A 288,358-nucleotide genomic window follows, 5' to 3' on the forward strand; every position below is an offset into this window, starting at 1 on the left:
CCTTTTCCATTGCTTTTTTATACATATATATATATATATATATATATATATATTTTTTTTTTTTTTTTTTTTTAATAGATTGTATTATTATTTATTTATTGTTTTAATATTTTCTACCTCTCTGTACTATTGGGGCATATTTTCGTTGTTTGTACGCTGCATTATCAAACGATGTCGCCAGAGGGCGCGCAAAGACAAAAAATATTTACTGAGCATTTTATTCTTCCATTCGCACGAGTGCGAACATGAACATCTTATAACTCTATATCAGCTTTTATAAGTTAAGAATGAAACATTCCGAATTCATCACACATTGACCAGAATTACAACTACCAGACACAAAGTCCACTACTTTACAGATCTTACCAAACCACTAATTTAAACAGAAAAGCACAAAATTGTGTTTCTAACTTTTTTATATTTCTTTTTCGTCTTTTAAGTCATAACACACAATCTTCTTTTTGCGCGACTTGATCACGGTGCGGCGCGCTGCCGTGTCTCGTCCTCAGTGGCTCGCAGCGCGACGCGCGCCCCCCGCCCCCCCAAACCGAATACGAGAGTGCGCGCGAGAAATGCAGCGCGAGACACACACCGAACAGCCCCGATAAACCCCGCCGAATCCACGCGCACGGGAAAAAAGACACTGGGAGGAAAAAAAACAGCAGACGCCTGAGAAAGGAGTGACAGGAAAGTCCACCGCCGACGGTAAGAGTCCTTCACTCTATTTTAGTAGATTAAATAAACACTGCCTCACTTAAGAAAAGAATTTGTCTAGTTGGAGCGCCTCTGAGAAATAAGGAGAGCTCCCATTTGGAGAGACGGAGCGCACGGTTGTGAACCGGGGAATGTCGAAATCAAGTGCACTTTCAGTCATTCAGCGAGTGAATAGAGTGATAATGTATCTAAGCTTATTAGATTTCTGAGATGCACATAAAGATTTCAATAAATCAGCTATGGAATTCCCGCGGATGAACTGAGTGGAGAGAGAGGGGCGTGTTCTCAACAGACAAGAGCTGTCTCTGCGCGTTCATGCCGTCGCTTTCGGGTGTTTATTATTATTTTTATTCATAAATCGAATGGAAATTGCTCATAAGATGAACTGAGGAGCATTTAATGGATAAAGGGTGTTTTCTCAGCCGCAAATGTCTATGTTAATCATGTCTACTTTCAGAGAAATCGTATGTAATAGTAATGGTTTTCAAAGTAAATGCTGATTTTTACTGTTTACACAGACAGGGATTTATATCCACCGTCCTCTTTTGTCAGAGCTGGCACACATTTTGCAGCGCTGTCTAACTGGTGCACACGCGTGCGCGCACACGCACCCACCCACACACGCACGCACACATACACAGATATTACGGAGCCGAAGCTTATAAATAATACACACACGATAAATCCTTATAATTAATTAATAGTGTTTGTACACATTTTATAATGTCACACAATTGCTATACAAAGAGACAGTTTCTTAACTCTGTCACTCACTAATGTAGCGTTAACGGGGTTCCGCATTTTTTTCTCTCTCTCTATATGCTATCAACGCGCCTTTTATGATAGCATTTTGCTGTTTTGTAGTTTATTTATTATTTCAAGCTACAACCGTAATTGCCCGATCCTTTGTCTCTGCAGAGCACATGCGCATTGCGCGTAGGGTGTGGATGGACAACTGATGCTTTTACCTTATATATCTCTCACAATGCCTGCTAATGTACTGTTTTTAATGCGAAGATGTATTTGTGATTGAAATATACATTTTCCGCAGCTGTGTTTATCAATATTCAGTTTGTGGAGGAATCTATTTTGCGTTCCACGTCGATGCCGCAGACAATGAGGTGAAAAAAAAAAAAAAATAGCGCACATTGAAATCGCACCGTGCAAAACGTCTCCGCCCAATGTCGTCTTTATTTATTTATTTATTTATTTATTTATTTTTACCCTGGATATAAGCCGATGTTATGCGACTAAGGTGAGTTTGAGAAAAGTGGCAGGCGGTGTGATGAGTGCGAGGCTTCATAATCCTCTCGTTCACAATGACCAATAAACCGCTGTTTGAATGAGTCACCAAACTGACAACTGAGCGCTGATTTTGCCTGAAAATGGAGGTATCGTTTTGCTAAATTGTCAGAACACCACCGAAAGAAATAGGTGTTACCACAGTGTAAAACAAATTGGCTAAAACATAATGGTTTCTACACTGGAAATAGCATCTCTCCATCTTTGTGTGCAAGCTGGAGAGAGAGTGATAGAGATAAATGAATATGAACATCAAGTCTTGTTTATTTGTCCAGTGCGTTTGTATAATGCAGAAGAGCCTAAAGGCAACTCATGCAGGAGCCACTCACCCACCAAAAACATTATTAGCCCTGCATGAGTGAGTGGCAGCGTTTGTGGATCTGCACCTTTGGTTGCTTCTGAGCGCTTGTGAGTTGAATTAGCAACTTGATTAAATATGTGTTTTAGATATGTTGTGAGATTCTCTGTACTGGGTCAGACACAGAAACAAAAAGAGCAGTCAGGTGATTCATGTCGGTGCGAGACGCCCAGTTTCAAACCCAGCTGGAGTTTTGTGTTGCAGTGGCAGAGGAGAGAGCAGGACGCAGGAGGAAGCAGTGAGAGTGAGAAAGACCTGTATTGTCTGTTGGGTAGTTCGTGATTGCAGATGCGTGTAAGAAGAATTTTTAAAATCTGAATCAGTGCATATCAGTCTAGTTTCAGTCAAAGAGCTGAGAAACAATGAATGTCTCTTTTTATTTTTTATTTTTTGCATTTATTTACAGGGCAGTAAGAGGAAGCAGGCATATGATCAGCTAAAGAAAAATAAGGAAAACCATTTTTTGCTGATTCAATATTATAATAATAATGCATTATTATGTGCTATTGTTATAAAATAATTGTATTTTATTATTTTATAAAAATTAAATAAGGAAATAGTACTATTAAGAATACTACAACAATACTTTGTAAAACAAAACTAATAATATTAAAAAATTAATAATGTAAAAAGTATTATTATTAGTAGTGGTTGTAGTATTGATAATAATATTAATGTCAATAACAATAATGTATTGTTGTGTTATTATAATTAATAAATACAAGAATTTTAATTGATAAAAAATAAACCAATAAAGAAGTACTACTATTAAGAATAATACAATAATTGTACTGTAAAATAAAAAAAATAATAATATTAAAATAATAATTTTAAAAGCATTTATTAGTAGTAGTAGTAGTGGTGGTATTGATAATATTAATAATAATAATAACAATAACAATAATGTATTATTATGTGTTATTGTTATTGATAAATACAATAATTGTATTTTATTATTTTATAAAAAAATATATTAGGAATAATACAATAATACTTTGTACTGTAAAATAAAAATATTTTAAAAATAATTTTTAAAAATATTAAAAATAATAATTTTAAAGTATTTATTATTAGTATTATTGATAATAATAATATTAATAACAACAATAACAATAATGTATTACTGTTATTATCATAAATACAATAATTTTATTTTATTATTTTGCAAAAATTAAATCAATAAATAAATACTACTATTAAGAATAATACAGTAATACTTTGGAAAATTAAAAATAAAAATATTAACGATTTTAAAAGTATTTATTATTATTATTAGTAGTAGTAGTAGTATTGATAATAATAATAATAATAGTAACAATAATGTATTATGTGGTATTGTCATTAATAAATACAACAATTTTATTTTATTTCATAAAAATTAAATAAATAAAGACATATTACTATTAATAATAATACAATACTTTATAATGTAAAATATAAAATAATAATATTGAAATGATAATTATTGTAAAAGTATTCATTAGTAGTATTATTGATAATAATAATAAAAACAATAACATTAATGTATTATTATGTGTTGTCATTAATAAATATAACCATTTTATTATTTTATAAAAATTAAATCAATAAAGAAATACTACTAATACTAGAAATAAGAATAATATAGTAATGCTTCATACTGTAAAATAAAAAATAATAATTAAAAAAGTATTTATTATTATCCACTTATGAACCTGGATCCCTATGCGCCAACACATCAGACAAAACTCTCTAGCAACACCCTGGCAACCAAATATAAATGTACGGATCAAGTGCTCTACCAAAATCAACAAAGGCTGTGAAAAACCTTTTTCTTCTTGCTCTAAAATCTAATACTGAATTTGATGGACCAGGTGCTTTCATCTGAATATTTAGATAATTGCGATCACAGTTTTCAGTGTTTGTCTGAAGAAGAGCGGGACAGACATGAAAGCAAGAGAGAGACAGGAAGGAGGCAGTGAGACAGGATGGCACTGACAGAGACAGGCAGCTCAGCCAAGCGGAGCTTTGAGTGTGTGTGTGTGTTTGTTTGAGGAAGATCATTGAAGGGGACAGATAACTCAAGAACATCTGAGACAGTCCCAAATTAGAGATGCATTCAAAATCACTGTTATTTTTGGACTTGTCACTTAACTTAAAAAAAATAAAAAGAATTTCAAAGTCTACGTACCCATTCTGTCACACCGTTGTTAACTACTTCAGATTAGTGGAGCATTCTTTTATTATTTGATGTTTTCCTCGGGCAGCCTTAGTTGTGCTGGCAGAACTTGATAAGTTTTAATGTCAGTCACTAGTCAGGTTTTGTCCCATCATGCTTTGCGGTCTGTGTGCACTGTGTGGAAAGTGATTGGTGGCTTTATGTGGAGCAATGAAACTGAACTACTAAGCCTAGGATTGTTTCACTTTTACATTTTTACAAAGCACATTTTAAGTTTCTGAATAATTATTATGCTTTTAAAATTATTTATGGCCACGTACACACTACTTCAGTCCAGTAATTTGACAGAGTAACAGACAACTGCATTCTACAACCAAATTGACTCAGCCCGTTTCTGCATTACAGAAATTTACGATAGTATTGGTATCAGTGATACTCGCCATCAGTCAAAAAAAAAAAGCCATCAAACAAATAAATATATTACATTAAATTATAAATATACTGTCTTTATGATGTTTCTACATTAATTAATTGCAAATTATAAAGTCAGAAGATTATATATATATATTTATATATATATATATATATAAGATATAAACTCGCAATTCTGTGAACATATCAGTCTTTTTTCCCCCCTCAGAACTGGACTTTATAACTTTTTTTTATAATTGCAAGTTTGTATCTCATAATTCTGAGAAAAAAAGTCAGAGTTGCGAGATGCAAACTTGCAATTGCGAGAAAAAAAGTTAATAAAAACTCGCAATTCTAACTTTATTCCTCACAATTGTGAGTTTATATCCCACAAATCTGACTTTATAACTCGCAATTGTGTGTTTATACTTGAAATTGCGAGGAAAAAAGTCAGAATTGTGAGATAAAAAGTCGCAATTACCTTTTTTATTTTTTATTCAGTGGCGGAAACAGGCTTCCATAGTTTTTTCTGTATGTGCAGTGCCAAAAAAAAAAATAGGGTTTTCAAATGTTTTGACTCATTAGTGTTGCCAGATCTTCACAGAAAAACAACAACAAATTAGAACAAGCCCAAACTCAAATCTAAATGTGTTATCTTGGAAATAAGCCACATACCAAAATATTGTGACTATAGTAAACTGTGTTGCTTTATGGGTAAAGCCCAAACAACAAGGCCAAAGATGCTTAATATTTTTTGTAGACATGGCAACCCTTCAAGAGCAGGCTTCCAGACTCTGTTGACTATGTTAGTTAAAATTAAATTTTGTTGGAGTTGCAGTGCTTTTGCAGGTTGTTTGCTGCTTTTTCAAGTGTTTTTTTTTTTTTTTTTTTTTTTTTTACAGACAGGGCTTAGACTAAGACATGATTAGGCCATAGTTTAACTAGGACAAGTAATTTTTATAAACATGCTTAGAAAAAAACATGACTGGTGTGCATCTTGAGACAAAACAAAGGCACTGATATATTTTATAAGATCAGTCAGTGCAAGTTTCTTTCAGTTGAAACAGCCCAGACTTACATTTTAGTTTAGGACTAGGCTTAAGCCTTGTCTGTGAAACCAGGAGCTTGAGAATTAAAGGGATAGCTCACCCAAAAATGAAAATTCTGTGTAAGATTTTGCAAAATGTCTGTTTATTTATTTATTTTTTTGTAATATTAAGATTTTTGAAGAATATTTTTATTCATGCAGTGAATAAAGTGTTGTTTTGGACCCCAATGACTGTCATTGTATGTGAAAAAGTAGTTCTTAAAAATAACTTAATATCAACCTACAAGATGCAGGGTAACTTTACGTGTTCATTTATTTCTATGTTTATGTGTTAATTATCATCTGTTACCAGTGGGTAAGCAGCAGCTCAGAATCCTCAATTCTGATATTGAGTGTGTCATCATGGAATCTCTCTCTGGGTTGCCATGACGATGACCTGAAGGAAGTGTAAGAATGAGCCAGAATGGCAGCTCTCCTATGGTTCCTACGGCAACAGCCAATCAAAGGCCAGACCCCCACTGACCCCACCTGTCTGTTACAGTCCCTTGGAGAGAGATACACAGAAAACACAGCATTAGTGCTGGATGAGAGCGCTGAAAAGGATAAATCTGATAATGACCACAAGATACATAAACACATAAATGTAGAAATGACATCAAATAATAAACTGTCAGCTGTCACATTTTTACAAACATCACAGAGAGTGATAAATGTAGTCTGGTATCATTATATATTTACAAATTAGAACCATGTGAAAGTACAGACAGGAGTGAAGGCGTATTTAAAAAAACACTGTGGTGTGTTCAGGACATCGACTATATAATCAAGGCCTGTTGAACAATGCAGTCGCCTCTTGTTTGGACAGCAAGTTTCCCACAAGAATGAAAACATTAAACACTGTGGATTTGTATGTGTCCATTTTTTCCTGGTGATAATGTGGATTATGTTTAGACTAAGCCTAAATCTCAGATAAATGACAATATCATACTCCTTTTTTAACTTTAAAGATTCATATATGAAATCTTAGGTTAATATGTTTAAAAAAACACCAGATATATGTGCAATGAAAATGTCTAGTAAAAATATGTGGGATTTTCTTCAACTAAGAGCATAAATTGTCCCAAAGGCTAATTTTTTTTTATTAAAGATTTCTTCTTTTTCTTATAGAAAATTGTAAGAAATACGGTATATTACCATAATATATTTATTTTTGGCTATTTTTTTCAATCATAAAATATTATTAAATTTTCTAAAACTATGACAATCTAAATAAAGCCTGAAATTTATTGTGTAGAAATTATTTTGACTAGCCCTCATTTGGCAACTAACAATTTTGTCACTAATAGAATTAGCAGAGTTTTTAAAAGTTAGCATACTTGTTTTATTAAGATATTAAAATTATTATTTTTATTATTATGTTATTACGATATTAAAAATTAAGATATTTGAAGAAAGATCAACTAATATCAATTATTAACAGAGCATTTCTAAAATCAGAGAATTTCTAAAATTACAAAAAAGTATAAAAATATTATACTATTATATAACATTATATATATAACAGAATTTGATATGCAATGAAAATGACATTTGTTGGTTAAGAAAAAGAACAGAATTCTGAGATTGTTAGTTGACAAATTAAAAGTGGCAATAGTTCTAGAAACACCCATAAGTGTGCTGTGTGTGTTGAAGTGTGGAAGTTCACATCTCATTTTATCAAGCATCTGTCGGTTACACGATTTATGGATGTTTGTACACGAAGGACGTGACACGATTAAATCTACCACTATCCTGAAACACACATAGACACAAGGCTGCAACTCAGGGTGAGGCTCAGGGATTGTGTGTGTGTGTGTGTGTGTGTTACTATCTCAGACTGGCTCCAGTGAGGGTGTTTTTAGGAGGCATGACAGTCTTAAATAAACATGCACGCACACACACGCACACACACACAAAACTCAAAGTCAAAGTGCATTTTACCATCAGTCAGCCGCTAAACAGTCATCAGAATAATGTGGAGTCTGTACACTACTGAAGAAAGAATCTCAAGGTCTTCGTGTGTGCGAGCCTGTTTTTGTCTGCCAGTGGTGTTTATGTTCCCTTGCCGTTGTTTTCATTAGAGCAATTTCCATCCTGAGAGATGGCTGTGTGTGTGTAGGATGATGGATTTTACCAGGTCAAAGTTTTCACAGTTCTCAAGACACTGTCCAAATGAGTTAGTAAACCACCTCAGCGCTTTCAAATACTCTTGTAGAAACACACTTAGGGTCAACCAATGTCTTCTCTGCTCTCCTTCTCTCTCTCTCTGCCTGTCCATTTTAAGTCTATTTATATTAGTGCAGGTTGTGTTTTATTGCGTTCGTGTTCATTTAAAAATCTTCCCTCGCTCTACTGTTTATGTTCCTGAAGTAGATGTTTCTCAAAGTTAAACGGACGGATACACACACATGCACACACACACTCAAGGACCTGATACTTTCTTAACATTAACAAAATAACACTAAAATAGTGACCTTGTAAAAACAATACAATATGAATAGTCAAGGCACATTCTTCTCATACTAGGTTTATCTTATATTGTAGACTCAATAAACTGAAGCACGTTTGTTTTTACAGTTACTGGGGGTTTGAACAGATGTTTGTCTGTTGTTGCTTGTAAAGCACTTTGAGCTCAGTAAAAGTGCTATATAAATTAAAATAAAGCTGGTATCTTATAGGACTTTTAAATGGCAGCACATTTAGTCAAGATACACATTTTTTAGTTCATTAACTGTCTATCTAGATGGTGTTGGTAAGATTTTAAGGTCAGTTTGTCTCTTATGCTCTCATGCACATTTATTTGATAAATAATATAGTAAAGAACAAACAATATTGAGAAAATGTATTATGATTAATAATAACATTTAATATATTTAAAAATATATAATTATTAATGTAAATTATTCCTTATGGCAAAGATGAATTTTAAGTATTCATCATCACGTTACTTCAGAAGTCAATTATAATACAGTATTTGCAGCTTAAGAAACATTACTTATTATTATCAGTGTTGAAAACAGTTGTGCTGCTTGATAGTTTTGTGGAACCCATGAGATTCTTTGGAAATTAGGGCTGTCACTAACGCATATTTTGGTAATTGAGTAATCTGTCAATTTTAATCCGTCTGACAAATTTACATAATGTATTATAAAAAATAGAGCTAAGGTACATTACACATTATAATAAATGCCTGCTGAGGGCACCAATGGCCTGACGATTGTTTTTACACTTCTCTGCGCAATTGAATCCTTGTTTAATATTGAATAAACAACATTTAATTCAAATGTCCACTTAATCTTTAACATTTGGCCATTTCTTTATGACAGAAATGCTACAGCCACTGTAATTTCTTGAATATGTGGACATCAAAACGTAAACTGAGGGTTTGAGATTTTATTTTGAAATCACGATGAACAGTTAGCATGTTTAGAAAGATACTGATGTATTCTCCTGTGTTTGCGTATGTTTATAAATGATTTACCTTACATATCTAATGAAATTGTGCACGTTGTGTTCCCAGATGAATGTTATAAAAAACCCAAACTCACAGCAATATGCAAAGATGGAGTTTGAGATGCTCAACACATGTAAATGTTAACAGTTTGTGTGGAGCAGCATTTACTGTGAACAGTGATGCTTTGAAATGCACGTAATTGTATTTGAAGGCACAATACGTACGATTTTTTGATTAAAATATCCAAAAACCACCAGAACAGTGTTATATATTTTGCAGAGTTGTGTACTTAAATTATCCCAAATGTTTTGAAGAATGTTTAAGTCCAGAGAAATAAGCAATTTTAACTAGTCTTACGGGATGCAGCCTTGGAAAATGGTCTAATAATGCGTTTTATGGTTTCTCGTTGGTGGAATACGGTACCATTTACGATATTTTTACAGTATTTTACAACACAGGCAAAATGCAGTTGCAGATTGTTTTTGAAGTGATTACTCGAATTAATTTGAGAAATTGTGACAGCCCTATTTTTAACTATGTAAAAGCCTTCATTTCCACTTTTGTTCAATATCATGTGTCCTTGCGGAATAAACGTATTAATTTATTTTAATAAAATTGACCATAAACTTTTTGGCACTTTGGGTAGTACTAGTAGAATAAGCAAATCACCTTTTTTTAAAGATCTTTACAGGGCAGTTTATTCACAGAACTCAGTGTTATTTGCCTGTCACAATTAGCGTCACTATTAAAGGTAACTTTTATAGGTAGTTTCTGTGTATATTTTCTACTGATAATAGCAGCAATTAACCAAATAACAGAGATGAGTGCTTTAACAAGGCACCCAGATGGCGTTGTGGTCAAACACATTTTAAAAGTGTCAAATAAAGTATTTGCATGAAGCATGGCAGATTGTAGTAGTCTGCCTGATCCTCAAAACCTAGCATTTAGAAAAGCCCTGTAAAATGGGGATTCACAGCCTGCAAAGAGAGTTCATCATCACCAACTTTGCGGCCTCATTCATACTGGTTTCTAATTTGCACAATTCTTTTAGTGAATTGTGCTCGCAAGAATGCAAATAAACTTCTTTTAGCATTCTTATTCTGATTTTAGTTCCTCAGTGTGCAGTTAATGGTTCTCTGTTAGTTAATAAGAGTCTAAACCACGCTCACTGATCAGGAAGAATCAGGAAGGAAGTACTGCTCACTGGACACACACAGTTTTGACCTAAACTGTTTGTGTGTGTGTATGTGTGTAGGAAGGTTAGAAGTTAAACAAAACAATAATTACCGTACATGAAATATATCTCTCTTTCTGTCAACAGTCACATTGTCTGTCATCCTGAAAGCACATCCACCATTTGGCTCTTAACTCATGATCTGTGTTAACAAGAATAATCAATAAAACAAACACAATCACAATAATCATAGTATGACTCATCGCCACATATTGACTCTTCAAATCATCTCGGCCCATCAAAAGAAAAACAGGAGCTTCTGGTTTCTCTGTCTGCTCAGTGTTCTGGAGTTATTCATTAGCCTGAGCTGCTGTTTACGTAGAGGCCCGAGCCTCGGCCAACAATGTGCTAGTGTGAGTGTTTTGTTTGAGTACATCTCTAGGGTTATGAGCTTGTGTGTATGTATGTGTGTATTTGAGCTTGGATGACAGATCTGAAGTTATGAGTGTGTGTGTGCATGTATGTGTGTGTTATAAACTTTGACTTGTCACATTCTCCTCTCCCTTCCTCTCCTTGTCTAGTCCTCACTAAAACATCTCAAGAGTTGTGGCTCCACACTGCCTCCTGTTGACCTGGAGGTAAAACAACAGTGTCTGTGTTTCACATTCAAGCACATACGAGTGTGCTTGTGAGAGACAGAAGAATATGTATTATGGGATATGTATTATTAACTTTTCTTTCACTCATTCATGTTTATTTTATCCTATGTTCACATATATTTAGCAAGTGTGTTGCTTACAAACAGGTGTTCTGCCAGTACATTACACAAGCCAATAAAATAATTCAAATACTGACTGAGAGGCATATAATACAAATATAGTGGAAAAAAATGTAATATGTAAGTGAATACGTAATATCTTAATAAGGTACTATACATGTTTTTGTCCATCTAATGTACTTTATTGTATGTGAATATGAAATGCTATGAATGTGTGTTTGCTCCCAGAATGCATTGCTGCGGTTACAGCACAGTGATTGGGTCAGATTTTCTGCTCCAGTTCTCAACCCCCCTCCTTTGCCTCGAGCCCAGTGTGTCTATGTGTGTGTTGGAGTTTTAGAGTTACATAAGCAATTTGGGATTCAAAGCTACACACATATATGGCAATACAGCCATAACTATATATATATAGGGCTGTCAGATTAATGCATCAACTTAATTAATTAGTTATGAAAAATAACACAATTAAAATATTTTAGCACAGTTAACATGCTGGCACCGCCCCCAGACCTGTATATCATCTTATATTTCATATAGTTGACTGCTGACAAATATGATGCAGGGCAACAACTCCACAAATGCAGTTATGCCCCAAAATTGGTGCAAAAAATGCTCCTGTATGTGTTTTGTCTCATATATTTAGAAATATTACATTTCACATCAAGAGCAATATTACAGGAGTGCTGATTTTGTCCCGATCATGAGCTCAAATGTGATTTTACACAACAGTTCTGTAAATAAAAAGTTGATATTGTGTTATATTTTTAGCACAGTATGTGTTTTTGCTCAATTTTGCAGAGAACATATTACATTTGAAGCCATAGCGGAATTGTTGCGTGTCTCCGAGCAACACACCGGTGTTTAGTTTCTGAATGAATCCATAATTTGAACGAATCATATGAACCAATGATTCAAAGGTCTATTCATAAAGATAGTCATTTACTTCATTCCTGAATGAATCAGTTGTTTGAACGAATTGAATGAATGAATGAATGACTCATAAAGACATTTAATGCCACCTGCTGACAGATTTAGTTCCTTATTTAGTATCATTTCATTAAAATTTTAATTCTGTCCTCATTTACTCACCCTCATGTCATTTCAAACCTTTCTTTTGTGGAATATGAAAGGTATTTTGAAGACTGTTGGTAACAAAGCTGTTTTGGTGACTTCATTGTATGAACAAAAAATACTGAGATGTTTCTCAAATTATCTTCTTTTATGTTGCAGCCTAAATGTTAATGTGTAATAAATTTTATGTTGAATCAAAAAAAATATTTATTTCTAAAGCTACAATTTGTAATGCCTACTTGATACTTTCTCAGTTAACACAAATAAATAAATTTATAAAATAAATAATCTTTTGTAGGTATTTTTACAGTCACATTAATTTTGCAATTAATTAGATTAATTGAAACATCATGTAATTAATTAGATAAAAAAATGTTAATAGACTGACAGCCCTAATATATATATTATATATATATGCACATATAAGTGCACATTTAAACAATACAATATAATATGCAATAAAACAAACCAAAGAGTTTCTGAAAAAAGCATCAGAGCATTTTAAATTACTGTAGTATAAGTACTGAAATAAAAACCTAAAAACATCATGTTACTGAGAAGTCACTGTCCTTATCTATTATCTATTAAAAAAATAAAGTAATCGCACATTTTTCTGAAATTAATCGCAATGAATCGCACTTAACATTAAAGTATGCAAATATTCTTTATATTGCAATAATTTCACATTCAATCTTTAAATTAATGTACAAACAACATAAAGACGGTATATTTTTTAATATTTGTTAAATATTTCTTGTGACTGAAGGTGAGTATCACTGACACCAATACTACTAATGTCTCTAGGAAATTGTTCATTTTTTTACTAATATTTAACCTTTGACTATTACCTTTATTTATTAGACTTAAAAAAATAACTAATTTAAGTAAACTTGAAACAATGTTCACATAAACACATTATTTACCTGTGCCCTTACAAAAATTGAATAAAGTTATCAAACACTAAATACTAAATTAAATATAGATGAATCCTTAAAGCTTATAAGGTTATTGATTTCCTCTTTTTCTTTTGTTCTTTGATTAACAGACATCACAGCAGCTGGGTTATTAGGTTATTTGGCTGCTATTACTTTAAGAGCTGCCGCTGCTGAACATGACGTGCATCTGACACGCATGCTTGTAGTTTCATTTGCGCTTTAATATGAAATTATACAGGCTACAGAATGTGCCACTGTATTTGTGTATGCAAGTGAAGCACAAGTGCTACAAGCACAGTATAACGGCTGACACATCAGGTAAATTCGTTTTTACTGACATATGGCCTGACAACACCTCATCTAACTGCAGTTCAACTGAAGCTCCCTTATCATCTGTACCTTTCCCGTGCTCGTTTGACTAGCGCCTGGGGCTGAAAAGGCTCCCATCTGATGTGGTCGTGAAGACGTTCTGCGACTAAATAAACACACTTCTTGTCAAGAAAAAAAAGAGACAGAAGCAGCAGTTGTGAGTGGGGTGTCCAACTGTAGTTCCTGCCGTTAAACTGGAAAAATTAATCACCTGTGTTACACTCTCATTTTGACAGCACTAAAAAATATATTTTGATTTCAATAAAGAAATGTGTTTTATCAACTGGATGTTGCAGCCCTAGTGAACAGTAAACACTCTTGTGCAGTTCTGCCCTGGGCCCTAGCCTCTATGATGGAGCTCTGTCGTGGGGCCTAGTCTCCATGGTAGAGCTCTGTCGTAGAGCCTAACCAATACAGCGTCAACTGAAGGTTGATGCTTTAAGTATCAATGCTCATTCTTCCACTCAGATGAACTCTTTTTGCATTGCTGTGTTCTGGAGCAGAAGCCAAGAGTGCAGTTCATCCTTTATATTTCAATTTGCCAATGGGGCTTTTGAATACTACTTGTACACACTGCATAGACAGTTTACAAGCCACACCGGGATCGAATTTACTACCAATCAGCAGGTTTCACACAGTCAGTGAATTTCTAGCCTCCTGTGCAGATGAGACAGCTCACAGACACGCACACACTGCAGCGTATTGTTTAACGCTGAAACAGCGTGCTGCTGTCTGCTTGACTCAGTGGAGACGGGACAGATAGTGTCTATTGTTCTCTTCCACATTGCAAGGAAAGACTTTCCATGTTTCCATTGTCATATGTGTCACATGTTGGCTTCACATGATTACTGCTCTCCTTCTGTCTGGAGAGTAACTGTATGTGTGTGTGCAAGTGTGTCATTACACAGATGGTTGTTGAGCTCAGGAACGCTAAAGCAGCCAACAGGGAGATTGGAGTGAGAGAGAGAGAGCGAGAATGTGTTTCGCACGACTCCTTATTCGGAATGGGTCACGTGAGCACCCGGTTGCCTTGGTAACTGCGGTTCTGAATTGCAGGTAGTAAGGCTCAGAGATGCTGTCCTCTAAAACCCCCCTCCATCCATCTAGATAACTATCTGCGCTAGAGTCTGATTACTGATTAATGATCTAGTTTTGATGCATGATATGATAGAACCTTGACAGACTCTCAGAGATTTGAGTTTAGCCTGCTGAGCTTTTATTAGCTCTCTGTTTCAGAACTGAAGCGCATATACTAAAATAAACTCAGAGCAGAACATATGAAGTATATTCATCCTATTTTTTTCACTTCCTCTCATGATGACACCTTGCACAGACCTATTTGCTGACAGGGTTTTTTTTAGCACCTGTTAAAAGCATGAATTACATTTTTCTTCCCAGTATGTCGTTCTGATTATGCAAGACATGTAGCGTTTGACATGCTACACTTGAATTTCCACAAATAATCCCAGAGGAAAATGTTATTGCTCAGTGGTTGCTCTTTGCTCACGGCTCAGGAAGCAATAGAGGAACCTTTTTTAAATCTTTGTCTTTGATGTTTCTCCTAAAATCCCTGTGGAATTAAAACAGAAACAAATTAGATAGATGCTGACTGAAGATGCTGAGTGAAAAATATTGATTTCTTGTTTTTAATCAATTCTCATTTTTACGAAACGATATTGATTCTTAAATCCCAAGAATCGTTTAGTCTAGCCTGTTTTCAGGTAATGAATGGAATATTTTAGCGCTCTTCCCATCCACTAAATCGCAATAAGCTTTGTGCTTTGTTACTTTTAATATAAAACAAAGTCTCAGATTCCAAATTATGTCCATTTTATTACAATATTCAAACAATAAATGCTGTTTTGGCACTTTTTAATGTGGTTCAAGACAAGCGGCACACTCCTCCACTTTATCCAATTTCAGCATGAAATAAACATGAATAAACATCTGAAGGTATTTTAAAAGAAAGAGTACAACTTACTGAAATTCATATCTTGTCTCATGTAATCGCTTAATCAGTGTTTAAAACACTGAAAGACGTCAAAAATAACAGCTTGTAAACAATGTCACGTAATGTCACATTTATCTCAGAAAAAAAAACATGTTTGCTGACAATACACTCGTTAGTCAGCTAGAAAAAATGAGAAAAAAAAGTCTAGAGAGGAGCATTTTGCTTAATATATGCACCATATAACACATATATTATAATTTTTACTGTTCTTCAAGGTTTAATTTATGTTTGAATAAATAAGTCAAGGTTTTGTGACAGTCACCATTTAAATCTTTATATTTCAAAAAACTAATTGGAGTAGAAATATAATTATGTAACTGTGACTTTATTATTATAAAAACTTTACAGAGTGTAATTTAAGTGTTTTTATACAAATCAGTTCTGCTGATTTGTTTTAACCTTCAATATTATAGTAGTGTAATACCAACTGACGCTCATGTATATTTTACAGCATTAGTTGAAAGATTTTTTACCTTGAGACAATTTGGCATGTACCTGATATATATCCAAAATAATCTTTATCAAATCAAGAAATCGAACTGAACTGAATCACAAGGTTGTGAATCAGAATTGGATCAAATCATGATATCTGTGTGAAAACCCAGCCCTATATTATAGCATAGAATAGTGTAACACACCACAGCATAGAATAGTATATTACAGTGTTTTATATAGTATAGTATGGTATAGTGTAGAATAGTATAGTCCAGGGGTTTTTAAACTGTACCCTTACGTAGTTCAATCAATCAATCAATCAATCAAAAAACAACATTGTAATAGAATCTTTTCCAAATAACATTTTGGCCATATTTATTATGTTAATTTTTCATATTATAAACTGGGTCTTTATACAAGAAACTATATAGATGCCTTTTAAATTTTAAGGATGGGTGTCCTTAAACTGATCATATTTGGGGGTCTGTGGCATCCAAAGGACTGAAAACCTTTGGTATTACATCATATAGTAGTTTAGTCTTAAATATTTGATGATAAAATGGAAAAAATTGGATGAAAAAAGTTCTTATTACAGTCTCATCTTGCACACCGGTACGTGTATATTGTCAAATCTGAATGCAGTCTGAGACATTGCCGAGATCTGAAACTCTAGAGGAGATGAGTTTTCTAGGGTCCATTTTATAAAAACATTTAGTCATACTGCTGTTTGAGAAACAACAGAGCTAGCCGAAAGATTGCATTTATGATTTTAGGGTTAAAATGAAAGATGAAATGGACCCTTCAGGAACTCATTCTGAGTCATTGCACCCAGTGTTGATTGTCCTGTTTTTTTCTTTCACAGGCCAGAGGTAAAATGGGAGGGAAGCTGAGCAAAAAGAAGAAGGGATACAATGTGAACGACGAGAAGGCGAAAGAGAAGGACGCAAAGACGGAGGGAGCGTCGGCGGAGGAGGGCGAAGCTCCTAAGGAGAACAAGGAGGATGCTCCTGCCGGCACTGAGACAAATGACACGGCGGCAGCCGCCAAAGAAGCCACGCCCACCGCCGAAAGCAATTCCACCGCACCCAAGGAGGAGGAGAAAAGCACCGCCCCTGCAAAGAAGGAGGAGCCTGCAGCGAACGCTAACGCTCCTAAAGCTTCTGACGCCAAGAGCAGCGAGGCTGCCAAAGCAGAACCCGCCAAGAGTCCAGATGCCCCTCCTGCCAAGGCGGAAGAAAAATCCGCCTCCGCTGCAGCTCCGGCCAATGAGAAAGAGGCTGCGAAAGAGCCCGCTAAAGATCCCGCCCCTCCTGTAGCCACAGCGACTGAGAGCAAGCCCGACGCTGAGTCTAAAAAGACTGAGGCTCCGCCCGCAAAAGAATCCGCCCCCGCAGAGCCAATCACCACGGAGAGCAGCCCCGCCCCCAACAAGGAGCAAGCAGTCGCTGTGCAGGATTAACAGAAGGAACAGTAAACGACAAGATGATAAATGAGATCAAATCTAAATAATAAAACTAGCCCGCCCATTTTAAATTATATCAGTAATTATAATATGAATAATGATAATAGTAACAATAACAATATTGATTTTAACAGGCTGGACTTTGATCATTGTGTTGGTGATGGACATGATCATGGTGAATAAGACTGGCAGTTATGACGATATTATCTTTAATATCCAATTGAACTTTGATACAAACCACCAGCCCCCAACTCTCTCTCTCTCTCTCTCTCTCTTTATCTCCTCTCTACTCTTTCTTTCTACCTCCATTCAATGAGGGGTGGAATCAAAACATGGAATCTATTCATTGCCACCCTCCGAATCTCACTTCCCTCCATTTGAGTGTGATGGCAGTGGGTGGGGTTAATATATATGTGTGTGTGTGTATGTGTGTGTGTATGCGTGAGTGACGGTAGTAGTAAAAGTAGTAATCCAGCCTCCCTGATACATATTTCATATTTCCTGTTTGCTGCTTTCTAGTTAGTGATTGGCATTGTGTCTTTGCTTATCCCCTGACTTTCCTACTTTCTTTGTTTCTCTCTCTCTCTCTTTTTCTCACATATCAGTGGAAACTAAATCAGTGTGTTGCACAATGCATCAAACACACACATACACACACACACACGAACAGTATTGAATGTTAACAGTATTAGCGTTTTTAAAGGAACAGTTCGCCCAAAAATGATCTAAACCTGTATGACTTTTTGTCTTCCGCAGAATGCAAAAAGAAAGAAAATTTTGCTAAACGAGCTTGTTCCTGTGCATGAAAGTGAATGGCGACTATATCTGTCAAGCAAGATTTTGACTTGGAATTTAGTGCACAAGCCGTATGGACTATTTTTGTGAAGCTTTTATGGTGCTATTTTGTCCTGGACAGCCTTTGGTCCCCATCCACTTTCACTGTATAGGAAAGAGCAGCGTGAACATTCTTCAAAACATTTCCTTTTGTGTTACACGTAAGAAGTGAGTCATACAGGTTTGACATGAAGATGAGTAAATGATCACAGAGTTTTAATTTTAACGTGAACTGTCCCTTTAATTGGATGTTTCAATTAAAGTGTGTACATGTGTGGAGGGAATCAGGAGTATGAAATGAGTGTGTGTATGGAGTTACACATGAGCATGCATTTTCTGCATGTGTGTGTGTGCGTGTGTGTGTGTGTGTGTGTGTTAATGGAGTTCTGGTCTTTCTGTACTTTGAAAGCAGCAGATGTCATGATGTTAGAGAGACAGAGAGAGAGAGCCCAGACCTCCAAACTCACCAAACAGGACACACTTCACACACACCGATCTCTCAATATGCTGACAGAACAATGTGAGCGTTGTGTGTATCTGTATGTGTGAGGCTGTGTGTGTGTTTTTGCATGTCAGTGGTTGGCCCTATTGTTGTGTATTTTCGGTTGCTGTGGAGATAATGTTGCTACAGGTGATTTTTCATTTGAATTAACACACACGCTCTCTCTCTCTTTCTCTCTGTTTCTTTCTCTATCATTCCTTTTCTTTCCAAAATTCCCTGGTAAAAAAAAAAATAAAATAAAAATAAAATGGAAGAACTGAGATATATGTACTTGTATACATGGAGCAACATTAATAAAATGAAAGAAACAGATTGAAAATCAGCTCACACGTCTTGATTTTTTTCTTCCCAACACATCTGAATATAAATGTTTAATGCTCATGACAGTTCAAAAAATCAAAAATTCAAAGCACATATCTTGACAAATAAAAAGACTGGTCTAATTTTACCTGCAACAAATCCGAACTGTTATGTAAGCTGTCTTCACGCTGCAAAAGAGCCACAGAAGACGCATCTGAAGTAGGATTTAAACCAAAAGCGGTGCATTTACACACTTTTTAACATGGCAAAGGGGAAGAAGAAATATATTTGCACAGGAATCACAATTGTGGAAAAAAAATACTGATTTGAAAAAGAAATGCTAATATTCTTATACAGCTAATCACTAAATCTGACACTGTACAAGCTACTAATAATTCAACTATGATCAAGCTACCCTATTTGCAAACTATTGGGAAGGACTGGATTCTAATATTCTATACAGAATATAAATATATATCATATGTATTGATCATTTCATACTTTAAACATTAATTTAAAGTCCCCATGAAATCAAAATGGACTATTTTGACAAACTTTTTAAGGTTATCTATAAGCTAGTGTGCTCCAAAACAATGACAAAATTTGCATTTACAAGATATAAGCATTAAACTTACAGTCTCTAACTTCCACCAATAAGAATCAACGATTTTGATGACATCACCCTGCACTTCAGCTTCTTATCAAACTTTCTGTCCAATCAAATGCTCTCTAGAATCCGAAGCATCCCGCCCCCTATACTATGGACACTGAAGCTGTGGCTGAAATTGGTCACTTGTTCACAGAGTTAGTATTTTCTTTACACTGAATGACACATAGTGTATATATACATACATATGCTTTTTGTTGAGGTGAATGACGTCTAGTTTTGCACTGTGTCACGCAAACCGCCGCAGTGTGCGCACAGCCTGCTCCGGTCCAGAGACTTGACAGCATGGAGCAGATCATATGCGCAAGTTGGTGCAGACCATAAAACGTATCAGACTCATTTGAATTCTAAATAGAATGCTATATTTTAGAGTGATATGGATGAGATTGTGGCTATCATACACTGTCAAATATGGCTTTACCAAGCTCATTGGCTCATGATATAAACAAAACGCCACCAAAAGGGGTCGGGACTGCTTAATGTGTCCTGCCTTGTCTTACTGTTTCAGTTGAATTTACATCAACACATACACTGTGTGCAGAATTATTAGGCATGTTGATATTCTGGTCATATTTTTTTTCCAAACACATTTTACCAATTCCAAACCACATCAGTCTTAGTAACTACTGTTAATTTTGTATTTAATCATTTATATGTGATGTATAATTGTCCGTGAAGGCTGGAAGTGAAAAACTCCTTATATTCAAGTGTGCATAATTATTAGGCATGCTTTCTTTTACAGATAAAATGAGCCAAAAAAGATATTTAACCCAGACTGAAAAGTCCAAATTATTAAATGCCCATGAGAAGAATGCAATACTAATGCATTACAAGAATTTGCAAAGTTAAGGCTTGACCATTGGACAGTGAAATGCTTGTTGAGTCTGCATGGTCAGAAAAAACAGGTGGAGAAGAAAAGATGCATGTTAACTGCAAAAGAATTAGGAATTAAGGTGAAGAATTAGGTGTGACACCATCAGGAACCGTTTAGTCTCCAGCGCCACCATTTTCCAGAACTGCAACCTACCTGGAGTCTTCAGAAGTGCAATGTGTCAGGTTCTCAGAGACTTTGCTTGGTAAAAAATCCTAAAAAATGCCCCTTACTTAATAAGAATAACAAGCTGACGTGTTGTGAAATACATGAAGACAGTTTTTTTATATGCTTTAGAGACAGATAAGTTGAGAGTGACTCTTAAAGGACAAGCATCACATCCTCTTGTACCTCTGATTCAAGAATTTATCTTCTAAAATCTGGCAGTAAGTTTTGGGAGTTCATTTTAGTCCATCTCTGCAAGTCAGACTTTTCAGGATAAGAGACTAAACATGAACTCCCAAAACTTACTGCCAGATTTTGGAAGATAAATTCTTGAATCAGAGGCACAAGAGGATGTGATGCTTGTCCTTCAAGAGTCACTCTCAACTTATCTGTCTCTAAAGCATATAAAAAAACTGTCTTCATGTATTTCACAACACGTCAGCTTGTTATTCTTATTAAGTAAGGGGCATTTTTTAGGATTTTTTACCAAGCAAAGTCTCTGAGAACCTGACACATTGCACTTCTGAAGACTCCAGGTAGGTTGCAGTTCTGGAAAATGGTGGCGCTGGAGACTAAACGGTTCCTGATGGTGTCACACCTAATTCTTCACCTTAATTCCTAATTCTTTTGCAGTTAACATGCATCTTTTCTTCTCCACCTGTTTTTTCTGACCATGCAGACTCAACAAGCATTTCACTGTCCAATGGTCAAGCCTTAACTTTGCAAATTCTTGTAATGCATTAGTATTGCATTCTTCTCATGGGCATTTAATAATTTGGACTTTTCAGTCTGGGTTAAATCTCTTTTTTGGCTCATTTTAGCTGTAAACGAAAACATGCCTAATAATTCTGCACACCTGAATATAAGGAGTTTTTCACTTCCAGCCTTCACGGACAATTATATATCACATATAAATGATTAAACACAAAATTAACAGTAGTTATTAAGACTGATGTGGTTTGGAATTGGTAAAATGTGTTTGGAAAAAAAATATGACCAGAATATCAACATGCCTAATAATTCTGCACACAGTGTAGAGTAACGTTTCGTGTTCCAGAGCACTTCAGTGGACCTTTAAAATTAAATGCAATATCTGCAGCATTAAACAATAAGCATAAATACACCAGTTTTTGGTGGGCCGTTTAAACGATACCGTTTTCATCTAAAAATGGAACTTTTGAAAATGAGTTTCAAAGTTGAAGTTTTTGAAAAAAAAATATATATATATTGCTGTCTATGTGTAAACTATATAAACAAGAATTTATTAAAACGGGGATGTCATGTGTATTACATGTTCAGTCAATATGTATGTGTGCACACAAAAAAAGGCATGTGTGCAGGCATGTAGTTTCTTTAGTGTTCCTAGTGGCATCACCAACTACTGGCCTGGCGTGCATAATACAGCATTTTTAGTTATTTTCGCGGATCCATGTAATTGCATCGAAATTTGCATCAAACTTATTTACTTGCACATCCGAAATATATGCCTATAAAATTAAATGGTATGTTTTTTTAAAGGGATAGTTCACCCCAAAAAATAAAATCCTGTCATTAATTACCCTCATGTCGTTCCTAACACGTAAGACATTCATCTTCCTAACACAAATTAAGATATTTTTGATGAAATCCGAGAGCTTTCTGACCCTGCATAGACAGCAATGCAACTGGTAGTAAAAAGTATGCAAAAGAAAGGTAGTGAGGACATCGATAAAATAGTCCATGTGACATCAGTGGTTCAAACATAATTTTATGAAGCTTGAGACACTATGACGAGCTATGAGACACTTAATTTTGCAGGCTGATGTTATTTTTCGCACTTGTAGAATCAAAAATATTTTTCTTCATAAAATGTTGAGGTGATATTTGTGTTTCATTACAGTTTAAAAATAATGATTTCCCCTGATGGACACTCACGGCCTATGTTATTAGTTTATACATACATTATTAGTTTGCTACATTATTAGTTTATCCATAGCTGTCGTGGATGGTTTTGATTTAAAAAAATAAACTGACAGTTTTTAGCCACATTTTTAGGGGATTTTATAATGCTGAACCTCATATATTACAGGTCTTCTTTTATCTCCCTTTCTCTCCCTCTTTCTCCTCTCTCTCTCTGTGTCTCTTGTCTCTGGGTTGACTGGGTTCATGTATGACTGCCTTTGGGCCTTAGTAACGGTCGCCAAGCCTCTGATCCCATAGCAACCGGTCACTTGGTTTTGTAAGGCAGAAGGAGAGGACACACACACTTAACACACATATCAAACCAAATGTAACACTCCTACAGCTCTGACGGATGCACTGACTATGGCCTACACAGTTCTCTATCTGTTCCCTACAGTTTAAAGAATAATGAGTTCTGCAAATTCAAACCTAAATCTAAACCACAGCTCTGTTTCTAAAACCAGATTTAAGTTCCAGTGGCCATCTATCAGAGTAAATATAGACCAGAACCCAGGGGCGATTGCTGTGAAAGGAAGCTTATATTTTCATCACTTCCACACATAACACACACACATACACATACATGAATGAAACGGGCGCCAACATCAACATTAACACCTGATTGGATATGGAGGTAACCATGGATACCGGTCTTGCCTAGCAACAAGCTCGAATGCATACGTTGTAAACCCCGCCTACCTAAAGAAAGCCGCAAGAACGCACATACCTGCACAGGCGCACACACATACCTGCACATGCTCACACACAGTCTCTCATTTGTCACTATCCACCCACCTCTTGTTTTTTCTTCCTGTTTACGCCCCCATGCTCCCCCCAGCCCGAATCAGCAGGGTCCCTGGAGGGAAAATTGCTGCCTGTCATTGGCTGACTGCGTCTCCATGGTGACGCAGCTGCAGCTGTGCTCGTGCAAGCGACAGAGAAACACGGTGTGTGTAAATCACGTTCCAGCCTATAATGGTGTCAGATAAATTGAGATGAGAGTTCACGCCAGTCACCTGTGCAGGTGTGTTTAGTTATGTTAAAAATAGACCGCAGCATATATTATGCCAACTCTACAAGCATGTCAGCACTATTTTATATTCAGGCTCAAACTAAAAGCTTCTGAGGGCTGCATCCTATAGAAAATATGTTTCAGTTTGTTCAGAGGTTTCATAGCTCAGGACACTTAAAGAGTTAAAAATTACATTTAATCCCTTGTGGTGATTTGTGATTAAATATTTCTTTAAAAAAAAAATCTGTGTTACAGTGAAGGACAATAAATGAAAATAGGGCCAATCTGCATCAAAATACGTAAACGTGTGTTAACCCCCTGGTGCTGCTCGTGTGCTGGTCAAAAATTATTATTTTTACTAAAATAAATTTTTGTATGTTTTATCATTTTTATATGTTTTTAGTTTATTTTATTATTATTACTTATTATTATTATTTTTACTTTTTTTCTTTGTAACTTTAGGGGATTTTATGGCATTAAATGACATTTATATTATAGTTATGATCCATTTATTCACTTTTTTTGAAGTATAGACCTGAAAATGAAATTTCCAACTTAAACTGTCATAAATCTTGAATGCTTTGGAGCACAGACTTAAGGTTTTTTCCTCTCTTTTTAAGACACCAAAAAAAGAGAAAATCTGAAAATAGAAAAAAAAAACAAAAAAAACAAAACAAAGAAATACTACAGTAGTGTATTACGGTACAAAACACTATTTTATAAAATATATGTTCTTGCATGTTTTACTCTAAAACTGCATCAAAATCAAAGCAGTAAATCTGAAGTTGTGTTCCAAATTTGAGGTTGATATCTCAAAAATGTTTCCAGATGAAATTTCTTTTCCAGTGTGGTCATTTTGATCATAAACAGAAGAAGTGTGACTATTTTTTCAGGACCATTAAGCCTTTTTAAATCATGACTATGATGTTTTTTCACATAGTGAGTGCCAAACCAAGTTTTATCCACCTTATTTTTCAATGCGGAAGTAAGCTGTTTTCTGGTAATGTGTTAGACGTCCGGTTCATAATCCACCAGAGGGGAAAAAACGAGAAGAATATCGAAGTGCAGTAACCGGTTTGCACTACAAACCAGTGTGTTCATAATTAAGACAATACATTAAAATAATATAGTAAGACACACCAGTTTGCAATATCAAGCAGCAAAACAAGCTTTTTGTGCAGCTAAAAATAGCTGGAAGTGGATGAGACCGGAAGCCAGACACAAAAAATGTACAAATGGCTGCATCCACTCTTATAGGAAAAATAAGGTGGATACCATTCAAGTCAAGAATTCTAAAAAATAAATAACTAAATAAATAAAAAATCTAAACGAATCGCTTGCCAAATCAAAAAAAAAAAAAGCTTGCCAAATTTTATGAACTAAGCTGTCTTGACCATAAACCCTAAAAGAAAAAAATATATATTTTTTTACATCTTAACATCTCAAATAATATACAAATGACAAAAGTTTTTTTTTTTTTTAGTAGTTTTTTTATAATTAACATTATACTACAAATGCTGTTGATTGAGCTTAATGGGATAGTTCAGGCAAAAATTTAAATTCTGTCATAATTTACTAATCCTCATGTCGTTCCAAGCCTGTACGACTTCATTTCTTCAAAGAAACAAAATAAGATAATCTAAAGAATGCCAGTTTAGAAAAAGTTTGTTTCACTACAAGACCCTTCTTCCCTGGCTGGAAGCTGCATTGAAACGAGTTCAAACTCGTGGGCACCATAGAAGTCCACTATATGTAGACAATTCCTGAAATGTTTTCCTCAAAAAAATTATTTCTTTACAACTGAAGAAGGAAAGATATGAACATCTTGGATGATAACGGGGTGAGTACATTATCTGTAAATTTTTGTTCTGGAACTGAACTAATCCTTTAATAATATCTCACATTAAAGAATTTGTGATTGATTGACAGCTGAGAGACTCCAATTGTCCAAAACTGTTCTGCTTTTCTTAAAGCTGGATGGCAGTTAAATTTAATGTCATTTCATAAAGGTTTAGCCCAAAATAAACAAATGAAAGATGACAGTTTGACACATCAGTGCCTGGAGTGACGAACACCACTAGAGACTGGCCTGATGTATAACTAATATAGGAAGATGATGGAAGTTGTCTTGTGTGTTCAAATGAAGCAGGTCAAGTTCACACATTTATAAGTTGCTATGGCCAGGGGTGTAGAAATGATTTCTAAAAACGTCTGGAACACATTTAACCAAGGATCTTTGGGCACAAAATCCTGTCTTGCTTTTTAAAAAGCACCAAAGAAGACAAAAAATCACCACAAAAGCACAGAAAATAGTAAAAATACATATTGTGCATTATATTGTAAATAATCAGAAGCAATACATTATAGCATTAATATTGTTAAATGGATTTGGAATCTCTCCTTAATTATTTTTTATATTTATTATTAACATGATTTTATTTTATCATAATTTTTTTATTATTTTAATTAATATTATGTACCTATATTTTTTTTTTTAAATATCTGTTGATTTTCCTATAAATAGATCCAAAAAATTAGCAAATCTGTCTCATAGCTCTAAAATATAAAATATCATTAAGCTTTCACATATTCAAACTTCAAACCTTTTGTGTTACCTTTATAGTGTTGTCTTAAATCTACAAAATTTCCAATCAAATTTCACCTTTTGTATAAAAATAACATTGTAGAATTTTGGAACGCCATGATGTTTAGTAGATGATGACAGAATTTTATTTTTTACTATTGCATTATTACTATTTGACTTATTTACTATTAAAACAGGAAGTTTAAGCAGGAGTTTGTCGTTTTTTTAAAGTTGCGAATATAATACCACAGTCACAAACCATAATCTGCTACTTGCTTGCAGGTGACCTTAAAATAAAATGATCATCTCCTGCAAAACCAGCAGGACAGTTATGATGAACACCTCACCTCCATTAAACATATCCTGTCTTCAGCCCATTCTAACAGCATTTAAATATTCATAAGGTTTCATGAATGATGCAGTACCTGAGTGGTGATCCAAGCTGCTGAGAGGCTGATGGGACCTCAGCTCCTCCCTCCTCCTATCACAGGAGACATGATAACTGATTCTGAATCTGTGATTAAGAATGCCAGAAAGAATGATCAATATGGACTGCCATCTGCTGGAATACACACACATCCACAACAGCTGCACACTGATGGGGGAGGGGCTCTCTCAGTTGTTGCCAAGCAACAGCAGAAACACCGTTCTCAGGATTGTGACTGTATGGGAGCAATGAGAAAGAGTTAAAAATAAATCGGATATTTCTGTGTAAAACTGCCTTAAAGATTGTTTTATATAAGCTTTCCACCTTCTTCTTCCTGTAAGAGTGGACGCATTTGTAAATCTAATGTGCGAGGCTTCCGGTCTCGTCTGCTTCCAGCAATTTTTAGCTGTACAAAACGCTCGTTTTGATGCTTGATATTGCAAACTGGTGTGTCTTACCATATTACTTTAATATATTAGCTTAATTATGAATACAGCTTGTAGTGCAAACAGTTGTATCGTTTACTGTACTTTGTTATTCTCGCTATTTCCCTTCAGCAGCTAATGAACCGGAAGCCTCGCACATTCACAGAAAACGGCTTACTTCCACGCTGAAAAATAAGGTGGATAGTTGTCAGGTAAACAAGTGAATGGTCAAATGTGAATAAATCTTTATTTTAACCAAAAATAAAATATTCACTGAATGAATAATACCAACGTGACAGCTAGCCTCAGTCACTCCCCTTATACATTGTAAGTACTGATGCTGATAAAATAAAAATAAAAATCTTGACGGACACGTCGTGTCAACTAACCGTGCGTGAGCATCCAATGCTGAGGAAAAATCTGCAAACTGTTCACAGATGGCTTGTCAAGTAACAAACACATCATCATTCCACACACACACACCCTACAGTGTCACAGCTGAGGTCGTATTTGTGCCAGTTTTCAGGCGTTTTAACTCTTTGATCTTTGAACGATAATTTCATCCTCTCTTCTATCCATCTCTCTATTTCCCCATTCTCACATACATACTTTGTCACTCTCCACATTAAAGCTTGTTCACCATGGCAACTGCCTCCTCTCAATTGTATTCTTCAGTTAAATAAAACAGCGCTGAGAATCACTACATCCCTGATTGGCTGTCAAGAGTGTGACAGGAGTGATGTGATTATTTGCCCCGCCCACCCGTCAAAAATACAGTCGGAAGAAGCATGTCCGACTGACAAGATGAGGAGATCTGTTTCCATGGAGACAACACCTACGTAAGAAGAGTGGGAAGAAGAAAAACGAAGGGGGGGGGGGGGTGCACTTGAAACACTGCATCAATAATTAAAACAGTAAATAATACATTCTAATTCACTGTTTAATTAAAATGTTTTAATTTACTATTAAGAGAGAAATTCTACTACACACATGCACACTAATTCACTTACTGTATTTCTGCAGTCATTTGATCGGTAGCGCAGGCACAACTAATATTGAGTCAACATCGCCCTCTACCGGAAAGACCTGCACTGCTACCTTTATGTGTGTGTGTGTGCGTATAAAATAGAAATGTTTTACATATATATATATATATATATAATTTACAAACTACGTTAAAAAATTTTTTTTTATTAATCTAAGGCTATGTTCTGGGCCAGGAGCCCAACGTCATTTAAAGAAGCAGTCAAAAAATCCGCCAGCTTTTATAAACACTTCACATACCTTCCTTCATTGGAAAATTCTTGACAGTCTTCGTCGTTCTTGATTGTTCGTATATTCTCTCGTGCAACTTTTCTTTATCTGTATCTGTAATAAGGTATATAATCCATCTTGTTTTCGTGTATCTAAACATATGGAGCCAAACAAAAGGCAAAACATTTGTACTGAGAAAGGAGTTTTGTATAACATACCTTAACTCGGCATCAGCTGCTTCACGCAAAATTGCAACTTTCCTAATATAGTCAAAACAGTATGTAAAACACTGGAATATTTTTATGAAGTGTTCACATTATGTCCGGGTTTACTCGACTGGAAAACTTTGACTTGACCGTTATGTCAAAAAAATATCCAAAATGTCAGCAGCCTTAAACACTTAAAGTCCGTTTAAAGCAATATTAAATGTGTTCTGAATAAGTCACACCACATAAAAATGTGTTATCAAGCATCTAGCCAAATTTGAATGACAAAAAACCGCCAACGCTGGGGGCGTGTCCGCTGTCCGAAACCACGCCCACTCGCGGGAAAGCTACCGCCTCTCTCAACTGTCAAATACAAATAAATTTAAATAAGAAGACCAAGCTGTTTTATAAACTATCGCCACCAGGTAACATGCATTTACGAGATGAAGGCATAGCTAGCTAACAAACTGTAGGCTGTAGTAACTAACATAATGACTGTTAATAAGAGGGCGAACCACAGTAGAGTGTTTTCACAAGGAGTCATCAGTCGGCCATATTGGCGGCACTTAATGTAAACAATGCCACTGAACCGAAAAAAACTCACATATTTTGCTGATTGTTGCTGCTGAAAATGATTAATTATTATCATATTTTTGAAACAAAAGGCGTTTGTCGTTGGCCAGACTGAACCATGATTTCCAAGGCAAGAACCTTGACAACATTCGTGTTTGTTCTTATCATTTCTGGTCAGGTAGGCGAAATATTAGGCTAATATCTTAATTAATACTGCTTGTATGTGTCTTTACCACCTGTTAACTTTACTCTGTCAAAATATTGCGCCCCTTCCTGCTTACTAAGTCCATCTCTATATGATTTAGCAGCTTTCACACGTTTTTCCATGGTTTAGACAGCATAAATTAGCAGAACAATGTATTCAGTCATACAGTAACTGTGCAATCCATGCTATTGTTTACATACGAGTATTGCCAATATGGCCGCATATTCGGGTAACTGACCAAATTGTGACATAAGTGCAAACCCTCTGTACACTGTAGTTATAGTGTTAGAGGAGGGGCCATACTTCATTTCGTCATGGAGGCATAATTTCAAGCTCACCCAGAATATCCTGAACACAAATTGGTGAAAAACTGTTTAACGGTCAAACTCCATGTTTCAGTACTACATAGTTCACAGTCTTTGTAATGTGTTTTCATCAATACATTTCTAACATTTATAATGTATTTAGAAACAATTCTCTGAATTGCCTTTACACAGACTTTAAAGTTACTTAGATGCCTTTATAATTACTTTGTTTGATAAGGCCTAGCAACCAGTTAGAATATATCTGAATGTCTTGGCCTAATGTTCTTTCTTCTCTTCTGAAATATAGAAGTAAATGTATAAACAATGTATATGATTAAATATTTTACTGTCAACAACAAAAAAGCTGCAAATGGGACCACTTTGGTTGTAAGTGTTAAATAAAATCCAGGACTATCCACCTTTTTTCCCGTAAGAATGGAAGCAGCCATTTGTAAATTTTATGGGTCTGGCTTCCGGTTTCATTTGCGTCCAGCTATTTTTAGCTGGACAAAACAGCTCATTTTTGCTGCGTGATATTGCAAAATGGTGTCTTACCATGTTATTTTAATGTATTATCTTAATTATGAACACACTGGTTTGTAGTGCAAACAGTTTTACCGTTTACCGTTGTTATTCTTCTCGTTATCAAGTAAGTCTCACGTATAGACTTACTTCCGCATTTAAGAAAAAGGTGGATAGGAACGTTAATAATTCTGAGTAGAACCTCAGAGTTACAATTCCGACATAACGTGAAGACGTCATCATGAATGTGAACGATCAAACATACTGACCTTTATTTAAAAGAAGCCCATACCTTTATAAAAAAATTAAACCCCTTTATTGTTTCTCAAATACAAAAGAAATACAAAAAGAAACACAGACAGCAAGAGACACCCAGTCAGCGGGAGCAGTCTGAAGTACAGCTCAGTCTTTTGGTTAAGTACGCAGTTCGTTTTCCCCATCCTCTAGGCCAGCTCGCTCTTGTCCGTGACCTCGGCGTGGCTCGTGTCCGAGCCGCCCGGCGCCAGCAGAGTTCTGCGGTTGTAGTGGCCCTTCATGATGCCTGAGTTGTTGTTTTCATTGAGGATTTGTTTCTGTTTCTGGCGATTGAGAGACTGGACCAGGCCGAGCACCACGGCGGCGAGCGAGTACTGGCCCGTGAGCTTCCTCGGCTGCAGGATGAGCGGGTTGGGCTGCACGCGGCCCAGCAGGAAGTGCGTGCGGATCTTGCCTTCCTGTTCACTGATGCCCTTCACGTAAATCTCGCCTCTGTACTCGAAGGCGAAGCCACGCTCGTTAAGGATGGCGTAGGTCTCCTCCGGGAGCTGGATCTTCCCGCTGACACCTGTGCTGTCCATCCGACTTGCCAGATTGACAGTCTTCCCCCAAATATCATACTGCGGCTTTTTAGCGCCGATCACTCCAGCCACCACAGAGCCATGAGCCATACCTGAGGAGAGAGGAGAGCACAGGGTCGGCATCAGCACATCTCAATGTTAAAAAGACTAAATGATCCAGCTGCATTTCAGCCTTTTAATATAGGGCTATTAAGAAAGTAAAAAGTAAAAAATCCTATTCATTTTCATCAGAAAAACACTGATGTTTGGTGATAATAAATCTTTCAAGACAGATCTGAGGTTGTCAAGTAATAGTGTGGGGCTTCTTTTTTAATCAATTAATTTATTTATTAGACTACTTTATGCCACAACAATCTATTCATAGTAAGAACAAAGTAAATCAGCTAAAAAATAGGTACATACATTATTAAATACATTTAGAAGGTGATAAGGGCTAGATAAAGGTTGCCGTTCAAAAGTTTGGGATCAGTAAGATTTTTAGTCTCTTATGTATCTTATGCTCATCAAAGTTCCATTTATTTGATCAAAAATTCAGAAAAAAAGTATTATTATGAAATATTATTGCAATTTAAAATAATAGTTTTTTATTTGAATATACTTTAAAATATAATTTATTTCTATGATGCAAAGCGGAATTTTCATCAGCCATTACTCCAGTCTTCAGTGTCACTTGATCCTTCAGAAATTATTCTAATATGCTAATTTATGATCAGTGATGTTGGAAACAGTTGCTGCTTAATTTCATTTTCTTTTTTTTTTTTAGAACCTGTGATCATTTTTTTCAGGATTCTTTGATGAATAACAAGTTAATAAGAACAGCATTTCACGTTTTATTAAATTAACATCCTTGCTGAATAAAAGTATTAATTTATTTCAAAGAAAGAAAAAAATTACTGACCCCAAACTTTGAACGGTAGTGTATATTATTACAATAAATAAATAGATAATAAATCAGCATATTAGATGATTATTAGAATATGAAGGATCATGTGACACTGAAGACCGGAGTAATGTGCTGAAATTTCAGCTTTGCATCACAGAAATAAATTCTATTTTAAAGAATATTAAAATGGAAAACCACTATTTTAAATTGCAATAATATTTCACAACATTACCATTTTGTCTATTTTTAATCTTTTTTTTTTTTTTTTTTTTTGTTATGGCAAAACTTCTTCAGTATCTTCAGCGTCACATGATCCTTCCAAAATCATTCTAATATGCTTATTTGGTGCTAAGCAAACATTATTATATATATACATACATATATTATCTTATCATTATTAGCTGACAAAGGTTGTGCTGCCTATTATTTTTAAGACAGAAACTGTAATACATTTTTTCAGGATTCTGTGATGAACAGAGTTAAAAAAAACATTTACTTGAAATGGAAATCTTTTGTAACATTATAAAAGTTTTACTGTCAATTTAACCAATTTAATGCATAATAAAGGTATTAATTGCTGCATAAGAGTTTTAATTTCTTAAAAATAAAATCTTACTGACCTCATACTTTTAAATGGTAGTGTAAAAAAAGATAAAATTTAGAATTTACATTTGAGATAAATAACACTAATAATAATAAAGTTTTCAGCATGATTTTAAAATAAAGCACATGGCAAGGAATTTCATTACCCATGATCCTGAAAGGACACTGACCAGTCAAAGAAGTAACCATGGAAACAGGAAAAGTGACTGCCCACTCCCACAAACCATTGCAAATTACATAATTGAATCTCCTTACAACCTCAAATATCTTTTGCAATAATATTTTGCAATACAAATTCCATCAAAAATAAATCTCTTCTAATTTGTTTTGCTTTAAACGATTAGTTCACTTCCAGAATAAAAATGATAATTTACTAACCCCCATGTCAAGATGTTCTTGTCTGTCTTTATTCATTCGAAAAGAAATTAAGGTTTTTGAGAAAAACTTTCCAGGATTTTCTCCATATAGTGGACTTCATTGGGGATCAGTAGAATGAAGGTCCAAATAGCAGTTTTAACCCAGCTTCAAAGGGCTCTACATGATCCCAGCAGAGGAATAAGGGTCAGTCATTTTCCAACAAAAAATACACATTTATTAACCTTTTTACCACAAATGCTCATCTTGAAAAAGTCACACAGTTAGTTCTTTATCTGTGTACTTTTTAAGGTAAGGTAGGGTGAAAAACTCCATCTTAACTCACCTCCAACTTGTCCAACATCTTTGTTTTATCTTTTTTTGACTTTCTTTGCACATTTGCTTTGTAAACACTAGCTTGAAACTTCTGCCTACATCACACGTACGTCATTACGTAATATGTGAGGTCAAGTTTTTGCAAGACAAGCAGTTGTGGTTAAAAAGGATATAAATTTTAAATTTTTTAAGAAAATTACAGATCATTTCGCTAGACAAGACCCTTATTCCTCGGCTGGGATCGTTTAGTGCCTTTTGAGCTGCATTGCAACTGCAATTTGGACCTTCAACCCATTGGACACTATTGAAATCCACTATATGGAGAAAAATCCTGGAATGTTTTCCTCAAAAACCTTAATTTCTTTTTGACTGAAGAAAGAAAGACACAAAAGTCTTGGATGACATGGGGGTGAGTAAATTCTCAAGAATTTTTTATTCTGTAAGGAAACTAATCCTTTAAATCAAATTTTGTAATGTTATGAAGTATCTCAGAGCTGGTTTTAATTTATGGCTTTGAATCCTTATCAAAAAATGCCTATAGAGAAAACGAACTGGAAAAATCCTGGGTGATTAAAGTCACTGTCATGCTACATTCTCACTTTCAAAGGTGGTACTACATTATTTGTGTTTACATCATTCAACTCTTACCGATTCTGAGCTGGAAGTTGTTAAACGAATGTTTGTTGATCTCCTGAATGCTTTCATTCAGTGCAATGGCGAAATCGGCCAGCGCGCACAGATGCCCCCATTTATCCTCGCATTGCTATGGTAACGCACACACATATAGAAAGATTAGTGCACAAACTACATCCTTTTATAGATTTCAAACTACAGACACTGCAGGCTTAAAAGAAGACTTCAGATAATATCTGTTTCAGGTTTCTGTAGGTGTGTGCAAATGTTTTCATACTTGTTTCTCAGGAGACAGTCCTGACACTGCCATGTATGTGCTGCCGATGGTTTTTATCTTCTCGATGTCCTGAAATCGCTCCTCCCCCAGCAGCTGCAGAGAGACAATCTTTCAGATATGACAGCCTACATATGTAGCATTAAACATTCATCAGCAGCTTCTGTGCAGGTGTGATGGATCTGAGTGTTTTAGAGAGAATCATTAATATTAAAGGGATAGTTCAGCCTAAAATGACAATTCTGCCATTATTTACTTACCCTCTTTTCATAACAAACCTGTATGTTGTCATTTTTGTCTGTTATTGAATGAATTTGGATCAACATGGGGGGGTGAGTAAATATTGACAGAATTGTCATTTATTGCTGAACTGTGCCTTTAAATATGTGTATGTTTGTGCTGGTAGAATTCTGACCTCATCAAAATCAGCGATGATCTCGTTGAGCAGCCGCAAACACTCCACGCCCTGATTATTCATCTCAGTCTGCGAGTAAAAATCAGCAAAGCCCGGAATGGAGGCGAACATCACTCCCACCGCGTCATATGACTGCGAGTAGAGTTCCTATGGACAGAGATCACACGTTAGAAACCTCCTTCCTGGAATAAGGTCAACTTTTGACACAAATGAGCTTTAAAACAACACATGTGAATACATATATGGGTCCAATGAGCTTCAGAACAATAACAGAATGCATGTAGTATATGCAGCATGGGTTGACATTTTAAAACGGTCCACTAGAGGGCAGTGTTGCTTTATAACGAACACAGTTGATTGACTCATAAGAACAGAAGGCAGAACAGATGCAGCTGGTAAGGCTGATATTTGATATGTAATGCCAAAAGAAGACATAGACCATACAAAAACATAGTTTACATATATTTTGTTGTTAATTAAGTGTGCAATATATATATATTTCTATATTTTTATATATAATATTTATAACATATTATTTTTTAATATAATTACTCATCTTAAAAACAAACAAGTGTTGCAATGGCTACCTGCAGGTAAATAAAAATAAATACATACATACATACATAAATTCAAATTATTTCTATCAAATGTTACCAAGGCAACATTTCTCATTTTCATTTAGTGTAACTTAACAATATAAAATTGTAATAAATAAAATTAATAAAAACTATACATACATATTCACAAAAAAACAATAAAAATTGCAAAAACACACAACCAAATTACTAAAAATGTAACTAAAATTAAAATCAAAATGAAAAATATAAACAATTAATTTAAAATATTAAAAACTAATATTTTTTAGTGATACTGAAATAACACTGCTGACAAAGTTGATATTTGATATATAATGTCAGATAATATAAAAAAGGTTTTAAAAAGTTAAGATAAAAAAAAAGCATGGTTCACTTCACATATATTATAAAATGTTATTAATTTTATTGCAATATATTATTAATTATATATTAATATATTATTATTAATACAGTATGGGTAATAAATTATTATACATTAACCTTATATTTTATGAATGCTATTCTGACATATATATATATATATATATATATAATGATTTTTATATACAATTAACGCATTAAAAAGTGTTGCACGAGCAAAAAATGATTCAAACAAACTAAAATTAAAATGAATACAAATACAAAAAACATGATTAACATACATCATAAAAAGTTATTAATGCTATTGCAATATATTAGTCATATATTATCAATATAGTATTAATGTAATATATGTTAAGAAATTATTATACATTAACCCTATTTTATTAATGCTATTCTAACTAATATATATATATAATATAATATAATAATGTAATGCTTTTTATGTAGAATTAATAAGAAATAATAAATTCCTGAATGGGTATACCAGTCAAAAGGCAGAACACAATAACAGCCCTAAAAAAAAATAAAAAATGACAAATATTTAATAGACACTTCCCATATACACATGGTTATGCACAGATCTCACAGGTGCTACCTAACATACCACAACATACACATCTACCACACCTTTCTAATTAAGTATGCAATTCAGATGAAGTGTGTGACTAATTACTCAATACATTTGAGGTGTAATGAGTGCAAACCACTAGGCCACTGCTCTAACTACTATGTTGTTTAAAGAGGGAACTGTGGTTAATAGTTTGATCAATATTAGAGGAGGCTAAACTCTCTCAATACACCCCAAACATTCAGCACTGCACTGCTACGCCCCACTGACGCATGATGTCATCACTGCATACCAGTACTGCTGAGCGACTGTACATACAAAAAGTCAGTGACTGCTGAAGACAAGTGTAGAAAACAGGTAATAATACACTTAATAAGTGTTAGTCACTGAACTAAATTACTGCAGTGCCCTTTAAGAGTGGCAGGTTTTGCGAGCAAGACAGGGTATGTGTGCATGTGTGAGGGAGAGGGATCATTTTCTCATCTTAATAATAGCGGAGAGTGACGTAAATTATAGTTCACACACTCAAGCGCAGACACACACACACATTTAGCGTCAGCAGTTAAATCATGCCTCAATACTCCACCTGATTATAAATGAATGGGATAATTAATGCAACTCAATACACACACACTCTCTCTCTCACACACACAAGCCTAATGGATGCATTTTTTATCTGTGAGTTATACAGCTCCATTATTTAGCCTCCCTATTGTCTGATTGACTGACAGCGGAACATTCCAGAAATAAACAGCAGTCACGTCAGGACAAGAGAGAACATCAACACACAGGATGCTTTTACAAAATGAAAAGAAAGAAGGACAGAACAAAGACAGACAGAAAGAAAACAAGAAAGAAAGAAAGAAGGAAAAAAGAATGAAAGGAAGCAAATAAGGAAGGAAGGAAAGAAAGAAAGAAGGAAAAAAGAAAGGAAGTAAATAAGGAAGGAAGGAAAGAAAGAAAGAAAGAACGAAAGGAAGTAAATAAGGAAGGAAAGAAAGAGAAAGAAAGAAAGAGGAAAAGAAAGAAAACAAGAAAGAAAGAATGAAAGGAAGTAAATAAGGAAGGAAAGAAAGAAAGAAATAAGGAAAAAGGAATGAAAGGAAGTAAATAAGGAAGGAAGGAAGGAAAGAAAGAAAGAAAGAAAGAAAGAAAGAAAGAAAGAAAGAAAGAAAGAAAGAAAGAAAGAAAAAAGAAAGAAATAAGGAAAAAAGAATGAAAGGAAGTAAATAAAGGAAAGAAAGAAAGAAAGAAAGAAAGAAAGAAAGGAATTAAATAAGGAAGGAAGGAAAAAAGAGAAAGAACGAAAGGAAGTAAATAAGGAAGGAAAGAAATAAAGAAAGAAAGAGGAAAAGAAAGAAAGAAGGAAGAAAAGAAAGAAAACAAGAAAGAAAGAATGAAAGGAAGTAAATAAGGAAGGAAAGAAAGAAAGAAAGAAGGAAAAAAGAATGAAAGGAAGTAAATAAGGAAGGAAGGAAAGAAAGAAAGAAAAAGAAAGAAGGAAAGAAAGAAAAAGTAAATAAGAAAGGAAGAAAAAAGGAAGAACAAAAGGAAGTAAATAAGGAAGGAAGGAAAGAAAGAAAGAGGAAAAGAAAGAAAGAAGGAAGAAAAGAAAGAAAACAAGAAAGAAAGAACGAAAGGAAGGAAGGAAGGAAGAAAGAAAGAAAGAAAGAAAGAAAGAAAGGAAAGAAGGAAGGAAGAGAGAATGAAAGGAAGTAAATAAGGAAGAAAAGAAAGAAAGAATAAAAGATAAAAAGAACAAAAGGAAGGAATGAAAGAAAGAAAGAAAGAAAAGGAAGGAAGAACAAAAGGAAGAAAGAAAGAAAGAAAGAAAGAAAGAATAGGAAAAGAAGGTAAAGAAGGAAAGGAAGAAAGAAAGAACAAAAGGAAGGAAGGAAGGAAGGAAGAACAAAAGGAAGAAAGAAAGAAGTAAGGAAAGAAGAAACAACAAAAGGAAGGAAGGAATTAAGGAAGAAAAAAGAACTAACAAAATGAAGGAAGAAAAAGAAGAAATAACAGAAGGAAAGAAAGAAAGACAGGAAGAAAGTAGGCAGGAAAGTAGGCAGATCACCAAATTTTGGAACAGAGTTCTTGTTTTATCACATATCTCAATTATTGATTTGTATAACTTTCTTAACTAGCTTTAACTTCCGCAGTTTCAACTGCTTACAAAAAGTCATGCCAATAAAGAACAAAGAACAGAGCGAGTGAAAGTGGCAGTGATTCATCCACTCCTCACATGTTCCTGCTGTCTAAGTGCTGCCATGCTTTTCCTGTCAGACTAAAGGAGTGAGACACCCAGATCCATTCTGTCTCTCTACCTCATTGTCTCTGTCTTTCTCCAGGAAGTGGCGTGCGACATGGCTGGGGAGAATGTTCCGGAGCATGTTCTCATTGTGTTCACGCAGCTCTCGCATCTCATTTATCTCTTCCTTCGCCTGTACACGCCATAGGAAGTCCAGACGAGCGGTATACTCCAGCTGAGAGACAGAGAGAAGAAACCTAGTCAGAACTAAAAAGCATCACGAGATACATTAAATCAACATAAACAAGCAAAAACACAGGGCAGACAATCAGTGTTGTAGCCCTATATTGTACAAAGCATTCATCAGGCTCACATACTCCTTCGCAGATAAGATCGCCATATTCTATGACTGTACAGATCAGAGAGAAGCCCAGATAGACTCATATCATCTGATCACATTTTAAGACTGAATGTTTGTCTGCACAAATGCAAAGAATATTATATTATATTATATTATATTATATTATATTATATTATATTATATTATATTATATTATATTATATTATATTATATTATTTGACAGACAGTGATGGACAAAATACATTAATAACAAAATTAAATATACAGAGGAAGAAGTCTCTTATGCTCACCAAGGCTGCAGTAAAAAATAAAATACAGTAAAAACAGAAATACTCTGAAATAACTGTTTTCTATTTTAATATATTTCAAAATGTAATTTATTTTATTATTATTATTTATGTCATTACTTTAGTCTTAATAATGCTTTAGAAATAATTTTAATATGCTGATTTGGTTCTTAAGAAACTTCTTAAACCTTGCCTAAAATATTTATTTGCAATTTGCAAATTCAAAAACTAAAGAAAAGAAAAAAAGGCTTTAAGTTTCGAAGAAGAGAGAGACAAAAAAAGGTATATCTAATAACTGTTAGCAATACTAAGCAGATAAATTGCCAATACACACTCAGCAAACACGATCCAGTCACTGGAAAAAAAAAAAAAAAAAAAAAAAACGCACACAAAAATCCTAGCAACCAGAGGAGGAAACCATCTGTAGATACTCAACGATAGGAAAGATGCAGAGATGTGCACTTTCTTCTTAAATGTGGAAAATATCTCATAATCAGGAACAAAAATGTACAAATGCTTTATAACACTGATGTCCTTACATAGGTTAATTTTTAAAAATAATCTCAATTTAATATAAGTCGTGAAAACACTATCGTGTAGTTTTTCTTTTGCTATTTGAGCAAATGGGAATGCAAAAAATATATTTGTGGTACTCTCCCATTCACTGCTATCGGATTTTACTCAACTATGACGACTTCCGCTATGAGAAACCATTGTGAGAAAGGTCCATTGTGATACCACTATATTGATAATACCGTTTACATCCCTATTAAAAGTGCTTTCACTCATTTTTGTATTCGCGATTTTGGCTCATTGCTCCATGCAGATTTGCTCCAGTTTCTTGAGGTTAATCAGATTTGTGCACCATCATTTTTAAAACCATGCCATATTCTCAGTTGAATTATACTAGTCTTTAACTAGGCTACTGTAGGTTATTCACATTTTTGTTTCTGAGCCCCTCTAGGACCTTAATTAAAAAGTTAATTTGGCATTGGGATCATTGTTCTGCTAAAAGCATCAGGTTTTTGGCAGACCTCTCATCAGTTCCTCCCACTGTTTTAAGCTGATTCCAAGCCCCAGAGTAAGATGCCACAACCTCACCACCAAACTACACTGTTTTACATTTGGACAGCACATATATTGAATTTTGTCTGGTTAAGCTGGCTCTATCTACACTTGTATCAAGATCCATCTTGGGTGATCTGATCACAGGTACATCAGCTGATGCATTTTGCTTCTTGCTGTATCTGGACAAGCATCTCTGATGTGTTTCCTGTGACCACTAGTGTTCAGTTTCAAAAGGAGAGTCTCTTATTTCATGAACACACACATCACTCACAATGTTTGTGTTATTGCATGTTGACAAAGTGCAAAAAGCGCTGTCTATGAGGCATCAGGACAGATTTGTGTTTACACTACAAATCACATGCACTATTGACCACTCTGTACATTGCAGTGACTGGATCACAAGACGTCAAAATCATCTGAGCTGAATCTTAATTGCAGGAGTGTGTTTTCTCACTTGCTGCTTTTTAAAGTAATGGCATATGACTTCTTTAGAGCCTTGAAAGTCTCTATATTGTATCATGCACAGTAATATGTGGGACAGTCTGCATCTGGGTCATTTCTACTTCCTGATAACTAAACCATTTGAGCCTTGTGCCCTCTGCCCAATTTATGCATTTGCGCTACTCCATTTAACTTTCTTTGGAACACTTAGTCTACAGTCACAGCTGTCCTTCAGCTTCACTAGATGAATCATGATCCCTCATCTGGGACTATCAGAGCAATATAAAATGTCACATTAAAATAATTAAACTTCAGTGCTTCGAAATGTCACAGACAGATTAATGACTTACTCCTCCAACCTGAACTCGAACTTTACTCTCTCAAAAGGACAAAGTATGCTACCATTTCAAAGTTTGAGGTCAATAGATTTTTAAATGCTTGTGAAGGAAGTCTCTTATGTCGATGACTGGATTTATTTGATTAAGTCTAAATAATATTTTTATTTTTATATTTTTAACACTTTAAAACTAATTAAAATAAATTTAAAATACAGTTGAGGTCAAAAGTTTACACCCCCCTTTCAGAATCTGCTAAATATTAATTATTTTACCAAAATAAGAGGGATCATACAAAATGCATGTTATTGTTTATTTAGTACTGACCTGAATAAGATGTTTCACATAAAAGATGTTTACATCTAGTCCTATAATAATAGTTAAATTTATAAAAATGACACCGTTCAAAAGTTTACATACACTTGATGATGCATTAAGAGCTGGGGGGTGAAAACTTTTGAACAGATTGGAGAAACGTACATTTTTCTTATTATGCCTAAACATCACATTTTTTAATTTTAGTACTCAGAGGCTACAGAAAATAGTCTTTGCCAGAAGACAAAATTGATCTTTAAATGCAAAAAGTTTTCACCTCTCAGTCTTTTTTTGAAAGGGTTCAAATACACAAAAATGCTGAAAAACCCAAGATTTTGTGGGACCTGAAGGATTTTTCTGAAGAACGGCAGGCAGTTTAACTGTTTAGGATAAACAAGGGACTCATGAAAAACCTTAATGAAACAAAACAAAATAATTAATATTGTGCAGATTATGAAAGGGGGATGTAAACTTTTGACCTCAACTGTATTTGGAATTTAATTTATTTTAATTAATTTGAAAGTGTATCCAAAATAATCTATACTGAATTAAATCACAATGGGAATTTTGAAAGCTGAATAAATAGGCTTTCCACTGATGTATGGTTTGTTAGAATAGGACAATATTTGCTGAGATTAAAAGAATCTGGAATGTGAAGGTGAAAAAATAAAAAAAATATTCCTTTAAACTTGTCCAAATGACGTTCTTAGCAATGCATATCCTAATGATTTGTGGCATAAAAGAAAAATCAATACTTTTGACCCATACAATGTATTTTTGGCTATTCCTACAAATATTACCTCTGCTACTTATGACTGGTTTTGTGGTCCAGGGTCACATTTGTGTCAAAACCCAGCCCTGCTTTAGATTCATTTTAATGTGTCCATCCCAAATAAAAGTATTCATTTCTTTTAAAAAAAAAAGACATTTTTACAGCTTGTCAACTACAGATATTCTGAAAGCTAAAAATCTCCTTTAGTCCTCAAGCAACATGAGTATGACATCACTGTTTTATTCCTTTCATACACTGCACTCAGTAAGTACTCTTAAATGCTTTGCCATTGTCGTGACCCTTTGTGGTACTCCTCGACTCTAACAGGAAGCGAGCCTTGCCACGTTTCTGATATCTCTGTTCAGCCTGGCTTCCATCAGCTCTTTTCCAAACGAAGAGCTCCAACAAGGTCCCCTCTAATTAAGCAGTAACACACGCTCATCTGCATACATTAATATCCAGCTTTAATTGAAACTGTTTCACAAAGGCGTCCAGATTGAAAAATTAATTTACTAACAGTCAGGGTGTGATGTAAGTGTTTATGCATGTGTATGAGTGTAAAATGCATGTGTGCGTGCATTTATTTGCGTATGCTCTCAGACTGAGCATGGAGCGAAAGATGATTTTATGAGCAGTAATTATGCAAGTGGGGCAGACAGGGGTGTACGACTGTCCGACTGATTATTGAAAACACATCAACAAGACTAACCTCCATTAACCTCTAAAACATGCAGACACACATAGAGACGGACGCACACACTCAGACAGTAGACAATTAAAGCAGTGCATATCAACCAAATTACTTTTGACAAAAGCAAACTGTATGAAAAGAGTTTAACACAAATGAGTTTTAAAAGTTTTAGGTGTCCTGGGAGGCCTGGTTTTGAATCTCGCCACTGTCTGATTCGGGACTTCATCGCTATTAGAAGTTAAAGTCTGGCTGGTGGAAGAGCAGCTGTTACAATAGTGGCTAAAATGAATGCATTGTTTTATCCATGATAAAATGATGTGCTAAGCTCTTTGATGGTGACATACTGGCTCTCAAGGCTCTCACTCAGCAGATAATACAAAAGTTATATCCCCTTACGCCGTATTCCCTTGAGCAAGGCATGTACCTGCATTCACAGTTTAATCAAGGGGAACATGTGCTGAATTTACGCCATTTTATTGCCTTTCAGAGCTCAGTAGATGCATTGGAGTTCTCCATTTATAGAAACCATTTACTTTGTCCTAGATTTTTCTTCAAAAACTCCTTAGAAAGACTAAACAGACACACTAAAGCAAAATACTTAAGCCAAAATTGGCTCTCTTTTTAATCTCAGTTCTGTCTACACTGCAAAACAACGTTTTTGTATGCTTTTAATTATTCAGTTTCTCCAAAATATCTTAAAATCCTTAAAACAAGACACTTTTTTGAGAAGCCAGAATACATAATATATAAAGACTTGTTTTCAGAGAATGTATCTTTAAATTTTTTTTTTTATCTTACTTCACTGAGTGTTTTGTTTTTAAGAAGCACTTAAGGAGACAAAAATATGAAATGGGAGGAAAATTATATTTCATTGCTTTTGCGTTGGCTCACAAAACATTTGAATTCTCTTGCAAAAGTATTGCGTTCCCTCAAGAAACTAAAGTATTAAAACTGTTTTTTCTCATATTATTTTCATCCCAAAAGTTTTGTGAGCGTTACAAAACCACTGAAAAATAATTGTCCTACCATCTTAATGTTTTTCCCCAATTACAACAGGCTCCATATTTTATTTTTGTTTTTTTTTAACTTGATTTACTGAAGCAATTTACTGAAGCAAAGATTACTAAAGCAAGACAAAATACACTTAAATTCATGATAAAATACTTTATGACAAGCATTGTCTTACACAGTTGCATCAAGTTTTGTTTTATACGTTTTGAGAAATTTAAACTAGAAAGCAAGATAAAAACAATAATAATGTTTTCACTCTTAGTTAATTGTGTTTTCTTATGAATGTTTTTGCAGTCTAGAAGCAATTAAACAATTACATTGTTTTAAATAACTGTGAATATACGCTACGAGTCAAAAGTTTATGAACAGTAAGATTTTTAATGTTTTTTTTTTTTTTTTTTTTTTTATTTGACCCAAAATACAGCGAAAGCAGTAATATTGTGAAATATTTTTACTATTTAAAATAACTGCTTTCTATTTTAATATATTTTAAAAAGTAATTTATTCCTGTGATCAAAGCTAAATTTTCTGCATCATTACTCCAGTCTTCAGTGTCACATGATCCTTCAGAAATCATTCTAATATGCTGATTTGCTGTTTAAGAAACATTTATTATTATTATAAATATTTGAAACAGCTGAGTACATTTTTTCAGGATTCTTTGATGAATAGAAAGGTCCAAAGATCAGCATTTATCTGAAAATGTAAATGCTTTAATTGTAACATTATACACTATACTATTCAAAACTTTTAAGTCAGTATTTTTTTATTTTTGGTATTCATTATAGAAATGAAAACTTTTATTTAGCAAGGGTGCTTTAAATTGGTCAAAAGTGATGATAAAGACATTTATAATGTTACAAAAGATTTCTACTTCATATAAATGCTGTTCTTCTGAACTTTCTATTTATCAAAGAAACCTAAAAACATTCTACTCAGCTGTTTTCAAAATAACAATAATAATAATAAATGTTTTTTGAGCAGCAAATAAGAAAATTAGAATGATTTCTGAAGAATCATGTGACTGGAGTAATGATGCTAAAAATCAGCTTTGAAATCACAGGAATAAATTACATTTGAAAATATATTAAAATAGAAAACCGTTATTTTAAATAGCAAAAATATTTCACAATTTTACTGTTTTTGCTGTGTTTTGGATCAAATAAATGCAGGCTTGGTGAGCAGAAGAGTGTTCTTTAAAAACATTAAAAATCTTACTGTTCAAATACTTTTGACTCGTATTCGTATATACAGTAGAGAGCACTACTAACACTTTGGATTAAAAAATAAATAAAACAGAACATCTTCAGAACAACTTTTTTAAAAACTCATTTTACAAAACATTTCTTTGTCTTATTTGTTTTTCAAAATCCTAAATCTTTTTAAATTAAATTTTTATTCAGATTTTCAGTGTTCTTTGCACCCCACTGTATATATGCAAATAAATGTCTCACAAAAACAATAGCATATGAAAAATAAACCTTCACAGACACTGACCTGCAGTGACAGAGTGCTTGTTCATTCATCCAAAACACACACACACACACACACACACACACACTAAGATAAGCATAAATAAGAAATGATCAAATCACTGTCCAAGAAACACATGCCAAGTCCCAATCCATAGGCCAAGCAGTGCCACTGGCACCACCTGCCTAAATGACACGCTGTTGCCATAGATACGAGGGGAGGAGGGCTAAATACGGGCAGGCAGTTTATAGCCGGACACAACACATGGCACAAGCACAAAGCATTTCGGTCATATGTGAGACTCCATGCGCCTTAATCAGAGCGGCGCCGACACCACACACACACACCTACACAAACCCAGCGCTCATTTCTCTGTCTCTCTCGCTCATCACCGCTCAGATGGGCTCTTTCCCCTGATCTACGGCATCAAAGACAACAATCAGTAGAGTGAACTTAAAAAGCTTGGCACACACGGTGCGTCAGAGAGAGAGAAGGGCTTTTATATATTGACTGTGAGACCTTATGAAGCAGCCAATAACTTGCAGCCGTTTCTTAGAAACGTGACATTATAAAATAGGCACTGAATGGCCCCGATCCGCTGTCAGGTTAGCGTTTGTGTGCATGTCTGTTACCTGTTGACCGTGGTAGAACACAGCTAAAAGGAACATCGCCATGAGAAGCAGAGACGTTTCCTTGGTTCCCAGGAAGCTTTTGCTGTAACCAGGGAAACGGGAAAGAAAGTCTCATGAGCTCGGCAGCACGTTTATAAAGACCAGAGTGCAGTTAGTTAACACAAACATCTGTCAGAAATGTCATAAAGAGCCTTGATGATATAATCACAGTGTACACTGTTTGTTAAACACTTATGTTATCTGATATGAAAAAAAAACCTGTCTGATTTGTTTATTTTTATGAAAGTGTAATATAAAGTCAGAATTTGGTTCTGCTTTAGAGGCTTGTTTCTTGTCTAGAAGTTGAATTTGGTAGACAGTTTTATCCATAGTAATTTACAGTCTTTTTATTAAAAGAGTAAATGCGGTGCACGATGATGATTGCTAAGGAGGAGTACTTGCAACTAATTTGTTTTCTGATGGTAAAACCATGGTATTTCTCACAGTGTTTTTGAAATATCATGCAAAAATGGTGGACATCCATTAAGAACTTAATGCACAGTAGCTTTTTTCTGTAGGGCCGTTCAAAAGTTTGGGATCAGTACAATTTTTAATGTTTTTAAGAAGTCTAAAGTTAAAAGTATTATTGCAATTTAAAATAACAGTTTTCAATATACTTTAAAATATAATTTATTTCTGTGATGCAAAGCTGAATTTTTATCAGCCTGGAGTACAGTCTTCAGTGTCACACGATCCTTCAGTAATAATTCTAATATACTAATTTATTATAAATGTTGGAAACAGCATATTTTTTTGGAACCTATGATTATTTTTTCATGATTCATTGATCAATAAAACGTTAAAGAACAGCATTTATTCAAAATACAAAGTCTTTACTATTGCTTTTTATCAATTTAACACATCCTTGCTGAATAAAAATATTCATTTTTGTCAAAGAAAGAAAGAAAACATTTACTGTGCCCAAATTTTGAACAATAGTGTATATTATTACAAAAGATTTCTATTTTAAATAAATGCTTTATTAATCAAAGAATCCTGAAAAATGTATCACAGGTTAAAAAAAATAATAAGCAACTGTTTCCAACATTGATAATAAATCAGAATCATTAGAATGATTTCTGAAGGATCATGTGACAATAAAGACCGGAGTAATGATGCTGAAAATTCAGCTTTGCATCACCGGAATAAATTCAGTTTTAAAGTATATATTAAAATAGAAAACCACTCTTTTAAATTGCAATAATATTTCACAATATTACAGTTTTTTTCTGTATTTTTAATCAAATAAATGCAGCCTTGATGAGCAGAGTCTTCTTTAAAAACATTAAAAATCATACTGGTCCCAAACTTTTGAATGGCAATGTAAAAAATATTGTTACAATTTAAAATAACTGCTTTCTATTTGAACATTTATTTCTGTGATGGCAAAGCCAGATTTTCAGCATCATTACTGCAGTCTTCAGCGTCACATGATCCTTCAGAAATTATTCTAATACCAGTTTGGCGCTCAAGAAACATTTCTAATTTTACAAATACAAATATTTTGTAACACTGTAAATGTCTTCATTTTGCTATCTAATGCAGCCTTGCTGAATTAAAAAATAAAACAAAATAAAAAATGTAATTAACTTTTGGAAGTGTATGCTGGCAAAACTGCAACCCTTTCATGGTTCAAACCTATAAACGTAGAGCTGCCAACCTAAATTTTTGACCACCACACCACATTTGAACTGTCCTTCTCATTAAGTGTTTGACAGAAGACAGAAATTTATGACTGGGTGACGTCAATCATAAAACTTGCAGAAATCTATTAAAAAAACCGCAGACGGCTACTTTAAAAACAGGATGACATTTATTGGTCTTATAATTGGTCCACGTCATCTTTCTAACTTGCTTTAGTCATTACAATTACGTCCATACTGTTAAAATGTGATTTATGATTTCGCTCTTTATAACAGCTCCTTAATGTCACAACGTGTGAGTTTGCGTACGTACCTCTGATTGAGTGTAAGTGTGTCATAGCGGATGAAGAGTGGTGTGTAGAAGGCCTCGGTCAGCACTGCGTAGATAGCGATCATAATCAGCAGGATGGCCAGCTTCAGAACCGAGTTCAGTCTGAGGAACACTGCACACGTCACCATCGCCAACACTCCAGTAAACACGAAATACTGTCAATAAACAGATAGACAACCTCACTATTAACACCCTATCGCTCGAAGTACAGTGAGTGAATTGATTTTAAATGGTTTAGACATTTGCTAGAATTCTGTCAATCCTTTTAACAGACTGAAACTGGCAAGAAGCTGTGGGTCTGATTGTGTGGGAAGTTGTGGATGAAAAGACCTCTGGGTAGAAGCAGATATCGGGGATTGAGGCAGATGCATTAAATGTCTGGTTCCTAAATGAGCCGGATTTATCGAAATCACACCAAAGCTACAATGAAAGAGAAACAGAGTGCAAATGTTAGAGAATCGATTGCATTTGACAATTCATCTGTATTAGGAACAATATAATTACATTTTCAAGAACTTTCCGCCACACTTTATTTTAAGGTCCAGTTCTCACTATTAACTAACTATTAAGTACAAATTTTGCTTCAGTAAACTCCCAGTTACTGCTTATTAATAGATTGTTGTTAAGTTTCGGTACTGGGTAGGATTAAAGATGTAGAATATGGTCATACAGATTGTGATTTATAAGTACTAATAAACAGCCAATATGCTAGTAATATGCATGCTAATAAGCAACTAGTTAATAGTGAGAACTGGTCTGTATACTAAAGTGTTACCGAACTATAGGTATAATAATATTCTTCTAAAAGCCATAACTGATAAAATTATATTAGAAACAAAATATAAAAAACTAAGATAAATTGTAATACTGATACGAGTCAAAATCTGCTAAGGGGTAATAATGGAACAACAGTTTTAAGTGATTTTACACTATTATTTACAACAGTATCTGCATTTTCATGGGTTTAAATAAATGTGTTTTTTGATAAGACACAATAAAAATAATTTTGTGCATCAAAACCACTTCTGTCCTGGTTTAAAAAAAAAAATTTGCAAAAGCTAAATTTAACATTTCTCAAAAGGTCAGTAACTGATAATATTCTATAAAAAATTAAGATCAAATGTTTTAAATATAATTTAGGCATCACAACATTATAATATACAGTATGAAAAACTTTATTTTGAAATTTGCCAAAGATGAATTTAACTGACAAAACAACTTCTACTGTATATGTACAAATTAGGTAAGTTATCAAATAAAAAAACTTAGTTGATAACCAATATGATATTGATATAAATAAAAAAGGGGTAATAACGGAACATCAGTTTTAAGTAATTTTACACTATTATGTAAATAATTGATTTTTGTGATAAAAGACAATAAAAACAACTGTGCATCAAAACCACTCCTGTCCTGGTTAAAAAAAAAAAAAAAAAAGATTTTTAAAGTTACAGAAGTTGTGACAGCTAAATGTAACATTTTTGACAATCCAAAAATGTCAGTAAATGAAAATATTCCATTAAATATTCCAAATGTTTTAGATATAATTTAGGCATCACAACATTATACAGTATGAAAAACTGATTTTTATTTTGAAACTGCAAAAGTTGAATTTAACTGAAATTAAGTTATTATTATTTTTTTAGTATTTTTAGAGACTTTGATGATGGAAAAAATATTCTATATGTAAAAATTTGGGAAGTTATTAAATGTACAAAAAAAAAAAAAAAGTAAATATTGACTAATGTAATACATTAATGGAACAACATTTTTAAGTGATTTTACACTATTATTTATAACAGAATCTGCATTTTTATGGGTTTAAACATATTGTTTTTGTTACAAGAGACAATAAAAATTATTTTGTGCATCAAAATCACTTATGTCCTGGTTAAAAAAAAAAAAAGAAGGGGAACTTGAGTTTCAAAGTTGCTGAATTTGCGACAAACCAAAAATTGTCAGTCTCTGAGTAATGTAATTTATTTTGGCCAATAAATAAAATTTTTATGTAAAATAACTATGCAAAAACATTTTGAATGTTTTACAATACCCAGTAAAGATTTGTTACATTTAATTTAAATTAATTTAATTTGCTTTCGAACAAAACACAGTGCAAAGTCTGCTCTTTTGAGGGTAGTAAATGATATTTTTTTATTTGCAGACTCTGGTAACTGTACTATTCTTCTTTTATTGGATCTGAGCACTGTTTTCCATACAGTAGACCACTGCGTCTTGTTGAAAAGATTGGTAAATTTTCATCAAGTTCAGTTCCCATCACTTGTGGGGTACCACTGGGTCCAATTTTATTCTCCCTGTATTTGCTCCCTCTTCGTTTTATATTTGAGTCTCCACAGTTATGCAGCTGATACTCAGCTTTATTTCCCTCTAAAATCAGGTTCTGATTCAGTGTACTCTTTGCTGGCTTGTTTAGAGGACATCACAAATTGGATGGAAAATAATTTCTATCAGTTAAATCAGAAAAAGACTTAAGTTATTTTGTATCTCTTTCAGTTCTCGCTCCTATGCTCTGGAACTCTTTACCATCAGATCTTTCCCTTTGTTATCTACTTTTAAAACATCTTGTCAAACATATCTTTTTTTCCCCTCAGGCTTTTGCTTAGCTTAAAAAAAAATGTTTTCTTTGTTTGGTGATGTTTTATATTATTCTTTTTTCTTTTCCTGTGTTTTTTTCTTTTAAGTGTTTAACAATTTTACATTTTATGTGTCTTAATAATGTTTTTAATTTAAATTAATAATGCTTTTTATGTTTTGGATGAGCAGCACCTTGGTCAGCACATGTTGCTTTTAAGGTGCTATAAAAATAAACTTAACCTTGACCTAATTTTTACCCATTTTATTTTGAGCCATATATTGTGTAATCTTTCTTTTTAGTCAAAGGCTGGTGATTTTTGCAAAAAAAATGTCACTAGACTCTATAAAGACTCATATAAATTCATTTCTATTTCAGTGGGTTCATAATTCTTGAGCTGAAATTGGTTCAGCTCACGAATTTAGAACTTAATATATCCACGATAACATCTGCAAGAGTATAATAACTAAAAAATGTTTACTCACTATGTTGATCATGGCAGCCAGGAAGTTGATGAGGATGGAGAGAAAGATGACGACGTTCCGCGCCGCGTACGTTTCGTTCACCCAGCAACATGCTTTTCGTAAAACCAGCGGCAAACACTTATAGTCCTCCGCCGTTGTCACGACAACAAGGCAACAGTGCAGCAAGATGAGGACCGAGAACTGTATCACCATAGTGACCATCCTACAAACATGAGTGATCACATATTATACAATGCTCTCGTGCGAGTAATCGAATATTCGAGACCGAATCAAATTTCATTGAAAATCCCACATCAAACACTACTGGAAATATGAATTCATGACTTCTATATGATCACAAACCCAAACAGATCAAGTGTCAACCTCAGTGTCTGTGGTGGTTATGGCCATTGGCATATGTCTGAGTTTTACCTTGCAGAGGGAAGTAAGCTCTGTATTCCAGTGATGAAGAAGAGAACAATGAAGGCACACACTAGATTAGACTTAAACACCTCGTCTCGCATCTGGGAATACTGTAGAGGAAACACACACACACATACACAAAAGTAAGGACAAAAATTCCTCTTCACATGATGAGCACAACAACACCATGAAAGCAATACTAACTACATAGGAGAAAGCAGGGTAGGCGCTCAAACACACACACATACACACAAGCTCTCTGGGTTAGTGCGAGGATGTGTGATGTCAGGGCTGGAGGCAGGGCAAACCAAAAAACTCAAGCACAGAGCGGCACAGAGTCAAAGGCCAAGCAGGGGGCAAAGAAATGAGGCGAGGGACAAATAAACAATGAAAAGCGTTTTAACTAAGATGAAAACATGCATGGGAGTGGATCATGAGTAACCTGAAGGCCCGTCTGTGGGCAAATTGTTCAGGAAGAATTAATGTTCAGATGATGAATCAGGTTCATCAGTAATGGCGATTAAAACGAATCAATTTGGAGACCAATCCAATCGGCTCAATTCACCGGCTCATTATCCTAAGTGTTGATTTGAATTCACTCTCTTTTTCTTTGTTAGGAACCGCTGATCGGATCAGGAAACATCCGTTTTGTCAGACTAATGGCCACAGCAGTTCTCAATTTAACAGCTTAAGAACTGCATCACGATTTGTGAATTAAACATTCAGACCATGTCGTAAAAATTGGCTTTTTGGTGTTTTTTAATCATTTTTGGTGATTGTGGTCACTATATATTAACTGTCAGTGAACAGCAGATGGTTCCTGTTAGTGCTGGGCTGTTTCACGGTTCTTCTTAGGATTCTGGCAGTTTATCATGATTTTTCCCTGACTGTGCCTTCATATGAATCAGAATGCATAAAACAGATCATATTTTTATTACAATGCAAAGAAACATGCTACATATAGCTTGAGCAATTCTGATTTAAATTAGATTGTATAATTGCAAGATCTGAAGCAAAATCAGAATGATGTGACCTTTTTGCAATTATGCTACGTAAAACAGAACTGCACCAAACAGAAACAGCAGATGTGCTGAATGAGACACAAATTCACTTTCTGACAGCAGGTGGCGCTTATGGAACAGCAGCAATACATTGTTTCTTTGGTTACTGCTGTAAACAAAGCAGTGCTATGCTTTCAAAAGTCCACTGAAGTGTTTTAAAACGTAGCGTTATTCAATGTGTTGACATAACTTCAACCGAAACAGGACGACAGGGTGGGACATATCAAGTGCCCCCTCTTTCGTTTATGTCAGAGCTGTTGAGCTAGTTAAAGCGGCATTTGACAGCCACAATCTCATCCACATCGCTATAAAATGTAGCATTTTGTGAGGAATTCAAACAGGTCCGATACGTTTTGTGGTCTGTGCCGACTCAAGCATATGATCTGCTCCATGCTATTGTGTCTCTGGACCAAAGCAGCACGAAACAAGGCTTTTTTCCCAATGGAAAGCATATTTACACAGTCTGAATCGTTCCCTATTCCCTATATAGTGCACTACGTGTCATTCACCGTAGAGAAAATACTAATTCTGTGAGAGCTTCAGCGTCTGTTTATAGTGTAGGGGGTGGGGTGCTTTGGCTTTCAGGGTGATGTCATCAAAACCATTGCTTTCTATTGGCGGAAGTTAGAAACTGTAAGTTTTGAATGCTTACATCTTGTAAATGCAAGATTTGTCATTGTGTTGAAACAAAATAGCTTATAGAAAACCTTAAGGCTAACATATTCATACTATAAGCCAAACAATTTCAATTTTGATTTCATGGGGACTTTAAAACTACATTAATATGTATTATACGGAGGTGAGAGGAAAAAAAATACCATCTAAACTTTTCTAAAGACTCAAGTTCCCCTCAGAAATACATTCATATAAACTCCCACCCCTAATTCAGTATTTAGGATTTTCTTTTAATATTTTGCGCATTGTGAAGTGAGTTTCCTCTGCCTGCTATGGTTTTTTCTGATCTTTGCGTTCATCATCAGTGTCAGTTACCTGGATGTGCAGCCATATTGGAGCTACCCGGATGTAAACAATAGCATTGATTGCATGGTTAATGTGCTACTAAATAAATTCTTCTGCTAAATTATTATGTCTAAACCATGGAAAAAACATGTGGAAGCTGCTAAATCATACAGAGAAGGACTTAGTAAGCAGAAAAGGGCACAATATTTTGACAAACTAAAGTTAGTAGGTGGTAAAGATACGAAAGATACGTACAAGCAGTATAAATTAAGATATTAGCCTAATATTTCACCTGTCTGACCGGAAATAGTAAGAACAAACACGAGTGTTGTCAAGATTCTTGCCTTAGAAATCCTGGTTCAGTTTGGCCAATCACAAACGCCTTTTGTTCCTCAGACAGTTTTTTGCACTCTTCTCCTTGATTTGTTATAAGTTTTGGCAGTCTGTAGTACTACAAATGTTTTTCCTAGTCCGTCTGATTAGTACAGCCCAAAACATGACAATAACTAACCATTTTCAGGAGCAATAATCAGCAAAATATGCAAGTTTTGTTGGGTTTGGTGGCATTGTTTACATTCAGTGCCACCAATATGGCCGACTGATGTGTTGTGAAAACGCTTTATTCATACTAAGTGTGTAATGAACCGGTGTATTGCCCAGCACTTCCTGTGATCATTATGCAAATTAGCCTAGACAGTTGGTCCATCTTGAACCAACAAGAAAGCAGCTACCATGCTCTAAAAACAGCTGGACCTTAACTTGTTTTTTTCAGATGGGATATAGTAATTGAGAATATTTTAAACCGCTGTGCATGTTCTAGAAAGTATTGACTGCTATTGCTGGCACATGATGTCCTTTAGTTTACTCATGACAAAAACACTCTCTCGCCTCCTTCTCTTGCACCTCCAAAACAACAATAAACCAAAGAAGAGAGAGTGAGGGAGCAGAGAAGGGAGGACAGGATGGCTGGAAGATGGGAGCAGGCTACCTTGTGCTCCAGCAGTGCTTCTCTAAAGGTGAGAGAGAAGGGGGAGATATGTTCTTGGCGGAGCTTGTCCCCGCTGCGCAGGGCGATGGCGCTCTGCATGCGAGCGTTAATTTCCTGTGAGCCGGCGCGCACATGCAGGGCTTGAGCCAGGTGGTTGGGGAGCAGGTTAATGGAGTGACGTGTGAGCGCAGCCAGAGTCTACAGAGGAAAAGCACATGCAGCGCCCATGAGTCTAAGAGAGTGTGTGTGTTTGTGTATGTGTGTGTGTGTGTGTGTTGGTGTGTATCTGTTCATCCAAGACCTCTGCACAACATGAATGCATGAAAATCAAAGAAACATTAGAAAACGATTGCACAAACACATGCACGTTTACTTAGCCAAATGAGGACAAATTACAGACTTTATATATATTAGACCAAACTCTCTGTCTAAAAGAAAACTTTTGCATTGTTTAATTTCTGAACTGTTTTTCCACATACAACATCTCCAGTGGAGGTTTTGCCAGATTTAGTTCTCATGACAACTTTGTCCCCAAACGACAGCTAAGTACGTACACACACACTCACACACACACATAACACTTGCACATAACATGATTATTTTTTGTAGAGCGAATGCTCTGGACTGTAAGTAATAGGCTTTTCTAACTGCCTACAGCTCAGTCCATCTTTTAGAGTGGATCTAGAAAATCAACACACTATTGCAATGTCTAATAATTCCACTGCCTTAATGCCGGAAAGCCGGACCTTTTATATGAGATATTTTAAGTATCAGAATATGAGGCTGTTCCAGTTAGTTCGTTCTGGTGGAAAATCCAGTTAAAACTAGGTGGATTGCTGATTTTGCATGGTTTCTATATGGTCTAGATGGTTGATTTATGGTGGTAGACCACCTTGGATAAGGAAAACAACTCATTTTGCTGATACAACCTATTTTTTAGCAACTTTTGTGTTATAGATGTTAAAGCTTTTTATATCATCCAGTGTCAGCTGATCCAAATCCAATACAAAGACAAATCTATAGTCTATATTGAAAACTGTCACATATATATGCTTTGAATATGGACAGCTTGGTTGATATTAATAGGAGCAATACATAAAAAGAGCACACTGGATGCCCATTTTCCACAAGTCGGTATGATTCTTTAGGGTCTTTATACAATGTCCGCAACATACTTTGGTTAAAATTCCTCAATTGTCATGTAAAACAACATCTTTTTTACCTTGTCAAAAAACAGCTGTGTTCACAGTGACTGTGTCGGTGCATGGCTCTTTAAATGATAATGAGCTACTGTTCACCCCGCCCCTCTCTTCTGTTTTTGGTGTATTCTGTGCCACGTTATCATCAAAAACAAACAATATGATTTTTAGTCAAAATAAGAAAAATGTACACATCTTTATTCTGTTCAAAAGTTTACACCCCTGTCTCTTAATGCATTGTGTTTCCTTCTGAAGCGTCAGTGAGCGTTTAAACCTACTGTAATAGTTGTATATGAGTCGCTCAGTTGTCCTCTGTGTAAAAAGTTGAATCTCAAAATCATACAGTCATTGTTGGAAAGGGTTCACATACACAAAAATGCTAAAAAACCAAAGAATTTGTGGAATAAGAAAGAACAGCCAGCAGTTTAACTGTTTAGGACAAACAAGGGACTCATGAACAACTATCACTAAATAAAAAAAGCAGCTGTGGATCATTCAGGTAACAACACAGTGTAAAGAAACAAGTGTATGTAAACTTTTGAACGGGTCATTTTAATAAATTCAACTATTATTTTCTCTTGTGGACTATATGTACTAAGTCAAAAATAACATGCATTTTGTTTGATCCCTCTTATTTCGGTAACATTATTAAGTGTACTGTATGGAAACTTTTGACCTCAACTGTATATGCAAAAAAGTACACTTTGCATCCGATGCCCCTTTTAAAACGTTTAAATTATGTAACATTTGGTTGAAATTTCAAAACTATTAAGATATCAGCTTCATCACACCATAACACAGGATTTTGTTCATGCAGCTCACCTCTAGTAAACACTTGTACAATACAGGCTGACACAAGATTTCAAAAGCTCATAGGTTCAGATGAGGATAGAGGTTAAACAAAGAAATCACTAGCCTTAACCACACTGTACACCATCGGGACATAAATGAAAAGTGGCATGAACAGGACCTGGCTAAGTTCAGGTCGCTCAACTAAACCTGATGACTGTACAAGAAAAGGGAGGCAACCTTACATGAACTGCAAAACGATACCTCAGACTGGCTACACCATGGCTGTGTTCCAAATCCTAGTGATTTCGTACTGTTTACACATCCTAAGTGGTCCTACATAGGCAGCAACACCCATACAAACAAACTCACACACCCATACAAACAACATACACGCCATACGTAAAGTACGCAAAGACTTGACTAATGCAAGTGTCTAACTAGCTAATTCAGGCGATTAGTTAGTCAACTTTGTGTGATTATAACAGACTTCCAAACAAAAGAGGGCAAAATGTTAGCAAAACAAAGTATAATATTTGCGAGTTGCTAAGCTAAGCACTCAATACTTTAATAATCACAAATATATTGCACAATAAAATTGTTCTGTTTCTTATTAACCACAGAACTGAATAAAATATCATGTCTCTTGAATGGTGTCTCATGCCTATTCATAAAACCCAAATAAAAGCTGCTTAGCTCAAACCTCACAAAATCAACCAACCCGTGTCAAGACGGCTGCTTTAAAAGCATCACGCTGTCAAAGGATATTACATGGAAGAATGGGAGAAGACCTCCATGTTTGGGTCACCAAACACATTTTTCTGCAGCAAACCCAGTAAAAGCCATATATGTCACATATGTGAACTAGAAGTAAAATGAAATTTTTTTTTCTGTCTGTCACAGTGTAGGCATGTGTTGTATTGTATTTGAGCGTATTTAACCGTGGAAATGTCAGCACAGGGGTAGAGGTCAAATTGAAGGATGACTAGCGGAGGATATTGCATAAACAGGATCTGACACTGATGTTTGATATTGTTTTGACCGCTGAAAGTATCTTTAAAGTGGACTATCAACTGTGCCGTGAGCTGGAGCTGTGGTCACTGTGAGCCGTGAGTCATCTAGAGAAACACTGGAATTACAAAACTCGCACACAGACTCGCTCTCATTCATACACAATGGACTATTCGAGCACAAACGTAGACAAGGTGATATAAATACATTTATATCTCATTTTGTGGTCTATGAAATAAAGAAAGTCTTATGGGTTTGAAATGGTACATGGGTGAGTAAATGGTGAAAGTCTTGGATGAAATATACCTTCAAGTCAAACTTAAAGGCTTAGCTCACTTCCTGGAAAATTTCCTGATAATTTACTCACCCCTATGACATTCAAGATGTTTATGTTTCTTTGTTCAGTCAAAAGGAAATTAAGATTTCTGAGGAAAATATTCCAGGATTTTTCTCCATATAGTGGACTGCAACGAGAGCCAATGAGTGGAAGGTCCAAATTGCAATTTCAATGCAGCTTCAGTGGGCTCTACACGATCCCAGCCGTGAAATAAGGGTCTTATCTAGCAAAATGATGTCATTTTCTGAAAAAATAAAAATTTATATATTTATTAACCACAAATGCTTATCTTGCACTAGCTCTGCGATGCGTGTCTTCATGCATTGCGTAATCATACTGGAAGGGTCACGCGCGGTTAGTTCTTCATCTGTGTTCTTCAGCTCAAAAAGGTAGTTAAAAATCATCCAACATCATTGTTTTACCTATTTTGTAATTTCTTTGCATGTTTGCTTTGTAAATACTGGGTCAGCACTTCCACCTACATCACCTTTTCAACATGATTGCAAATTTTTTTTGTTTTTAGAAAATGAACGATCGTTTCGCTAGGTAAGACCCTTATTCCTCGGCTGGCATTGTGTAGAGCCATTTGAAGCTGCACTGAAACTGCAGTTTGGACCTTCAACCCATTGATCCCCATTGAAGTCCACAATACGGAGAAATATCCTGGAATGTTTTCCTTAATTTCTTTTTAAAAAAATGCAAAAAAAAAAAAAACATTAGCGTTTTGAATGACAAAGTGGTGAGTAAATTTTCAGGGAATTTTAATTCTGGAGTGAACTAATCCTTTTAAGTGCCCAAATATTTTTTTTAGACCCTGTATATGGATTTTTCATCCATCAGATGTTAGCTCTACAACAGTGTGTCTGATTGCTCATGTGTGTAATGGGAATTTTATTAACTGATGTAGGCAAATCTGTTGGGATTAGGCAATGTTAATCTACTGTTAGCACTGGGATTTTCAATGAGGGATTTTTTTAAATACAGATGTGTGTGTGCGTTGTGCTGCTATGAGTGTGTTGAGAAAATATTCAACAAGTGTTCCATCAGGTAAACAGAATGAAAATTGACAAGATCTTCTCTAACTTACAAGTTACTCTATATTCAATAAGAGTTGTTCTCTCCAGCACGTATAAAGAAGAGCTGTGCCTTGGACACAATTTTAAACAGCTTTATATTATTTTCAAGGTTGTACAGTGATACTAAAACAGCAATATAGAAATGAAAAGCAATATAAAGTACCGTTCAAATGTTTGGGGACAATAAATTTGTTTTTTAAACACATTAGCATTTTTCAGCAAAAATGCATCAAAAGTAATGAATTTTATTTCAAAAAAGTGCTGTTCTTTTAAATGTTCTATTCATTAAGATCAAGCAGGACGACCGTTTTCAATATTGATAATAATGCACCAAATCATCATTTCAAAATGATTTCTGAAGTATCATGTGACAATTGAAGACTTAACCCAAAGTAATGATGCTGAATATTCAGCTTTGGAATCACAGGAATAAATTACATTTTAAAATATATTTAAATAGAATGCAGTTGTTTTCCTAATGTAATAATATTTCACAGTATCGCTGTTTATACTTTATATTTTATCAAATTAATGCGAGAAACTTCCTTCAAATCATTTTAAAAATCATACTGACTTTTGAACGACAGTTTATATTAGTAAAAATTGGCATTTTCAATTTAATGCATCAATTTAAATCAATTATGATTAATCAAGACCCCTAATATGTCAAATCATACTTAGTGAGTAAGTACAGCACTACAGTTCAGACGCATACAAGGTACTTTTCAATCTCAATGTGAAGAGATTACATAAGATTTTCAACACCTCATTCTTTAAGTCAAGCTGAATATGACATTTTTTCCTGACTAAGGTGTTTACATCAACATTTTTCAACCTAGTTGAGGTGTTAGTCAGATTATGAACTAAATGAAACTGAAAAAATCTAGGTGGAGTAGAAGAGGTGGAAAAGCTTCTGGGTGGAGATGTCAGAGAATCAATTTGGGTTCTCCTCAATAATCCCAAAGGTGGAGAAATAAAGCTTTTGAGAGCTCTAATGCTTTTTAGAGCTGCAAAGCATCCTGAAATTCCTTATAGGGGTGGCGCTTAAATGGCTTCTAATAGTGTAGTCATATAGCATGAAGTCATGCGCTCTTCTTCTTCTTCTGTAAAGTGTTTGGCATGGAGTTCCACTAAACAAAGGCCTGGTTAGATCTGCAGTTCAGTTTGGAACACAGACATTGCAGGTTTTTTGGCTGATCTACACTAAATACTCTCCGGTTGCAGTGTTTATATACATGTGTGTATGTTTTTGAGCTAAGTTTTGGATTGTACACAAAAATACAAGAACTGAGACTCTAAATCCATTAACAGAACCACCCTTCGGCAGAACACACACACCCAAACACCCACTAAAACACACATTCACTCACTCACTCACTCACTCACACACACTGGCTGCAATGCGTCACTGAGGACAAAGCCTGAACGGAGAGACAGAGAAGAGAAAGGGAGAGGATGTGAGATAAAGGAGAAGAAAAGAACAGCAGATGAAAGAAGAGAGAGAAAGAGAGAGGGAGGGATAAACGGAGCGTGAAGGAGAAAAAGAATCCTGTTACTGCCTTACAGACATTCCTGTTGTCATGGAGACCAGCCCTATAATCTTACATACACACATGAACATGTCAGCATACTTCTGTTTGAACACATCTAGAATAGCTCAGACATACACACACACTCGTCTAATCAACGTGAAAGCTTGTGCTCTCAGCTGATGTGTAATTGGCTGGTTGCCCTGCCAGTCATACAGTGAGAGCTCTTTGATGTGTTAAGATGACTGCATGACAAAGGCAACAAAAGCGCCGCATTAATCAAAGACAACATTCCCTTATGTTAACCACATCACCATAGCAACAGCCTGGCAACTCGGCCCACACCAAGAGAGAGTTCTGCATCATAATCAGCTGCACATGCCACAAAAACCTTCTAGAACATTGTTGAGAGCCTTTTAGCCCCGAGAACCCTCCAGAACACAGTGCCCGCCCTATAGCCCTGAAAACCTCTAGAACACTATTCCTGCCCTACAGCCCTTAAAAACCCTCCAAAACACTGTACAACCTTGAGAATCCACAAGAATACGATCTTTACCCTACAGCCTTGTGAACACTCCAAAACAGGAGTGTGAAGCTCAGCTCCTGGAGGGCCACTGTCCTGCAGAGTTTCACTCCAACCCTAATTAAACACACCTGATCAAGCTCATCAAGGTCTTTTGGAGTGCTAGAAACTTCCTGGTAGGTGTGTTGGAGCTGGTTGGAGCTAAACTCTACAGGACAGGTGCCCTCCAACAGCTGAGTTTGACACCCCTGCTCTAAGACATTGTACCTTCCATACAACTTTGAGAATTACATAGAATAGACACTTATACCACAAGTTTGAAAATAATCCCTCTGCTTTACAGACTTGAGAACCCATCAGAACCCATCAGTCCCCACCCTAAAGTCATGAGAATCCATTAGAACAAGATCCCTGTCCTAAAGTGTAGAGAACACTTGTTCATAGGGGGTCCTCAAATCTCTACCTTTAAGATCCACTTTTCTGCAGAGTTTAGCCCCAGTCCTAATCAAAGACACCTAAACAAGCTAATTAAGGTCTTCAGGATTACTACAAAGTTGCAGGTAGGTGTGTTTAATCCAGGTTGGAGCTGATATCTGCAGGAAAGGTCGATCCTGAAAACCAGAATTGAGGACCCTATAGTATACAGTGAATACCATAGCTATATATATGTAGATATATGGGGCACTATACATAAGCCGTCTGCCATATTGTAATGGTCAACTTGATGTCATTCACCATAATCACTGAATATTCGAAATGCCACAATCCTGCACAGCCGTGCACAGTCTGCGAACCTATAGTATGGTGAATGATGTCAAGTTGACCGTTCCAGGATGGTGGAGGCATCTCCGATAAGGGGTCACCACACTCAGTCCTGGAGGGCCGATGTCCTACAGAGTTTAGCTTCAACCTTAATCAAACACACTTGAACCAGCTAATCAAGGTCTTAATAGGTATACTTGAAACTTTCAGGCAGGTGTGTTTAATCCCGGTTGGAGCTGACCTCTACAGGAAAGTGGATGTCAAAGTCCAGAGTTGAGGACCACTGGTCTACAACTTTGAGAACCTTATAGAATACATTGAATACCCTACAGCAGAGCTGCCCAAACTCGGTTCTGGAGGGCCGGTGCCCTGCAGAGTTTAGCTCCAAGTTGCTTCAACACACCTGGCAAGAAGTTTCTAGTATGCCTAGTAAGATCTTGATGAGCTGGTTCAGATGTGTATAATTGGGGTTGGAGCTAAACTCTGCAGGACATCGCCTTCTAAGACCGAGTTTGGGCAGCCCTGCTGTAGGGTATTAATGGTATTCTAGGGTTCTCAAAGTTGTGGACCAGTGGTCCACCCAAGTATGGGCACCCCTGCCCTACAACTTTGACCACCCTTTAGAACACTCTTTACCCTATAGTCTTGAGAATTTATTGGAACACTGTTTTCATCTCACAACCTTGAGAATCCACTAGAACACTGTTTACTGGAGCTCTGTTCCCATCCTACAGTGCTAAACCTACAAGACCACTATTCCTGCCCTTAATCCTTGAGAACTTACTGTAACTCTGTTCCCAGCTTTGAGAGCCCACAAAAACACTGTCCTAGGCTATAGCCTTGAGAACACTAAGAATCAGTTAGAACATATTCCTTACAAAACAACATGTCCCAGCTCTACTGCCTTGAGAACCCTCCAGAACTGTGTCCTCACATACTTTGTGGCAGGTGGAGCTAAACTCTGCAGTACACCTGCCCAAACCCAGAGCCCTGCTCTAGAACATTGTTTTTACCTTATTGCCTGGAGAACTCAATACGACACTTTCTGCACCCTGCAGTCTTGAAAAGCAGCTACCGTCCTTACCATACACATTTGAGACGCTCTATTAGACTGTGTATTCCTATAGCTTTGAGAACTCATTAAAACACTTTCTCTAACTTATAGCTTTAAGAACTCAAGAGAACACTACTCGGAGGCCTCAAAAGACACTCAAGAACACCTGATCCTACCACTTGAGAAAACTCAAGAACATTGCCCTATCTTACAAATTTTAGAAACTCTTAACCTGATGATACATGGGGCAACTTTTTGAACAATGTCGTTGGGCAACATTGCCGTGAATGAGCAACCGGGTGAGACACAGGGCCCATGACTCATCTAAAGTATCTAAACAGAAATGTGTTGCCCAATCTCAATGTGAAAGTGCCCGAGCAACATCATTTGACAACACTGCCAAAAAGTTGTGTATCATCAGTCGTAAAACAATATCTGTGTCCTGCAGCCCCGCAAAATATTTTGTTCTTATGGAATTCTGTCAACAACAGTTCATTGCTTAACAGTTCTGAGAGTCCTCAAGTGCGCTGTGCTCTAGAACAGTATACTTTTTATACAGTATTGGTAACCTTCTAGAACCTTCTTCCAGTAGTCTGAGAACCTTCTAGAACACCATCTATTCTTAACAGCCATTTAGAACCCTTTCAAAATTGTCCTCAATCAACAGTCTAGACAGTCTTTTAGAACACTAACCTTTACCCTACAGTCCTGAGACCTTCTAGAGCACTATACCTGTCTAACAGCACTAAACAACATGAGCCATTCTACAGAGATCTAGAGACTTCTGCTTGTACACAACTTTTTCATTGCATGTGACATTAACATTGAGGCAGGAAGTGTTCTAAAGGGTTTCCAAACCTCCATGGCAGAAACAGTCTTTTCAGGGCATATATTCACATTTAATCCATCCTTGGGGAGCCACTGTAATGGAGTTGTCTAGATCTTTAGTGTGACTACTGGGTGTAGAACAGCTAAAATCTTAATTAAGAACCTTCATGTAAAGAAGGACAGTTCATGGCTGTTCACATGGTATATGTTTCTCCATTTAAAAAAATATGAGATGCAGGGCAGAGGAATAGATTTTTTTTTTTTTACATTTTGAACTTGTTTGCCAAGTTTTTAGAATGCTGTGTAATGTGTTAGTTACTTCAAGAGATGCGAAGCACAAGTGGAATGGTCAAAGTTGTCCATCTAGCACATATTTACATAGAAAATCAATAGAAAAGCAGCACAGTGGAATGCAAAAAGACATTCTCTTTAAAAGGCACCTTACATGTGCACCAGATAACCACATAGGCTACAAAGTTTCAACACACAACCATCCAGAACAACCAAACAATACAACAACCATGCAGGAGAAACATGAAAGAAAAACAGAGAGATGTAGAAAAAATCAGGAGCTCACACTGAAATGAAAGACAGGTGCAGTGAACAGATACAGAGCCTCAATTTAAGCTCCATTTGCCTGCCATGTTTGAGGTTTAGAATCGCTGAGGTTGCATTAACGTGTGTGTTTTGGTTGTTTGCTTGTGTGTGTATTGCACTCACATTCTGTTTGCCCACTATGTTATGGAAGGGAAGTTCAGGACTCCATGTTCCCTCCGTGAAGGAAGTGTTTGAGGTTCTGTGATCTGATTGGTTGGTGGAATCTCTCATGATGTCCTCTGGCAGTGTGAGCAAGCTCTCCTCTGGCTGCTTGATCAGGAAAGTCTCGATGTTATGCCTGCGCAGGAAGTCGTTACGGTCCTTACCGTGACCCTCCTCCACCTCATAATCGCCGTTCAGACAGTCTAGAGCCGCTTTAGAGATGTGGATCCTCCTGAGGGGGTCAAAATTAACTACAGATTCATCTCACACATCCAAAACAAAACACCTCTTTCAAAATGAGAATAAACAAAAACTCAATTAATTTCCTCCCACATAATTACACAAGAGGGTTATGTGTCTATAAAATACCTCTTTTCCATCACAGTCAAGCATATTTGAGGGCAAATGGATAATCCCAATGTACTTCCCTTACTTTTTAATCACCAAAAAGAGCTTTTGTGTGCACATTTGTGTGTGTATATCTTACCCAGGTATTCCTCCAGACTCCAGTTTGTTGGCTATGTCGACATCCCAGGACCAGACGTCAAACTGCCATTTCCGCAAACCAAGAACTCCACACAGAACCGAGCCAGAGTGGATGCCGATTCGCATGTCTATGTCATGCTTTGTACGTGAGCGCACATACCTAAACATACAAATGCAAAAAGATTAGGATGGACAGCTAGCTAGCCATGTTGCAATTCTGTAATGGTGCAACTAAACTGTTGAGCTAGAGAACTCACATTGGGTTTATAGGCAAGTTGAAATCCACATCATACTATTACTCCTGAATGGGGTAACAGGCAGAAGTAAGTAGCTGTTTATAAAAAGTGGAATCGAGGTCACACTGTCACTGCTGTGTATGTGTTGAGTGGTAGTGAGAGTGCTGTGATATTCGACAGCACTCACACTAGTGCAGCACACACACACACACACCTGCTGAACAAGGGCCTCTCATCTGCTATCTAGCCTCTATTAAGGGTCAACAGGACTGGTCTAGTGGCCTCTCTCTCTGTCATTCACCCTCTCACTTTACCTTACTATAGATCTACCATAGATGTCCATTGTTTTAAAAACAACACTAATAATACAGTCTAACAAATGTATCCTGTGACGCAGATAATGTTATGTATCATTTTGTGCATTTCTTTGCCCAATTTGTCAACCTGTAGGAAAGAAGCATAGCAAATTGATGAGTCTTGTCATCATCAATTGTTATGACTTTCTTCACTGGAACACAGAAATGAGAAATTAAATAAAATCAAGAAAATGGATGGTTGTTTGAATAGTTAGGGGAGTGGAGCTGTCAAGCTTCAAAAAGTTTTATAAATGTATCTTAAAAATATTCCATGTAACTCATACATATCTGACAGCTTCTTAAGCCATACAGCAACTTTGTGTGCAACAAACATAAAAGCCTCTTTTAACTGACAATTTTCTGCTCCAATGGGCAATTTACCGCTATGAATATTGAGTCAGTGAGTTGAACTCAAGAAGATCAGTCTGATTCATGATTCAAACCATTTAGACAAGCGTTGTGAACTGGATCAACTGATTCTTAGACATGATCAGACTCTTAAGAATGATTCAGTTATAAATCAGGCATTATTATTTCTCTCATTAATTAGGTTATTAAAGGAAAAGTTCACCCAAAAATGACAATTCTGTTAATTACTCCCCTCTATGCCATTCCAAACCACTAGGACCTTTGTTCATCTTCAGAACTCAAATATTTTTTAATGAAATCCGAGAATTTTCTGACCCTGCATAGTTAGCAATGCAACTACCATGTTCAAGGCCCAGAAATGTAGTAAGAACATTGATAAAATAGTCCATGTGACATCAGTGGTTCAACCTTAATTTTATGAAGCTGTGAGAAGAAATTGTGGAATAAAGTTATTTTTGTTTTCTTTGTGCACAAAAAGTATTCTCGTAGCTTCATAACATCACTGATTCCACCCTCAGATTTTATCCAAAATATCTTATTTGTGTTCCCGAAGATGAACAAAGGCCTTACAGGTTTGGGACGACATGAGGCAAAGTAAATAATGACAGAATTTTCATTTTAGTGAACTATATCTTTAAGAAACCCTATAGAAAACAGTATACAGTCACTGTCAAGACAAACAAAAATCAGTGAATGGCTCAAATCTTGGTCTGTCCACCACAAAAGTAATAGTATGGCTTCAGAAAATGTGAAATATAGCACATATGGATCACTCTTAAGATGTTTTTTGTGATTTTGGAGTATGAATGACCCTCATTCTTTATTCCCTTCCAGTAAATTAAAAGAAAGGAAAGGAAAATCTTCAGAAATGTTTTGTGTTCTGTGTAAAGAAAAAAAAAAAGTTGGTTTGGAAAGCTATGAAAGTGATGTCAATTTAATTTTGAGCACTGGACTATTATATCCACATTCATTTTATGATATACTCTTTTTTTATGTCAACACTTGTCTCATTTGTGTCTGTTTAAGCAATATAATTTCTCAGCAACCTGGTCAATAACCTGAGCAATAAAATCTTGCTCTTAGAACATAACAAGCTGAAACATTGAGTCATTTATTTAGCGTTGGCTGGCATTATAAAACATTAAACGCTTCACCATTACCTGATGGTTTTGATCATGCTGAGGCCCATCTCGACACAGCAGTGGGCATGATCCGGTCGAGGCTCGGGAAGGCCAGAAACACAATAATAACAATCCCCTAGTATCTTGATCCTCAGACAATGATGCTCCTGAATGGAAAAGGAGAAGACAGGGTTTTTCATTTAATATGTCAAACTGTCGACAATATTTTTATTTAATACAACTGAATCAGTCAAAACACAATAAAAGCAATTAAGGGTCAGATCAGGTAGAAATAGCTGCTTAATGTAACAATTGCACAGTTTCACATTTTACAGCGCGACAGGGATATATGAGGGTTTGAGCATTTAGAACTGCAATTACCCTATAATTTCCACTGCAATCTCTATCTGTGGTAGTTATCTCTCAGCCTGCCAGGTTTTTGTGTAGAGCTCAGAGAAGGTGGTAATTATAAGGCCGCCATTCACTCATTCGGTCTCTCTGAGATCCATTACTCATGCCTACTGCCGTATTAATGTCTTTTCACAGCTCAGTAAATGGCTGTATGGAAACAAAGAGTCGTTACGCCCGTAACCGTCATTTGTCAATCGCTAAAAAACACCACCTACAGCTCGATTAGCTCTGGACTGACTCATGATAGCATGCTTGATGCACTAGTGCTAATCTGCAGGCTAAGTGCTGCAGGCTAAGTAAATGCTTTTTACATAATCAATACTAAACCGCAGGCCTATTTAATGGATATAAACACAGAAACTAGCATTAAATAGTAGTGTAACAACACACCTCATATTCTAAACATCAACATTACAGCATAATGCTAATAAAGAACCCATTAAATTAAACTTGAACTTGATCGTAGCTGGATTGAGCCTTAAGGGAAAAAGTACTGTGGTAGTACATTGATGGTATCAGATGGTAATACTATTGTATTTGTATAAACACGCACACACAACTGTTCAAAAGTTTGGGGTCAGTAAGATTTTTTTAATGTTTTTATTGCTCTTATGATTACCAAAGTGCATTTCATTGATCAAAAATACAGTAAAAGCAGTAATATTGTGAAATATTATTGCTAATTTAAAATTTTAAAATGTAATTATTTCCTGTGATGCAAAGCTGAATATTCAGCAGTCATTACTTCAGTCTTTAGTGTCACATGATCCTTGATTCTAATATTCTGATTTGGTGCTAAAGAAACGTTTCTGATTATTCTAAATGTTTAAAACAGTTGTGCTGCTTAATATTTTTGTGGAAACTGTGATACATTTTTTCAGGATTCTCTGAACAGAAAATTTAAAAGAACAACATTTACTTGAAATAGAAATTATGTCTTTACTGTCAGTTTTGATCAATTCAATGCACACTTGCTGAATAAAAGTATTAACTTCTTAAAGAAAAAAACTATTTGAATGGCAGTGTACCATAGTAGCAAATGATTACCATACTCATATTATTCATTGATTTCTGTAGGTCAAATGCTAGCGCATGCTACTACCAACATCAAGGTCATGGATTCACTTCCAAGGGAACAGACATCATATGGTACTTCAATATACAGTACTTCAACAAATATCATGGCATAACCAGGGTATATGTCCAAAGAACATGGTATTTCCATGACACAAGTCTAAAAAATATACCAACTTTTGTCAGGTGTTTAGTGTTTCTACACACAGTGCCTTGCAAAAGTATTCATACCCCTTCATATTTTTCACATTTTGTTATATTGCAGCCTTATGTTAAACTGCTTTAAAAGGCAATTTTTTCCCACAGGTTAACTCCACTCAAAGTGAAGAACATTTACAAGCGATATGAATGCTTCTGAGCTAAATTTCAAGTATCCCAAAAAAGGGTATGAATACTTTTGCAATGGAATCATTTCAGTGTTTTATTTTTAATAAATGTGAAATGTTGTCACATCTGTTGTCAAATCTGTTTTGTTCTTTGTCATTATGGTGTATGGAGTGTAGATGTGGGGGGAAAAATAATTTAAAGCAGCTTAACATAAGGCTGCAACATAAAACATGAAAAAAATGAAGGTGTATGAATACTTTTGCAAGGCACTGTATATCACACGCTTAGGCTTAATGTAAATTAGGCAACATTAGGCCGTAGAGGAAAAAGAAAGAGCTAGGAAGAGACAGCCAGCAAGAGAGTTAGACAGATTTCTGGAAGATAATGCTACTGTAAGGCAGGATCACTGGAGTTCAAAGTGTTGTCAGGATGTGGCATGACGCAAGCAATCAAAACCACTACATCTGTAAATGTTGCATGCGACAGCTCAACCGCACAGTTAACCAGTACAGCACTAACCGAACACATTTGACATCTCTGAGTAAACACTGCCATCAGGAGAGAAAATGAATACTGCTCATCTCGATAAACACTGCAGCAGAATTTAATACAACACCAGGCCTGCTCACATGAGCGTGGCTGCAGATTCACACAAACACGCACAAGGACACGAGGATATTTAAATATGACATACTGATACAACCATCTGCAAGCACACATATGCCACATTTGAATATCTGCATTATGCATCAGCAAGCCACTTTATGGTTGGTTAATCTCCAATGATTATTGTACTGACTCATGAATAAGATTATTGGAGACTTGCAACACAAGGATGAAGTTTAATATTCTTCATAACGCATTTATTTCCTCCTCCCTTCTGAACAATGGAACAAAAAACACATTTGTTAAAAACACAAAATCAATCTGCCCATATATATGGGTGTAAGTAATGTTGTTCTTTCTTCCAAGGGCAGCTATCAAGATTTGCACTAGCTGTTGACAGTTGTAGCCTTGCGCTAACACACACACACTCATATATCAATGTCATTAATGTTGGGGATGCGGTCACAACATTTTTATTTATGTGACTTTTGCAACAGGCATTTAGCACATCAGTGCACTGCAGGACATGAGGGAGGGTGAGCTGGCACATATTTCAACCTCCTCTGTACTCTGACTGAACTCAACTTATCTGGTGCCACTATAAACGCCAAGCCAAGCTGGCACTGCCCTTGGCACACACACATAACACTTCTCTTTGTTTCACACATCCTGCATCAAATATGTGCAAGCGAAGCAGGAGTGTAACTGCAATTTTCTGAGGTAAACAGCGCTGACTTACGTGAGTAAAGCACTAAAATAACCTAATTTCCATAGAAAGGTGGTGTGTTGAATGACAATGATTTAAAAGGATTGTTGGCCAAAAATGAAAATTCTGTCATTTACTCACCCTCATTTCATTCCAAACCTGTATAGCTTTCTCAAAAAGACATTCTGTTTATTTGTGTCGATACAATGCAAGTCAACTGGGGTTCAGTGCTGTTTCAAAACTCCCACTGACTTAAACTGTATGGACAAAACAGTTCTTCAAAATATCTTCTTTTGTGTCTCAGTCATACAAATACAGTACAGACGGTGCCTGGTTAAATTGGATTATGGGAGGATAAGAAAGAAGTTTGAGAACAAGATCTAAGATTTTGGGCTGAAATACACAAACGGATTAACTATTTAGTTAACTTGTTCTTAAGTACTTAATTTAACAATGGTCATAAAAATGAAAATGGTTATCTGGAGAATGCCACTGATAATTTATACAACCTAGATTGTCATGAAATCGAATTAACATAAGAAGGGGGAGCGCATTTACATCCTAATGGTATTAAATCTACACAGAATCCAAACCATAAGGAGTAACTATGAAATGTTCGAATCTTTGGGATTTAGTCTAGAGAGTAATTGAAAATGCTGTGTGATTTCCATTAAGCCTATATTTTAAACAATGGTAAGTTGTTAACTTCATTTTTATGCTTCAGACAAACTTATATTGCATTTTCACTGTATTTTCTCTGTACATTATGAGTTCTGAAACAAACATGCGCTGCAAACATGAAATGTAACGCCCAAGAGAAGAACTCCTCAACTTAAAAGTGCTAATTAATTCAAATGTCAAGGTTTTTTTCTTACAGAAACATTAGCATTTCATGGCAACACTTGGATATGACACAAACAATATTAAATATATGTAAGCCAGAGGCTAACTGTAATACCTGGAGAAATATAAACAGCATGCCTTAAAGGGATAGTTCACCTGAAAATGAATTCTGTCATGAATTACTCACTTTAATGTCGTTCCAAACCTGTAAGACCTTTGTTCATCTTTGGAAAACAAAAAAAGATTTTTTTGAGGAAATCTGAGAACTTTCTGACCCTGCATAGACAGCAACACAACTGACACGTTCAAGGCCGGAAAGGTAGGAAGGACATTGGTAAAATATGTGACATCTGGTTCAACTGTAATTTTATGAAACTCTTGTGAACGTGCATCAAAGACTGACATGAAAGAAAATAAACTGCCCAAAAAGTATTCTCATAGCTTCATAAAATTACGGCTGAACCACTGATGTCACATGGACTATTTTAACGATGTCCTTACTCCCTTTCTGGGCCTTAAAAATGGTAGTTGTGTTGCTGTCTATGCAGGGTCAGAAAGCTCTTGGATTGCATCAAAAATATTTGAATTTGTGCTCTAAAGATGAACGAAGGTCCTACGGGTTTGAAACAACATTAGGGTGAGTAATTAATGACAGATTTCTGATTTGAACTGAACTATCCCTTTAAGAGTGCTAATTGATTTAAATGTCAAGGTAATCTACTTACAGAGCCATCAGCATTTCATGGCAACACTTGGATATCAAACAAACACATAACCCAGAGGCTAATTGTGATATCCGGAGAGATATAAATAGCAAGACTTAATTCATTTCCAACTGCTATTTTAAGGAGAATTACATGTTTTATACCCCCAAATGATGCTGCTATGTGGCCTACACCTGTGTTCATTGTTGTGTATTTGCATTAGGTCACTCACATGTGCCAGTCGGTCAAAGCGTGCAAAGAGTTCGTTGAGCATTCGAACGAGTTCCTGAGCGGAGAGTGTGGTGGAAAGATTGGTGAAGCCCTTCACATCAGCAAAGAGAATACTGCACAAAACACAAATGCACACAGGTCAGCTGAAAAAAAAATTAAAATAAAAATCACAATTTTCCCAAAATGAAATATTACAGGGAATCAGTGAATAGGCTGAATCCTACATTTTTATACTTTAATGAAGAAAAACATGCAAAACTTAAATATACAAGCTAGTTTGTAAATTCTGGGGTGCTGTTCTTTGGCAAATTACTGAGAAAAAAAAAATCACGGCTTCCACAAAAATATTAAGCAGCACAACTGTTTTTAAAATTGATAATAAGAAGAAATGTTTCTTGAGCATCAAAACAGCATATTAGAACGATTTCTGAAAGATCATGTGACACTGAAGACTGGAGTAATAATGCTAAAAATTCAGCTTTTTTTCTAAGAAATAAATGACATTTTAAAATATATTAAAATAGAAAACAATTATTTAATTGTAATCATATTTCACAATATGACAGTACTAATTCTGTATTCTGAATACATTGTTATTACATAATTATTATTACACACACTGAATAGATTGTTATTACATGCACTTTATAACACAATGTAATGAATGATGTAAGAATAAGTGCAGGCCACGTCATAATGGCTTCACTTTGGCTTACATGGCCATGAAGTGGCATTTTTGGGGCCAGTCAGAGCCTATTTGGTGCATTTATGGTGACTGACTATGCGGTACTGGGCTACTTGTTTGGGTTATAAAAGAGAGTGACTCAGCCATAATCAAGGATGACTGAGCCATAACAGCGGGTGACTGAGCCGGAATGGTGGGCGACCGAGCCCTAATGGCGGATGACTGATTCAATTCCATTTGAATCTCTTCTATTCTATTCGTGATGACTGTACCACAATGGAATACATTACCTCACGTTCTCGTAGCGGTGAATGTAGATACGGTGAAACTGGTGCTGTAGGGTCTCGTCCTCCACGTTGGTCATGTCGTTAATCATCTCCAGCACTACAAAGCGTGGCAGCACCGACAAGACCAGACGCTCCTAACACAGGTGCAGCATGGGTAATGTGCTTCATTAGACATGGGCTTAAATCATTCAGTCACTGAATGCACACTTACACAAACAAAAACATCATTTTCATATTATACACATCAATTACGTTCGAGTTTTAACCAGTTTACTAAAAGTATTTTCAAACTGCATCAGTTTTACATTTTACGAATTTCATTAGGAAACACTTTTTGCATTGTTTTATTATTCAGCCCCACACATTAATATTTGATGCAGTTTTCATTCTACTGCAATAACATCATCAAGTCATTTTTATCCAATGTTAGTTCTCTTAATAGTTCACCAGTCAATCAAATATCCCCGGGCATCTAGCACACAGGGCTAAATATAAATGCATAACAGTGTCTTTTCTAACATCATTTCCCAAAAACTTAAAATGCATTTATAATTCAGCAAAATGAGAGAATAAAGAGTTTGAATGGTTTTACAAAACACTGATAGGAACATGCATCTGCCAAATGCATTAAAGCTGAAGTGTGTAATTTTTCATCACCTAAAGTAATTGCAAAAATATTTCTGGGCTGGTCAGATGCATGAACAAACAGCAATCACAGTGTTTATGCTTTCTAGATGAAATATAACTAACAGCTGCCTCTTCATATTAGATTGGCTGAGGTAGGAGAAAGTATTTTCAAACTGCAAAAAAATTACACACCTCAGCTTTAAATTCTCCTTTGTGCCGCTGCATGGATAAAGAGCTGGTACTGCAAATATGAATTCAACAAGCCAGGGGTTTGTACTCACCACTGGCTGGGCTAAAAGCAGGGGAAATTTGGATAGATGGACATACAAAAGAAGAGGAAATGCAAGCACACACACACAGTGGTACCAGCACGGGCTCCACTTGACTGGCAAATAAAACCCACTTCAGCAAACAGCCGGAGAGCTCTCAGAGAAAGAGATGGGTGGGGGAGGGAGGGAGACAGAGAGAGATTCCCTAAGGAGTCTCGGAACCTTTCTACACTAGCCTTCTGTCCCCACGAGACGCTGTTCTCATCTTTAAATCAATTACTCTCACCCACTGCGGCTCATTGCTGGTAAAGCAGTGTGATATAGCAACATTACGTGTGTGCAAGTGTGTGCACACACTTTTAAAAGTTTGGGGTCAGTAAGATTCTTTTTATTTTTTTTTATTTTTGGGAAAGAACTAAATATTTTTACTCAACAAGGAGGTATTAAACTGATTAAGACTGACAGAAAATACATTTGTACTGTTGCAAAAGTTTTCTATTTCAAATAAATGTTGTTCCTTTGAACTTTCTTCAAGAATCCAGAAAAAAATGTACACATTTTAATAAAAATATCACTGATAATAGCAGTAAATGTTATTATCAATGAGGATCATATGATACTGAAGATCGGAGCAATGGCTGCTGAAAATTCAGCTTTGCTTTTTACATTTTTAAATATACTCAAATAGAAAACTGTTGTTTTAAAGGGGTCATTGGATATGAAACTCACTTTTACATGTTGTTTGGACATAAATGTGTGTTGGCAGTGTGTGTACACAACCACCCTATAATGATAAAAACCCACCCAGTGGGATTTTTTAAATCATAATAAGTAAAATTCCCCTTTTCCAATCAAGCCATTCTCAGCTTCTTGTCAGTGACGTCACACTGACCAAGGCTGCTCCCACGATAGTTGATTGACAAGGCTGTCTTACCTTAGACCTGCCCTGACTGAGCTGTAACAGTCCGACCACCATTGTGTCGACTCCGACAAGAGTGTCTCTGATTGAGTGATTGAGGTGTTTTGTTGGTGGGTGTAATAATGAAAATAGCCGTCGTCATTACGGATACACAGGCGGATACATTAAACAGAGCGGCTCGTCAGCCCACAGTAGAGAGGGGCGGGTGAGCAGAGCTCATTAACATTTAAAGGCAAATGCAACAAATGTCATTAATATTAATATTCTGTCCCTCATGTTGTTCCAATCCTGTAAGATCTTTGTTCAACTTCAAAACACAAATTAAGAGATTTTTGATGAAATCTGAGAGCTTTCTGACCCTGTATAGACAACAATGTAACTACACTCTTAAAAATAAAGGTTCTTTATTGGCATTAATGGTTCTATGAAGAACCTTGAACATCCATAGAACCTTTCAAATGCTGAAAAGGGTTCTTTATACTTGAAAAAGGTTCTTTAGATTTTTAAATCGTTCTTTAAAATTGTTCTTTTAGGAACTGTTCACTGAAAGGTTCTTTGGGGAACCAAAAATGGTTCTTGTATGGCATCACTGCAAAAACACCCTTTTGGAACCTTTATTTTTAAGAGTGTACCATGTTAAACCACTGATGTCACATGGACTATTTGAACAATGTCTTTAATACCTTTCTGGGCCTTGAACGTGGTGGTTGCGTTGCTGTCTGTGTAGGGTCACAATAAAGCTCTTGATTTCACAAATTTTATCTAAAATATCTTAGTTTGTGTGTATCTTAATTTGTGAGTTTTAGAGTTTTCATTTTTGGGTGAACTAGAATTTAAAAACAGAAATGGTTTATCATCCACTAACAAATCAGCCAGTAGTTAATTGATCAAATAGACATACCAAAATTGTCAAATATTGTCTGGTTAATTGGTGTGTATGATAGATACTCAACTATCACTAGGAATAACTATGGTATTTTGCCAGAAAGCATGGCAGGAATTTCTTGAAGAAGTTGTTTTGTTTACCACACATACAGTATGCATACACTTCCTGGAAACTTCCTAAAGCACGTGGGCCACAAGCTTGTTTACATGTGTCACGTGAGTGTGTGTGAAGGAAACTTTTAAAGTTTGCGAACACTAACCTGTCGCTGGTTCTCGGTTTCCAGGCGGAGACGTGCCTCGATGCACCTGCGTGTCTCCAGAAAGGCCTGTCGCTGGGCGCGGTCTGACAGGTAGCTGATAAACATCCCTGCAGTGTTTATACATAAGAACAGCAGCACCTGAGCTAACAGCTGAGGAGAAAGAGAAGAGAAAAAAGATAATTTTACCAACCTTAAGCAATTAGTGTACTAAACTGCAGGTGAAACTACTACAGATACAACAGAACAACAGCCATTCATCAGCTGCATATGAGTGTGTGTGGAATTTTACACTGGAAACTCAAACTCAGAAACACATTTTGGTACATGAGCCAATGGCAAGTGAACTGAAAAGATTTTCTAGCAATAAATATGAAACCATGAAACAGTTTCTTGAATTTGGCATTACGACAATGGAACAATTTTACTGTTCTTCTTGCATTTTAGTGAAAAATGCGTTTCACTGCTAGCATTATCGTGTATGATGATCCTCGGTTTCATATAAATATGCGAGAAAGTATGATTTTGTCCCTCACATGTTAATTAAGGATTAAAGGAGAACTCCACTTCCAGAACAACAATTTACAAATAATGTACTCACCCCTTTGTCATGCAAGATGTTCAAATGGTTTTTGAGGAAAGCATTTCAGGATTTTTCTCCATATAATGGACTTCATTGGTGCCCTGATTTTGAACTTCCAAAATGCAGTTTAAATGCAGCTTCAGAGGGCTCTAAATGATCCCAGCAGAGGAAGAAGGCTCTTATCTAGTAAAACGATCGGTTTACAAAAAAGTTACAATTTCTATACTTTTTAACCCCAAACGTTCGCCTTGTCTAGGTCTACCTGAAATCTTTTTCTGTTTTTTCCTCAAAAACACATAATTTCTTTATGACTAAAGAAAGAAAGACATGAACATCTTGGATGACAAGAGGGCGGATACATTATCTGTAAATCTGAAGTGAACTTCTCCTTTAATGTAAAGGATATTTTCTCATTTAGCAGACACCAGCCACTGCCAACTAAGTTTTATTTACTCGCCAAAGGCTTTTTTTCTTTGCATTTGGCACTTGCCTAGTGTAAATTTTAGACTCTGAGCATAAGCATACAAGAGGAAAATACTTAAATGCTTATTTTAATTTAAACGCTATACTATTCCCTAGGAGAGAGAAGCTAAATGTCATCTTTCTCTCTGTTTCACACACAGAGACACACACACACACACATACATAATTGCACATTAATGTGAAATGTCAGTCATATACTGGAGGCAGAGTATGATATTTTACAGTTAATAAGGGCATTATTTTAAATGCACTCATTTAAAAGCAAATGCAAAGAGATTTTAATAAACTGTGTCATTTGTGTTTGCTTTTCAGGTCCAATTATTTAATTGTCAACCGTATTTAGATTCATAAATTTGTCATTTAAATTCAAACTTCGTACACACTGTGATATTCTTATGATGAATCAGTCAAATATTTTGAGTCTATTTAAAGCTAAAACCATTCTGATTTTCCAGTGCTGGTTTCTGTCTTCCTTGCGTAGGCCTATCTTATGTGCAACTACATTAGAAGTGAACAAACAAAAACACATTTACAAACACGTCACTTACTTAAAGTGATTTGCATGTTTTAGCTTGAAAAAAAAACACACGAATTAGCCTTTAGGCAACAGCTTAGCTGTTTTCCTACCATGCATTTCCAAATGCAATTGGCCCGGGAGAAACCAAGCAAACAAAACAAAGGACTCATCCAGCCCATCCACCAGGGGGAGTCGCAGAGGACAGAGAAAATTGTGGATTGATGCCAAATCTCATAAACACAAAATTATCTTAATTTATTGAATCTAGACCGAACCAGTTAGCCTTCTGAAATCAGTAAAATACCAAATAAACTGACTTTCTGATAAATGTAGACACATTATCACAAAGGCATCTAGATTCTACCAGTAATAATAGCTTGAAATGTGTCATACTTACGAATTTTGATTACTTCAGTTGGTCCACCACAAAAAATACCTTTCAAAATTGTAATCTCCAGCATGATTGGCCTCCTGCTATGAAATTTCCAGTGCTCAGAGTGAGTCCGTTGTATTTACAAGGTACAATTAGATTCTAACTAGGCAGTTTGATTTTATACCAAGACAATATACAACAAAACACACCAACAGCATAAGATACACTCTTTCTGTCTGTCCAGTAAAGTAGCCATTGAGGCATTGCAAATGTGTTATACACACACAGAGGTGCACATTTATATTTAGACACGGGAAAAACACAGTTAGTTTACTGCATTTGGAACATATACTGTCATGCCTCTCGGAGGAATCCAAAAATACACACGTTTTACCAAACATGTCGTGAAATCTCCAGAGAGTATGATGTAACCACCTGCAATCATTAACACTCTAAAACAATCACTGCACAAACATGTTTAAGCATGTCTCCGCACCTATTACTACAAAAGCCTCATAGGCATTTGTGTGTGCGTGTGCATGTGCATGTGCATGTGCGTGTGCGTGTCGGTTAGACACATCCCTCATGGGAATATAAATTTTATGATTGATTAACGAGCCCCACCATCCTTTACAGTTTCAATTACTTCAGTTTTCTTTTGTCCCGAGGGGGCATTAAAGGGCTGCCATTTCAGACAGAGGCCCTAATTAATACAACCCCTCCAGTACACACACACACACAGACAGAGTAGAATTAATGCAGTAAACATTATCAACATTCAAAAATCAAGCTAGCATGCAAATTGACTAAAATATGACTTTTAATCATTGTAATTGTTGACGTTTGTAATTGTAAATGATATTTCCAAACACATAAACAACACCAACATGCACTTTAGCAACGTGTGTGTGTGTGATAATAAATAACAACACACACAGAGGTCAGTGATCTGGACAGTTTTAATAAGAAAGCTCATTATTTCAGACTTTTCCCATTCAAATCACTGACCTTAAAAAACATCACCTCACATCGGACAAATCCCTTTTCACATATGAAAACATGAACAGTCTACAGACTAATGAGGTGTGTTTCTTAGAATATTATTCTTAAACAATAGATGGTCAGTTAGTCTTTCTAGCTTTACATTTATCTTCAGCAAAGGTAATTCTTCAGATGTTGTTTTAATATGCTAAGTCAGTTCCCTTAAAGTTCACACGGTGTCATGAAAGGTGTAGGTAACGATTAATCGTTTGACAGCACTACTTTTTACACATAAGAAATGTCTGTTTCTGAATCTTGTTTGTGCATAAAAAGTTTTTTCTGTCTCAGAATAAAAAAGATAACAGCCAGAAAGCTTAAAACAAAACTTTTTTGTGAGGTATAAAGCTGCAATTAAGAGTAATAAGGCTCAATTATAAGAACTAGTCCCTGCTGTGAGACACAAAGCCACAATTATAAGAAATACTCCCTAACGTAAGATATGGAATTGCAACTGTGAAATATAAATGTGCCATTATGAGAACAAAAGTCCCAACTGTAAGATATAAAATCCCAAATGTGAGATGGAAAGATGCAATTATGAGAAACGGTCCCAATTGTGAGATATAAAGACGAGTGCGCAAGAACAGGTCTCTATAGAAAATAGTGCTTCTGCTCATTTTATTTAAAATAAATGGCATTTAAATTAGTATTTTATCTATGAAATTTCATTTATTTATACGTGCAGCTTAATTACTAAAATACATTTTGGAGTTACTGTACATTTCATACCGTGTATATGTGTCTATGAGCTAATCACAGCAGGAGAATTAACACAACAAATCTGACTGTACAGTTAAATCACTGACTTCTAAATTAACACTTCAAACCAGACACGCACACACGAACGCAGTGCACTTCACTTATAGTCTTTTACACCGTAATTATCACAGCGAAGTACAGTGATACTCGTCAGCATGCGGCAGAAACCGTTAAGAGTGATTGACTCCCACTGACTGCAACAAATAAAAAATAAATAAATAAAAAAACATAACAACTGCATAGTGGCTCGTAGACCAACAGATATAAGGAAACGGCTAATATCAACATTGTACTCCAGCCAGAGAGTCTTCACCATGCTGAGGAACCGAACTGAGATTTAATTAACACTCCATTTAATTACTGGGGTTGATTACAGTAGTAAAATGCTGCCACTGAGATTTCCAGTAGATGGGCTGCTGTCCACTGATAATTCAGCAAGTGAGCAGAAACATTATGACGCCCCAGTTGATAAACTTTGAAATTGAAATGGAACATTTGGGGTTTTTTTAAGTGATGAACCGCAGCCAGTCTCCATAGAGAATCTTAGCTATAGCAGATGTACTGTGGGAATTACTGCATTTGCAGTGTCACTTGCTGTGACCTCTCGGCAGCTCTGATTTTAAAGGAATAGTTCACCCAAAAGTAAAAACTTGCTGAAAGTTTACTCAGTTTGTTGTTCAGTTAGTTTGTTTCTTTATCATCTGAAATTTAACATTACATCATTTGCTCACCAGTAGATCCTACTGAAAAAAACATTGCAATAATCCACAAATAAACCACACAACTCCAGTCCATCAATGAATGTCTTGTGAAGTGAAAAGCTGTGTTTGTAAGAAACAAATGCATCATCATGTGACTTTAAGCCTTCACTTTTAGACAAAATATGAGTCCATAATTCATAATAATGCTTCCTTTATCAAAAAAAAGTCCATCTGCTGTTGTCCCCTCACATCAAAATCCACCCACATACATGTTTAGAGCTGTTTTGGACTGTTTCCACTCGCTTGATCTGTGCATATTTCTCTCCTGATACAGACTTTTTACTAGAAAAGTAGCCAGATGCAATGGTTTTAAGTTAAAAATGTCTTAATAATGAATTTATTAATTACAAACACAGCTTTTTGATTCATAAGGCATTCACTAGTAAACTGGAATCATGTTTTTATCAGCTGTTTGGACTCTCATTCTGACGGTACCCATTCACTGCAATTGATCCATTGGTGAGCAAGTGATAAATTGCTAAATTTCTCCAAATCTGTTCTTATAAAAAACAAACTCATCTACAGTAAATCTTAGACGCCAGGTGAGCAAACTTTTAGTGAGCAGATTTTATTTTTGGGTAAACTATTCCTTTAAACACCACAACCTTTTCCTCTAACAGCCGAGACCTTTAAGTGCTATACAGAAGCACTGATGTGCGTATAACTGCTTATCTAGACCACTTTTGCATATTTCATTCCTAGCACTTTAGTCTGAGTATTTGCCATTTTTATTTTGATGTGAAACAGTCTTATATTTTTGAGCATTTATTCCACTGACAATTTGCTGAGAGATGTATTTCAATAAGGTTACTAATTGATACCCAACAGTATTTAGATTCATATTGAACAGTACCATGTCTACTTCTATCCATCACAGTCCCATTGTCGCGTCAAATTAAATATTACTGAGCTCCATTATGAAGCCAAAAACTCACCGCTGCATTTCCATTCTGGCTTTCTGCCATTTCTTTAATGTAAAAACAGGACGATCCAGCTTTCTCACTGAAAGCTGTTGAGGTCTGTCTCAGACATTTTCCCTAATCAAACCTGATGCATCAGACCGTTACCGACTAATCCTGTCCATGATGCCCTCTACATTGTTATACTGATCTCAGGACAACTTTACACTACCATTGTTAGCAGCAGCTGATTGTTCTGATGGTTTTGATTACACGGCAGGACCATCTATGGTGTCAGCGATCAAGTGCTAGATTGAAAAATACATTATTAATCACTCAGACATAAAAACATTTAATTGACCAGGCAGCCTGCTGTTATTGATCTCTGTGCATGTGTGAAAATATCCATGAGCAAAAAGTCCATAATTGTGTTCTGTGTGTTCTCACAAGCTTTGCCAAACCCTGTTTATTTCATCTAAGCCCTCCAATAAATCTGAACTGAATTCAGCTTTCTTAAAAATCTGTGATCTCTCTCGTCACGTTTGCTAAAAACAGCGGCTGCAGCAAGCTGTCTGAAGTTATTTCACTCCGAATCCTCCCCTTAAACTAAACTTTGTTATATTAAGTATCATCTTTCCCTCAAGTCAATGGCAGATCACGGCATATGTAGGGCAGCAGTGTTCGGCACGGAGCGCTGCCCCCACAAACAGTGCTCTATTTCTCTCTCACTTTCTGTCTGACAAAACAAACTGCAACATGCTACCTACCTTCACTTATATAGTTAGATCAAAAAGTATTTGCATATGCATTTTGGACCTATTTTTAAAAATCATTGCATTCGATACAAAATATTAAACCAAGTCATATCTGTAAACAAATGATGCTAGAGCTTTTCTCTGCACTAACTTCCCTTTTCTGAGATGTTTTTAATTATTTTTAATTGCTCTCATGGGCATTTTTAGTGGATGTATGAAGTCAGCTGACCTCAAATTCACACATCCTAGCAGAATAACCACTGGCGTATTTCATTATATTAACAATATACTGTAAATTTGTGTAACATGTTGACAACCAGTAAGTGTCTAAGTGTCTATATACATATATATATTTATAAATGATCACTTATTAAGCAAGGATGCATTGAATTGAACAAAATTGACAGTAAAGACATTTATAATGTTACAAAAGTTGAAAAAAAAGTTCTAATATTCACAAAAATATTAAGCGCCTGTTTTCAATTTGTTATATTATTACTTTGTTATTGGCGCTTAAAGGGGTCATCGGATGCCCATTTTCCACAAGTTGATATTATTCTTTAGGGTCTTAATGAAAGTAGTGTAAAACAACACCCTTTTTAACTTGCCAAAATCAGCTCTGCAAAAATCATCTCATTCTGGTTGAGGTTGCTTTAAATGCAAATGAGCTTTGCTTTGCATTGTTATAATATTTCACAATATTACTGTTTTGTATGAAATAAATGCAGCCTTGCAGTAAGCATAGAACACTTCTTTCAAGAACATTTAAAAGAAAAAAAAAGTTACTGACATGATATATATAATGTATGTATGGGTGTATTTATTGCCAGTCATCCAAGATTTGACCTCGCAACCCCTCGTGTTGAAATAAGGAAATACTTTCTGACCCACATCATCACCCTGCACTTTGTCTATCGACAATCTGTCCTTCTGCACACAACACTCTCACACTAGTCTGGTGGAGTTTGTGAAGTGTCTTATAAATGATTGATGGAGACCCTGCAGGAGTTTCCATAAACCCAGAGAGAGCACAAGAAAGCAAGCGCATGCTAACTGACGTCCATCTTACCCAGGCACTGACGACATTCTACATACGTAGCGCTAAACACTGAAGCAGGTGTGCGGTCAGGTCTGAGGGTGTGTGTGAGCGTGTCCCGCAGTATGAGCGAAAGAGAGGGAAACAGAAATGGGAAACGAAGAGATGCTGGCAGACAAGTGTGTGAGTCAGAGAGCCCTTCTCCATATCTCCCTCCCACGCTTGCTATTTTTACAGTCTACCTCACAGCATCTTCGACCACTGCTTGAACACACACGCGCACACACATATTTTTGGGTCTGAATTTGGCTATTTTGACCTGAATCTACATATAGACATCTGGACCTGGCCTGAATCTGTTTGTGAGAGGACACCAAACAACTCTGTCTGTCTGCCTCTCTCTGCTGTGATCACAGTGAATAATCTTTGCACACTATAATTAACTCACACGGCTTCCTGTCTCTTCTGTCTGTGCGCTTGTTTTTGTGTACCGCACGTTCACTTGTTTCTGTATAGCGTATGCGCAGGTGACCACCACAAAATAACTGTAGTGCCACTACGGCTCAATTTAAATGTGATATAATTACATGCAGAGTGGCATGACCTCAGGTCATCTAGTCATTTAGAATCTCTTAGCATCTGATAAAAAAAGAGGCTTTGCTGGTCTCTCATCTGACACATATGCAACCGCGTCAATGCAATTTATAAGCAATAGTTCACCTAAAAATTTAAATCATGTTGTTTAATAACTGTATGACTTCCTTCCTTGGAACACAACAGAAGAAATTCTGAAGAACAAGTAGCAGAGGTATTTGTGTAGCAATAGCCAAAAATACATTGTACGGGTCAAAATTATCGATTTTTCTTTTATGGCAAAAATCATTAGGATATTAAGTAAAGATCAAGTTCCATGAAGATTTTTTCTAAATTTTCTACTGTAAATATATCAAAACTTAATATCTGATTAGTACTATGCATTGCTAAGAACTTCCTTTGGACAACTTCACAAAGGTGATTTTCTCAATATTTAGATTTTTTTGCAGCCTCAGACCAAACATTGTCCTATCTCAACAAACCATAAATGAATGGAAAGCGTATTTATTCCGCTTTCAGATGTATATATCTCTGTTTCAAAAAATTATGACTGGTTTTGTGGTCCAGGGTCACATCTTTGTGTTTCAAAAAGGAAAGTCATAGATTAAATGATGACTCCATTTTCATTTTGGGTGATTACCCCTTTAATTCTCATATGTTTGTGTTTGTATTTGTTTTTGTAAATATACACAATTTGTTTTTCCAAATAAGCTTTTATAAACATATCGGAGAAGCTCAGAGTGCTCAAGCTCTCCTTAGATGTTACTGAAATGTGTAACTGACTGCAGTGCTCTAATATGACTGCTTTGCCGCATTCACGAGCTCTTCTTGACCTTTACTGACCTCTATAAAATTTGGACCGCAAAAACAAGCCATCAATATGAGACAAAACAGCACGACGCAGTCTGCGACGAACGACCTTAAAATGTCACTTTCAGCACCACGTTGGGTGGACAGCGACGGTGGCGCTTTGGTTAAACGCCTCCAGCGTTGAAAACATCCACAGATGTATTCAAACTTGGCATGATGTAATATTGCACATTTCTGTGTCTCACCTGATTCGTGGAGATCTGCGCTCGAGGGGGCACCAGCAGCTGGAGCGCGATGTGCAGCGCGGAGGTCAGCAGTCCCGCCACGATAGCCCAGGTGAGAGGCAGCGGCAGCATGCTGTAGGTGGCAAAGAGCGTGAAGAGCACGTACCCTATCCCATCCCCGAGCAAGCCGTAGCCCAGTCCCGTTGCGAGGATCTGTGTGGCCATGGCGACCCAGGTCACCGCGCCGCTGTACTGCAGGTAACCGTGCGAGCTCGTGTCCTTGCGCACCACCACCAGAGCGCAGATGACCACCTCGATGCCCGTGAAGAAGCCGAGCAGCATTCCTTTGATCGGGTCCATCGGCGTGGAGGCCAGGGTCAGGTGCAGCACGAGCAGGGTCAGCTTGGTGACCACGTCCAGAATGTTCATGACTACCACCGACTTCCGTCGCTGGCCCAGGAAGTAGCGCTGGTACAGGCGCTCGAGGTCCCTGGACTTGAAGGCGTAGCGCAGCGTGGGAAAGATGACCCCGCGGTACGTGTAGCCCCAGCTCAGAAAGAAGTCGGAGTTGCTGGGCGCACAGTCGATCTGCAGGAAACCCAGATCGCTGCTCGAACGCTCGGGGAAGACTTTAGTGCCGCCGTTGTTGTGCCGGTCGCTCACCGACGTCCTGCCGGCGGAGTGTTTGCGCGAACCCTGCGCGGGAGGCTCGTCCGGTGAGACGGGTTTTGGGCTGTGCTCGTGAATGAAGCGCTGCTCAGTGATGTGTCGCACGGCGTTCTGCCACAGCAGACGCTTCGGCCGGTTCCCGTTGTTGTTGCTGGGGGTTTTGTTGATGGTGTACAGCTCCTCGCTGGCGCTGGAACAGCGAACCTCAGACAACTCCATTGTTCCCACGCCAGACGCGGTTCTATTTACCTACGCGAGTTCCCAGAACAGAGACAGCAGGTGTGTGCGAGCAAGAGTGAAGGCGAACCGAACGGAGAGTGGTGAACGCATCGGGACAAGCAGACTGGTCCCACGGCAGCTGCCGCTCATCATCATACGTCTTGTCCTCGGCGAACGTCAGAGCGATTCGGTCGCGCTGGCTTGTGCCATTTGGCTGCGCAGAGCTACAGCATGTGCTGAAAAACAGCGCATCTTAACGCGGTCTGACGAAGAAAATACCCCGCGTTGTCTGCGCGTATTACCCTCTGTGCTGCTGCAGAAGGTCTTGGCGTGGCTCTTTTTCTTTTTATCGTAAGTAGGGTGCACACACAAGAGTGTTAAGGAGTCCTTTCCACAACGCCATTCCGCCCGGTACAGTCCAGTCTTTTACAATATATGGGTCTTCTGTGGTATGTTTTCCTCTCAGGAACTGTCTCCAGGAATCTTTGTCAAATCCAAAGATGACGGGTGGACGGGTGTTCTCTTTGTCAGTTTTAGGGCTCAGAACGGGTCGCAAAGGATATGAAGTGCTGAAATCCAAGAATAATATCACACAAAACAAACATAAAAACAAGCAAGCAGAAGCAATAGAAACGTCTGTATCAGTCAGTAAAGATGCAGAAGGCTTCTGTGATGTTATACAGAAGCATTCAGTGCGTCCGCGCTCATCTGGTGGAGATGGTATTTACACTGAGAGAAAGAGAGAGAGGAGGAGGAGTGTGTGAGTGTGTGACTGAGTCTTCCCGACGTCATGATCTCCTTGCCTCTTTTTCCTCCCCGCGCGCAGCTTTTGTTTCGCTCCTAAGCACCGCAGAGGAGAGCGCACAGTCAGGACAGTGGGGCAACACAAAGCATTTATAAACATTATTTAGGTCTGCTTTCAAAAACAGAAAATAGATTAATTTAACCAAAGGCAAAAAACAATAGGTCTACTAAAATTAGTATTCATTTATCATTAAAAATATATAAGTAATAATACAATTAAAACTCGAATATAAACGACACCTTTTTGCACCGCAAACCAAAACTTCAAGGGCTTACATTTGTGACCCTGGACCACAAAACTAGTCATAAAAGCCATCTGAAAGCTGAATACATGAGCTTTCCATTGATGGTTTGTTAGGATATGACGATATTTGGTTGAGATACAACTATTTGAAAACCTGGAATCTGAGGGTGCCAAAAAAAAGTTCTTAGCAATGCATATTACTAATCAAAAATCAAGTTTTGATATATTTACAGTAGGAAATTTACAAAATATCTTCATGGAACATGATCTTTACTTAATATCCTAATGATTTTTGTCATAATAGAAAAATCGATCATTTTGACCCATACAATGTATTTTGGCTATTGCTACAAATATAGCCGACCCATGCTACTTATGACTAGTTTTGTGGTCCAGGATCATATTTATTCACAAAACCCTGTTTTGTCTGACACCAGCTTATTTGAAAAATATCTCATTATCACTTACCAAACTACTGCATCCTTCTGAATTCTTAATAAATAAAAAACAAACAAATGGCCTTTTCTGCCGTGCCTTCATAGTTGGTGCCCCCAATGATAGTACAGAAAACATTTGCATATTTGTATGAATTCACTTATTCGTACTAATTTATTAATTTAGTTAAAGACTTTGCCCATAGTTTCACACTAGATAGTTTTAAATCCATTCACCTCTTTCTTTAACGCGGAAGTAAGCCTATGGGTGAGACTTCCGGTTCATTAGCCGCTATTGGGAAATAAAAATAACAAAGTGAAGTAGCTAAACGGTAAAAATGTTTGTACTACAAACCAGTGTGCTCATAATTAAGATAATACATTAAAATAACACAGTAAGACACACCAATTTGCGATATAAAGCAGCAAAACCAGCTGTTTTGTACAGCTAAAAATATCTGGATGCTAGACTGGAAGCCAGACCCATAAAATTTACAAATAGTCGCGCCCACTCTTACGGGAAGAAAAAGGTGGATACTTTTCCTAAGTTGCATTATTGTTTACTCATTTTTATTTACATGTAATTTATTTATTTTTTTGTTCCTAATTGTCACCATTTTATTTTCCAAGAGTGCAATATCCGTCTAACTGTGGTCGTTTTCAATATAACGTTTGACTTGCCTGGTAAAAATGGCGGTAAAACAAAAAAGCTAACAACTCGAATATTATTAGTTATATTGCAGTTTGCTTTTATCAATTCATTTAAATTTTCAGGCTATTTTTAGCAACATAACACACTTAGCTCAAACGCCGTTACTGTGACTCACCGGCCATTCGTCTTTTTCAAATATTTTACAGCGCGAAACCCCCACCGCGGCGGATCAAAGCGGTCGACAGCGCCTTGCGAGTGACTCATCACATCCCCCGCTCGCGCTGCTGGCTTTTTTTAACGGCTGTGGGCTTGTACCATACGACACCAAGTCTTACTTTCCAGGAGTTTGTCTATGCGTTGCTCACTTCCTTACTTTTTCTGCTTGCTCTGAAAAACAGAAGGATGATAAACTGCCACAGGAAACTCTCGGAGGCAGAGCCGTTCTCTCACCGGCTGCTCCGGGGCTTCGCATCCCCCCGCTGTTACACCTATTCAGTTCATAGACATACACAATCAGTGAATCAAGTCTACCTAATACCAGGGCTGGATCACTGTCTGGCAAAACCCCAAATGTTAGACCCCTTATCCGACTTGAAGTGACAAGGGTGATTTGACAAAATGCATGTTAACATTAGATGATTAAGTAATAACTGCGGATCCTAATGGTCTAACGGTTCTGGTGTTGCAACTAAATGCAGTCTATAATCCAGCCTTGACCATGACTCATTATCGGATTGTTCATCTAAAAATAAAACTTCTATCATCATTTACTCACCCTCATGTTGTTCCAAACCTCTTTGTTCTATTGAACACAAATGAATAAGTTTATCAGAAAGTTGATGTTTTACTCTACAATTAAAATTATGTAGCGAAAGGCAATTATCTAAGCTCCAAAGAGGACAAAATCACCATAAAAATAGGATGAAAATAGTACAAACGGCTCAGGCGCCACATTCCAAGTTTTTGGAAAGCAAATGAGCTTTGTTTAGAGGAACAGAATTGAATACACACTTATGCATATTCAAATATGGCATGCTGTGATCAGTTTTATGAGAATAGCTGTGTTTGGAATTACTGGCGTCAAATCAGTGTCTTCATGCGCCAAGTTTGAATTTGCTCCAGTAGAAAGAAAGTCATAAAGGTTTAGAATAACATACGGGTGAGTAAATGTTGACAGAATTTGTCATTCCATTAATGTAAAGTTTCTGCTGCCCAAACATCAAGTCACCACCAAACCACTGTTTTATCTTTATTTAGACCAATTAGTTGTCACATAAACAACAAGTACATACTGTAAACTACTGTTAAAAAGCTTAGGGTTGGAAGATTTTTTCAAGGTTGCATCTTATTCGCACCAAGGCGGCATTTTTGTTTATTTAGTAATAATGTAAAATATTATTACAATTCAAAATTTCTCTTTCCAATTTTAATATATTTTAAAAGCAATTTATTCCTGTAACAGCAAAGCTGAATTTTTAGCAGCCATTACTCCAAAGTGTCACATGATTCTTCAGAAATCATTCTAAAATGCTGATTTACTTATTGTTTAAAATAAAAAAGATCTCTTTTTTTTAAACCTTGCTGAATAAAAGTAATACTTTTTTATTTATTAAAAATAAATAAATAAATTACTGCCCCAAACTTGTGCATTGTATTATATCACATTGGAGACACCACATATGTGACCCTGGACTACAAAACCATTACTAAGTAGCACGGGTATATTTGTAGCAATAGACAAAAATACATTGTATGGGTCAAAATTATACATTTTTCTTTTATGCCAAAAATCATTAGGATATTAAGTAAAGCTCATGTTCCTTTAAGATATTTTGTAAATTTTGTACCATAAAAATACATAAAAACTAATATGCAGGAACTTCATTTGGACAACTTTAAAGGCAATTTTCTCAATATTTTTTTTTTGCACCTTTAGTTTCTAGATTTTCAAATAGTTTTATTTTCCTATCCTAACAAACCATACATGAATGGAAAGCTTATTTATTGAGCTTTCAGATGATGTATACATCTCGATTCTGAAAAATTGACTCTTATGACTGCTTTTGTGTTCCAGGGTCACATATACTCACATGCAGAGCTGAAGTCGTAGATGTATGTTTGTCAGATGAAGACATCTGAAAGATTTATTGTTAAGGACTCACTATTATAAATACAATACATGAGTCATGAACAACATACGAGGGTCGACGTACATGTGTCTGACGATGTCTTGCTGTATATGACAGTGTCGCTATGCATTTGAATGCGGTTTGCATGTTGTGCAAGGTGGAGGAGGAGGGCACTGTCAAGATGAGTGATGTAAGCGGGCTGATTATATTGCTAATCATGAGATTGGAGGAACTGGCGAAGACATGAATGAAGACAGAACGTCATTTGAGTGTTATGGAGGCGTTGCATAAAAGCATCCACGTTTGGGGAGGAATCAAATAAAACATAGTTACGTTTTGCACGGTTAGGTCTGTGAATGCTGCTACTATGATGCTATAGACTAATAGCATGTGCCTGTTTGTACATTTTGGCTGTTCATGTATTCAGTTGGTTTCCAATTAAAATGTGACATTTGAGATGATCCCATTGAGGCACAAGAGTCAGATCTCTTTCTATGATTCTCTCTCAGTTTAGTTAAATGTGAATCAGATGAGAACAGGTCAACATCAAGGCTTTTATCTCAAAATCAGCATATTAGAATGGTTTCTGAAGGATCATGTGACACTGAAAACTCAGCTTTGCGTCACAGGAATAAATTGCATTTTAAAATATTTTTAAATAGAAAACGTGTTTTTAAATTCTGATAAATTATTTTAATTATGTTTAAGAAATTATAAATTCTGTTTTTTATTTTATCATCATCTTACTTACACATTTACCTATCTAAATGAGGACATAAGAGTTAAATTAAAAAAAATAACGTTCAGCATTTTTAGAATAAAAACAAATATCATTTATTTTATAAATAATTTTTCCAATACACAATACATACAGTTGAAGTCAAAAGTTTACATACACCCTGCAGAATCTGAGAATTGTTAATTATTTTACCAAAATAAGAGGGATCATATAATGTTTTAAATTTAGTATGGACCTTAATAAGATATTTCACATAAATTACATTTACATATAGCCCACAAGAGAAAATCATAGTTGAATTTATAAAAATGACCCCAGTCAAAAGTTTACATACACTTGATTCTTAATACTATGTTGTTACCTGAATGATCCACAGCTGTTTTTTTTTTTGTTGTTGTTGTTTAGTGATAGTTGTTCATGAGTCCCTTGTTTGTCCTTAACAGTTCAACTGCCTGCTGCTCTTCAGAAAAATCCTTCAGGTCCCACAAATTCCAGTTTTTTTCAGCATTTTTGTGTATCTGAACCCTTTCCAACAATGACTGTATGATTTTGAGATCCATCTTTTCACACTGAGGACAATTTAGGGACTCATATGCAACTATTACAAAAGGTTCAAACACTCACTGATACTTATTTTGTCTTGTGGGAAACATGTAAGTATCTTCTGTAGCTTCTGAAGGGCAGTACTAAATAAAAAAAATAAGATAATTTGGCAAAATAAGAAAAATGTACACATTTTCATTCTGTTCAAAAGTTTACACCCCTGGCTCTTAATGCTTCGTTTTCCTTATGGAGCATCAATGAGTGTTTGAACCTTCTGTAATAGTTGCATATGAGTCCCTCAGTTGTCCTCAGTGTGAAAAGATGGATCTCAAAATCATACAGTCATTGTTGGAAAGGGTTCAAATACACAAAAATGCTAAAAAAAGAATTTGTGGGACCTGAAGGATTTTTTCTTAAGAACAGCAGGCAGTTTAACTGTTCAGGACAAACAAGGGGCTCATAAACAACTATCACTAAACAACAACAAAAAAATAATTCAGGTAACAACACAGTATTAAGAATCAAGCGTACTGTATTTAGACTTTTGAACAGGGTCATTTTTAGAAATTCAGTTATTATTTTCTCTTGTGGACTATATGTAAAGGTATTTTATGTGAAATACCTTATTCAGGTCAGTACTAAATAAAAAATATTTTTTTCATTTTGTATGATCCCTCTTATTTGGGTAAAATAATTAACACTTTGCAGACTGTATATTATTATAGACAGTTTTGACTTTAACTGTATATTATTATATATTTCATAAGGCTCTGTGGTAAACTACAACTATCATGTTCACCCAAAAATGAGAACTGTGTCATCAATTACTCACCCTTATTCTAAACTTGATTGATTTTACGAATCACAGATATACAGAAACTCAGACATTTCTCATGACAAAAAAATTTAAGTCATACAGTTCTGGAGGTGAGTAAATGATGACTGAATTTTCATTTTTGGTGAACTATCTCTTTAAGCTGCGGTCAAACTAGGCTTCGAGCATGTGAAATTACATAAAACCCTGCAGCTTTTAAGTTTATACAGAGGTTAATCTGTTATGTTTACAGTAGAAGCACTTTTCTATCAGCTGTCCAGCTCAGAATCCACCAAACTTGAATCTGGCTACTAAAACTTTAAAACATGTGCTTGTGTTTCCAGTCTCACACATTCGCTTACGGTATGATTGCAAGTGAATTGAGCACTAAATCTACTGCGAACGCAGCTTTATAAATCACTTTTGATATATACCAGAGTAATCTTAATGTGTGACCTTCCAAATGTGTCGCATGTAATTGAGTCATCAGTATCCCTGTGTTTCAAAGGCCCTTGCTAATGCATGAATTCATGTTCATTGATTCACATTATAGGAAACTAGGGAGTGGAACAAGCTGCACATTCTTTTCAAATTCACCTCACACACCTGCGCGTGTTAAAGTGTTTTTATTACAGCAATTATTGGCAGAGATCATGGCTCAATGCTAGGAAAGACATCACTGACATGACACACACACCTCTCTCTCTCTTCGTCTGCCGCTCTCTCCTCCTCCATCAGGCCGTCTGGTAAATAAGTGACTGAGAAGATCAGGAAAAAGGGAGGCTGCAATACACACATCAGCTCACACACTCACAACTGAAACACAGTGAAGAGGAAACCTTCACTAAAATAGCCATTGAAAAAAGACACAGAAAATACATTAGCACTTCTGCAGAAAAAAGCATTACCGCACACACACACACGCACGCACAGATACTGTGGCTCTGAGTGTTTGGGTTCAGATAGGCATGAAGGGCATTCTATATTCAGCAGACACATTTGCGTAATTATAGAATCTCTGCCTGGAAAGACCAAATGCCTAGGTGCTTAATTTGTGTTTATCATGGTCAGGGTGTTTAAAATTAAATGCTTGGTCATAGTTTAATTCACTCTCCTTAATGTCATTGTATCTCTCTGGTTACACACATACACAAAAAACCCATCAAAGCAGCTTACCTTTTCACAAACCTTTATGAATTTGCTTGCAGGTGAAGAGCTTTTTGTCTCTGCCCCAAAAAACACAGGACAGCAGGAGGCAGTAGAGAGCAGCCGTCCAAATCACACACATTCATGCACACACACACACACACACACACACACACACAATGATATAAAATTAATAACTGTAATAATAAGCAAACTTTACAGTCTATGCCCTAACCCAAATTTCATTTTCCAAACAAAAATCATGGCAACTGAAATTATGTCCCCACAAAAAAATTGGGGTTTTACTAAATGTCCCCACAACATACGGAATGCATGAATACAACACACTAGTGTTATTTTGTCTTTATATATTTTTACAGTTTTTTGTTTTAGTCGTATTTTGTTGTCTTTTGAGGAAATGATTATTTAAACTGAGCAAATATAATAACATTAAACATGTTCTATCGTTTTATTCTGCAAGGATGCATTCAATTGATTAAAAGTGACAGTAAAGGTATTTATAAAGAATTTATTTAAAATAAAAGCTGTTCCTTTGAACTTCCAACTCATCAAAAAAAAATAAAAAAATAAAAAAATAAATAAAAATAAAATAAAATAAAATAAATAAATTCTATATACAGACAAATTATTTTAAATTAACAATAACAATATTCCAATATTATCAAAATGTGTACATATATATATACATATATACACACACACACACACATACATATATATATATATATATATATATGTATGTGTGTGTGTGTGTGTGTGTATGTGTATATATATGTATATATATATATATATATATATGTATATATATATAAGCAGTGATTACCGGGGTTCAAGCGTTTTAAGGCATTTAGGCAAAAACACATTATTTAGCAAGCTTGTAACCACCTAAATCAATGATTTAAAAAACATTTGGGTAAAACCAGGTAATTTACCATGTAAGTATTATGTTTTTTAACGGTTATGACTGTTATAGCACCAGCTGTGGTCTGATCCCCTTAAAACTTTGCATGCTTATTTAAAATTGCATGTGCTCAGCAGGTTTCGTGAAGTTTAGAGTTTTCCTTTAGGCTTTATAGGATCTGGGATAAGTTTGGACAGGCCCCTTTTCTAAACATCCCCATTATAGCTTCCCAAAGGGCAAAATTCAACTTTTTTTTTTTTTTTTTTGATAATTATTGGCCTAGAGAGTCCAGAGAATTGTACTGTAGTGTTTTTTCCAGACTGAGTGAAAAAGGACTCGTACGCAAAAGTAGGTTTTTTACATCTTATCAATCATCTAACAAATGATTTGATTGACAGCAGTGGTTCTAGAGGCAAAGCTGTCCAGAATAAGGAGTTCTATCTTATGATATGAATATTGCGTGTATGTGCAAAAAACTGTAATCGTTTACGCCCTTAAAAAAATGCAATATCAGTGGCTGATTTCTTTCAAATTTCTCTCAGACCTTTAAGGGCACGAGTCAAACAGTCCCACCCGACTTTTGTACTTTTGATTGCTGCTGTTTGATTGCTGCTACCATCCCTCCAAGTTTCAAGTCTCTACAACTTACAGTTTGGTCTGCACAATCAGATTTACATGGAGATCACTGATCCGTGACCATTATAAAAATTACAATAGGGTTTTAGTCCCAAACCTTTGGACAAATATTAATCAATAGTACTTAATATTGCTCAAACATGTGACCCTGGTCCACAAAACCAATCATTTTTGAAACTGAGATGTACACATCATCTGAAAGCTGAATAATAAGCAAAAAGCTTTCCATTGATGTATGGCTTGTTAGGACAGGACAACATTTGGCCGAGATACAACTATTTGAAAATCTGGAATCTGAGGGTGCAAAAATAATAATAAAATATTGAGAAAATCACCTTTAAAGTTGTCCACATGAAGTTCTTAGCAATGCATATTACTAATCAAAAATTAAGTTTTGATATATTTACGACAAAATATCTTCAAGGAACATGACCCATCTTTGCCATAAAAGAAAAATTTATCATTTTGACCCATACAATGTATTGTTGGCTATTGCTACAAATATACCCTTGCGACTTACAACTGGTTTTGTGGTCCAGGGTCACATTTGGAGTGGATAATTTAAATCAATAATTTTTTTCTAAATTTTTCTTTTTCAAAAACAGTGCCTTGGTAATTATTCTGCCGTTGCATTTCCCATCATATTTGCATTGAACAATGTGTTTTAAAAGCAATCATTTAATTATTATCATTATGCGCCATAATGTCTCGCCTTCACTGTTGTCAAAATAAAAAACTGTTGAAACATTTGTCAGAATTCCACTGACAAGTCACACAATCTTGAAAGTAAAACAACACTTGAAAGTGATTAATTTGTTCCTCTGATTTCTAACAAGGTTAAATGTCACAAACTAAATGAGAAACTAAGAGAAACAGAGAAAGAAACCAAGCAGTTAAAACTTAAGTTCCTATAATTCCACCCACATTTCTGCTTACATGCTGTCTTGTGCAGGCTCGCATGTGTTTGTTTGTGTGTCGTGTGTATGTGTGTTGGATTCAGCCACCTGTCAGCCCATTCTGCTGTTGATGTTTTAGGTTCCAGAACTGTGGGAGTGATCCATAAAATTCAGCCCCAGAGTCCAGCGCTGTTCACACATGCTGCCGTTACTATGAGAGACGTGAAGAAGTAGGAAGAAGCGAGCAGAATATCACAGCAAACAACAAATCACAGACTATGCCTATAATTAAATACACATATCTGCCTGTTTCTGTGTCTCTCTCACCTGCTTCATAATTAATAGTTTCTCTTCCTCTTTTTATAGCTTGACTTTCATGCACGTCACTCTTTCATTTAGCCTTTGTCACTTTTAGTCTGAATTTCCCTTTTGGAGGCGGCCAACATTCTGTGTGTGAGATAGAAAAAGACGATGGCAGTGTTTCACAGTATGAGAGAGTACACTTAACGCAACTATAAATAATGAAAACCCTCCATATCAAATCTGTTCCGTTCATAACCCTGCAGTACAGAGACATAGTCCTAAACCAAATTACTCAAAAGATAAAAGTGAAAATTAAAAAAGAATATAAGATATTTAAATGTACATTTACACTACCTTTCAATTGTTTGTGGAAGTCTAAACTTCAAAAATACAGTAAAAACAGTAATATTGTGAAATATTATACAACTTACAATAACTTAATATTATTAAGCGTCACATGATCCTTCAGAAATCACTCTAATATACTGATTTGCTGATCAAGAAACATTTATTATTATCATCATCAATGTTGAAAACAGTTATCCTGCTCAATATTTTTCTTAAAACAGAAAATGTTTTTAGACTCTTGGATGAACAGAAAATTCAAAAGAACATCATTTACTATTTGAAACTGATGACAATATGTGACCCTGGACCACAAACCCAGTATTAAGTAGCACGGTTAAATTTGTAGCAGTAGCCAAAAAATACATTGTGTGTGTCAAAATTATTGTATTTTCTTTTATGCCAAAAATCATTAGGATATTAAGTAAAGATCATGTTATATAAAGATATTTTGTAAATTTCCTACCATACATATATCAAAACTTACTTTTTGATTAGTAACATGCATTGCTAAGAACTTGATTTGAAATAAATTAAAGGCGATTTTCTCAGTATTTGGATTTTTTGCACCCTCAAATTCCAGATTTTCAAATAGTAATAGGTCAAATATTGTCCTATCCAAACCATGCATCAATGGAAAGCTTATTTATTCAGCTTTCAGATGACACATAAATCTCAATAAAAAAAAAAAACTAAATCTTATCACTGGTTTTGTGGTCTCTCTTTTTTATTTTTAATGTTATATTCTTAAATGTATGCTTACTTTCTATTAAAAATCTGTTTACAACTATACAAACTCACATGCTTTGTACGCACGTCTGCTTCTGCAATAAATTTGTCTCTTGATTGATTGTATCTAGTCTGTGAGAGTGAAAAAAATGTTTATCAAAAGCAAAATAACCATTTATACATTGTTTTAGAATCCTGCTGTGCAGCGGTTACAGGTATTTTGTCACTAATATAAAACAAGTTATGTGATAATATCAAATAACAACAGATCTGAAAAAGAAGCATTACCATTGGGATATTAGTAAATGATCTGGAGGGGAAACTTGATCTTCAACGTCCATGTCCAGGGTCGCCATTTCTGTTTCAAACTGGTCAACTACTGCATTCAGATAAATTAAAGAAGGACAACAATTTACAGATAATGTACTCACCCCTTGGCATCCAAGATGTTTATGTCTTTCTTTCTTCAGCAGTAAAGAAATTATGTTTTTTTGAGGGAAACATTTCAGGATTTTTCTCCATATAATGGACTGATATGGTGCCCCGATTTTGAACTTCCAAAATGCAGTTTAAATGCAGCTTCAAACGATCCCAAATGTGGTTGTAAACGATCCCAGCCGAGGAAGAAGGGTCTTATCTATGGTTCAAAACAGTTAGGGTATGTCGAAAAACTCAGATCTTATTTTCTCCCTCAACTTCAAAAATCATTTCAAAATCATACATCACTGCAGAAGTACAGACCCAGTCTTTGCAAAGTGAACATGCAAAGAAGATCAAACACCCTTAAAAAAAGGTAAAACAGCGATATAAGATGATTTTGAAGTTGAGGGAGAACATGAGATGGGAGTTTTTTTGACATACCCTAACTGTCATGAACCGGACAAAAACAGAGTTCAGGCAGAGTGAGACAAGACGAGCGCTCGACATTAAAAAGTATGTAAACTGTATTATTGTCATGAAAATAACGGATCGTTTAGCTACAGAAGACCCTTCCTCAGCTGGGATTGTTTACAACCACATTTGGGATCATTTAAAGCTGCATTTAAACTGCATTTTAGAAGTTCAAAATCAAGGCACCATATCAGTCCATTATATGGAGAAAAATCCTGAAATGTTTCTCTTAAAAAACATAATTTCTTTACGGCTGAAGAAAGAAAGACATGAACATCTTGGATGACAAAGGCTGAGTACATTATCTGTCAATTTTTGTTCTGGAAGTGGACTTCTCCTTTAACAAAATAATACTAAAAAGACAGATGGAGAGTTTGCGAAACCTTGTTTGGGAAAGACCATTTTTGCAATTTGGTTGGGTGAAATTACACACGGCAGCTTTACACAAAAGAGTGAACAAACACAGGGGCAAGTGAGTCACATTCATTTACATATTCATAAACCCACTTTCCCTCACATGTAATGCCCTACTTTAAGACTTTACAGAAACGTAATAACAACTTTAAAAATATGGCATCAGATTGTATATTATACTCATGTCAAATCAGATGTCAAATGTGACATAAAAGATACATTGCAGAAAGAAAAAGAAGTCTTTCTGAACAGCACGATTTCATTTTGAATTGTTTCTTTGAGGTGAAAAAGTAAAATGACCAACCTTCACCTGTTCTCTCTGACAACTACTGAAACGTTCACATTCACTCGAGTGTTCAAAAGCTGATTTTATTCAAAAGCTCATGTCTGTTCACAAAACCTACAGTTGTTTCCTTCTGAATAATGTTCAAAATCTATTCCACTGGAATGAAATATGATTGACAGTTCCACAAGTACATTAATAATGCTTTGGGAAAACCACATCTCATACTCAGAGCTTTGAGACTGAATGTTAAATTCCTAATTTTTCACACTGCAGAACACAGGCAGATGCTAATTCCTTTTTATCACTTCAAGTTAATTGCATACGGTTTTTAATCATCCAAAATAGAATGGTTATCTTTACAGGAGCCTACAATTCAGTGGACTGAGATTTTGAATTCATGGTTTGAAACCACACCTATGAAACACTACTCCATATTTACTTCACATAAGAAATGAATGTTTTATCAAAGTTTTATACAACTTCCCCAGACAATCTAGAATTAATGTTTTCAGTTATCAGGTTATTAAAGGGACAGTTCACCCCAAAATTAAACTTCTGTAATCATTTACTGAAATTCTGCCAATGGCACAAAACAATTTAAAGGGATATTATTTAATTTAAACCCATTAAAAGGATAGTTCACCCAAAAATTATAATTCTGTCATCAAGTTGTTCCAAACCTGTATGAGTTGCTTTTTATGGAAGATAATACTATGGAAGTCAATGGCAAAGTGTTTAGTTACCAACATTCTTCAAAATATCTTCTTTTGTGTTCAGCAGAAGAAAGACATTCATACAGATTTGGAACAACTTGATGACAGAATTGTCATTTTTGGGTAAATTATCCTCTTGATGATTCTTGATTTGACAGTTTTGTTTTGTCCCTCAAAACATCTGACATTGACAGAATTTAATCATAAAATTGGTCACAAACACAATGGTCATAAATTGCTGTCGGCAAACATGTCAAACTTACACTACAAATTTTGGATCGAAGTCATTTTTTAGGATTGACAAAATTTGTCTTGAGACAGCCAAATCATGGCAGAAATCATATGTGCGAGAATCAAAACAAATACCAAGTAAATATTAAGAATTATTCTAGAATAATGAATTAACTGTGAGTTTCTTTATTTCAGATCACACAGTTTCAAACATTGGATAACAAACTTACATATTACTACAATAAATATAAAACCTCACTTGTAGTCCATTTACTTCAATAAGAGTCAAAAATGATATTTAGTGAGTAAAAAAAAAAAACTTGAGAAGGTTTTGATGCAAGGTTACGAAGGCAAGCACACTGTGTGCAACATGCAACAAAAAATCCATCACAAAAAGACAGGAAACATATTAAGTATGCAACTATTGTTCTTTTTGATTTCATGCTGACTTTAAAAGCATGACAACTTAATGAACAACAGTGTTTCCCCTGTCATTATTTTACGAATAAATCAAAATTGGGTCTGTCACTTAATTCGAATCGCGATACGGACTGACGTCTGTGAATATTAAAACACAAAAAGACGGTTTAGATATGAATCCTACATGTTCCACTTGGCTCTGTATGTATGAAAGTAATTTTATTACTACGGTTTACTACACAAATACTGAGCACACAATGATTTACGGCCTCTGCATCTCATTATATAATGACATGAACACATGAACTTCATCTCCAGAGCTGCTGTGAGAGTCATTTCATGTAATTTTTACCGTTTCATTTGAGAAAACTAGCATCACGACATACTGTATACACACAGAAACTTCACGGCAACCTGTCAAAATAAAAGTATGTGTAACAGAAATATATTACTCTTGTATTACTTTTGTACAGTATAATGTACGTCTTTATATATTTCTATTTCTGGCCAATTTAAATAAAACAATTAAATGATAAAAATAAATATTACAACCTTTTAACAGAATATTTTCTTCCATGTATTAATTTTAACAGTAAACCTTCGTTTGTTTGCCAAAAAATAAAAGGGTTTAATTTCAATTGAATTAAAAATAAATAAATGTTTAATCCCTTCATTTGATTTATCAGAAAAAAAAAAAAAAATTAAAAAAGAAAGAAAAAGATTGTACGGCCCTATTGTTAAAAATGTTAAAATCGAGAGTTTTGGACTTTTTTTTTTTCACTGAAATAAATGTTTTTGTTATTATAGAGAAAGTAAAGTACGGAAAAAAAGTACTGTTGGGTACCGGCACACGTGCTCCATCGATCCCCTTCTCCCCACCGCCCCAAAGCTGTAAACCTAGGGGAAACACTAAATAATCATGGCAAATAAAAGAAAAAATGTCAGAATTAACTCTTTCTGTTGTACTAAGAGCATACACAATGTATATACGCTGCATTCATAAATACTTCAAAGCGTAACAAGGATGTCAGAAAACGTCTGTAGGAATTTCAATAGCAGTCGAGCTCTCAGAAATCCAATTCACTGCATTCCTGCTTGCTTTCAAACTGATCTTGCATCTTCACACATTCCAATCCAATAAACTGACAACTCAGTTATACACTTCACCTTTCTAATCTGCTCTCATCTCAGAAAAGATCTCTGAATTCAACTCTGACGCATCCGAGCGGTTGCTTACTCATCACCCTAGAGCTTTACCTCGAATGTGCACATCCTCTCCCACGAATCTGCACTACAGTCATATTTCTTCTGAGTTTACAAGACCCATTGACTCATCCTTAATGACTAGTGTTTCCTGACAGGTTCTGTCTGTCCTGCATTATGATCTTGGTATTATTCCTAGTGCTTGGGAGTCTAAATTTAGCATTTGACTTGATTTTTTGCTTGTCCCAGTAACTGCCACTTCATGTACTTTCTATTACGCCTCTTGAGAATGCATCTGCTAAGAAAATAAACCTAAACAGGCTACAGTAGCACTGTGTGGTTAATAATGATAGCAATGCCAAGGCAGTTTACTATTAGAAGATTTCTGTGTTGTACACAGCTGACCTTAAATTTTATGTAAGCAGCCATTTAATTTAACCAGCAACAATTCAATGTCTTTCATGATCTTCATTCTTTGAAATCGGCTCTGACAGAGTGATTTGTTCTCTCAGACACATAATAATGTTTGTGGGCGCTTCGCAGACATTTTATAAAAACAAGACGCACTGCGACCCAGCTTTATTTTTAAAACAAAATAATTGTCATTGTTAATCATTGTGTAGGAGTCTACTTTTTTTTATCTTGTCAGGGGTTTGAGAGGATATTCAAAAGTCTCTCAGAGTTGCAAATATCATGTGCGTGTTTATTACGCAATCCATCCATACATTGATTTCGACTGAAGACAGTGAATAGACATTGCACCCAAATGCTAGATGGTGAAAAATGTCAAACCCCCTCTGGAGAGAGAGAAAAAAAAAAAAAATCAAACTGTCTATTTCTCTCTCACACAAACAGTTGTTCTATGGGTCAATATTGATCTGAAGCTCAGTGTGAAGCTTGTAGGTGGAAAACTGAAAATCCTTAAAGGTGGACATGTTGTGTAAGTATGTAATAATGGATGAGCCCTACTTTAGTTTTAGCATGTTCTTTATAAGTATAAATGTACTTTTAAAGCATTATATAAAAAAAGTATTGCTGGGCAACCAAAATAAAAGTTGTGTACATAATATGTGTGTGTGTGTACTGTGTATATTTATTATGTATATATATATAGACACACACATACAGTATATATTTTGAAAATATTTATGTGTATTTACATGTATATTCATAAAATGTACAGTATATATAAATATATTTAATATATAAACATAACATATTTTTCTCAAATATACACATGCATGTGTGTCTTATATATACATAATAAATATGCACTGCATATATGCAATTAATCATGATAAATTGTTGCCCAGCACTAAAAAAATGCACAATGCTGAAGTAAAAAAACAGCATTTATCATATATTTTGTCATAATAAACACTTTTCACATTTAGAAATTGCTAGTAAATTTAACAATTATTTACAAAAAAATTTCATTTAACAATTTTCCACACTGTCCTGTTAAAAAATGTTTCAAATGTAAACAGGTTTAAGTTTCACATAAATTAAGCAAGAGTATGTGTGGGTTTGTCTGTATCTGTATTCACTAACATCATTTTAAACATCTAGATTTTAGGTTAAATGCATATGCAAAAAGAAAAGTGCATATTTTAGGTGCGATCTCTGCAATGCGTGTGTGTGCATGCATGCAATATTCAAATAACTACAGCACTTTACGGAATGACTGGCAATACCAGCTGCCATTTGCACACACACACACACACACACACACAGCTAAACCATTACTCAATCAATCAAACTGCCCAAAGTTTCATGCTTCATTAAACCACCAATATCAATGAGGCAGAAAACACTGTGTGTGTGTGTGTGTGTGTGTGTGTGTGTGGCCACAGGGAGAAATCACATCACACAGATTTGATGGAGATTATTGGTGCAATAGGATTATTTGGCCAGCATTTCAGTAATTATTATGCAAATGTTTGTATCTGTAGATGCCAGCGCTGTACCAAACCAGTTTGTTCAACAGCACTGCTGTTTCCCTTAGCCTATTGTGTTAAACATTTAAGCCATTAGACAGTGTAAACCCACCTATTGTAAGTACGCATGAGAATTGAGTGACTGAGTGTGTTTTCAGTGTTTTAACAGATGCTTGGATAAAATGGAGCTTAATCACACATAATTCCTGTAAAGCAAAGGTCTTATCTTAATACTGTGTATTTTCTCTCTCTCTCTCGCTCTCTATCTCTCACACACACACACACACACACACACACACACACACACACACACACACACACGCTCAGGTCCTCATAGCTTAGGCTGTTTGACTGGATGGTTTCAGCTTATCCTAATATAATCCAGTTATACACAGGAGGTCTGACACAGACAGACATTACTGGGCTTTGTATTATTATACGTTATGACTACTGTAAATGATCAGATTCTGTCCATAATGTGTTGTAATGAAGTGGCAGTTTTTTGTAACAAAAGAAATAAAAAGCCAGCTGGAACAAACAAACTAATTTATTAGTAATAACTTTAAAATTGCAACTAGTGGCCTGACCTGTTAAAACTGAAAGGGATAAATGAAAACTAAATACCCCAATATGAAAGTTTTGTTATTAATTATTCACCTTCGTACATCTTTGGAAGAGTGAGAGCTCTTGGATTTCATCAAAAATATCTTAATTTGTGTTATGAAGATGAACAAAGGTCTTACGGGTGATAATGAGGGCGAGTAATTAATGACAGGTTTTTCATTTTTCTGAGAACTATTCCTTTGAGAGCATATGTACAACAAACTTCTTTGGGTTAGAAAACCCTCTACTATAATTTTAAAGAAATTGTTCACCCCAAAAATATAATTATAGTTTACTCAGATTGCATGCCATTACATTCATTCTTCTGTGGAACATAAAATGAGAAATTATGAAGACCTGAATTATGTAGGCATGTTATTCTATGTAAGTATGTTATTCCAAGTTTTCTGAAACGATACAATACCAAAATGTAAAAGTTGATACATCGTTGATAATCTTTTCATTCAATGGACTATTAACCGGTGATGGAGACCAAATAAGTACTGAAGTTGAACTTGAGAGGCGAATCAGTCAAATTCATGAAAAATCAGTGGGAACGGTTTTATGAACCGGATAAAATGATTTTGAATATAAATTAGAATACAGCAAAACTGGGTCCAGGACTGCAAGGTAGTACCAATGGGTCTGTGAAAAATCTTAGGAAAAATAGTAAAAATGTAAAAATAAATAAGTATTAAAAAATCCAACTAAATATATAATTAAATAATAAACACATAAAATGAAAATGAATAAATTATTGAAAAATAAATGTTACAATTTTGATTAAAATAAATAAATAATACACCTAACAGAAAAAGCCTAAAGTGAGTAGAAAAATGTGACATAAAAAATTAAATATTTTCCATATGATATTTTATTTATAATATTAGTTTTTCAGATTGCAAATTGGATGTTTATACATGAATGTAGCTGCCTTTTAAATTTTAGGATGGGGGTCCCTTGCATGAGAATTATCATAACTGGGTGTCAATGGCACCTAAAAATTGAAAACCAATGAAATAAACTACATTATGATGATTCTGTGGTGCCTTTTAATATTAATATATATATATATATATATATATATATATATATATATATTTTTTTTTTTTTTTTTTTTTTTTTTTTTTGATGTTTGCAAGGTCTAGTGTATTGTACTGGCATGGGAAAACCAAGCAACAGAATGTCTCTTGCAGAGTGTCATAAAAAATGACAAAGTCACATTTATTAAAGAGTAAATTATAAAAGTTTGTGTGTGTGTGTGTGTGTGTGTGTGTGTGTTTACCTCCTTTAAGAAGAAAATGAGAGTAAAAATAATCTAGCTATATGCCATGCAAAACTCTGAGAGCGGTAATAGATATTTTAATGACTTTTTATCCACTAACCTACACACACACACACACAAGAGCAGTTCATTAACCTAAATCAAAAGCAACTGAGATTGCCCTGCTTATTAATTTTAGAAGCTGGATGGGAGAGCAGATAATATTCACACAAATTGCCTTGTTGACGTGTTAGTATAATTGAATTTAACAAAGTAAACAACTGCTTTCTTCTACCCACCTGTTTCACCGTGTGAATCCCCGTTGTGTGTGTGTGTGTGTGTGTTTTTTTTCAAACTAGACGCAGCGCCGCTCGACTATCACTTCCGTGTTGGCGTGTCCCGACGTCACGCGGAATGTGAAGCAGGAAACGCGGATGTGTTGCGCTTAATCTGCATCTACAGGTATTCACACACAACTCTCTTTCTTTTACTTTATTAATTATTAACAACACAAGACACCGTACCGCCATTTTTGATCATGTGTTTTTATAGCCGTCAGTTTAAGCTTGGTGACGGGTTCTGATAGGATTCGCTTAATCCGTATTTGTGTGTGTATGTGTGTGTGTGTGTTTGTATGTGTGTGATCCAGACGTGTTCGGATCCATATGTCGAAACCAGCCCCCCTTCCAAACTGATCTGATCCAGTGCATCGGACGCCGTTTGGACGGAACCGAGTGGAGGAATGCCTACCGGTAAGATCCCGAACCCGAGCCCCAGCCGGTCACAGCCCTCGTCCCTCTGTCATTAACTTAAGACGGTTTATGGTGTCAATGTTGTGCTGCAGTGTATGTATGTGAGAATGAGTCAGTATCTTTAGCCTACTGGGGTTTTGCTGATCTCAGCTCTTCCCTGCTGCTTCTGCTTTAACAGGAAAGCACAAAAAGTACTATGGTATTACATTGTTTTGGTGTTCTCTCCCTAAGTGACTAGGTAGATGAAAATGCTAATCATTCGGTAGTACCATGGCATTCCCAGAGTTCCCACGGTCATTGACAATGCAATCTGTTTTGCCCATGATTCATGCAGGACAGTGAGTCATGTCAGATTCTGTTGAGGTGTTGGCACTGATGCCATGGACCTTGACAGCAGGTGGCACTGGCATGTGATTTAGTGTCAGCATAAAATCCTTCTGATGGACATCTTATGTAATGTTTTTGGACGTCTCTGATTTTAATGTTCCTGAAGAGCTTATAGAAGTCTCCTGCAGCCAAGAGACATCGTCTGTTATCTTTATCTTTTGTTTGTTATCTTTAAGATACTACTGTAGTTTTTAGTAGTATTTTTTATTGTCACAGTTTTCCTTTTAATTTTTTATTAATTTTCAGTTATTTTAGTACAAGTTTAACTAAATTAAAGGAAAATGTTTCCTTTTCAACTTGTACGGTATTTTAGGCTGATGTTTGTGATAATCTTTTCTTTCGACTTTGTTGTGGTTTTGATTTCATTTAGTTTTGTGTTTGCAGAATTGTTCTGTTTTCTTTAGTTAGTTTAGTGTTTTGGGGTATTTGTTGTTTTAAGATTCTTTTGGTGTTGTTGGATTTAAAGTCGGTATAAAACTCAAAAAATTATTTGAGATCATATTTTCTCTTTTGTTGTGACGTCTGATTTCTACAGTATATTCTGATTAAGTCACATTCAAAGCCATACTACTAGTCAAAAGTTTTTGAACAGTAAGCTTTTTAATGTTTTTTTTTTAAAAGAAATCTCTTCTGCTCACCAAGCCTGTATTTATTTGATCCAAAATACAGCAAAAGCAGTGATATTGTGAAATATTTTTGCTATTCAAAATAACTGCTTTCTGCTTTAATATTTTAAAATGTAATTTATTTCTGTGATCAAAGCTAAATTTTTAGAATCATTACTCTAGTCTTCAGTGTCACATGATCCTTCAGAAATCATTCTAGTATGCTGATTTGCTGTGCAAGAAACATTTTATTATTAATATTTAAAATAGTTGAGTCCATTTTTTTCAGGATTCTTTGATGAATAGAAAGATCCAAAGATCAGCATTTATCTGAAATAAAAAGCTTTTGTAACATTATACACTATACCATTCAAAATGTTTTTTTTTTTTTTTTTTTTGGAGAAAGAAATTATAGAAATTCATACTTCTCTTTAGCAAGGATGTTTTAAGTCGATCATAGTGATAATAAAAACAACAAATAAATGCTGTTCTTCTTTCTACTCATCAGAGAAACCTGAAAAAAATTCTACTCCGCTGTTTTCAACATAATCATGTGACTGGAGTAATGATGCTAAAAATTCAGCTTTGAAATCACAGGAATAAATTACATTTTAAAATATATTAAAATAGAAAACAGTATTTTAAATAGTAAAAATATTTCAAAATTGTACTCTTTTTGCTGTACTTCAGTTCAAATAAATGCAGACAGGGTTTAATGTTTGTTTTTTTTAAACATTCAAAATCTTACTGTTCAAAAACTTTTGACTGGTAGTGTACACTCACATTTGACCACATGTAAGTTGAATTCTATATTAATTTAGCAAGTTGTATTTTATTTTCACACTGACATTTAAAGTCCACTTCCAGAACAAAAACTGACAGATAATGTACTCACCCCTTGTCATCCAAGATGTTCATGTCTTTCTTTCTTCAGCCAAAAAGATTTTTTTTTTTTCAGGATTTTTCTCCATATAATGGACTGATATGGTGCCTCGATTGTGAACTTCCAAAATGCAGTTTAAATGCGACTTCAAACGATTCCAAATGTGGTTGTAAACGATCCCAGCCGAGGAAGAAGGGTCTTATCTAGCGAAACGATGGGTTATTTTCATAAAAATAATACAATTTATAAACTTTTTAATGTCAAACGCTCGTCTTGTCTCGCTCTGCCTGAACTGTTTTTGTTCCAGTTCATGACAGTTAGGGTATGTCGAAAAATTCTCCCTCAACTACTCCCTATTTAAATTGTATTTTTTTAATGTAAACAACTGATAGTTTCAGTGGATAAGGCCCTTCTTCCTCGGCTGGGATAGTTTACAACCGCTTTTGGAAGTTCAAAATCAGGGCAACATACCAGTCCATTGTATGGAGAAAAATCCTGAAATGTTTAACTCAAAAACATAATTTCTTTACGGCTGAAGAACGAAAGACATGAACATCTTGGATGACAAGGGGGTGAGTACATTATCTGTAAATTTTTGTTCTTCTCCTTTAAGTATCATAGAGTAGTCCATCCCACTGTTAGCTGTGCAAATATATCTAACATTTTGTAAACAGTATAACTGAACTCTAATGTATGTAATTTGAGACATTTCTATCATTGCACAGTACTGTTTCGGTTTTGTTATTGGCTGCTGTTACATTTAATGTTTGTGACATTGATTTGCATGTTTAGTTTAGCATATAGTATAGTTTTCTATGCCATTTGTTCATGTATTGGTGTTATTTAGCTTGCAAGATTGTTTTTCATTTTACAAGTTTTTTTGGTTGTTTAATGTTTACAAGATTTGATGTTGTTGGAATTAACATTTAGGTATTGCTTTGTTAATTTTACTTTGTGGTGGTTTTGTTGGTTCAGTTTAGCATGTTTTTTTGGCATTGTTCAATTTTCCATATTTTTACTGTTTTGGTATTGTTTACATTATTGATGTTTGTGACATTGTTTAGTTTCACATGTGATGTAGTTTTGTGTGGCATTTAGTGTGTCATTTGTGATATAGTTATAGTGTTGCATTATTTCGTCAGATTGCGTAATGTGTAGTTTGACGCAGTAGACCAGACACCCCTGAGGGTTATTGCTGCTGACGCTCTGCACTCAGAAGAGAAGTACAACACACGCACACACACACACTGAGAGTAGGGTGACCTCTCCACTGAAGTACAAACACAACTCCCACACCCCTCAGAGGGAGTATGATAACCTCTCTGCTCTGACACACACACAGTCTATTTCTGGGCAGTCAGGACCCTGTAAGACGAGCCCTTTATCCTTCACATGGGATGAGAGAGGGAAATGGAGAGAAAAAGTGATTCTGTAAATGTTTTGCGGGTACAAATCGGACTTAATTTTTCCTGTCTGTTTACGTTCACTTAAGACGTTCACTGACTGCGACTATCGATCAAATATTGTTTAGTAGTACTTTTACTATTACAGCATTATATTGCGTGTTCTTCACTTTAAAATTCTTAAAGAAGTTCAATAAAACACTGTAAAATCTGGCAAGGAGGTCAGTCATGTTGTGACATAAGATGAATAACTGGTTCTTGGTTTCGTTGATTGCCCTGATAACTCATGTGTAGGTTTGAGTATGCAATCTATTAAATAACCTTTCTTGAGTGGCAAGTGATTGTTTTTACGTCTGATCAGACCTGTCTGCCATGTTGGATAATGACAAGGTTTAGAATTTAATTTAATTCAAGTTCATAATGTGATTCTCTTTGTTTGTGCTCCGGATTTACATTTAATGAATCAGGCGCTAACAATCAAGTTTAAAAAAAAACTTCTCAACTACGTAGCTGAGTCTTGCTCAGGCACAAACAATCAATTTTTGGACCAGGGAGTGCATTCATTAAAAAACAAAAACTTTTGTCAACTGCATAGCTGTCCTCTAAAATAAAGGACAGTTATTATTATTATTAAAGTTTGTACAGTCTTACCAGTTTTTGTTGGCAGCAAAGCACTGGCAAAACCTCAGTTTGGATATAGGAATCTTTGCAATATAAGTCTTACTCCGGTCCAAATAATCAAGTTTTTGGAATCTGGAGGACAATAATAAAAAACTTGTGAACTACACAGTTCTCTGATAAAATAAAGGGCTATTTATTTGATTTGATTTGATTTCGTTTCAATTTATTTTATTTTATTTTTATAGTTTTTATCTATTTTATTATTTTTAAATGATTTTTTTATTTATTTATTTTTTAATTATTTAACTGCAAGAGTGCTTATTATTAATGATATTTAATTTAATTATTTTATTTTGTTTTATTTTAATATTATTTGACAGCAACAGCACTTATTATTAATTTTATTATTTTTATTTATTTTACAAATATTTAACAGCAACAGCACTTATTATTAATTTAAAATGTAAAGTTTATTTATTGAATTTATAAGAATAAAACTTGAGTTTGCACACTCTTGCCAACAGTTTCTATTGGCAGCAAAGCATTGGCAGAACTTCACTTTGCATATAGAAGTCATTGCCAAATTATATCTTACTCAAGTCCAAATAGTCAAGCTTTTGGAATCTGCATTAATAAAAAAAAAAAATCCAGTTCTCCACTAAAATAAATTATTTTTAATTTCTTATTGTTTATTTTATTTTATTTTAAAGAAATAGAAAAATATATGAAAAATAAAAAAAAGAAAAATAAATTAAAGAAATAAAAATATATGTTTTTTTTTTTCAGCATTAAATTGAATCTTATTTATTATCTTTTTTTTTTTTTTTTTTTTTTTTTTTTTTAACAGAGGACTTAAGTTTGCACAATCTTAACAGTTTCTGTTCACATCAAAGCATTGGCTAATCCTGACTTTGGATACAGAAGTCATTGCTAGCTAGTTTGTAGTTTGCACACCTTGCTGAAAATGAGAACTGCTGTCTCAATGTGATTTTATGCCTTTTTGTTCTTTCAGCTTGGATATCTAAGCAGCATGAGATGTTAAAAGTTTCTCATATTGCAGTAAGTTGCTGTGTCAGATATGTTTTTAGATTTAATCTGTTCAAATACTATGAAAAAAAAACAAAAAACAATTGATTGACAGTGTAAATGCAGTTGAAATGTCTGTGTGCAGGAGACAGTGACCGCCCAGCTTGTCTCTCTCTTTCTCAAGGATCTTTCCGCTTCCCTCTCTCTCTGAAGGATCTCTCTGTTTATCTCTCTCTCTCTCAAGGATCTTTCTCCCTCTCTCATGGCTTTGAGATGATAATGTGCATGTTTGCAAAGCAAAGTTTGATCTTCCGTTTTGAGTGTGCGAGAGAGTTTGATCTGTGTGTGTTTGATCTGTCATCTGTTTTGTATTGGTGTTCCTCGCTTTCCTTTCAGCAATGTCTCATTCATATGCACAGTGGACTAGTGAAGATTCAGTGTGAGGGAAAACATCAAGGGAAAGCGGCGGCGGCGCGTGTGTTTTGTGTTGGTCAAGAGTGTGCGTGCGCATGGTGGCATTATTCGGTCAGATGCTCGTGTTGACACTGCGGTGAAATTTTCAATGTGCCAAAACACCAGCATCATCAGAATTAAATACTGCTCACCCCTCTGTCCTCATGCAGATGCGTGCATGTGTGTGTGTGAGTGTGTTATAGAATATGGTTAGACTTCCTGCACTGTACAGCACCTAGAGAGAGAAAGATAGAGAGACAGAAAGAGAGCGATTGTCTCCCAGGTCCAGTGAGCAGACACAGACATGGACTCAGAGAACGCTGATGCTGGTAGGTCTGATCCGTGAGTGTTTGTGCTTGCTTTTTGTCCGTGTGTCCTTGATTGCTTGATTTCAGGTCATTTTGCAGCATGTGCAATGTATAGAAATATTAAAATATACAGCCTGACAGTTGAAAATATCTTTAATGGCAAAATATACAGTGAAAAAGCTTTGATTGGAATTAACAGTTGACCAATATATAGACAAGGCCAATATTTGGGCGTTTTGAGATCATCAGCCAATAACAGCCTTTTTGGTTGCTTAATAGAAGTGGTAGCTCCACTTCCAGAATGTGTGATTGTAGCAACAATGATTCAAAGATGAATTTAATTTAAATGTATTTAAATTAATTTAAATGTAATTTAAAATTAATTTGACGCTTACTAACAGCATACCAAAACTGTCTCATGTGTATGTCTATGATTGCACCGGCCGTAATTTTAGATGAATTTAATAAAATTAAAGTTATTAAATTTAATTTAGTAAATTAAATTTAATTTCATTTAATTACATTTCAAGCTCACTAACAAATTAAAGTACTGATATATTTCTACAAAAATATAAAATACAAATGTGAAAAACTCATTACCTCAATAGTTGACTAAATGGCATTAATTAAAAAGCTGTTTTATAAATTATGTAAACTGTACTTAAACATAAATTAATAGCCAATAAGTAAATAAACAAAATTCAAATCAATGGCCTTTGTCACTTTGAGAGTCAAAAAAAGCATATCAGGCAACACAAAATTAGTATCTGTGTCCTGACGATATATTGAAGTTTTACAAAGCAAAACAATTTGTGCGAAAAACATTATTACCTGTAATTAGTGCTGTCAAATCGGGTAATCATGATTAATCGCATCCAAAATGTAAATGACATATTTTTCTTAAATATATACATGTATGTGTGTATATTTATTTACATATAAATATACACAGTACACACACATATATTATGCACAATACAAACTTTTATTTTGGATGCGATTAATTGCGATTAATCGCGATTAATCGATTTGACATTTGCCTTAGGCAAATAGGGAAGTCCTTTCCGCGATCTGTTTTTTTCTTCGGATGATTACATTTTGGTAACTCTTTATTCTGTTCAGGGTGTCTTGTTCTCAGGTGACAAATTAAACCAGTCGTTGTAAAGTTATTTGGCAATGAGCAGCCTATAGATATTTCACCTGAACGCAATTTTACATATTGCTACTTTAGGATGACTTTGCTCATGCTAAAGTGCATAAACTCTGCTGTCCTGTGTGCCTGTTGTATCGACATTGAGTAAAATAGACATTGATGCAGCCAAAATGCTAATAAGCACTAATTAAACATCAGTGATTTCAATTCATCACTGTATTTGGAGCTTATCTGGTGGTAACCATTTGGAAGAACCCAGGCAAAATCTAACTATTTTGATTAAAACCAATTTTTTTTATTTTATTTTATTTTAAGGTTGTTAAAATTTCAGTGCATCAATATTAATCAAGGATTAGTTCACTTTCAGAATAAAAATGTCCTGGTAATTTACTCACCCCTGTTATCCAAGATGTTCATGTCTTTCTTTCTTCAGTCGAAAAGAAATTAAGGTTTTTGAGGAAATCATTCCAGGATTTTTCTCCGTATAGTGGACTTCAATGGGCCCCATTGATTTGAAGGTCCAAATTGTAGTTTCAATGCAGCTTCAAAGGGCTCTACATGATCCTAGCCTGAGGAATAGCGCTCTTATGTAGCAAAACGATCGGTCAGTTTCTAAGAAAAATAAAATGTATATACCCATTTAATCATATCATTTTCTCCTCCAACTTTAAAATCATCCGACATTGTTGTTTTACCTTTTTTTGTAAAGGGAGTTTGACTTTCAATGCACGTTCGCTTTGTAATTGTACTTGTAAATTTGTACTTCGGCCTACATTACATGTGCATGATTACTAATGTGTGAGGTCGAGCTAGTGCAAGATGAGCATTTGTGGTTAAAAAGTATATAATTTGTTTTTTTTTTTTTGTTTGGAAAATGACAGATCACTTCACTAGATAAGACCCTTATTCCTCATCTGGGATCATATAGAACTCTTGGAAGCTGCATTGAAACTGCAATTTAGACCTTCAGTGGTTGGGCACCATTAAAGTCCACTACATGGAGAAAAATCCTGGAATGTTTTCCTTAAAAACTTTAATTTTTTTTTTCAACTGAAGGAAGAAAAACATGAAGATCTTATGTGACATGGGGTGAGCAAATTATCAGGATTTTTTTATTCTGGAAGTCCTTTAAGTTATGAAAAAAAATAGCAGTGTTTTCCCTTGCCGTTATTGAGGTTATTATTAATCACACGTTCACATATCAGATGTTTTATCTCATCTTTTTTTTATTTTATTCTAGGATAGTTCACCCAAAAATGTATCATTTATTTACTCACCTACATGTCATTTCAAATGTGAACTTTATTTCTAGAACATAAAAGTTTGAAATGACAGGTTTTGGTGATAAATAATGACCAAATGTATTTTTTGTGGATGAAACATGGCTTTTATATACAACAGATCATGTTTACATGAATATATCACCAAGCCAAGCATTTTGACCATTCATGTGCAGCTATGTCATGTGTCAACTGCCCTTCAGCAATACATCGATCATCCTGATCTTTAAATATTGGCCTCAGTCATTGAAAAAGCCGTATTGGTCGATTACTAATTAGAACTATGGAATAAGAGAGAAAAACAGAGGGATTATGTGTTAGAAACAGCAAATTTACATACTGCCTGAATAAATGCCATTCATGCATCATGCTGTTTTCAGAACCAAAACACAGAATGCAGGCACACATGATTTTGTTTGTTGTTGCCTAAATTATCGCTGCCTGCCGTGTTCCCAGATGTCATTCATATTTTTAAAAGCTAGAAGTTTGGAGGCATTTCTGTTGCATTATGGGAATTATTAACTGGGCTAATGATCTCACATGTTCACGGCGAATGTACAGACTATGCACACCGTGTAAATGGTTGAATTTCTCTCAAATGTAAAACTGGGCGGATGGTAGAAAGAGATAAGGCGTTTTCCGTTTCCATCGCTCTCTCCTTTTTTTCGCTTCGTATTGACTAGCTCATGCATATTTTGTTATCTGCCCTCCACTACATCGACCCATGCTGGTAAATTTAGCACAGTGTGCGTATCGGTGGGTTTGGGAGAGTGTATTAGTATGGACTCTACCTGTACTCTGTCAGATGGCAAAGGATTATGGGTTTTTACATCATAGACTTTGGTCTTCAGCTTCAAATATGAACAGAAAGCTGGTTTTAAGTACACACACTAAAGCAAACACACACAGATGAAAGGTCAGAGGTTAAACTCTAGTTCTAGTTTAGAATGTTTACTATATTTAAAATCTTGTGGTGGATTAAAACAGATGTTTGACTACAATGCTTATTTCTCTGTAGAAAGTTAAACAAATATGAATATAAATGTTTTTTTTTTTTTTTTTAATTAGTTTACTCCCCACAGGTTGTTTTGTTTTTATGTCATGTGCACACAAAGGTCTTAAAGTTCTGCCTTCATTATTATGCATCATGGTCGGTCTCTAAGATAGATGGTAATTCTGTTATGGCAGCTTTCTCTCGGGCTCTGCTCTCGCTCTTCAAACTCTTAAGCTATTTCAGGTCCTCATAAGGTTAAGAGGATTTTCTCTGCAGGCACTGAATCAATCTCTTCATTTCCCCAGACGCTCTCGTGTTGGCAGTAATGGGGATTCAACAGGCACCAGTGGGAAGCAGGATTTGCACCCTGCTCTGGGGTGGCCCGCACAAGGCGAGCGCCCCCTGGTGGCTGTGGCTGTGGCTGTGTGTACTGTGTTACGAAATACAGCTTTCCTCTTGGAAATGTATGACGGAGAAAACAAAGACTTGTGAAATCAAAATGGACCCATATTTGGAATTACCATTCTTTTGCTTGAATTGTCACTGGCCCTGTTTAGACCCCAGTGCTCTGTTGATTATGGTTGTGTATTTTTTTATTCCTTTCAAACCTAAATATTTGTTTCTGTATGATGTATAGAACGTGGTTGTTGTGAATTCTGCTGATTTGTCACCAAATAACATTGTCTAGCCAGCTCACAGGAAATTTTGTAGAAACTGTAAATGTCTTTGGTATTTAGTTATTTTATTATTTATTTAATATTATTTGCGTTTTCCATAAGTGTTTCTGAAGTTAAAGCTGACATACTGTAGAGGGACATTATAATACATTATAATAATTTATATGGGGTGTTTAAAATGTATGTAATTTCCATATATTATTGCAAATTAAGAAACTAAGGAAAAAAAAAAAAAAAAAAAAAAAAAAAAATATATATATATATATATATATATATATATATATATATAATAGATTTAAAATGTATAATATAATATAATATATTATATTATCTAAAATTATATATAAATAATAATAAAGTAATAAATAATAAAGTTACTGTAAAATTATAAATATATATATCTCACACACACACACACTCACTCACATACAATTTTTTTTAAATAAGTCTCTTATGCTCATCAAAGTTGCATTTATTTGATTAAAAATACAGAAAAAAAAACATTAATTTTATGAAATATTTTTGCAATTTAAAATAATGGTTTACTGTTTTAATATACTTTAAAACATAATTTATTCCTGTGATCCAAAGCTGAATTTTCATCATTGTAACTTCAGTCTTCAGTGTCACATGATCCTTCAGAAATCATTCTAATATGCTGATTTATTATCAATATTGGAAACAGTTTTTGCTCTTTAATAGTTTTTTTTAAAACCTGTGATACTTTTTTCAGGATTCTTTGAATAAAAAATAAAATAGAACTGTATTGTTTAATAAAATTAATATTTTGTAATAATATACAATCGTTCAGATGTTTTTGTTTGTTTGTTTTTTGGAAAGAAGTTAATTGTTTTTTTGTTTTTTTTCAGTTTACGTTAATAAAATGTAAACTGAAAAATTCATTTCCACATTCATGTTACACTTGTTACATTAATAAAAAGTAATGGTAAAGACTTATATTATTAGAAAATATTTCCATTTTGAATAAATGCTGTTATTTATTACTTTTTATTCACCAAAGAATCCTGAAAAAAGTATTACAGGTTCCAAAAAATATTAAGCAGCAAAAACTATGTTTCCAACAATGATAATAAATCAGCATATTGTTAATAAATCAAAATGATATCTGAAGGATCATGTGACACTAAAGACTGGAGTAATGGATGATAAAAAGTCAGCTTTGCATCACATGAGTATATAATTTTTGGCAGAATAGTAAAATAGAAAACTGTTATTTTAAATTGTATCAATATTTCACAGTATTACAGCTTTTTCTATATTTTTGATCAAATAAGTGCATCCTTGATGAGCAGAAGAAATGCCTTTAAAAAAACAATAAAAATCTTACTGATCTCAAACTGTTGAACTGTGTATGTGTGTGTATATTTCATTATTTACTGCTGATTTTTTAATATTTTTTATAACTTTTAAAAGTTTTTTTTATTTGAATTATTTTTAAAAAATATTTAATTTAATTAATTAATTAATTTATTTATTTGTAAGCTTATTCTTTCAGAGTCCTGTTCTCATTTCTGTCTGTCACCTCACAGACAGACCACAGTAGGCGTAACTTCCATTCATCCGTAATTGGTTGGCTCTCCTGCCAGTCCCAATAGAGGGCGAGTCCTCATGCAGGTATTCGGTTCAGGTGTGTCTAAGTCTCAGACCAGGGTTGAAGCAGAAGGCAAAAAGGTCATTGTTTGGACCAGGCTTGAGGTTCCTGGGGTCTAAAGGATTCGACAAAGGTCAGAGGTCATGATGAGGAGGTACAGGCAGGTGCCGCGCTCAGAAGCTGACGGGACCTTCAGATACAGACACACCTGGGAGAGGAGATCCTTCCTTAGCAGACTTGGTATCTGTGTGTGTGTTTGTTTGTGTGATTGTGATGATTAATACAAGCCTGTTGCACACCCTTTGTTAGTAAGATTGTTGATGCATTTGTCACATTTGGCTCGCTCAGCTGCTATCCTTCACTATTTTATTTATTTCTCTCCCTCGCAGCATCTTTCGCTTTTTTCGTCTTTCTGAAGTTGGATCAGGTGTTTGAGCTGATAATGGCGGCTCCTTTTCCACATCTCACTTTACAATCCATGCACACACACACGCACACACATGCACACAAACACCTTCTGTTAGCATATACACATGCATGCACATGCAATCCAGATTTATTATCCATGTTGGACTGCTTGAATGAACAATTTCAGCTCTAGCTGGTGAAGGGCTGTCAGAGCAGCGTGTGTGTGTTGAATATGAGAAGTGTGCGTGTGTTTGTGTGTGTAGTGGCTGCTCTGCTGCTCTCAGATTTCTTCTTTGACTTTTTTTAATAATTAATCAGCCCTTCAAACTGTGTGGCATCGCACACACTGACACACACACACACTGTGTGTTTGCATTGTGCCTTTTATCAGTGCACATACACATTACATCCTGACAGCCAATGCGTGTGTAGATTCTGAAATTCTTATTGGCTAGTGGGTGAAGTCTGAATGTATGTGTCAGACTGCTTATGTTGCATTTCTGTCCTATCTCATTAGGGCCATTCTTGCATTCTGAAACTGCTAGACACAGCACAGTGAAATGCAACAGAAAGCATGTGTCACAAGGCACATTTGTAAAGGCTGAACTTCTTTTAACTTAACAAACCATCTTAAAATGTGATGTTTTGGCAGGAGATGCTTAAAAAACTGTAAAAAATAAAAAACTGTTGCAAAACCGTGCAGAAAGATGTAAGAACGGTACTTTAGATCTGTTTATTTCATTAAATGCACAAATTCAGACTCGCTGGAATCATTCGTGTTCATGCAGACTGAACAGTAAACATACAAAATTGATTCAAAACGTCAAGGTTGTGTGTCGTTTGTATTCGTAACACTTCTTCTCTCTTTTCACAGGTGTGTGTGGGTGTTGTGGTCCTCTGAGGCCACGCTACAAGCGTCTAGTGGACAATATTTTCCCAGAGGACCCCAAGGTAACATTTCACTGGAATGCATGGAAATGCAAGGAATTTCTGGATAATAATAGAATGGAATGGAATATTCTGGGTTGCCAAATTGTCCCCCAGATTGTCCATCTTAATTGCTTTACGTCTTGGTTTTGTAAAATAATAATAATAATAATAATAATAATAATAATAATAATAAATTCAGTTTTTCGAGAGAGAGAGAGAGAGAGAGAGAGAGAGAGCATTTATTTAAAACAACCTTCAAACATGTATGTAAATATATTTACATATATATATATATATATATATATATATATATATATATATTTACATACATGTTTATATTTCATTCTATATATATATATAGAATGAAACTTACTGAAGTAAAACTCTATATACAGTCTGTGGAATCTTAAAATTCACTAAAATATTTGAAACTTTGGAATGTATTTTAATTTTCCATTTGACAAGATTATTCATAGATTTTGTGCCTGATAGAATTTAAATTTATTTAAATTTTCCGTTTGACATCTTGTTCACTGACTAAGCAACGGATGTTAGCTGTTAATCTTAAAATGGTCGAAATATTGGCCTGATCTGTATCTTACTGTATAATTTGCATTTAATACAGTTTTATAGATTCATTTAAAGGAGAAGTTCACTTCCAGAACAAAAATTTACAGATAATTTACTCACCCTCGTCATCCAAGATGTTCATGCCTTTCTTTCTTCAGTCGTAAGGAAATTATGTTTCTTGAGTTAAACATTTTAGGATTTTTCTCCATATAATGGACTTCTATGGTGCCCTTGAGTTTGAACTTCCAAAATGCAGTTTAATGCAACTTCAAAGGGCTCTAAATGACCCCAGCTGAGGAAGAAGGGTCTTATCTAGTGAAACGATCAGGTACTTTCTAAAAAAAAAAAAATTATATTTATATAGTTTGTAACCTCAAATGCTCGCCTTGTCTAGCTCTGCGATGCGCATGCGTACTTTGTGTAATCCGGGTCAGTACAGTTAGGGTATGTCAAAAAATTCTCCTCCAACTTTAAAATCTTCAATAATCACTATATGGAGAAAAATCCTGAAGTGTTTTCCTCAAGAAATACAATTTCTTCATGACTGAAGAAAGAAAGACATGAACATCTTGGATGACGAGAGTAAATAAATTATCTGTAAATGTTTGTTCTGGAAGTAAAATTCTGTAGAATTCTGCAGTCTTGCTCATTTACATGCATGTTTGAAGGTTGTTTTAAATAAATGCTTCTTTAAATACCATCTTTATATCAGGGTTCATGCACTGGGATTCAGACACATTCAAGTTCAAGTGCTGTGATCAAAATATATTCTTATCGGCTCCTCCTGTCCTCAGAGACCAGCTAAAGTAAATGCCATGCATAATAAGAAAGAAGCTGCATGGACTATCAATCTAAATTTAAAGCACCGTCGACTAGCAGCTGTTGCTCGTTATTCATATTGTTGGAGAGAAATGTCTTGGCTTTGTTATTATGAGTATATATTATTAACACTTTCATTTTGACCTTTGACCTGTTCTGCAGTTTTGAAAAGGTGATGTACACCAACACACACACACACTGGGAAGGTTTAGCCTTGCTGTTACTCCATATTCATCACATTAACATTTAGCTGTGTTGATTGGAATGACACAGACACACACACACACACGATTGTTTTCTCTGAAGGCTTAATGTGAGTAATGTTCTCATGAGACGGTGTGACTGTTTCCATCGACACACACACAGACTGAGAGAGAGAGACAGATTCCCTGCAGTCATGTTATGTACCGTACGTTAAAATCGTGTTAAGTTAATTAGCACTTTGAGAGCTTCAGGAGTTTATTTCTCTTAAGGGATTCTGGGTAAAAGTGATTTTCTACTGATGACGCTTTCTGTTGAATAACACTTTTTATATTCAGTAGAAAAATAATAACTGTAAATATTCTCCGAAGTTTTTAATACTTTCAAATAATATTTTGTACAAAGACATCAATTACAATTACAAACCAGAGTAGTCCAGAAAAATTAACATTTGCTAATAAGATTATTTATAAAACATTTAGGATTATTTAATCATCATTAACAACAGTAGGAGATTTTCTTTAACTAGTAAAATACAGAAAAATTATAAATGAATACATTACAATAATGCATCTACAGCACAGACACTTTAGTAGTCCAAGATTATTGCAGAAAGTGGTGTTTTCCAGTCAAACTCTAGTTGTATTTTACTATTTATATACAATTTTTGTTCCTCAGGATGGACTGGTGAAATCTGATATGGAGAAGCTGACTTTTTATGCAGTGTCAGCGCCAGAGAAGTTGGACCGTATTGGAGCATACCTGGCCGAACGTCTCAGCAGAGATGTGGTACGACATCGCTACGGGTGAGACACTCACTTACTGCTTTATTGAAAGTGCAAAATTAAAGGGATAGTTCACCCAAAAATGAAAATTACTCCATGATTTACTCACCCTCAAACCATCCTAGGTGTATATGACTTTCTTCTTTCAGATGAATACAATCAGAGGTATATTAAAAAATACCCTGGCTGTTCCAAGTTTTTTATAATGGCAGTGAGTGGGTGTTGAGATTTTGAAGTTCAAAAAGTGCATCTATCCATCATAAAAAGTACTCCACACAGCTCTACACTGCAAACTGTCTTGTTTCCAGCCAAAATTAATTACATTTTGAATTCATTAAAACTTATTTTATCAATTTTAGATATTTTGGCTGGGAACAAGACAAGAAGAAAAGCATTTTTTGCAGTGCAGAAAGTTAATAAAGGCATTCTAAAGTGAATCGATGCACTTGCCTAAGAAAAATAGCCATATTTAAAACTTTATAAAACGTATTCTCTAGCTTATGATAAGTCTCGCACACGTGTACACAAGAGAGTCGTGTTGCACCATTTGCAGTTTTCTAGGCTGATTCCGATTTGTGTGTGTTTGTGTAACCTGCTGAAGCCATTTTATGCTGATTCCAATTTTCTTTCTAAGAACCATAATTCATAGCATGTACAAACAAAAATCTATACTTTTTTTCAATGCAAAAAAATATTTAAAAATATATATATTTACATAATAAAAATGTTTTAAACATTACAATTCCCCTAGTCTGGACTAAGTTACAGATATTCTTTGTAAATGCATTTACACTGCAAAATTTCAAATGCATATGGAAATGTTAGTGTCAGGGAGGATTGATCGCAGTCAGGGCTACTAACAGTAGGTAAGCCAAAGGTCCCATGGGTTCGGGTCCCTCTTTCTAATTAAATACGGGTCCGGGTCGGTTCCGTGCAACAAATTTACAGGTCTCTTCGGGTTCGGGTATGAATTTGTGGACCCGTGCAGACCTCTTGTGTGGAGTACTTTTATGATGGATGGATCCACTTTATTGGACTTCAAAAAATCAACAGCCATTCACTGCCATTATAAAGCTTGGAAGAGCTAGGATATTTTTTAATATCCAATTGTTTAACTCCGATTGTATTCATCTGAAAGAAGAAAGTCATGTACACCTAAGATGGCTTGAGGGTGACTGAATCATTTCTTGCAATTTTATAATGTTATTTTATTTTATTGCACTTTTATTTTTTTACAAGTATTTATATTTGGAGTACAAATATGTTCTTGTCTTCAAGTGTTCGTTTTGGACCTTGATTCTTGGTGTGTGTGTGCAGGTATGTGGTAATAGCGATGGAGGCATTGGATCAGTTGTTGATGGCGTGTCATTCCCAGAGTATCAAGCCATTTGTGGAAAGCTTCCTTCACATGGTAGCCAAACTGCTGGAATCCGGAGAACCCGATTTACAAGTGCTGGGCACCAACTCAGTAAGTTTTCAGTGTGTGACTGAACAAACCAGCGAATGCACTCCTAAATCTTTGCAGGAGCTGTGAGAAATTCAGGTGGAAGATGAGAAATGGCTTTGACTGTTATTCTTCCATTTATGTTATGGTGCTTTTTTTTTTTTCTTTTATTCTCTCTTGCGCTGTCTCTCTCTCAGCGCACTCAATTTTCTGCTGTATTATTCCTCATCTGGGTTTCTCAAATCTGTTCCCGGTGGATCTGAAGTGTTGCAAAGATTCTGCTGCATTGACTTGTTTGGGTGTTTTAAACATTGCATCATCTATTGAAGGCCGAAACTACATTTCTCAGTCAAGCTCTGTAAACTAACATGAGATATTATTTAATATCCTTGCAAAAACAGGTCACTCAGAAATCCTCACAGTATTGACTGCTTGAGTGTATTGACATAGGATTGCCCACATCATTTAGTATTTAGAAACTTTCCAAACAGAAGCCAGTGAAAGCAGAGGTTGTTTAATCCATGTTTAATTCTGTGAGTTTAATGAAAATATGCTATAAATGTCAAATATGCCCCCTTTAAATTGTTTAATTCAAGCAGGCAATGATTCACATATGCTGTATGAATTTAAACACACTCTCTTGCTCATCTAATGAGATGTCACACTTCTCTGCCTGATATCAGTAACTTCCTCTGCACATCATGCGAGGGGAATATCGCCTTTACACCTTTGCATGGGAGTGTTTTTGAATCTGTTATTGTGTGAGAAAACATTGGGTGTGGTTTTCTGACATAATCAGTGTGAGTGTGTGTTTGATTCCTTCTAGTTTGTGAAGTTTGCGAACATTGAAGAGGATACGCCATCATACCATCGCAGATATGACTTTTTCGTCTCTCAGTTCAGTGCCATGTGTCACTCCACACATGAGGACCCCGAAACTCGCAGCAGGTGTGTGCATTAGTTTGTGTCTGTGGTTAGTTTGTGTTGGGCTGTCAATAAAAGAATATAATATAATGTAATATAATATAATATAATATAATATAATATAATATAATATAATATAATATAATATAATATAATATAATATAAAATATAAATTTATACATACAGTTGAGGTCAAAAACCTTGCAGAATCTGCAAAATGTTAAGTATTTTACCGAAATAAGAGTGATCATACCAAATTGATGTTATTTTTTTATTTAGTACTGAATTGAATAAGATATTTCACATAAAAGACATTTGCATGTAGTCCACAAGAGAAAATAATAGTTGAATGTATAAAAATGACCCTGTTCAAAAGTTTACATACACTTAATTCTGAGTGATCCACAGCTGTGTTATTTTTTTTGTTTAGTGATAGTTGATCATGAGTCCCTTGTTTGTCCTGAACAGTTAAAACTGCCTGGTGTTCTTCAGAAAAATCCTTCAGCTCCCGCAAATTCTTTGTTTTTTTCAGCATTTTTGTGTATATGAACCCTTTCCAACAATAACTGTATGATTTTGAGATCCATCTTTTTACACTGAGGACAACTGAGGGACTCATATGCAACTATTACAGAAGGTTCAAATGCTCACTGATGCTTCAGAAGGAAACAATGCATTAAGAGCCAGCTCTTAATGTATCATTTTCCTATTTCAAAAAAATATTATTGATATTAATAAGAATTGTTGCTTAAGCACCGAAAAAGCATATTGAAATGATTTCTGAAGGATCATGTGACATTGAAGACTGGAGTAATGGCTGCTGAAAATTCAGCTTTGCTGTCAAATGAATTAAAAAAAATGTGTTAGTAATGCAGTCAAATTCTTATAGTTAAAATGTGACTCAAGTAGCCAAATACTTTTGGGACCACTATAAGCTGACCTCTATAATTGACACTAATGATTGCATTATTTAGTGTTCATTTATTAAGTGTGTTTAACATGTTCTTGCTGTAGGATCCGTGTAGCGGGCATTAAGGGTCTCCAGGGTGTCGTCAGAAAGACTGTGAATGATGAACTGCAGGCAATCATCTGGGAACCTCAACACATGGATAAACTCATCCCCTCCATGCTGTTCAACATGCAAGATAATGAGGACTCCGAGAGGTACAGTACACATACACACACACTGGAGAAGGCAAAATCATTTAATTTTGCTCAAGGTGATATTTGTTCTTGATGTTTTTTTGTTGTGTACCGTGCCCTGAATAAAACCACCAAACACATGGAAAGACAGGCAGGAAGATTTTTCTGATAAGAGAGCTTTGGAGGTCCACATGTAGAGGGCAATCAAGGATATCTGATTCCTTTAAGGATGTGTGTGGTTGTGCGAGAATAAAACGTGAGTGTGTCTCCGATAAGGGCCCCTGTGTGCACTGAATATTTAAGTTTAATTGCCTGTTTGTGTTTTTGAGTACGGAAACATCAATCGAACCCCTCTGCCCTATAATCAGCAGCTGAAATCCGATCAGGTTCATCGATCAGTGATTAAGGTTGCAGACACAAACCTGGGCATGCGTTTGATTGACGTGTGTAAGCTGGTCGGGAATGACATCTAAACTGCTAATGTTACAGCGGACGCTTTTCTCATCTGAAAGCTTATCTCTCTGAATATATTAAAATGGTATGTTTAAATGTTTCATTCAATTAATTATTTACTGCAATTACTTTCTAGATCAAGCATGGGCAAACTCAGTCCTGGAGGGCCGGTGTCCTGCAGAGTTTAGCTCCAACCCTGATAAAACTCACCTGTTTGTAGCCTTCTAGCAGAGATTGACTTACTATTAGGAGATGAGAGGGTCTGTATTACTTACTATTGAAGAGAGCGTAATGGTCAACTTGGATCACATGTGCCTTGATAACCAATAACATTACACCTTCGCGGTTTACGGATACCAGAGGATTGAGTGGGAAGTGCCGTAAGCTGAATCCCACCTGTCGCAAAAAATCAGTGACTTCTCTTATAAAATAGCATTTTTTCTAGTGTAAACTCTAAAAATAGGTAAATCCAAAAATATTGTTTAGTGTAAAACATGTTGAAGATTAGCTGATAGGCTGTTGATTCCTTAGACGATGAGCTGTTTCCTCTAAAAAGCTGTTTATTCAGCGAAGTGAAGCCGTCTGGTCTTCTTTCTCAAACCGGAAGCATCAGCTTTAGCCGTTAGGTTTTTTTGGCTAAAGGTTGCAGGCTTGGCTTCTATTGGCTTTGCTTCTAGTAATCCTGAAGACTTTGATTAGCTTGTTCAGACGTGTTTGATTTGGGTTGGAGCTAAAATGTGCAGAGACACTGGCCCTCCAGGACAGAGTTTGCCTGTGTCTGTTCTAGACACACAGTTACAAAGAGTATAACTTTGAGTTTGAAGAGTATGTTCAGAATTTGCATAAACTATTATACTATTCATACTGTTTTTGTGGTGTATTTGCATATATATATATATAACTTACACAATATGCAAATTTTCTGTGTGCATACTACAATTAACTTCCTACATTACCTGAAATGTGCTTTATGTATCTAGTGCTCTGTCGTACAATGCATTGCACTGAACTTGTCCAAGCATCTCTAATACTGTATGACTGTTAACTATTAACCATGCTTTGACAACAAAAACTTTTTATTGACAATACTGTGTTAAAATGTAAGTTGGTGGGTTCTGTTTGGCTGTCAGAGTTTTATTGTACATAGACAGGAAAAATCTGAGATTTCGATGATATTGTTCCTGTGTTGTTATTGTTGTAGCTGTGGTGTAAACAAACAAACAAAAAATTCTGATAGGAATTGTGATTAAAAAGCTCTAGATTATGCTGTATGCTCATTTTAACCGGTTAACCGTTAACCGACAGAAAGAATTGTGACCGACTGATCAGTTAAATGGTTTAAAAGGTCATATTTTTTTTTCAGTAATTTATCAAAATATTTAAAAATGTTTGCTGGATGGTTAAAATAATATAAAATTGTATTTTTGGGAGAAAAAAGATAAATCTAGGCCTATAATGTTAAGTTGCATTTCATTATTAAATTCAGTGTAAATTCAAGTAAACTTTTCACAATAAAAACAAATTTTTGTGCTTTTGTAAAATAAAGAAAAATAGGATGCAGCTTTCATCTGTCTTCCTTTCACGCAGCACAAAAACGAACCAAAACTGCATACTAGCTCCTTGTTGCTTTTTACTTTTTCTTTCGTTTTGTTAGTAATCTATTTATCTTATAGGCCTATAAATTCATTATATATATATAGCCTAGCTTTATTATGTTTTTCTCCGTTCGCAGAAGCACTGCAGGTGTGAATTATTTTATTTCTAAAATAATTAAATTCAAATTTAAAATAATCTTGTTGGTTAACAATTAATAATCAGTTAACGAGCGGCATCTGTCGGTTAGGAAAAATAACCAAAATGAACATCCCTAGTTGTCATGATTCCTTGATTCAGTTTGAGTCCTCGATTTGGGGAAAAAAATAAAAATAAAATAAAATCCTCGAATGCATTTTGCCCCTGTCGACTTCCACATTAGACTGTTTTCCAAAGCTGCATGCAGCTGCATTCATCTGTCATGCAGTGAGCACGCCATTTAGCTTTCACACTCCGCATAGACACTTCAAGAGCACACATTTTTCTAGGATTGAGCTGCCATATAAAGTTGCTAGTACTTACATATTTCAGATGAAAAGCCATATTTAAGGTCGATGAATGATAGGTGAGCATTTGGTTGTCCTGCCTGATGTACTATATTACCACATAGATCAGCCGTTAACGATCTGTCCACCACGGACTGTGTGACTTCACCACTTTCTGTTAATTTTTTTATGTGACTAATAAAATTTTGGTCGACCAAGCCTCTTCTCGTCGACTAAAGGTTAGTCAACTATTAGGGGGCAGCCTTAATGATACCTATTACGATTGCAGTATTTCAAAATTTGCATCTCAGAGAGAGTAAAAACACTGGATTATGAGCTGCTTACGTATAAAGGAACAAAGTGCTATGCTTCACTCTGAAGCACTTATATTTATTAATGAAATTGTAGCCTTTGTAATTTGATAATCGCACTAAGCCATATCACGATTTTGGTTTTATTTGGGTTATTTGTGCAGCCCTAAATTGTTATAACTATCGTCTTTGGTGTGAACGGCCCTGTAAACAGCAAAGATTAACAAAACAAAAACATAGTTCACACTGTTTTACAAACTATCCACTTTTCTCTACCCGTAAGAGTGGCCATTTCTAATGGGTCTGACTTCCGGTCTCATCGGCGTCCAGCTATTTTTAGCTGTACAAAACAGCTTTTTTTTTCTGCTTGATATTGCAAATTGGTGTGTTTTACTGTTTTATATTAATGTTTTCTATTAATGTATTATCTTAATTATGAACACACTGGTTTGTAGTGCAAACAGTTTTACCGTTTACTGCACGTTGTTATTCTTCCTATAGCGGATAATGAACCGGAAGTCTCAACCATAGGCTTACTTCTGTGTTAAAGAAAAAGGTGAATTGAAAAAATAGCATGAAATATACAGTATATACTGTGAAGCAGCATGCAGAGAGTCCTTTACAAAACAGCCACTGTCTGTGGTTGCAGTGCTTTAATTTACTGCACTCTGATTAGATTGAATATGTGGCTATTATTGGCTCCAGAAAACACATACACACGTACACACTGCTAATGTGTGTGTGCGTGTGCATAGTTGTGTGCTTATTTCAGCTTTTCAAGGTCGTCAGATTCTGTTAATTGCTTTCCATGGGCTGTCGGTGAGCCGACGGGACAAATAATGTGTGTGTGTGTGTGTGAGAGAGAGAGCGAGAGCACGGTGGCTGGGTTTCTTCCTAAAAGGTCTTAATGCATCATTTAATACACTTGTGTGTTTGACATCAGAATGCAGAATGTGAAACCACACACTGTAAACGACAGTTTAGTACATTGCACTTACACTTATGTGTATGTTTCTCTCTCTCAGGGCTGGAGAGGAAAATCCCGCTTCACTGGCGGAGAGCTGCTTTCGAGAATTACTGGGTCGCGCTGCTTACGGCAACATGAACAACGCCGTGCACCCCGTGCTGGTGTAAGTACAATTGCCATGTGCTGTAGGCACCATTATCCAGTGCTATTGTTTGAACTGTGACTATGGTAACAGCAGTGGTTCACTCACTATTCACTCAGTACAGAATGAACAGGCTTTGACTTTAAGGCAAGGGTTTTGTTCTGGGCTTGTTGCCATGGTAGTGGCGTTACATTGTGATCAGGGTGCCATGACTGCAAAATTTGCCCTCATTTTTAAAACACACACATATAGACTGGGGGCTACTGTGACATTGCTATTGTAGTTGAAAATTTATTTTTATCCACCCTTTTCAAGGAAGCATATGGGTGAGACTTTGGTTCATTATCTGCTATAGGGAAATAATGAGAAGAAAAACTACAGTGCCCTCCACTAATATTGGGGGGGACTCATTAAGAAATAAATGTTTTTCTCTAGTTCATTGTTGGCCACAGTTATTGGCACCCAATTGTTGCAAAGTCCTTTTCCCAAGATAACAGCTCAGAGTCTCTCCAATAATGCCTGATGAGTTTGGAAAACACCTGACAAGAGATCAGAGACCATTATTTCATACAGAATAACTCCAGATCCTTCAGATTCCCAGCTCCATGTTGGTGCTTCTTTTCTTTAGTTCACCCCACTTATTTTCTACGATTCAGGTCAGGGAACTGAGACAGCCATGGCAGAAGCTTCATTTTGTGCTCAGTGACACATTTTTGTGTTGATTTTGATGTTTGTTTTGGATCATTGTCCTAATGGAAGATCCAACCAAGACCCATTATAAGATTTCTAACAGAGGCAGTCAGGTATATTTGATAGAAACCATGATGCCATGCATCTGAACAAGACGTCCAGAAACTCCGGCAGAAAAATAGGCCCACAACGTTAAAGATTCAGCAGTATATTTAACTGCGGGCATGGGGTACTTTTATCAGTGTTTGCACCAAACCCGTCTGGTGGGTTAGCTGCTAAAAAGCTCTTTTTTTTAAGTTTCATCTGGCCATAGAAGCCAGTCCCATTTGAAGTGTCTGATAACTGTATATGCTGGAGTTTGATTTTGGATGAGCGAGGAGGATTTTTCTTGAAACTCTCCTAAACAATATGTGGTGATGTAGGGGCTGTTTGGCATTTTTTTAGGCTTTCTGGCTTCTAGATTCAACTAATCTCTGCAGTTTTTTAGCTGTGATCTTTGAAGAGTCTTTGGCCACTTAAACTCTCCTCATAAGCGTGCATTAAGACGATATAGACACGTCCTCTTCCAGGCAGATTTGTAACATCTTTAGTTGTTCTGAACTTCTTAATTATTGCCCTGATGGTGGAAATGGGGATTTTCAATGCTTTAGCTGTTTACTTACAGCCACTTACAGTTCAGCAATCTTGTCGGAGTTCAGATAAGAACTATATTCTTTGTGATGGACAACTGAGGGAATTTGGCCTTTGTGTTCCTCATATTTATAATCCTATGTAACAGGAAGTGATGGCTGGACAACTTCATGCTCCTAGTCACCCTGGTGTGCTAAAACATGTAAATATGGATGGGAATATACTTCAGAATATATATTATTTTACTCATAATAATTTTAGGGGTCCCAATAATTGTGGCATGAACTAGAGAAAAACATTTATTTCATAATGAGATTTTCCCTCCACTTTCCATTGTTTTACTTCAGTGAAAGGTTAAAATTTTGTGAATTTTTTTTTTTAATGAAAGATCAATAGGATAAACAATGCAGATTTATTTCCACAGCTGCCTTTGCTTATATTTACCAAGGGTGCCAATATTTGTGGAGGGCAATGTACATGCAGTAAACTGTAAAACTGTTTGCACTACAAACCAGTGTGTTCATAATTAAGATAATACATTAAGATAACATTATAAGACACACCAATTTGCAATATCAAGCAGCTAAAAATAGCTAAATAGCTAAAAACATGAACTTATATCACATGACACTGCCTGAACTGTGCTGAATACCTGCTCATTAAAGTCAGGTGCAGATATTTATGAAATACTGGTAATGTACCGTTTTGAATCTGTGATGTTTTATGTAACCCTATAACACACACACACACACACATACACACAAAGGCACGGGCGAAGATATGTGTGGCCGTTTCAGCTCTTCAAGGATGTCGGTTTCCATTAATCTCTTTTCAGGGTTGACTGTGAGTTGAGACTGCAAGAGAAAATTGAAAGCAGACAATACAATGATAACAGATCAGGTGTTGTATGATCTTGATGAGCACTGGTTTCAAATATGCGGCTCATGCTCGTTTGCGAAGGGTGCCAGCGTACTGTGAGGCACACAGAGACACGCAGATGTTTTCAGACAAACACACAGTGCGGTGTTAGCCTGTGAGCTCAGGTGTCCAGACGCTGCCGCTGCTGCTGTCAGCCGCTCGTCTGCTTCCTCTCACGCTGTGGGCATGATGGGATTCATTCATTCCAGTCTCAACACAAACATCATGCATAAAATGCAAGCAGCTCCCAGATGGCTCTGTTTTGTGTTAAAGGAATTGTTGTGATCTGAATCCAGCTGTTCCACACTTGATTTATGTGTTAAATGGGTTACAGATGCAAATATGTGTCTCTGTTTGCACACTGACTCTGCAGCCTGGTGACTTACCAGTCATATTGACACAGAATATCAGAATATTGCCATTCATGTTTTTTTTTTTTTTCCTGATTTCAGAAATTAAACTGTTAGAATTTCATCATCAACAATAACTTTATTATTTGATAGCTTTATTTCAAAAAATGAAATTAAATAATGAATATTCTAAATAAAATTAAACCAATTAAAAGAAGTGAGTTAGATTTTATACTCAGGTGTTACTTTATTATATTATTGCATAATAATTAGACTTTTTTTTTTTAGACAGTTATAACCAAAAAAACATTTTTTTCCCCTGCTTTACAAAAATAACCTTATTTGTGACCCTGGACCACAAAAACGTAAGTAGCACAGGTATATTTGTAGCAATAGCTAACAATACATTGTATGCGTCAAAATTATCGATTTTTCTTTTATGCCAAAAATCATTAGGATATTAAATAAAGATCATGTTCTATGAAGATATTTTGTAAATTTATTATTGTAAAAAATATATCAAAACTTATTTTTTTAATAGTAATATGCATTGGTAAGAAATTCACTTGGATAACTTTAAAGGCAATTTTCCATTTTTTTGTACCCTCGGATTCCAGATTTTCAAATAGTTGTATCTTGGCCAAATATTGTCCTAAATCTCAATTTTAAAAAGTAGCAGTGTTCAAAATTAGACCACATGGGCAGATGATAATAGATTAAAAGTGCTCACATAATTTTCCAGTGTTGTGTCTGTGAAAATTATTCATCGCAATGCAAATGAATTAAGCAAACTTTCATTTTACAAATTTTAATTAATTGCATGCATGATTAAATGTGCAAGAATTGCATCAGCTCATTTTAATTAAATTAAATTATATTTTAAAAATTAAATTATATTTTAAGAGCAAGTGATCGCACTGGCACCTCCATCTGTCACATTTTTCTAGGTTAAGAGCTGCCATGTAAAGTTGCTACTACACGCATCTTTCAGATGAAAAGCCATATGTAAGGTTGTTAAATGATAGGTAAGCGTATAGATGTACTGTATTACCACACAGACCAGCTGTTAGCGATCTGTCCATCATGGACTGGGTGACTTAGCCACTTCTTGTGGAAAAGCCTCTTCTCGTCGACTACTGATGGGCAGCCCTAAATTGAACAATATCTGTGGTGTGGTAACCATAGTATAAGTGGAATAATTGACACATCCACATCTCGGGTGTGCATTATAATCTAATAATTAGTCAATTATTCTTACATGAATCGTATTATCAAAAGAAACCTGCAGGTGATTTTTTTTGCCTACTTGTGATTGCACATCTGTCAAACTCAGTACTCATTTCCATGTCCTCTCTTGGCTTATTACTTGAATATCTCATCATATCAGAGCTGTTTTTTCATCCATTAGCACTAATGTTCTCCTGATTCATGTGGCGCACATTCAGACAAATCTAGAGGAACATTGAAGTCATTTCCAGGTCATTTTCTGAGCAAGTAAATAGTATAAGGATGACCGTATCATTATGACACAGAATTTTTAATGCAGTAAAACCACAAAAAAGGTTTTATAATGCACTGAAATGTAATTTAAGTATTGTTGGAAAATGTATTTATTTGATTTTTTATATAGATTACCATTCAAAATCATTTAGAATGATTTCTCAAGGATCGTGTGACACCAAAGACTGGAGTAATGATGCTGAAAATTCAGCTTTGCTTCACAGGAATTAATTACATTTCAAAATGTATTTAAATAGAAAACAGTTATTTTCATTTGTAAAAATATTTCTCAGCATTACTGTTTATAAGTGCTTCCTTTGTGCATATAAGAAACCATTCAAAAGCGTATTTTAAACTTTTGACGGTAGTGTACATTCACTTCTAAATTAATGATGAAAAGCCACATTGTCCAATCAAATTAGAGCATATGCATTACAAAGATATTGGCATTTCTATGAAGTAAGTTGCTCTGTAAGTTTGCATATGCGTATGTCTGTCTAAATTTAATGGCAGCTGAAGATGAAACTTTAGATTTAGAGTTGAAGACAAACTGCTTTGATTTGGCATGGTGTGTAAATGAGCAGCTCTCTGTCTGACTGCTTTGACCTGCTCTCCATCTGCAGCTTATTAGCACACAATTCAGACACATGCAGCCGTATGCAGCATGCATTTGTGTGTGCGTGCGGACACTCGCAGGGCTCATTAATGAGACTGTTTTGGCTCATCTCAGTCATTGGCCAATTAGCGCTGAGTGAGACGTCTGTAAAAAGAGAATATCAAAGCGCCAAGGGGCTCTCAAGCACGTCTCTTTCTCTATCGCACCGCCTCACCTTCTCCATCACATCTCTGCGTCTCTCATGTCTCGCTCTTTCTCTCCTGATTAAACTGTGCGCTGTGTGCTCTGTATGTATTAAACTTGTGTGAGGTTTTAAGGGAACGTTGAGCTCCGGGGCAGATATCTGTACCTCTGATAACACATAAAGCTGGCGTTCGGGGAGGCGGAGAGACAGCGAGAGCTTTTTTTGGGTGGAGGGGGATTTCAGGCGTTCTAAAAATAGCTCGCATCGGATGGGGGGTGAGATCAGATTGACGTTACCATGGCGACAGCAGGAAGGGAGACGATGGTGGCATAGAGGTTTTAGAGTTAGATCAGACTGCGGAAAAGAGGAGAGATAAAGGTGTGGAAACAGGATTTGTGTCGCAGCGAAGGAATGCTCAAGTTTTCCGCATCACAGCTGCTATTGAGTGGAAGCACCGTGTCTGACGTAACAGACGGCGATGCCAGAATCGACTCCAAACACCTGTGTAAAAATCACAGACTGTGAACATGAGCCTTCAAAGACTCAAACTACTTACTAATGGATTTGAGTTCCAAACCTGTGTGACTTTTTTCTTCTGCAGAACACAAAAAGATATTTTGAAGAATGTTGGTATCAAACAGTTTTAGTGACCATTGATTTCCAGTGTATGGATAAAAAAGCGCTGAGACATTTCCCAAAATATCTTTGTGCTCCACAGAAGAAATTATTTAAAAAAAGAGGTTATTGCGACTTTTTATCTTTTTATCTGTCTTGCGTGATGCAAACTCACAGTTGTAAGAAATTAAGTCAGAATTGCAAGGTAAAAATGCATAATTCTGACATTTTTCTGACATTTCACATTTTTTGTAGTCAGAACTGTGAGATATAAACCCACAAATTTGATGTTTTTTCTCAGAATTGCATAATAAAAACTCTCAATTCAGGCTTGTTTCTTAGAATTGCATGAAGCAAACACACAATTTTGACTTTTTCTCAGAATTGCAAGATATAAACTCACAATTGTGAGAAATAGATAAAAACGCGCAATTTTGATTTTTTTTCCCTCAGAATTACAAGGTATAAACTCACAATTCTGACTTCCTCAATATTGTGATGATAAACTCGCAATTCAGACTTGCTTTCTCACAATTCTGACTGTTTTCTCAGAATTGTGAGAGATAAACTCACAATTGCAAGTTATGAAGTGAAAAAGACTGACATCCTCAGAATAGCAAGTTTATATCTCTAATTTTTTCACAAATGTGTTATAAAGTCAGAATTGTGAGATATAAACTCACAATTCTAAGAATAGTCAGTGACTCGCAATTACAAGTTTTTATCACTTAATTCTGAGAAAAAAGTCAGAATTGCGAGTTTATTTCTGCAAGTAGTTAATGACAGAATTTGAACTATTCCATTAATTATTAGTTATTGTGTGTTTTTATTTTCATAACTCCAACCCATAAGTATTAAACCCAGACAGCTTTTACAGATGTTTTTACAGATTTTTGTATATGTAATTTTCAATAAAGTGGTTCAGGTTGTTTGATGTTATTCTTAAATTGGCTGGAATGAATTGTGACATTGCAGAGCTTTTTATGTGCTGCTTTTCTTTAAGGAGTTGTTAAATTACATATTAGCGTAATTAAAAACTGCAGAGACTCAGAGGGTTGTCAAAGTTCAAAATGTAGAGGAAAAAGTGTTGTTTTTGTTCCTGCTTAAAATATATTTAAAATATTTAATGGCTCTTTGTAAGCTAATTTTAGAAAAGAAAAGCAAAAGGTTGGAAAAAAAAAACAAAAAACAAAAAAAACACTTGTATCATCTCTGCTTCACTAGAATAAATGATAACGGTATGCCATTTTTTAAAGATAATTTCCATAAAAAAGATATCCGAACCCAGATCCTCCATAGATTTACCCTAGAAAAGGCTAAAAGCTTGTTTGAGAAAATTGTGGAGGGCAAAGGTTACTAACATAAAATTGGTCAGTAACTTTTGTAGCCAAGGGTAAATTCTGCAGATTTAAATATGGCAGTTCTCACATTTAATAACATGTTTCATACCTACAATAAAATCTGGCATTAACTGACCCGTAAATGTTGTTTATAGCATTAAGTAGCATTAAAAGCACATATTCCAGGTTGCATTCTCAAGCGTACATCTCAGGACACTGACGGTCATTTGCCGATTGGCTCTTGTATTTTGAAGGCAGGACTTATTCCACCCTAATAGACATTGCATTCTCTCCATTTCATAATAATATGAGTAAATCATGTTGGTATATATGGATAATCATGTACTCAGTACTACCAATACTGGTGCAGTATTGATGGTTTGAAAGCATTATCAAATTATCCTAAAAATAAGACATCTTATGCATGACTATCTATGAATTATCAGTCTTATAAAAGGTCATAATACACAACCTCATTTTCCCGCAGGCATTTAGACAACCATCGTCTGTGGGACCCGAACGATTTTGCTGTTTCCTGTTTCAGGATAATCATGTACTCAATACAGGTAAAACGACCAGACTTTAGCTTCATCTCTTTGTGTTAATCCTATGTGACCGTTGTAGCATTTAATGATAATGGAACATAAATTCACTTCTGAAGCAAGTGTGTCTGTGTGTGTTTCAGGCCCAGCATTCTCACCATGTGATCCAGCAAGTGTTGTCTCACCTTGACACCCACAGTAAGAACACCCCACGTGTGAGGGCAGGTATCGTTCAGGTGCTGCTGGAGACAGTTGCCATAGCAGCCAAGGGTTCCATCGGTAAGACTGAGCACTGACCATCTGAGACAAGCATCGTGCTTATTGCTGCTCCCATTAACTCTAAGAATTAAACTTTGACACTTATCACTTGTGCTTAAAGGAGAACTGCACTTCCAGAACAACAATTTACAAATTATTTACTTTGTACATAACTGATCATTTCACTAGATAAGACCCTTCTTTCTCGGCTGGGATAGTTTACAACCACATTTGGATTCATTTGAAGCCGCATTTACACTGCCTATTGGAACTTCATAATCAGGGCACCATAGCAGTCCATTATATGGGGGGAAAATGCTGAAATATTTTCCTCAAAAAACATAATTTCTTTAAGACTGAAGAAAGAAAGACATGAACATCGTGGATGACAAGGGGGTGAGTACATTAAATGTAAATTGTTGTTCTGGAAGTGGAGTTCTCCTTTAACAAAGCTGTATTTATTTGATCAAAAATACAGTATAAACTGCAATATTGTGAAAACTTTAAAAGTAACTATTTTCTAATTTAATAAATTTCTACTTGTCTACTTGTCTACTTGTTGTTGTATTCTCGTCCTAACGTCATTATGTTCATATCTTTCTTTTTAAATGTCATTCTGTTTGTTCTTTTGCTTGTGTGTCAGTCACTACAACTACAAACAGATGCTGAAAATAACAAACTACATTTCCTTGTTTCATTTCATCATCTCTTCAGATGTTCGTTGCTCATTGTCTTTTTCTTTATTCCATGTCTCCTTCCTGAAATCTGCTTTCTTTCAGGTCATGTTGCTCATAATCAAAACAATTACACGTTTATCAGTCCCATCTCTTCACCACCCAATCTGTGGTTGGGTATGTTAACTAAAAGCCGTCACCCAGTCAAAACCTTCAGGCGGTCACTAAATCGGCATCTGTATGATGAACTATTGCACTCTTTTGATGGTGTATTGATTAATTAACAATGTCTATTTGACAAGTGACTGAAGGCTTTGTGGGTTTGCTGTGTAGAGAAACTGCAGCGCCCCCTAGCAATGCTCTTTAGTTCCTGCGTTAGTTTTTTAAATGTGCTTTTTTTTAAGGGATAGTGTGCCATAAATGTTAGTTTTATTATCATTTACTCACCCTCATGTTGTTCCAAACCTGTATGTGAGTTTATTTCTTATGTTGAACACAAAAGAAATGGCAACCAAGCAGTTGGCGGTACCCATTGACTTCCATATTTTTTTTTTTTTTTTTTTTCCATGCTATGGAAGTCAGTGGTTATCAGTAACTGTTTGCTTACCAAAATAACATCCGTGTTCAGCAGAAGAAAGAAAATACATCTTTGGAACAATATGAGGGTGATAAAATGAAAATAGAATTTATATTTTTGGGTGTACTTTCACTTTAATATCATATAGTGCTTATTCAGTAGGTCCAGACAGAATCTGTGATGTTATAAGCATCTTCTCTGCTGATTTTGAAGGAAAACCTGCATGATTCTGCATAATTACTTTTGTGCTGTCTATGTGCGTATTTTCAGGTCCCACGGTCCTGGAGGTGTTTAACACCCTGCTGAAGCATCTGCGTATGAGTGTGGATTTTGAGCTGGGCGACGGTTCCCGCAGGAACTCCGCGAGCAGCCTTTCCTCCACCCGCACCAAAGAGAGCGAGGAGCGGATTGTCCAGAACGCCATCATCCAAACCATAGGTGACAGCTTGACGTGCTCAGTAAAACCTGACCTTTTATAATGTCCAAATACCGAACCGGTTCAATAAAATGGATTTGTCTGTGTGTCTAGGTTTCTTTGGAGGAAATCTTCCTGATTATCAGAGAGCTGAAGTGATGATGTTCATTATGGGGAAAGTTCCTGTTTACGGCACGCCATGTCACACGCTGGACACCGTCAAGATCGGGTAGGACAGCGCGTGTGATTCTGCATTCGTCATTATCGGTGGTCGTAGCTTTTGGAGAATGTTTCTTGGATCCTTGATTATGGTGTTGATTGCACATGCTAAACTGAGACGTGCACATTTGTTACATGCAAATGTCTTATAATCAAGGATGTCAAAGTACATCTTCAGTGAGTGTAAACAGGCACATAAACAAATATTGCAGTTACAGATTCAAAAAGAACTTGAAGCACTGTTTATTTAATTTGTGCCTTTGTTTAGTTCTAGTTGCTCTTTTTGTTCTGTATTATACTGCATTACTGTTTACTTACCTTGAATAACTGGATTTTATTTTTTGATGGCATTATGCCATAGTTTTAGTCTCATTTAAAGGGGTCATATGATGTTGCTAAAAGAACATTATTTTGTGTATTTGGTGTAATGCAATGTGTTTACACGGTTTAAGGTTCAAAAAACTCATTAAATAACACATTCCACATACTGTACATTATTGTTGGTCCTCTCTGCCCTGCCTTTCTGAAACGCATCGATTTTTACAAAGCTCATCAATCTGAAAAGCGCAGTATACTCTGATTAGACAGCTATCCAGTGCGTTGTGATTGGCCGAATACCTCAAGCATGTGACGGAAATGTTGTGATGGCGTGTGCCAGCGCGATGACACAAAAACAATTGGATCCAACAAATGAGACATTTGTTGGATCCAGTGAGGACATAGTTACTGATTATAATGACTATAATATGTACTTACAGGCTGTGAGTCAGAAGCGCCAGTCCTTGCAAAGTTGGAATTCCCCCACTATATAGTGTGCATAGCCGGCATTGTAGAATAAAAGTTACGTCTTCTTTCTTTGTGTATACATTTGGGTGGTGTTAAGCAAATCTTCCCACACAGTAACGTAGATTTGTGGGTGGTGTGTTTGAATGAGCAGTTTTAGGAAGGCGTGGCTGAGTTTTAACTTTTACAAAGAATATCTCTTTTGAGACTTCTTTGTAACTTTACAGATCTTATGTATGCACGAACAGTCATGACCCCTTATATATATGACCCCTTTAAAAATCTCAAATAATATTTGTGATTCATCAAATAATAATCGGGATTTGTCAAATAATAATAGATTTAATTTTCATTGCTTTTGCTAACAGCAGTTGAAATACTTGCTACTATGCACATACTCTTGTGTATAGTATGTGAACAGGTCTAGAGCTATTATTTATGTAAAAATAGAAACTCAAAATCAAAGATTAAAAAAATTATCTTTTTTCTCTTTCTTTCTCAGGCATCAGGGCACTAAGAGAATCCAGACAATGCTGTTAAGTTCTCTCATTATGGTAAACCTTGTTTCTTTCTTTTCCTTTGTGTGAGTGTGTGTAAGTTAGTGATGAAGAAGAAACTAAAGGTGCATTCACATTTGTTGTTGCTCGGCAAATTTTCGCCACTAATATCCAATTTCAATAAGAATCCACACAATTTTGCGTAATTGCGAAAAATTTCCCAATGCAAATTTTGCATCAGTTTCATTCAGTCGCATAGACTTTTCCCATTGACTTTCAGAAAACTGCTTGCTTTGAAAGTGACGTTTGTGAGCTGTGTTTTATACAGAAGAATAACTCACTTTGCCAGAAAAAAAATCAAGGGATAATTCACCCAAAAATGAAAATGACCCCATGATTTACTCACCCTCAAGCCATCCTAGCTGTATTTGACTTTTTTTTTTCAGTCAAATACAATCTGAGTAATATTACAAAATGTCCTGTCTCTTCCAAGCTTTATAATGGCAGTGAATGGGTGTTCAAATTTTCAAGTCCAATAAAGTGCATCCACCATTCATAAAAAGTACTCCACACGGCTCCAGGGGTTAATAAAGGCCTTCTTAAATTAATTAATGCATTTGTGTGAGAAAAATATCCATATTTAAAACTTTATAAACCATAATCTCTAGCTTCCGCTAACTGTCGTACGCGTATTCACAAGAGAGTGGCGTTCCATGACATAGGACATAGGCGTCGCATAAGCTCTTGTGAGAAGTGACGAACGAAACACTGGTCACGAATTAGGAGTACAAAATGAGGATTTGTAAAGAAAAATTAAGGATTACGATATAAGCAACCGCATGTCGGTGCACGTGATAAACCGTTCACGTGTGACGCGCTCATATTGCTAGGCGCCATTCACACAGAATGCGCTTGTATATGTATATGTATATGTAGAACATGTAGATAATGTACTCACCCCCATCGAAGATGTTCATGTCTTTTTTTTTCTTCAGTTGATAAGAAATTATGTTTCAGGAATTATCTCCATATAGTGGACTTCAATGGTGCCCCCAAGTTTGAACTTCCAAAATGCAGTTGTTTAAATGGCTTTAAACAATCCCAGCCAAGAAAGAAGCGTCTTATCTAGCGAAACATGATTAAAAATTGAAAGAGCCACTAAATTTTTTTTAATATAACTGCGATTGTATTCGTCTGAAAGGAGAAAGCCATATACACACAGGATGTCTTGAGGGTGAGTAAATCCTGGGCTAATTTTCATTTTTGAGTGAACTATCCCTTTAAGGCTTATATCAGGCATGGTTTCAGAGTTCTCAGTCATGATTAGTGAATATATATTAGACTTCCATTCTGTCTGTGAGCTTGTTAGTAAAAACCTTCCACTCTCTCCTGGAGGGAGTTTCTGAAGATTCCTAGACAGCAGACTGCACGGATCATAACATCAGATTGCAGCTCCCTGTGGTGCTTTGTGTCCTTTTTCTTCTTTTTTTCTAATGTCCAATCCAATTTTGTCTTTAGTCTGGTTTATGGCTGGTTTTAGACAGGGCAACTTTTCAGGCGCCGTTGCCCAGCAACAGGCAGGAAATGGGCTGCAGGTTGAGACATACAATTTTTATTTTGGATGTTTGAACAGTTTTTGCTCTCCGTCTCCTACTGCTGGCCATTTCCACAAATGCAACTATGTTTCTAGTGTTACTAGTGTGAATATGTTCTGTAATGGTGGTGCTGTTTATATTTGATGAATTCTGTCTGTGTGTGTGTAGGTTACGTCAGGGTTTAAGTGTAAAACGATGTGTGCTGGCCTGCCCGCTGCCTTTCTGGAGCCGTTATGCTCTATCTCTTTGATGGAAGACAGTGAACTCCGGCAGCTCGTCTTGGAGATTCTGCACAACATCATCGATCGCCATGACAACAGAGCCAAACTCAGAGGGATCCGGTATGGATGCAAACTTAACACTCTAAAGTGAATGTGTGAAAACTAGGGCTGTCAAAGTTAATGCGTTAACACCTGCGATTAATTAAATTATTTAACACCATCTTTTAATGCTGTTAATGCATTTATTCAATTTGACATATAGCTCTTTCATTATGTTCTGTGCGAAAACCTGATTAGAGCTGAGTGGAGATTCACGATTCCTGCAGGCGTTTATGAGCGTTAATCAGTTTTTTTATGGGTTGTTCATTTATAAATCAAACCCAAATGGGATGTTTAACCTTTATTTTTGCATTCTTTGTATGTTGAAGTTCTTTTTGTAACATGAAAATTTAATTTACACAGCCTCATGTTTTTTTAAAAGTCAGCAAGTGACCTTTCTTTTATAGATGAAATGTAGATTTAAAAAAAAAAAAAAAAATTTAAGAAATTTAACGTGGATGAGGTTTTATTTTTGTTATTGATAGACTGTTATAATATTTATTATTTTGCATTAGATATTTTCTATATATTATGTTGTAAAATATAATTGTTGTATATAATATATTAGTGCTTTTTTTTTTTACATAATTGATTTGTATATATTTATCTAAAATTTTTGTCATTTTGTTATATATTTATTTTACATTTTAGGCAAGTGTTTTTTGTATATTTGATTTTTATATATTTATTTACAATTTTAAATAATTTTGTTGTGCTTTTTTGCATAATTGATTTGTATATATTTAAATTTAGTTTGTCATTTTGTTGTGCTTTTTGTATGTTTAATTTTTATATATTTATTTAAAATTTTGTTTAAGTAATTTTGTTGTTCTTTTTTGTATATTCCATTTTAATATATTTATTTTTGAGTACTTTGGTTGTGTTTTTGTATATTCAATTTTTATATATTTATTTGACATTTTGTTTATGTAATTTTGTCGGGGTTTTTATATATATACGATTTTTATATATTTATAAGTAAATAATTAGTTTGTTTATTTTTTAATAATTGCAATGCTTTTACTTTAACATATTTTAATGAATGTACTTGCCAAGTTTTTATGTTTAATATTTATATATAATTTTTAAGCTTTATTTTCAATTAACGAAAACCACTTTTAAAGTTTAATAGTTTAAGTTAGCAATGATAACATAACACTGGTGCATCTGCCTCAGAATAAACGCTTACTGAACCATTTCCTTTGTGTTTGTGTGCAGGATTATTCCTAATGTAGCTGCTTTGAAGATCAAGAGAGAAAAAATCTCCAAACAGGATGTGGTTTTTATGAAAAAGGTACAAGACTTCATAAACACACACAGACGTCACAACGACACACATTTAAAACCGCAGCCCTTAAACTGTTCTCTCTCTGTCCCTCCAGCATGGGCAGCAGCTCTACAGACACATCTATCTGGGCTGTAAGGAGGAAGATAACGTCCAAAAGAACTTTGAGCTGCTCTTCACAGCTCTGGCATTGATCACTATTGAACTGGCCAATGAGGAGGTGATGATTGATCTCATGCGCCTGTCCATCGCCCTGCAGGTATGCTCACCTCCATTCATTTAGCAGACGCTTGAATCCAAAGAGACTTAGCAGATTTCCTACTGGCTTTGCTAACCTCTGTTTTGATTGGCTGAAGGATATGGCCCTGGCAAATGAGGAGAACATGCCAATGTTTATTCGCTGTGGAATCATGGCGTTGGTCGCTGCATACCTCAACTTCCTCAGTCAGATGATTGCAAATCCACCTTTTTGCCAACATGTCAGCAAGGTAAATGTGTGCACATGCTTACAGCACACACAGACCCTACATACGACATCCTCTAACTCCTTTTCTTCCTGTCAGGTGATTGAAATGAGAAATCTAGATGCTCCGTACCTTCTGCCTGAACATGTCTTCAGAGAGAAGTGTGTGTGAGTATTTTTATGAATGTGTTTTTACGAAAGGACTATATCAGTAATTGGTCAATATTAGAGGGTTTTTTATTTATTTATTTATTTATTTATTTATTAATAATCATCAATTATGCAGGTGCATTTCCTCAAATTTTTCATTACCTTCATCTGCCACTCACTTATATATTTAAAAACACTAATAATGTAATAAATGTATTAAATATAATAAGTATATTACATGTAATCTTTAGCTAAACTTAAAATAAATATAATTATTTTCGTGCTGTACATTGTAATGACGTGATTCCTTAATTTCCTTGTAGCTTTTAAAATGATTGATTTATTTTAAAATTTTCAACTTATTTAACCATGAGTTTTTAATATTGGCCATAGCTTGAATCCAGGGATTCCGCAGTCCTTAAAATTTAGTTGTATCAAATTTAAGGCCATAAAAAGTTTTAAATGATACAAGAAAGTCTTAATTATGATTTCAAGAGGTTTTAAATTTGGGAATGGAGGGACAAGAGATGCAGTATAGCTTAATGTGACTTTAAAAGGCTATGATTTCATTGAATAAGCGCTGCATGTTTAAAATCCGGTGCTGCGCTGTTTACAGCCAGTACTGGAGAAACCGCTATATTTCTGCCGATCCAAAAGCGCCACCTGCTGGCAAAGAATGAATGTGCATTTTCAATAAGCCCGTCTGCTGTTTTGTGAAAATCAAGTCAGGTTGTACCATAGGTTTTTACACAGCAAGCACTAGGGCCCTATGGAATTTGTTTTATTTTTCCCAAATTCCTTTTTTTTTACCCTAATTTCTATTTTTTTCCCGTTTTAATTTGATTTAATCTGGATTCCTTTTTTTTTTTTCATTTCATAATTTGTATAGAGAGTATTGTAATGGTTAAATGAAAAATTATAATCAAAAATAATGTTTTAACAATTAAGCTGGCTTGGGAAAGCCAACTTACTGAAATGCTATTTATACTTATTATTATTATTTTTTGTTTTCTGAGACTAAAATAGAATAAAGAAATAGAATCATGCTATAGCTTGCCAATTATGTTAGAAACATGCTAGCAACATGCTAATCATACTAGAAACATGCTAACCATGCCAGTAACTTGCTAATCATGGTAACAACATGCTAATCATGCTAGTAACTTGCTAATCATGCCAAAAACATTCTAATCATGCTAGAAACATGGTAGTAACTTGCTAATCACATTAAAAACATGCTAGCAACATGCTAGTAGATTGCAAATCATGTTAGACACATGCTAGCAACATGCTAAGCATGCTAGAAACATGCTAACAACATGTTAGTCATCCTAAACATGTTAACATGCTTGTGACATGCTAAGCATATTAGCAAAACACACTAGTAACATAATGTTAGAAAAATGGTAGCAACATGCTAGTAACTTGCTAATCATGCTACAAACATGTTAGCAACATGTTGGCAACTTGCTAAGCATGTTAGCAATATGCTAGTAACTTGCTAATCATGCTAGAAACACGTTAGTAACATGTTAATGTTAGAAACATGCTAGTAACATGCTAGTAACTTGCTAATCATGCTAGAAACATGTTAGGAACATGTTAATCATGCTAGCAACATGCTAGTAACTTGCTAATCATGCTAGCAACATGCTTTCTATCTATCTATCTATCGTCATCGGCATCAGGGAAATCATAGGGCCCGAAACATGCGGCTGCAAATGTGAACCGGTGGATAGACAAGAAGCTAATGCTAATGCTAATTGTAAAACTCTAAATAATTAAGACACTAAGATATATTTATATGTTATTAAATTAATTGTATTGATTGATAATTGTTTAAATTAATATAATTCCCTGGTGAAAAATCCAGCATATGCTGGTAGGTATGTTTTGATGCTGGGATGCTGGTTAGGTAGGTTTTAATGCTGGTTTAAGCTGGTCCTTTGCTGGTTTATGCTGGTCCTTTGCTGGTTTTTGCTGGTCATGTTGCTGGTCAAGGACCAGCATGAACCAGCAAAGGCCCAGCATAAACCAGCAAAGGACCAGCATAAACCAGCAAAGGACCAGCTTAAACCAGCATCAAAACATACCTACCAGCATATGCTGTTTTTTTCACCAGGGTTGATACTCTTGACTCATCCCTTTTTCTTAAAAATGATTTAATAGCTGAAATGTCAATCTGATCATTTTATAGAACTTTTTGTTTTTGTTAAAAATTGTATCTGAACTGTAAATCATGCTTTTTACGTTTTTTCAATTTTATGGTTTAATATATTACCATAGACATTGCTCTACTCTGCTCATATGGTATTAATTTTATTTGTTCAGGTCTTAAGAAGTTCTTAAAGTCTTACATTTTGAATTAAAAAATCATGCAGATACCACTGAATCTGTCAGTTTTAATCATGAATAATAACAGAGGCGTTAACTCATTCCAGATCTTTTTTCTGGTGTGTTCTTATGTTTGTGTGTGGATCAGGCTCCCAGAGTCTTTAGACCGAGACGACGTTGGTTTGTATTTCCAGACGGCTGATCTGGCAGAAGCTCTGTCTGTGCCTGGATATAACGTAGAAAGACTGGCTGTACCGTACATACCCCAGGTTACAGGTAAACACTATTCTACAGACTGTGTTTTTGATTAAGCAATAGTATTGATTAGTATAACATTTTCCTGTCCAGTTAAATCACAGTGATTAACATGAATGTCCGTTTTTTCATTATATCTTTAATAATTTATAATAATAAATGTAATTTAATAAATGTATTTATGAATATTTCAATTTTAGGGTAAAATATGTCACAGTATGAGCATAAAATGCTTGTGAATGCCATGTCATGTTGTCTTTAAGAACTTAACCTTACATAAATCTGGAATACACTACACATCTTTTGCCCAGATTTTTGGCTGGTTTTGCTGCCTCTATGTCTAATAGCTGAGAGTCATAGCCAGCCTGAAGATTCTGGACAGTAGTACTTGACAGATTTCACACAAAAAATATTTTGCTGATTTTAGAACACATATAGTTTTCATTTGTCATGCATATCCTAGAAACACACACTTCTGCATGAGTTTATTATGTTTGGAAAGACTTGAAAGTCTGGTAGTGTTTGATCGTCAGTTGTTTAGTGTATGATGCCCAGTTGTTCTCTGTATCCATTTACAAAGTCGGCAAGGGTTTGATGCCTCGTGTTTTAAAATCTGTTCAGATTTTGAAAGTCATGTAGTGTATTCCAGCCAACAACCTGGTGCTCAAATGAATCACCAAGTCCCTTTAAATCTCTAAAACTAATGCTTCCTCAAAATCTTTCCTTGTCACATGTGAATTCACCCACTTCATTCACTCTTGCCTTTTCTCTGTCTGTGTGTCTACACTGTAGTCCTGTACACGGTAGGAAAGATTCTGCACAGATGCAAACAGACATCCAGAGGTACCATCATTGAGTTAGTGAGGTCACCTGTCCGTGTGTGTGGATAGAGAGTTCAGTGAATAGCAAGAATATGTAGTTAGTTTCTCCTTAACCCTGTACTGTAAGTTTACCACAGTTACATACAGTATGTAGACTTCCTCTCTGTAGCAGCTGTGACAGATTTCCTGTAGCTCCTGAATGTGTTGTGGAATGAATTTCAGCAGTGGGGTGAAACATACAGTCAGTATATTGTGTCAAATGATAATTCGTCCTGTTTAACTGGTTTGGTGTTTTATACGCTGCTGTCATCTGGACGGTGTTACTGGTATGTTAAAGAGAGAACACACACCGGTTCGAGCTTTGTACTTCAGTAGCTTGGGTCTCAGGGAAAGTGCTGATGAAGCATCATTTGATATTTTATTGGGTCTTTTTGGACCTTATTTTCTTCCAATCGCAGCAGACCTGCAGTCAAGAAATGTTTTTCACATTTTCAGTGCTGTTTCGTGTGAAAAAAGGAATAAAAAAAGATTTCATTAATTTGTATATACACTACCAGTCAGAAGTTTTTGAACGGTAAGATTTTTAATGTTTTTTAAAGAAGTCTCTTCTTCTCACCAGGCCTGCATTTATTTGATCCAAAGTACAGCAAAAACAGTAACATTCTGAAATATTTTTACTATTTAAAATTCTATTTGAATATATTTTAAAATGCAATTTATTCCTGTGATGTCAAAGCTGAATTGGCATCATTACTCTAGTCACATGATGCTTCAGAAATCATTCTATTATATTCTGATTTGCTGCACAAAAAACAGCGTTATCAAAAATAGAAATCTTTTATACCGTTGTAAATGTCTTTATCATCACTTTTGATAAATGTAAAGCATCCTTGCATCTTAATATATTATATTAAGATGCAAGGATGCTTTAAATTTATTTATATATATATATATATATATATAAATAATGAAAATAAGTAAGTGTTTCTTGAACAGCAAATCAGCATATTAGAATGATTTCTGACTGGAGTAATGATAAATAAAATTTAGCTTTGATCACAGGAATAATTTACATTTTAAAATATATTCAAACAGAAAACAGTTATTTTAAATAGTAAAATATTTCTAAATTTTTAATGTTTTTGCTGTACTTTGGAATAAATAAATGCAGGCTTAGTGAGCAAAAGAGACTTTTAAAAAACATTAAAAATCTTACTGTCCAAACACTTTTGACTGGTAGTGTATGTATATATAATGCAGTTATAATGAGGAAAAACAAATATGTAAGGGATGTTTTGATGGAATGTGAGTGTATATATTTGTTTACTGAAATGAGTTGTTTTTGATGTTGGCTTACTTCTGATGTGTCATCAGCACTCTTGCCCTGAAACTCTCACTTTTACTTATGAATTTCTGTTTTGAAACTTACTTTGCTGTGATTGCTGCCTGTGTTTGTGTGATTTGCATTTCCTTCTGTTTAATAATGCTTTCATGCTGCTTCGCCTGAACATTACATTCATTAAACATGAGCAGCCAGTGAGATTACACTGGCTGGCATTGGGAAATTCACCTCCCTTCTTGAATAAGAGGCGAATTAAACCCATATATCACAAATGTGAAAACTGGGTTTAGTTATTCCGATTGAATCTGTGCATGATCGGAAATATCTGATGTCTCAAAGCTCCGACCATTTATGTCAGTGACTTCTGATTCGCAGATGAAGACCGGCTGCCCCGTAGGAAGAGTTTTGTCGACACCATTTCTCTCCAAGTTGACATCCTTTCCAACAGCTTGCCTGATCAGGTACACTAGACTAAATTTAATCATGCTTGAGTTGTTCATCATTAGGAATTAGACTAACAAAATGTTTGTGTTTATCTTGTAGTCTCAGCTTGCAGAGGAGATTACGTTTGAGACCCTGAAGAAGGCCATCGGTACGTGTGGATTAGTGTCTGCTCGGTGTTGGTGCGTGTGTTTGTGTGTGCTTTCGTCTGATGTTGCTCCATCTCTTTCAGATACCACAGGTCTGGAGGAACAGGAAAGAGAAAGGAGACGGCAGGTGATGGAGAAGTTCCAGAAAGCGCCGTTTGAGGAGATTGCCGCCCACTGCGAGTCCAAGGTACAGCTTGTGTCTTCTGCCTATCAGCTTGTTTGTATTTAAATCAAAACACTGGAAAAAACAGAGTAGGCATGCACCAATGTGATGAAATATATATAGCATTTTTTGTTGTTGTTTCAAAGGGATAGTTTACGAAAATAGAAAATTCTGTCATTAATTTTGTCAAAGTGCAAAAAACATGGGGGTTTGTTTAAACTATTTCTGACTTTTTCTGAAAGAACTTTTTTTAAGATGCATGACCTTACATATTGTTAGCTTATTAGGTATAGTTGATGTAAGATTTAATTGTGGTAATTAGGAGCCACTGATGCAGCATTTGAACTTCCTGTGTGTGTTTTTAGGCCAACATGCTGCACGATCGTTTGGCTCAGATATTTGAACTCACCATTCGGTAAGTTGACATTTCAGAAAGTTCACTATTCAAGAACATTTACTAGGGATGTAACGATATCAAAATCTCACAATACAATAATATTGCAATATGAAGTCCTCGATTGTTTATTGCGATATTTAAAAAAAAAGACAAATGAAGAATTGAAAAAAAAGGTAACATTTTGCACATTTTAAAATTTAAAATCTTCTCTCTGATGCACTTGGAGAGTTAAAAATTAAGAGCTCCAACCCTAACTAAGAAAATTAAGTCAGAAAAAATCAGTGAACTGACTTGTACCTGAACTTAAAGGTGACTCAATCCTCTTTTTAGTTGTAATATACTGTCTCAGTCTAAATTACATTCACACTGGTGTTTTTTTTGAAGCCAAACAAATTGGAATATAATAATAACAACGACAGTAATAGCCATATAGTGTAAAAAAAATTGCACTGCACTTTTAAGCTTTTATTTTGATGGAAATGACAGTAGAGCTTTTATTTTGAAGAGGAAACTCCAGGTTCAGTGAAAACAGGCTTACAAAAATGTGTCTAACTAAAAAAACTAGTGAAATGCTGTAATAACTGTTGGCCATTGCGTTCCTAAACACACTTAACTCACAGTACATGCAATAAACGAGTTCACTGCATTCATTCATTGTAAACTGAGCCGTTCTGAGGCACGGAAAACACCGGATCACTAGCAGACCGCCTGAACGAAGTGCGCACTTTGCTTTGAAACGTGAAGCAAAAACAGACTTGATGAAGGGATTAAGCCATATTGCACTTTCGGTTCTTAGCTCGTTTGACAGGTACTGTGTCAAAGCATAATGGCTCAAAATGCAACTTTAAAGATCTTTTATGTTAGAATAAGAAGTTTAAATATATTTTAAAAACTACAATTTTTGCAAGAAGACCTGTCGTTTCATATCATCACAGGGCTCTATGCTTACTTTTCTATGATTAATTTGTACTGCAGAGGTGGCACAGAAGAACACAAAAGTGGCTTGTAGGTATATTTTCATGTTTAATGAGGCTCAGAAGTGGCATGCGTGCAATCAAATTCATAAATTCATGTTGAGATTAATGTTTTAAATATAACATTTTGAATATAGAAATATTAAATGATTTAAATAACTAAAAAGATACTTTAAAAATGAAATAAAATCTGCCAGTAGGTGGCAGCAAGTCGCTGATTTAATTGCTGAATCATTCATTTGCTTCGTTTTAACGGCTGATTCATTCAGGAATAAAGCAAGTGACTCTCTTTATGAATGGGAAATTGAATCATTGACTCACTAGAATCGTTTAAAAACGCACGTTTATTTATAAACAAAACACCGTTGTGTTTGAATGAAGATGCACAGCGGCTCAGTTGTGACTTGTTTCAAACTATTTTTGACAAAAAAATAGAGCAAAATCAAGCAACAGTGTTATAGTCAGACAATGTAAGTCACTTAATATTAACTTCTTGCTTATTTAATTGTATTAAATCAGTATCTCATTTACAAACTCCCTCAACGTTGCAAAAACACAGAAACCTTTGAAGCTCCCATCAGTGCAAACACAAATATGCTGATCAGGTCAGTCGCACTGGTGCTCCTAAATATTTTTTCATAATCACACACAGTAGCTTTGGTCGCCCTGCGTTATGTGACCACGATAATATCAAGACAGTTTTGCTATCACGATATCACAATATTGATAATATTGTTACATTCCTAATAATTACTTGTTTTCAGTGTGAACTGATGTTTGATTGGGCATTCTGTCTCCTCATCTCTAATCAGCCCTCCCCCGAGCCCATCGGGCACCGTGACGGTGACGTCAGGCCACGCCCAGTACCAGTCTGTGCCAGTCTACGAAATGAAGTTCCCTGACCTCTGCGTGTACTGAACCACCACCTTTCACCTTAGCTCTATCACACAGACTCAGCCTTGACATGTGGCCACTGACCTTTATCACACTTTATGTTTGGTCCTATTACCTTTAACTCACCTGAGCCACTCATCTCAGATACCTTTCACCATAAACGTCACAGCAGAGAGAAGGGGTGCGAACTGGACAGGCACTTCATACCTCCATTTTGCACCAATCAGCACGCAGAGCTTTAAACCAGCTGTCCAATCATTCACCAGCTCTGTAGAATCATGTGAATCGTATGTGTGTGGTTTTCAGTTTGATTCTTGCACTAAACGGCAGCTCTAAGAATCAAACTGAGTCTTTTGAACTTCTTAATGTAATGATTCATAAGAGTCATTTAGTAAATGACTCACTTTGGCTGCTTTAAGGGAACTTAAATGCTAGCATTAGCTTAAGTGCTAGTTTCTTTTCATTAACTCTCATTTCTAAGCCATCATCAGCAGAGAGATTCAAACATACAATAGATTTCTGCTTGCTTGAATCTCTCCTATATAAATGCTTATAGTGTACAGTATGGTACAGGTATAGCATAGCCTATTTTTGAGAAATATATATAGTTTTAGATTAAATGATTGCTGGTAGTGTGTTACTTGTGTTCTGTTTGCATGGCTTAGCCAATGTTTCACTGCAAACTTTGTGAGTTTAGGCCTTTATTAATCTACAGTTAGCCTTTAACTTCGATGTTGTGGATGTCAACGGGCTTTTGTTCACCCAGAGTTCTTAGTGATCACTATGCTCTCCATTTTGCCTTCACTGTATAGAGAAACCAAAACATTTGCTTTTCATCACCAAAGAGCTCTGCCCACACCCTTCCTTTATAGGCCACGCACGGCCGCCAGTCAAATCTTGAGCCAATCGGAATTCTCTTTGAGAGCGGGAACACCAGAGTGTTCTTGAACTCAAACCTCAGAACAGTTCTAGAAAACTGGGAGCTGATGGATATCTGTGATTAAAAAATGGTCTTCATTCATCAACAAGCTCGAGCCACAAGGGCATTGCAATGCTTTTTTTGCTTTTCAGGTGACTTTATTCATCTACCTTGGACAAAAATGTGTCATGCTGAATTCTGACAATTTATTTGTGACTGTTAGATGCTGAAATACTTTGCTGAAAATGTTTCACATCATCTGTGCTTCCCGTGGTGAGAGCTGTGATCAATTTCAGTTGTTGTAGCTGGTAGAAACATGTCTATGCGGGACGTTTAGGACATTTTAGCTGATTCTAAGGTGCTTTTCGTGGATTCTGGGGATTCGTTGTAATACGATTGGCTTGTCTTTGTTTTGCGAATGTATTTATGTTGTTGGAATGGCAAGTGAATGGACGGGGATTATACAGTTGAAGTCAAAAGTTTACATACACCTTGCAGAATCTGTAAATGTTAATTATGTTACCAAAATAAGAGGTATTATACAAAAATCATGTTATTTTACTGACCTGATTAAGATATTTTACATAAAAGACGTTTACATATAGTCCACAAGAGAAAATAATAGTTGAATTTATAAAAATTACCCTGTTTAAAAGTTTACATACACTTGATTCTTAATACGGTGTTGTTACCTGAATGATCCACAGCTGTTATTTTGTGTGTGTGTGTGTGTGTGTGTGTGTGTATGTGTGTGTGTGTGTATTTGAACCCTTTCTAACAATGACTTTGAGATCCATCTTTTCATACTGAGGACAACTGAGGGACTCATATGCAACTATTACAGAAGGTTCAAACACTCACTGATGCTTCAGAAGGAAACACAATGCATTGAGAGCCGGAGGGTGAAAACTTTTGAACAGAATTAAGATTTGTACATTTTTCTTAATTTGCCTATATATAATTTTTTCCCCCATTTATTACTGCCCTTCAGAAGCTACAGAAGATACTTGGATGTTTCCCAGTAGACAAAATAAGTTAAATTTACCCTGATCTTCGAATTTAAAAAGTTTTCACTCCCGGCTCTTAATGCATTGTGTTTTCTTCGAAAGCATCAGTGAGCGTTTGAACCTTCTGTAATAGTTGCATATGAGTCCCTCAGTTGTCCCTTTCCCAAAATTTGAGGGACCTGAAGGATTTTTCTGAAGAACAGGGGGCAGTTTAACTGTTCGGGACAAACAAAAAACAACTATTACTAAACAAAAAATTCATTCAGGTAACAACACAGTATTAAGAATCAAGTGTATGTAAACTTTTGAAAATAGTCATTTTTATAAATTCAACTATTATTTTCTCTTATTGACTCTATGTAAATGTATTTTATGTGAAATATCTTTTATTAAATAAAAAAATAACATGCATTTTGTATGATCCCTCTTATTTTGGTAAAATAATTAACATTTTGCAGATTCTGCAAGGTGTATGTAAACTTTTGACCTCAACTGTTGATGTTGTAATGATGATGCAATGCTGTTGCCATTTTGATGGCCTGTGAAATCAACGGTCCGACTGTTTGTGACTTGAAACTTGCACTGCATTGTGAGATTTGTATGCACAGAAAGTAAAGAATGTCTTGAAGTATTTAAAGGCCAAATTTAAGAGATGACTCATTCTAAATCTGCAATAGTTTCGATTTCATGTCTACTATAATTTCCATAACATCAGAGCTGATGACTGCAAGATGGCAGATTTTCTGCCTTGATTCTTATCTATCTAGTCTATTAAAGGAAGTCTGTTTTGAAGAGTTAAAGGAAGGATTTTGGTGATAAAATGTTGGTGGACAGGAAATAGTCAGTAGTTGACCTTTGGTCGTTTTGTATTTCTCTCAGTAACTTGCTGCATTTCAATAGAAGTTGCTTTGCGACAATATGTGTAAAATGCTGTGATGAAATCAGGCACATTATTTCTGTAGAAATATAAAATCATAAATAATTTCTAGATTAATGCAATATATTTTTGGTGTAATATGAAATAGAAATGTGTTGTTTCTCCGACAAATCATCTGTAAAGCACCTTTAGAGATTTGTGTGTGTGTGTGTGTGTGTGTGTGCGTGTGCGTGTGTGTCAAAGGGATACGATAAGTCTATTTTTTTGCATGCTGTTTTGTTTTTGTTTTACATCAGTGAAGGGAAATCTTGTTATGGGTCTTACTGTAACTGCTAATATCATTTTTAGTGTAATTCACAATATATGTTTTATTTTCATCCTCTGTGGAAATTTACGGTACTTTAGTGTCTCAAACTGATCTTTAGTTCCGTTTGATCTTTAATTATGTTTTTCCGTTTGGGAGAGAAGTATAGAATAAGATGCATTAGGGTTCAGGTTGATGGTGATGTCGATATGGAAATGTTTTTGCAGTCTTCCATGTGAAGATAATCCAGAGGATAGGCATATGTCTACATGCATCACATTAGATTTCAAATGTGTAAAGGTACGAACCACTGCAGTGTTGCTAAAGTACATGATTATAAGAGTTACCATGAAATCTCTAGGTGTTAATTAGCCATATCCAGGTTCGCTGTCTGACAGTGTCTGCCACATTAATGTGCAATGAGATTTTATGTACAAGATCTTAAAGTCTTAATAAAGATTTTGTATTTAAATACTTACTGTTTCTGTTTTTTTGTTGTTGTTTTTTTTGTAAATCTCATTACTGTAATGCAGTAAAAAAATCAGCCTAAGGCCACAATTTTTTAAATTAAAATAAGTTTAAATGCATCAAAAACTACCATGATGTACAGTTAAAGTCAAAAGTTTACATACGCCTTGCAGAATCTGCAAAATGTTAATTATTTTACCAAAATAAGAGGGATCATACAAAATTTGTTATTTTTTATTTAGTACTGACCTGAATAAGAGATTTCACATAAAAGACATTTACATATAGTCCACAAGAGAGAATATTGGTTGAATTTATAAAAAAGACCCCATTCAAAAGTTTACATTCACTTGATTCTTAATACTGTGTTGTTACCTAAATGATCCACAGCTGTGTTTTTTTCCCCTCATGAGCCCTTTGTTGGTCCTGAACAGTTAAACTGCCCACTGTTCTTCAGAAAACGCTTCAGGTCCTACAAATTCTTTGGTTTTTCATCATGTTTATTTGAACCCTTTCCAACAACTGTATGATTTTGAGATCCATCTCTTCACAATGAGGACAACTGAGGGACCCATATGCAACTATTACAAAAGGTTCAAACACTCACTGATGCCTCAGAAGGAAACACGATGCATTAAGAGCCAGGAGTGAAAACTTTTGAACAGAATGAAATGTGTACATTTTTCTTATTTTGTCTAAATATAATATTTTTTTTCATTTAGAACTGCCTCTTAGAAGCTACAGAAGATACTTCCATGTTTCCAAGACAAAATAAGTTAAATTTGTACACTTTCATTCTGTTCAAAAGTTTTCACCCCCTGGCTCTTAATGCTTCCTTTTGAGGCATCAGTGAGCGTTTGAACCTTCTGTAATAGTTGCATATGAATCCGTCAGTTGTCCTCAGTGTGAAAAGGTGGATCTCAAAATCATTTATTTCACATAACAGTACTGAAAATTATGTTTGCATTAGATTGCAGTAGGCTATTGAGAATTGGGAGACATTCATAAAATCTTAATATTTCTACAAATTGTCTTCTTTTGCACTTTATGCAATCATTTCATTTGTTTTTTATTTATTTTGTTATTTTTATTTTTTTTTTTGTGAAACAAGACTGACATTTCTTGATATTTTCGAGATTTATTTTTTTGTTTATTTTGGTCTTTTTTGACCATTTGTTAATTAAAATAAGCTAAACTAAAATAAAATATAAATATTTGATTAAAAACTTGATGTCTTGAAAACTAACTGAAATAAGTTTAAGCTGATGTACAAAAAATATTAAATGAAATAAGACTAATTTTTACATAATAAATGGCTTTATTTTTTAATTACACCAACATCAGTTACTAGTGAATAAAAAATACTGAAAAAATATGAAAATTCAACTGTTGGCATTTACGATCCTTTAACAGGTCAAGCACCAGCAGATCTTGGGTGATGATCTTGTGTGGCCTCTGGATACTGAGCGAGTTCAAACTGAGCTTAACTTTTCATTAAATATGCATCAAAGTAAGAAAATATGTGAATATGTGACCCTGGACCACAAAACCAGTCTTAAGTCACTGGGGTGTATTTATAGCAATAGCCAAAAATACATTGTATGGGTCAAAATTATTGATTTTTCTTTTAAGCCAAAAATCATTAGGATATTAAGTAAAGATCATGTTCCATGAAGACATTTTGTAAAATTTCTACTATAAATATATCAAAACTGAATATTTGATTACTAATATTCATTATTAAACACTTAATTTGTACAAATTTTAAGGCAATTTTCTCAGTACTTAGATTTTTTTGCACCTTCAGATTCCATATATTCAAATAGTTGTATCTTGGCCAAATATTGTCCCATCCCAACAAACCATCAATGGAGCGCTTATTTATTCAGCTTTCAGATGATGTATAAATCTCAATTTTGAAAAACTGAGCCTTATGACTGGTTTTGTGGTCCACGGTCACATATAACAAAATACAGAACTGCCTCATTCTATTGCTCCAGTTCTTCTTCCTCCTCTTCTTCACCTTCTTGTTCTTTTTCTTTCTCCTCTTCTTTTTCCTTCCCTGGCTCCTCCTCTTCCTCTTCCTCCTCCTCCTCCTTCTCCTCCACTTTAATATCCTGTTCTGGTTTGCTGTGTGTGGGGATTTTGTTGAGTGCAGGTGAGTGTGGTTGTACATGTGTGTTTGATTGGTTTTGTGTGTTCGTTTGAGGTCGGGCTGGGGTCATTTCATTGCTCTCCTCACTGGAGTCCTGACTGGATGATTGAGCTGAAGAATGAGATTTATGGTGGCATGGTGGGCGGGGCCCAGAACACGAGGAGGTGACTGAGCGGTTGAAGTGTGAAGCTGCCATACACTCAGCAGTCGATCGATCGCAGATGCACTGCAGTCGGTCACACACACTCACACCAGAACCTGCAACACATACATAACACGATTATTAACACAGAACTGACCTCCAAGAAAAATGTTTGTAATTTTAATATTTTTGGCATGCATTGTGTCTGTGTAATGCAGTACATTGAGGTTTTCCTTTGTGGCAGCTGATGTGAGCGTTGAGCTTTCTGTTTTTCCTGCAACCCAACACAATGAGTTGCTCCAAACAGCACTGCTGCAGAAAACAGCACCTGACACAGAGACACGTCAAGGACAGTCAGGACACAACGGAGCTTCACTGAATGTTATTTTCTGTGTGTACAAGTATATACATTCCCAGTCAATAGCTTGGACACCCTTAACTTATGACGTGTTTCTTATGATCTATTTATTTGATCAATTATTGCAAAACGGTTTATAGCAAAACAGTAAAATTGCGAAATATTATTACAACTTAAAATAGCTGTTTTGTGTTTGAAAATATTTTAAAATGTAATTTATTTATTTGATGCCAAGCTGAATTTTCAGAATGATTACTCCAGTTTTTAGCATCATTGATCCTTCAGAAGTCATTTTAATATGCTGATTTAGTGCTCAAGAAATCATACACTGACCAAAACTATAAACACAACTCTTTTGTTTTTGCCCCCATTTTTCATGAGCTGAACTCAAAGATCTAAGACTATGTACACAAAAAGCCTATTTCTCTCAAATATTGTTCACAAATCTGTCTAAATCTGTGTTAATGAGCACTTCTCCTTTGCCGAGATAAACCATCCACCTCACAGGTGTGGCATATCAAGATGCTGATTAGACAGCATGATTATTGCACAGGTGTGCCTTAGGCTGGCCACAATAAAAGGCCACTCTAAAATGTGCAGTTTTATCACACAGCACAATGCCACAGATGTTGCAAGTTTTGAGGGAGCGTGCAATTTGCATGCTGACTGCAGGAATGTCCACCAGAGCTGTTGCCTGTGAATTGAATGTTCATTTCTCTACCATAAGCCGCCTCCAAAGGAGTTTCAGAGAATTTGGCAGTACATCCAACCGGCCTCACAACCGTAGACCACGTGTAACCACACCAGCCCAGGACCTCCACATCCAGCATCTTCACCTCCAAGATCGTCTGAGACCAGCCACCCGAACAGCTGCTGCAACAATCGGTTTGCATAACCAAAGAATTTCTGCACAAACTGTCAGCAACCGTCTCAGGGAAGCTCATCTGCATGCTCGTCGTCCTCATCGGGGTCTCGACCTGACTGCAGTTCGTCGTCGTAACCGACTTGAGTGGACAAATGCTCACATTCGATGCCATCTAGCACTTTGGAGAGATGTTCTCTTCACGGATGAATCCCGGTTTTCACTGTACAGGGCAGATGGCAGACAGCGTGTATGGCGTTGTGTGGGCGAGTGGTTTGCTGATGTCAGTGGCCCATGGTGGGGTTATGGTATGGGCAGGCGTAAGTTATGGACAACGAACACAGGTGCATTTTATTGATGGCATTTTGAATGCACAGAGATACCGTGACGAGATCCTGAGGCCCATTGTTGTGCCAATTTATTTACGACCATCACCTCATGTTGCTGCATGATAATGAACGGCCCCATGTCGCAAGGATCTGTACACAATTACTGGAAGCTGAAATCATCCCAGTTCTTGCATTGCCAGCATACTCACCGGACATGTCACTCATTGAGCATGTTTGGGATGCTCTGGATCGGCATATACAACAGCGTGTTCCAGTTCCTGCCAGTATCCAGCAACTTTGCACAGCCATTGAGAAGGAGTGGACCAACATTCCACAGGCCACAATCAACAACCTGATCAACCCTATGCGAAGGAGATGTGTTGCACTGCGTGAGGCAAATGGTGGTCACACCAGATACTGACTGGTTTTCGGACCCCCCCAATACAGTAAAACTGCACATTTTAGAGTGGCCTTTTATTGTGGCCAGCCTAAGGCACACCTGTGCAATAATCATGCTGTCTAATCAGCATCTTGATATGCCACACCTGTGAGGTGGATGGATTATCTCGGCAAAGAAGTGCTCGCTAACACAGATTTAGACAGATTTGTAAACAATATTTGAGAGAAATAGGCCTATTGTGTACATAGAAAAAGTCTTAGATCTTTGAGTTCAGCTCATGAAAAATGGGGGCAAAAACAAAACTTTTGATAACTGCTTGTCCTAACTGAATCTGTAGCATTTTTTCCAGTAAATATGAGTGTGTTTGCGTGTTCTTACCGATCCAGTTGGTCTACTGGGTTTCCTGTCCCTTGCTGTCCACAGTAGCAGCCATAGTGTTGATACTCTTGAGGACATCGTCCGGTCAGACAGTACAGCATTTCTCCCAGAGCAGACATGTCTCTCAACACCTCTCCAGATGCACTGTATTGGAGGAAAGAGGTGCTGCACTCTACCAACACACACACACACACATTAAGATTAATGCAACCACACTTCTTTGATTCTGGCGTCTTGTCATTTCTCTCTCATCAGTTCTGTGTCTGTTTGTTACTTATTCAATATAGGTATGATTACACGCATTATAGTTTGATTTCAGCAACACTAAAGCTTTCATATGTCTTCTTAAAATATCATGTAAACAGCTTAGTCTGACTGAAATTGTACCAGCTGGTTTTGTCAAGTCAGACTAACAGACCAAAGTAATGCAATTGTAGCTTGGCTTTGTGCAGCATGAATACAAGGTAATCGGACTACAGTTAGCATCAATGCAATTTGTGCAGCAATGTGTATTTAAAGGAATAGTTCACCCAAAAATGAAAATTCTGTCATTAATTACTCACTCTCATGTCGTTCCAAACCTGTAAGACTTTTGTTCATGGTCAGAACACAAATTAAGATATTTTTGATGAAATCCGAGAGCTTTCTGACCCTGACAGCAATGTAACTACCACGTTCAAGGCCCAGAAACGTAGTAAGGAAATTGTTAAAATAGTCCATTTGATACTACGAGTTCAACTGTAATTTTATGAAGCTATGAGACCGTTTTAATTTTGACAGCAATTTTTTATTTAGTCTTAGACTTTTGACTAAAATGCCATTTTGTTTTAGTCATATTTTAGTAATTTTAATTGTTTTAGTTTTAGTCTACTAAATATCATACGATTTTCTACTGTAGATTTAGTCGGCTAAAATCTAATGGGTTTAGTTACATTGTAATGCATTTATTAAGCATTTCTTTAAACTTTCCAAACTCATTATATAGGTTTGATATTAAGTTTTTATCATGATAGACACAGATTTAACAGCTGTGACACACAACATTCCTTTATATTAAAATGAAATGAAACCACTTCTCATAAAGAAACAAGAACATGGAATCTTTTTAATGAAATACCAATGGTTATATAGGCTAATTATGCATTCTTAATAACAACTTGTTTACTACATTCTTTATTCTTTCAAACTGAGGTATTTATTTATATAAATAAATTTAGCTTAATCTTTTTTATGGCTACTAAAGTGATTCAGTCAAGAGCAGATTGTCTGTCTTTTGTTGCTTGATTAACATCAATGCCATAGACAACAGGAACTAAATTAGGCTACTGTGCCTTTAAGACAGAATGCACGGAAGCGATGTACTAATACGCATATGATAATCTCCCAATTGTTTACTAAATGGTTGGGAGAATATCAGACATGTATCAGTACATTGCTTATGTTCACCTAAGACATAACTGACTGTGTTTATGTGAATACTTGTCAAAACTGTCATTTTGTGTGCATTTCTCTGTTCACGCACTCAGAAAACCGGACCAAATTGAGTTTTCTTTTGCGTCGTTAAAAATATCCATATCTGCTCTTCTCTTATTCCCAGATATTGACAGATCAAATGTACACATATAACCTCCTAACCATGTCGTTCTAAATGAATCTCTTCCCAAATTGTCAATCCCTAACGTTTTGTCTTGTTTTTATTCATTGACGAAAATTTCAATAGATTTTAATCATAGTTTTTGTCATTCAAAACTAGTTTTATTTTATTATTGTCTCGTTTGGCAGTGAAAAAATGTCACTGACGAAAATTATGACAAAACTTAATCGTCAACAAAACGAACACTGTTATGAGAATGCAAAAATAACGACTTTATTCAACATTTTTTTCTCTTTCATGTTAGTCTTCGATGCACGTTCACAACAGTACCACTTCATAAAATTAAGGTGGAACCACTGATGTCCCATGGATTATTTTATCAATGTCCTTACTACCTTTCTGGGCCTTGTACGTGGCATTTGTCCTGCTGTCTATGCAGGGTCAGAAAGCTCTTGGATTTCATTACAGTACCTTAATTTGTGTTCTGAAGATGAATGGAGGTCTTACGGGTTTGGAACAACATGAGTATGCATAATTAATGACAGAATTTTCACTTTTGGGTGAACTATCCTTTTAAGGCAAGACACTACAGGCAAAACCGTTCCTTTTTCAGACTATTGAAAAGAAGTATGTATGTATATGTATATGTTTTTGTCCTTTTCTCTGTATATTTCTCACCTCCAGAGTTGTCTTGCTGCTGCTGCAGATCTGACAGTCCAGCAGCCTCCAATAAAGACCAGAAAAAGAGTGGCGCCGCCCGTCTCCTGACCCGGTGAGACTCTGGGAAACAAATACACACACTGATTTCTCCTGAGTATAGATGCATATGCACAAGTGTTTTGAGAATAGCTTAACCTAATTTACCCAAGCAGGACATGTTCTTGGATGAACATCCTTGTACAACATTACCATACCAATCAACCAGTTAGATTTTAGGAACAGGGTTATCATCAACCAGTAATTTTCTTCTGATTTCACAAGTTAGGTATGAACAAGGTTGGACTCACATTTTGAGGTTCTCGAAGCAAAAGTAGCCATAATTGGGTAAGCTTCTATCTACCTTTTTCTTCAGTGTGGAAGTAAGCCTATAGGTGAGACTTCCAGTTCATTATTCGCTATAAGAAAATAAGAAGAATAACAACGTGCAGTAAACAGTAAAACTGTTTGCACTACAAATCAGTGTGTTCATAATTAAGATAATACATTAAAATAACATGGTAAGACACCAATTTGCAATATCAATCAGAAAAACAAGCTGTTTTGTATAGCTAAAAACAGCTGGACACGGATGAGACCGGAAGCGAGACTCAATTTACACATTTACAAAGTCCACTCTTACAGGAAGATAAATGTGGATAGTAGTGAACAAAAACTACTGTACAACAAATATAATTTTTGAGCCCTCATTTGCCCCAATAGCAATAGTGTTATAAGTATAGTGTTATAAATCTAAATTACTTTTTAAAAAATTAAGATATAAAAAATATTGCTAGGTTTACATTATTAACTGTGAAAATGCGTCATCACATCCTTTTTCACAACCATTTTCAGTCTGTTGATCCAGGAACACGTTATGCTTGGTTAAATTATATTGTTTTATTGAAGTTACTGTGAATTGTCAACATTACCAATTTTCTCTGATTCCTGTGAGCTGTCAGATGGCGTATTCTCTTCCTCTTTTTCCTGCTCCTCTTCCTCAGCAGACTCCTGCTGAGCTGTAGTGGTCAATGACGGTGAGCGATCCAAGGCAGGACGGGGAGGTTTCTGGGGATGAGGGGCGGTTTCAACAGAAGCGTAGCCTGATGTTGTGGTCCGTGTGCTGACGGGCTTGTGAGGAGGAACTGCAGATGTGGTCTTGTGGTTCTTAGTTGGTTTTGCAGATGTGTGAGCTGTTGGTCTTGGTGATACACTGTGAGGTCTAGGGAACCACATGGATGGACTGACCTCTTTGACCCTGGATGGGATCACAGTGGTTTGAGTTGTCACTGATTCGTCTGCTTCTTCATCACTTTGTAGATCTTCCCTACTGTCTTTCTTGTGCCTTTCATCCTCTTTAGATAGAGATGGCTTTGTGTTGAGTTGTGTTTGAGTAGCTGGTTTGGTCGTGCTTAAATAGCCAGGTTGTTCTGCACTGCTTTCCTGACTTTTTCCTGTCTCTTTGTCTTCCTCACTCTTCTCGATGTCTTCAAACAAAATCTCTTTCTCCCCACTTCCTTTCATAAATGGAAGTTGCACCAAAGTGCTTGCAACTACTGTGTTTTTATAGGTAGCTGTTGGCAGGGTTGTTTTGGGATGTGAGTTCTGATTGGTTGTTATTTTAGTGGATGTGGTCATCGGAACTATATAAGGGCTTTGATTGGTTTGTGTTGAATGTTCTTCTGTTTCTCTGGCACTCACTGTCATTTCTCTCTCCTCTGGTGACTCATTGCTCTTTTCCTCTGTTATGATGTGTAAAGGTGGGCTGACATATGGTTTAGCAATGCCACTTAGGTAATTAGTTGTAGTATGTGCAGGTGTGTGTGTGACAGGTTTTGAAGTGTTGCTTGCAGAAGACTGAAGTGAGTCTTCATCACTCTCATTGTCATCCTCCTCAGATGAGTTATGGTCAGTTTGTGTGTGAGTTGTTGGTGTCGTGTGGGGTGTATAGTAAGGACTTGTGTTTGAATGAGTGTTTGTGTATGTATCTGGTAATTCTGTGACAGACTGTGATCCTGTTGTTGCGGTTAGTGTTATGCTACCAGTCAGCTCATCTGTCATAAAACCAAAATATCACAGTCAGAAAACATGCTGAATGTTTTAATGAGATCATCTGCATATGTGACCCTGACCACAAAACCAGTCATAAGTGTACATAAGTGTAAGTTATACATCATCTGAAAGCTGAATAAATAAGTTTTCCGTTTATGTATGGTTTGTTAGGATAGGACAATATTTGGCCGAGGTACAGCTATCTGGAATCTGATGGTGCAAAAAAATCAAAATACTGAGAAAATCACCTTTAAAGTTGTCCAAATGAAGTTCATAGCATTGCATATTACTAATCAAAAATTACGTTTTGATATATTTACAGTTGGAAATTTACAAATTATCTTCATGGAACAAGATCTTTACTTAATAACCTAATGATTTTTGGCATAAAAGAAAAATCGATAAATTTGACCCATCTGATGTATTGTTGGCTATTGCTACAAATATACTTGTGCAACATAAGACTGGTTTTGTGGTCCAGGGTCACATATGTTTTCAGTAGAAGACATGCTCACTGTTTGTGCTCCACTCCATTGCATTGTGGGTAATGAGGATTTCCTCTTCATTTTTGTCTCTGCCTGGCTCTTCTGTCATCAGCACAGCAGTAACTAAAATACAGAAAGTGCAACACAAGTCACGTTATTATGGTTTTAAGATGAAATGTTTATTTGTATATTCTAATATTATCTAAAAATACTACTATAATTTAGAATTAGTGTATAATTGTATTGTATAAATTGTATTATAAATTTAATAAGAAAGTGACCCTGCTGTTGTTGTTGTTTAATAAAAATACAACTAAAACATCCTTCTCCATTAATTAAAATGAAGCTTAAATAAAGTAAAATAAAATAGAAATATCTGATAAAAAACTTGAATTAAGATAAAGTATTAATATTAATCCTACTTTATTAAAATTGAAATAAAAATAAATAAAAACAACAACATGCATAACAAAATGAAAACTGAATATAATAATATATTAATATGAATAAATTATTAATATTACTAATATATAATGATATAAAAATAATACTAAAATAACACTAGTGCAGAAGGAAGTCTTACACGCTTGGAAAGACATGAAAGTGAGTAAATTATGCCTGAATTTTTAGTTTTGGAGTGTCTATTTACACTAAGTGCAAACAGCCTGCCTTGTTGGCAGAGGCTATTTACAATAGCTCTAGTCAACTCTACAAAAGACAAAGTGTCATAGTCTTTTTGACGCAATTGACCCGAGTTCGAATCCGCCTTTTGCCAAACTTTTTTTTTCTCCCTTTTCAAATCTCATATCATATCGGAAAGGCATTTATTTTCAATAAAAATTAAAGAAACAATCCAAAAGTTGAAAACAAAGTATGGTGTAGGTGTAGGGAGGGCTTTATTGTCCCAATAAGGTGGCATCCATTTAATAATTTGAACTAAAGTTATAATTTACACTTGAGTTATGCTTGGTAATTTATGGCATTGGTACTTAATTTACATCTTCAGCTAATGTATATAGGCTTTTTCTTTATTTTAAATTGCTTCATTATAAACTAGAAGAAGTCAGCAGCTACAAAAAGGAATGTAATAGAAATTCTAAAAGCCTTAGCTGAACTCAAACTGTGAAGTTTAAAGGCTTGTCGCCATTTAGAATCATTTGATCACATTTGAGCAGTGAGTGTGCTGGGATTCCAAAGAAGTCCTTGATATACAACTTAAGATAACTTTGTTTATGTTCTAACTAAAAGCTCAAATGCAAAAACCAACACAGTGCATCTGAGGTTATATCTCAGGCTGTAAAAAATGGCACACTCTTACCATCCTCATATTTCACTGCCTCCTCTTCCGCTCTTTCAACTATACTTCCTCTCTCTGAGTTTTTGTCCATTTCTCTTTCCTCTGCTTCATTCTCCTCTTCCTCTGGACCTGAAGATGAAGTTCAGCAGCTTAGATAAATTAAAGTCTTTAGGTGGCTGAGGATTACTGGAGTTCCCAGAACTAGCGATATGAGGGAGAAATGACCCTCTGAGCTACAGAAAAGAGTCTAAATATAAGTTCAGTGAAGCACTTTACCTGACTCAAATATCCCAGGGAGCTTTGTGCTCTGGATATTGCTGCCCTGAGAGCCGTTAGCCAGCACCAATTCATTGGTGAAGTTACTCACAGTCTCATTCAGTGTGCCATTTAATCCTGAAAGACAAGAGGGAGGCATTTTATATGATATTTAAAAAAAGAAATCCTGAAGGACAGAGTGGATCTTGTTCACTAATAATTGCTTAGGATTCCTTATATACACAGAAAATACGTTCTTATGCAAAATTCCAGCTGGAATTTTATCTTGTACGCACATGTGTCACACATTATTATCATAATAATATTTCTACAGTAAGTCTCAGTACTATATTTTATACAAAAATATTTTCAAATATTAAAATATTACTATCATTCAAAAGTTTGATTTTGGTTGATTTGGTAAAAATGGCAATATTTTGAAATATTATTACAATTTAAAAGACCTGTTTTCTATTTTAATATATTTTAAAATGTCATTTATTCCTGTAATGAAAAGGTATTTTTTTTTCTGTTTATAAATGTATAGGAAATGTGTGTGTGTGTGTGTGTATATATATATATATATATTTTTTTTTATTTTTTATTTTTTTTAACTGTATATATATATTTACATTACTAGTTAAAAGTTTTTGAACAGTAAGATTTAATGCTTTTTAAAGAAGTTTTTTCTGCTCACCAAGCCTGCATTTATTTGATCCAAAGTACAGCAAAAACAGTAAAATTTTGAAATATTTTTGGAAACTGTTTTCTATTTGAATATATTTATGAAGATTTTATGAATTGAAAGTTCAGAAGAACAGCATTTATCTGAAATATAAATCTAAAGCATCCTTACTAAGTAAAAGTATTACTTTCTATAATTTCTTTACCAAAAAAACTCAAAAAGCTTTTTATTTCAGATAAATGATGATCTTTGGATCTTTCTATTCATCAAAGAATCCTGAAAAAATGTACTCAACTGTACTTGAATATTGATAATAATAATAATAATAATAATAATAATAATAATGAATGTTTCTTGAACAGCAGATCAGCATATTAGAATGATTTCTGTAGGATGATGTGACTGAAGACTTGAGTAATGATGATAAAACTTGAGCTTTGATCACAAGAATAAATTACATTTAGCAATATATTCAAATAGAAAGCAGTTATTTTAGCAGTTATTGGATCAAATAAATGCAGGATTGGAGCAGAAGACATTACAAAACACATTAAAAATCTTACTGTTGAAATACTTTTGACTGGTAGTGTATGTATGTTGGCATGTTTGTTTACATCAACAGATTCCATATTTCTGTGCATTACCATAGAACATGATCTCCAAGTCAACGTCTGATGGAGAAAGCTCCACCCTGTCTGAGACACAAACCACACTGTTAGTTAATCAGCATATCTAATGTTTAATATCTAATGCATCGCTCATGTTTGGGTAATCTGCTATTTCACTCAAAAATGCAGTATATGCAGTATATAAAGCATATTTTAAAAGCAACAAAGTGCTGCACAGCTACTACAAATATACAGACAACAATAAATATATCAAATTTTTAAAAAAGGATAAAACAATGAACTGATGTGGGTTTAAACATCCCCACCTGTTCTATTGACCATATCAACAGTGTAGGTGTCATTATCGTGTAGATCCGTCACAAAGGGAGAGACTGAGAAGAACATAAAAGAGAGATGAAAACTATGAAAACATTCTTATGCTGCTATATATTTATCTGATTCTGAACACACTTATGTGCCACTGAAATTTCTCATCACTTCATCTCATTTGTGAAAGGTCAAGGTGCTTGTGCTCTGATTTAATACTGTTACCTGTCTGTGATGTGATTGGTTGGTTATCTCCAACCTGTTTTGTGACTGGATGGTTGGAGCTGATGCAGTTGATAACCATCTGATCACAATGACAGAATCCTTCCTCACAGAAATCCAACATATCTGCAGATGCTGTATACAGAATTGGGGTCAACTGTTTTCTGTAACTTCATCGTTTCATACAGTAAATTCTATACTTTGCACGTTAGCTTTGTAAACACTGGATCGGTGCTTCCGCCTACATCACATGCATGATTTCATAATGCGTGAGGTCGAGCTAATGCAAGACGAGTGGTTAAGAAGTATATAAATTTGTATTTTTTCTTAGAAAACTATCAATCATTTTGCTAGATAAGACCCTTATTCCTCAGCTGGGATCATGTAGAGCCCTTTGAAGCTGCATTGAAATTGCAATTTGGGCCTTCAACCCATTGGCTCCCATTGAAGTCCATATGGACTGGAAAAATCCTAGAATGTTTCCTCGAAAACCTTAATTTTCGACTGAAGAAAGACGTGAACATCTTGGATGACATGGGGTAAGTGAATTATCAGGAAATTTTCATTCTGGAAGTAAAATTCTCCTTTAAAATGATCATGATGAACAAATAAATGTTTGTTGGTCACAAACCTTATTTTAAGAAATAGAAAAATGCTATTGGGTTTTGTGAAAGGGAACCAGGTTGATACTGTAATTTCCGAGTTGGCCTACAAAACTGTCACTGCAGCGCTTTATAAGCATATAGTACAAATATTTTTAGCCCCTTGTCAGAAATACCTTCCTTGACTTTTTGAAAGGCAAAAATCTGCTGTGAAAATGTTTTTAAAAAATATGTACCACAACTAGAGTTGTAGCTGCAGGTGTAGTTGTTGTACGTCGGTGTCCTCCGACTGCAGTTTCTCTCCTTTAGCTCTTGCGAACATCTCCAGTGGGTAAGACAACACCTACAACACAATCACATTGATTTTAATTTGTAATTTATTAGTATATATGTATTTATACAGATTCCAAGAAAACAGGGCGGCAAAGGAAATGAAAACATTAATGTTCTCTGATCTCACTATAGATGTGGGTGTATGTGTGCGCCTTCAAATCAAATTATATTCGTATGTGTGCATTTATGTTAATATATGCACTTTAATATAAAGTGCGTGTTTGTTTTTTTTACACGCTTCACTGATCTGCCTGTTTTTATTTTTAATATCGCGTTGAGTGTTTGTGTGTGTGTGAGTGCGGACTCCACTGTGAAGTTAATAAATCCATTTAAAATCTTTCTACCCCCTCCTGAGTCTAATTTTATCCGCTTCCTATCTCTCTCTGCGCGCTCTCTCACCGGTCGAGTGCGTCGGCAGGCTTTACGTGCGCGCTCGCGGCGTCCCGCGTGTTTGCGTTGCTGCAGTAATGTCCGTGATTCTCGATGTCCCCGGGACAGAGTCCGGTCTCACATCGCAGGTTAACCGTGAACTCCAACACCGACCGCAGGTCATCAAACACAGCGTACAGCCAGGTGAACCGCACACCCAGACAACCTGTACGTCAAACACACACAAACATACGTCTATTTTAACTATAAACGATTGTTTATGTGATTTAATATATATATATATATATAATGGAAATTATGTAAATAAAGTGTCCGTATAATATCTTGTGGGCATTCCAATCAGAACTCACCAATCAGAAGCTCATCAGAATTGAGGTCACTTGTTTCTGGGCAGAAAACTGCAGTTCCATGAACTGTACAGAGAAAAGTATTTGTCGTACATTCATGTTTTTGACATGGATAATTCATATGTTGTCACCATAACATTCCAATAAGCTGAATGCAGTGTAATATTATGTAAACAGGAATACAAGAATGTTTGCCCAAATGTAACTTGGACCACAAACCAGTCCTAAGTAGCAAAGCATTTGTAGCAATAGCCAATAATACATTGTATGGATATATGCCAAAAATCATTAGGATATTAAGTAAAGATCATGCTCCATGAAGATATTTTGTAGATGTCCTACCGCAAATATATTAAAACTTAATTTATGATTAGTAGTATGCATTGCTAAGAACTTCATTTGGACAACTTCAAAGGTGATTTTTTTCAATATTTTGATTTTTTGCACCCTCAAATTCCAAATTTTCAAATAGTTGTATCTTGGCCAAATATTGTCCTATCACAAACCATATATCAATGGAAAGCTTATTTATGCAGCTTTTACATGATGTATAAATCTTAATTTTAAAAAATTTACCGTTATAACTGGTCCAGAGTCACAAATAAGGTATGAAATCTAAGTATATTAAACTGTTTAGCACAAACTGCATATTTTAGATGGTAAATATTCTTTTTCTTATTCACACTATTTTTTGTATTATATATTATTAATTTATCTCAAATTACTTAATATAATACTTGCTTTGGAAATGGGGCCCTTGACACTATTTCATTCATTTTTCAAAATTGTTGACTTGAAAATTTTCGAAAAAAAAAAAAATAATAATAATAATTATTATAATAATTATAAATTTTCACTACAAATCAACGTAAATGTTTAAGTCGAGCAACAAACCTAAAACAAGAACCACTCCGAATATTGTTTTATTTTTTTATTTTATGTAAAATCCAATTGTTATTTATATTATTTTATGATTTATCTTTTTTTTTTTTTTTTTTTTTTAAATATACTTTCATAACGTGCAGTGAGTTAAAGGTTAATGAACTGATGATTTTGAATAAAACATTTGATACTAAGGAAAATTATTGGTAGAATTTTGTGTTAGAAGCATTGAAGTATTTTTATCCTTGAATGGTGACTCTTAAAATAACAATTTTATAAATATTTTAAACAAAATTTTAGACTTTAGATTTTGGTCTTGTTCACTAATCGCTTAAGAGTTCTTATGCAAAATTCATAAGAAAATAAAAACAACAGAAAAACAGTAAATATTACTTTTAAAGTAACTTTTTTTCTTCGTAATATATGTTAAAATATATTTTATTCATGTGATGGAAAAACTGAATTTTCAGCATCATTACTCCAGTCTTCAGTGTCACATGATTGTGACCCTGAATCACAAAACCAGTCTTAAGTAGCACAGGTATGTTTATAGCCAAAAATACATTGTATGGGTCCAAATTATCAATTTTTCCAAAGATTCCACATTTTCAAATAGTTGTATCTCAGCCAAATATTGTCCTATCCTAACCATACATCAACGGAAAGCTTATTTATTCAGCTTGCAGATGATGCATAAGTAATCTAAAAATTGACCCTTGTGACTGGTTTTGTGGTCCAGGTTCACATATGCTGATAAAAAAAGTGTAGGAACTAAAAATAATTATCATGCAAATTTCAGTTTCAGTGTGATGAACTCACTTTCACTCTTTCACCTGCACCTTTACTCCTGACAGACAAGTGTTTGCATATTCTCACCTTTCTGCAGGATGAAGAGGAGAAAAACGTTCAGCAGCCTCATTTTTATCTGCTACAAAACAATCAGTTGTACCATCCAGTATTCCTAGGTTTAGTCCAGCACAATGAAGAGGCTGAACCAAGAGCTTCAGCAATCAGACACATGCATCCAAACTCTGCGCTTCGCAATCTCTTCTAATACAGGTGCGTGTAAGAGATGAGAAAACAATCCCAAAATGAACAAAGGCCTATTTAGGACACTCTAAACGGTCAAAGGGCAAAAGGCAGAATGGTTGTCATAGTAACAGGGCTGCAGGAAGTACACACTCTTTACGTTTGAATCAGGTCACACATAAGTTGAAGTTGGATCTCTCTCTCTCTTTCTCTCTCTCTCTCACACACACACACACCTTCTATAGCTCTCTTTTATGCAGGGTAAAGGTCATGACCCCAACTGATAACTGACCTCCTCAAACAACTGACCATTGTGTTTATGTTTGTGTGTGAACAGGAACTCAGGTAAGGATCAAACAGAAAGTGGGGGTTGTAAATGCTTCTTTGTGTTTTTTTTGGTTTCTAGGGAGTTTGAAATAAGCATGCTGCAACGCAAACTCTAAAAACACACAGCACACACAAATATTAGGTGTATTAATCCAGTTTTAATGGCACTAAACAAATTTTAGTAACAACTCTCAGTACTGAATGGCTTTTATAAGTATTTCACCATCTTGAGGGTAATATTTTTCTTTCAGATGCTTCAGGGTTTGATTTTTGTGTGTTTGTTGGTGTAAAACTACATTAAAAATCAAACTTGGGTAAATATGTTTATATTTATTTATATTCAGGAGAGACAAAGTGCAATTTGGGTACTATAGATGCACAGACTATACAGATTCAGTTTACAGGAACCCAGTTTCTCTCACATATAATGTACATAACACATTTTTCAGTTCAGATGGTTCAAAAGGGTGTTACCCCCAAATCAACTCAGTTCTTGTCTTACATCTTCACACACATTCTTGCCAGACATTTCTGCTTCAGATCTGAAAAAGAGAGATTGTGATTATATTATTAAAGAAACTGCTTCAACATAAACTTCGAATTGACCAGGTCATGCTGTGTAAGATTCATCAGAGCATGATACTCTAAAGAAAAAAGATGTTTGTCATTGTAATCTTTCATAAAAATGTAAAAAGACGTCATCATGGCCACTTAAAGGGGTCATGTACTGCCATTTTTCATTATTTTGTACTGTTCTCTGAGGTCCACTTATAATGTTATCAAGATTTTTACGTCAAAAAACATCATAGTTAAAAGTAATAGGTTATTTTTTGTCCTGTTTTGACCCCCTTCATCAGAATGGTCTGTTTGAATAGCGGTGACGAATTGTAGACTCAAAAGTAAACACCCACTGCTATGATTGGCTAACCCTTGTGTATGTTTGACAGCCAACATCCTTCATAGATTGACGCTGCTGTGATTTAGGTCAAAAATGCATAAATACTCAGTACATATTAAATGATCTATAATAACAGACAAAGCAATAGTGACCACGTAATAAAAACAGTTACACTTCTGTGGTGCAATATTACTGTCGTATCCAATACAGCATCGTCTTTTAGTTTCTTTCTGAAAATCCCTTTTTTGGAAACAAATCCACGATAAAATTAAGTGAACAAAGGCCATGTTCTGGAACTTCATTACTAAGGAAATAAGTGTTTTTTAAAGCATTTTAACAGTTATAGCGCCACCTATGGTCTGATCTGAAGTTTGTATGCTTGTTCAGAATCATATGTAAGGTATTCTCACCTATTTTTGTCAAGTTCTGAGTTTTTGTTTTGGATATATGGGCCATTCTACAGAATTGGACCAAAGTCCAATTTGAAAAAAATTGGTATTTTCCCCAAAAATATTTATGTAGGCAAACTGTATAATATCCATTTTACATTTCTAGTAATTGTCATATCATATACATTTCTAGTAATTGTGCAGTTAATTCTCATATTGTATTTTCATAAAGTTTTGGAATATCTTTCCTCTCCCCAAATGTGTCACTACTAAAACACAGTAATATATGATTTAATAAGAAGGGTTACATTGATTTGGATTTTGCTTATCTCTACATTGTAAATATATTTTTGCTATTTTATCAAAAACATTTCAGAGGTAAATCAATAACAAATACATTTTTAATAATATTTCAAGTGTGATTTATGAGATTTGTTGTATTTTGAATCTATTTTTTCTTTGTGAAAGGCAAAAAGATGATCATACTGATTTCAAACTTAAGGATTCATTAGTTTGGATATACATTGAACCAAAAACTATCATAACATATTTGTTGATGATTTAGTATACTTTATTTTTGACAAAACATCCCATTTTGGTAGTGACAGTAATGTTTTGGCACATTACAGAATTTTTAACTTTCATACTAAAACACTACTAAAACATACTAAAATACAAAAAAATGCATAACTGTACTAAAATGTTGTTTATTTTTCTCCCAAATAAAGGATTATGTGTTCCCTTTTGTCACTACCGAAACAATGATAACGTGTAGTGACAATTAAATTGAATAACACCCTAAAAAAAACAAAGATGTCACTACCGAAACGCCACCAAATGACTAAACAATTGTTAGGTTAGTTGTTGTGGTTAGCTAGCACAGTTTTGAACACCTCCCCAAAAGTGTGCTTAATTGCAAAAATAAAGGTGTTCGGTAATGACAATCCGTAAAGTTACATACATATTTTTTATACTTTTGAGCACATTGTGATGGGGCCTATCTAGAGCAAGTGATGGGGCCTATCTACTCACATCTTGTTGCTATAAGATAAAGGGACACAGGAATATTTACAGATCATAAATTTAGGGGTGTAGTTTAAAATTTTTATTTTTTTTTTAGCTAAAAGACTCAAAAAGATGCTTTTAAAAACAACAATTGAAAAAAAATACAAAAATGATTTCAATATAATTTTCAAAAGTTAGGGTTAGGGGGGTTAGGGTTTAGAACAGCCACCTCCCAATTGAAAGTACCCAATAAATGATATTTTAAATATTATTGTGTGTTATTGTGTTTCAATAGATAATAGAAGGATCTTAGTAAACATCTAGGATTTGAATACTTAAATGCTTTTTAAATGTGTTTTTTTGGTTGTGGGACAGCAGTTGGCACCAATTCTGTAAAATATAGGCTTTTGCATGCACTTTACCACACCCCTTTTCTAAACAACCCCCTTTATAGCTACCCAAAGGGTAAAGTTCAACATTTTTTGATAATTGTTGAATATTGTGTGGATGTGTGAAACACCACATGATTACAGAGGCATACAACTCATTAGCATCTCCTAGTGGCTGATTTCTTACAGACATTTCTGCTTTATCAGCTTATGTCTGACATCACACAATTATATTTGAGGACGTTTGTGTTGTAAGTAAACAACGCGCTGCATGTGGCCTCAAATGCCATGAGATTCCCAAGACCTTGAACTTACTCTAAACACGTTTATCTGCAGCGGCCTGTGGCTTATTCTTCAGTTTCGCTGCTGGAGACACTACAATCAAGTGACTGTCTGCAGCCTATTTCATCTTATTCTATCTTTGTCCTGCACAACACACACACTTCACCATCATTAAAACTGACCTTACACATCATTAGTCCTGCAGAAAGAGAGTGTTTAAATGGGATTACACAGACACACACTTTAATGAATTCAGATCCACATGCAGGTACACACACACACACCTAGAAACAAATTCTTTAATGAGGTTGCAGTGACCTGTGTGTGTGTGTGTGTGTTAGAGGAAATGATAAAACGGATCTTAGTCATTCACTCATCAAGGAAAACAGCCTGTGTCTCTTTGCTCAGACGCACATTTAACAACAGACAGCTGTAGCTTTAAATAACCCAGAACAATTCACTGCGAAACACTAATGAAGATATTAATGATAATGATAATGGCCCTTTTACGGGATATTAAAACTTTAGGCGCACTAAGAACAAGAATAAAACTTTGTTAAACTAATTGAGTCAAAGAAATGATACAGGATTTTCAATAATCTCTAATGTCTTTCTGCCGCTGCAGCTGATTTTAGTGGACGTTCACTGAATGTCTGTGATTAATATTTGTATATGATAATATAATAATTACATATTTTAGTTTTATGATATTTTGCTATATGACAGTTTAATTTGTTTGCGGTTAGGGTTAGATTTGAAGAGTTTAGATGCAAAACCAGCTAAAAGCCATCTCGGTCAAAAATGAGATAATTATAATGAGTGAATGCTCTCGACACATATTATGCGTCAATCAAATTCTTTTTCTTCAAACTCGCTAAAATACCAGCCTCAGCCCAATCAGAAGTACCAGTACTTACATAGAAACCTATACATCTGAGTTTGATAAAAATGCATTTTTTTTAAAGAAAGACGTCAGATGGATTTAGCTGGTTTTGCATCTGAACTCTTCATTTGTTGATGTTGTGTAACTCACTTCTGGAAAAAGTGAGTCTCCTCATACGACTGCAGACCTCTGCTGTATGTCTCTCATACCAGTGATGGCTGTCCACACAGTATCTGCAAAAAAATAAAAAATAAAATCCAAATATTTACTATTTGTTCATACAAGCATCAATTTATGGGGATACATGCAAAATGACTCTCTTACTCCCTAATATTATTAATTTTTCTAAACAAAATTGTCAATGTTTTGTACATTTATTAACAGTTATTTCAAAAATCTGATACCGCTAACGCTAATGCACTACTATAAACATTTGAGTGAAAAGATAAATTAAAAAATGTTTTTGGTTTGTCCCTTTTTGACTTAATGACAACAGCACTTAAACTGTATGAACTCGATTTTGTGTGCTTCCTTTTATACAGTGGAGATGAAATCATTATCATAAATTTGCATATTTGCTAAGTGATTTAGAAATAGTGCAGAATCTTAAAAATGAATAGTAATTAAATGTTTACACACTTTGATTCCCACACTTTATAAAATGTTGGGTTAAAAACCCAACTTGGGTTATTTGGCAACCCAGTGCTGGAAAAATATTGGACAGAACACATGCTGGGTTATTTTGACCCAACTGGTTGGGTTAAATGTTTTTACCAAACATGCTGGGTTATTTTAAGTCAACTATTGTTTAAAAATTATTATATTGCTGGCTTAGAATTGACTGGAACTTATAAAACACACACATAGAATTACTAAAGGCAACAGCAATAATCAAAAGATGAACTTTTATTATTAAGCAAGAACACATGGACAAAATACGAGTTGAATTTGGGTGAATACAGCATAGTTTACAATATTACATACATTTAAACTTGTTTAACAAGCATTTAAGACATAAAAAGTAGCATTTTAATGTTAGTGTATTTAACCATTCTCTGTAATCGATTTTTACCGAAATAGCGCTAATTCTCATGACGGTCTGTTGGCGAAATCTTAGACGGTGATGTGCTACTGTTTGGCAGAGTAACTGCGAACTTCAGACCGCGGCCTCGCGTTTCACTTGTAGCTGAAAGATGCAGACTCCAAAAATCTGCCCATAAACAAACAGTACTGAGTTTAGAGAAAATATTGTAATATCAAACTAAATTAAACTCAGTACATTGACGAATAAAATACTTTTGCTTTATGCAAGGCAAAAGGCGTTTTCATTCTGCGAAACAACCGCTGCTGATACAGCTGACATCTGTTGCGAAGAGTAAAATAATACAATTTACAAAACAGTAAAGACTTTATAAATGTAACTAAATGTAAACAAACCTTTAATTCGCTGAATAAGTGCACCAAATCGGCGGCACTGAGAACCTGTCTCTTCTGTAGAGGACTCAAAAAGCCCCATCGACTATAACCAAAGACTATAGAATACCTTATGCCTAATGCCTTAAAGGGACTTTGCTGTAACTCAGCAGCTGGGTTGTTTCGTCAGAGACAGGCTTAACCCAACAGATGGTTAGAAAGAAATAACTCAGTGTTAAAAATGACCCAGCAGCTTAGTTACAGAAAAACTATCCAGCACCTGGGTAAAAATATTTAAAATTACCCAATCAAATTACCCAACATGCTGAACCCAGCATTTGGGTTAAAACAATAACCCATCGCCTGGGTAAAAATATGAAAAATAACCCAATAAAATGACCCAACGGGCTAAACCCAGCGTTTGGGTTAAAAAAATAATCCAGCAATTTTTAGAGTGGCAGGCTCTCAATATGATTTCAGACTTTTGGTCCCCATTGAATATGTACAGTATATATGTAACTTGCAAGTGTTCAGTAACCTGCATCTCTATTTTTTTTCCCGGTTTTGTGATATTAAAACAGAGGCCTGATTAGTTGTTGAGTGGTTGTGCAGTGCTGTACCGCTGTAACGCTGCTGCTCTGTGACTGAATCCTCTGCACACGCATTGAGAGTAAAACTTGCACAGCTCAAACACACACGGCTGCAGCTTCACAGAGCTGATGGTCGCCCTGCCCCAGATCAGCTCCTCTTCAAGTGTCTCCTTCAGGTCCTCTTTCTCAATTCTTTGATGAAATAGCTCTATTCTCCATGGACATCCTGTCAGAAAAAATAATATCTTTCCAAAAAAATGATGGAGAAAAAAGTACCATCTTCAGAAATGTCAAAAAGTCATAATGGAAACTAAAGTAAACTCTCCCTGTGAAATAAGATAATGCAACATATGAAAGGATTTCAAGATTTCCAAGTGCTTTTGAGAAGGAACATTTTCACAGCACATTGCTGGATAGAGAAAAGTGTTTTCTTGCTCAGTTGGCTGTATAGATATTTAATTTTTGTATATGAATACTTTCTCCAGAATAATGTACAGAGACTACTGCAAGCAAGACATCTGTATGCCTACCTAAAGGAGAAGTTCACTTCCAGAACAAACATTTACAGATAATTTACTCACCCCCTTGTCATACAAGATGTTCATGTTTTTCTTTCTTCAGTCGATATGAAATTCTGTTTCCTGAGGAAAATATTTAAGGAATGTTCTCCATGTAGTGGACTTCAGTGGTGCCCCAAGTTCGAACTGCCAAAATGCAGTTTAAATGCAGTTTTAAATGGCTCTAAATGATCCCAGCCAAGGAAGAAGTGTCTTATCTAGCGAAACGATCTGCCATTTTCTAAACAAATTGACAATTTATATACTTTTTAACCTCAAATGCCTGTCTTGTCTTGTCGTAGTCCAGGTCAATACAGTTAGGGTATGTTGAAAAACTCCCGTCTCGTTTTCTTCGTCAGCGGTGAAATCTTGTGAAGGGCGTTTGATCTTCTTTACATGTTCACTTTGTAAACACAGGGTCGGTACTTCTGCGGCAATGTAGGATGATTTTGAAGTTTTTTGACATACCCTAACTTTATTGACCGGAAAAAAACAGAGATCATGCAGACTTAAACAAAATGAGCTTTTAAGGTTTAAAAGTATATAAATTGTCAATATGTTTCGAAAATGAGCAATTGTTTTGCTAGATAAGGCCCTTCTTCGACTGGGATTGTTTATAGAGCCATTTGAAGCTGCATTTAAAATGCATTTAAACTGCATTTTGGATGTTCAAACTTGGGGGCACCATTGAAGTCCATTATAGAGATAATTCCTGAATTTTTTTCCTCAAGAAGCATCATTTCTTATCGACCGAAGAAAGAAAGACAAGAACATCTTGGATAACAAGGGAGTGAATAAATTATCTGTAAATTTTTGTTTTGGATGTGAACTTCTCCTTTAAAGGGATAGTTCACGCACAAATGAAAATTCTGTCATTAATTGCTCACCCTCATATCATTCCAAACCTGTAAGACCTTCATTCATCTTCAGAACACGAATTAAGATCATTTTTATGAAATCCAAGAGCTTTCTGACCTTGCATAAACAGCAACGCAGCTACTACGTTCAAGGCTCAGAAAGGTAGTAATGACATTGTTAAAATAGTCCATGTGACATCAGAGGTTCAACCTTAATTTTATGAAGTGGTTCTATCAAGAATGCACATTGAAGATTGACACAGAAGAGAAGAAATTGTCGAATAAAGCCGTTATTTTTGTATCTTGTGGCTTCATAAAATTACTATTGAACCACTGATGTCACATGGACTATTTTAACAATGTCCGTACTACCTTTCTGGGCCTTGAATGTGGTACTTGCGTTGCTGCAGGGTCAGAAAGCTCTCGGATTTCATCAAAAATATCTTAACTTGTGTTCCAAAGATGAACGAGGGTTTGGAATGGTAATTAAAGACAGAATTTTAATTTTTGGGTAAACTAAACCTTTAACATAAAGTAAACACTGTGTCAACACTACTATCAAAACATCTGTTTGTTAGTTTTTTTCTCTGAGCTTCGAAATACAGTAACATTAGCTCAACCAATGGCGTGAGTTTGGAGGTGGGTCTTATCTGTTTTACCGACAAATGGAAGATGGGAGACCTGTTTGGAAACAGCCTACCTCTTGCAGAACAGGGTGGGCCTACATGTGTTGCTCTGCCCTATAACTATTCTCATTGGCTGCATCATCTTTCATATCCACCTTATTTTTCCCATAAGAGCAGGCGTGGCCATTTGTCAATTTTATGGGTCTGGCTTCCGGTCTCATCTGTGTCCAGCTATTTTTAGCTGTACAAAACAGCTTATTTTGCTGCTTGTTTTTGCAAAATGGTGTGTCTTACCAAGTTATCTGACATGTATTATGTTCATTATGAACACAAACTGGTTTGCAGTCCAAACAGTTTTACCATTTACTGCACATTGTTATTCTCATTATTTCCCTATAGCAGCTAATAAACCGGAAGTCTCGCCCATAGGCTTACTTCCACATTGAAGAATAAGGTGGATAATCGATAATCTGGATTGTGTGCGTACTTAGTGTAGGAGCTTAATTGTAAACACCGCAAATGTTCCCAAAGCTGTCATTGTAAAAAAAAAAAAAATCTCGCAGTATCCAGAGAAATAAATTCAATTAATTAGGAAATGCTTACACCTTAGTAGTGGACAAAGTCAACAAATGATGTATTTGAGTTAAAGTACAGATACTCTGATGAAATATTACTCTAGTAAATGTCAGCCAGATATACTTGTTTTTATTTGGTGATGCTAGGGGTGCAGAAATTATGCACTTGACATTTAAGCACTGCTGTAGTATGTAGGATGCCACAGCTCCCCATTTTGCATTAGCTTCTGGTGCCATCTAGTGGTCATCTCTATTTTAATTTGCTGGAATAAATGTCCACTTAAGGGGTCAATGAGGGCTCTCATTGTCTCTCTATGTCTTCCGTTCTGAATGAGGGCACCTGTATCGAGAGCTGTTGACACGGACAGCAGGTAAGCGGTTCAGATGTCTATGAATCATAGCGCGCTCTTTCTCGCATATGCTGAGGCCTCTTTGTGTTTGACTCGATGAGACAGACGTAAGTGTGTATATATTGATTTTTAATGTGCTTTTAACCTTCCCTGACCCAGCCAAATCAAAACAATCTCCAGGGAAAATAATGGACCGTTGCTATGGATACTATCAGTGGCTCCGGCCTGACTCCATTCAAATCAAATCATTGTCATGGCAACAATAGCATTAACCCTGCCTGGGCACCGCTGTGCCGCCGTTGCCGCTTTAACAGAATAAAAGGTCAAAAATGTCAGATTCCATTGTGTGTGTGTTTGTGATAATGCAGGGTCTTGCCTGGTTTTTCTGTATGAGATACTTTGGTGAGCTGCTGGATGCTTGTCGTGGTTGTTTGCCTCTGTGTTGGCAGTGAAATTGCCGTGGTCACAGTGGGAGCAATGGTGTGTGTGGCTGTCGTGGTAGTCGCCGCATGTCTGGTTTTTGTTGGCTGTGTTGTCGTGGTATCAGCTTTTGACTGGGTGATCACAGCGGTGGGAGTGGTCGTCACAGTGACAGTAGTTTGAGGAGCTGCTGATGATTTAATAAGAGGTGATGATGTCATTGGAGCAGTTGGTACTGTGGAAATAGCACAAAATAAAGCCGTTGAAGCGGTAATTTTCTCTAAAAAATCCTTTTTGGCAGCACACCAAACTCATAATTAGTACCTCTGCTCTTGTGGGACTCTGTACTGGCAGTCCTGTAGGAGTCTGTACTGGGTTTAGGCCATAGTACCAGGTCACTAGTGTTTGAAAGGTCATGCCACACTACTGTAGGAGTAAGACGGGGTCAGAATATGTTTACATATACATAATACTATGAACAGTATGTTTTTTAAAGAAGTCTCTTCTGCTCACCTAGCCTACATTTATTTGATCTAAAGTACAGCAAACACAATAAAATTTTGAAATATTTTTACTATTTAAAATGTTCTATTTACTATTTAAACTGTTTTCTATTTGAATATATTTTAAAATGTAATTACATTTTTAGCTGAATTTTTAGCATCATTACTCTAGTCACATGAGCCTTTAGATATCATTCTAATATGCTGATTTGCTGCTCAAAAATACCTGAGTAGAATTGTTTCAGGTTTCTTTGATGAATAGAAAGTTCAGAAGAACAACATTTATCTGAAATAGAAATCTTTTGTAACATTATAAATGTCTTTATCATCACTTTTGATCAATTTAAAGCATCCTTACTAAATAAAAGTAAAATAAATAAATAAATAAATATTGACTCCCAGCTTTTGAATGTCATAGTGTTTTATTTCAAATAAATGCTGATCTTTGGAACTTTCTATTCATCAGAGAATCCTGAAAAAATGTACTTAACTGTTCTTATATCTTAAATATAAATAATAATGATAATAATAAATGTTTCTTGAACAGCAAATCAGCATATTAGAATGATTTCTGAAGGATCATGTGACACTGAAGACTGGAGTAATGATGATGAAAATTTTGCTTTGATCACAGGAAAGAAAAAAAAAACATTTTAAAATATATTCAAATAGAAAGCAGTTTTTTAAATAGTAACAATATTTCACAATATTACTGCTTTTGCTGTATTTTGGATCAAGTAAATGTAGGCTTGGTGAGCAGAAGGGACTTCTTTTAGAAACATTAAAAATTGTACTGTTCAAAAACTTTTGACTGGTAGTGTATATAATTTCATAAAAAGACAATACAGCTTATAGTATCATAGCTGACAACAGACACTCATAAAAACAATAACATCCTCTCTGAACTCACTCACCGAAGGGCAGCAATGGAAATGTCAAATTACCTACAGAAAAGCAGAAGAAAAAGTCATAGAATCCAACCAGCATGTTCCAAGTATATTAAGCATTGGAGTAATAAACATAAGTGTGTGTGTGTGTGTACCTCTGGGTATTTCTTCAGTGATGGTCTGATTAAACAGAGGTCTGACTGAGCCCATGTCCCATAGCTGAGACAGATCACTGTCTGAACACATGCCTTTGTTTTATTACATAAACATGTAGTAATATGTTCATATATTTTAATAATCTACTTAGTTTAATACTTTTAAATATGAAAGGTGGTTGAAAGCAGCGATAATTTTAGCTAGTAATTTTACTCAGTGTGCATTCATTTCATTTTAAATGAATTAAGAAGTTTTTGGTGTGCATTTTTGGTTTAATAAAATAAATCAATAAATCAAACAGTTAATTATTCTTCTAAAGATGTTTAGGCCATGTTTTTGGCCTGGTATAGAAACAATATTACCAAAACTTTTGTGGAAGGAAATCAGGGTTTTGTAATCAAAAAAACAATTTTAAATTTGTGGGTAAATTATGCCAATAAAATTATTTTAATAATAAATACTAAAGCTGCAGTATGTAACTTTTTTTGTTAAAAATCAGCAAAAATTTGTTACTGATCAAGTACTTTAGGCATCAGTGTTCAAAACTCCAATACATTTGAGTTGTCGGGTCTGATTTCGGGGGGGGAAATTGACCTTATTCCTCATTTTGACGTCTTTCATCTTTGCATGGTTACTTCATATACGCAAACAGAACGAAGAAAACCCAGCTATTATTTAGTGTGTGTGTGTGGTGCGTTTGTAGCTTGTTCTTACAACAGTTGCTGAAATTTAAACCTGTCATCTCAATGGCTGCTTAAATTGTAAAATTCTAAACGCAGATAGTCTTTAACATCCGGGGAATCTGCAGTCTGCAGTCAACTCAAAAAGAGAAAGCGACAGCAGCTCTTGCTAAAACGGTAGTAAATATCGGCATGGCTTTTGGGAAGTGAGGACAACTCGGAGAAACTGATGGTGAAACTATTTTCTGGACTATTTTCTGACTGAGATATCCTTTGATTTAAACATCAGCAACGTGATTTATTGTAACTGTTTGGTCAGAACGAAAGCGGCAGATATATTACTCAATTGTTGAGATGACATTTTTTGGAGAGGAAGAGTACCGAAGCACAACCACTCCGCAAAAACTAAAAATTCCTCAAGTTACAAACAGAGAAGGTGATAGAGAGGCAAAAGTTGCATACTGCAGCTTAAATATTTAGATATTTTATTATATGTATAATAATAAAAGAAGCATATGATATTTACAATAAATCATTATTGTAAATCACTTAACTTTCGAGATAAAAAAAGCATTGTAGGCTAGGCATACTCAAACTCACCTGACTTTCCAGCCATGACACAGATATAGATGCAGTCAGAACTGTTCTTCTGACTGACTGGAGGAATAATAATAGCACACACACACAGACAAAATAACACTGAGGACCAATACTACAACATTATAGTACATACGTGCAATACACGAAGATGCATCCAGGTGTGTCTGTGTGTAGGTGATTCTAGTTGGTGCTTTACCTGAAAGGATAGAGCTGGACTTAAATAGTTCTTGCAGGTAACTGGTGGAATTTCCCATTACATCCAACAGAATAGCTGTGAAATCTGAAAAATACTAAAGTGATCAGATAGATAGACAGATAGATAGATGGATAGATTTGCAGTCAGTGTATAGTGAAGGAGGTTTTTCACCTGTGAGGTCATTGGTCTTGTTTGTCAGACAGTAACAGTATCTCAAGGGAAATAAACTGCTCTCAATGTCCTGAAAGTCTGAGACTACACACACCCATACATGTGTACATGACACACAGATACACGCATGCAAACACACAGAATGCCATCATATTTGTGCCATATTGGTGCTGTAGTTACAGTGTGATTTGGCTGTGTGGATAAGGGTAGTTACTGTTGTAGACCAGCAGCGTGAGCTTGTGGAGAGAGAGTGAACTGTGTGACGTCACACTGAGTAAGGAGAAAAGTTGCTGTGAATCTGAAAATACACATAAAAACACAACATTTTAAGATGTTTGTGCATGTATTATTTTTGTCTATTAACACGATAGAAAAAAGTCAGAACTGTGAGATATAAACTCTTGAAAAAAAACAGTTGTAAGAAAAAATGCTAATTGTGAGGTCTAACGTTGAGAATTGTGAGGAAAAAGTCAGAGTTGTCAGTGAAAAAGTCACAGTTACATTTAAAAAAATAAATAAAATTGTAAATGTTGTGACATGGTGCAGAGTTTCCACTGTGTGTGTGTGTGTGTAATACCTGGTTGTGAAGCATTGACGAGTGTGTTGACTAGTCCTGTAAGATCTATGGAAGCGGGGTCAATGTGCTCGGCTGGGATCTCTGGGTAAATGAAGATTACACTGATTTATACCTCGCTAACGGTATTTATCGATCTGCAAAACCATTCTTTACAGCCCTGTAAAATCCTCCTAAATCACATACACAGAAGCAGGCCCTGTACACCTGAACCTCATTACCAGGTTTCACCACCACATTCATCATTTCACATTGACCTAATCATTAGGACTAAATGCCTGAGCAAGTAAAACCATTTTAAACACTGCAATGATTCATAGACGCTTATATGTATATCTGTACACTCTGTGACTGTTTCTGATTGGTGCTTGTTCTTCATGAGAGACTCTGATTGGCTACCTGTGGACAGCAGGAACTCTCGCTTTTCTGCTCGCATCAGCTTGCTTTGTCCTATAACTGAAAAAGACATATTGTTAACCTCTTGACTAGCAGACACAAAGTCACTTTTTTATTCTACAGTTACTAACCTTGTGTATGAATAAGGAACAGTGTTAGTATGACAGCGCATATTCTGATGCTGATCCAATGTTTTAGTTTAGCCATCTCTGCAAAACACATTAAAAAGCCTTAAAAACAAAGGTTTCATATTCTGGAACTGTTTGTACCTGAATAAATAACATATACGATAGTACTGAGAACATACATTTTATGCAGATTTCAGCAAAAAAGCTGAGATTGTGCTGCCATCTACATGTGAGTAATGCACGTGAACTGCACTGCCTAACTACTAGTTTGTTTAAAAATAAATACAAATATAAAGCTTAAAATCAAGCATGGAATGCCTTTGATTTTATTATTTTATTACAAAATGCATTATCAGTGATTTGGAACTAAAAGTGTTGACCAGTATTAGAAATTTAATTTAATTTAATTTAATTTTTTATTAAAAAAATATTTTTTCTTTCATAGGCATTATTTGCCTTCAGCTTTAAGTATGTTTATTATTATTATAATTATTATTATTATTATTATACCTAATAATATTAAAGTTTATAAGTAAATTTATAAGTAAAAAACTAAGCTAATTAATTGAAATAAATTTTCTGTTTGAACAACTTTCATAAAACCATCAAACATTCAGAATCATATACAAAATAGTTGTAAATTATGCAGAAAATATGCTAAGACAGTAAATACTCAGTAATACATTAACAATTGAGATCTCTATTAATTATAATTCTATTCTATTAATTTTTTTTTCATAAAATCACACATTATATTATGCTTACCAGGTCTGCATTTACTTAATCAAAAATACAAATAAATACAGAATTTTTTCCCCCCTCTCTGGTGTGGAAATGTTATTGTTTGCTAAGTGTGACAAGATTTTACACTTCAAATTAATTTCCACAGAGAGTGGATCAGTCACCGCAAACTCAATTAGCCTGTATCAGCGGCTATTCTCTAGCTCTGTACACAGATCATGATGTTCACAAGTTAAAATGAGTCTTTCACCGCTGAGCAAATATCATTAAAGATGAAAGACTTCATTAGTAACGGCACAACAGCACCAGCTCAATCCTCTAGAGAAATTTAGCTACTAAAATCCTTTTAACGCTGGCCTGGAAAAGTTACAGTTAAGATGTTTAATCTTTCAGTCAATCTATTTAAAGATGCCTGCTGTAATTCCAACGCAAACATAGATAGAAAATGTACAGATGAAGAGAGGGAGAGAAAAAAGACAGAGGTTTCTTATTAATTATGTTTTTTTCTATGCGTAACTGATATAGTTGACATTTCATTGGTGGTAAAACAGACAACAGATGGACATCATGTTTCCTTAAAGTTTAAAATAAATAAATAAATAAAATAGTTTCTTTCAGTCAATGGAAAATAAATAAATACATGCATACATACATAAATACATAGAACTCACTGACTAAATCCAAGCAATTACAAAAATATTATAAAGAAATACATCCAAACTGAAATTTCACTATAGATTAAAAATCTAATTATAGAAATGGTAAACTAATCATTTAAAAAGCAGCATAAAAGTTCGCACTGTATGTAAAGTGCATGTGAGAGCAGAGTGCATGAGAAAGAGTGTAAACTAAACAATTACGAAAAAAACACACTCACCTGCAGAAGAGAGACGCAGACACTGCAGGACACAGACAGCCGTCTGCTCGCTGTCCGCTGTCTCTCACACACTCACACACAGAACCAGCAGGGCATCATGGTCCCCGGAGAGGGCAACAGGCTGTAATAGCCCTCCAGTGTGTCACCTGAGCTCAGCTGGCAAACACAGAGGACCTGCTCTCAGCCCAACACACACACACACACACACACACACACACACAGATACTCTCACAGATATAGAATCGTTCTCTTTCTCTCACACTCACAATCACACACAAAGTAACTCTCACAGATATAGATTCTCTTTGTCCTGCTAAATGCAACACACAGTTGTACAAACGTGCATACATGCTGGCTATTTTGGTTTGATTTCAAATTACTTCAGATGTTCTTGAAAGCAAATTTTTAATTATAGTATAGTCTCTTTTCTCTCACAGATGTAGCCTGTACATAAAGCACTGAAGTTGACCATTTGGCCTCTCTTTAAATATGAAAATCACATGTCCTGTATGCTAAACCTCTCCTCTCATGCACTCTGTTCTGTTTGGCAGTGTATGGTTTCTGGGACAGTACAAGGCCTGGGAAACTCTGTTGTCCTGGAGACCAAGAACTAGGCATAGGGCCATTCCCACAATAATCCCTCTACTTGTGTTCGGCGCAATATTTCCAGCTATATTCTGTTATTGTGACTCTAAACTGCCAGGCTCTTTGATGACCAGGTTCAACCATAAATGTTGAGCGTCACATTTTACATGCAACTCATGTTACTTATAGGAGAAGTCCACGTTCAAAACAAAGATTCACATATAATGTACTCACCCCCTTGTCATCCAAGATGTTCATGTCTTTTTTTCTTCAGTCGTAAAGAAATTATGTTTTTTGAGGAAAACCTTTCTGCATTTTTCTCCATATAATGGACTGATATGGTGCCCCGATTTTGAACTTCCAAAATGCGGCTTCAAACGATCCCAAATGAAACGATCGGTTACAAAATACAATTTAAATACTTTTTAATCTCAAACACTCGTCTCAAGTGTTTTTATTCTAATATTACTTTCAAATGTAACATTCTCCAACAACATTGACTTAAATGCATGTGCAGCATGTGTCTTATTAAACAAGCATGTGTTATTAAACAAGCACAAACTGCAATGTTTATTTTAATATATCTTTATTACTAACTGGTGCAATTTGAAGATTTAACATAAAAAATCAAGTTTGTCATAACATTTGCATATTATCTCATCAAATTAAACTATTAAAACTGGCCTTGACCAGAATGTAAATAAAGATTATTATTCAAAAACTGGAATGAATATAAGAGCTTAGAAGGCCACTAGTGTGAAATCATTTCATCTGAAACCAAAAAGAAGAGAACTGAAACATCATTTGTCGGGTCTTTGAAAGGAAAATACACAACCGAATAGTTCCTAGGAAAATGAACAGATGCTTTACTGATACCACCGAAAGCAAAACGATTATGGATGGCCTAAAAAGCAAAATGATGGCAGGTTTGATTCACGATGAAGAGAACGTAATGACCGGCAGAGAGGGACAGGTGCTCTAAAAGGCCAAGGCACAAACAATAAACAGCAGTGTATCTGTGTACATCAGCAGTCAGTAGTCGGAGAGAAAATCAGATAGCAGTTGTTACTTTCAGACAGCATGTGAATAATAACAGGCAGTTGTTTGGTCTGAGATAATCATTTTAGTCAGCTTTTAGTCCAAAATAAAATGTATAAAGATAATAAAGGGCCATTTTATTGGACTGATATTTAGTTTAGCTGGTTCAGTTGAGGATAGTAATGGACAACAGTGTTTGGACATCTGTGCTTAGTGACTAGTTTGAAATAAAAGGTTGATTGTAGTGTTTATTCTGGGATAATGACAACAGTATTTAGTTTGAGATCATGGATATTTGGGCTTAACAGTGTTTAGTCTGAGATGATGAAGAGCGGCAATGTTTAGTCACGTGATCGCAGGATTATAGGATGGTTATAGGGATAGTTCACCCAAAAAAGAAAATTCTGTCATCACTTACTCAACCCTCATGTCTGACTTTCGTCTGCAGAGCACAAAAGAAGTTAGTTTGAAAAATGTCTCTGTGTTTTGGATCCCATTGACAAAACCGACAAAAACATTCTTCTTTTAGACAAAATATCATCTTTTGTGTCCACAGAAGGAAAAATGTTTTTAGTAGGAGAACTATCACTTTAAGCATCAAACATCATACTAAAACTCATATGACTACCTTGACCTCATCATAACCCTAGTTATAAGGAAAGAATGGAAAAGACAAAGAAAGAGAAAAAAGGTTAAAATTATCAATAAAATAAATAATAATAGGGAAGAGTAATTGTTAATTTCCATATTATGGCTTTCGTTTTTAGAATTCATAGTCTTTATTGTTACAGGTATAAAGATATTAGTACTAATATTAGTACTAATAATCCCAAACCCTAAATGCATGTTGCAAAATTTGATTTGTGCAATTTATAGAGATTTACTGAGCATCAAGTCCCTTGAGTCAAAATTGCTCATCCAGGAGACTGAGATGGTGAGTAAAACGATGTTAAACGACGAAGACGGACATTATGACAACACTGACTGGAACAACACAACCAGCTGTTCAACTTTACACTTAATTCACACAGGACTTGACAAATGGCTTGATCCTCAGATTAATGAATTTTAAATTGAATCTTGATATTAAGTATTATCTCGATTTTTGATAGCCAGTGATAATAAATTTCGACATTGTGAACTGTAAAATAAATAAAATAATTGGATATTAAAGGGAATGGGATGTTATTTTCATTCAGTTTAACTTGTACTAAAAAAAATAAAATTAAAAATTCACAAATTAAAAAAAGAACAAATGACAAAAATCACAAAAAATAAAAACTAAAAAAACCCTCTAAATTTTATCTTCATTTTTGATAGCTAATGATATTAAATTTCGACATTGTGAACTGTAAAATAAATAAAGTAATTGGATATTAAAAGGAAGGGGATGTTATTTTTATTCAGTTTAACTTGTACTAAAAAATTTAAATAAAAAAAAAAACATAACTGACAAAAATAAAAAAATAAAAACAGTAAAAAAACACTAAATTTTATTTTCATTTTTGATAGCTAATGATAATAAATTTTGACATTGTGAACTTTAAAATAAATAAAATAATTGGGTATTAAAGGGAAGGGGATGTTATTTTTATTCAGTTTAACTTGTACTAAAAAATTAACATAAAAAATCACAAATTAAAAAAAGAAAATAAATGACAAAAATCACAAAAAATAAAAACAGTAAAAAAAACTCAAAATTTTATCTTCATTTTTGATAGCTAATGATATTAAATTTCGATATTGTGAACTGTAAAGTAAATAAAATAATTGGTTGTTAAAAGTAAGGGGATGTTATTTTTATTCAGTTTAACATGTACTAAAAAAAATCACAAATTAAAAAAGAACATAAAAGACAAAAATCACAAAAAATAAAAATAGTAAAAAAAAACTCTAAATTTTATCTTCATTTTTAATAGCTAATGATATTAAATTTCGACATTGTGGACTAAAATAAATAAAATAATTGGATGGGGATGTTATTTTTATTCAGTTTAACTTGTACTAAAAAAAAATAAAAAGAAATCACAAATTTAAAAAAAAGAACATAAATGCAAAAAATCACAAAAAATAAAACAGTAAAAAAAAAAACTAAATTCAAAATAATAATAAAAACTATAATAGTATCTATGTTAAATGATACTAAAATAATTTTGGGAAATAACTTTTTTCAAACTAAATTGATTTTAACAAAACAGACAGTAAATTCTGTGAATTTACGCAGGATCTGTTCAATGTGAAACCTTTTGGAAGACCTAAGTATTTGTTTTAGAGTAAAACATTCAGTAAGTGTAACTATTACTTACTCTAATTTGATAGGTAAACAGGACAATGTTAAAAATAATTCTGCTGTCTAAGGGTAAAGTTTGATAATTTCCCACAGTCATCTGAGTGACTACAAGCCCTCGATAACCCTGGAATGATCCGTGTGATTGATGTAGGGTTACCGCAAGGAAGCTGTAACTACCATGGGAACGTTGATTCCACGGTACAGTTGAGCCGGCAGTTTTACGTGCCGCTCACAGACGGGATGTGCTCATTGGTTGGATTAAGGCCAGACACTTGAGGAATTCCTAACTGAGGCTCTGCTTTTGGTCCTTAAACGGCTAGTGGTGATGTGCATTCGGCAAAAAACATGAGATGTCCCAGAGTGCAGTTCATGCTGACCAGAGTAAAAAGGTTTGTACAATCTGCAAAAGGAACTAAAAACGAGCTTCCTCAAACCGAAGTGTTCAAAACGAAAGCAAGTGCAAACCAGAGGAGACACTGATACATTTAGCTGCTCCGTGGATGAGTCATGCAGTCCATGCATACGAAAAGATGTGTAAATAGAAAAATAAATGTTTACAAAAATGGCATAGCATCTGTTGTGTTCTCCTCCTTTAAAGTTCCCAGTCAAATATAACCACACAGTCTCGATCTGCCAAGTGCAGTGTCTACCACTAGAGATAAAACGCATGCATTCCATGCAGTGCTCTTTGCTTTGCGGGGGTAAAGCGTGATGTGGATACATATTTAGGTATGACGAGTATTATGTCAGTGTCTTTATGTGTCGTTTTGTGCTGTACAAAGTCTATAGTCTTTATAAAGAGTGAGTGTGTGTGAGTGCGTCTTTAGGGTGGTGTTCCCCACGCTCCGTCGGAGTGGAACCCGTCTCCGGTGGACGAGGGTGGAACAGGTCCGCTGGGGGTAAAGGGATCAGTGTCCGTATCCGTCTCGCCCTCGGCTAAGTATCGGCGGTCGCGGCCCCAGCTCGACCCCGCCGTTAACCCCGAGGCCTTGCCCGTGACCTCCTCTTTCTCGGCGGAGATGCTGAATCCGCTGGGCGAACGTTCCAGCTCCTCATGAGTGACCGACAATAGCGACAGCGGCGTTCCCACTCTGCGGCCTCCCGATTGGCTGACGTTGGAGGACGGGGAGTGGCTTGGCAGTGGGCTGATGGGCAGGACGGTCGGTCTCGGCGGGTTCGCGTCGGAGCGCGTGTAAGCCGGTGTGTTGTGCATCGGCGGGCCGTAGCTGCAGTACACGCGGTCGCCTGCGACGCTGACAGTCAACGTGGGGTCGCAGCGCTCCATGGTCATGGGGCCGGGGCCTGTAAGGTCATGTTGCATATGCATATCCACCAGGAAATCCAGTTTCTTCTCCATGTCTTCCACCTGCGAGTGAAGTGACGAGAAAGTTTAGACAAACTACTTTAGTTAGGCCAAACAACCAGGTGTCAGCGCATGAGTACCTGTCTTTCAACCCGCACAAATCTACCCATCATGCTTTGGTCTTCGGGATCTGGCAGGCTTGCTTTGGCAAGATATGACTCGTGTCTGAAAAAGAAAAATGGAGAGGGAATGTAAAAGAGTTCAAATGAGAATGTTCATAATAGATAAATTATACTTAATTATTTTTAATAAATTGTAGAGCTCTTCAATCAATATAGGGATTTAATAGGCATTATTATTAAATATTATTGTGTTTTTATTAGGACTCTGCTCTAGCAAAATAATATATGTGGACCACAAAACCAGTTATAGCACAGGTATATTTGTAGCAATGGCCAACAATACATTGTGTGGGTAAAAATTATTGATTTTGTTACATGAAGATATTTTGTAAATTTCCTAATGTAAATATATCAAAATGTATATTTTAATTAGTAATATGCATTGCTATGAATTTCATTTTAAAGGAGATTTTCTCAATATTTATATTTTGTGCACCCTCAGATTCCAGATTTTCAAATAGTTGTATCTCAGCCAAATATTGCCCTATCCTAACAAACCACACATCAATGGAAAGCTTATTTATTTACATAAAGAGTAAGTATAAATCTCAATTTTGTGGTCCAGGGTCACATATCAGTATCACTTTAAATATAATGTTTAATATATATTAAAAGGTTAGTTTACCCAAAAATGAAAATTCTGTCATTAATTACTCGCTCTCATGCCATTCCAAACCCGTAGGACCTTTATTTATCTTCAGAACACAAATTAAGATATTTTTGATGAAATATATTTTGATGATGTCCTTACTACCTTTCTGGGCCTTGAACGTGTCAGTTGCATTGCTGTCTATGCAGAATCAGAAAACTCTCAAATTTCATAAAAAATATCTTAATTTGTGTTCCAAAGATGAACGAAGGTCTTGCGGATTTGGAACGACATGAGGGTGAGTAATTAATGACTGAATTTTCCTTTTTGGGTAAACTATACTTTTATTATAGTTTTAAACATAAAAATCTAAAAATAAATATTTCCTAAAGATTGGTGAGTTTTACCTAGGTGACTGCTGGGTGGGGTACGGAAATGGTGCTTTCTGGGGTTTCTTGTGTTTTGGAGTGAGAGGCGGTCCTGGTGTCAGTATCAGATCTAGTCTAAAGATGAAACAAACAGCAAATATTAGATTATTTTACTCAAAAGACAATCATATTACAGTGTAAATGACACAAGTAAATAATTTAAAAATGATTGACTCATCATTTTATCATCCTAGAATTTAAAAGTGTTCTATAATATTTCCTTAAAGGGGTCATCGGATGCCCATTTTCCACAAGCTGATATGATTCTTTAGGGTCTTAATGAAAAATCTATAACATACTTTGGTTAAAAGTGGCAGTGTATAACAACACCATTTTTACCTTGTCAAAAACAGTTTTGTTCACTGCGAGGCATTTCGGTGCATGACTCTTTAAATGCTAATGAGCTCTGCTTACCCCACCCCTCTCTTCCGTGGGGTGATGAGCACTTGTAAACTTTAGCTGTGGAACTTGCTAACTAGCACATTATTACGAAAGGCGATTTGGAAAGATTCATAAAAAAAAACCCTAATACTCACTTTATCTGTAGGTGAAGCTGGATCACAAATGATTTGCGCAAACATAGAAGCATTTAGGTAGTTTGGGGGGCGTATTCCCTTCAAAAACAAAAGTAATCCACTGCGGCTCAGATGTCTGGAGTATATGACAACTGATATGATCATTATTACATCCAACAACAGAACACCTCAATCACCTACGAGACATTCTGCTCCAGCGTCAAAACAATGGTGGACTGTTTACAGCTCACTCAGGACAGGTCAATGCTAAAACAGCCAGGTCACCCAACAATCATGGGAGGGGCCTGGGCCTGTGTGACGTCACACAGCCAAGAATCTGAGAATGGCTCGATCTAAGAATATGCTAATGATTTATAGGGATTTAAAAAAACACTAGGTGGATTTTTATCATTATAGGGTGGTTGTGTACACACTGCCAGCACACATTCAATGTTCAAAGTGAATTTTGCATCCGATGACCCCTTTAAAAATGTGCATGTTTCAAAGTTTGTGCATTACCGTGTCTGTAGATATTTGATTCTGGTGAGCATGTCTAAGTGTCCTGCAGAATACTGCTCAATCACGTCCTTTACATCATACGGCCTCAGAGTCTCCTTAAAACGCTTCTTACTCAGCAGGAATATTATGATCCTACAAAATGAGAAAAAAAAATCTTGCTGATCCCAAACTTCTGAACGGTAATGTACACTGGGAGTGTTTAGGACAAAAAAAAAAGATATAGAATAAATAAAATATTAAAAGAAAGAAAGAAAGTGAAAAAAGTTCACAAATAGTTTTTAAGCGTTATGGATTTAATATTTGTGTACCGCAGTGCTCTTATGACTAATTTGAGAGTTGGAATCATCTCTTCCAGCAGTATGTCCGGTGGGAAGCCCTTCTCCTCTGGAGTGGGGTCAGGCAGACCACCTGTATCTACAATGAAACAACAAAACAAGGTTAATTGCATTGTGTAGGTGTCTACTATACTTATGTATTTTTAGGAGTATATCTGTTATTATAGTGTGTCACTAGGGCTGTCACTAATGATTATTTTGGTAATCGAGTAATCGGTTGATTATTTTGACGATTAATTGAGTAATGGTCTAATTTTTCTTTTTGTAGTAACAAAAATAGACCTAACAACAGACTTTAAAATGACTTAAAATGCATATATAGTAGCAATGAGGCAGTAATAACTGGTTCAAATAAAATATCAAAAGCAAGTAATCGTGTGATTTTATTAAACAAAACAATTAAAATACACATTGTAATAAAACAATGTGTGATGCGATTTAGGAAAACCCAACACATGGTGAAACTTAATCGAAGAATCTTGACAACCCTAGCTAAGAATGTGTATATTTATGTATATTGAGTATACATATTAACTGTTTGTGAGTGTTCACATTCTGTTGGTACTGGGTTTTTTTTGTGTGCTAGTTAAAAAGTTTAGTACTTTAAAGAAGTTAAGCTTTAAAAAAAATGCTTATGTGAAAGATGTGTGTGTTTGAGAGTGTGTCATACCCTCTGAGCTCTGTCTCAGGGCGTAGGCCTTCATTCTGAAAGCTGTTCTGAATCTCTCTCTGTTACTGAACCCTGCTGGTTTGCCTTCTTTTGATGGACTCTCCTCAACAGCCTCCGCTGGCCCGCAGTTCCCTGACACACTTTCAGGATTGGCAGCAGGCATCATCACACGGGCCCTTACCGTCGACGGTCTCGGAGTCGACAGCCGCACACGTTCCAACAAACTCAACTTCTGACTGAAGAAGAGACAGAGAATAACAGATGAGTTGAGTCTCAGAGCCCTGAACATATTTTGTTAATATTCCATATTTTGTCATTCTTTTAAGTGTTTCTCAAAAGACAAAACACCCTCTTTGTTTGTTAGAAGTCAAAAATGGGAGAGGAATGAATGATTACATGGATTCACCACCATCGAATGTTTGAGGTCAGTATGATATTTTTTAATGAAATTAAAATGATTTTTAAAAAATAAAATATTTTTATTTGGTAAGGCTGCACTGAAAAAAGTGACAGTCAAGACACTTCTATTTTTATTTTTAAAAAGTGAATCACATTTCCTACAAAAAAATAGTAAGCAACCCTCTAATAAATGTTTCTTAAGCACCAAATCATCATATTAAAATGATTTCTGAAAGACTATGTGACACTAAAGACTAAAGTAGTAGCTGCTAAAAAAAACATTTTATATTATATTCTAATAGAAAACACTCGTTTTAAATTGTAATAATATTTCTCAATATTACTGTTTTTACAGTATTTTTGATCAAATAAATGCAGGCTTGATGAGAGATGTCTTTGAAGTATCATGCTTGCATATGACACTGTGCCTGAACTAACTTTCAAACTATAATCTTCAAACTTTAAAACAATTCAGAGCTAATTTAAACTTTTAAGCCAGGCTGCCAAGCCAACATTGAAGTTCATCTTATACTTTACTTTTCTAGTTTAATATAAGCAAGTATGTAGGCAGTAGGTCTATGCAAAGGCCCTCAATAAGAGCTGAAGCCTTAGGGAATCTGTTAGTCTTAATGCGGTCCTGCACTCACACACACACTCTTCCTGCAGGAGAAACTGAACCCTTCCAAAGAAACAACACAGGGCATTCTCTTGTGAAGGGTCCCCAAGGATGGACACACACACACACACACACATACAGACTATGCGCTGCGGCACACACAGTATCTCTTGAGTACAGTGAAAAGAAGAAGATTGAAGTGGTGAGAGGGGCTGAAACATCTTGAAATGCTCCACAATTACAGCTTATTACCAACCAGTTACTGATACAACACTTTCCCACACACACACACAAAACACAATCTGTCTGCAGTTGATTCAAACTGTCTGAGAGGGTTTTAATGATTGAAAAGTGGCTCTGTCTGTGTTTATGTGTGTGTGTTGTTGTTGTAAATTCATCGGATGTACAGGAAAGCAGTGAAAACGTGAGAACAGACAGGAAGAGAATCAATGCATAGATTTCACATGAACAAATGAATGGAGCACAATATCATGAGCTACTTAACAGTGTGTGTATGGTCCGCTTTCTCCATTTCGGACTTGGTTTAGTAGGTCATTGATAATGTCAGGCTGCAGGTTTCCCAGCCATTTGGCTTTCTTTGTGTGTGTATGTGTGTGTGTGTGTGTGTGTGTGTATTTGTACCAGTAGGTCAGGTTTTGCTTACATTGTGAGAACAAAATGTCTGTATATAGATAGTAAGACCTGAAATTACCTACATATAAGATATTGTTTTAATAAATATTTCAAAGGATAGTTAACCCAAAAATAAAAATTCTACTCATATTCATACAATGGCATTTTAGTGCAACGTAAAAAAAAAAAAAATTGAAAAAGAATGAAATCGAAGTGTTTCGAGAACTAAGTAGAAGTGTTTAAAGAATTAAGTCGTAGCAATTATGAAATTAAAGTTATAATATTTTTTAGCCTATTGCACATGCAAATGGCCCAGATTGGGAGCACTGGGAGATATTTCAAAGTCTCAGCTTTCAAATTCTGTCAGTTTTATAGTGAAATACAAACAATTTGTCAATTACAATAATGTTTTTCATGCTCTTCAATGTGGCATGACAGATCGCTGTATTCGCCGCAGTTTAATCGGCATGTGAATCAGTCATCTTTCCGATTACAATGAGACATTTGTTTCATTAAACAATTAAAACAATTCGACTTTATTCTCGAAACATTTCAACTTTATTCTCGAAACATTTAAACTTCATTCTCAAAACATTTTAACGTCTTTCTCATAATTCTGACTTTATTTTTGGAACATTTTGACTTTATTCTTGAAACATTTCAACTTTATTCTCGAAACATTTAGACTTCTCATAATTCTGACTTTATTCTCAAAACATTTTAACTTTATTCTCAAACATTTCGACTTTTTTCTCGAAACTTTTCAACTTCATTCTCAAATTTTTGACTACTCTCAAAATTTTAACTTTATGCTTGAAATTTCAACTTTAATCTCGAAACATTTCAACTTCTTTCTCATAATTCTGACTTTCTTTTTGGAACATTTCGACTTTATTCTCAAAACATTTCGACTTCTTTCTCATAATTCTGACTTTATTCTCGAAACATTTTGACTTTATTCTCAAAATTTTGACTACTCTCAAAATTTTAACTTTATGCTTGAAATTTCAACTTTAATCTCGAAACATTTCAACTTCTTTCTCATAATTCTGACTTTCTTTTTGGAACATTTCGACTTTATTCTTGAAACATTTCGACTTCTTTCTCATAATTCTGACTTTATTCTTGAAACATTTCAACTTCATTCTCGAAGCATTTCGACTTTACTCTCAAATTTTTGACTACTCTCAAAATTTCAAATGTATGCTTAAAATTTCAACTTTAATCTCAAAACATTTCAACTTCTTTCTCATAATTCTGACTTTTTTTGGAACATTTCGACTTTATTTTTGAAACATTTCAACTTTATTCTCGAAACATTTTCACTTTATTCTTGAAAAATTTCAACTTTATTCTCAAAACATTTCAACTTCTTTCTTGCAGTTCTGACTTTATTCTTGAAACATTTTGACTTCATTCTCATCATTCTGACTTTATTCTCGAAACATTTCGACTTTATTCTCAAAACATTTTGACTTCATTCTCATCATTCTGACTTTATTCTCGAAACATTTCGACTTTATTCTTCAAACATTTCGATTTTATTCTCAAAACATTTGACTTTATTCTCAAAACATTTAGACTTTATTCTCAAAAATTTTAGACTTTATTCTCAAAATAGTTTGACTATTTTCGACTCGTTCCTCTTCGGAACAAAGATTACAATATTTTTCATAAAATCCGACTGCTTTTTGACCACATTCAAGACCCAGAAAGCTACCTTTCTGGGTCTTAAGGACATCGTTAAAATAGTCCATGTGACATCAGTGGTTCAACCTTAATGTTATGAAGCTACGATAATACTTTTTGTGTGCAAAAAAAAAATAAAATAAAAAATAACAACTTCATGGGTTTGGAACAACATGAGTGTGAGTAATTAATGACAGAATGTTCATTTTTGGGTGAACTATCTCTTTAAGTTTCATCTGTTAGTCATTTTGATTGATTCACTCAAACGAATCAATTCATAAGAGTCATTTGTTTCTGAATTGGACTGTACTGGACTATGTGAACAGTCCATTAGAAATATGAGCTGTCTATTCACTGTTTTTATAGTTAGACATCTAAGAATGGATTCACAAGCTTAGCTCAGCACAAAAATAACAGAAGTGAACAAAAAGTCTTTACCATGACATTAAAGTAAATGTGCATGTGTGATTTGGTTTCTCCATTTGGACTTGTTTGGTAGGTCACCGGTAGTGATAATGTCAGTCTACAAGTTTCCCAGCCAGCTAGCCTTGTGTATGTGGATATCTGCGTAGGTGCGTTTTTGTGTAGGTGTGTGTTTTGTGCTAATGTATTAGCAGTATTACAGTGTAATCTGATCTCTGATCTGGACTGAACATGGATTACAGGTCTCGGGTCAGGCGCTACAAACAAGCCCAGCACTCACTCTAGCTCTCCCTGCTCTTTCTATCTGTAAATCTTGTCTTTTAACAAATGGACTGTCAGGCCAGTGTCCAGGTCAAGGACAACTGATACTCATGATTATTATATACGCAGTCCATCTTTGTCAAGGCTCGTCATGGTTAGATTGCTAATAACAGTTCCCATCATTTTCCTTACAGTGACACGGACGTCACACATCCAGCCGTCCATTAAATTCTCCCACACACACACTCGCGCTCCTCTTCCTCGCTCCGCTTTGACACCATCATCTATCAGTGATCCATAATTCACTCTTTTCTAATGGACTCGGTAATATCACATATAGAACTACTGTCCGCGTGTCCCCGAACTGAGAAACGAGCTCTCGCAATCTCTCGCACGCAGAAACGCACTGCTGGTCATTACGCCTTTGGCACTGAATTAATGGAGGTGGTGGTTATTAGGAGTTATTTAAGGAAACACATTTCACAGTTTCATTAATCTCTTCCCAGAGACGCTGTAAATCTTTAAAACAGTGAGCAAGAGACAGAGGGAATGAGAAGGAGAGAGAGACTTACCTAGCCATAACCTCAAGAGGTTCCTTCCTGCAGGTGACAGAAACAACATGCACATTTAGTTTGACCAGATTACATTTATGACAACACCAACAAAACTCTTTTCATTTGCACCTAATGACCACTAGGGTGTGTTACACAAAAGTATATTAATATAACTGTGGTAATATCTGTAAACAATTATGAAATAAATTTCATATACCAAAAATAACACATCAACAGAATAATGCTAGATATAATTTGTTTATTGGTTGCTAGTTATAAGTTACTAACTGAAATCACAGTGCCAAGTGTCAGTAAGGGAGTAGTATGAATAAATGCTACATTAAATAGGATTTTTAAAAGATTAAAAAAATAAGCATTTATTTTTTTATATTTTCAGTTTTCTTTTTTTTTTTTTTTTTTTTGTATTTTTCATGTGCTTTTAAAAATACATTTACATTTATTTTTATTAATATTTATTTCTATTTAGATTTAATTTAGATTTATTGCAGTTTTAGTTTATATTTATTTCCAGCAACATTCTCATTTTCTGTTTAATGTTTTTTAGTAATTTTTTCATGTGCTTTTGCCATTTTTATTTATTTATTTTTATTTATTATTTAGTGCTATTTATTATTGTAATGCTATTTAGGTTTTATATAGATTTATTTCAGTTCTGGTTTGTATTTATTTCAAGTTTGTAACTTCAGTGTTTTAACTTATTTCAGTTAGTTGCCAGTTAGTCAGTTAGTCCTTTTTTTCTGTTGAATGTTTTTTATGTAACATTTCTATTTTATTTTATTTTTGCTCTATTTCAGATAATAGAAATGTTTTTGAAAGTTTTTGTTTTAGGTAATAGCAATAACTGAGTCCTGCTCCCAAGCTCAAGCCGTTAGTTGAGCCATTGTTGCCTTGTCAGGGTTTGACTGGTTATCTTTAACCCGGTTAGCCACTGAGAGCCAATCAAAAACATTTTGTCTGAATAAACTTTGTGTTTTCTGACAGATTTTTTTTTCCAAACAACATTTACAATATCCTGGCTCAAGATATTCAGCACTGAATTATTTGAGATTGTGTTAGTCTTGGAATTTTAACTATCAAACAAGCACCACAAATTTATTGAAAGCAGGGTTGCCAGGTCTGCATAATAAAACTAGCCCAATGGCCAGTCAAAAATGGCCCAAAAGTAGCCCAATGACCATATCCAAAATATCAAAACTTAAAATATGCAATTCCCATACCTAACATACATATTTCACAGTCACTGTTGTAAACCAGTATGTCATAACAATCATAAACACAGCTCAAAGGCTCCTTACCAGTGGCCCTCCTTCACAAACATCTACCACAGATGTAGAATATAAAATATTTCAGTACAAGCATTTCAGCCAAATATACTTTATGAAATATGTCAAACCATTAACCCAAGGGGGGAAATTCAACCTGCGGCAACAGTTTAAAAGTAGCCCAATTCTGCATAAAAACTGCAGACTTGGCAACCCTGACTGAAAGTTAATTTCACATTATAAGACGATTTAAATATGTTTAAATATACTACTTTTTTTGGATATACTTTATATCAGCGATTCAACCAAAGAGTTTCTTTCTCATTATGATTGAAAAGTAAATTGTCCACGCACAAGTGTGAGTACCTCACTGTAACCTCAAGCAGACCTCTAGATGATGCTGTCTCTGCATGCAGACAAACACACATATGGATATAAAGAAAATAAATGAACATTAAAAAGAGATGCACAAAAATCAAATAAAGCAAGTGAAATCTGTCATGAGTATCAGTGAAATCATAAAACAACCCAGGCATAACATGAAATCATGATGATGACAAACATAAAAGCAAGTCCCTGTAAACTAAAATAATGTATAAATGCTAGGACATTCAAATGTGTTTTTTTTTGGGGGGGGAAAAAATGTATATGATACCTGAAGCATGGCAGAGAGATCACAGTCTCATAGAATCTCCATGTGGCAATGAGATCATCTCTGACGGGGTTGGTGGAGTAGTATCTCCATGCAGCCTGAAATCAATATGAACATTAAGCACAGGTGCTGTTGAGAAATGAGCTTAAAAGGTGAATTTACTGATGATTTAAAGAATTAGTTCACTTCCAGAATAAAAATTTCCTGACCATTTACTCACCCCAGTGTCATCCAATATGTTCATGTCTTTGTTTCTTCAGTCAGAAAAAAAAAGTGTTTTTGAGGAAAACATTCCAGGATTTTCCTCCATATACACTGACCAAAATTATAAATGCAGCACTTTTGTTTTTGCCCCCATTTTTCATGAGCTGAACTCAAAGATCTAAGACTTTTTCTATGTACACAAAAGACCTATTTCTCTCAAATGTTGTTTACAAATCTGTCTAAATCTGTGTTAGTGAGCACTTCTCCTTTGCCGAGACAATCCATCCACCTCACAGGTGTGGCATATCAAGATGCTGATTAAACAGCATGATTATTGCACAGGTGTGCCTTAGGCTGGCCACAATAAAAGGCCACTCTAAACTGTGCAGTTTTACTGTATTGGGGGGGTCCGAAAACCAGTCAGTATCTGGTGTGACCACCATTTGCCTCACACAGTGCAACACATCTACTTCGCATAGAGTTGGTCAGGTTGTTGATTGTGGCCTGTGGAATGTTGGTCACGGTATCTCTGTGCATTCAAAATGCCATCAATAAAATGCACCTGTGTTTGTTGTCCATACATACGCCTACCCATACCATAACCCCACTGCCACCATAGGCCACTCGATCCACAACGTTGACATCAGCAGGCCGCTCACCCACACGACACCATACACGCTGTCTGCCATCTGCCCTGTACAGTGAAAACCGGGATTCATCCATGAAGAGAACACGTCTCCAAATTCTCTGAAACGCCTTTGGAGATTATGGTAGAGAAATGATTTTGTGGCCAGCCTAAGGCACACCTGTGCAATAATCATGCTGTCTAATCAGCATCTTGATATGCCACACCTGTGCGGTGGATGGATAATCTCGGCTAAGTGCTTACTAACAGATTTAGACAGATTTGTGAACAATATTTGAGAGAAATAGGCCTTTTGTGTACACAGAAAAAGTCTTAGATCTTTGAGTTCAGCTCATGAAAAATTTGCGCTTATAATTTTGGTCAGTGTAGTAGACTTCAGTGATGGCCAACAGTTTACAGGTCCAAACTGCAGTTTCAATGTGGCTTCAAAGGGCTCTACATGATCCCAACCGAGGAATGTGTGTCTTGTTTAGTGAAACGATTGGTCATTTTCTAAAAAAAAAAAGTATACTTTTTAACCACAAATGCTCATCTTGCTCTAGTCACTTTAGAAAGGACACGTGTGACATAGGCCAAAGTACTAATCCATTGTTAACAAAGCGAATGTGCAAAGAAAGTCAAACACCCTTCACATAAAAAGAGGTAAAACAGCGTCAGACGTTTTTGAAGTTGGAGGAGAAAATGAGATGGAGTGATTGCGCCAAGTCTTCAATGCGCATTGCAGAGCTAGTGGAATTAATCATCTGTAGTTAAAAAGTATATAATTTTTTTTTCGAAAATGACTGATCATTGGCTGGGATTGCGTAGAGCCCTCTTAAGATGCATTAAAACTGCAATTTGGGCCTTCAACATGTTGGCTCCCATTGAAGTCCACTATATGGAGAAAAATCCTGGAATGTTTTCCTTAACCCTAATTTCTTTTTGACTGAAGAAAGAAAGACATCAGCATCTTGGATGACATGGGGGTGAGTAAGTTATCAAGAAATTTTTATTCTGGAAGTGAACTTCTCCTTTAAGTTTATGTTTCTGGATACCTGTATTAATGAAGCTGCAGGATTTCTGCGTTTCTCAAAGTGTTTCTGCCTGTGCTGTTCCTGAACCTTAAGAGCCAACCCAGAACCAAGAATACCCTACAAACATAACAAGACTTTAGTTTAACCTGGTAGGCAGTTTTCAAATTAGCAAACTATAATACCTAACCATTTCCATTTTTTATTTCCCGAATGATGTTCAGTTCCTACAGCCCAAACAAATCTTATTTGTAAGCCAGTTTATGTTATTGAATCCAACACATTTAGCTTACAGTTTGTGCTGAACTTAAGTTTTGTGAGACTGATAAGTTGCTTACTTGTTCATATGACAATGTGTAGTTATATAAAATATGTGTAGTAATATTTTATATAAAATTAATGAATGAATGATTTACATGTTTGCAATATCAAACAACATAACATACTATTTTTGTACAGCTAGAATAAAAACTTGAAGCAGATGACACCATAACTTACAAATGGCTGTACCTGCTCTCTTACGTTAAAAATAAGGTGGATAGTTGTTAGTGGTTATACTGTCATTTGTAACTTTGTAAATGTACATTTAGGAAAAAAATGAGCTGTACTCACGGCTGGAAGAGCAAAAAACGACACACCGATAAGAGCGAAGGTCCCAGCCAAAAGACGCCCTGCCCACGTCTTTGGGGTCTTGTCACCATAACCGATGGTTGTCAAGGTGATCTGACACAGAAGTGAAATCATATGTCATTAGTGTGATTAAGGCCGGCACGGCTAAGAGACTATCAAAGTACTTGAGCTGTAAAACCATTAAAAAGGTAGTATTAATGGAGCTGCTGTTAACGTCACAAAAGGTGGTATAAATGGGGCTGCTATAAAGCCATCACAGTCAGTAGTACTAATGGAACTGATGTAAAACGGTCACGAATGGAAGTGTTAATGGAGCTGCTGTAAAAGGAATTGCCTTACATTTAAGAAAAATCACTTGTGAACTTGTGACGCACAGTGGGTTGGATTTTCTTTCTATTAAATTTACTTTCACTTCTCAACATGGAGGAAAGCTTTTATGCATCCTCACCAAAGCAGCTCAAAAATGCTAAAATCACTGAACAAAGTGCATAAAGCTTTTTTTTTTTAACAAATTCACTGCTATTCAAAAGTTTTGGATCAGTAAGATTTTTTAACGGAGTCTCTTAAGCTCATCAAGGCTGTATTTATTTGATCAAAAATAAAGAAAAAAACAGTAATATTCTGAAATATTATTGCAGTTTCTAATATTTGTTTACTATTTTAATATACTTTAAAATATAATTTATTTCTGTGATACATCGCTGAATTTTCATCAGCCATTACTCCAGTCTTCAGTGTCACATGATCCTTCAGAAATCACTATAATATGCTGATTTATTATCAATGTTGTATTTTTTTGGAATCTGTGATATTTTTTTTTTTTTTTGATTGTTTGATGAATAAAAAGTTATAAAGAACAGCATTTATTCAAATAGAAATCTTTTTTATCAGTCTTTATTATCAGTTTTTATCCATTTAACACATTTAAAAAAATAAAAAATAAAATGACTGATCCCAAACTTTTGAACAGTAGTGCGTGTTGTAACACAGCATTTCTATTTTGAATAAACACTGTTCTTTTTAACTTTTTATTTATTTATTAAAGAATCCTGAAAAAAGTATCACAGGTACCAAAAAAATATTATACAGCACAACTGTTTCCAACACTGATTATAAATCTGCATATTAAAATGATTTCTAAAGGATCATGTGACAATAAATACTGGAATAATGATGCTGTATATACAGCTTTGCTTCACAGGAATAAATTTTAAAGTATGTTATAATAGAAAGCTGTTATTTTAAATTGCAATAATATTTCTCAAATGACATTTTTTTCTGTATTTTTGATCAAATAGATACAGCCTTGATGAGCATAAAAAACTACTTTAAAAAAAATAACATTAAAAGTATTACTGTTCCCAAACTTTTGAATGGCAGTGTATATTTTTGTGTAGTTGTGGGGCTGATCTTTTCAGCAGAGTTTTCATATATTCACTCAAAAAATTGAAAAAAAAAGCAACATTACACAACATATTAATATAATGCAGTTTGGTACAAATCAATGTATGAATTTGAAAAAAGAGGAGCTCAAAAATGGAGCTAAAATGAAGCTAAAATCACTAAACCGCTACATAAAAATGTCAAGAGTGGGCACTTTTTTTTACTAAATTTATTGCATTTTTTTTTTTTTTTTTTTTAGTTATTTTTTTTAAGTAATAAAATCCATTGCATAACCTGTTAATAATGTCAGTTTGGTACAAACTTTAAAGTGCCCATCAAATCCTTTAGCATTTCAAAAACAGGTACATCAAAATTATATTTTTTTTTCTTTTAAATATGTGAGCCTGGACCTCAAAACCTTAAGTAGTCTTAAGTAGCAATTTGTAGCAATAGCCAGCAATACATTGTATGGGTCAAATTACAATTACAAACAATTTTTCTCTTACGCCAAAAATCACTGAATATATCTCCATGAAGATATTTTGTAAATTTCCTACAGTAAATATATCAAAACTTAATTTTTAATGAGTAATATGCATTGGTACAAATTTTATTTGGGCAACTTTAAACACGATTTTCTCAATATTTTGATTTTTTTGCACCCTCAGATTCTAGATTTTCAAATAGTTGTATCTCAGCCAAATGTTGTCCTATCCTAACAAATTTTATTTCAAAGCTTATTTATTTAGCTTTCAGATGATGTATAAATCTTAATTAGGTCCATGGTCACATATATACTTATATATTTACATACATTCGCTCTTAAAAAAAAAAATCCCACGCATGACCCTCAAGTAATCCAGGTTGGATACTAATTTTACACTGTTCATCAAAGCTTTAATTTATAAAATGAGTTTATTTTATTTTTGTTTTTAAGTCACTTTAATTTTACTACCTTATATTCAAAATCTGCATCCAGGTACCTCAGCTTAAATGTAAAAAAAAAAGTTCTAAATGTATGTGAGTGCCGTGCATCATTCTCACCAGTCCCCACCAGAGGGCGTCTGCATAGGTGTCAAAGTCCTGCGGGGGTGGCGTTGGGGAGGGGCTCTCTGTGTCTGTTAGCTCCATGGTGACATCATCCTTCTCAACCAGGTACACCAGGAAGGAAGCCAGGATCAATGACAGGAAGCCAATGTACCACGCTGTGATCAGCTCCTGTCCGCACACACCAGCCGACCGGGAAACACACACACAGCAGTACTGAGATCAAACTTCACCAGACACTGATATCTGATTGTTTGTGCTTGCGTATGTACTTTGCATGTCTGTGTATCGCAGACCGTAGCATTTTTGAGAGATGAAAGTGTGTGAGTGTGTGTGTGTGTGTATTTTGGATTGTGTGCATATTGCTGACCCCATCGGTTTATTTGAGCATGCTTGACATGATTTAAACAAGCAAGACGTGCTCTTAGATGTTGATCGAGAGGGACTGGCCTGATTGTGTACATCACATCATATGTGTGGATACCTTGCTGTGTGTGTATATTGCAGATCCCAGCAGTTTCCAGGTGCCTCCGCGGCGGTCCATTCGTAGCATCCGAAGGATCTGTAGGAAACGCAGACTGCGCAGCGACGTGGCCAACACATTTCCCTGGTTTCGTACGGCAACGACCGGCACCGAAGCAATCAGTACAAAGATATCTAACAACACAGAAAACACTTATAGTCTCTTATTCTCATTAAAACTGCATTTATTTGATAGAAAATACAATAAAAACAGTAATATTGTGAAATATTATAACAATTTAAAACAACTATGCTCTATTTGAATATAGTTTAAAATGTAATTTATTCCTGTGACGCAAAGCTGAGTTTTCAGCATCATTACACCAGTCTTCAGTGTCACATGATCCTCCAGAAATTATTCTATTATGCTAATCTGGGGTTTGAAAAAACGTATTACTATCACTATTTGAAGGAGAAATCTGTCACTTTTGATCAATTTAAAGGAGAACTCCACTTCCAGAACAGCAATTTACAAATAATGTACTCACCCCCTTATCATCCAAGATGTTCATGTCTTTCTGTCTTCAGTCGTAAAGAAATTATGGTTTTTGAGGAAAACATTTCAGGATTTTTCTTCATATAATGGACTTCAATTGTGCCCCCAAAATGTAGTTTAAATGCAGCTTCAAAACGCTCTAAACGATCCCAGCCGAGGAAGAAGGGTCTTATCTAGCGGAACGGTCGGTCATGTTTTTCGAAAAATAAAAATTTGTTTACTTTTTAAGCACAAAAGCTTGTGTAGCACAGGCTCTGGGATGCACATTCTTGAATGATTCGTTCATTTTGAACGAATCTTTAATGTGAGTCGGGAAGAACGAGTCGTCTAGGGGAGTGATTCGTTCAGTCACGCATATGCAACATCCTATTAGGTTCTGTACTGGAATTAGTTCACCTGTTTCGAGTCTTCGGGTTTTTCGAGCCGTTCGTTCATCTTATGGGGCTGTGACGTGATGAACAAACAATTCAAACCCGAAAACTTGTCAGATAAGAGGTGAGGTGAGCTAATCATAGACTAAAAACCCTGCTAAACAATGAATTAATCTTTTCTGTTTCTTGTAGCATTACAGTTTTGTCTTGTTTGTAGTGTGATCAACGTTTGTGTAAGCAGTAGATGTGTTAGGGAAGTAACGCGTAACATTTTAATTATATTTTGCTAAAATGAACGAAATGACTCGAAAAAAGATTCGTTCATTTTGCTGAATGAGACTCAAAGGTCTGAGTCGGTAAAATAATCAGAATTTCCCATCACTACTACGAATCACGTCTAAGTTCATCGTCTGTGTACTCCAGTTCAAAAAGGTAGAGAATGGCGAAAAACTCCATCTTATTTTCTCCTACAACTTCAGAATCGTCCGACATCGTTGTAGCTTTTTGTCTGCAAACAGCATTTGACTTACTTGCACTTTGTTAGTCTTTGAGCGTTCGCTTTGTAAACACTGGGTCTGTAGTTCTGCGTGACCTTTCGATGTGATTCAATAGTATGTAGTGTCGTGAACGTGCATCCCAGAGCTTGTGCTACACAAGCTTTTGTGCTTAAAAAGTATACAATTTTTTATTTTTTGAAAAAAATTACAGATCGTTTCGCTAGATAAGACCCTTCTTCCTTGGCTGGGATCGTTTAGAGCCCTTTGAAGCTGCATTTAAACTACATTTTGGAAGTTCAAAATCAAGGGCACAATTGATGTCCATTATATGAAGAAAAATCCTGAAATGTTTTCCTTAAAAACCATAATTTCTTTACGACTGAAGACAGAAAGACACAAACATCTTGGATGACAAGGGGGTTAGTAAATTATTTGTAAACTGTTGTTCTGGAAGTGGAGTTCTCCTTTAATGTGTCCTTGCTGAATGATGTTATTAATTCAGTTTTCAGGAGTGTGTGTGCATACAGTATGTGTATGTTTCAGTGTGACTGTGTGTTTATTTGGGTCAGTGTGTTTTACTCACCCAGGACACACAGCGGTTTGCGGGCAAATTTGAGCCGTCCTCTCCAGCCCTTGTATCGACAGCAGCAGCCAGCGGCCCATATCCTCAATGCAAACTCGCCTCCAAAAATAAAGATTGTAAATGTCTCCTGCAGGTGAGAGAAACATCCAGTCATTTTCCTCTGAAGCATTTAGTCTCACACACAAACACTGAACAGAAGAAACAAACTCACTAGAATCACCAGCCAGTGAGCCGATACTCTCTCGTGCTCTTTGAACGTTGTTAAAATGGAGAGAATCAGGCATCCCAACACAATCAGAAACCTAGAGATTCAGAAAAGAGAGAGTTAGCGGGATTGTTAACCTGGGTTATTATTGTTAACTAAAACCAAAACCAAAAAGAAAGAAAATTATAAATATAAGAAAGGTAAAATTATTTTATTTCAGTTCATTTCCAGAACATTTCTCATTTTTGCTTAGGTTAAGTACTAAAATGATTACAACCAAATAAACCAAAACTAATAAATACTATATAGACACATAATAAAAATTACACACAACAAATTTAAAACTGAAAATAAAGTGAAAACAGAAATCAAATAAAATCTGATTCAAAATATTAACAAAAATATAACTGTATAAAAGTGATACTAAAATGACACTGCCTTAGACCAGACTGCAAAGTTTAAATTCATGTGGAAAAAAAAAATGGGATGAAGATCTTTTTAGTTGCTATGGATACCTTAGCTGAGTCATGATAAAATCTTTTTTTTTTTTTTTCTGAAAGATCTGCTACCTTTAGATATAACCAATCATGGTATCATTTTTACCAGCAGAGGGGGCTGGTGGATATACAGCACTGTATTGAGAGAGAGAGAGAGGAGCATGTATTGGATACACACACTTGCACAACAATCTTATTACCAGATGCTGAGCTGGTAAGATTTACAAGCTTAATTTTTCTTAATAATAAGAAACCTGGTGCTACTGTATACCTTGTAGGGTGCTCATTAATTTTCCTTCCTGAATTTCAAGCTAAACAATGACACATGCTGTGCGCACTTACCTGGGTATTTAATTACAAGAAATGAAAAGAAACAGTAAATTCTGTCATCATTTCCTCGCCCACGTCTTTAGAAATCCATAATATGATTTTCATGCTCCACAAAAGGACAAAAAGACACACCATAAAAGTAGCATAATAGAGAGTGAAGAATCATTTTCAGTAAAAACTAAAAATAATGTTTCCAATCGGATATACATCACAATATAAAAGAAAATATCTGTCACTCCTAGGTAGTGAGTAGCTACTTAAAGGGGTCATCGGAAGCAAAATTCACTTTTCCATGTTGTTTGAACTGAAATGTGTCTTGGCAGTGTGTGTACTCAACCACCCTATTATGATAAAAATCGCCACCAAGTTTTTTTTTAAATCCCCATAAATCATAACCACTTTTTCAAATCAAGCTGTTCACAGATTCTTGGCAGAGTGATGTAGTTTTGGCAGGCCCCTCCCACGTCTGTTGACTGACACTGGCATTTTAGCATAGACCCACCCTGAGTGAGCTGTAAACAGTGCGGCATTGTTTCGACAGCGGAGCGGGAGTAGACAAGAATGTCTCCTAAGCGATTGAAGTGTTGTGTAGCTGGATATAATAATGAACATAGCAGTCAGCATTTACTCGCGACATCTGAGCCGCTGAAGACGCAGAGGATTACTTTTGTTTTTGAAGGGAATGTGCCCCCTGATCTACCTTAATGCATCTATGTTTGCACAAATCATTCGTGATCCAGTTTCACCTACAGAAGAAGTAAGTATACGTCTTTTTTTTTTTTTTATGAATCTTTGCAAATCCCCTTCTCTAATAATGTGCTAGTTAGCAAGCCCCGCGACAATTGTGGCTAAAGATGGCAGTCTCAGAGATCGGCTCGTCACCCTACGGAAGAGAGGGGTGGGGTAAGCAGAGCTCATTAGCATTTAAAGGGCCATGCATGGAAACTAGTCGCTGTGAACAGAGCTGTTTTTGACAAGGAAAAAAGGGTGTTGTTTCACACTACCTTTGAGAAAGTTTAACCAAAGTATGGTATAGACTTTTCATTAAAACACTAAGGAATCTTAACTTGTGGAAAATGGGCATCCAATGACCCCTGTAAAATAAAATATAGGTTAATTGAAATAAAGACAATATTTAAAAAAACCCTTAAACTTATTTAATTTTAATTTCAGCAACATTTTGATTTAGTTTAACCTAAACTACTACAATTACTAAAACAAATAGAAATTAGTAAAAACTATATAAAACATCAGTAAAAGTCAATACTACACAAAATCACTAAAACTAAAATAATATTAAAATATTTTTATAAACTATAATAGTATCTTTAATGATAGTAAAATAATCAAAATAGCACTACAAACAAAACATTGTGACTTTAATAGGAGGTTACCCTGGGTATTAAGACTTGTACTTGTATTAAGACTTAAGAAACATAAATTATGTCTCTGAAATATGTAATAGAAAACCACTGAAAGATTTACATTATTAAAAAATCCACATTGTTTTATGTACATATTTTGGACTATGGGGGTCGCTGTTATTATGATCATGTGAAATGGTTGCACTTGGTGAGCATATGGTGCTACCTGTGGCTATTTTACCGCAACACAACTCTGAAAATAAAATACTGATACGATGCCACATTGTGTGGCTTTTGGTTGTGATTTTCAGTCAAAGGGCAACAAGAGAAGCAATGCAAGTATTCACTGCTTTCCTAGCGGTAAGAAGAGTGGAAAACAATGGGAAGATGCATGTGGATGAATAAAACTTCCTAAGGACCCACGTCTTCGTTCTCTCCACTTTAGCCCTAACGCCTGCTGAAAGAGCTTACAAAGGCAGAGACAAGAAACGCTAGATGCCATCCTGACAGGATGTAAACATGCCAGGATGTAAACACAGCCACTGAAGTTTCTCAGTGTGGATTTCACTTGATATCCTGGGGCGTTAAGACTCCTTGTCGGGAAAATCAATGGTACAGCATTTGGTTTAACCTACGCTTATATTCATCGCCACCTGCAGGCTCTTTCAGTAGCTGTGCTCGTCGTATCAGTATTTTAATTGTGGTAAAAATAGCAACAGGTTGTGCCGGTAGCTCACAGAGTGCAACCATTTGACATCATCGAAATAATGGCGCCCCCCCAAAATAGTCCAAAATATGTATAAAACAATGTGTATTTTTTAAATAACAAATCTTAAATGGGTTTTCTACTACATATTTCAGTAAGAGACATAATTTATTTAATATTAAGCCATACAAGTCGTAATACCTGGGGTTCCCTTCAAAAGCTTCAGAAACACTGGAATACTCATATTCATTTTTTGAAGGATTTAGTACCAAATACTTAAAGACAGAAACACAGCCATTGTGTTTATTTAGTATATAAATGTCTGTAATGATTTGTGAATGTAAGTGACTATGTGATTCAGCTGTTGTATTCTGATGCCTTATTCTGCAGTGTTGTTTTGTTACGTCTGGGAATTTAGCTGTACTGTGTGGCATCCAGCAAAGCACACATGCAGACTCACATATTTCCCTTATCATCCTCGCTCTATTCGTCATTTGACCTGTTGGCAGTTACTATGGTTTCGCATTTGTAGGTTATATCTGTGCTGTTTCCATGGCTACACATATTCATCACACACACATATATGCGGCCATACACACTGCTGCTACATGCTCAGCATCTGGTCTCCAGTGAAAGCTTTTAGCATCAGCACACTAATAACCTGTAATGGTCATACAGCTCTCTCTCTCTCTTACTGTGTGTCAGCTGAAGTGTGCAGGATTTTCTTGAAGAGCAATGCTTCCCTCAATAGAACGATGGAATGCCACGACTCTCAGGGTGCTCATTCGCAACTGTTGCTGTTAAAATGGGATTATGCTTTTAATGAAACAGGCTATTAAGAGAGAAAACCACTCTACAACCCAATGTAGAGCTGATTATGAAAACTGTGATTATGAATATATAACTAATCTAGGCCACAAACCGACCAACAGAATGTGTTTAGCGACAGTGTTAAAATGAACGGTCCAGTTATCCACACAATTAAAAAGGTTTTAATTATTATTAAATAAAAATAAATATTTTAGCATATTGTTACCCAATTTAGCATCCCTTTTCCATGCTCTTTGATCATTTAAAATTTTACAGTGAGTTTTTGGTGTGAGGTGAGCAACACGTCTAATATTATTTAACATTAAATCAAATGTTTGTGAGGTCTATAATATCAAAGTCTGAAAAATGATGGTGGTGTCGTATTTCATAATCAAATCAGATGACTGCATTCCAGCAACAAGATACATGTGTGCAGTCACCCAATAGGCGTCACTGATGTGTAACTGTTAATAGTCATGTGCTGATGCATTTAGTAGTCTGAGGTTGTACAAAGTGGACATTTATATTTTGCAGCTTAGTTTTTAATTGAAGAATTCCATTAAATTAAAATAAATAAATAAAATAAAATAAAATGAAACAATAACTTAATTATTGGTAAACATTTCACTTTCCCTGTTCCATCTTCTCTCTGTGAGTGGAGGCATTTTTGCAGCTTAGTTTTTGTGAAAGAATTTCATAAAATAAAATAAAATAAAATAAACAAGAAGTGTCTGAACACTCAATAAGTGTTATCGATGTGTAACTATTGACAGTCATGTGTTGATGCATTAACTTTTCTGATATCATAAAGTTGTAGATACTTATAACCAGTCGTTTATGCAGCTTAGTTTCAGTAAAAGCTCTTTCTAGATTGGCGGGAAGTTTTAAAAGTACCAGTATGTTTCCACAGTATATCAGACTCTCTTGTCCAACAGAATCAAGAAAAATTTGATTGTTCGTAAAATGACCCCTTCAGTGCTGTTTACAAAGAACTACAGAATTGTTAGAGATGTTTGTTGAATATAGAGGTTGGTGAGAGCAATCCACACCAATCAATAGTGATTCAGTTGGTAAGTGGACACAGTAAAATCTGGGATCATTTTATGTTCCATCGAATGGAGACAACTATGCAGTGTGCAGTTTTTTTTTTACTTAACACCATATAAAACCTTTAACATGCTGAGGATACCTAGGATAGATATTTTGAGAATGCTTATTAATTACATCATTATCATTACATAATCAGTGCAACTACTACTACTAAGTAATACTGTTTTTTAACTTTACATAGAGGCTTATAAAATGATTTCTAAAAATATCTAAAAATACATTACATAATTTAGTTTTGTTGGGGTTAGTCAGGTTCAAACTACGCCCACATTCACATATAACTGAAAACAGATACGAATACAAATAATTTAGACCTCTTCACAGATTTAGATACAGATAATGGGTTCACTTCACAAACTAGTGCATAAACACCTAACAAAAATATCTTTCTAGAATGTCCTGCTAATGTTCCTACACTCTAAAAAATGCTGGGTTATTTTTTTAAACCAAATACTGGGTTCAGCCTGCTGGGTCACTTTATTGGGTTGTTTTAAATATTTTTATCCAGGCACTGGGTAGTTTTTCTGCACTCTAAAAAAATGCTGGCTCATTTTTAATGGGTTATTCAATATTGGGTTGTTTTTTTCGACCCAACAGACTGGGTTGAGCCTGTTTCAATGTTTCAAGTCTCTCTCAAATAAAGGCTTGTATCCATTTTATTTCATTTATAAAGTCTTTACTTTACAAAGTCAGTCATGGCATCTTTCATCTTTTTCTAATTTTAGACAGTTTTGTTATCAGCATATGTTGAAGTAGATTCGTCTCCTGTAGTCTCTGAGAGAATATGCGCCGTTAATGCAGCATTAGAAAACTTCGTCAGTTTTTTTTACTTTCGCTTTCTGTATAGTGAAATGACTGAAGTTAAGACGTTCAGCGGCATAACTAATGCGCAGTTTTCACGTTTCTTGTGTGATATCCACTGACTCACCTTGGTCATTTAAAACAGAAATATTTCCAATATTGCGACGTAACCGCAAACCCACGTGTATGTATCTTAAATGCGGGGAGACATGAAAGAGGAATCAACTCGGTATGCCGCACTGTCTGAAACACATCTCTATGCTTGTGCGTGCTTTGGGTGTGTGCAAGAACAGAGTGTAAGTAAAGAACTGAGTTCTGTTTCGTATCTTCTTCTTGTGGTTTTAAATAGCTTAAACGTGTAAATTGGCATATTAATCTGCAAATCACATGCCGAACGGTGGGATCTGGACCTGGTTTGTACTATTATGGATCAACTGTGATCCATTTAAGCCCTAACAGAATATATGACAGATCAGAGCAATATTTTATTTACTAATTTAACATGAAATCATCAACTTGTTACTCCATATCAATCACATACAATGAAAATACAGAATAATTAGAACAATCATTTACGCACAATAAATAATTTTCCCCAGAAAGTTCTCGTGAACCAGTAGAAATTCTTCCACGGCCCGGTAGTGGGTCGCGACCCAGTGGTTGGGGACCTCTGCTCTAATAAATATGATTATTGCTGTAGCCTCTATAATTCTGTGTGTGATTTTTAATTTTCCAGCTATTTATACAATAGCTGACTTAAAACAACCCAACATAAAAAATTATAACCCAACCAGCTGGGTCAAAATAACCCAGCATGTGTTCTGTCCAATACTTACCCAGTGCTGCGTTGCCAAATAACCCAAGTTGGGTTGTTTTTACCCCAGCACTTTTTTGGAGTGTAGAAAGTTATGAAAATATTATTAAGGAAGCGCATGCATTGTGGTACTCTTGTGAATGTACGTTGAAGAAACTGTTGAATAAAGTCATTATTTTTATTTTCTTTGCACGCAAAAAAGTATCCTTGTAGCTTTATAACACGAAGGCTGAACTACTGATCGACTATTTTAATAATGTCCTTTCTACCTTTCTGGGCCTTGAACAAGCTGGTTGCGTTGCAGTCTATGCAGGGTCAGAAAGCTCTAGGATTTCATCAGAAATATCTTAATTTGTGTTCTGAAGATAAACAAAGGTCCTATGGGTTGAAAGGGTGAGTAATTCATGACAGAATTTTCATTTTTGGGTGAACTATCCCTTTAAGGGAACATTCCATGTGTTTTTTTTAACCATTACATGAATGTTACTTTTGAATGTTCTCTGAACATTCTAAAACAAGTAGCAACATTTAAAAAAATGATAACTAAAATGATCAATACATTGTTTTTGTGCTATCATTTTTAAAACATCCAGATAACATTCTATTAACATTACTGGAAGAATGTTAGCCAAAGTTATGAGGATGTTCTCTGTTAGCTGGGAATACACTATGCTACAGTAAGCAAATCTGTAAAGTCTCATTCCAGCCTTTTTTGGGCCTAAAACTAAGATTAAGAGAACACAAGAAGTGCAGGAATCATAAATTGTACAAAACCCTTAAAACAGTACATGTCTTCGAAAGAGAGAGTCTGTCTTGGAAGGTTCCTTATGCCTGTGTTCTGTCTTGGTAATGCTGTGAGACTAATATGTGTGTGTGTGTGTGACTTGGTTGTTTGTCTGATCGATGTTGAGGGCATATTGGCTGTAATGGGAGCATCAATATATGAGGTGAGTCATAACAGGACACATCAACCTTTATAATAAAACACACACATACACACACACAGCATTACATTTCTGCCTCAGAGCATGCTGGATACTAGAGTGAATTATTCTGTAGTACTTGTGAGGAAAAGAGAAGGAGCCAGAGAGAGAGAGAGAGACATGTAGCCCCATTAGAGGTTATTAGTGAGGTGGATGTTAAAAGCACAGTATTTCTCTGCTGATTTCAGGGAACAGAAGATTACAGCTCTCACTGGAGACCAGAGCACAAAGCATGTGGAGACAAGAGGTTCAAAATCCCAAAAATGGGTTGCAGGTTTGTTTTCTTTGGCTGATTTTAAAATACGTATGCTGTAGGGTTATTAGTAATATTTAGACAAACTGAACGGAAAATGCGTCTTATGAGAAATAATTTATTAGAAACACTGACATACAGTGTCATAAGGTACGTTTCCCATTTTTTATACATAACAATTTTTGCAGTTTTCAAAGCTTATTTATGGAAAGCTTATGGAAAGTTTATTTATTCAGCTTTCAGTTTATGTATAAATTTCAATAAAAAAAAATGACCCTTATGACTGGTTTTGTGGTCTAGGATCACATATTATCCTTTGAAAAGTTAAAATAGTTAACATACACTCATATCACCACTGTGAAAACATAAATCCCATAATATTAAACCCAATATCTGCTTGGACAACAACTGCAACTGAACACCAGTTTGTTCAGAGCTTTGCTTGTCTCTGTTGAAGAACTCATTCTTCTTTGAAAAACTCTCTTTTAACCCTGACAAACTAGGTCTTCAAGTATGAACTGTTTTTTCACTTCCCCCTTCCTCTCTATAGGATTCAACTCAGAACTTTAACTAGGCCACTCTAAAACTTTACTTTTGTTTCTTTTCAGCTATTGAAATGATGACTTGAGTCCTGAACACCGACCTAACTAGTGCTTGAGATGCCTGCAGTTGTTCTGGGATCTTTTGAGACTTCCCGGATGAGGAGCTGCCGTGTTCTTGGAGAAATTTTGTCCGGTCAACCACTTCTGGGAATATTCACCACTACTCTATTCGAAGGTAATGGCTTGCACTGTGGTTCAACAGAGGCCAAGAAATGGACTTTGTAACCCTTTCCAAGCTAATGTAGCTCAACTTTTCTTTACTTGTTTCTTTAACTGGGGCATTGTGAACATGTAAAAGCTTTGTAGTGAATAAGAGTAAAGTCTACCTGTGATAGTCTCCTAAATCTAACTGCCAAACTTTTTCTTTTTTTTCTTGCCTTTTTTGATTTCAAAACCAATTCAGCTACTTTTTCTCATGTTTTCATATAGTCCACAAGAGAAAATAATAGTTGCATTTATGAAAATGACAACGTTCAAAAGTTTACATACACTTGATTCACTGTGTTGTTACCTGAATGATCCACAGTTGTGTGATATTTGTTCATGTGTCCCTTGTTTGTCCTGAACAGTTAAACTGCCCACTGTTCTTCAGAAAAATCCTTCAGGTCCCACAAATTCTTTGGTTTTTCAGCATTTTTGTGTATTTTCATCTTTTCACTCTGAGAACTGAGGAATTTTCAACACGATGCATTAAAAGCCGGGGGGTGAAAACTTTTGTGAATTTGAAGATCAGAGTAAATTTAACTTATTTTGTCTTCTGGGAAACATGCAAGTATCTTCTGTAGGTTTTAAAAGGCAGTATTAATTGAAATATATATATATATATATATTTAGGCAAAATAAGAAAAATGCACACATCTTCATTCTGTTCAAAAGTTTTCACCCCTGGCTCTTAATGCATTGTTTTTCCTTCTGAAGCATCAGTGAGTGTTTGAACCTTCTGTAATAGTTGCATATGAGTCCTTCAGTTGCCCTCAATGTGAACAGATGGATCACAAAATTACATGCTGAAAAACTAAATTTGTGCGACCTGAATGATTTTTCTAAAGAACAGCGAGCAGTTTAACTGTTCAGGACAAATAAGCAACTCATCAAAATCTAAACAATTACTAAACAAAAAACACAGCTGTGGATCATTCAGGTAACAACAAAGTATTAAGAATCAAGTGTATGTAAACTTTTAAACGGGGTCATTTTTTAAAAAAAAATTCAACTATTATTTTTTCTTGTGGACTATATGTAAATGCCTTTTATGTGAAATATCTTATTCAGGTTAGTACTAAATATAAAATAACATGCATTTTGTATGATCCCTCTTATTTTGGTCAAATAATTAACATTTTGCTGATGTTTTTTAGCAAAAATATGTACACAGTACTTTCACAAAACATCAACAAAGCTACTTGTACTTTTTAGGTCATTTGCATATCCCATCTTGCCTATGGCACTAGAATCACTCATCCACATACCAAACCCATAGACTTCCACATTTACATTTACATAAGGTGTCATGTACGTGTAAGCCAAATACACAGTCTTCCTGTGTAGGCATCATCTATTTGTTCACTTTTAGCTGTGGCTCTAATTTGGGACAGTTGCTGAGCAACAGAAGCTGCGGAGCACATCCCTGTGTCATGCATAGGAAATAAAACACATGCACTCACTATCACACACATACACACAAGCATGAATGCTCACACACACTCTCTGACACTTACTCCCTTATTTTTGTTTGCTGTCGGGTGCACAGCAACTGCTCAAATTAGAAGTGCGTCTAAGTGTGTGTCTGTGCGCTGAGGAGGCTGAGTGGTGTAAATATGCTGAAAGTGTGTATGTTCATCGGCAGACAGTTGAGCAGCCCTCCTCCGCTGCACAAGGCGATGTTACCGTGGTAACATGTCACATGACTATGTGCTTGAGGAGGCAGTAAAGCGGCCATAGCAAATAGAGAGAGAGGAAAAAGACAGAGGTACACTGCAAGATGCTATTTTTAAATCAAATTAAATCCATTTTCTACTCTATAAAACACATCTGAGTGCATCAGTTTGATGGGGGAAAATGCATTAAAGTTTTTAGAAGTAGACAGATCTGCCTTTTTCAAGAAACATCTAAACTCTTCAGGGAACACTTCATTCACAACTATTACTATGCATGTTTCAACTAAACTCTAAAACAATGTTAAATCAAAATAATACAATGCAATATAGCTGCAAGCAGCCAGGTTTCACGCTCTTTAGGTATTTGAGCACATAAGGAACAAGACATTACATACTATTCAGCAAACCTGTAACCACCTAAATCAATTATTAAAAGATGATTTACCATAGAAATATGATGTTTTTATAACTGTTATAGTGCCAGCTGTGGTCCGATCTCCCTGAAACTTTGAATGCTTGATTAGAATCACCTGTCGCATGTGCTCAGGTGAGTGGGTTTCGTGAAGTTTTGAGTTTTCGTTTAGGCTTTATAGGCTTTGAGGTATATTTGGACAGGCCCCTTTTCTAAAGGACCTCATTATAACTTCTTAAAGGGTAAATTTCAACAAGTTTTTGATAATTATTGACCTAGAGAGTGCAGAGAATTGCACTGCGGTGGCTGATTTCTTTCACATTTCTCACAAACCTTTGGGACTGTTAATCAAACAGGCCCACTGACTTTCAATCCGATCGGCCACCGTTAACCTTGTCTAACAGGTGCTCAAACTTCATCGGCCAATGGCGGACATGTTTTTGTAAGATACGCAAATGTCCCCATAGACACTTGTGGCACTTTGGACCATGTTGATAGGACAAATGGTTGCCTAATTATATTTTTATGTTTTTTCCCATCTTATAGCGCTACCAAGTGTTTTTTTCCCCCTGTGATCTCAACTTGAGCTCTAATGTAAATATGCTGAGTCTGGTGAAGATATCTAATTCCGATCAGGAGTTATAGGCATTTTACTAAAAGTTGCCCTGCCCTCTTCGAACGTTTTGGTGTCCCTTTGTCACAGTTAGAAGTTCAACTTTTTTTTTGATAATTATTGATATTCACTCTCCAGAGATTTTGCACTGGTTTGGTTTCGACCGGGCAAAAAACCTAGGACTTGCGCTCACGATCGAATCCAACATTAGCTAAGGGTTCCAACGCCATAAGACACTTGAGTCTGCGACTGACGATTTACTAGTTATGAGCAATTTCACTTTTGATCGCTGTAGCGCCCCCAACAGGCTGATTGGGGTGAGCCTCAGTCACAGTGTAGGCGGTGTGAGTATTACCATCCCTCCAAGATTCAAGTCTCTACAACTTACGGTTTGGTCTGCACGATCAGTTTTATGTGGAAATTGCTCATCCGTGACCATTATAACAATTACAGTTGGGTTTCAATGCTACATGCTTGAACACCTAACTGACCTTATAATGTGCACAGTAGAGTTTGACCGATTATCAGCACTGATATTAAACATTTTTATGGTTATCGGTATCGGTCATTTTCAACACCAATTTGCCGATAATACAATGTAAAATATTTAAATGAAAGTTTTTGTCAGAACCCTTGTTATTCCTAATTTTGACATTAATTATCTTTTTTACACCAGACATATATTATATCAGTTCAAAATATCAGTTATCGGTCTACTTGATCTGTAATAATCGGTCTTGACATCGGCCCTGAAAAACACATTAAAATGTGTTCACTTGCAGTGATAATAAACATGGTTTGTTCAGTGAATTATTGGCTGCCAAAAGCATAAAACAATAAATTCCTGTCCAGTTCATGTTGTGTTAAAGGGAACCCTGGGTATTACGACTTGTATGGCTTAATATACCATAAATGATGTCTCTCACTGAAATAAGTAGTAAAAGCCCATTAAAGATTTACATTATTTAAAAAATCCATATCGTTGTATAGATATTTTGGACTATGTGGGGCACCATTATTTCAATGACGTAAAATGGTTGCACTGTGAGCTACTGGCACTACCTGTTGCTATTTTTAACACAACACAACTTGGAAAATAAAATACTGATACGATGAGCACAGCTACTGAAAGAGCTTAAAGTGTAGGCTTAAACAAAATGCCGTACCATCAATTTTCCCACGAGGAAACTAAACACCCCTGGATATTGTGTGAAATCTACGCTGGGAAACTCCTTCAGTGGCTGCAGCATCATGACAAGCATCGGCATGTTTACAGCCTGCCAGGACGGCTTCTACTGTTTCTTGTCTCTGCCATTTGTAAGCTCTTTCAGTAGCTGTGGTCTACTAAAAGCTAGAGGGCTAAAGTGGAGAGTACAAAGACATGGGTCTTTAGAAAGTTTTATTCGTTTGTAGGCATCTTCTCTATTTTTTTCTCCTTTTCTTATCACTAGGAAAACAGTGAAGTCTTACATTGCTTCTCTTGGTGACCTTCAACTGAAAATTACAACCAAATCCCACACAATGTGGCATCGTATGACATCATCGAAATAGTGGAGCCCCCATAGTCCAAACTTAAAGTAGATCTTCATTCTTATTTTGTGAAAAAAAAAAACCTTGTAATGGAAAGTTTTAAGTAATACTAGGCTTTTTTTCAATATGCAGGTCTGTGTAATATTTAGAAACTAAATGAACTAAGGTTTGATTTTAAAGATTTTATCTTGTATAGCCACTGATGCCTAATGTAGAATCCTGAACTAGGTGTCCTGAAGCAAAACCTGAATAAGATTAGAAAATGATTCGGCAGAGCTTTTAGCTTAAATATATGGAAGAAATGAACAGATCTAATACAGAACAGATCTAATAAAGAGCTCTGAACAGGAAGGAAGCTCCTGATGGCCTAACATCAAGGCACTCACTTTTGACCATATTCACTACTTCGCCAGTTATAGCAACAGAACTTCTTTAGAAAGGTGCTGCCACATAAAACTTAGAGCCAGAAAGCAGAATGACTCATGAGCGATCACCGCTGTGCTTTTGAGCAAGGCACCAGGGAGATTGTCCCTGTAATAAATGTACTATAAGCTGTTTTGGATAAAAAGGTCTGCTGAATGACCACTTCTTTCACATGACAAGCAGCATTTCAGACTTATTGCAAGTCATTCGGTCAGAGTAGGCAAAGATTTTGGAGCTTGAGGGAATTGGACCTGCTTGCTTGTCCATTACATTTGGGGACTCTTTTACCCAGACAGACCTGACTCAGGCAGATGTGTGTGTGTGTGTGTGTGAGCGCCGATGGCAGAACCGGCGCTCATGGCCTCATTAAACTCAGCAAGATCAATCAGTGGTAGATCATTTTATGCTTCCCTTCAAATGCTTCAAACAAATTCTGTATTCAGCAGGATACATTCACCTGTGCAGAGAGCTCCTACCTCTACTTTATTGATGTTTATTTTGCTTTCCACGTTAATTAAGCATTAATGTGCACCAGGGTCGAGCAAATGTCAACATTTAAAGAAATACTCAGGTTTGAGGTAACATGAGGATGCGAAATTCATTTTTACATGGTGTTTACATATAAATGTGTCTTAGCAGTCTGTGGACACAACCATCCTACAATGATAAAAATCCATTCACTCCTTTTTTAATCAACAAAAAACCCTAAACAGTCTCAATAATCAAGCCATTTTGATTTTTGGAGCAGTATGATGTCATATTGCTCAAGCCCTGCCCACAAAGGCTGACAGGCTGTCCCGTATTAGCATATTCCCACCCTCAGCCAGTTATACACTGTCTACTATTTTCTCCACGCTCAAGCAGCTGTAGCGACAACAATGTCTCGTAATTCAAGTGTTTTGTAACTGAATATAAACACGTACATCAGTCTTCATTTTCTCCCAACATCAGAGTCACTGCCACTGTCATTTGCAACTGAAAAGTACTGCGTGCGACTATAAAAAATATTTAAGACCACCGGTGCGACTGGCCCGATCAGCATATTTGCGTTTGCAAAAGTTAAAGTTAATATTAAGTGACTCACAATATCTGACTATAACACTATTGCCTGATTTTGCTCTATTTTGTCATCAAAAATAGTTTTAAACAAGTCACAACTGTGCTGCTGTGCATCTCCACACATATAAACACAGCAATGTTTCGGTTATGAATGAACATCCGTTTTTAAACTAATCTAGTCAATGATTCAGTTTCCCATTCATAAAGACTCCCATTCACTTACTTTATTCCATGAATGAATCAGCCATTTAAATGAATCAAATAAAGGAATAATTCAGTAATTATATCAGTGACTTGCCGCCACCTACTGGCAGTTTTAGTTTCATTTTTAAAGTATATTTTCAGTTATTTAAATCATTTCATATTTCTATATTCAACATTTTATATTTAAAACATTAATCCCAACGTGAATTTATGAATTTGATTGCATTCATGCCACTTTTGAGCCTAATTAAGCATATGAAAATACACATACAAGCCACTTTTGTGTTCTCCTGTGCCACCTCTGTAGTACAAATTAGTTTTGTTAATACTGATTTTATTTGATTGGTATCAATATCATATTTTTCCATATTTTCTCCCTCAACTTCAAAAATCATTTCAAAATCCTCCTACATTGCTGCAGAAGTTCTGACCCAGTCTTTGCAAAGTGAACATGCAAAGAAGATCAAACACCGTTACCAAAAAAGGCAAAACTGCGATATAGGACGATTTTGAAGTTGAGGGAGAAAATACGTTTTTCAACATACCCTAACTGTGTTGAGCTAGAATACATAGAATTCAGGGAGAGTAAGACAAGACGAGCGTTTGACATTAAAATGTACATAAAACTGTATTATTTTTATGAAAATAACCGATCGTTTCGCATTTGGGATCATTTGAAGCCGCATTTAAACTTCGTTTTGGAAGTTCAAACTCAGGGCACCATACCAGTCCATTATATGGAGAAAAATCCTGAAATGTTTTCCTCAAAAAACATAATTTCTTTACGAGCACGTGCTCCTAAAAAGAAAAGTAAGCGTAGAGTCCTGCGCAGTGGATTGGTTTTGTTTTTGATCGTAACGCGCCACCAAATAGACAAAAAACTGAAGATGGGGCGGGGTAAGCAGAGCTCATTAGCATTTAAAGAGACATGCACCCAAATGGGTCACTGTGAACAGAGCTGTTTTTGACATGGTAAAATGAATGTTGTTTTACATGACCATTGAGGAATTTTTTAAAAAGCGTGTTGCAGGCATTTCACGAAGAGCCTAAAGAATCATACCAACTTGTGGAAAATGGGCATCCAATGTCCCCTTTAAAGAAATAGTTCACTCAAAAAAATCACCCTCATGTCTTTTCAACATGTAACACTTTCTTCTGCTGAATAATTAGAAAATGTTTTTTCCATTTAAGATGGCATTTAATTCTTGACCTCTTTTATTGAAAATGTCTGACTTATGAAACCATGACATGAGTGGAGCAACTCAAACACACACAAAAAATACTCTACTCTCTATTATGGTGAGAATCTATCTGTCTCCATGAGACAGCAATGTTTGCTTACAAACCAAATTACTTGTAAAAGCCACAATTCAATCTTACAACTGGAGTCTGTTCGGTTGTTTCAAAGAATTATTGTTATGTGCACCTTTTTGTGGATTCCTGTCACTTTTATTTATACATACAGAAGGACATTAAATCATGGGAAGTAAGGTAGAAAATGTGAATGAGAAATGTTAGACTTAAACTCAAGCTGCCCAGATGGGCACCATGTCTCATGAGCTAACCACCTTTTCCAGCATCTTTAATTAAGTTTGTCAACACATTATTTTGTTGGCACATATCTAAACACACACACACATACAGAGGGATTTCCCACTCTGACAGCACGCCTTTTCCATTCTCACTCGGTAACACAACAACCTGCCGTGATAAAATGATCTGTGAATTACAGAACCACAGAGACCGCACACACACGGCACGTGCGTTTACACAAACATATTTACACCTCCACATTGCGAGTGTGTATGTGTGTTAAAGAAAGAGACAGAGTACATTGGCCTAGAGCTGTACATACATGACATAAATGGATTTTCTCTCACTTTGAAAAACAAATCTTTTAACCTTCTATCTGACTGCAAAGGTCAAACACACACACTTGCAGAGGAGGCCAACTGGAGGTGAGGAATCACCATGTGGCCTCAGAATGCTGGGTAATGCGGTTTAGGGAGGAAGAGACTTTACACCTTCTGCAAATGTGTGAGGTGATACTGTGTTTGCCATTAGTGTTTCCAGTTTTAACCCACTGGAAAATGCTGCTTAGGCAAAATGATACTGATGTCCCTAAATCGCCTGTTGCAATGTAAAAAAAAAACCTAGTAGCTGGAATACTGTCCAGTAATTAACCTAAAGACTTTGGCAATGCCTAGAAACTAACTAGAACATCTTAACAACATAATGGCAGCAATTGTTGAATAAAGTCATTATTTTTGTTTTCTTTGCGCACTAAAAGTATTCTCGTAGCTTCATAAATTTACGGTCAAACCACTGATGTCACGTGGACTATTTTAATAATGTCCTTACTACCTTTCTGGATCTTGAAAGTGTCAGTTGCGTTGCTGTCTATGCAGGGTCAGAAAGTTCTCGGATTTGATCAAAAATATCCTAATTTGTGTTTTAAAGATGAATGGTCTCACTGGTTTGGAATGACATAAGGGTTAGTAATTAATGACAGAATTTTCATTTTTGGGTGAACTGTCCCTTTAACTGTAGTAGTAAATTATGAGCAGTTCAAGACGTTCACTGTACAATACTCTTATAAAGGAGACAAAATGTTTAAAACACATACAGTACCGTAAGGTTCTTAATGTTCTTTTTAAAGAAGTTTCTTCTGCTCAACAAGCCTGCATTTATTTGCAGTAATATTGTGAAATATTTTTAATATTAAAATAACTGCTTTCTATTTGAATATATTTTAAAATGTAATTTATTCCTGTGATCAAAGCTAAATTTTCATCATCATTACTCCAGTCTTCAGTGTCACATGATCCTTTAGAAATCATTCTAATATGCTGATTTGCTACTCAAGAAACATTTTTCTTCTTATTATTATCATCATTATTTAAAACAGTTGAGTACATTTTTTCAGGATTCTTTGATGAATAGAAAAATCCAAAGATCAGCATCTATCTGAAATAAAAAGCTTTTGTAACATTATACACTATACCATTCAAAAGCTTTAAGTCAGTATAATTTTTAAATTTTTTGGGAAAGAAATTAAAGAAATTAATACTTTTATTTAGCAATTAGATGCTTTAAATTGATCAGAAGTGACGATAAAGACATTTATAATGTTACAAAAGATTTCTATTTCAGATAAATGCTGTTCTTCTGAACTTTCTATTCATCAAAGAAACCTGAAAAATTCTACTCAGCTGTTTTTAACATAATAACAATAATAAATGTTTTTTGAGCAGAAAGTCTGAATATGAGAATGATTTCTGAAGGATCATGTGACTGGGGTAGTGATGCTAAATATTCACAGGAATAAATTACATTTTAAAATATACTCAAAATAGAAGAGATAGTTATTTTAAATAGTACAAATAATTTAAAAAAGTGTACTGTTTTTGCTGTACTTCGGATCAAATAAACCCAGGCTTGGTGAGCAGAAGAGACTTCTCTAAAAACATTCAAAATCTTACTGTTCAAAATCTTTTGACTGGTACCAGATCAAATTTATAAAACTAACAAATGTCTAATTAATACATTTTGACTTCAGGGTTTGTTACATTAATATTAATGTGGAGACTTTCCTTTTAAACATACATTTGTTCTAATTATGGATAACAGCTGGATCAATGGAGAGAATGGATTAGGTGGGATCACCTCCGTGTGGAACAGGAGCGGACGGTTCTGTTTGCTGTAGAAAGCTGTGAATCAACATTAATCAGCAGTGAAACTAGAAAGACACTGCTGAACCAGTCACAACCTCCCCCACATGTTCTCTTTCTCTCTATGGGTTGAAGGTCACAGAGTCATCACCACCAGGTGAGGACAAACCCTGGACACCATCCTAGATGTCCAACTGCCCTTCAGTTAACATTGCATTGCGGCAGCCACCCACAACTAGACTGGTTTACTGCAGCTCACTCATCATTGGCCCTCTTGAATCCATCCAGCATGTTATTTTATTAGTCATTCAGCTGACACTTTCTTACCCAAAGCATCTTTACAATATATTTATGACAGGAACACCCCGCCCCGAGCAACCCGAGGTGAAGTGCTTTGCTCAAGGGCGAAATTGTGATGGAGGATCCCAGCAGCTCTCCACTTTATGAATCACCACATCAACCTTCAGATTACTACCTCAGATCTTTAACCATTAAGCTGGTTGTAGCAGAAACGCCACAGCTTGTCATATTCAACCTCTATAAATTCTCACGCTATATATTCGCAGTGGTCCCCGTGTAAGTGTGATTTAGCTGCCAGTATCAAATTCCACTTAGAGTTTTGAGCCAAGAGTGCAGTTAGTGGCCTTGGCCTCTGTTACCCACAAGCTATGATCAGATCCTACAACTGAAGGTTTTGACTTCATATATTCAAGGTAACATAAGAGTGTGGTTTCATTTAATCATTACTGCCCTGACGTATGTCGTCTCCTTCAATCATTATTCATACATGACCTGACACCTTTGCAAAACTCATTTAATGAAGCACATGGAAAGTTTAATTAAGCCAGCGACTCTTCACAACACTAACGTCACTGTTTTAATCTTCAGAGTAAATCAGCCTTATGTGTCGACCTGACATCTTAGACAAGATAAATCTCCAGTCGCCTGTGTGTTCAAGAAAAGCGGGATGTTCTTCCCTGAGATATGGATCAAAGAATACCTGCATTCTGAGAAATGCTTTACAATTCCCTATTGTACGTGGTGGTCACTAATCGATAGCCAAAGGCCAAGTGAGAATCTGATGCTGAAAATCAGACACATGCTGTCAAATTTTAAAGAGCAAATATAATGGATATATGAAACCCAAAGCCTCTCTTTTTTTAATGAGCTAAGCAGCTCTGCTGATCCCATCGCACCATTACTGTAACAACTATTGATGAAGCATTTACAAACCTTATTCTATTCTCTGTTTTATTCACTACACAACTCCCCGTCACTTTTTCGATGCAAGTTAAATTAAGTTAAATTTTTCTTTCAATTTCAGCGTACAGATGCCACACAGAGACAAAAAAGCGTGATGGTCGATATGTTTTTCCTCATATCAGCCAAAAGTCCACAAGCACCCCATTGCTATGGGAACAACTGAGGCAATTATCTAGAGGAAGTTAGCAGCAGTTGGCTCACTCATCCTGCAATATAACTAATTACGCCTCTGGAGGTGCAGCCTGAAAATCAAATGATTATTTATCAAAAACATCTATTATATATATATATATATATATATATATATACATACATACATACTACCAACTTTTGACTGGTAGTGTATAAAATTCTATAATTAAAAGATCTGGCAATACATACTACCAGTCAAAAGTTTTTGCACAGTAAGATTTTTTTAAAAGTTATTTAAAATAACTGTTTCTATTTAAAGAAATGTAAAAATGTAATTTATTCCTGTGATTTCAAAGCTGAATTTTAAGCATCATTACTCCAGTCACATGATCCTTCACAAATCATTCTAATATTCTGATTTGCTGCTCAAAAAACATTTATTATTATCATTATTATTATTATGTTGAAAACAGCTGAACAGATTTTTTCACGTTTCTTTGATCAATAGAAAGTTGAGCATTTATCTTAAATAGAAATCTTTTGTAACATTATGAAAGTCTTTATCATCACTTCTGTTAAGTTTAAAGCATCCTTGTTAAATAAAATTATTAAATTCTATTATTTCTTTCCCCCAAAAAATATACTGACTCAAAGCATTTGAGTAGACAAAGGCTTTTTATTTCAGATAAATGCTGATCTTTAGATCTTTCTATTTATTAAAGAATCCTGTAAAAGTGTACTCAACTGTTTTAAATATTGATAATAATCATGATAAAAAAAAGAATGATTTCTGAAGGATCATGTGACACTGAAGACTGGGGTAATCATGATGAAAATGTAGCTTTGATCACAGAAATAAATTACATTTTAAAATATATTCAAATAAAAAAGCAGTTATTTTAGTATTCAGTATTACTGCTTTTGCTGTATTTTGGGTCAAATAAATTCAGGCTTGGTGAGCAGAAGAGACTTCTTTAAAAAACATGAAAAATCTTACCGTTCAAAAACTTTAGATATAATTAAAAGATCTGGCAATACATACTTACTATATACTATAAATATATGAAATAAGAATCACATATACACACACCCATACACACACACACACACACACCTATATATATATATATATATATATATATATATATATATATACAAAACCAGTCATAAGGCTCAATTTTTTGAAATTGAGATTTATACATAATCTGAAAGCTGGATAAATAAGCTTTCCATTGATGTATGGTTTGGATTGTTTGGATAGGACAATATTACATATACAACTATAAAATCTAGAATCTGAGGTGGCAAAAAATTTAAAATATTGAGAAAATCACCTTAAAAGTTGTCCAAATGAAGTTCTTAGCAATGCATATTACTAATCTAAAATTACGTTTTGATATATTTACAGTAGAAAATTGACAAAATATCTTCATGGAACATGATCTTTACTTAATATCCTAATGATTTTTGGCATAAAAGAAAGATCGCTCATTTTGACCCATACAATGTATTGTTGGCTAATGCTACAAACATACCCATGCTACTTACGTCTGGTTTTGTGGTCCAGGATCACATATTTTATGATCTATAAATGAATTTAGCATTATTTTTGTTTTCTTTTATTATTACTGCAGATGTTTTATTTTGCTCCACAGAGACTATTACCAGCGATGCTGGGATCAACAAAGCATCAATTAAACAACAATAAAAAGAGAGGCCCACCCTGTGTTTAACAACTTAATTTAAGACTTCCTCTAGACACACTGCTATAGTAGGGTGGAGGCAAGTTGAATTATTAACTGCAAATTGTTCCCAAATACACACAAAGCACACACACACATGCCACAACACTTTTCAGCACATAAAGAGTTTTTTTAATCAATTATTCACATTAATATGGTGTGGACTAACCTCACATGATACAAAGGGCCTGGTTAAAAGCCCTGATACAGTCTGAGAAACCACACACACTGGGGAAAAAGCTGTGCTGAGTTGCAAATACTGTATGATCCACATCCTGCATGAGCCATTAAGAGCGGTGGACAGAAAATGGGCCATGAATAATGTGTGTTTGTATATGTGTATAGGCTACTAGGTTTAGTGTCAAACTTAGGGCTTTGATGCAAGCTATTCATCTGCACACTAATGCCTGATAAAGATAAATTTCTACTTATGAACATCAAAATTCTAGGCTTTCTAAGATAAGAGTCACTTATGTGTTTTCTATGCTGTGTAATTGCTCCACAAGTACTTATATCATGACCACGGACAGCTCCACACAAGTACTGATATCAGGACCATGGACAGCTCCACAGTCCATAGGCACTTTGTCAAGCCTCTTTACCTCAGTGTAGCACACAGCGTTCTTATCTCAGCACCACAACGATCACAGGCAGTATCTCTGGCGCTACGTTGAGCGTATGGCGCTGTTATACTACCACAATCAGCTGCTAGACAGCTATAAGTGCTTTGATTTCTGGTCACTCAGCTCTGGCGGTATCAGCTGGAGGTTGTGCTCTGTTTCAGCACCATGGAGAGCTCCAGCGCAAATGGGAACACATTATAAACTTCAAAGTGCAATGCAAAAGCACAAAACTCACAAGTGCTTTCCTGCTTATTAAAAAAGGCTAGATAATATTCTCTACATAGTCTCACAACTGTAAATACAAATCACTGGAGCTGTAACCATCTTGAACATTAAGGAGAATCTCAATATTTAGAGTATTTGGTTACATGTTTGTATTTAGTAAACACATAAATGGGATTTCAGTGTGTTTGCATTTCATTCCCTCTCTTTTTTGGCTTAATTTATCAGTTATAATTAACGTTAGGGAGCTTTATGAGGCTGCATTCTCTGTAAAGCCGCTGTTGGAACAATGAAAAGGGCTGTGCAAATAAATTGGATTGAACTGAATTGTTGTAATTTATAATTAACTGGGCTGTTCCCTCTGTGTGTGGGCGCTTCTGGGTGTGAAATGCATCTGGGTTCACTTACACAAACGCGTGGTAGAGCAGCGCCCATCCTCGTGGTCTCTCGAGCGCGTCGTAGATGAGATTCTGTATCCGTCGCTTCCTGATATTATTCCTCTTCACGGGACGCGTGTAGCCCAGGGGCGTCTTAGCGAGCAGACCGATGTTCTGCGAGCCCCGTTTGAAGTCCGGTTCCCTCCCCGAGCCGACGAGCAGCAGCGCGCCGTCCCGTTCCTGCCCGGCGCACTGCTCCAGGTCTCCGGCCAGCGCGCTCTTCCGCTCTCGCGGGTCCTCGGCACCGTTAGTGGCATTTCTGGACCTGATTCCCATGTTCACTGCTCTCGAGCCTCGGCGCCGCGCGTGTGGAAGTCCGGGATGGGGCGCATGCCATGATCCGGACGGGGAAAGCGCAAGCACCTTAGTGGTCGTGGGTCATTTAAGGACCTCGTTCAGGAAGGGAGGCGCGAGGATGGGCTGTGGATTGAAAAAAAACATTCAAACCTGTCAAACGCGAGTATGCTCTCATACATAACGTTCGGTTGCCTGACCGGTTCTCGAGTAGTATCCCCGATGTGAACGGAACAGCATACAAACAGTGTTTCAAGCACTACTATTCACGAACGCAACACCACGACTGAATAATCAGCGAGAGACAAACGAGTATTCTGATTCACGAGTCGGTTCTTCTAAATAAATCAAAAGGACACAGCGCGGCCGCTGTGATCCGATTCCCGAACGAATGACTCATGAGCCGATTCTTTTTAGTGAATCAAAGAGATACTGAAATTGGAGCGGGTGCTGAATTAATGTGACTAAACACGTACTTTTGTCACGTCTGATTAAAAAACAACAAACGGTTCATTATATTGTACTTGTACTTGTATTGTAGGCTTAATCATATGCCAAGATACAGTTAAATATATACAAAATGACTTATGTCATGATATTTTGTTTTAGAAAAAATAAGTAATTAATGCATCACGTTACCATCTGTGACCCTGGACCACAAAACCAGTTTTAAGTAGCACAGGTATATTTGTAGCAATAGCCAAAAATACATTGTATGGGTCAAACATTTTCTTTCATGACAAACACCATTAGGATATTAAGTAAAGATCATGTTCCATGAAGATTTTTTGTAAATTTCCTACCGTACATATATCAAAACTTAATTTTTGATTAGTAATATGCATTGCTAAAAACTTCATTTGGACAACTTTAAAGGCGATTTTCTCAAAATGTAGATTTTTTTGCACCCTCAGATTCCTGATTTTCAAATTGTTGTCTCTCGGCCAAACATCAGTTTCCATAAATCGTCCCTTATGACTGGTTTTGTGGTCCAGGTTCACATTTTTTGTTCAGTACTTTATGAAGTAGCCTATAACGTGATACAATGACATATACAGTCAAACCAAAACCAACACCTTCAACATTTCTCACATTATCACAGTCGCTATAGTTTAGAAAATGACAATAAAGTATGACAAGGACAAGTTAAACAAATTCATCTTGATGTCAGATAACTTTGACAGAAAGGTATGCAATGGATTGCAATCAACCAAAAATTCTGACCACTGCTAGTATGACAATATTAAACAACTATCAATACTTTGTTGACCAATTATTAAGAAATGCTTGATTTTGTTCAGTCTGTGATGTAAAAAGGTCACACTTAAGCAAACACAAAGTGTCTGAATAATTTTTGGTCCCAAAATTTGTGTCAATTTTACTGCTAGTGCACTGTATGATTTTTTGGGTATAATACGTCACAGTTTACTTTATGTTGCTGTCCTCACTTACATAAATTAACTTGTCGTGCACCCACTAATAATAAAATATATATAAATATATAGTGTCTGAATAATTTTTGGTTTGACAGTGAGTCTGTAAAAAGTCATTAAAAGTCGGTGTTGTGTCCCTTAAACATTTTCAGGAATTGTTATATAATGTTCTGTTAAAATCAACAATGATTTCATCATTTGAGACGTCTGAAGGCATTATGCAATATCATTTCACTCTTTCCTAATGTCTTCCGCGAGAACAGGCTACTAAAAGAATCGTTAACGGAACCGCCAACGAATCGAAATCAGAACACGAATCGTTGAATTCATTCCGATTCCCATAAATGGAAAAATGTGCGGTTAGAAATGTCGATGGGCTCAACAGCGCTGACAAAGAGCATCTGCAACAACGCCGTGCAACAATTGCATCGCCTCGGCTCTCGCCTAGAGCCCAGACCGGGCTGAGCAACACACACGATGTCTGAAGGCATGAATATAACGGCGGTTCTGCTGTCAGCTGTACACACACAAACACACAAGGAGCTGCCTTACCGTATTCTCCGCGCGACCGCATGATTGCTGATTCGAATTGTTCTCCTACTGCCGTTGCTCGTTGAGATGAGGGAGGAGGCTCAGACGGTGCTTCAGACACAGGCGCGAGACAGAGAGCTTGTGGGCACGTGACACACTACTGACATAGCATCTCTGCGCCTCGACAACGCAATATTGTGCATGCCATCGCAACCCAAAACCACAAAGAGGCTACTGGAGAGATGCTTTCAAATCAATCACACCGCGGAATATCGCAAACACTCTTCCTCTCTTTCTTCCTAACCTAAACAGAGTCACAAAGTGCACATCAAAGATCAAACTTGTGTTTCTACAGCAGTCCTGGTCCTGGAGGAGCATAGAGCACTGAACGTTTTGGATGTCTCTCTTATATGACACACCCAGTTCAGGTCTTGTAAAAATTGGGTGTGTTACATAAGCTATAATATGTATTGGTCTTAGCTATATATTATGTAAAAAGTAGAACATCAAATGGGTGTCTGATTATGCATTATTCATGAAACAGTAGGCGAACAATACCCAGATGATCTACTGCATCCACTGAGATTTTGAAGTGCACCACCAATGGACACTTTGCTACTCCATGAGGCAGCAGGACCTGAAAAGCATCAGATTAAAAAAGCTGAAAGTGGAGGAAAAAATTTGAGAGCACTCTTTTTATAATAGTAAATTTTTGTATCATATTTATACTTTTCAATATTGTTTTTATTAGTTTTTATATGAAAAACATAAATAAACAAACACAAAAAGCCAGATGACATTTTAAATGACATAAATGCCTACATAGAGAGCCAAAATAAAAGTTAAATCACATAAAAATGAAACATCTGCATGTAATAGTTGAAGGAAGTAGCCCAGACTTAGGATCTTATGTCCCTTCAAACGGCAATTTTCTGGCAAAACAAACTTGTATACACATTCATAATATACAACAAATAAAAATGTTAAAAAAAGTGAAATTTATGGCAGCTATGGTTGTCAGAACTTCAATGTAAACAAATACAAAAACAACTTTTTAGGTTTTACGGATTGAACTTAAATTTACAGTAAAATATATATTTCATTAAACTGATAGTTCACCCGAAAATGAAAAGTACCCCATGATTTACTCACCCTCAAGCCATCCTAGGTGTATATAACTTTCTTCTTTCATATGAATACAGAGTTATATCACAAAATGTCCTGGCTCTTCCAAGTTTTATAATGGCAGTGAATGGCTGTTGAGATTTTGAATTCCAATAAAGTGCATCCATTCATCATAAAAAGTACTCCACACGGCTCCAGGAGGATAATAAAGGCCTTCTGAAGTGAATCAATGCAATTGTGTGTAAAAAATATCCATATTTAAAACTTTATAAAGTGTAATCTCTATCATCTGCTAACTGTCATACGCGTATTTACAAGTGAATAGCGTACCAGTTGATGACGAGAAAAAGTTTTGTTTACATCAAAGAACAACCAGTCTCCTCTTGCCTTATGTGGAAAATCCTCTGTTCTTTTTTTTTATTTATAAATCATTGTTTTGTACTTCTAATTTGTAACCAGTGTTATGTTTTGCTTGCTCCTCTGCACTCTTGTGTTTGTCACTTTTCATGCTATACCTACATCCTACCTCATCGCAGGCCCGGTTCCAGAACCAAATCACTGAGGGTGCTTCTGAAAATTGTGAGGGTGCTCACAAAAAATATGCATGGAACTGTATGAAAACGGTACCACCAAATAGGACTGAGTAATATAAATCGTCTACACTAGTATCGTAATTGTAGTTTCAACAAATGCCATCTAACATCAAGAATACACTGTGAAGGTTATTACTGCATGCTCATCTAGGAGCAGTTCACATGTCTAGCCTAAAAACGCGTTCTTTCCAAAGCGCTAAGTTACGCTCCCATGGCGTCTGTCGTTACTAGGCAACCATGGCCTACGCTCTTCATGAAGACAAGTTAGTTTCAGCAAATGATAAATGGCTTTCTAGCACTGCCCTGCTACAAAATGTATTTTAAAAATGTCTATCCCTGTACAGCTATGATCAGCTGTTTCACCGTCTTGGCTGAGTTTTCAATGTTGTTTCTATAAAGGATGAAAGGTTCATGTCACATGACCCGAGGTGCGCTTTTAACAATTCAGCTTGTGTATTTATAAGCTTGTGTGTACGTATTAATTTGGCGAATTTATGTATGTGTGTGCATCTGTCTGCGTGTTCATTAATTTAAAAATTAATAGCTATTAATAATTTTATCTGAGGGTGCTTTTGCTTTTGTTTGGGGGTGCTTAGCACCCTCAAGCACCCCCGTAGAACCGGGCCTGCCTCATCCGCTGGAACGCCCAGTTAACGGAAGCTAGAGATTCCGGTTTCTAAAATTTTGAATATTGCACAAACGCATCGATTCACTTCAGAAGGCTTTTATTAACCCCCGGAGCCATGTGGAGTACTTTTTATGATGGATTTATGCACTTTATTGGACTTCAAAATTTCAACATCCATTCTCTGGCATTATAAATCTTGGAAGAGCCAGGACATTTTTAATATGACTCCGATTGTTGGTGCAGATAGCCTTGTGGTTCGATTCCCGTCTCAAGGTCCTATGCCATTCCCACTCCCCTTTCTCTACCCAATACTTTCCTGTCAAAAATTTTTGAGTGAACTATCCCTTTAACTAATACCAGCCTATTTCTATATGTACTAAAATCTGTTTTGAACCTTTGTAATACATTAACAACCAATTCTTAAATGTGTCACAGGGAGTTCTAGGAATATTTCACTTTAAGTTTTTTATATGACATATTCTTTTTTACTTTAAAAAAATTGTAGTTGTTTTTAGTTTGAAATGATAAAAACTAAGAACTCTATGCAAGCAGAAACTGCATGTAAGTCTGCACTCAGCATCAAATGGTTGCCAGTGACATGTATCTCTCCCTCCTGTATTTAATGCTCTCATTGCTTTGCTGAGTAAATTCCTCCTCTCACCCAGCATCTCCTGTCCCAGAAGCCCCTCTCTAATTTCTGCTCAATCTGTCTCGTAGTGACAGACCAGAATCTGCAGACACTTTGTATTTGTGTGCATAAAGAATAAGGGGGGAGGAATATATATAAAAATAATTCAAGGACAGTACGCCTTCACTACCTGCCAACATATGAAAAGTCTGCTTACACACTATTGGTATTTGGTATTATATATATATATATATATATATATATATATATGTATACACACACACACACAACAGTTGTTTCAAATCTGATTGGCTGATAAGAGTGAGATATCAAAACTCCAGCTGATATCAAAACTCTACTCCGCTTGCGGTACTACTTACAAGAAGTGGCGAATGCACAAATCCAATATCATTTTATAAATAATTCTCTTTTTGTGTCACAAAATGTAGTTTTAAGAGTTGTTTTTAGGTGAGAATGTACTTGTTTATAGTTCAGATACATAGTTTGTTAATATAATATCGTTAAGATGTCTATTTGAAAATTAGCTTTGACGTTTTCGGACATGTGAGCTCAAGATGGACAACGGCTGTTCAGCACTCATGAATCTGCCCGACAGTGCCTCACCTCGGCCAGATCTTCTGGAATTTACCTCTGGCTCTGATGTCTCTGTAGTGGTTAAACATGAGATCTAATTTGTTTGGGTAAATCTAATGGTCTTTGGTCTCATTAATCTATTATTTTTTCCAGGGAAGATAGTTTTGGCAAAATCTCATACTTGTGTAAATTCAATGCTGTAAATCAGAGTGCTGCCTTTGTACTTTTGACTTCAGCATGTTGTGATTACCTTGGCCCCCAAATCACAGCCGTGCCTTTAAACAGCCATATCTCACGTCTCATGTGATATTGCTCATAGACCTTTTTCCTGAGTAAACGATGAGCGCCGGCATTACAAACTCTAACTTCCGACTGGATGCTCTTCTGTTCCGGTCCCCATAGAAACCCATTCAAATAGCGCCCATCTGTTTTTAATGTCACTAACATTGGCAGCTTCGTGTCATCTACACACTCATTAAACTTCGAGGAGTGAGGCACTGACAAATGATTGTCATTGCAACATTGCAAAGTGATGGCGCTATGGAGCTATGTGCTTTTTAAAAACATTTTAATAGGTTTAACATTAAATTATCAGCTCGATATATAAGCTAATTTGACTAGAAACACTGGAGACCGAAAATGCAAAGCATCCTTCAGGAAAAACGTTCAGGAAAAAACGTCTATATAAATAAAACGGATAGTTCCGGTCCTTGATTCTGATTGGTTGAGCCGCATTCTAAGCTGTTGTAAATTACTCGACAAACATACACTTTGTTTACGTTTGTGTGTTGCTCGGCAACCACTTTCTTGCAACCACAACCATTTCTGAGGAACTACATTGTTTGGTGGAAGAATAACGTTTTTATTAGTAACATTACACTTTATTTGCTCAGTTTTATTTTGTGAAACCTTGGAATGGAATTACCGAAATATTACAAAATATAACATGAGAAAGTGTATAAATCACTCGTTTTTCTAAAGAAACATTGTCTAACAGTGGGAGTACACATCTCTTTTGCCTCCCCTGAGCCCATTGAGTTTTAACAGACCCCCTAAAGCGTGCAGTGAGTTTGGTGTGGGATAAAAGTCATGAACTGGGGAAAGTCACGTGAGAGGAGGCAATGCCTCCTTTGCGATATGATTGGTTATCACTGGCTATGTTTCGGCTTGGATTGGTTCATGCGATAAATCCCACCTCCCACCTGTTCATGTGCGCTCTACGTTCACGAATCAGTCTGAATAAACAAAATAACACTTAAAATGACATGAGTTTTTAGTGAGTAATCAGCTTAGTGAAATTTAAAGTAAATCTCTGTGTTTGTGACCAGTATTTATCAAGCTTTGATGACTGATGATCCGAAAAATTCAATAATAGTTTAAAGTTAACTATTAAAAAGAATAGATGAACATAAGTTCACAAATAAAAAATACTGTTTATATTGTTACTGCCTTGCGTTATTATTTTGGAATAAATTTAAAATGCTTAAAAAAACACTAACTTGATGAAATTCGTACTTGGCTTTAATGAACATTATATATAGATTGAAGTGAAGTAAGAAATCAGTGATAATGCCAAACAATATTTAGCATAATATATTGCAAACAGGAACACATTTCTGGTTTGGTGTTGGAGCATTTAAGCCTTACTGATTGGGGATGTGGAGGTACAAAAGCCCAAAAAGGTTGGGAAACACCACAATAAAGCACTCTAAACTGAAACTGAAACCGAGAATCCCACAGTGAAGCAGTTCTCAAGATTTCATTTATCATTAATGAGATTTACACTCTCTCTGAGAATTAAGTTTCTTAGGTTTCAAATCTCACACATCAGGGAAAATAATAATCTGCACACACAGGGGCTTTTACAGTACACGTGCTGTTTAAACTAAGGTTGATTGTTTTCCTTTGTGTGCATGCATTTGCATGCTTGTGAATTTTGATTTAGATTATTTGGGGGAGTTCTTTACCTTGTTCCTGGTGTTTTTAGTCTCTCTAGTGCAGTGGGAGTATCTGACTGCTCTCTGCTGAATTTGGATGCATTTTACAGGGCTAGTCAAGATGGCTGCTGAAATACACACACACAGACTCTAAAATGATCCCATCTGTCCACAAAGGTGTAAATTCACACTGTTAAACTAAAAAAAAAAAACACTGAAAGCTGTTTAAATACACTGCTTTATGAGACGCTCTAAGGTGACCCCAGTACTGCTGTGCATTATGGGAACATACCTGTAAATCAACACACAATCATGAATCTCTGTCTTTCTGCTTATCCAGTCACCCGTGTCAAATCCAGTTCCAATTCTCTTTTGGGATGAAGCAGTTGAAGTAGATGCAGGCCTTCTTAATTCCTCTTTCTATGAACACAGCCTTACGGCTATAAATCTTTATGATTCATAAGCTATAAATTTAAGTGCTTATGACGTCAAGCAGCTAGGAGAGATGCCGTTAGCCTCAGAACAACAGAGAGCGGCCATAGTTCAGTTTAGAGAGCCTGTGCCACCACCATCTGACATACACTTCCCTCGGGACGGCAGGATCCTACGGCTACAGAAAAAAATGGGGGAGAGAGAGAGAGAGAGTGAGCAAAGCGAGGATGAAAAAGACAAACCGATCAATAAAAGTGAAGTAACATCAAAAATGACCTGACCGTGGAGTTAGGCTCTTGGAAAGTCAGAGCAGACAGCATCTTCTCCTTGTCAGAGATTGGAGGAACAGCAGAGTCAGGGGAGTTGAAGAGACAGTGGGGAGAGAAAGAAAAGAGTGCATCTTTGTCAGGGTGACAGGGGTTGAATAATTCAGTCTATGTCCAGCTGCTGCGTTAAATCATCATGTTTTATTCATTCGCAACAGTTTCAAAAACCTAAAATTCAAATCGGATACATTAGGGACAATAAGTGCTAATGTGAACACACACATCTGGAAAGGAATTAACTTTTGGTGTGTGATCCCTGAAGTGAAAAGCACATGAAGTGCATATTTCAACCCACTGACTACATTTTCATAATACTTTTCATAAACATTTTGGTTAAGAAATTGCCTGACAAACTTAAGAAAAATACATCAGGATTCAAAAATACAGTATACCCTGAAAATATGGGATTCGAGATGTACAACGAAAAATGACCATGATTTTAACGGTAAAAGGCTGTAAAAATGCTACAGTAAAAACCTTTTAATTGGTTAGCGTTAAGTTCCCCTACTATTTATGGTGAAAAACTGTATTGGACATTACAAGGTAATTTTACGGTAGTATACCGTTTTTGGAAGTGGAAAAAGAATAGTAAAGAAAGTATATTTTACAGTGAATAACCGTAAATTGATATTCCCACAATTCTCTGTTGTATCCTGTCAGCAATAACCTGTCTATGGGCTTTTTTGTCGTAAGTGCCAGCATAAGTTGCCAGATATTACTATTAAACAAAAATAAAATAAAATAAAAATAAATACAAATAAACCAAAATCTTTTGCAATTAAGATATGATGGAAATATCGGCAAACCTAAACTGCAACTTTCTACTAGTTTCTACTAGTGTCAAACTATATAAAAAACACAAGTCCAAAAATGCTTATAAAAGCTGGGTCTATAAATATTCATTTCTTATTCATTATTCATATTCATATTCATTTCAAAATAAAATATTTACTGACCTTTGAATCTTCAAAAAGCATTTGAATGCTAATGTATTTATGACTTATTTATCAAATTTGTCCACTGAAACACAAGATGCTCCTTGGATCATCTCCAATCATAACACTATTGTCACAACATCGATAACAACATGATACAACATTTTCTTTATGAATTACAGTTGAGGTCAAAAGTTTACATACACCTTGCAGAATCTGCAAAATGTTAATTATTTTACCAAAATAAGAGGAATCATACAAAATGCATGTTATTTTTTTTAGTACTGACCTGAACAAGACATTTCACATAAAAGATGTTCACATACAGTCCAAAAGAAAAAATAATAGGTGAATTTATAAAAAATGACCCTGTTCAAATGTATACATACACTTCTTAATACTTTGTTGTTACCTGAATGATCCACAGCCGTTTTTTTTAGTGATAGTTTTAGTGATAACAAGAGTCCATTGTTTGTCCTGAACAGTTAACACACTGAGGACAACTGAGGGAGTCATATGCAAATATTACAGAAGGTTCCAACAGTCACTGATGCTTCAGAAGGAAAGACAATGAGCCGGGGATAAAAACTTTTTGAATTTGAAGATCAGGATAAATGTAACTTATTTTGTCTTCTGAGGAACATCTTCAGCAGCTTCTGAAGGGCAGTACTAAATGAAAAAAATATGATATTTAGGCAAAATAAGAAAAAATGTATACATTTTCATTTTGTTCAAAAGTTTACACCCCTGGCTCTTAATGCATCGTTTTTCATTCTGAAGCATCAGTGAGTGTTTAAACCTTTTGTAATAGTTGCAACTGAGTCCCTCAGTTGTCCTCAGTGTAAAAAGATGGATCTCAAAATCATAGTCATTGTTGGAAAGGGTTCAAATACACAAAAATGCTGAAAAAACTAAAAATTTGTGGGACCTGAATGATTTTTCTGAAGAACAGAAGGCAGTTTAACTGTTCAGAACAAACAAGGGACTCATGAACAACTATCACCAAACACAGCTGTGGAATATTCAGGTAACAACACAGAATTAAGAATCTAGTGTATGTAAACTTTTGAATGGGACATTTTTATAAATTCAACTATTATTTTCTCTTGTGGACTATATGTAAACACCTTTTATGTGAAATATCTTATTCACGTCGTCAGTGCTAAATAAAAAATAGCATGAATTTTGTATAATCTCTCTTATTTTAGTAAAATAATTCACATATTGTAGATTCCGCAAGGTGTATGTAAACTTTTGACCTCAACTGTAATTCATACAGAAAATGTTGTATTACATTATAAAATTAAAATATAAGCAAGACTCATGGCCCCCACTGTATATTTGTTTTAGAATCAGGTTAGCCTGTAAGTAATTAATTAAAATCATCTCTAAACGGCGCTCTTTAATGTGTAATGGGTTTACCCTATTCTCTAAAGCGTCTCTAAAACCGCTTTCATAAGATTTAGTCCAGCACAGCACAGCACAGCACAGGGGTGTTTAAATGTCAGCAGCAATGTAAATTACTCATGTGCTGACAGGAGTTTTTAATAAAGGTGGAAATGAAACCTGCACAGCCCATCTGCACATACCGATAATTCACTCGTACACACATAAAGCACCAGGGGAAAGGACACAGACACAATACCGAAGAATAACACTCAAACGCTGAGGAAAGATGTGTACCTGCTGGCCCTGAGTGTGAGCTGTAAAGAATGTGCATGTACTGTGATGTGTGTTTGACCTTTGTTGTGTGTGTGTGTGCCAGCTGCAAGGAGTGTGAACTATAGGGTGAGTATATCTTCTTGCTTTCCTGAAAATAGAAATACTGCAGAGAAATGAGCTCATCCGTTGGCAGTTATGTACACATCTGACCTCTTCTGTGCACACACAAACACACACACAAAACAGTATTTACCTTCACACACATCTTCAACACATATCCACACATTCCTCCAACACATAAAAGAAAAAAGTAGAACAGAGAAAAACAGAGAAAGGAAAAGCAGCAAATCAGGCATTTCCATTGCGGACGGCTTCATTGATTATAATGGGAGTAATTTAGTTTAGTCCCGACACAATGCCCGCATCCGGTGTAGACACGGCATTAGAGACACCGCCTGCTTTATATCAGACAGACATGAGTGTGAGTCAATAAATGAGTATCTGTGTGTGTGTGTATGTGATAGAGAGAACATACTGAAAGTGAAGAATGTGTAGCAGTGAAATATTCAGCAAGCTTTAATGAGACTGACAATTACTCATCTGCTTAACTATATGTCTAATGAAGAGAACTAAATATATCTCACATTATTTCATCACACACACAGTTCCACAAGCTCAGCAGAGAGTGTGATTACGCTTATGCTGTCTTGCTGTGTCATATCATAGCATATTCTCTTTCTCTCTGTCCTGCTCACATAAGTGGAGGCACTTCTGGATCATCCACAAAGTCCTTTGACACAGGCCTCTCCTCGACGCCACAGCGCTCGTGAGGCTGTGAGAACTGCTGGGGCTTGTGGGAAGACTCCTTTCCTCTGGGAACAATGTTGGCCAGACTCCCAGCCAGACCGGGATCCACCTCCAGTAATTCACGCCCAGGCGCTGCCCTGCAGAGAGACAGATCTGAGTGAGATTGCTGTTTTGTTGCGTTTTAAGAATTTATTAGTCCATAACTCTAGTCTAACTGTGCAGTCAGCAAAATCTCTGCAAAATCAAAGTCGCTTTCTCCCACCTGCTCTTTGCTAAATCATATCCACCACAAAGATGCATCCTATATGACACATTTGACCCTGTTTACTTCCTGAATAAATGTCATTCTGTATGGAAGCCCATTTCTGCCACTGAATAAAAAGGTAAAAGGTAATTGCGACTTTTTATCTCACAATTCTGACTTTTTTTCTCAAAATTGTGTGATACAAACTCACAATTCTGACTTTTTCTTGCAAATGCTAGTTTGTATCAAAATTGTGATAAATATTGCAAAATAACTGCAATTGCGAGAAATAAAGTCTGGATTGTGAGTTTTTATATTTTTTTCTCGTCAATTGCGAGTTTTTATCAGAATTTGGAGATATAACTCGCAATTCTGACTTTATTCTCAGAATTGTGATATAAACTCCCAATTACAAGTTACAAAGTCAGAAATGTGATAAAAACTCACAATTCAGACTTTTTTTCTCAGAATTGCGAGATATAAATTCACAATTCTGACTTTTTTCTCAGAATTGTGTGATATAAACTCGCAATTGCAAGTTATAAAGTCAGAAATGCCAGATATAAGCACACAATTCTGACTTTTTTTCTCAGAATTGTGACATAAACACACAATTCTGACTTTTTTCTCAGAACTGTGATTAGAGGTTTTACCGATACCGATAACTACACTGTAAAAAATAAAAAACATAATTTGTTAAGTCAACTTAAAATAATTTGTTACCCTGCTGCCTTAAAATTTTAAGTTCAGTCAACTAAAATAAGTTTAGTCAACTTAAAATGTTAAGTTGTACTAAGTAACAACTTAGATATTTGTGTTTGCTAAACTTAACAGATGGGTAAGTAACCCAGCTGCCTTAAAATTTTAAGTTGAACTTAAATATCTAAGTTGTCACTTAGTATAATTTAACATTTCAAGTTGAATAAACTTTTTTTGAGTTGACAGAACCTAAAATTTTAAGGCAGCCAGGTTACAAATTATTTTAAGTTGACTCAACAAATTGTTTTTTACAGTGTAGGTTGGACCACACTGGCCAATACAGATTAATCGACAGATAGTTTTTAAAATGGATACTGACTGGAAAATAAACAGTGCTCTACTATTTAAAAAAAAAAAAAAAAAAAAAGTTGCCTACTGAATCATACTTTGTAAATGAATAAAAATATTAATGTTAATATTAATGTAAAAATTTATGTTAACAAAAGCAACTAAAATTTTTTAAATATATCAGTAAATGCTGAAATTAACACACTCTAACAAGGAACAATACTTCTATTCTACAGCTTTTATCAATCTTTATGTTACAAATGGACACAATTTAACTGCTTCTATTCTAGAACATTTGTGGTTATCTAATCAAAATATAAAAATATGTTAGTCACACAGCGGGCAAAAGTGCAGCGCTGCGTCTAGAAGAACTCACAGCTATCCGGTATCACACACACTGGACGCGTCGTGTTCAATTCAAGCGGCGGTCTACAAGACTGTATTTGATCACCAAACGGGCAAAAGTATACTGCTGTCCTTTCTCCACTAATGCAGCACCTAGTCAACAAATTCTTCGCTTAGTAATGATATGAAAACATGCACTACAGTATACTGTACAGACCCTTTCGTGATGTTTTAAATCCGCCTTTGAAGTGTCCCCCTCTGTGCAGCGCACGTGTCTAAACAAACGGCACGTGCTATCAGTGATTTCCGCCACTAGAGGCCGCTCTGGTGCTGTATAACAAAGACTATAGGGACTTTGCTGTATAATGACGACCTTCTCAGCCGCTCCAGCAACAGATTCAACCCGGAAAGAACTATCGGCATGGATGTTTGCCGATAACTGATAGTTCCGCCAATCAGCTATCGGTGCCGATTAATTGGCAAAACCAATACATCGGTCGACCTCTAACTGTGATATAAACGCACAATTCTGACTTTTTCCTCAAAATTCTGAGATACAAATTCACAATTCAGACTTTTTTTCCTCAGAATTATGTGATATAAACTCACAATTGCAATTTATAAAGTCAGAAATGCAAGATATAAACTCACAGTTCTTGCTTTTCTTCTCTGAATTGTGATACAAAATCACAGTTTTGAGTTTATTTCTCAGAATTGCAAGATATAAACTCACAATTCAGACTTTTTTTCTCAGAATTGCATGATATAAACTCACAATTGCAAAAAATACAGTCAGATTTGCTAAATAAAAACTCGCAATTCTTTCAAATGCGAGTTCGTATAATTCATTTCACACAATTCTGACTTTTTTTCTCAGAATTGTAAAATATAAACTCACAATTGCAAGTTATAAGGTCCATTTTTGAGGGGGAAAAAGTCACAATTGCAAGATATAAACTCTTTATTTCTCAGAATTTTGTGAAACACAAAATAAGATATTCTGAAGAATGTTAGTAACCGTACTTTTTATCCATACTATGGAAGTCAGTAGTTACTAGGGCTGGGTTTTGACACACATTTCATGATTTCATTTCATTCTGATTCACAAGCTTGTGATTCGATTTGATTTCCGATTCGATTCGAATTCAATTCGAGTCATTGTTTTTAGGCTGATATATTGATGTTTTTACGTGGTTGAAATACTGATTAAGTGATTACATGAGACAGGATACGGATTACTACCATGCATGCGTGTGCATTCCTCTGATTGTAAACAAGGTGCAACGCATACAGGTTCTATGTCAGGACGCTGACTATGCAGGGTCAGAAAGCTTTCGGATTTCATCCTAAATATCTTCATTTATGTTCCGAAGATGAATAAAGGTCTTACGGGTTTGGAACGACATGAGGTTGAGTAATGACAGAATTTTCTTTTGCAGAACACTGTTGTTGTTCCATCAGCAAATGTTTGCTTAACGTCCCTAATTAATTCACTTAATGGATCATTATGAATCGTCTGTGCAGATTAAGAAAGTAAAAGCAAATGGAAACCATGTTTAGTCATTGCTTGACAAGACCTGAGCAGTGAGGGAAGCTGATAAATGTCCATTAATCCACCACTGCTCTTCATGTTGTACTGCAGGCCTCCCAACAGAACAGTGTTGCGGGAGTTACGCTGCAGCTTTCTGCCTCTTACACAGAAACACAAATCCCAGTATGATGGCCAGCCCCACCTATCAAGATAGCAGATAAATCAGTCCTGACATCCTGTAGACTCAAACCGAAAGGGATGTGACTTCAACACACAGCAGGGCTTTATTTAGACTTTTTGCTAGGATGGGAATCTAACAATTTCTGTTGAACTCTTTGACTGTATAATAACACTAATACACAGCATTTTATTTATAGTACAGTATTACAGTCACTCTTTTTATCTCCGTTCCCGTCTTTCTCATGCTTTAAGAATGAATCAGTAAAAATTTAATTAGTGCGGCAGCTGAAACCTGATTGGACTCTGAAATACTGATAGCGTGCAATTATATTGTACTTTCTGAGCCAATCAGTGCCTCAGCGGGTACATTATCACACACACAGATGATTTACAGAAAGTGCACTGATTTCCTCAGGGGCAGGTACACAAACGCAGGTGCGTTAGTGTGTGTGTGTGACCTGAGGGTCTCGGTAAATAATAACACAAGCGTGCGTGTGTGTGTGTATATAAGAGCAAGAGCATCTGACCTCCCAGCGTGTCAGGAGGTCAGGAGTAATCAAGTTTAGATGATGTCATCCATCAGGATGAAGTCAGGGAAGAGTGTGTGTTTGTGAGCGGAATGACAGTAACTGGTTTATTTGCATCTTATTTGCATTTTTATTAGGTCTTCAATGTTATACCCCAGTGTTCACTTACTATGCTGATAAACCGACTGAAGGACACACACAGACACGCGGTCACACAACGGAATAAAATCTTAAGAGTCAACAAACTAATTCCACAGTCACACAGGTTAATGCAAACATGCATTAAGACCCATTAGAGGTGCCTGCACACACACAAGGGATCTTGTTCAGTGTGAAAGTGACCGCACAAGACCTCCTGCTGTAAACAGCAGAGAGAAAATGAGAGAGGTGTATAAAGACAGATCAATTATATAGCAGATAAGTGTGTATGTGTGTATATATTGCAATTTAGTCTTTTCAGCGAAGCCACTTCCCTAGTAAGAAGCTCAGCGTCCCTGGAGTGACCTGCGGTTCAGTGTTTTGCTCAAGGACACAACTTCGATTCTTGTCATCTTGAATGGATAGTTGACTCAGACATTAAAATACTGTCACCATCTTACCTTCATGTCATCCGAATGCCAAATTTCCTTTTTCTTGGAATACAAAAGGTGTTTAGCAAAATTCTTTTTTTTTTTTCCTGACTTTTGAAGATATTTCTGATGAAATCTGAGTCCTACCACATTTAAAGTCCAGAAAGGTACGAAGCACATTGACAAAATAATGCATGTGGACCCTTGCTGTCTATGGAGGATCAGAAAGCTCTCAGATTTAATCAAAAATATCTACAATTTCTGTTGTAAAGCTGTACAAATATCTTACAGGTTTGGAACATCATAAGGGTGAGTAATTAATGACAGAATTTTCGTTTTTGGGTAAACCATCCCTTTAAGACAAGAACACACATGTTCACATAGACATGCATCTGAATTACCTGGTTTCTTTTTTGGTATTCTGGTTACTGGTAACACTGGTCGGCCTGGCAGTGTGTTTCTTTGGTTTAATCTCTCCATGTGCCTAGGCAGAAACACAAATATATCAGAATGGGTTTTTTGGGACAGGTTTTACACATCTAAGTATGTGTACGAAAAAGTTATCCTTAAAAAACTTCCAAATTAACTGATCATTCAACTACAGGGTCAGTAAGATTTAATGAAAAAATCTTATTTTTATTCAGCAAGGATGCATTCAATTGGTTGAAAGGAACAGTAAAAACATTTCTAATGTTCTAAAAGATTTTTATTTCAAATAAATGCTATTCTTTTGAAATTTTATATTCATATTCCTGGAAAACTACATCAAGGTTTCCATAAAAATATTATGCAGCACAACTATTTTAACAGTGATAATAATAGTTTCTTGAGCACCAAATCAGCATATTACAATGATTTCTGAAAGATCATGTGACACTGAAGTCCGAAGTATTGGCTGCTGAATATTTAGTTTTGCTATCACAGAAATAATGTAAATAAATTCAATAAATGAAATAAAAATAATATCAATTAAGTAAATTAAAATGTAAAATATATTAAAACAGAAAGCAGTTATTTTAAATTATAATCATACTTTACAATATTAATATTTTACTAAATGTTTTGATCAAATGTAGTTGTGGTAAGCATAAAAGACTTTAAAAATCAAAATTCAAACTTTTGAACATTAATGTACTTAATGTAATTTAAGTGTTGTAAATGAAAAAGTGTTTGTTTTTTGTTTAGTGGTAGTTGTTCATGAGTCCCTTGTTTGTCCTGAACAGTTAAAAGTGCCTCCTGTTCTTCAAAAAAATCCTTCAGGTCCCACAAATTTTTTGGTTTTACAGCATTTTTGTGTATTTGAACCCTTTCCAGCAATGACTGTATGATTTTGAGATCCATCTTTTCACACTGAGGACAACTAAAGGACTCATATGCAACTATTACCGAATGTTCAAATGCTCACTAATGCTCCATTAGGAAAAAAACAATGCATTAAGAACCTTTAGGGGAAGGGGGGGTGAAAACTTTTGAACAGTATTACAACACAGTATTAAGGATCAAGGGTATGTAAACTTTTGAACGGGGTCATTTTTATAAATTCAGCTATTATTATATACTATTATTGCATCAAGATAACTATTATTTGCATGCATTTTGTATGAACCCTAACCCTAACCCTAACATTTTGCTGATTCTGAAAGGGCGGTGTGAACTTTTGACCTTAACTGTATATTTGTAAGATTTGTAAGAATCAGTGTTTTTATTAGTCAAATGCAAGTCTAATGATATTTTACCTTTTTTTTCAGTTTGGTAAAGATGTTTCATTACACATCATGGTCATTGTGGGAATAAACACATTATATATAAAACTAAAATGGAAACTGTGTTCAAAGACATCAGTAGGGTGTTTGAAAGGTGTGTTTCAGGTATAGTGAGCTGTACCAGAGGTAGGATGAGGAGCAGGTGGCCGGTGGTTTGGGATCTCTGTGCTGTGCTGCTGTCAGGTTTCACTTCTGCAGGCAAAACCAGCTGGAACACCTGTGCACACACACACACACACTTTTATTAATGTGGGGTTTCAAGCACTTGCCACTGTAAAAGTGATCTACAGTATCACTAGTCATAAACCCATATCCATCAATACTGAGATCAGTCACACACACGCATGCACGCACGAACATCTGTGGTGTGGTGAGGCGAGAACCGTTACTTGTGCTGGTCTGCAGCAGATTCGTGAGGAAATGAGGCAGAATAAAGAGTGTAGATTTACTGCTGGGTAATCAGCTTTAAAGGTCAAACTCATCAGATGAGAGAAAGAGAGAGAGAGAGAGAGATGGAAAGAGAGCGACAGAGAGATGGATAGTCTACCTTTCCTTTGACGGTCACTCTCACATATGTTGGCTGAACATCCACATCCAGCAGTGAAGTGTCCATATGCCTAAAGCACAAAAGAGACCAATGTGAGAACGGGTGCTGTTAGGAGAAAAGTTACTTAATGACAGCCAAATAAACTCAAAGTTTACTCAAAGAAAGTGAGAAAGCTAAATCATGATCATTTTGCGCCAATTATTGTGTAGGACAAGAGCCAGCAGAGTGAATGAGTGTGTCTGTACCTGTAAACATGTAAATCCAAACGCATGCAGTTGTTCTCATCATCAGTGAGACTGAAGTCCAACCTTTGAAGTAGAGATCACATGAAAATATTTCAACTCACTGGTGCTGTAGTCTTTGAGTATAAGACTTTTCATTGCTCTGATCCACTCTGAACTTTATTCTGCCCACACTCTCAGAAAAAAGGTACAGCTGTCACTGGGGCATGTAAACTTTAGGTACTAATATGTACCTTTAGGTACTAAGATGCACCATTTAGGGGTAAATATTGTACAAAGACATACCTTTTAGTTTTTGTAGCTTAATGTACTGCTCCAGTGACAGCTTTGTACCTTGTTTTTTGGACAAGTCCAATTGTTTGCATTGCCTCATTGAATTTTGATCTCATGCCTGTATTTGGAATTTTTGGATGTGGGTTCTGGGCTTGTCTTTGCTTACCATTTAAAATGGTGACAGTTGGCTTCAGTCTGACTGACTGCACACAATTTATTTTACAAATTTTAGAATTTGTGACTAACAAAGTTTGTGGGAACAAAACAACAGAACAATACAGTGCCTTGCGAAAGTATTCATTTTTAAATTGCAGTCTTATGTTGAACTGCTTTAAGTAACTTTTTTCCACATCAATCTACACTCCATACACCATAATTACAAAGCACAAAACAGATGTGACAACTTGGCAAATTTATTCAAATTAAAAAACTGAAATGAGTACATTGCATAAGTATTCATACCCTTAACACAGTACTTATTTGAAGCACCTTTACAGCCTCAAGTCTTTTTGGTATGATGCAACTAGCTTTGTACATCTGCATTTGACAATCATCTGCCATTCTTCTCCTCTCCTCTTCACCTCTCAAGCTCTGTCAGCTTGGATGGGGGCTGGCAGACATTTTCAGGTTTCTCCAGAAATGTTTGATTGGGTTTAAGCCCAGGCTGTGGCTGAGCCACTCAAGGAAATTCAGAGAGTTAAGCCATTCTTGCAGTGTGCTTAGGGTCATTGTGCTGTTGAAAGGTGAATCTTCTGCCCAGTCTGAGTTTCTGAATGCTCTGGACTGGGTTTTCATTAAGGCTGTCTCTACATTTTGCTTTGTTGAGATTTCCTCAGTCCCTGCTGCTGAAAAACAGCCCCACAGCATGAGGCTGCTACCACCATACTTTACTGTTAGGATGATACTGTACAGGTCACAGGTGATAATCAGTGCCTCCTTTTTTCCATACATGATGCTTGGAATTGAGGTTCATCAGACCAGAGAATCTTATTTCTCTTAATCTGAGAGTTCTTTAGGTGTTTGTTGCAAATTCCAAGTGGGTTTTCACGTGTCTTCACTGAGGAGAGGATTGAGTTTGGCCATAAAGACTGGACTGGTGGAGCGTTGCAGTGATGTTCGTCCTTCTGTAAGTTTCATTCTGCATATATGATTATGGAGCTCAAATAGAATGACCATCAGCTTCTTGGTCACCAGCCAACCAAGGCCTTTCTTTATCAATTGCTCAGTTTAGCCAGAAAGAGTCTTAGTTGCTCCAAACGTCTTCCATTATGGATAATGGACGCTACATGCTTTTGTGAACCTTCAATGCAGCAGATTTTTTTCTGAAGTCTTCCCCAGATGTGTGGCTTCTCAGGCAGTTTTTTTTTTTTTTTACCTCAGGGCTTGGTTTTTGCTCTGATATGCATTTTCAGCTGTTAGACCTTTTATTGAGAGGTGTGTGCCTATCCAAATCATATTCATTCAAATGAATTTGCCACAGGATAAAAAAGGTTCGACGTGTAGTAACATCTTCAAGTGATATGAATGCGGCTGAGCTAAATTTCAAGTGTCCCAGAAAGGGGTATGAATACTTATGCATTGGAACCATTTCAGTTTTTTATTTCTAATGAATTTGCAAAGTTGTTACAAATTTGTTTTTTGCTTTGTCATTATGGTGTATAGAGTGTAGTTTGAAAAAAAAAAAGTTATGCAAAACAGTTTAACATAAGGCTGCAACATAACAAAACATGAAAGGGTATGAATACTTTCGCAAGACACTGCATCTCTTGCTTTTTTGAGAAAATAAACAGCAAGTAAAAGAAAATATGTTTGGCTGCTTTCTGTCAAATGATTTTCTTCCAGTCAAAGTGGGGGCGGTCCTAAGCTTGCAAAGTGGACCAGACGGCCACAGTCTAATAGTCAAATACATGGCTACACAGGCAAAGTGTGTAGTGTGTGTGTACTTGGGCTCATTGACGTTCAACACTCGTCCATCTGCAGTGATCAGACTTCTGGGGGTTTTGGTTTTAGGCTTCTCTCTGTAGAAACGCATATTTGACAACTGTACATAAAGTTGTTTACAGGAAAAACATGCAAAAGCTTAATGTTTTTCTTTATTTTATCTCATACAAATTACAGTAATGTTGAGATACAGATACCATTACAGTGATTTCAGTTAGTTAGCAAGTACCTCTCCTTTTCTTTGGCCCTCCTCTTGTCCTCCAGATGGCGATGGGCTTCTAGCCTGGATTCTGGTGTGAATGGGCACGGCTTTTCCCAAAATTCCCTCTCCTTATCTTCTATGTCTGTGTGAGCCTTGGAGCTCAATTCTGGATTCTGATGTGTCCAATTTTGGTTCTCAGAGAGCAGTCTGTGTGAAATAATCACTGTAGTTAAGTCTCATCAAAGGAAAAAAAATAAAGGTCAGGTGCAAAGCAGATAACCTGCTTTTTATTAAAAACTCCATAGTATGTTCACATTCACAGAATTTCTCAAAATCAATTATATTTAATCAATTACATATCAATTTCCTTCAAAAAGCTTTTTAAAGAGACGTTTTGGGGTGAATCAGTATAAAACCTGTGTGTACCTTCTACTGTGTGAATTATGCACAGACTTTAATATGGTACATTTACTTAAATTCATTTATAAGAAGGTCTATAGAAAGGTAATCTATTGAAGTTCATCTAATGCAACCCAAATTGTCTTTTAGCGCTTCAAATTCATTTATCTAAACCTTAAAGACTCTCACTGGTTTCTTTGAGGATCCTCCTGCTTGTCTGCCTCTTTCAAACCATTGTTTTTCTGTTTCTCTCTCTTCTTTAAATACTCTGCCTCTTGCTCTAAAACACGTCTCCTCACTCCATCCAGTTCCTGCAGAGCCTGAATACGCTCACCTCGCCCGATTGCTTTCCCATCCAACCACTGCAAAGCATAAAAGACAATCGTTCATAAATAGCACAAGGCTAAAAATGTCTCTCTATATGGGTGTCTCAGTGCAGTACCTGTAGTTGAGGCAAATGTGCCACCACATACTGTCTGTATCCGTGAAATTCAGTACAGGGGTTTCCCACTAGGTAGAGCTCTCTGAGATGAAGGTTCTGCTTCAGAGACTCCACACTGCTCAGCGTACCCACAAAATTCACCGTCAGATCTAGTTTCTGCAAGCTCTCACAGCCTACATGCAAATACACACATATATATTACAATTGCATGCATACATATGAACTGAGTGACACATATACTGTTAAAATTGAGCATTTGAACATTTTCTGCTTGTCAGAACTTAAATATATACATAGTTCATTTGAGAAACTACACTTGTGGTTGCTCTTTTGTGTAATGCACAAACGAAAAACAATCTATGAAACAGTCACCTTCTAAATTCTCGATAACTTCTATGTTGTTCAGTGCCAGGTTTAGATACTCCAGCTTCTTTAGTCTGCCCACATTTTCTGCATAAACAAAGTTACAAGCTTTTGAATAGCCATGCACTCTGTTGTTGTATTTCCACTGATATGTACAGAAACGTCTGGTTACCTATCTTAGGGATGAGGTTGTTCTGTAAGTAGAGGATTTTGAGGTCTCTGCACCATTTGTCGATATGCTCGATCCTCTCGATGTCCTGCTGATGGAGGGAAACCTCCTCCAGGGAAAAGATCTCCCCATTATTGTGTTCTGCTCTGCGGCGGATCAGATCCTCACTGACTGATCAGAAAGCGACAGAGAGAGAGGATTAGTTTACCAACAGCGAAACCGCAAAAACATATAGGTTTATGTGGGAAGAATTACCACAAATATAAAGAGGCAAATATATAGTAATAAATTAAAATTGTCTTTATATTACAAATAAAGTACTTACTGCGGACCATGACTTGCTCCCTCAAGTATGTTTACGTTGCTATAGAAACGGACACGCTGCAGAAGCTAGTGCTTGTTGTGTTTTCAGGCCTCTCCGTTATGTTTCAGCCAAGCAAATCCAGTACCAGCGATCATTCTATATTTATTTCGACAAGAACAAGTCTTAATTTTTACTAGCACGATGTAATCACGACACACGTTAAAACAACAATTTTAGCGGCTTTTTATCAACAGAACAGAGGCAAATTTACCCTCTTGTTGTTCCGTTTGTATTCCAGTAGCAGCTCTGACACCCAGCGGCCAGGGTGAGCAATAACAGTGAAAAAAAACAGACGAACCTGAGTGAAGGATGTAACAAGTTTTGGATGAGAGAACCTACAGGGGTTGGACAATGAAACTGAAACACTGGCCAATATAGTGTTGGAGGTTTCATGGCTATATTTATGCAGCCTGGTGGCCAGTCTTTACTGATCGCACATTCCACCAATAAGAGCAGAGTGTGAAGGTTGACTATGTGCACCCAATAGCTCAAACATTGTACCCTGAAGGTGGTGCCGTGTATTAGGATGATAATGCACCAATACACACAGCAAGACTGGTGACAAGAGTGATTTGATGAACATGAAAGTAAAGTTAAACATCTCCCATGGCCTGCACAGTCACCAGATCTGAATATTATTGAGCCACTTTGGGGTGTTTTGGAGGAGCGAGTCAGGAAATGTTTTCATACACCAACATCACATAGTGACCTGGCCACTGTTCTGCGAAAGGAATGGCTCAAAATCCTTCTGGCTACTGTGCAGGACTTGTATTTGTCATTCCCAAGATGAAATAATGCTGTTTTGACTTCAAAAGGAGGCCAAACGGCATACTAATTGTGGTCTAAACCCAGGTGTTTCAGTTTCACTGTCCAACCCCTGTAAATGTAATTAATTATTAGAAATTTAAAATGTGTCTAAAAAAAAGTACAAAATTCTCCAGAATTGGCTGTCTATTCCAATAATATTTTGGAATATTACATTTGTTAATAATTATTAAGGCCTGGTTTCACAGACAGGTTTCACATCCCCACCTACACCTAGGATTCGAACCCACAACTTTTCGATTACAAGCCCGACTTCCTAACCATTAGGCCACGGCTGCCTTTCTGATATGCATCTTCAGAATCAGAATCAGAATTCGCTTTATTCGCCAAGTGTGCGCAAACACACAAGGAATTTGTTGTGGTTTTTTTAAGGTGCTCCTGGTACATACATACATACATACATACATACAACATTTAAATAAAATAAAAACTTAAAAATAAATAATAATGTATGAAACTTGAACAGATGATTTATGTACAGGTTTGTGCATTATTTCCTCCATATACAGCTATATAATTAAGAGATGTGCATGAGTACTTACATAATAATACTACAGAAGTTTACATAACAATACTACAGAAGAGACAATAATTAGAAATGGAGGAAGAAATGCATAAATGAATTGTAGAACCCAAGTAATGTTCATGTTTATCTGTTTAAACTGGAGATGGCATTTGGGAAAAAGCTGTTTTTATGTCTAGATGTTTTAGTGCTCAGGGATCTGTAGCGTCTGCCTGAGGGGAGAGGTGCAAACAGGTTGTGTCCGGGGTGAGAAGGGTCTTGGATGATGTTTCCTGCCCGTTTCTTCACTCTGGAGATGTATAAGTCCTGAAGGTTGGGCAGGTTCACACCAATGATTCTTTCTGCTGTCCTAACAGTCCGCTGCAGTCTTCTTATATCTGATTTACTGGCTGCCCCAAACCAGACAGTTATAGAAGAGCACAGAACTGACTCAATGACAGCGGAGTAAAACTGTGTCATCAGAGTCTGTGGTAGATTGAACTTTTTCAGTTGACGAAGAAAGTACAACCTCTGCTGGGCTTTTTTTCACAATGAAGTCAATGTGAATGTCCCACTTCAGGTCCTGGGAGATGTTAGTTCCTAGGAACTTGAATGAGTCCACTGCAGCCACAGTGCTGTCCATGATGGTGAGAGGGGGGAGTGCAGGGGGGGTTTCTCCGGAAGTCCACTGTCATCTCTACAGTTTTGAGCGTGTTGAGCTCCAGGTTGTTGCGACTGCACCAGAGAGACAGCTGCTCAACTTCCTGTCTGTAGGCAGATTCGTCGCCATCCCGGATGAGACCGATGACAGTGGTGTCGTCTGCAAACTTCAGAAGTTTGACAGAGGGGTCTTTAGAAGTGCAGTCGTTTGTGTAGAGGGAGAAGAGCAGTGGCGAGAGAACGCAGCCCTGTGGAGCTCCAGTGCTGATGGTGCGGGTGCCGGATGTGAGTTTTCCCAGCCTCACTAGCTGCTGCCTGTCTCTCAGGAAGCTGGTGATCCACTGACAGATGGAGGTGGGTACAGAGAGCTGTGACAGTTTATTCTGAAGGATATCTGGGATGATGGTGTTGAAAGCAGAGCTGAAGTCCACAAACAAGATCCTTGCATAGGTCCCTGGTTTGTCCAGATGTTGAAGGATGTAGTGCAGTCCCATATTGACTGCATCATCCACAGACCTGTTTGCTCGGTAAGCAAACTGCAGGGGGTCCAGCAAGGGTCCAGTAATGTCCTTCAAGTAGGCCAACACCAGTCTCTCAAATGACTTCATGACCACAGATGTTAAAGCAACAGGTCTGTAGTCATTAAGTCCTGTGATTTTTGGTTTCTTGGGTACAGGGATGATGGTGGAGCATTTGAAGCAGGATGGGACTATACACAGCTCCAGGGATCTGTTGAAGATCAAAGTGAAGATAGATGATAGCTGGACAGCACAGGCTTTAAGGCAGGCTGGAGAGACACCGTCTGGGCCCTTGGCTTTCCTTGTCTTCTGCTTCCTGAAGACTTTGCAAACATCACCTTCACAGATCTTAAGGGCAGGCTGAGAAACAGTAGGGGGGATGGAGGGGCAGGGTGTTGATGGCTGTGTTGCGGGACATTCAGGGTGGGTGTAGGGTGTCAGACCAGTCTTTTGTTTTTCAAACCTGCAGTAAAACTCATTCAGGTCGTCAGCCAGTTGTTGATTGGCCTCAGTGCTGGGGGACGGGCTCTTGTAGCTGGTGATGGCTTTCAGGCCATTCCACACTGATTTAGGGTCATTTCTTGAAAGCTGTTTTTTTAGCTTTCCCGAGTAGTTTAACTTTGCCACTCTTATCTCCCTATTCAGTGTGTATTTGGCCTGTTTGTACAAGGCTTTGTCCCCACTCCTGTAGGCGTCCTCTTTGGCCTGGCGAAGCTGTTTGAGTTTTGCACTGAACCAAGGTTTGTCGTTGTTAAATGATAAATAAGTCCTGGTGGGTACACACATGTCCTCACAGAAACTGATGTAGGATGTCACAGTGTCAGTGAGCTCATCCAGATCAGTAGCTGCAGCCTCAAAAACACTCCAATCAGTAAGTTCGAAGCAGGCTTGTAAATCCCACTCTGCTTCAACAGTCCATCTCTTTACAGTTCTTACTACAGGCTTAGCAGATTTAAGTTTCTGCCTGTAGGCTGGTAGAAGATGAACTAAACAGTGATCAGAGAGTCCCAGCGCTGCACGGGGGACAGAGTGGTATGCATCCTTTAAAACAGTGTAGCAATGGTCCAGTATATTGCTGTCTCTGGTGGGGCCATACCTGTCAAGTATCCCGTTTTGGCCGGGAAAGTCCCGTAATTTACCCTTCTTTCCCGCCGTCCTCCCGTATTAGTATTTTCCCGTAAATCTCCCGTATTTTAACCTGCGTTATTAAAAAAAAAAAAAAAAAAACGCCGGTATTACTCTCGGTATGATTATGCAACTGGCTGAATCAAAAAAAAAAAAAAAAATATGCCCGTGTTAACTTGTGACCTGTGTTTACTTGTTATGAAAACTAATATTATAGTAAAAGTATATTACGTTTTATGGTTTATGATGTTAAAGTACCTTCAACAGAGTCTCAGACAACTGTAAATTTGTGGCTACTGTGGTTTAATTACAAACGCTATCGTTAAACTTTATTTACTATAGTAAAAACATGGTACATTTTCTTCAGAGACTAGCTGATGTCTCCTTTAATTAATATAAAAACTTGACGTTATTTCCACGTTGTTTTGCCGCTTTTCTCGTAGAAATACTTCGGAGACTTGTCATTTGATTTCTTGATTGTAGTGAATGACATTCTAGTCAAAATTCTAGTTGAAACGCCGCTTAGAAATGTTACTTTATAAACGTGTTAACTTGTTATTTGCGTTCAGTAGGTGGTATTTTATTCGATTGTAACAGTATATAAATATAATAGCCTTTTCTGTAGTTGAAAAGCTGTAAATTAATGCTGCACTTTGTAACGTGTAACAGTTTGTGCTGGCAGATTCAATCTGAGGTGCATGAAGTTAACAGAAGTATTTAAAATGAAGTGAGAATTTCCCTTATGTCTGACATGAAAAGCGGTCAGTTTTCTTCTGTGTACACACAAGTGACATTCAGTTTGTGGCACCGAGTGGTGTCTTGTGAAGTCGACTATCTCCTCTAGCCTTCAGTGTGTAGCTGAACATCTCCTCCAGCCTGGTGGGTCATCATCTCAGCTGGCTGCAATGTGTTTTTTTCTTAACTGTTCCCACTTACAGTTTAGTCACACCAACCTATATGAAATATAGAAATATTAAAAATGTATTTTAGTTAGGTATTCAGTTAAGTATTTAGTTAAGAATTTCAGTAGTGAAATAAAATAAATCTCTACACCTATGCATAAAACGATTGCATGACATTTCATGGTACATGACGCGTTTCTGCTCCCTGGCTGTCTGCTCAGTGCTGCCCTGGCAACACTAACCGGTTCACCGGTTTAAGAACCTGCTTTTCGTTTTTAAGGTATTGTTTTCGTTATAATGTACTGATTCAAATTAGTTATCAATAATAATAATTTTTTATACAGAGTTTTATTTTTTCTGTGAAACATAAGTTAAATGTGTTCAGAAAAGTTATCATAGTTTTAGCGACAATTATATAAATTCTAAACAAAGTATGAAAAATGTCCAGAGTGTTCAGGTTATTAGGTTTTTAACAAAAATTAAATTTGTTTAAACGTATGACAAAGCTATTTGCTTTAAACGTTTTCTCCCACTCCCTACGTGTTCTATGAAGCTGTATTGTTTTGTGTTGGAAATCTTAACTTTATTAGAGCTAATGAGCACTGTGTCATCACAGTCAAAGGTAGTATGCCTATTTCCTCTTTATTATATTTAATTTCTATATATGAAATAATGGTCATTCACTTTGTTTTGACATATAAAATGTTTCTAATGTGTCAGTAGTAGGCTAATAAGCAAATGAAATACAATTTTTATATGTATTATATGTATTTTTTAATGCTCATTTTAATTGTTTTTCTGACCACTACACGATAACTTTTGAAGTGTGTAGGTGATCCGCAGCATTGTGAAACCATCAACAACAGAGAGTGCTGCACCGTCATCATATCTACATATGCTGATAGGCCTCAAGTGTATGCAAACACATGTATTTGTTATGAAAATGTTGCTGCAGTCAGTTGGTAACACTCAGATTATACATGGAGATCGGTGTCAGGTATTGTATAGAGAGAGTTTTTGTGGATGCTGATACTGAGAGGTTGATTGTGGTTGGGTGTTTTTTTTTTTTTTTGTTTTTTATTGCCATACATCATCAAAACTCTAATTTATAAAGGAAAAGACATTCTACATTAAAAATCTGTGATTTTTTAACTGTAAAAATGACTAGGCCTATATACTGTGAAAAACTGTAAATAGTAAAAATATATTTACTTTTACCGTAAAATACTGTCAAACTTATGTTTTTTTTTCTTAAGCAAAAGCTATGAATTACTGTATATTTTATGGAAAACAGTACAAAAAAGTAAAAATTCCAAGTCATTCCAAGACACATACAATAATATTATAAAAAGTCTTATTTCTTGTAATTTTTCTGGTGCATACAGGTGCATCTCAATAAATTAGAATGTCGTGGAAAAGTTCATTTATTCAGTAATTCAACTCAAATTGTGAAACTTGTGTTTTAAATAAATTCAGTGCACACAGACTGAAGTATTTTAGGTCTTTGACTCTTTTAATTGTGATGCTTTTGGCTCACATTTAACACAACCCCACCAATTCACTATCTCAACATATTAGAATACTTCATAAGACCAATACAAAAACATTTTTAGTGAATTGTTGGCCTTCTGGAAAGTATGTTCATTTACTGTGTATGTACTTAATACTTGGTAGGGGCGCCTTTTGCTTTAATTACCAAATGAAATACAAAACTTTCAGTCTTGTAATAACTTAGCAGATATTGTTTATGCTCAAGCAGCAACATTACACACTAACATTTACACACCCATTTTCCACAAGTTGATTCTATTCTTTAGGGTCTTAATGAGAAGTCTATAACATTCTTTGGTTAAAATTTCTCAATGGTAGTGTTAAAACAACACCTTTTTACCCTGTCAAAATCAACCTATTCTGTTGGATGTTCCTTTAAATGCAAATGAGCTCTGCTCACCCCGCCCCTCTCTTCTCTCTGTGGAGTAGAACCCTGCATTTCAGCCTGAGCCCGAATGGCCCCGACATTTTCACACCCCTAGGGCCAGGCTTCAGGCCAATTTTCACGTCATATTTCAGACGAGGGCCAGGCTGGTGGAAACAACACGAGACTTCACTTTCACTTTCTAGACCAGCTCGGAATGCGTTTAGTGTCTCCAACATCAGCAGCAGCGAGCGCGCCTTCAGCGCTGCTGAAACAGTTCCGAGTTCAAGCGCACATAATAGGCTAAAGCTTGCCACAAAGCACTGGCAAAAGTTATTACCATGAATTTGTCAGGGGAAAATAGTAAGGAGATTTTTGAATTATTAATTAATAAACTAGCATTTTCTGAGTCAGTGTCCCAGGCATAAAGTTGCCGATCCTGACTTGCCATCTCCTCTTTGGACGCGCCTTTAGAGAGAAAAGCATCTTTACAGATTACATAATGAAAGAGTTTTTGTTTTTGATTTTTTTGTTTTATTTCATTAAGTAATAATTTAAAGCTTTCTATAGATATATTTATCATGTCTGTGATGTATGTATTCGCTGAGTTTCGCTTCATTTTTTTAAAGCGCTCCTGTTGAGGCGACAGAAAGCGTATCATGTTTGTGTTCTTTATTTTATAAAAACACTGTTTGCAGCGTTTTGTTGATACTGTGAGTGCCCACAAATAAAATTAGACCCTTTACAGTTCTTTACAAATTCTCAATGGTTTTGTAAAACAACACCCTTTTTACCTTGTCAAAATGAGCTCTGCAAAAATCATCTCATTCTAAGGGGTTGTTTCTTTAAATGCAAATGAGCTCTGCTCACCCCGCCCCTCTCTTCTCCCTGTGAAAAGACGGTCTTGTTTACATTAGACGCATTTAACTGCATGTAGCCGCGTTTAGCCGCTAAACTTCCTAACTACCAGGTTATAAGGAAAGGGGATCGCAAAGATTCATAAAAAACCCATTATACTCACTTTTGCTGTAAGTGAAGCTGGATCATGAATGATTCGCGCGATCATAGACGGATATATGTAGATCAGGAGGCGCATTCCCTTCACAAACAAACATAATCTACTGCATCTTCAGTGGCTCAGACGTCGGGAGTAAATGACGACCTCTATGTTCATTATTACATCCAGCAACACAACACCTCAATCGCTCAATCGGAGATATTCTTGTCTAACTTACATCCCTGCTCTGGCATCGAAACAAAGAGAGAGGGCGGACTGTGACAGCTGATTCAAGGTAAATCGCTCATGTCAATCAACTATTGTGGCTGCGGCCTCTGTCGGTGTGACGCCACAACAACAGGCATCTGAGAATCTCTCGATTTGAAAAAGGAGATATTATTTTTACAGATTAATTAAAAACCGCTGCATGGAGTTTTATCATTATAGGGTAGATTTGTACATACACTGCCAACACACATTAATGTTCAAACAACATGAAAAAGTCAACTTAGCATCCGATGACCCCTTTAAGTTGTACAAAGTGAATACAAGTTGATTCAACTTAAAATATTAAGGCAGCTGGGTAACAAGCCCTGCTTTTAAGCTTAACAAACCAAATTTTTAGTTTAGTCAACTCAAATATCTAAGTGGTCACTTAGTACAACTTAACATTTAAAGTTGACTAAACTTATTTGAGTTGACTGAACTTAACATTTTAAGGCACAAGGGTAACAAATTATTTTAAGTTGACTCAACAAATTGTGTTTTTTGTTTTTTACAGTGTAAGTGAAGCTGGATCACAAATGATTCGCGTGAACATAGACGCATTTATGTAGATCGGGAGGTGCATTCCATTCACAAACAAACGTAATCCACTGCGTCTTCAGCGGCTCAGATGTCAGGAGTAAATGACGACCACTATGTTCATTATTACATCCAACAACACAACACCTCAATCGCTTAGGAACCATTCTTGTCTACATTCATGCTCTGGCATCAAAACATTGGCGATTAGACTCATTTACAGCTCATTTAGGGGGGTCTGAGGCTGTGTCAATCAATCTACTGTGGGAGCGGCCTCTGTCGATGTGATGTCTCACAGACAAGAAGTTAAGAATGGCTTGATTTGAAAAAGGGGATATTATTTTTACAGATTAATTAAAAACCACTGGGTGGATTTTTGTCATTATAGGGTAGATGTGTACACACACTGCCAAACACATGTTCAAACAACATGTAAAAGTGAACTTTGCATCCAATGACATCTTTAACTACTTAACTGTCATATGTTTGAACAAGCAGTTGTACTCATTATTATGCAATGTATTGAATATAAAGTATATATATGAAGTATATAAGTTAATCACATTTTACTCACTGAGTGCCCACAACCTAAAAATAAGTACCACTCTTCTGCATAATGCTAATCAAAAAAAAAAAAAAAAAAAAGAAACTCCTCTAAATCTCCAACATAACTGAACATTAAAACTACATGTCTTTTCCTGTACTAAATGTAAACCCTACAACATAACTGAACATCCAAAACTAACATGTGATTTCTTTCCAATCTTTTGTACTGAGTTCAAAAAAACCTTGACATGCTGACTTATGTTAACTAACATCTACATATTTAAGGAATAGTGTTTATAATAGGCTAATGAGTTTGTACATATTGGCACTGCAATGAATAGTGATTCGGTTTATTTCAAGTCTATATTAGCAAATGTTGATTAAGTGAATTTTCACACCACATACAAATGTAATAGATTATATAGAAGTTGTCTAGACCATTTGCATTATTTGAGATCTGCAGAGGAGACCTTCCAAAAAGTCTTTGTCTTACAATGCTTACATTTGCTCACCTAAAATTTACATTTGCAAACCTAACTGTAAATCATATCTATGCAAAATGTACCATAACAGATGCTCAGACATGAGCAGTATTTAATGTTTCTGTCTCACAGCCCTCACTACTTGATCATCATCCAAGGTAAGAAGAGCATTGGTTCATTAACAACTTGTTTTTTATACTTAAGCAAAGAGTCAGTATTTTTATAGGGTACAGTTAAATTCAGACTGACATATTTTGCATGTACTTAAAGGAGAAGTCCATATATAATGTACTCACCCCCTTGTCATCCAAGATGTTCATGTCTTTCTTTCTTCAGCTGTAAAGAAATTATGTTTTTTGAGGAAAACATTTCAGCATTTTTCTCCATATAATGGACTGATATGGTGCCCCGATTTTGAATTTCCAAAATGCAGTTTAAATGCAGCTTCAAACGATCCCAAAAGCGGTTGTAAACGATCCCAGCTGAGGAAGAAGGGTCTTATCTAGGGAAATGATCTGTTATTTTTATTTAAAAATTCACAATTTAAATACTTTTTAATCTCAAACACTCGTCTTGGCTTTCTCTTCCTGAACTCTGTGTATTCTGACTCAAGACAGTTAGGGTATGTCGAAAAACTCCAATCATATTTTCTCCCTCAATTTCAAAAATCATTTCAAAATAATCCTACATTGCTGCAGAAGTACTGACACAATCTTTGCAAAGTGAACATGCAAAGAAGATCAAACACCCTTAACAAAAAAGGTAAAACAGCGATATAGGAGAACATAAGATGGGTTTTTTTTCGACATACCTTAACTGTCATTAAATGGAACAAAAACAGTCCAGACAGAGTAAGACAAGATGAGCGTGTGGCATTAAAAAGTATATAAACTGTATTATTTTTATGAAAATAACAGAACGTTACACTAGATAAGACCCTTTGTCTCAGATTGTTTACAACCCCATTTGGGATCATTTGAAGGTGCATTTAAACTACATTTTGGAAGTTCAAAATCGGGGCACCATATCAGTCCATTATATGGAGAAAAATCCTAAAATGTTTTTCTTAAAATGTTTTTCTTCATTTACGACTGAAGAAAGAAAGACATGAACATCTTGGATGACAAGGGGGTGAGTAAATTATTTGGAAATTGTTGTTCTGGAAGTGGACTTTTCCTTTAACCTTTCTTTCTTTCTTTATAATTACTGGAAATTTTGCCCACAAAGTTGCAATCCATTTTGAAAAGCTCCTTAGAGTCAGAGAGGTATGGTTTTTAGTGTTCACTTGTGGTTATTGGTACACTAATGAATCCTTTACTAATCTTACTATAAATCATTAACATTTACATTGCATTTCTCTTTTCAAGTAAAGGGGGACTCACGTCACCATTGACGCTCTGTTTTTTTGGTTCACACGTCACTCAAGGTGCGGTTGTGAGTATATCAGATGACCAATTCCCCCTTCGCTTGGTTCGGTTTCTTTGTTAATTCGGCAATAGGTTCAATAATTTGAGATTTACACCCTGGAGGGAGTTGGTCAACTGATTTATCTGAAAGTTTGGTGGTTTGAATAGATATTAGAGCCTTGGATAGATAATAGACAACTACAAATGAAAGAAGATATCAAATAAATCGTATAAACAAATAAATTGAGTGAACACAGATCAGTCTGGTGCAGAGACGTCTTCCACTGGTGATGTGGATTGCATACAGTGGGGAGGGAACAGAGTTGCATTCTGGTAGCCGTTGATGCGCTGACCTGTTCTGTTGTGCCAAGGGGTCCTTAGAGCATGGACCGGGCAGCTGGGTCAGATGGGTCTTCACAGGGTTTTTTGCAGCAGTGCTGCATCGCTGAGGAGCCGTGTGTTTCAGGCAGTGTCTGCCAATGCGGAGGTCCTTTGCAGACTGGGCTGCGCTGCTTTTGGAGCAGCAAGAGTCAGATGGGGTCCGTTACTGCTGAGTCCTTTGCAACTGAAGGGCAGCCAAATGTAATATAGAAGGTTTAATTAAGAGCTAAGCGGAACCTTAGCTGTCTCGAGTTCTCTTTTTTGTCAGGCCAGAAACTCAGGACATTGGAGACTTAGAACAGGTAGTGTTTTTTGGAAGGTTACATTTATCCCTTTCTGATGAGGAGGAGATTGGAATTTGGTGCCTCTCCCTTCCAGGAATGTGATCGGCTGCTTGTGTCCGCGGTGGCCATGGTGTTGCCCACCCTAGTGTGGAACTCATTTGCATATGGTAGAGTACCAAGTTTAACAGTGTCTTTAACATTTTACCCATGCAATATTTCTTTACCAAACCTCTTGAAAAAAGACTCCAAACATGATAGGAAACCGTTGTACGATCACTCATTTATACTATAACATGTTAATAGACCTGCTTCCATGAACTGTTATGTTAACAGTCAATGGCCATCAGCATAAACTGCACTTTATGTGAGGGTGACCTGAATATGTTTCAGTTTACATCAATTTAAGGTCTCCAAACTTAGGTATGTTGTTCACTACAACCATATGTATGTTCCACCTACCTCTGATCTGTGAGAAAGATGTCTGTAATTTTTTATTTTCCTTTGAATCTGGTTTCTGCTTACGTTTTTACACTGTATGCAGCTTAGGTTCCATATTCTGTAGAACATGTCTAACATGCCTTCTAAATCATTTTCTTTTTAAAGGAGATGAAGATGAAGAGCCTGAGCAAGAAGAGTGCTTTGATCACTGTATTTCTCCCGTTTTGCTTCTGTTTGCTAGTGGTTAATGTCCAAACGGTAGAGCAAACTAACAATGTGAGAAATGGTTTATATATTTTACACAACAAAATAAAAAGTGTAATTTACTGGTATTTGTTATTAATTTGTTGATTACCACTTATAATTTTAAAATGTTTTATTCACAGCCTAGATTCTGAGATATTCTTGTATTTCCAAGGACTTTGTGTGGAATTAATCTGGCCAGTCACTATGCTATATATGTTGATAATGTGGACATACCTGGAAAGCTACCTGAACAGAACCTTTTTCACATGACAAGTACCAAAATAAAAACAAACTAAAATGATGCATTATTATGATTCTTATTTAAACCAGTTATACCCACACTGTTGCATTAATCTTACAAAATTTTTTTTTTTCATAGAATTCCTCAATGGTATTACATCTGGCTGTGGATTCGGACAAACAAGGAGAATAACCTTTTCTGTAGACAATTACTTGGACAACGATGTACAGCAAAGTGACCAGCAAACCATCATCAATCGTATTACTGAGCTCAATAGAGGCTGTGGACATTGGGAACTGTCAAACACTTGTGAACATGTTGCCACACATATTCGATATGGTGAAGCACACAGACAGTGCAATCAGGTATATCATAAAAAAATATAGGGTCTAAAAATGCCTAAAGCCTGCTCCTTTTTTTAACATTATTATAACTATAATTCTAATCCTGTTATCCTTGCTTCTTTAGCATGGTACTTTGTTTGGAAGTCTAGCATGCTACATGTTGAATGGCATCATGAACCCAAACAGAGCAACAGGTTCCTAAAAGGAAGCACATTCATGTGTCTGTGTGCACCTCCAGCCTGAAAATCTTCACTACTGTTTTAATTTTTCCCTTCTTCCAAAAAAGATCTTAATAAACATGAGCATGCAATAAATGTGAAGTTTGTTTTATTAGACTATTTTAAATGTGTCCATAGTGTGAACATCTTGTGCCAGTCAGTGGTTTAAAATGTTTCCATAAATAATCCAATATCTTGTGCCAGTCAGTGGTTTAAAATGTTTCCATAAATAATCCAGTTTCTTGAGGAAATTGTAGTAATCACCAGTGTTGGGGTAAGTTACTTTTAAAAGTAATGCATTACAATAGCGTTACTCCCTAAAAAAGTTATGTTACTTTAACTAACTAATTTTTTACATAGTGAAAGTAATATGTTATGGAAAGTAATGTGTTATGTTACTTTTAAGTTACATTCGTGTTACTTTTTAAATCTGGGCAGAGCTTGCTTGTTTAATTTTAATATAAATAGTTATATTTTTAGCAAATGTAAAAGCCCTGGCTTTCAAACCAAAAAGTGAAATGAATAAGCCTCAGGCTAAAGGAAAAATAAATTCACATCTGTACAGAAAAACATAGGAAAAGAAGTTTTAAAACTCTTCAGTAAAAAAACAACAAAACAAAGTAATAAAAAAACAATAAAGCACAAATGTTAATTTATTTAAAGTCATATTTGCTTTATTAGTATGGTTGAACTGGCTCATCAAAGGTCAGTAGCAAAGACATCGGTAAATAAAGTGGCATTAAATACATAAAGGAAAAATGTGTTATTTAACATATTAAGGTTTAAGGTTTGCATCATATTCCGTTTTAATTCATTTTGATGAGTATTGAATCTGTTTTTTCTGAGTGAGATGAGCATGTTCACATTTAGTTTAAAACTACAGTAACATCATGTTTACACAATGCACACAACTCCTCTGCATTTCCGATTTCTCTCAACATGGAGACAGGAGACTTGTCAGTCAATAAATGGAAAAACAAAGTAACTGGTGTTACTTTTTTGAAAAAAATAACTCAGATATTTTCTTGTAAATTAAAAAGTAATGCGTTACTTTCCTTACTTTACTTTGTAATGTGTTACCCCCAACACTGGTAATTACCAAAGAGGATTTCCTTTTAAAGTGCAAAGGTCACACACATTTTGGCTACAACACTCTTTTAGCTGCATCCTTTAGAGGTTGGCATTGTCTTGGCTTTGTTTGAGGATCCTCCTGCTTTTCTGTTTTCTCTTTCAAAACACTCCTCTTCTGCTTCTCTCTTTTCCCCAAATACTCTGCCTCCATTGTACTCTCATGAGTAGTGGGGTTGTGAAGCACTGTCAGAGCCAATCCTCCCTATACGCAAACTACGCAAGCTGCGTAGGGCCCCGAAACACAATGGAGACCCCTTGCTCTCAAAGATGATTTAGATTTAGTTTTTGTTTTTGAAGTGGGTCAGTGGTTGTAAAAACAAGAATGTTCAATTCTTTTAACCTTTTAAGACCCGGGGAAAAAAATGTAGTAAAGATTTGCTTTTTTTCATGTCATTACATTGTTTAGAGCATTAAAAAAATTTAAATAAAATAAAATAATTAAATGATATTTCATTCATAAGTTATGCTATGTCCTCGGTAGAGGACATTGGGACTCCATTTTTTTTAAATAAAAAGGCATGAATAAACATGCATAGTCAAAAACAATATTTTTAAAAATCACAATACATTTTTAGTTTTCAGGATTTTTTTTTTTTTACCAAACTGTGTATAAAGATGGGTCTCAACTATGTTAGAACAGTTTGCCCTGTCATATCACACAGACTGTTGCATTGCACCCCGGACTACTAGTCCCATCATCCATCGTGCTGATTGTTTCAACACCTGTGGCCAATCAGGCGCCCTATATAAGACCAGGACTTTCCCCCTTGTTACTCACGGATTATTGTGTGGTTATTTCTGTGGTGTTTACATTGTTGTTTCTAGTTCCCAAATTCCCTGTGTTTAGCTTTCTCATCTGTCTCGCTGCCTGCCTTTTGAACTACTGGCTCGTTTGTTCAGATTATCCCTTCTCCTTTCCCCCTCGGATTATGTTCACCGATCATCGACCCACGCCTGCTTCTCGGACCCACCCCTTGTGGCCCCATACTATTCTTGTGTCTTGCCCCTAAGAATACATACTTGGTTTGCTGTTCTGACCTTGATGCCAAATTAAAGCACAGTATTTCATTTTATTGTGAGTGTACACAATAAGAGTAAACTATTTACAGTTTCACTTTTTCTCATGTGTAAATTATTTCGGCCACTTTATTTTTCTTGCCACTCGCCATTCTCAACTAATGGTTTTCAACGTTGACTGATACTCTTTTATATGCTAATGATATTAATTAGGGGGTGTATACAAAGATCTGACACGAGTCAGCTGTGCACAATTTCAAGATCATTTGCGATTTATAAATGTCACATCTGGAAGAGAGGTGTACGTTCAAGTTTTTGTGCGCGCATTCATTTTCTCTGAATCGCACTTATGCACTTTTGAGAAATGATCTTAGAACAAATTTAGGATGATTTATATGCAATGAGGCCCCAGATGATTAACCTGGATCAGCTGGACAATTAATTACAAAGGCAATGAGTAATTAACAATTAGTACAACTTAAAACTGTAGCATGTACAGTCTCAGAAAATGTTGTGTTTTGCCCGTCTTTAGTTGTTTGTCCCAGGTTGCATACTTATTTTGTGTTAGAAATCTTAACTTCAATCAACCTAATAATCCGGCAGCAATATTACCCTGTAGCGCAAGTCTGGTCACCCACTGAAGCTAAGAAGGTTTGGGCCTGGTCAGTACCTGGATGGGAGACCACCTGGGAAAACTAGGTTGCTGCTGGAAGAGGTGTGAGTAAGGCCAGCAAAAGATGCTCACCTGGTGGTCTGTGAAGGTCCTAACACCCCAGTATAGTTGTTGTAAATGCTCCTTTAAGAGAGAGCTTTTATTCTGACATCGTATGTCACACTCCAAGCTGGGCAGTCTCGTTAGTTAAGCCACTGTTGCCAGCTGAAGTTTATATCTGTTGAGTCGATCGCTAAAAGGACATGTATACCTGTTAATTTACGTTATTTCCTGCAGCCGTTACTTTGAGGTGTTAGTCATTGACCTCATGGGCGTCAGAAGCAAAATAAATGTGGGTGGGTCATTTTACAAATTAGTCTTGTACATTTTACAAATTAGTCTTATTACAAATACGAACCTGACATTCAAGAGTCTCTCCAACAATAGTGATGGGAATACTATACTGTCAAAAAGCACCGTCCTTCGGATGAGACATTAAACCAAGGACCTGACTGTGGTCATTAAAAATCCCAGGATGTCTTTCAAAAAGAGTAGAGATGTGACCTCGGCATCCTGGCCAAATATGCCCATTGGCCTCTGACCATCATGGCCTCCTAACAATCCCCATATCTACTGATTGGCTTCATCTCGCTGGTGTGTGGTGGGCATTCTGGCGCACAATCCAAGTGGATGCTGCACACTGGTGGTGGATGAAAAGATACCACCTCATAATGTAAAGTGCTATATAAATTTAATGAATTATTATTATTATTATTATTATTAATGAGCACATGTAGCTTGCTCGCACATGCTGTACCGCATGACTGCGTCATAACAGTCAAGCGTAGTATTTCCATATTTTTCTAATCATTATGTTTTGACCTCTTGTATTACACTGACCAAAATTATAAACGCAACACTTTTGTTTTTGCCCCCATTTTTCATTAGCTGAACTGAAAGATCTAAGACTTTTTCTATGTACACAAAAGGCCTATTTCTCTCAAATATTGTTCATAAATCTGTCTAAATCTGTGTTAGTGAGCACTTCTCCTTTGCCGAGATAATCCATCCACCTCACAGGTGTGGCATATCAAGATGCTGATTAGACAGCATGATTATTGCACAGGTGTGCCTTAGGCTGGCCACAATAAAAGGCCATTCTAAAATGTGCAGTTTTATCACACAGCACAATGCCACAGATGTCGCAAGTTTTGAGCGAGCGTGCAATTGGCATGCTGACTGCAGGAATGTCCACCAGAGCTGTTGCCTGTGAATTGAATGTTCATTTCTCTACCATAAGGCGTTTCAGAGATTTTGGCAGTACATCCAACCGGCCTCACAACCGCAGACCACGTGTAACCACACCAGCCCAGGACCTCCACATCCAGCATCTTCACCTCCAAGATGGTCTGAGACCAGCCACCCGAACAGCTGCTGTAACAGTCAGTTTGCATAACCAAAGAATTTCTGCACAAACTGTCAGAAACTGTCTCATCTGCATGCTCGCCGTCCTCATTGGGGTCTCGACCTGACTGCAGTTTGTCATCATAACCGACTTGAGTGGGCAAATGCTCACATTCGATGGCGTCTGAAACTTTGGAGAGGTGTTCTTTTCATGGATGAATCCTGGTTTTCACTGTACAGGGCAGATGTATGGTGTTGGTGTGTATGGTGTTGTGTGGGTGAGCAGTTTGATGATGTCAACGTTGTGGATCAAGTGGCTCATGCTGGCGGTGGGGTTATGGTATGGGCAGGCATATGTTATGGACAACAAACACAGGTGCATTTTATTGAAGGCATTTTGAATGCACAGAGATACCGTGACGAGATCCTGAGGCCCATTGTTGTGCCATTCATCCACAACCATCACCACATGTTACAGCATAATAATGCACAGCCCCATGTTGCAAGGATCTGTACACAATTCCTGGAAGCTGAAAACATCCCAGTTCTTGCATGGCCAGCATACTCACCGGAAATGTCACCCATTAAGCATGTTTGGGATGCTCTGGATCGGCATATACGACAGCGTGTTACAGTTCCTGCCAATATGCAGCAACTTCACACAGCCATTGAAGAGGAGTGGACCAACATTCCACAGGCCACAATCAACAACCTGATCAACTCTATGTGAAGGGGATGTATTGCAATAATTATGCTGTCTAATCAGCATCTTGATATGCCACACCTGTGGTGCATACCGTGGTGGAAGGATTATCTCGGCAAAGGAAAAGTGCTCACTAACACAGATTTAGACAGATTTGTGAACAATATTTGAGAAAAATAGGCCTTTTGTGTACATAGAAAAAGTCTTAGATCTTTCAGTTCAGCTAATGAAAAATGGGGGCAAAAACAAAAGTGTTGTGTTTATAATTTTGGTCAGTGTAAAATGTGTGAGCCTCTGTGTTTCACCAGTGTTTGTTTGTCCCAGTTTCAAAAAGAGAAAGCTTTGAGTGACTGTCCTCCCAACACCTGATCTCAGCATGATTCCTCCCACCAAGATAGAGTCACATAAATGTATGTGTACTGTTTATCATGTATCCAGCAGTCCTAACTAACCTTGTGGGTGTCCACAGCCCATACCACCAAGAGAATTGGGTGTAATTATAAAAAATGGTGGGAATCGCATTAACTGGGGACATTGATCTGGTTCGCTTGTAGATATGGTGACAGATTAATTAAATCCCAGTTGTCCACAGAATAAACATGTTTTCCACATAATTTGTAAATGTTAGTATTATTTGTTGGACAATTGACAGAAGCCAATGGTTATCATCAACTCTTTGGTTACCAACATTCTTCAAAATATCTCCTTTTCTTTTCAACAGAAAAAAGAAACTCATACAGGTTTGGAACAAGTGTATGGTAAGTAAATAATCACAGAATTCCTTTAAGTTCAAATCTCATGTGACTAAAGGAAAGTAAATGGGAGTACTCTTCATGGTCCTGATTCAAATAATACTGGCAATATAGACAAGAAGGAGAGACTAAAGAGAGTTTCCCTAGCAGTGATGTTTATTGAGTGAACTGTACCGAGTGTTACAGAATTCCTGTGTTAAAACAAAATACATCAGTTGAAACACACATTTGCAAATTTGTGAAAAATACAAAACATTTTTCAGGCAAATTTGTCATTTGCATGACTACACAACATTCAAAACCTTAACTCCTGTTAAAAGTGAAATATCTGCTGGAGAAATCATTATACATTTTATTCATATTCAACATGATAAACTATATTTCCTTAAACTGCTTGTATATACCAAATCTGAGAGAAAATGATTGTACATTTTTCCTGCCCTTTTGAAACTAAATTACTACATTTTACCGAAATACAACACATATAGTAATGAACCACTGAATGTGCCAAAGTAAAAATTTCAACAATATTGTGTGAAGACAGAATTATTAATATTGATTGGGTTGTTACTGTCATTGATGACTGTCATTGATATTTATTTAGTTGTAGCACTGTACAATCATTATTTTTTATTCAGAAATCTGGCATGTGTTATTTCAACAGAGACTTCAGCAGACTTCAGAACAGCTGCTAATATATTTTGAAGCTGAAACCCCTAATACACAGTTTTATTTGCTGAATCACTGAATCATCTATATTTTTAGGTCACACAGTTTAACCTTTGATTCTGTTCTATAAAAGAATACAGATTGGACTCTGTGAATGAGGGTCATTGTGTCAGAGACGCTGTAGAAGGACAGAGTTCCTGCACTGTGATCCACATACACTCCTATTCTAGAGGAGCTTAAGACTACAGGAAGATCAGTCTTGTTGTTATTATGCCAGAATGAGCAATTGGACCCGTAGCAGGCCAAACTCCAGGACTGATCATTACAACCAAACTCACTCTCATCACCACGTCCCTTCCTGCTGATGCTCTTATATGACACTGATATATCCACTCGACCACTCCACTCAACCTCCCAGTAACAGCGTCCACACACACTCTCTCTACACAACACCTGTGACCAGTAATCAAATCTGTCTGGATGATCAGGATACGGCTGGACTTTATTAGTGTAAGTAATCACTCTGTTCCCCTCAGACAAACAGAGAAGTTTGTTCACTGTGTTTAAATCCACATTGAGCTGGTGTGAATCTAATGGAGACAGAGCATATAATATACATCTAAACAAGTAAATATACATTTCAAAATAAAACATTTATTACAGTTATACTGTTAAAGTGAAGGTAACCAAGAGCCGGTACTTTTGATATCAGGTGACAACATGTGACTGTGACTGTTATTGACATCATAAGAGTCCTTTTGATCTTTTTTTGCACATTAAAAATTAATTTTATTTTCTATTAATTCTCAAATCTTTTTAGTAGCTCTTTGTGGAAAAGTAATTCAAGATAAAAGACTCTATTTCATTTTTTTGGCTCTAGTTCTGTGTTCATAAAAAAATGTAGTCTATATTTCAGTCTGTTGAATTTCATTATAGAGTAGGTTTAAATGTTTTTGAGACTTACATTGTAGAAACTCCTTCCTGGTCTTGAGCTCAGGGGTAGGACTGTTCATAATATCTGTTACTATGGAAACCAATGATTTATGGTAATTCAGATATAAAGGGAAACTAAATCAAAACCATGTCAGATTCAGATATGATTTGTACTTCTATTACACAGTGTTACAATATATATGGAATGACATACTTCTCTTATAAAAGAAAGAGTTGTTGTTTTACCTTTACCAGATAACATTTTTATCTCCTCTCTGCAGAAATGCTCCAGTTTCTCTCTCAGATGAGACATGGATTTACCAACATCATCAAAAGAGAAATGAGAACTGACAGTGATGCTGGGTGAGTCTGTAGATCCAGGAGGGACAGAGAGAGACTGGAAACTCTACACAGACATAAAGACACAAAAGAAACACCAGCTAAAGACACAGAAAAACAATCTCTGTACATGCTCTACCCTTCCTAAAGATCACTGTCCTGTTCGTCTGTTACCTGGAGGAAATGGATGTGATGGTCTGTGTGTGAAAGCTGCTCCAGCTCAGTGTCTCTCCTCTTCAGATCTTCAATCTCCTGTTCCAACTGCTCCAGCAGTTCTTCAGCTTGACTCACTGCAGCCTTTTCCTGATCTCTGATCAGCTGTGTCACCTCAGAGCGGCTTCTCTCAATGGAGCGGATCAGCTCAGTAAAGATCCTCTCACTGTCCTCCACTGCTGCCTGTGCAGAGCGCTGTTAGGACACACAGAGAGAGAAGCATTAGAATCAGTCCATTCACTCAGATCTTACTGCTACCTCACACAGCCTGTTCCCCACAGTGGGCTTCAGTGGGACTGAAAGAGCTCCAGCACTGGCTCCTCACTGACTGACTGGAGGAGAGTCCTAACTGAGTCTGAAACAGCTCTTCAGCAGCCAGCAGTTGTTCTTCTGCTCAAAACTCACCTTGTGAGACTCCACAGCTTTTCTCAGCTTCTGAAGCTCCTTCTGTCTCTCCTGGATTCTCTGCTGGAATTTTCTCTGGGTTTTTTCCAACTGTCTCTATAAGTGAAAAAACATGTTCAAAGTCAGCAAATACAATGACAGATTTTATTACAGCTTGTAGAGAATGTCACAAAATGAAAGTTTAAAACAAATAGAGCTAAATAATTACATTTAATAAAATTTAGATTTTACTCATTCATCTTTTGTAGCTATTGTGAATAATATATTTTTTTTATTTAGTATAAGTATTAGCAGTGTATTTTTGTTCATACCTGTTTCTCTGTCCACTCAGCTGCAGCTGATACAGTCTTGTGGTTTTTGTGTTCATCCATTGTACACAGATAACATACACAGTGCTGATCAGTTGACAGAAAATCTCCATCAGTTTATCATGTTGAGGGCAGATCATCTCCTGCAGTCGTCCAGTGGCATCCATCATTTTATGTCGCTTTCCTGAGTGAAATTCTTCATGCCGTTCAAAATGATTTTGACAGTAAGATTCCAGACACACCAGACAGGACTTGATGGCTTTGTTTTTTCTCCCAGTACAGACGTCACACTCCACATCTCCAGATCCAGCATAACATTGATCAGGACGAGCAGCTTGTAGTTTTGTCTTCTTGAGTTTCTCCACCACTTCAGCCAGCATGGTGTTTTTACCTAAAACAGGTCTTGGAGTGAAGGTCTGTCTGCACTGAGGGCAGCTGTAGACTCCCTTCTGATCATCCTGATCCCAGCAGTCTGTAATACAGCTCATACAGTAACTGTGTCCACAGGGAATGGCCACTGGATCTTTCAGTAGATCCAGACAGATTGAACAGCTGAACTCATCCTGAGCTGCTGAAATACTGGATTCTGCCATTTTAATGCTCAACAACAGATCACATATAGGTTTCTCTGAACTGAGCTGTTTCCAGCTTTTATATTTAAGAATCATGTGCATATTGCCAGTAAGATAATAAAAAGTTACACAATATAGGACAGACTCAATTTAAGCTGAGTGTAAGAATGCAAAGCTACAGTGAGCCATTGGAGTGGCACTGTCTTGCACACTATCAACACATACATATTTCAGCAAGTGCTATGTCTTTCCTCTAAAGCTTGGTGGCAGCACCATGGATTTGATTGACTTATTTGAAAATGAGCAAGATATTAACTAATTTAACTACTGTATTACTTATATCAAACTGTTTCATTATTAGATACACTCATATAACAGTCTCAGTTGTTACAGCTAGTGAAATTCAAATGTTTAAATTTCAAATAATCTCCACAAGTAACTTAAAATGTTTTGTCATGGTCTTGTAAATTAAAGGAAGAACAAAAAAAATTTGAAAATGACCCCAGTGAAATTATTAAACAAAAATGAGAGACTGACACAAACTTGCATTTAACTGTATTTATTGAAGTAAAACATGTACCCAGTGTTACAGAGTTTTTGTGGTATACATTGCATTTTACTCACTCACAATGTGAAAATACATACAGTGCAGGGAAGTTTTATGACTCCATGAAAAATAAATAAAGCAAAATATATTTTGACTTACTGATATTGATCAACAAAGTAGACCAATAATAACTAGCTTGCTTGTTAACTACAATTTAGGTCTCTGTTCTAATACAGAAATTGTACATACATTTTAATGAAATAGAACAAGAATAAGAATATGCATGTGTGAAACCTAGAAACTTGCATGGCAACACAGCTGGATATAATTCACTTCAATTTAGTCCAAGTGATTTTATAAACCCCTTTTATAATAACGCACACATGGGTTGTTGAAATGTGAAATTTCATCAGTCACTAAAATCTTGAAAATACACAGTGTAGCCATGTTATTTGTGTTGTTACTGACATGGTCAATTTGAATATTTCTTAATTTCTTTCTTATACTCAACAGTCATTGTTAGGTCATATCAGAAGTTATATTAACAATATCCATGTTACTTTTTTTATTGGAAAGTAAAAGACTTTACTATCAAAATCGCTGATTTATCATAGTTTGAACTGTTAATATGCAATTTTATTTGTAGTACTGTATTTATAATGTACACAGTGTAACGTCTGATACACTGTCCCAGTCTGGAGTGAACTTAAACCCAGAATAGAGAGGCCGAGTGAATGTGGTCTGGACTCTGTGAATGAGGGTCATTGTGTCAGAGACGCTGTAGAAGGACAGAGTTCCTGCACTGTGATCCACATACACTCCTATTCTAGAGGAGCTGGAGACTACAGGGAGTTTAGTCTTTTGTTATTGTGCCAGAATGAGCATGTGGAGTCAGAGCAGAACAAACTCCAGGACTGATCATTATGTCCAAACTCACACTCATTTTCCCATCCCTTCCTGCTGATGCTCTTATATGACACTGATATACCCACCCAACCACTCCACTCAACCTCCCAGTAACAGCGTCCACACACACTCTCTCTACACAACACCTGAGGAAGACCATCAAATCTGTCTGGATGATCAGGATACGGCAGGGCTAATTTAGTGTATCTAATCATTCTGTTTTCCTCAGACAGATAGATGTTTTTATTCACTGTATTTGGATCCAGAGTAAGCTGACGTGAATCTAATGGAGACAGAACATATAATCCACATATAAATTAGGAAACCTAATTTCAGTTATTAAAATAAAACTTTATTTTATTATTATTATTTTAGCTTTTTAAGGACTGTAACAGGTACTTTAGAAAGGACCTGACTACATGTAAGTGTCACTGTAATTGACAACATAAAACTGTGTGTGTGTACCTGGTACTCCCTACGGTATACCCCACAAGGACAGTAACACCACATTTTGGTGTGTTATTTTTTTTTCCATTTACACAAATGAAATGTACTGATAAATCATACAAAATAATTTTTTTTTTTAAAGTTTGTACAGTATAAAAATCATTATGTCTATGGAAAGTCCACAATCAGTTTGTGTATGTGTTTACGCATGTAATTATGAATTGTCACTTTCTCTTTAGTTTCACAGTAGAAAAATTTAGTTATTTTAATTTATATTCTTTTAATTTAGTAAGAGGTTTAAGTAATTACATTTAATTTGTTAAATGTATGGGATCGCTGTTCACAAATTAGATTAATAAATAAAAGAATATAACTGATTTAAAAACAATAATAAATACATCCCTTTGTGAAATGACAATCTTGATTGATGAACTAATGTTTAAGGTCATAGTTATGTATTTGTATGTACTGAGTTTATTCTGCACATTTCAGTCTGATTGCTGAATTTCATTATAGAATGGGTTTAAACTTGTTTATTGTGTGTGTGTATTTGTTAATAGTCACTTACACTGTAGAAACTCCTCCCTGGTCCTGGGCTCAGAGGTAGGAATGATCTTGATGTATGTTACTATGGAAACCAAGATCTTTATCATAATTCATATAGTGTATAAAGAGAATGTTCAGGTTGATATATTACATTTTCACATGATATACATGACTATTTCACAAAAGGGAGGGTTAGTGTTTTACCTCTACCAGATATCATTTCTATCTCTTCTCTGCAGAAATGCTCCAGTTTCTCTCTCAGATGAGACACAGATTTACCAACATCATCAAAAAAGAGATGGAGAACTGACAGTGATGCTGGGTGAGTCTGTAGATCCAGGGGGAACAGAGAGAGACTGGAAACTCTACACAGACACAAAGACAAAAGAGAAACACCAGCTAAAGACACAGAAACATTTGATAGAAAATGTGTACAACATGCTCTTCCCTTCCTAAAGACCACTGTCCTGTTTGTCAGATCTCTGTTACCTGGAGGAAATGGATGTGATCATCTGTGTGTGAAAGCTGCTCCAGCTCAGTGTCTCTCCTCCTCAGATCTTCAATCTCCTGCTCCAGTTGCTTCATCTGTTCTTCAGCTCGACTCACTGCAGCCTTTTCCTGATCTCTGATCAGCTGTGTCACCTCAGAGCGGCTTCTCTCAATGGAGCGGATCAGCTCAGTAAAGATCCTCTCACTGTCCTCCACTGCTGCCTGTGCAGAGCGCTGTTAGGACACACAGAGAGAGAAGCATTAGAATCAGTCCATTCACTCAGATCTTACTGCTGCCTCACACAGCCTGTTCCCCACAGTGAGCTTCAGTGGGACTGAAAGAGCTCCAGCACTGGCTCCTCACTGACTGACTGGAGGAGAGCTTCCAGAAAGTCGTGTCTGTACGGTTACAAAAAGTCTGTGAAACAGCGATTATAATGCACATTATTAAACACTCTAAAAAAAACACTAAAAAGCAGCTTGAAATGGATTAACTATATCTGTACATGTAAAGTAATTTATTTACATAAGATTAGTAGTACATTTAAGAAGTGGGAATTTGGAAGAAAGAGAGAGAGGGGAAGAAACTAAAGTAGCACTGAAAGGTTTTACTTGTATGATTTTTTATAGTAGGCCCACACTCTGCTGAAACCATCTTGAAGTAGGTTAAGCTGCTTTCCTGGCCTTAGGTGGTTCAAACTGGTCTCCCAGTTTGGCCCAGATGGTGTTCATGTGGTTTTGCTGGTTAGCAAGCTGATTTCCCAGCTTGAGCAGTTGAAAAATGGCTAAACCCCATCTAAAACAGCCAACAGAACAGCCTAACTAGGCTCGGAGATCATTCAAAGCATCTTATGCTGATACTTGAGAAAATGCGCAACATAAATTCAGAGACAAAACAATTTCTTAAAGGTCAGTGGCTAATCTGTTTTAAAAAACTGCATGAATCTTTTATTATTATTATTTTAAGGTGAAAACCTTTATTTTTAAAGGTGAAAATAGCTCTATTTGGTATGATAGGCTGTTTCCGCCACTGAATAAAAAAAATAAAGAAGGTAATTGCAACTTTTTATCTCACAATTCTGACTTTTTTTCTTGGAATTTTGAGTTTACATCTCACAAGTCTGACCTTTTTATTCAGAATTGTGTCATTTAAACTTGCAATTCTGACTTTTTTTCTCAGAATTGTGAGACATAAATGCACAATTGTGAGTTATAAAGTCAGAATTGCGGGATGTAAACTCACAATTGCGAGAAATAAAGTCAGATATAAAGACTTTTTTCCCTCGCAATTGCGACTTTGAATCTCGCAATTCTGACTTTTTTTCTTGCAATTGTTTTCACCACTGAATAATAATATTTTTAATCGCAACTTATCTCACAATTCTGATATTTTTTCTCAGAATTGCATGATACAAACTCACAATTCTTTCCTCAGAATTATGAGATACTCGCAATTGCGAATTATAAAGTCCAGTTCTGAGGAGAAAAAAAAGACTGATATGTTCAACAAAATTGTGAGTTTATATCTCACAATTCTGACTTAATAACTCACAATTGCCAGTTTATATCACACAATTCTGACTTTATTTCTCAGAATTGTGACTTTATATCTCACAATTCTGAGGAAAAAAGTCTGAATTGTGAGTTTGTATCATGCAATTCTAAGAAAAAATGTCAATTGTGAGATAAGTCACAATAACTTTTTTTAATTATTTTTTATTCAGTGGCAGAAACGAGCTTCCATAAACTGGGGACATTTCATAGACTTAAAATGTTTTTATATACAGCTAGTTATAAATAACAAATGAGCATGTCCCCAAAAGGTGACATTTTGTCATGTTTAGTTAGTATCTGTATACAGTTGTTTTTAGGTACACACATGCACAATTAATAGTGCTTTTCAAAATGCAGTAGGAAGATCATATACATTTACAAAAATATTTTATTAAAAATAGATGTCAGCGCTCTGTACAGTGTTAAAGAAGGGCAGGGCGTACAATCTGTTATATTAACATCAATCTAATTAAGAGATTAATAGTAAACATAAGCTATTTAAATATTAAACCAAATCCATTTTCTGCCCAGACTATATAGAATAGTACATCAGTGAAGCACAGAAACGTGATTGGCTGTAAGTGAAGATAAAGTCATGATTACTAGCATTGTCTGAGAAATAGAAGATACACACACACACACACACCGGCATCCTAACAGCTGAAATATGAGGAATTCTGTTCAGTTAATGCCACCTGTCTTGATTTAGAGAATCTGCACTCTTATTACTCACAAAAGCCTCTTTTCACAAAATTCTCCTCTACCAATATAAACAATGAAATACAAATTAATTACTGAGATTTAAAATTAATATACAATATTACATCAAAAGCAACATTTGTGACGTTCACAATTCATAATGTTACACCATTTTTCTCCATGCAAAATTCACATACTGTTCGTCACATAGCACAAATAAACAAAGCATTAAAGCTCAAGAATAATTTCACTGCCACTCCCTGGGTCTTTCATTGGTTAAACAAACAGATAGCTCCGCCTCAAACTCACTCCATTGGTTGAGCCCATGTTGCTGTGTTGGGATGCTCAAACAAACAGAGCAATCAACCTACAAATGGCTAATTTATAATTTGTGTCTGCATATTAATGTATAGTAAAAGTATTTTAACAAAAATTTTATACTTATGTTACATCCATGAATAAAAGAGCTGAATGAATAGAAGTAAATCTGTGTAATAGGGAGTTAGGAACGGTCTTAAAGGGACAGTACACCCAGAAATGAATTCTCATTCTTATATATTCACCCTCATGTAATTCCAAACCTGTGTGACTTTCTTCCACAAAAAAACAAAAGAAGATATTCTGAAGAACTGGTTTTGTCTACACAATATAAGACAATGAGGTTCAAAACAACACTGTATTTTCTAAAACGTCACCTTTTGTGTACCAGAGAAGAAAACAAAAGTGTACATTTTTGGGTGAACTATCCCTTTAAGCACTTACGTCAATATTATGTCACGTTTCTTGGTGATGTTTTAGGTCACTGTTACATTCAGCCATGAACTCTTATGACTACTAATAAACAACTTCAAACAGTTCAATCTAATGCACATAATTTTACTTACATAAAAAAATCAGTGGAAAATATTGTGTTTTAGCAATTAGGTGATTCACACTGCACACATAAACGGCATAAACTGAAGTTCTGACTTTGTACTAAAAATATAGTGATTTCTGGGGTGTTGCATTAAATGTTTTCTTTATTAAAAACCACAGTTTTTTTAATTATTCATACTGAAATGTGCAAACTTGATTGAAATCTAATTTACACAAGGAAAAGGACCTGATTTAAACAGGTCCAAAACATAATGTATTGCTATAAATTGTTTAAATTCCCTGGGTTGCCTCAGATTTACTGAATAGAAATTGTATTTTCCACATATTTCCTGCTAAATTATATGTCTAACAAAAGTGCTGTTTATGTGTGCAGCAGTTTACTTTGCTTGTTCTGATTTCAATCTAAAAACACTTTTTTTTTTTCACACAATCAGTGAAGAGTTCCAGTTTTTTTGAAACACAGAGAACAACAATATACGCCCGTCTTAAAATGTGTGTTTGTGTGTGTGTGCGTGTGAGTAGCATCCTCAAAGCAACATTAGCAACTTCTTATAAAAACATTTGGCCAAACAAACAAAAAACCGCTAAAATCCAGGCGATGCAACAGAAGAAGAGAAGAAAAGGTAGTGTGTGAATCACACAGTCCTTGTGCAGTGTTTGTGAGGGTTATTCTGGTTTGTGGCAGTAGATGTCTTTAAGAGCTTTGAGCTCCTCTATGAGAGTCTTGTTCTGGTTTTCCAGCACAGCGACGCGATTCTCCAAGCACTTTACGTATTCTTTCTTCTTTCGGCGACACTCGCGGGCCGCTTCCCTGCAACGCGAAATGAAAGGTCATCAGTGCATTAGTTGAAGCACATGTGTGCATGAATCGCTGAGACTTAGGTGTGTGGGTACCTGTTCTTCATCAGGCGGACTTCTCTCTTGCGTGTGGCCTCCTCTGCGTTCTGTTGTGGGCTGTGCATGGCCCCCGGTGACGCTGCCATAACGACGCCTGGTGGTAACCCTGACGACGGGGAGCGGATCTGATATGCTGGCATGTCTCCTGTGGCAGCTACATGCACAAATATACACCAAATGCATTATTTGACAGATAAATGGGTAATATTTTAATTAAATAGTTAATGTTCACCTCTGCTTGGTAACATTAATGCATTAAAAATTAAAATGGACAGTAGTATATTTATAAATGAACACTACACAAAATGTAATAATAATTGCTGTAAAAAATGACAACCATATTATAAAATGTAACCAATAAATGATGGTGAAAGATGCAACAAATAATATTTTTAAATTTAATCTGTTTTAACATGTCTTAATGTATAAATATACATAAACATACACATACTTGCAAAACACTAAAAATAATAACTCTATTTAGTTTATTTATTACATTTTTTATTGTTATTACTATTATTATTTCCAAACATGTAGAAGAAAATTATATAAATTTGTTTATTTATATATTAACTACATATGTATAAAGATTTTTACACTATATATATATGTTTTAGAACTGCAAAAAAAAAAAAAAATATATATATATATAAGTATATATGTATAAATATTTTTTTACACTATATATATTAATGCACTTCAAAAAAAGAATATATATAAAAACATATATGTATATATGTTTATTTCTATATGTATATATGTATAAATATTTTTACACTATATATATATATATATATATATATATATATAGTTTAAAGATTTTTTTTACACTATATATATTAATGCACTGCAAAAAAAGAACTGCAAAAAAATAAAATACATATATATATATATATATATATATATACACACTACCGTTCAAAAGTTTGGGGTCAGTACATTTTTATTGTTTCTTTCTTTTTTTTTTTTTTTTTAAGAAATTAATACTTTTATTCACCAAGGATGTATTAAGTTAATAATTAAAAGTTTATTAAAGGTTAATAATAAATAATTTACATTGTTATAAAATATTTATATTTTGAATAAACACTGTACTTTTTAAACTTGTTATTCATGAAAGAATCCTGAAAAAACAAATCACAGGTTCCAAAAAATATTTGGCAGCACAACTGTTGATATTATCCAACATTGATTATTCTAATAATAAATCTGCATATTAGAATGATTTCTGAAGGATCAGGTGACACTTAAGACTGGAGTAACAGCTGATAAAAATTCAGCTTTTCATCACAGGAATAAATTCTATTTTAAAGTATGTTAAAATAAAAAACATTATTTTATACTGTAAAAACATTTTGCAATATTACTGTTTTTTTTCTATATTTTAATCAAATAAATGCAGCCTTGATGAGCATAAGAGACTTCTTTAAAGACTATTACAAGTCTTACTGACCCCAAACTTTTAGAACGGTAGTGTATATATATATATATATATATATATAGGGCATATTTTAGGGCATATTTTAGCTATGCCCTAAAGCTTTGCTAGTCTATTAACAGTATTTATTAATAGTAATATTAATAAATGAATAAACATATTAATAGTAATATTCACAGTTTTTATTATTATTATAGCCTATTATTATGATGTTCTCTGCAGTGACAACTTAAACTCCAACTGAAAAACGTAAACATTTGTGAATTCTTGTCATCTATATATTACATACTTTATTATATATATATATATATATATATTTTTTTTTTTTTTTTCAGTTCTACTTTGTGCTAAACTATTGAAAGACTTTGACACTGAAAATTAGCCAGTGACCTGCTATAATTCATCTGACCAATAAAAAGCCACATAACACTGAGTCTAACCAATCAGCTGTGACTTCTATTGTGACCAGGCTTAAAAGAGCAGGTCTAATTAAACTCATAAGTTTATGCAATAAATCTAAAACGATAACAACAAGTGGTTACATAAAAGACTTCACATCCACCCACCCACACATCATTAAAAATATTTAAAGCAACATTCAAAAGCAAATTTAAGCAGTACAAAAAGTTGCTGGTCCAATACAGACAGTTTTAATGCTGCTATCAAACAGTGTTCCCAGCAGTAAACATCCTCCAACAAACTGGATATGCTCGGACTTAATGTGCATGTATGTGTGTGCGTTTGTTATCAGACAGTGTGACAAAATGCTGACGTCACCGCGTGCGTCGTTACCCAAACCCCCGCCCGATTCCCTCTCTCTCTCCGCCTCTCCCTCTCTCTTCGTCTCGGCTTCGGCCGGCTTCCAGGAAACAGACTGACGTCAAACAGAAGCCCCTCCCTCCTCCCCCCTCATTCTCTTGCCGCTTTTGTCTGTCTCTCTCTCAATGATTCATGTGTGTGAACTGACTTTCAGATTCGTAGCCTGATTCCATAAAACTGAAAATGTCAATGAGTGAGTTTATGACTGAGAAGAAAGTTTCAACCACATTAAAGGAAACAACCACAACAAGCACAAAAACAAGTCATTCTTCCACTGTCTTGGGACTGACTTTCTCAGAATGTTTACAAACTTTTGCACAAGATAAAACATTGCTTTTTATCAGCATTGCAAGAACCATATACTGCAACAAACACTTATTAATAGTAATATTCACTATGTTTCTATTATTATAGCTTATTATTCTGATGTTTTATGCAGTGACAGCACATACGCCAACTAAAAAAATGTAAACGTTTTAGAATTATCATCTATATATTATATCCTTCATAATGTTTATAATAATTACTGTGTTTATAATTATTATTATACTTGCATTATTATTATATGAACTCATATTATCACACAGGATCATTTTAAAATTACTAGTAAAGGTGAAACAACTAAAAATCGACTAATTTAAATGTTCCATATTCAATAAAAAATAAAAATAAAAATAAATAAAGAAAAAAGCTTATATTTAAAAAAAGAAATGCAACTATTATTTACCAAATGAAAAAATACAAAACTTCATTAGAATGCAATACATTAACATCACACTGGCTTTTACCCTTATAAAACACACACACACACACACACACACACACACACACAAACTCTCACCTGACTCCGTCTCTTCCCCAGTCACTGCCATCTCTATGCTGTAGTAATCCAGTTGTGATGGTCTTTTGAGCACTATCTTATATTTCCTTTTTATTTCCTCTCAAAGCTTTCTCTTCCTTCCAGCTGGTTCACTGAGTGAGTTTCTCTCTCATACACTCTTTCTGACTGTCTTAGTTTGAGTTGTGACACTTAGTGTTTTGCCTTTAACCCTCCCTCCCTCCTCTCTCTCTCTCTCTCTCTCTCTCTCTCTCTCTCTCTCTCTTGCCCTCTCCCTCCCTCTCCCACTCTCTCTCTCTCAGTCAGATTACTATTAAGGGCATTGACATCACTATGACATCACGGCAGTCTCACAGGGAAATAACACACTGTCTCTGGAGAATGCCCTCCCCACACCCGTGTGTGTGTGTGTGTTTGTGCGCAAGAGGACACTTGCTTAGTAATTAAACATTTGTGCTTAAATTCATAGCCTGAGGAAAATTAACTAACTTCTAATAGAGAAGAGAAGAGTAGAGAAGAGTAGAGAAGAGTAGGGAAGAGAAGAGAGGAAGGAGGGAGAAGTTGTTGAGTGTGATGTATTTTTAGATCATGATGACGCAAAAGCATTTCAGCACAAACAAAAGGATACTGTGCCCATTTTACCTCATAACACTAACACAGGCATCTGAAATGGTACACACACATGCACACACTCATACGTCAGTCGTCCTATCACAGTTTACATAGATAAATAATTCCAGCTATATCTTTAAATCATATCTGTTTCAACAGGTTTGAAATCATTTAAAACGGTCTATCTGTTGTCATGATCTCTTCTGCTCAGTGCTGCAGAACTGTTCTTTATCAGTGTTAACGTTTTAAAACCTTTATTCTCAGTTACTTTAATTCAAACTTAGTTAACATAAAATACATTTGAAAACATAATTTTCACTAAATCATTACACTTCCAGTCAAACGTCGTTGAACAGTAAGATTTTTAATGTTTTTTAAAGTCTCTTCTGTTCACCAAGCCTGCATTTATTTGATCTGAGGTACAGCAAAAACAGTAAAATTTTGAAATATTTTTACTATTTAAAATAACTGTTTTCTATTTGAATATATTTTAAAATGTAATTTATTCCTGTGATTTCAAAGCTATATTTTTAGCATCATTACTCCAGTCATATGATCTTTCAGAAATCATTCTAACATTCTGTTTTGCTGCTCAAACAACAGTTATCGTTATTATTATGTTGAAAACAGCTGAGTGGAATTTTTTTCAAGTTTCTTTGATGAACAGAAACTTCAGAAGAACAGCATTTATCAGAAACAGAAGTCTTCTGTAACATTAGAAATGTCTTTATCATCACTTTTAAATTTAATTTAAATTTAAAGCATCCTTGCTAAATAAAAGTTAAATAAAAAAGAAAAAAATACTGACTCCAAGCTTTTGAATGGTATAGTGTATAATGCTGATCTTTGGATCATTCTATACATCAAAATATCCTAAACAAATGTTTTAAATATTGATAATAATAATTATTATAATGATTTCTGAAGGATCATGTGACACTGAAGACTGGAGTAATGATGCTGAAAATGTAGCTTTGCTCACAGGAATATATTTCATTTTAAAGTATATTCAAACAGATCACAGTTATTTTAAATTGAAAAATATTTCACAATATTGCTGCTTTTGCTGCATTTTGGATCACATAAATGCAGGATTGGTGAGCAGAAGAGAATTCTTTAAAAAACATTATACATCTTAAATCTTAAAATACTTTAAGACTGGTAATGACTGGTAATGTATTTACAAACTATCTAAAATAAAATATAGAATAATATAATAAAATATGAAATATATAAATATTTTTATAAAATATATAAATATTAAAAGATAATTACAAATAATATATGACATAAAAATGCACTATCCAGAATTTTTATAATTCATGAATGAAAACATTTTGTAATATTATTTTGATGTACAATTTCCATGGTAATGCAATGTCTGATTTTAAAATGCCTTTCAAAGGATGAATTTTGAGATTTTAAGTTTTGAGCTGATATATAATTTCTTAGGATATCTAAAGCGTGATAGGGAAAAGGGCAACGAAGAAAGTCTTCTGTGACAAAGGTCAGAACTCATGTTATGATGTAGATTTTTTAAGTTGCACTCTTGACATATATTAATCTATTATTAACACAAAAATGTGGTAAAATATCTATTTAGGAGTCTTAGCCCTTTCCAACGATGTATAGTTTGTCATGATTAGATTAGGATTTATTTGTAATA

The 288,358-nt window shown here is 35.7% G+C and overlaps 8 protein-coding genes, 1 long non-coding RNA gene and 2 pseudogenes across 16 annotated transcripts in view; 3 read left to right on the plus strand and 8 right to left on the minus strand.

The window, feature by feature from the left end:
* The first annotated feature begins 536 nt into the window (after window positions 1–536).
* Window positions 537–19,377, plus strand: basp1 (brain abundant, membrane attached signal protein 1). Its single transcript, XM_051093041.1, has 2 exons — window positions 537–705; window positions 17,120–19,377. Exon 2 carries the CDS (start codon window positions 17,132–17,134, stop codon window positions 17,714–17,716), a length of 585 nt encoding a protein of 194 aa, XP_050948998.1. The 5' UTR covers window positions 537–705; window positions 17,120–17,131; the 3' UTR covers window positions 17,717–19,377.
* An 11,309-nt stretch (window positions 19,378–30,686) lies between these two features.
* adcy8 (adenylate cyclase 8 (brain)) lies at window positions 30,687–105,193 on the minus strand. Its single transcript, XM_051127051.1, has 27 exons — window positions 105,090–105,193; window positions 97,117–97,207; window positions 96,901–96,960; window positions 95,779–95,898; window positions 95,560–95,662; window positions 93,028–93,077; window positions 92,549–92,667; window positions 87,802–88,013; window positions 87,212–87,266; window positions 84,626–86,332; window positions 75,773–75,922; window positions 72,816–72,946; window positions 71,842–71,953; window positions 66,978–67,105; window positions 64,858–65,016; window positions 64,332–64,602; window positions 54,504–54,701; window positions 51,504–51,604; window positions 51,093–51,294; window positions 48,348–48,437; window positions 48,000–48,172; window positions 46,005–46,086; window positions 38,695–38,853; window positions 34,847–34,993; window positions 34,435–34,527; window positions 34,173–34,287; window positions 30,687–31,440 (listed from the first exon to the last, which is right to left on the minus strand). Exons 10-27 carry the CDS (start codon window positions 85,490–85,492, stop codon window positions 30,956–30,958), a joined length of 3,663 nt encoding a protein of 1,220 aa, XP_050983008.1. The 5' UTR covers window positions 85,493–86,332; window positions 87,212–87,266; window positions 87,802–88,013; window positions 92,549–92,667; window positions 93,028–93,077; window positions 95,560–95,662; window positions 95,779–95,898; window positions 96,901–96,960; window positions 97,117–97,207; window positions 105,090–105,193; the 3' UTR covers window positions 30,687–30,955.
* Window positions 105,151–154,091, plus strand: efr3a (EFR3 homolog A (S. cerevisiae)). Of its 3 annotated transcripts, XM_051127082.1 has the most exons (25): window positions 105,151–105,252; window positions 105,440–105,542; window positions 118,227–118,303; window positions 120,551–120,678; window positions 121,975–122,125; window positions 122,928–123,049; window positions 124,040–124,189; window positions 128,036–128,140; window positions 135,450–135,528; window positions 135,648–135,783; window positions 137,284–137,451; window positions 137,543–137,657; window positions 138,933–138,984; window positions 140,691–140,863; window positions 142,061–142,136; window positions 142,225–142,386; window positions 142,484–142,615; window positions 142,691–142,758; window positions 145,223–145,350; window positions 146,122–146,172; window positions 147,874–147,953; window positions 148,036–148,084; window positions 148,166–148,269; window positions 148,611–148,660; window positions 150,429–154,091. In XM_051127082.1, exons 2-25 carry the CDS (start codon window positions 105,533–105,535, stop codon window positions 150,532–150,534), a joined length of 2,472 nt encoding a protein of 823 aa, XP_050983039.1. In that variant the 5' UTR covers window positions 105,151–105,252; window positions 105,440–105,532; the 3' UTR covers window positions 150,535–154,091. The 3 variants fall into 3 exon arrangements, with proteins under 3 accessions (XP_050983039.1, XP_050983021.1, XP_050983029.1); XM_051127064.1 differs by lacking the exon at window positions 146,122–146,172 and having other exon boundaries at window positions 147,868–147,953; XM_051127072.1 differs by lacking the exon at window positions 146,122–146,172.
* A 1,334-nt stretch (window positions 154,092–155,425) lies between these two features.
* On the minus strand, window positions 155,426–170,403 carry oc90 (otoconin 90). Its single transcript, XM_051136885.1, has 15 exons — window positions 170,361–170,403; window positions 168,606–168,668; window positions 168,265–168,460; window positions 167,769–167,875; window positions 166,934–167,065; window positions 166,708–166,773; window positions 166,418–166,468; window positions 165,110–165,226; window positions 164,855–164,962; window positions 163,567–163,659; window positions 161,932–163,053; window positions 160,982–161,083; window positions 158,710–158,881; window positions 156,604–156,710; window positions 155,426–156,498 (listed from the first exon to the last, which is right to left on the minus strand). The coding sequence occupies exons 1-15, from the start codon at window positions 170,401–170,403 to the stop codon at window positions 156,074–156,076; spliced, it is 2,904 nt and encodes a 967-aa protein (XP_050992842.1). The 3' UTR covers window positions 155,426–156,073.
* Window positions 170,404–170,991: 588 nt separating this feature from the next.
* LOC127175204 (HERV-H LTR-associating protein 1) lies at window positions 170,992–186,133 on the minus strand. 2 transcript variants are annotated; one of them, XM_051126146.1, is made up of 15 exons: window positions 185,984–186,133; window positions 184,369–184,446; window positions 184,241–184,297; window positions 183,845–183,925; window positions 183,482–183,565; window positions 183,268–183,351; window positions 183,097–183,180; window positions 182,901–182,957; window positions 181,620–181,700; window positions 181,492–181,521; window positions 180,399–180,500; window positions 180,031–180,309; window positions 176,720–176,915; window positions 174,837–174,919; window positions 170,992–171,382 (listed from the first exon to the last, which is right to left on the minus strand). In XM_051126146.1, exons 2-15 carry the CDS (start codon window positions 184,442–184,444, stop codon window positions 171,339–171,341), a joined length of 1,338 nt encoding a protein of 445 aa, XP_050982103.1. In that variant the 5' UTR covers window positions 184,445–184,446; window positions 185,984–186,133; the 3' UTR covers window positions 170,992–171,338. The 2 variants fall into 2 exon arrangements, with proteins under 2 accessions (XP_050982103.1, XP_050982094.1); XM_051126137.1 differs by having other exon boundaries at window positions 181,620–181,712.
* A 991-nt stretch (window positions 186,134–187,124) lies between these two features.
* kcnq3 (potassium voltage-gated channel, KQT-like subfamily, member 3) lies at window positions 187,125–239,521 on the minus strand. Of its 3 annotated transcripts, XM_051137574.1 has the most exons (17): window positions 239,075–239,521; window positions 238,813–238,910; window positions 230,991–231,439; window positions 208,548–208,638; window positions 208,337–208,463; window positions 206,352–206,524; window positions 205,865–206,038; window positions 203,420–203,530; window positions 202,832–202,927; window positions 200,951–201,045; window positions 199,031–199,057; window positions 194,438–194,673; window positions 193,741–193,846; window positions 193,433–193,564; window positions 192,378–192,473; window positions 191,340–191,424; window positions 187,125–191,262 (listed from the first exon to the last, which is right to left on the minus strand). In XM_051137574.1, the coding sequence occupies exons 3-17, from the start codon at window positions 231,293–231,295 to the stop codon at window positions 190,720–190,722; spliced, it is 2,397 nt and encodes a 798-aa protein (XP_050993531.1). In that variant the 5' UTR covers window positions 231,296–231,439; window positions 238,813–238,910; window positions 239,075–239,521; the 3' UTR covers window positions 187,125–190,719. The 3 variants fall into 3 exon arrangements, with proteins under 3 accessions (XP_050993531.1, XP_050993512.1, XP_050993521.1); XM_051137555.1 differs by lacking the exons at window positions 238,813–238,910; window positions 239,075–239,521 and adding an exon at window positions 233,299–233,699; XM_051137564.1 differs by lacking the exons at window positions 238,813–238,910; window positions 239,075–239,521 and having other exon boundaries at window positions 230,991–231,609.
* A 2,282-nt stretch (window positions 239,522–241,803) lies between these two features.
* On the minus strand, window positions 241,804–254,236 carry dnaaf11 (dynein axonemal assembly factor 11). The gene is made up of 12 exons (XM_051137586.1): window positions 254,054–254,236; window positions 253,732–253,899; window positions 253,569–253,646; window positions 253,197–253,369; window positions 252,944–253,116; window positions 252,383–252,562; window positions 252,156–252,230; window positions 249,943–250,005; window positions 249,698–249,767; window positions 249,272–249,367; window positions 247,789–247,871; window positions 241,804–243,081 (listed from the first exon to the last, which is right to left on the minus strand). The coding sequence occupies exons 1-12, from the start codon at window positions 254,061–254,063 to the stop codon at window positions 242,889–242,891; spliced, it is 1,362 nt and encodes a 453-aa protein (XP_050993543.1). The 5' UTR covers window positions 254,064–254,236; the 3' UTR covers window positions 241,804–242,888.
* A 10,497-nt stretch (window positions 254,237–264,733) lies between these two features.
* LOC127151968 (uncharacterized) lies at window positions 264,734–267,005 on the plus strand. Its single transcript, XR_007825013.1, has 4 exons — window positions 264,734–266,153; window positions 266,264–266,396; window positions 266,503–266,729; window positions 266,833–267,005. It is a non-coding gene; the product is annotated as an uncharacterized LOC127151968 (long non-coding RNA).
* Window positions 267,006–272,897: 5,892 nt separating this feature from the next.
* On the minus strand, window positions 272,898–276,108 carry LOC127175910 (tripartite motif-containing protein 16-like; annotated as a pseudogene).
* Window positions 276,109–277,135: 1,027 nt separating this feature from the next.
* The window catches only part of LOC127175936 (tripartite motif-containing protein 16-like), a 424,611-nt pseudogene continuing 413,388 nt past the window's right edge, over window positions 277,136–288,358 (minus strand).
* crema (cAMP responsive element modulator a) overlaps window positions 280,884–288,358 on the minus strand; it is a 16,155-nt gene continuing 8,680 nt past the window's right edge. For 2 of the 3 annotated variants that reach the window (XM_051127259.1, XM_051127251.1), the window contains 2 exons: window positions 282,983–283,139; window positions 280,884–282,899 (listed from right to left, as the gene is read on the minus strand). In XM_051127259.1, the coding sequence (XP_050983216.1) occupies window positions 282,755–282,899; window positions 282,983–283,139 (302 nt within the window). In that variant the 3' untranslated portion in view covers window positions 280,884–282,754. Of the gene's footprint in view, window positions 282,900–282,982; window positions 283,140–286,083; window positions 286,283–288,358 lie in introns of those variants that run through there. The other variant, XM_051127268.1, reaches the window with a different exon arrangement.

Source organism: Labeo rohita, chromosome 2 (assembly GCF_022985175.1).
Source record: "Labeo rohita strain BAU-BD-2019 chromosome 2, IGBB_LRoh.1.0, whole genome shotgun sequence".
In the NCBI taxonomy this organism is placed as follows: Eukaryota; Metazoa; Chordata; class Actinopteri; order Cypriniformes; family Cyprinidae; genus Labeo; species Labeo rohita.

What these genes read in the sequence shown, in the direction of transcription:
- adcy8 (XM_051127051.1), bottom strand. Translation starts at nt 85,492, where the DNA reads ATGGAGTTGTCTGAGGTTCGCTGTTCCAGCGCCAGCGAGGAGCTGTAC. An exon ending in AAACCGAGAACCAGCGACAG is followed by an intron (nt 72,947 to 75,772) that starts GTTAGTGTTCGC and finishes CACCTGTGTTAG; the next exon opens with GAGCGTCTGGTCTTGTCGGT. An exon ending in AAGCACTGCTGGAGCACAAG is followed by an intron (nt 51,605 to 54,503) that starts GTAGCCTGCTCC and finishes TTTCCTCTACAG; the next exon opens with TATTCCCAGATGCGAGACGA.
- basp1 (XM_051093041.1), top strand. Translation starts at nt 17,132, where the DNA reads ATGGGAGGGAAGCTGAGCAAAAAGAAGAAGGGATACAATGTGAACGAC.
- LOC127175204 (XM_051126137.1), bottom strand. Translation starts at nt 184,444, where the DNA reads ATGGCTAAACTAAAACATTGGATCAGCATCAGAATATGCGCTGTCATA. An exon ending in GTTCCTTATTCATACACAAG is followed by an intron (nt 184,298 to 184,368) that starts GTTAGTAACTGT and finishes TGTCTTTTTCAG; the next exon opens with TTATAGGACAAAGCAAGCTG. An exon ending in GAGACTCACTTTTTCCAGAA is followed by an intron (nt 171,383 to 174,836) that starts GTGAGTTACACA and finishes TCTCTTTTTCAG; the next exon opens with ATCTGAAGCAGAAATGTCTG.
- dnaaf11 (XM_051137586.1), bottom strand. An exon ending in TTGGATTTACATGTTTACAG is followed by an intron (nt 249,768 to 249,942) that starts GTACAGACACAC and finishes TTTGTGCTTTAG; the next exon opens with GCATATGGACACTTCACTGC. An exon ending in AATACCAAAAAAGAAACCAG is followed by an intron (nt 243,082 to 247,788) that starts GTAATTCAGATG and finishes GTCTCTCTGCAG; the next exon opens with GGCAGCGCCTGGGCGTGAAT.
- efr3a (XM_051127082.1), top strand. An exon ending in GATAATGAGGACTCCGAGAG is followed by an intron (nt 124,190 to 128,035) that starts GTACAGTACACA and finishes TCTCTCTCTCAG; the next exon opens with GGCTGGAGAGGAAAATCCCG. An exon ending in TTTGCCAACATGTCAGCAAG is followed by an intron (nt 142,616 to 142,690) that starts GTAAATGTGTGC and finishes TCTTCCTGTCAG; the next exon opens with GTGATTGAAATGAGAAATCT.
- oc90 (XM_051136885.1), bottom strand. Translation starts at nt 170,403, where the DNA reads ATGAGGCTGCTGAACGTTTTTCTCCTCTTCATCCTGCAGAAAG. An exon ending in ACCAATCACATCACAGACAG is followed by an intron (nt 166,774 to 166,933) that starts GTAACAGTATTA and finishes TGTTCTTCTCAG; the next exon opens with TCTCTCCCTTTGTGACGGAT. An exon ending in GCAGCAAGACAACTCTGGAG is followed by an intron (nt 158,882 to 160,981) that starts GTGAGAAATATA and finishes GTGTGTTGGTAG; the next exon opens with AGTGCAGCACCTCTTTCCTC.
- kcnq3 (XM_051137574.1), bottom strand. Translation starts at nt 231,295, where the DNA reads ATGGGAATCAGGTCCAGAAATGCCACTAACGGTGCCGAGGACCCGCGA. An exon ending in ACGCCCTCTGGTGGGGACTG is followed by an intron (nt 203,531 to 205,864) that starts GTGAGAATGATG and finishes CTTCTGTGTCAG; the next exon opens with ATCACCTTGACAACCATCGG. An exon ending in CCTGAGACAGAGCTCAGAGG is followed by an intron (nt 193,847 to 194,437) that starts GTATGACACACT and finishes GTTTCATTGTAG; the next exon opens with ATACAGGTGGTCTGCCTGAC.